We start from the raw sequence: 288358 nt of genomic DNA, 5'->3' as shown, positions 1-288358 counted from the left end.
ATCAGAAAGCAGCATTGCTGAAATGTATTGAATAATATTGTCTTTTTAGCTGAGACATCTATTTTATTTCTTTTTACATAATGTAATATCTTAAGTATATTGTTGATTAAAAGATCTTTTTTATTGGGTTTTGAAATAACCTATCAATTTTCACAATTTCTAATTCCCAGAAAGATTTGAAAATGGTGCTTTCAATTTAGCTAATATCTACAAACCAGTCCCTGAAATCACACCACAGAAAAGTAAAAAATCCAAACTTCATTTATAAAAAATGAAAATTTGTCCGTTTTAGTTCAATTGCTAAGTTTTAACCCTCAGCTTCCTGCATATTACTAACAAACTTTGTATTCACAATAAACAAAACCCACACTAATTAGTTCCGAGCAGAATATGAGCTGATATGTTCCATTAAAAAAATCAAAACAAAATAAAACTAAACAAAAACAGCTATCTGGCAGAACTCCTTTGCACTGGAAAAAATGTTTTCTGACACATAACATGCTACTTCCGGCAAACCCACTGCAGTATAATACTTAGTTAACATTTTTGAAAAGGTACAGAGACAACACATTATTTAATTTAACATAGTAAATGACATAAAGGGAAGGGAAGAAATAAAACAAAGGGCATCATGAAAAGTGTGGATTCCTCCTCTAATTAGGTCCTGGATCAGCTTGTATTCTTGTGGTAATATGTTTCTGTGACCAAGCAGTTAGACCAATTCAGCTTAGTTACCATCAGAAAATCTAGTTTGTATTTTCAGTGACAGCACATGGAACTAGATACCAAGAGTCTAATCCACTATGGCAATTCCCATGCAGTTCCTTCCTTTAGCATTAGTAAACAGTCTTAGATTAGTCATAATTCTGCAAATAACATGACAGAAACATTCAGGATAGTTACAAAGTCTACCCAGGTTTTAGAGTAGCAGCCGTGTTAGTCTGTATTCGCAAAAAGAAAAGGAGTACTTGTGGCACCTTAGAGACTAACAAATTTATTTGCGCATAAGCTTTCGTGAGCTACAGCTCACTTCATCGGATGCATTCAGTGGAAAATACAGTGGGGAGATTTATATACACACACAGAGAACATGAAACAATGGGTTTTATCATACACACTGTAAGGAGAGTGATCACTTAAGATGAGCTATTACCAGCAGGAAGGAGGGGGGGAAGGAGGAAAACCTTTTGTGGTGATAATCAAGGTGGGCCATTTCCAGCAGTTAACAAGAACATCTGAGGAACAGTGGGGAGTGGGGTGGGGGGAGAAATAACATGGGGAAATAGTTTTACTTTATGTAATGACTCATCCACTCCCAGTCTCTATTCAAGCCCAAGTTAATTGTATCCAGTTTGCAAATTAATTCCAATTCAGCAGTCTCTCGTTGGAGTCTGTTTTTGAAGTTTTTTGTTGAATGATAGCCACTCTCAGGTCTGTAATCGTGTGACCGGAGAGATTGAAGTGTTCTCCAACTGGTTTTTGAATGTTATAATTCTTGACGTCTGATTTGTGTCCATTCATTCTTTTACGTAGAGACTGTCCAGTTTGACCAATGTACATGGCAGAGGGGCATTGCTGGCACATGATGGCATATATCACATTGGTAGATACGCAGGTGAACGAGCCTCTGATAGTGTGGCTGATGTGATTAGACCCTATGATGGTGTCCCCTGAATAGATATGTGGACAGAGTTGGCAACGGGCTTTGTTGCAAGGATAGGTTCCTGGGTTAGTGGTTCTGTTGTGTGGTGTGTGGTTGCTGGTGAGTATTTGCTTCAGGTTGGGGGGTTGTCTGTAAGCAAGGACTGGCCTGTCTCCCAAGATCTGTGAGAGTGATGGGTCGTCCTTCAGGATAGGTTGTAGATCCTTGATGATGCGTTGGAGAGGTTTTAGTTGGGGGCTGAAGGTGATGGCTAGTGGCATTCTGTTATTTTCTTTGTTGGGTCTGTCCTGTAGTAGGTGACTTCTGGGTACTCTTCTGGCTCTGTCAATCTGTTTCTTCACTTCAGCAGGTGGGTATTGTAGTTGTAAGAATGCATGATAGAGACCTTGTAGGTGTTTGTCTCTGTCTGAGGGGTTGGAGCAAATGCGGTTATATCGTAGAGCTTGGCTATAGACAATGGATCGTGTGGTGTGATCTGGATGAAAGCTAGAGGCATGTAGGTAGGAATAGCAGTCAGTAGGTTTCCGGTATAGGGTGGTGTTTATGTGACCATCGCTTATTAGCACCGTAGTGTCCAGGAAATGGATCTTTTGTGTGGACTGGTCCAGGCTGAGGTTGATGGTGGGATGGAAATTGCTGAAATCATGGTGGAATTCCTCCTGGGCTTCTTTTCCATGGCTCCAGCTGATGAAGATGTCATTAATGTAGCGCAAGTAGAGTAGGGGCATTAGGGGACGAGAGCTGAGGAAGTGGTGTTCTAAGTCAGCCATAAAAATGTTGACATACTGTGGAGCCATGCAGGTACCCATGGCAGTGCCGCTGATTTGAAGGTATACATTGTCCCCAAATGTGAAATAGTTATGGGTGAGGACAAAGTCACAAAGTCTACCCAAAGAACCATCACAGGGATGTCTACTTAATTCAGTCAATGGATAATTAGAACCAAAAACCAAAAATTAGATCATATTAAAAACAACGTTTAGCCTGCATTTGGATTGTTTTAGACAGGTTGTTCACTTATGGGTTGATTTTCAAAGGTGCTGAGCACCTCTAACTCTCTCTGACTCCTATGGGATTGGGGAGTGCCCGACACATCTGAAAAAAATCAGATCTCTGTGATGTCAGAAAGTTTCCATTTAAGTAATAAAAAAAGGCAAAGCTCTGAACAGCATAGAAATGAATGTTGAGAAACCCCATGATGACAAGGGACTATGGACCTGATTTTCAAAAGTGCAGAGCACCTGCAATGCCAACTGAAGTCCATGGTGCACCCTTCTGAGAATTGGACACAAGTGAAAAGTTGTGTGACAAACACATGATGAAGCCAGGACCTTCAAAAGTGACCACTGAGGTGAGGTGTTTCCGTTTCTGGATGTCTAAATTGAGTCACTTTAAAGTGGCCTAAATGTCAAAGTGCTTGTGTGCAACACTTACTGAATATAAGGCCACTTTTAAAGTATCTTGAGTTAGGCATGAGTAGCATCACTAGTCACTTTTGAAAATCTTGGCCATGCTAACTGAAGAGCACTATCAGCCTGCTCAGCTGTGGTAATGTGGGGTTCCTACATATAACAATACCAACTGTTCATTTCAAGCCAAAGTCATAGGACGGCATTTTATTCAGCGATAAAAAACAGGGAGATCAGCCCTAAAATAACAGTATTTTGTTGGTCTTAAATTTAGAAACTAAGATTTTATTTGTTTTGCCTCCCTCCTCACCTTCTCTGCACCTCCCCCCACCCCTGACAAGTTCCAAAGACACTGCCTTTTAAGACCAACTTAGTTATTAAACTTTTAACCTTTTCTCCTAAATGTAACTGGATAACTGCCTGTCTTTGATTTTACAATTTTAGTTTATTATTATATGAAATTATGTGCTTGTGATTTAACACCACATTATCCGCAGGAAAACTATCAACTCTAACAAAGAGACAAACCTGACAAAAATCTTACTGTGAAGAGGAAAAATAGGAAGACTGAAGGATTCTTTAGCATTTAAAAAAAAAACACGTTAATTTCTCTCCCCCACCCCAAGCACCCATGCTGAGTCCAAAGCTCCCCCAGTTCAATTGTAGTCAGAGTACTCTGGCAGTCCAAGCAGTATTATAAAATGTACTATACAGTGGGTGGCTTTATAAGTCCTAACTGACCAAAAAATCACAAGTCAAAACATGTAGCACTGCATGCAAGAGCTGGTGTTAATTTGAATTCTCAGTGTGGGATGGAACAGCTTGATTACCTCCAGGGAACATGGAACTGGAAATGTGCCAGCAACAACAGGCTGACTAGTCTGGAATGTAACAAATGACAAAAAGGCTTCTATAATGGACACAGACTAATGATGTTGGGACTGACTCTTCCCTTCTCATTGATCGTGAATCGTATCTCACTCCACAGACATCCCCACTAGCTTCAGTAGGACTGTTCACCAAGTAAGATATTATTAAATGTGAGTAAATGGGGAGCAAAGTCTGGGCTTTAAACATGCTCTAGTTGGGTAGGTGCTAGTGAGTTGGAGGTGAAGTGGGAAATGTCAAATTTAAAGCATATTTCTACTCTGAAAATTATGTAACCTGCTTACTCATCAGGGCTATGATTTAGGAAAGCTCTTAAGTGCTGTCCTGAATAGGGATGCTTTCCTTGGGTGAACTCAGCCCTGTCAAAGGGATGAATGCAAGCCTTATGAGTGAAGGCTGAAGGAACTGGGCATGTTTAGTTTGGAAAAGAAGAGATTAAGGAGGGATATGATAGGGTCTTCAAATAGTTTAAAGCCTGACATAAAAAGATGGAGAAAAGTTGTTCTCTCTTGCCCCAGAGAGCAGGACTAGAGGCAATGGGTTCAAACCAAAGCAGAGCAGGTTTAGATTAAGTCTCAGGAAAAACTTCCTAACTGTAAGAACAATAGGACAATGGAACAGTCTATCTAGGGAGATTGTGGAAGCTCCTTCACTGGAGGTTTTCAAAAGGAGGGTAGATAACCGTCTTAGATGGTTTAGACACAACAAATCCTGCATCTTGGCAGGGGATTAGACTAGAGGACCCTTGTGGTCCGTTCTAACCACGTGATTCTATGTCTCTTTACTTCAGTGACAAAAATAAAAGTTTTTTTATTCCTTTTTACTTTTTACTCCTGTTAGCCCTGCAGTTAACAGAGTGAGTGGGTTTCTATTCCTTCTGCCGAATCAGCCAAAGCGGTCACTAAGCTCCAATTACAGAGCCAAATAATTACACCTGTTCAGACTCTGACAGCAATGGTTGTTGGCACCAGTGTCATAAAAAGTACAATCCATAATCAGTGGAGTTGCACAGTTCTCATCCAGGGCATTATTTGGTCTGCTGAATCTTTATCACTAGAGGTGTCATTCAATTTATTAGCAATAGTAGTAATTGGTGACCTTTGTGCAAAAGCTCTTGGAGTCTAGAAAACGGGTAGAGATCTTGCAAGATTTTCCATTACATCTTCCTTCAGGTCAAGCTGGAGGTATGACAAAAATAAGCCTGTTGTATTATTGGGAAGGAGTGAGAGCCTGAACAGAATAGCCTCCATGTTAACAAATTTCTGCAGTTGTGATTAGAAAGCAGGTCAGATAAAAAAAAGTGAGAAAGAAGATGTGCAACCTCCACAAAATCTTTGAGGTGATGCCTTTATTCCTTTTGTGGAAAATCATTATTTACAATTTGGGGCTTTGAATGCCATATCTGATGCAATCTGATCAGATCCAAATTATCTCTTGAAAGGGAGAAAATATTGTCTGGTAATTTAGAGCAGGAGACAGCCAGCGTTCCTCGGCTTTATCTCAGGCTGCACTATAGTTTTGCTCTTTCACCTTAGGCAAGTCATGTAACTGATCCATGCCCTAATTCCCATTTGTGAAGTGGAGATAATACTCATCTACCTCTGAGACATCTATAATTGTACTTTGAGATCCTTGGATGAAAGGTAATATATGAAAGTGCAAATTAACATCGCTGTCTGACATCCGCAGATGAAAGTAGCTATAGAAGTGCTGCCGCTGCTGCTAAATGGAAATGAAAGCAACAGGTAAGAGAAAATTTTCCTTAGTATGCTGTGGATTTCTTTGCCAACAACCTCCACTCCTAAATGCTCATGCAACACAATAATAATAATATCTAGCTCTTATTACTGTCACACCTCTGAAGTAGATGAGTATTGTCCTCAAAGTCACACAGCAACACCAGGGTAAAGCCTGGGATAAAACCAAGTAAAGCTGCTCTATTCCTAGACAATTTTTTTTTTTTTTTTTTTACCATTTAAGAGACATTTTGGACCTGATCCTCAGATGGTATAAGCTGGCAAAGCTCTAGAATCTGGCCCATTTTCTCCTAAAATAATAGGATTTTTGCTGTTACAGAACACTCATTTCGACAATATCAGCTCTCCCCTCTCACTTTGGCCTTCAAGACAGCCAATGAATGTTTTATGAAGAAAGGAGGTGGGTGTTGAGCTATTGGTTATAATAAAAACCTAGATCAATTTCTCTTTGCTTGCCATCTGTTTGTTTGTTTGGTTTTTGTTACAAGGAAAAGCTAAGTGAATTTTTTTAATTGCCTAAACTCTGAAGTGATATATACCCAGGTATTGATCTCTCTTAACTGACCTTGTTAATCATTTACTGAGTTTTAAAACAGAAGCTCCAGCACTATTGATTTGACTCAAAAGGCTGTTCATAAACCTTAGGCACACAGCTATGGTTGTTCCAGACAGAAGATATTTTACATGTCATTTTTATTGACCTAGATGAAGACATGTAAATATCAATGGTTAGTTATGAGTGGCTGTACTGGCAAGGGATCACTTGGGAAGAAAGGACTTACAGAAAACAAGAATATAGATCCAACTGCTGTCAGGAAGGAGAAATTAATATAATTCATCATGCAGTAATGGCTATGGCTCAGAACAATTGAGCATGAGGAAAGGTGGATGTGCTGGCTACATTTTTGCACTATGACCCTTATCCCCTCATGAAAATCCCAGCATGACTATATTATCTCTATTCAATGAAGAGACATTGTGCATATCAAATAACCACAGCAAAAATCATCCCTGAGGCCCCGATTCCACAAGCAGCTTGGAGCCCACCCCTGCACCTGTATGGAGCCCCACTGACTTCTACATGTATCAGGTCAGTGCAATTGACTTCAGCTGGTGCAGGGTCCACAATGAGTAGCTTGCAAGACTGGTGCCTTAGATTACAAGCACTTTAGTCAGGCACTGAGGCTACCTCTGATGTCTGGAGTGCATAGCTCAGTAGGGCCCTGATAGATACTACTGTAATATAAATATTTAGATTCCTGACTGGTTTTGCATGCCCCCAATCTGAGGTGAGGGACACAGAGTTAAAGAGAACAGTCAATAACACTGCTTGGTTCCAGTCATATAAGAGGTTTGATTGTTATTTATGTTGTGGTAGTGCCTACAAGCCCACATCATGGTCCAAAACCCCTATTGTACTAGGCATTGTACACAACCAGAGCAAAAAAGGCAATCCCTGCCCCCAAAGAACTGTCTAAGTATAAGACAGCAGGTGGATGTAGATAGAGGGGGAAGCATGAAGAAACAAGCAGACGCTATGGGATAGCAGGAAAGGTAGTGATCTCAGCACACCACCAGCCCAAAAGAGGCTCCTCCTTTGTGAAGGATTTGTGCCTTCAAAGCACAACTGTGGCTTTAGGTGATAACTTCTAAACTTGGAGGCAGAGGATGAAATTCTTTTAAAAAGAGCTTGTTTCATTTTCTGGGCAAGTGAGGCATCCAGTAATCATATGTCTTAAAAATACAGCTAAATAAGGATAGCTTGCTGGTTCTTTGGCTAGTGTAGGTCCCTGGCCTCTCCCAAATGACTCCATTCCTCTTTAAATTCCTTGTAATGGTTAATTACCTGGCTTGGAATCTGGTATCACATCAATTCGTATCAGCTCCCTCTCACTGGAGCCTTTTAGGGTACAGCACGCACTAGAGCACAATCTTTTCTTTCTTGGCTTAAAGTATAGTGGAGCAGAATTATCCCCGGCAAAATACTGTCACAGTTTTGAACACATACATTTTACATCCATTGAAAGAGTTACAGACATTGACCCAATGTTCTAAATTAGGAAAAACCCACTCTGTAATATAGAATTACAGTGTCCATTTTAAACAAAGCAGGTATCCAAAAGAAGTAGTGACAACTGGAGTTAGGACACTCCCTTTTGAAACACACATTAGCCTAGGCACATAGATTGAGGAGGCAATTCTTTGTTAATCTTTTTTAGCCTATTCGTGGGGAAGAGCTAAGGGAAAGGTATGCTGCACATTTAATACAGATGCTATGATAAAAAGCCAAAATGCTCATTTACCTTTTGCATCTCAAAACAGGATTTGTTTCACTGACAATCATATTAAGATATAAGCACAAAACCAGGAGTAATTCCTTTCATTAATTTCAATGTTACCTATGAAAATCAGAATAAAATTATATTTCAACAGCGTTGACACAAAAATAATGAGATGGTTAGTGCTGCAAAAATTAACACCTTATTTCAGAAATAGTTAATGTGATTAGAATCTATTTCCCAAGCCTGCAACTAACTGAGTATCCCACAAGGATACTAGACCCAAAACAGACCCACAGATTTACTGAGACTGTAGTTTACATATATGTGGAGCCCTACAATAGTCCTGGGTGATAAAGTTAAGCAGGTTGGTGCCAAGAAATTTTTACAAAATATCACCTACAAAGCGGACTGTGAATTAAAGGCCAACTAACAGTATTTTATTAAAGTACACTCGACTTAACAGAATCATTTGCTCACATCTGCAGTATTTTGTGTACACCATAAAAAAGTGAGGTAGGATTCAATTCACACGGTTATAATTTATTAGTCTCTGATTGGATTCACTTTTTTAAAAAATAGTTCTGAAATTCAGCACATTCTTTATACTCTAATAAAAGTTCATCTGAGTACTGAGCTGCATGACTAATTGTTTATCAAGGGCTGGGTACATAAAGATTCTCCTTAAATGTAAATACGTTTTGTTCCAGACTAAGATGCAGAGGTTTTGAGCTGCATCTTGTTTTTCTACAGTGGCTGAGCGGGAATTTTGTACGTATTCAAGTTTCTTGCTACTTTGTACTCCCTCTCATTTTCTCCTTTAAAAAATTGAATCTACTCATACCATTTTCACTCATCTGCAAGCTGCTCGCTGAAATGAAATTCAGGTTCAGTAGAAGGAAGCGGCTTATGGACATGTCCTCCATAGTTTCCTTTACAGGAGCAGCTTAGCCCTTTGGATGGGCAATAGCACACTATCTCATATGGCCCCCTATACCACATTATTGGAGCTTCACACTCTTTAATGTATTTATTCTCACACCACCCCTCTGAGGTAACAAAATGCATTATCTCCCTTTACAGATGGGGAACTGAAACACAATCAGGAGATCTGGGCTCAATTCCTGACTCTGACAAGAACTTCAATAAGCAACCTCAGACAGTTATTTAACCTGTCTCTGCCTTGGTTTCCCAGGTGTATAGGATATTTCTTCAATTCTCCTAGTCTATGGGTCTTTAGATTTTAAATTCATCAGCACAGTGACTATCTCCTACCAAACGTACATACAGAACTTTGCCTCAGAAAGGTTAGGGGCTCTAGGGAAGTGATTGCTATGCTGGCCAGGGAAAAGCCCGAGAACAGTGCTTGTTAAGAGTGCTAGTGGCTAGTTTGTGTACATACTGCCTAACCGTGCCAAATATCCCCGTACAAAACCACTTTGATTAGTCAAAGCTTGGAGACTGTTTATTGCACCATCCGTCCCCGTCTACAAAGGCCAAGGCCCAACGGTATTTATGCTTAAATATAGTCCACCAATGCCTATTGAGGTAGTATTGTGCACCTGCTCTTGCTCAACCCCTTTAAAGGATTGCAATGAATAGGGGGGCAGGGTAGAGCGAGGGTTACCAGAAACGTTTTCTGGCCAGGCTGGCAAAATGGCTAAAGCCATCCTGTACCCCACCTTAAGCACACAACTAAATAATCCTTGTGTAAGAAGAGGTAGAGTCAAGGAAGGAGGAAAGGCATACACTCTGGGGGGATGGCCACATCAACTACAGTCAACAAGCCGAAGGATGGAGGCCACAGCTGAGGTTCCTAGGTTTACATTAAATGTTGCTACCTCTTTACCAGCATGAACTAGTTTTCAAGGGTGCTGGGTTCACCTAACTCTGCTCCCTTTGAAATTAATGGGAGTTGAGTGAGGCTAAGACTGAGCTTTTAAAAATCCCACCAGAAAACATCTCGTGCCTGGATCAAACAAGAGAGCAGCCCTCCAAAGATTTACGGTTTTGGCAGCAAGATGCCATCAGACTGCTGTTCAGCGGTGTAAGCAAGAGGACAGGGGAGGCAGATTCTAAATGGGGATGCAAAAAGTTAAGTCACACTATAAAGCTGTGAGAATATGTTCCTATACCACATATGTCTCACTCTCTCCTTCCCCATCTTATAAGGGCCTCATTTAGAGAGACAAATTTAGAAGCCAGTCACAAACTGTACAGGTTGGTGAGTCAACACGTACACAAGCAATTGTTCTGGCCCCAGTGAAAAGTTCTTGCTTCCTCCTGTTTAAGCATACCTACCTCACAGCAAGCAATCTGTGAATGGAGGGCTACTAAAGGTAAAATAAAGAGGCTTTCATGTTTCTTGGGCAGACACATATAGGGACTGATAGAGATGACTGAACTCTGATGAGCAAACCAAGTTTATGTCAGCCCGTATCCATGGACTATTTAGTGCTTTGAGGTTTAGAAGTACTACACAGATGCTAAATAGCAACCCACCCTTTTACAATTTCGTTTCTGTAACAGGCAAAAAGGACAAAGTTCTTCCGACTCAAATGGCAATACTCCGCTTTCCCATTTGCTCTCACTACACATATGGACCTCCAGTGGCATCATCTCTTGTCTCGGCCATACAAAAAGCAACCGAGTAGTAAAGCAAGCATGTTAAGAGAATATTGTTTTAGTAGTTTACCTCCATAAATTATCCCATTTAAAAAAGTAAAAAAAGAGGCAAGATGTCAGAAATTAAATAGCTTTAAAGTTAACAGTAGGAGAGAAATACCACCTCTAAACCCGCAAATTTGAAGAGACAGATGGGGGGGGGGTGTGGAACCACAGAACTACAGCCTTTTTGTGCCAATTCTTTAATCAGGAATGCAGATTAGAAATTAGATATAAAACCTGCTATGTGCATAAACCTTCATGAAGAGTAAAATGGTTTGTGTGACATGTATTATTTAGACAGACTACTGAGTCTGAGTTAAAATATACCAGATATATATATCCGCCCTATAGATAATCAAACCAGATATATAATCTTAGGCCATGACAAAATTTCCATATATTTGTTGACTAGCAGAAATGCAAGGCTCTGTGCTTAATGAATTAAGATAACTGGAGTAAAATTAGGATGTGTGGCATTTAATTCTCAGTAACAATCAATGGAAATTAAATATTAATTTGCATGTCTTAAGTAGAAAAGCATGCAAAAGGTGGGATAGGAAAGCAGGGAACAGCAATAAGTTTTCTATAGTTCTATTGACAGTGCAAATTACAGTAAGCAAAACAGAATGCTGACAAAAATTGATACGTTTTTCTTTTTCCTTGGCACCAACGACTAATTGCATAAAACAGATTAAGGTATTTAATCACCATTTGACTGAAGTTGGAGTGAAGAGTGTTAAATAGTCAAACCCACATCAATTTTTAAACAAGCATTTCATTTCTTGTTTTACATTGTGTTATGCTATCTTCTGAAGTTTTCGGCAGCGTAACATGGAAAATACTTGATCATCCCTTTGTCAGCAAGCTGTGTTATTTTACACCTTACAGGACTTTCAGGTCCTCATTCTCCTTGCTAGTATTCCCTTACACACATTCTAAATTACAAAAAAAGCAAATCTGTAGATCTTAAAGGACAACAGGATGAAGAAAGTTAATAAGCTATTATACCAGAAAGATGCTCTAGCAGTTATGGGACTAAAGTCTCACTCACGCAGTCAATGCAAGTTTTTCTTCAAGTTAGGACCAAGAAAGAACTTGGGAGCTGACCCTGTGTCTTCCATTCACCTTGTGGAGCACAGAGGTGAATGCCTGGTGGGATTAGATCTGATATGCTTTGCCTTTGTTTTATTGATAAAAATTCCCATGGGCTGGAGAAAAAAATTCCAGTTGAAAACTACATTTGTGATAATATTTCATTCCTTTCTAAGAGTATGATCTGATGTCACAAGTAACATGTTTTATTACTTAAAAAGCATTGTGTTAACATCTAAAAATATGACAAATACAAATATGTTACTTTAATTCCTTTTCATTTGGAAATTGTTGCAATTCAAAACACTACTATGGCTAAAGGAAAGGGTACACTGATATTTTTAGCACTAGGCAGTACAAGTTACATGCACATACACATTGCTTTAAGAAATACCATCTTTTCAGATGTTCAATAGATTTCCTAATAAATCCCGTAACTATAATACTGGTAACCCCCAATTTCTTAACAATAAATAAGTGATTGAGTAATACCCTAATTATAAAAAAGCCTTTATTAACATACAAATGAAGTACCATGCCAGTATTACATGGAAGTCAGAACTACTTTGGGCACGGTTATGAAATAGCATGGAGGGAGCTATATCGTTGCAGCTGTTGTCCACCCTCCCCTCTGGTGCCTAGGTCTTTTTAAAAAGTTTTTTATATTTAGTAGCTAAATAAATACTATAATAAAAGTGAAGTACATGGCTGGTAAAAGAAAAGCTTGTGGATCAGCAATGTCCATAAAGGTTTCCACGTTGGAGTTCTGTTTTCTACATTTGCTGCAAGGAAGCAACTTCACATGTGCAACATGCACACTGTTAAAAAGAATAAATATTCTTGAATTTCATCACATTCTAGCAACATAATGGAAAGCAGATGAGTCTGATTAACTTCTCTGAAAGTAGCAGTGAATATAACAGCTTGTGCAAATCGTCTACCCTAATGGCATTTCAAGTCAGGACAGTCAAAAGAGGAACGTGCCAAAACTTCCTTTCCCATTTCGTTTGAACTGATTGCCCACGATAGAAACAAACATTTCCTGAGACATTAAATTGTCATCAGCCTCTGTGATTCCCAGTTCACTCAGCCTTTTCTTGTGCATTTGGCTCTTCTTTACAGAGGTAGCAACAAGTTCATTTGCAATTTCATAATTGCCTGCAGTTTGTTCAGAAATCTCAGCTCTCATATGGAGCTCCAATTCACCGGTTGCACATTCATGTAGCTCTTCATGTCCCAAATCATTGTCTGTCCCACTGTTTGACTGTGTATTTCCTAAATCCAAAAACAGTGATGAGGTTATTACAGACTGTGCAGATGCCTGGAGGAGCTGAACTAATTAAAGTGTCAGATTTGGAATACTTTGAAATTTAGGGGGTTTTCTTTAAGTTTTATTAAACAATGAAAATATTCCCCATATTGCAATAACTTTCAAGTATTACATAGTTCAGCTACATCAGCTCTTGCCAATAAGAGATAGTTCTTCCAATGCAAACACAAAGGTACAGTACATATAGCACAAAGAACAAAGTCAGGTGGCAACTGAGATATCCAATGACAATCTAGCATGAAGAGTTAAAATGCAAGAATAAGTTTTCAAGGTGATTGCCACTGGAAACAGCAAAGTGGCAATGAATATTTTATGAAAAGTTCAGAGAAAAAATTTATCAGCTTCCTCCTACCACCCCTTTCAGATGCAATTTTAATGATAGCCCCATACATTCCAAATATACGAGTGTGATGCTTAAGAAAGAATCTGGAGACTTAAATAAACTACTCAGACAGAGAGAGAGAGAGAGAGCGCGAGCAAGCTGAGTGGGGATAAGATATTGCAACTGAGAGCTTAGTATCTTTCTTTGAAATAAGACATGGAAAGTACAGTTGTCAAGTGATCTCTCTGATGGGGAACAACTACACTGGGAGGAATAAGCTAGATCCAACAAGTCTCATTTCTGCTGCATGGTGGAACAGGAGAGCAGAGGATTAATATGGGTAGGAAAGGGTCATGGGAGGAATATGTCCACTTTCTCCCTGACAACATGCTATTTTGTGTGCGTGACCAAGTAATTAGTTCTGGTCCTGCAGGATCTGCATAGTGGAGCAGAGAGGTCCAGTAGGCAAGAATCAACTGGAAAGCTCCTTTTCCTCACTGAATAGCTACACACCATTTAAGATAGCCATTCGTTTAGTGTGTCTGAGTCTGAGTCAGAGGCGAGACAAATGGAAAAAGCCTCAAGGATAACTAGCATGGAACAGATTAAAACTCCTTTTATTGCAGAAAGTGTCATATTTTAAATGGCTAAGTAGTCAGGATGTTCTGAAAGACCATCATGCCAGCTGCCCAATACGGGCTTCCAGTGCCCAGAATAAGTTTTTACAAATGCTTTGATATCAGTGGATAAAAAAAGTGAAATTGAAGTACAAGTAATTACACACATGCAGCCTGCAGCTACTCCTGACCATTCCTTTGCAGGAGCTGAGATCTGGGAAATCTCAGTCCTCCGATAATTACAGGGAAGTCAGACCTAGACTTGTATTTTTTTCTCCTTATTAGAAAGGATAAGACTTTCTTTCTGCCAAGTTATACGATGGGCATTTTCTAAATATTTTATAGAAACAGTCCATTCACCACTACATTTAGACTCCTATTATGTCACTAGAGTCAAAAAAAAATACCTTCTGAATTTTTGACAGTAATGTCTTCTACATCAGAGGAAATTGTAGGTTTAACCAGGACAACTCCATACCCGTCATTATTATGGATCACATTGTTCACCATGGTGATCTTGGGAATGTCATAATGCTCATCTAAGAAATCCTACAGCAGAAGACAAATGAAAAAAAGATTTACGCAGCAAATTCTCAGAAAGGGAATTTCAACCCAGCTAGAATGTCTTCTCTAAAAACCAAAGATAATACAAAATAACTACATCTATTTGTATATTTAAGGGACAATTAAATATAGTTGCCATTTTCCTTATTGCAGCCATGAAATAGAAGGACTATTTTGCTGTAATAGACAAAAATTTAAATCCACTGCTTTCAGTGTTATCATACCTTGTCTTTCAAACAAGTTAAAATAAAAAAGTAGTGACATCATGACATAACTAACTAGAATAGTTACTGGTAGGTACCAATCTGAATAGGTATGATCTTGATAACTGATCAGAGCACATTCCATCTGGAACTCACTTTTATGAGGATTCCCTCCTTGCAGTGGTGTATGCCATTGCCCAGCAGGGTACATGTGCTACCTGGATATATTTCCACACCAGCACCCTGTAAATTAAAGAGACATCACAAATGAGTCAGCAAGTTCCCAGTGTAACTCATTACCCCAAACTGGATCTTTGTCTCTACCTAGTGGCTACATGATAAGAGTCTTCTATTACCTCCTGTTCTTGGGCTTAGTAAACTAAGACAGGTAGGAGATGCTCGTGGTTCAATCCCCACTGGCAATGCTGCTATCACACCACAAAAGTTCTGCTGGGATGAGATTGCATGACACATGCACAGAGATGTATTTTCTCTTTAATACACCACATCCAGTCCTAGGAAATCCAGTGATTTTTTTTGTGATGCAATGAAGTGTTAGATTTTGATCATCTCCTTGTAAGAATCAATAGGTAACATGTTCAAAAAAGAGACAGTTCAGCTGGAGAAAGAATATTAGTTTAATGAGAGACAAGATCATTTAAGGGGAACAAAACAGGCTCATTTTAAGAGCATGAATCAGCTCCAAGAATGCACCTGGGGTTATTTCATAACTGACTCTTGGTTATTGTTTGATTTTCAGTGTCACATGCAATATGAGTCTCCCCCCGTAGAGACATACTACATAAGAGGTTGAGAATTTTCTGACTGATTTCTTAAACACCAATTATATTTAACCATCTAATGGAAAATACCGGTGGTTTTCTAAAGGATCAAGGAAGTCATCCACTTTCCTGATTACGATTCCCTATTTGCCCACAGGGAGCTTCATTTTATTTAAGGTGGAATTTTGTTTCAAAAAAATATTTAAAAGTTAGTTCACACCTTGGCACCATATAGATCAGAGTTCTTCATTAATAGCTCTGCTGATGTCCGCACAGTAACACCTGTAGTTTCACACTGTAGCACACAGTTCTCCAGTGTGGTTTTCCCATGGTGAACACCTGCAATCAAAGACATCCAGTGTCAACATTAGAAATCATTCTAAAAGAGACAGTATAATGGATGATCTATAACAAGAGGAATTTTCTGTTCATCAGGCCAGACAGATACTAATGAGGCCATATTAGAATAATATCAGTTAAGGAAACTTTTCAGTCAGATTTCAGTGGAGCCCAAGCTGGACACTACCATTCAAGCTTTTTAACTAGTAGGCTCTCGAAAGTATTTATTTTCTGGGTAACAAGCCAACGAAAGTTAAGTGGAAACAATTTCCATACATGTTCAAAGACACATTGTTGCAGTGCAGCTACTTTCCAGCACATCAGCAGCATAATCTGAGTCCAAAACCAGGGAGGATGAAGGCAATGTATGAATGATCCTCCAGTGGCAGATACTGTATTCAATGAAAAGGCTCTTTTGCTTTACACACCTGCATGCGTGCACACGCACGCCCCCTGCTGCTTGTTTCCACTGTGGAAAGGTGTACAGCCAAAGCAAATGGGGCACAGCTAGGACAAGGCAGATTCTCAGTTGTGTTTTCAGACCCTGCCCCATGGCCAATGCAGCGCAACTAAAAGTCTGAGTAGTCATCAGGCTGATCAGTCAGGGGACATGGGGACCAGGACCAGCCCCACACAGAGCTGCAGCAGGATCAGAAATGTGCAAATCAGCTTTAAAGTTAACTCTCTTGAGTCTGACACTGGATAGTGACAGTCTGCCCAGCGCACATATTACTGTGATTGGGACCACAAGCATGTCTGATGTATACCTAGCCTGCAAGATCAACGGTCCTCCTGACATACTTCAGAAAGTCTGAAATAAGAAAGTGGCCAAGTATATGCTGGCAATGGCCAAACCATGGCTCATGAGCCACATGTGACTCTCTTATTGTTAAAGTGTGGCTTGCGGAGCCCTCCTCCCCCCATTCTCCACCTACCAGACTGGGGGTGTGGGAGAGCGCTCAGGACTTCTGCCTTGCAGCAGGGTGATGGAGTAGGGGATTCTGCTCAGTGGAGCGCGGGGGGGGGGGGGGGGGGTCCTCAGGGCTTCAACAGGAGTGGAGCTGAAGCCCCGAGCCCTGGCTCTTGAACTTCTGAAGATTGTCGTATGTGGCTCAGAGGGTCAGTAAGTTTGGCCAACCCCCGGTACATGCGCACACATAGCCTAGACCTGCTACATGATCCAAATGATCAAACAAGCAAAAATATGGTAATTTGCCTTTACACCTTAGTGGATAATTTTCAGGTTTCGACTTTCAGAAGATTAAAGCAAATTTAAATAGAATTAGAATTAACCAACCTAAATTTAAAGGTAACAATGCAATAAAGTCGTAAGTGTTTTGGTCTACAGGGGGCTTAGAGCCAAAGAGTTCACGGTTTGAATAAATGTTGCCAAATAACTCCAAGTATGTGTGATAATGGGATGGTCACTGTGAACATTTACAAATGGGCCAATACTTGGCAACAACAGGTATCCAAATAAAGTGATTTATAAATCTGGCTTGGGCACATTCTCCATCTGAAGGAAGAGCGCCCAATATTTCTGCCCACAGCTGATGGAACTAGACACCTGTTGGAAAAATTGTGTGAAAACACAGAAAGTTATTTCTTCCCGGCCTGTGGCTTTAATATCCAGCTCTGCAACAAAAGGAAGACTGGCCCCTCTCTTATTTCTTCATGTCTTTCCACCTCTTAAAGTGTTCAACTGCTGCCACCCAATCAGAGCTTAGTCAACAAACGCTTTCATACATTTGCCAGCATGGGCCCGGGGAGAACTGTGCCATATCTTAAACTGATTGTGTTCAGTGCTAACTTGGAAAAAGAGGACAACTCGCTAGCTTTGCTGACTCTCTCTCATTAATTGCATGGTTTTTGCAAGAGAAAATAATTCAGAGTAATATATTGTCTTGGCTTAATCCCATAAAGAAAGTCAGGGATGCATGTAACAGCAAAACAGGATAACTAGAAGATTTTTTGCAATAAAAATCATCATCATATCTGAGACCAAAGCAATTACACACACGGATGTTCTCACATGCCAGTGTACATGTTGTAACCCAGTGGATATGATCTGAATTACACTTATTTTTGTAACTAAATCATTTTAACACTGATGCAAAAACCTAATGTAGATGCACTTGAATTAATCCAAACTGTGCTTATACCAGTTTCTTAATTTCATAAATTTCAGAATTAAGCTAAAATCAGTTTAAATTTACCTACAATAGTGGTTTGCACAGGTATGACTAAAAACAAATAGTTACACCAATGCAAGTTTTCTAACTTTCTAATCCAAGCCCTTTGTTGCAAAGGAACCATTAAAGGCACATTAGAGTTTTGCGGTTTTTTTTTTTTTTTTAAATGACAGCAGTAATTTCTCCATATCAACCTTGATTCCCTTTCTTTGTGAAGATGTTTTTCCTAAGTTGATAAAATATGAAATACCTACATGAGGGTGCTAAGCACTTTAAAGTGATATTTATTTCAATCCACGTCTATTTAGTGAAGTGTTAATTAGCATCTTCCCCAAAGGCAGACGGGCAGGACCCAATAAGTTTATCTTCAGATGGAACTAATTTTTCCTTAGATGATCAAAAGAATAGTCTGAGTGATACTCTATTCTAAGAGCCGATGAAAATAATGGCCTGTAAAGTAACATGGTTTTGCTTACAAAATGCAGATTCTCACCTGAAGGGTTTACAGCATGAGAAAAATCTTATTAACCTGAGCCCAGGGCAGGCAGCAGTGCTTTCTGGGGAAGCAATGGGATCGGGTTCTCGATTGCTGGACAAGGACAACAGGAGAGGTCAAGTGATGTGAGGCACGATAGCACAAAGCTGCCAGTCAGAGGGTAGGGAACAAAAGGGAAAGAGACTGCTTAGAGCTACAGAACTGAGCTGCCAGCAAGAAGAGTGGGAGATGGGCCTACTTGATAGCTACATAAATATTGTTTGAGGGAAGGGACAAAAGTAGTATCCTGCTGAGCAGACTTATGGCTGAGCCTCAATTCGGATGTGCTGTCAGCAAGCGGAGGGGTTGGTGGTGACTAAGGAGAGGAAAGGTTGGTTCAGCAATAGTCAGGTATTTCCAAGGCAGCTCTCTCTGCCAGTAAGATGAGCAGGTTTCATTCGCCAGCCAAACTGCAGTAGGCTATGAAGCAATTTTTAGAGGCAGGTAGACTTCGCAGCTAAATTTCCTCTAAACTGCTCAGCCGCACCGCACCCCACCAGCCCCAGCGCGGACCTGCCCTGGACTTGCCACACACGGCCGGGGAGAGGAGCCCCTCCCACGGCCCTGCCCCACCGGTGAGGCTGGGCAGAGGAGCCCCTCCCTTGCCCCGGCCCAGGCCCACCGGAGCTTCCGGGGAGAAGCGCCTCTCCTCCGGCCCCGAGCTCCTGCGGTGAGAGAGGGCTGAGGGGGGTCCTCTCTCCCCACCACAGCCCCAGGGCAGCCTGCACCCTAAACCTATCATCCCCGGCCCCACCCAAGAACCCACACCTCCTGCAATGCAACCTTCTGCCCCAGCCCTGAGCAAACACTGCCTAGCAGAAAGGACAGTTTGATTAGATTACTGTTTTTTAAAGTACTCCTTTTCTTTTTGTTTTTTAAGAATGAGAATAAAGCTTGACAATTTAAGACAGCAGTCAGATAGTTCAAAGGCTGGGAGTTATTAAATTCCAAGTTCTTAATAATCTAGGTAAAGAAATCTTGAAGGTCTGATGTTTATACCAATAGGATCCCTTTACTGTGTACTTTTGCAGGTTGGTAATATTGAATGCAAATTTACAGATTAGCAAAGCTTTAACTCCACCAGTAATTATGAAAGCATAAAAATGGACAAACGCTTTATTACTTACTTAAGATCCCCTCTACTGCATCATGCTGAACCAGCTTCAAACTGGAGATTCTTATATTCGCCCCTGTACAGTCAAAAAAATGGTCTCCTTTGCCCCTCTTTTCTATCACAACATCATCTGGCAGGCCATACCCTGAAAGGAAGGGAAAAAAAAAAATCTTAGTGTTACTGTGATTCACTGGTGGACACAGATGCTCAGTGCACATCACAAGATATCAAAATTAGAGTTAAAGGACTGTAACTTGAGTTCTGTCATGCTAGCAGGTTTACGTTTTCCACACATCACTCAGACTACCCACAATGCTCCCTGCTACATCAGCCTTCTCTAAACTGGCAGGCATCCCACCCCTGAAGCATACATGGAAGGTTAAAGTCTCCCAAATGGCTGCTTCACTTAAACCACTACTGCCTCACTGCAAAGTTTTTGAGGCAGAGGGCTACACAAAAACAACAAATTTCATCCATTATACTACTGACTTCGGAATTTAAATGAGGTGGGTCAAAACCCTTGACTGCTGCAGTTTCCAGGAGAATTCAAGTAAAACCACAAACTTTAAAGCAGATGACAATACTGATTCACTGAACCATCCACTGATGTATCAGCATATAAAGCCTTTATTACTTGTATAGTAAAAATATAAAGCATAGTGAAAAAGTTTGCATTAAATTTTAAGAAGTCAGATATAAACTAATTAGGTCTCAACACCTCAGAGGGCAGATGAGAAATATAGAATCACTTCCCCCACCACTGATGTACAGACCCTTCTGAGCTGATTTACAGTGCATGGCAATAATACACAATTTGGGACAAGGAATGAACACTGTATCCAGCTGAAACATACAACACTACAGAAAGTGAGAGGAGAATTATTACCCAAATGCAAGGATATCATGGTTAATATGCCTAGAAGTGGCCTAGAGATCTCTAATGACCAGTTAGGGCCTGCCCCTAAAATAGCACGTCTAAGAGCAAGAAAAGGCTTGGGTAGAAGGTGCGGACTGAAGAGGGAAACCTTTCCCCATTCCTCCTACTCCATGACATTTGTACAGAGGATCTCAAGGGTCTCCTCTCTCCACGGGATCTAGGGAGCGCATAATTATTTCTAACTTAAAAAAAAAAGGAAGTTCCAACATATAGTTACGTTGAAAGGACTTTCTCCTAAAGGGTTTTAAGAAATTCCGATGTCAGCTGTGGACATTTTAAAGTTTGGAAAACCCACTGTACAATCGATCACCCATCTGCCATCCCCACTATGTTCCATTAATCACCTTTCCCTGTAGGACTTTAAGACATCTGCACTCTATAGAAGTAGTAGTCTGAAATTTGGAGAAAACACTAAGCTGGGATACACTTGTACATGTACATTTTGAGGTCTAATTCTGCCATGCAAAGTGCTTCCAACCCCTCCCAGTTTGGTGTCTTCCGCAAAGCCTACTCTCCATTACATTATCCAAGTCCTTAATTAAAATATTAACTAGCACCAACACCAGGACAGACCCCTGCTGGACCCTACTAGATACACCTACACAGTTGGATAGCAAACCATTGATAACTACTCTTTGAATACTGTCTTTCAACCAATTTTACACCACCTTATAGTAATTTCATCTAGACCACATTTCCCTAATATGCTTATGAGAATGAAAGGTTGGACTGTCAAAAGCCTTACTAAAATTAAGATATAATCTAAGATAGCATCTACAGTTTCCACCCTATCCACTAGGCCAGTAATCCTGTCAAAGAAGGAAATTAGGGTGGCTTGGCCCAATTTTTTCTTGATAAATTCATGCTGGCTACTCCTCGGTGCTCGTAAACCAATGGTCTAATATTTTATCCGAGGATCTTTCCAAAGTTCGAGTGACTGGTCTATAATACCCTGGGTCTTCTCCGTTCCTCTTTTAAAATATTTGCTCTTCTCCAGTCCTCTGGAACCTCACCCATCCTCCATGAATTATCGAAGATAATTGCTTCAACTAATTCCTTAAGCACCCTATGATGAATTTCATCAGGCCATGCCAACTTAAATACATTGAATTTATCTAAATATGATTTAACCGGCTCTTCCCCTATTTCCCTCCTTCCTCCTTGTTGTTAATATTAATTTATCTCAAGTATCTGGTCACCTTTAACCTTTTCAGTGAAGTCTGAAGTAAAATAGGCATGAAACATCTCAGCTGTCTCAATGCCAATTATTTGCTCTCCTTCCTTGTTAAGTAGGGGACCCAACGCTTTCCTTCACCTTCTCATTCCTAATCTATTTATAGAACCTCTTTTCTTATTGCTTTTTATTTCCCTTGCTAGCTATAGGTCATTTTGTGCTTCAGCCGTTCTGATTTGTCCCCACAGGCTTGTGCTATTCTTTTGTACTTCTCCTTGGCAATTTGACCATGTTTCCACTGTTTGTAGGATTGCTTTTTGATTTGCAGGTCATTAGAGAGCTCCTAATTGAGCTAATTGGCTGCTTCCTATTCCACTATTCTTCTGATGGCATTCAGTATGCTGTTTGTTTAGTCAGGATTTTGTAAAGTATGTCTGCCTGTGGACGGTGTTTGATTGTACAACAGCTGGAGTTATTCAACCACTGTACAATGAAGAATTAAACATTTAATATTTCTGATGGAATGAAGATTATGGAAGGGTAAAGTTGTCTTGGTTTGGTTTTTCCCGAGACTATCATTGCAGCAAAGGCAAACTTATCTGGGTGCTTGAACTGGGAACTTGATCACAAGTGCTAGGGTTTCTTCTAAATTTAGTCTAAACTCAATTCCCTAGTGCTTTCTTTACTGATAACTATACAGTCTTAAATAAAAACTTTTACTTCACTCTTATTGTGTCTTTGAATAAATAAAGGAAGGCACCAATACAATTGAGTCATGTTATTCCTTTGACAAATTTTCCCAGCCCCTCGTGCCAAGAAAGCACCAAAACAGCATTAACTACTCAGATTAGAGCCAGTGAGATTTTACTTGATGCTCATGTTTAGGATATTTTCAGCAACTCCTACTGCTAAACTTTCCCCCAACACAAGCCCATATACAGAGATTAGTCATCCTGACACTTGCTCATTCAAGGAGTAGTCCCTATTAAAATAAACTTACTTATATGCTTTGTTCCATAAAGTAGAATGGCTATTTCTATTCTATGACTAATAGGCCTGCTACTTCACCCCTTGTTTTATCATTTTCTCAAAGACAGGACAAAGACATCTGTCATAAATACCACCCACGAGTATTTCAGAACAATACTATTCTCACTGTTAAATAAAGCAATTTATTGAGGCCCTTAATCCTGCAGATGTATTGCATATGGGCATGTATATCTATATAAATCAAACATATACAAGAGAGAAAGAAAATTATAGTCATAAAACAAAAAGGCAAGAAAATATAGTAGGGAACAGCAGGAAATTAAACTCCCAGCCTTTTTTCCATTAACAAGTTTTGACAAGATAAAGATAAAGATAAAGAATGCAGCTGAAGCAGTTTCTGAACAGCCCACAATGATGTATAGGATATTATATAAAACTGTATTCCTAAAGTTGTTTAGTAAACTTAACGGGTGTACATACCTGTAGCTCAGGCATTACTAGGAGAGATACAAGGATGCAATGTATCCTAGACAAGGCAGGAGCATTTAATTTTAAAGCCATTCTCAAAAGCACAGAAACATTTGTTGACAAGATACCAAACATGTATACATTGCCTATTTGGTTCTGCAAAATAAACAGAGTTCTCTATATGGTATAGTATCACCATTCACACTGCTAATTTGTGCCCTACACTTCCCAACAAATATTTGAATGCAACAAGCTATTAGGCCTTGACTCGTCCCTTACTTCAGTAAGGTCACACACAACCTGTGCTGTACAAACAATCTTCAGAATACCCTTCTCAAGTAGACTAATAACCCCTATTTTATAGACGGGGGAAATGAAGCACAGAAGTGAAGTGGTTTGCCAAAGGGTATACAACTGGCAGAGACAAGAATAGAATTCAGGTCTTCGTAGCCACCAGCCTAGTCCACTAGACCGAATTTCCACTTATTGACAAAAGCTATAAATATAAAATGCAGAATATTTATAGCATATGATCAAGGATCATACTATGTAAAATCACATGAACCAAGTACATTTTACAGTGCTTTCTCCTGGCAATGAAGAAGGAAAACTAGCTTCCTTGATGATTCACAAAATTCAACTAATGCTCAGTGAGTCTTCCTGATCGGTGTAATTAAGTGAGGTTCTACTGTACAGAAAACAAAGAACCAAAGGCATAGGTCTACTGTATACTCTTTATATTTGAGAGCCAATGCTCTGCAGCTTAAATACAGATGTTACCTCAAGTGATCTTTGTGCTCATTAAATTAAGTCAATCCTACTTTATATACTCCTGCCAGAGTCTGTCCACTAGCTAAACATTCAGGCAGTGACTAAATGATTTCATCCAAATAAATAGCATGAGAACACACTAAATTGGGGATAAATGTATTCTTCTGAAGTCCTGTCGTGGCCCATTTGCAGCTGTAGCACACACATCCTCCATGGGTAGAGACAGCACACATACCATTCAGTATGTTTGAAGCTGACTCCTGGCTCTAGCAGCAGGGCCTCTGCAGAAATGTCAAGGCATTTAAGAAAAAAGAAAAGTTAGTAAACTCCCAGGCAACAGATCCCTCCTGAAGTTAAGTCCCTTTGCACGCTTCAGTTTACTTTAAGAAAATGGACCAATTAACATTAGTTTCAGGCTCTTCCACGCTTACAAGAACCTTCTACCTTATCTTAAATCTTAACTGAATCAAATTGTACCAGAAAATCTCTATGGATAGAAATTCCATGCTTGCACAATAATAGCACAGAAGTGGAAATATATTATCAACCCCCTGACCAGGATGATTACTGTGATTGTGAAATACTCAGCGAGATTAGAGAGGCTACAAAGGCAGAAAACGCAATAATGGGGACTTCAGCTATCCTCATATTGACTGGATACATATCACTTCAGGAAGGGATGCAAAGATAACGTTTCTAGACGCCATAAATGATTGCTTCTTGGAGCAGCTTGTACTGATACCCACAAGGGAAGGACAATTCTTGATCTAGTCCTAAGTGGAGCACAGGATCTGATCCAAGAGGTGAATATAGCTGAACAACTTGGCAACAGCAACTATAATAGAGTTTAATTTAATACCTTGGGCTGGGGGGTGGGAAGGTGGAATACCAAAGAAACCTACAGCCTTAGCATTTAACTGTGAAAAGGGGAACGACACAAAAAAGAAGCAGCTAGTTAAACAGAAATTAAAAGGAAAAAAATCACAAAGGTGAAATGCCTGCAAAATGCATGGAGTCTATTTTAAATAGTCTAGTTTAGAGAGGCCCAAACTAAATGTATACCTGAAATTGAAGGGGAAAAAAAGTAAGAGGATGCAAAAAATGCCATAATGGCTAAACAGCAGAGTACAAGAGGCAGTTAGAAGCAAAAAAGGCATCCTTTAAAAATTGGAAGTCAAATCCTTGCAAGAAAAATAGAAAGAAGCATAAACTCTGGCAACTATAAACGTTTATGGTAGGCCAAGAAAGTTGAAGAGCAACTAGCTAAAGATAAAAACAACAGCAAAAAATATTAAGTACATCTGAAGCAATAAGTCTACCAAACAGTGGAGCCACTGAACAATCAAGGTACTAAAAAAGCATTCATGGAAGACAAGGCCGTTGCAGAGAAACTAAATGAATTATTTGCATCAGTCTTCACTGCACAACAGAGGGGGAGATCCCCACACCCCAGCTATTCTTTTTATGTGACAAATATGAGGAACCATCCCAGACTGAGGTGTAGAGGAGGGTTCGGATCAAATTGATGGATTCAACAGCATTAAGTCACCAGGACTAAATGATGTTCACCCAAGAGTTCTGAAAGAACTCAAATATGAAACTGCAGAACAACTAACTGTGGTATGTAACCTATCGCTTAAATCAGCCTCTGTACGAGAAGGGTAGCTAATGTAATTCCAATTTTTAAAAAAGGCTGCAGAAGCAATCCTGGCGATTACAGGACAGCGAGCCTAACTTCAGTACCAGGCAAACTGACTGAAACTATAGTTAACAGAATTAACAGACAAAAACACGATATGTTGGGGAAGAGTCAACATGGGAAATCATGCCTTGCCAATCTACTAGAATTTTTTGAGGGTGTCAAGAAGCATGTGGACAAGGGTGATCAGGTGATTTAGTGTACTTGGACTTTCAAATAGCCTTTGACAAGGTCCCTCACCAAAGACTACTGAGCAAAGTAAGGCGTCATGGGATAAGAGGGAAAGTCTTCTCATGGATCAGTAACTGGTTACAAGATGGGGAACAAAGGATAGGAATAAGTTATCAGTTTTCACAATGGAGAGAGAGGTAAATATCAGGGACCCTCAAGGTGACAAATAGTGAGGTAACAAAATTTGCAGATACCAAGTTACTCAAGACAGTTAAGTCCCAAGCAGACAGCAAAGAGTTACAAAGGGATCTCACTAAACTGGGTGACAGGGCAAGAAAATGGCAGTTGAAATTCAATTTTGATAAATGCAAATTAATGCATATTGGAAAAAATAATCACAGCTCTACATACAAAATGATAGTATCTGAATTAGCTGTTACCATTCAAGGAGAGAGATCTTGGAGACACTGCAGATAGTTCTTTGAAAACATTTGCTCAATATGTGGCAGCAGTTAACAAAGCTAACCATGTTAGGAACTATTAGGAAAGGAAGAGATAAAACAGAACATATCAAACATCTGTGGTATGCCCACACCTTGAATACTGTGTGCAATTCTGGTCACCCCAATCTCAAAAATATGTATATTAGAATTGAAAAAGATGCAGAGAAGAGCAACAAAAATGATTAAGGGTATGGAACAGCTTTCATATGAGAAGAGACTAAAAAATTAAGGATTCTTCAGCTCAGATGAGAGACAACGAAGGGGGAGGAGGAAGGGGACTTAGAAGTCTATAAAATCATGAATGATATGGAGAAAGCGAATAAGGAATTGTTATTTACCCCTTCACATAACACAAGAACTAGTGGTCACCCTATGAAGTTAGCAGGCAGCAGATTTAAAATAAACGAAAGCAGGTGGATATAAATCAATACTTTTTAAATCTAAAATCAGATTTTTTTATTTTATTTAAATTATAAGTTTTTTCTTTAAAAAACCGTTTAAAATGAAATTTGAATTTACTACACAAGACGTTAATCAAAATGATAATTTCTTGAAACATTTAAATAAAAAATAAGTTAGATGAATATATGAGCCTCTAATAAAAAAACTGAGTTAAAGGCTGCTTTTCTAAATACAGAAAGAATAGAGGGCAAACATCTAACTTTAGAGGTCAAGTTTTATAAATATGACAATACATCATGTACTACATTAAGGGCTTGTTTTGCTTAATAAAAAATAAATGTTATATGTTATTTTGTGTTTAATTTAATTCCAGTTACCATCCTATTGCAGTTGACACAAATCATGAACAAAAAGTTCTAATAAATCTAATAAATAAGCAATATCATTCACCATCCAACCTACTAAAAATGTACAATTACTCAGAATCTGAAAATATTAAGCTATATAATTGTTTAAATAAATGTAAATAGTTATAGTGTACCACCCTAGGCAGCAAAGAGATGTACCAAATCTAGTGTAAAGGCTCTAATTAGCTATAAATCAATGGTTATATCAACCAATAAGAATACACCTGTCTTTAGAAAGTAACTGAAGTACAAATGGAAAAGTTGATTAAAATCAATTATTTAAATCGAGGCTTTCCACTTTGATTTAAATCGCTGATTTAAATCAATCCACCCTGAAAGAAAATACTACTTCGCACAATGCGTGATCAACATGTGGAACTCGTTGCTATGGGTTGTTGAGAAGGCCAAAAGTATTACTGAATTAGATACATTTATGGAGGACGTCCACCAATTGCTATTAGCCAAGATGGTCAGGGATGCATTGCCATGATCCAGGTGTCCCTAAACTAGAGCCCTGTAGGACCCACTGCCATAATAGCGGGACCAGGTAAAATGCACTATGGTACGGGTGCAATTGGATGAGCAAAAAAAACCAGACTGCTGTAATTTGTAGGAAAACACTTCTTTTTTTTAATAAAAGTTTAAATACTTCAATTTAAGCAAGGGATAGCAAGATTTTAATGTCTATTATAACAGGAGTTAAAGGTTTTTTTTTTTTACGTGGTTTAAGCAAGGTATGCTTTACTAACCAGCTTTTTTTTTTTTTTTTTTTTTTTTTAAAGTAGTCTGGGGGGAAATCTGTCTCTCTTGCAGGACCTAAGTCTTTGTTGGTGGGAGGTGGTATTGTGCAAGAAACAACGTGGGAATGGGTGGGAGTGGGTATTGTGGTGCGGAACAGGAGTGGGATTAAAGAAATAGTTCTGCACAGGGTTCTACCCTAAACCTCCAAATGCCAGAAGCTAGGATTGGACTCACTCAAAGTTGTCCTGCTCTGTTCATTCCCTTTGAAGCACCAGGCACGGACCATTGTCAAAAGATCGGGTATTGGGCTAGATGGACCACTAGTCTGACCCCATCTAACTGTTCTTATGTACCTTCTAGTTCAATTGAGTCAGCAATGCAGAACATGCCATCTACAACGTAACGGCCAGGACAGATGATGACGGTATCTCCTTCATAGCAGGCGCTGACAGCTGTCAGTGGATCACTGTGGAACTGTAAAGGAGAGAGAAACACTTAATCAGCTTCAGAAAATGTAAGAGAATGGCTTCAGTTTACGCCAACAGAATTCCCTTTTAATTTGAATGTTGCTACTTAGTCGAAATGCTACCGCTTCTGCTTAAAGGAAACCCGTTTTAGTGGCATCTATAGAATACAAGTAATACTTTGTGTTCATATAGTGCTTTGCACGCAAGGATCTCCATGTACTTTTAAGAACAGCGAATTAGCCTTAAGACATCCCTGAAAGAAGCATAATTCCATGTACAAATAGGAACTGAGGCAAGTAAAGATTAGTGCCATGTTTTAAAGAGCCTAAATGCAAACCCCAATTTGCCTGTAAATGCAGTGTTGGAAGTTCTACCCTAAGTGATTTACCCTACGTCAGTGGTTTCTCAAGCAGATGTATGTGTACACCTGGGGATACTCAGAGGTCTTCCAGGAGGTACATCAATTCATCTAGATATTTGCCTACTTTTACAACAGGCTACATAAAAAGCCCTAGCAAAGTCAGTACAAATTAAAATTTCACACATTGACTTGTTTATACTGATATTATATATTACACACACACTTTATATTTCAATTAATTTATTTTAGAATTGTATGGTAAAAATGAGGAAGTAAGCAATTTCAGTGATAGTGTGCTGCTATGCTTACAAAATCAGACAAATTACAAAAGTAAGCAGTTTTTAAGTGAGGTGAAACCTGGGGGTACACAAGACAAATCAGACTCTTGAAAGGGGTAGTGTTGTCTGGAAAGGCTGAGAGCCACTGCCCTAGGTCACAAAGGAAATATGAGGCAGAGACAGTAACAGTCAAGGGGACTAGGTGAGAGCTAGTCTAGACACTGAACAATCCTCTCACTCTTGGAGCTGATCTCTCCAAAAAAATAATTAATGGACACTGCTGTTGCAGTGTGGGATTTGTCTGGCAGACATTTTGGGTTAGTCAGTCTTCTAAGTGGGCAGGCTGGCACCTATCACAAGCATGACAACAGGATTCTACTCTGAACCATGACTGAAAATGGCATAATGGAGTTCCACATTTATTGCCTCAGTGACTTCCAGATTAAGCATGTCAATTTACAAGTATTAAGATCCTCTTCCAACTGCTCAACTGCACATTCAACCCAGGATCTGCGAGTTAAGCCTGGTTCTTTCCTTTTTGAAAAACACCAGTAATAGCTGTTCTGAAGGCCAAATTAAGCTCTCAGGTATCTGAGCAATTAAATGACATAGATAACTCTATAGATAGAAGAAAAGGAGTACTTGTGGAACCTTAGAGACTAACAAATTTATTAGAGCATAAGCTTTCTGAGCTGTAGCTCACGAAAGCTTATGCTCTAATAAATTTGTTAGTCTCTAAGGTGCCACAAGTACTCCTTTTCTTTTTGCGATACAGACTAACACAGCTGCTACTCTGAAATCTATAGATAGATAAAACTCTCTATTTTTAGACAGCTGTAACTGGAATTGAGTAAATAATTCAGTTAATTCACAAGGAACAGAATGCAGATGACAACTAACTGGCTTTAAAAGGAGTGGAGAGCCAAAGCAGAAAAATCATCTGTCACTGAATTAAGGCAAGACTGATACACAAAAGGAACAGATGGTTGAGAAAGGTTCCTTCCTCTTGCCCTCTCCCTGACTATTTATCAGTAGAATCAGACCTGCTCAAAATTTAAAAGAAACACCTTTAAAAAGCGTGCACCCAGGTACGTTAAAACTCAAAGTAAATATCATGCCTTACTCAGAATACTTCATTATGAAATTGTAACAGGAATGCAGGGTAGTTTCCCCTATTTCTCACACAGTGGAAAGTGCTTATAAAGGAGTATTTATCAGATACAAGTTAGTTAGATAAATTCACTGTTTCTTCCATTCTTATTACTAGCTATTTATATTACAGTTGTGGGATTAAGTTTCCCTCATGGTAGGCTCTGTACGTACAGAAGCGAATATTGTGAAAGAAGAAATTAATCTATTGGGGATGATAGAAAATGGAGGGCAGAGAATGAAAATAACTACTATTTTACCTGTATTTCTAGTTCTTCATCACAGGTCTCAGAACAAAGCTTCTCCCTGAGCAGAGACTGCAACAGACTTGCCATCATAGTAGAAGATACAACATGAGTGATCTTCGTACCTGTTGGACGGGAGCCTTTGGCTTGGAGACCAGCGTGCTTCTGGTAGCCAAATACATACCTGAAACATGAGCAATAAACCATCAGTTCTGTCCTGATGGAGAGCATTTCCTAGCTGTTTCCCCCCACCCTCACACACACACACACACACACACACACACACACACACACAGTACCTCAAGAGAGGATTCTCAATGAGCTTTAGCTTTTGCTTCAGATGCTCTATCTCATCATACAGCTTTAAGCCTTCCACCATGGAGACATTTTCTGCCTCGGAGTCAGAGTCACTGCTTGATATGCCACTCCTCAGGTTTAAGAACTTCCTGTAGAGCACCTCACATTGAGACAGCAAATTGCGATAATCAGCAATGAGTCCAGAAGGGACACGATCCTCAAGTATGTCATAATGCCTACAATTCAAAGAGCAGAAGAGTTAGTGTTCCTCACTTTCCCAAAGCAGAGAGAACATGATCCAAAGCCCATTTTAATCCATGGGACTCTTTCCACTGACTTAAATGGGCTTTGAGTCAGAAGTGCTGAGCTCCCTGCATCTATGACACCCCAATTCAAAGGGGCACGGCCGACAAAAAAAAAAAAAAACCACATTGTCTAAATATGCCAACCCCCATTGTTACAATGCACACCCACGATTATTAGAGTTGAAAGAGTACACACAGAAAAAGGGAGAGAAATATTTTTCAAAAAATAGAAAAGATTACTTTTAAAAACCACAAGAATTACCAGGAGGCTTCAGAGGCAAGTACATTACCAAGAACTATTTTTAAGTCACTACTTAAACATTGACTAGATGGTGTCCTTTTAAGGCACCATGAAAATGTGGGCTTTGAAATAGCAAAAGCAGAAATTTGTCGAGCAAGAGAAAAAAAACATGTCTCAGGGAAAGTGAGAGAGGCAACAATTAGAACTAGATGATCGAAGTGAAAGAGCAGATTTACTATAAGATAAAATGTACCATCAAGGAGGCTCTCACACAAGAGAGAAACACTCCTGCAAAGTGGTTCTGCCTAAGTCAGAGTGTCACACATCTTCCAGATAGAAGATGGCTTGCTGAAAATTCCAAAGTGGTGGTACTACAGTGATCCTTCCAGAAAAAGATCAAACAATGAAAAGATACTGAAAGCAAAAAGAAGAACCCTCCTTTGTCTTCAGTACAATGGAAGGGGAAGCAAATCAACCCTGTGTAAATAACTCCATGTGCAGTCACTGAGGGGTCTTACTGGGAAGAAGAAAACATCCAAGGAAACAAAGGGCCAAGACAATTGCCAAGTTTCAATCACTCAGATGTTCACTAGAGGGCACTCAAAAACGTGCCATAAAGAACAAAAAACTGGAGGCAGAACAACAAACATCTACTTGACTGTAACAGACAGACAGTAAAGTGGTACAAAAACCTCATGGCTAAAACAACTGCGTAGTGATAGTGTTTTAAGATGCAGCATGCTTGGCGACAACGCATGAATATACTTCAGAGTAGATGAGGAACTAAAGGTAGCTGATTTTTTAATGTAATATAGAAAGGTACAATACTTAAAGAAAACAATGGAAACTTTACATAAGTTAACCCTAAAATGTGCATGCTCAGTTTTAAAACTGACCACTCTGGAGAACCTACAGTAGAACCTACAAACACCAAATTTACAAACTGATCAACCACCCACACACCTCATTGGGACACGGAAGTATGCAATCAGGCAGCAGAGACCAAAAAAAGGAAAATACAGTACAATACTTGGTTAAACAAACTACTAAAAAAATAAAGGGAAAGTTAAAAAAAGATTTGACGAGGTAAGGAAACTGTTCTGGACCTTGTTTCATTTAAATTAAGATGGTTAAAAGCAGCATTTTTCTTCTGCATAGCAAAGTTTCAAAGCTGTATTAAGTCAATGTTCAGTTGTAAACTTTTGAAAGAACATAACATTGTTATGAACATTTCAGAGAGATTTTGCTGTAAAACTAAACGTTTACCAACCTTCAATAAAATACTTTACATAGAATTATTTAGCTGTTTCACAAGACCAGAACTTGTATTTATAAAGTAAATAAAATCATTGATAAAGTTTGCAGTGCAAGGACTGTCTGCTTTAATTAATTTAAACCCACGGGAGACCTTCTGAATAAGAATGTAAAACATTGCTTGTCTGCATGGATAGAAGGCTATGTTACTGCTATTTATCAGTTGACACACCAGTGCTTATATCAGAGCATATAAACTTCAATGTGGCTTAGAGTACAGGCTTGCTTCAAGCATGGTGTTGGGAATGAGAAAGGAAAATATTTACTCTTCATTGCAATACAAAGATGAAGCATTACAGTTCCCTTTTGGTTCCTCTCTAAAAATGCTTCTACTCCCATTTCAGCCCATTAGCTACCTTTAAAAAAAGTCTGATTGAATGTGATTACATTCCTGTTTCATTAAATGCAAAGTATTTTTCCTCCAAGGAAAAAAAGCAACTCCTTCCTTCTGCCTCCCCATCTGCTGGCAATGTAGAAGCAGAAACACATAAGAAGTATTTCCATGCAACATTTCCAGACCTCAAAACATTTCCTCCCAGTTTTGTATGAACTCAACATGGCCCAGGTATAACATGAAACTGAACTGTCATAATGAACTCCATTTCAAAGAATCACCACTTCAGAGTCATCATCATCATTATATCAAAACCGGATTGGCATGCAATATGCATTCCTGAATTCCTATTCTAAATAATTATATGCAGAAAAAAAAGGGATTGAGGAAAACAGGCAAGAAAATAATGGACTGACATATCGTCAAATATGAGGAAAAAGCCCTAGAGAATTGGTAAAGCTACTTTCCAGTGATTCATTTCAGGTATTTAAAAATGAGTTTCTAGTATACTTCCAGAACATGCCCTTGAGTGCTGTTGTAGTTCCATATGGCTGGATGGTATTAAAAAGCCACATTCAGAAAAACCTAATACAACATAATCCTACTGGGGAAAGAGTACACACGCCTCCTTCAGCATCACTAGGTTTTTCTTTAAAGTTTTCCTCTATATTCTGTTCCATTTGGGTTCTTATTCCACACCCAGAGGTCACCGAGCATCACACACTCGTCTTAATTAGGATTACACTTCACACTTGAAGTCAAACTAGTCTTATGTTTGAAAGAGGCTATACCTGGTTTTGGAACGCCATCTAATGGAAGGAAGAGAGTTGTGCCAAGAAAAAAAAAAGCTAAGAAGAGAATAACTGGTTTGTTGTTTGTTTCCCCTAGATCTCTTTCCAAATACAAGATTTCTAGCAACTGATAGTAATCTGAAGCTGCAACAGCCTTGCTTTGCAAAGAGTTTTGCATGAATTTTGTTTTGTCGGTCACTACTCCAAAGCTTCCCCTTCCAGCCTTTTTTAAACTAAATATTAAAGAAAGTCACTTACAATCTCAGTCGAGGTTCAACACATCTGACAAAATAATCAAAGTCATCCTCATCCTCTTCATCCCAACTCCTCCAGATGTGCTGGTAGAAAAACCTTTTGAAATAAAGCAAGTAGTTAAGAGTGCGCTGTCTATCGATGAGCCCAGTCACTTTAACAAAAGTTAGGACTGAAAATAAAAATGCAATAAATTGAGCAAGACATCTCAAAATATTACACCTCTCTAATTCCCATATCACCCTCCTCCAGGCTATTCAGTACACAGAATTTCTTGATATTCCTTGACTGCTGTAAACCCTATGGGTAAAGTTTTCAAAAATGCCTGGAATGACTTAAGAGCATAAGTCCCATTCATTTTGACTAAAGTTATGCTTAGCACTTAAGTTACTTTTTGAAAATGGGATTTATATTGCTATGTGAGTTAGACATTTTTGAAAATTTTGCTGTGTCACTCCAATTCAAATTCTTCCACTGCCTCCTCTCACCTTCCACATTAAGTTTAACATCCTCACCCTTCAAATGCTCCTTCTGGGCTTTGAGTTTATCAAACATCTATTAGCCATTACAAAAGCAGGATCCAGGAGCAGCATCCAAGGTCTTGCCTTCTCACTGGGACATTGTCCTGGAGAGTGAGGCTCTCACCTTAGTTTTAGTCTTCAAGTTCAGTCCTTGTGACTGTTACTAATCAATTTCTCTAAACCCTATGAAGTGTGTGTGTATTGGGGGGGGCGACAGAAAGAAAGGAAAGAAAAAGATCTTAAAGGAAGAGCTAGGGAAAATAAGTAGGGAATATAGATCAGGGATGCATTGGAGAAACAGCAAATAAGGGAGATGTAGTGTGCACACGGTAGGGAGAGAAAGAAATCCGGGAGAGAAAAGAAAGAAACTGAAAACATTGCAAGGAAAGATTCCCCTATAATTCATTGTGGTGTAAGGCAGAAAAAGTGCAGTGAAGGGAGGAGGTGAGAAGGTCTAGTAAAAGCAAGCAACAGAGCAAGTTACATCTTTTAAACTTAGTAGAAAATTATTTGGTAATGAGCTACAATGAAACCCAGCAAGCACGTTTGATTCCTTGAGACACAGGAACATTGGCGTTTTTCTTCTGGTCAGTCATCTTAGCTCTTGGGCTAGCAGCCATCAGGTTTACTTTTAAAACCCGAGTCAACGTAGCCCCAGGAATGGTCTCAAGAATTCACAAAGATGGGAGCATACCAAAAGCTCTATCTGAGTGGACACTAACAACATCATTTTAGTATAGGTGCATGTTTGAAACCCATACACATTATTTATTGTAGCTCAGATGTGATGCCTAAACTATCTGACTCTTTTAAAATTAAAGAAATAATAGTTCAGGAGACAATTAGCCATTTATGAACATTTTCCTACCTGACATGCTCTATGGCCAGGGCTGTCTGGTCAAACTCTCCTGATTCATCAAACACAACCCACAGCTCCTGCACTGGTAACTGATGCTTCTTCAGCTCCAAGAGCTCTTGCATGCACTCCAAGGTAAAGGTGCTAACATGGGAGTCGCACAAGAAAGGCTCACTGAGCCTAACCACAGCTTTCAGAGCGGAGTACTCCACATCCACAATCTGATATGAACAACACAGCTATTAGGGTGGCTTTAGACAGAACAGTACATACAACCAGAAAAGCCAAAACACACACACTTATTGTAGAAGCCAACCAGCAACTTTGTTAAAGCTTGAAGTTTTTTTAAACACTACATATGGCATTTTATTCCACAAATGTCTGAGCATGTATATTTGAAATTATAACCCCAAAACAAGCTTCATTGCTCAGTAAATACATACATATACATACAGCGCTTTTCATCTTCAAAGGATTGTACAAACACTGAGCCTCAATGTCCCTGGGAGGACAGGAAGTTACTATCTTCCTTTTACAGAGGCAAGGGCTAAGGACCTGATTTTTGGATATGCCAAGTACCTCACAGCTCCCATTAATTTCACTTGGAGTTTAGGGTAGTCTGGAAAAAAAAAAAAAAATCATCAGGACCCAAGTGCCTTGCAGCAGCCCACACAGTGGCAGAGCCAGGAATAGCAAGAATTCCTGTGCACTAATCCCGTATTTAGCCCAACAGGCTGCCATGCCCTTTGGCTGGAAAGTGTTTCAACAAGGACCAAATGTGGCATGGGGAATCCTAAAGCATGTCAATCCTTTCCCTCTAATTTAGGCAGGACAAAGCTGATCAAATGCAGGTCTATGTTGCTGGAAAACACAAACAACTTCTGCTCCTCTATAAAGACAAACACCAACATGTTTGCATGCTTCTACTTATTTTAAGATTGCAGTTTACTTGCAGGTGTTTAAGTATGGGATGGGAATAGCATTTTTTTAAATGAGAGTTAAAAGTTTAAAAATCAGGTTCATGTAGAAGGTTCACACAAAGGCAACGTGGCTCTGACAGGCATTACGAGTCCTGCAGACTTTAGCATGGCCATAAGCAGCAGGAGTGCACACAATGAGAAATTATACCTGGCTGAGACAGGGGGATCAGAGGGGGAGAATTTTATTCATGAAAACCTTGATACATAGAAAACTGGTTTAGGTTTTACATTCAGATAACAAGGCTGAATTTCTACATCCTGCTGTAGGCTTGCCTCCCTCTGTCCCAGCTTCCATTCCTCTCTGTGCTCACAGTCCCCTACACCTCCATCATAGAATCACAGAAAGGCTGGGCTGGAAGGGGCCTCAAGAGGTCACCAAGTCCATGCCCCTGTGCTGAGGCAGGACAAACAATATCAGGACAACATCTGACAGGTTTGTCTAACCTGTTCTTAAAAAATCTCCAATTTCCCCATTCCAGTTTTTAACTATTCTTATAGCTAGGAAGTTTTTCTTAGTAGCTAACCTGAATCTCCCTTCTGCAAGCCAAGCAGATTACTTTCTGTCCTATCCTCAGTGGACACAGAACAACTGATCACTGTCCTCTTTAGAACAACCTTCTACAGACTTATGCCCCCCTGCTCAGCCCTCTCTTCTGTAGACCAAACATGTCCAGTGTTTTCATTCTTTCCTCACAGGTCACGTTTTCCAAACCTCTCCGCTGGACTCTCTCCAGTTTTGTCCATATCTTTAATAAAGTTTAGTGTCCAAAACTGGACAGAGGAAGTCTTTGGTCATTTCAACACTGCAGGCGTTATAGCGGCATAGTTATGGCATCATAGCTCTGCCACTGTCACCTTGTAGTATAAACAGACTATAGCGACAGAAGCGTGTGTGTCACAGTAGGAACTCCACCTTCCAGAGCAATGAGACCTAGGTTGACAGAAGCATTCTTCCATCGACCTAACTGCATCTACACCAGAGCTTAGGTCGGCATAGCTATGGCACTCGGGGTGCAGATTTTTCACAGCCCTGAGCGCTACAGCTGTCGACCTAAGTTTTAAGCATAGATCAGGTCTTACAGATGACACTTGTTAATATACCACAGAATGACACTTGCCTTTTTTGCCACAGCATCTCACTGTTGACCCATTCAACTTGTGATCCACTGTAACCTCCAGATACTTTTCTGCAGTACTGCTGCCTAGCCAGTTTTCTCCCCATTTTGTAGTTGAGCATTTGATTTTTCCTTCTTTGGTGTAGTACTTTGCACTTATCTTTATTAAAATCATCTGGTTGATTTCAGACCAATTCTCCAATGTATCAGGATTATTCTGAATTCTAATCCTGTACTCCAACGTGCTTTCAACCCCTCCCAACTTTACTCATATAAAATTTGCAGATGAGACAATCTGTACTCCCTCATTCAAGTCATTAATGAAAACATTGAACAATACCAGACCCAAGACAATCCCTGCAAATCTTGATAAGTCCTCCTAGTTTAACAGCAAGCCATAACTACTCTTTGGATATGTCTACACAGAAAGACCCCTGCGGCTGACCCATTCCAGCCAACTCAGGCTTGCGGGGCTCAGGCATTCTGGGACCCTCCCATCTCACAGCAGAAGTCTAAACAGCAATGGAACAGCACCATAGTCTGAGCCCTGTGAGCGCAAATCAGCTAGCATGGACTAGCTGCGGGTGTCTAGTTGCTGTGTAGACATTCTTTAAGTACAGTTTTTCTAACCATTGTGCAGTAATTTAATCTAGACCAAATTTCCCTAGTTTGCGTATGAGTGCCATGTGGAAATGTATCAAAAGCCTTAATAAAATCAAGATGCATCATATCTACTCTTTCCACCCTATCCAGTGACACTGTCAAAGAAGGAAATGAGATTGGTTTGGCGTAATTTGCTCTTGACAAATCCATGTTGGCTATTTCTTATCCCTCTGGGTTTGAGCAAGCTGATTGTATAATAAGTTGTTTCAGTATTTTTCTGGGTATCAACATTGGGTGACTGGTCTCCAATTCCCCAGGTCCTCCTTTTTCCTTTTTTTGAAGCCAGGTACTATTTTTACCTTCTCCAGTCTTCTGGGACTTCATCCATTGTCCCTGCATCATCCCTTAGATGTCCCACATCTTCTCTTGATTTGCTTCTTTCTCTGAACTCCAAAAGAGACCCCATTCTTAGACCAAAAACTACAGCTCCATGTCACCCAGTTACAGTCCTTCAGTCACCTGCCTCTCTGCACGAACCCCCTCCTCCATGTAATCCAGATGCTATTAAACATTGGTGTATTCCAAAGGGGTTAGCAACAGTGGGACATTTTTGACAGTTAACCTCAGTGTAGAGAAGACCACATTGTCATTTGGGAAGGCTGGTAGTTGCTTGACCCGCCTTGTGAGAAACCCAACTGAGGACCACATCGTTAGGCATCTGCCCCTAACACCAGGAAAACCCATTTCCCGACCAGAACACGTGAAGTGCCACATCAGCAAATCCTAAACTACCCAAACCATGACAAAGTCTCACATGGACAGCACACAGCAGCTGGTGCTCTCAAGCCCTGTTTTGCATACCTCTGCATCCCTCCAGTGGTTCAAATGTCTGCGTGGCCCTAAAGCAGGGGTCGGCACCCTTTGGCACACAGCCCATCAGGGTAATTCGCTGGCAGGCCGCGAGATTTTTTTTTACATCCATCTTCTGCAGGCACAGCCCCCCCACAGCTCCTGGCAGCTGCGGTTTGCTGCTCCCAGCCAATGGGAGCTGCAGGAAGTGGCATGGGCCGCAGAAACATGCTGGTTGTCGCTTCCTGCAGCTCCTATTGGCCGGGAGCAGTGAACCGCAGCCCCTGGGAGCTGCAGCCAGCCGTGCCTGCAGCCGGTCAATGTAAAGAAAATGTCTCGCGGCCCACCAACGGATTACCCTATTGGGTGGCATGGGGAAGGTTGCCGACCCCTGCCCTGAAGTCACATCCTTTAAGGACCGATACTATCATTGAAGCAGATCTAGCTCATTACAAAAAGACCTCATTGCCACGATTTGTTTATATGAGAGAATACTCAAAAAAAGTTCAACTCAGTACCATCCTTACTAGTATAAATAAAAAGAAACATTCAAACAGACGATAAGCAACTTCTAAGGCCAAGGAAACATAGAAGGAAAATTCCATGTTGACACCATCTTTTCTTGTCTTAGAAAGAGTGCCTAAGAGGTAAAATCTATTTAAATTCAGGCTTATAGGTTCAACAGTTTTTTGTTCAATAGAACCAGGTGCAAAACTGACACATAGAACCAGAGTGCAAATTGTTTTCACGAAGGCCTAGCCAGTAAAATAAAAATGGAGCCCATACAACTGCAGCTCTATAGAGCAAGAGAGGCAGTCCTGTGGATAATTAGTAGTAGTAGTAGTACAGCAGCCTAGCAGACCCAATCAGGGCCACATTGTGCTAGACAGTGGACACACAATAAGATAGTCCTGGCCCCAAATAACTTACAATCTGCACAAAATGCATTACAATCATGAGGACTAACAATTAACTGCACCTCATGTGACTGTCAACGGTAAGTTTCTACATGTCACAAGTTGTGCTCCTGCATTCTCATGTCCAAGAGACACTAGCACTCAAACCACTGCAAGCAGTTAAATAGCTTCTCGCCTAATGCACCATCCTCCACACTGAGAATTAGATGTGAAAAATATGCTATTTTCTATCAGCTTTAATTAAAAAGAAGTGATTTGCCTGTTAACAGTGGAGTAAAATGATGTTAATTGGAGACAAATGTCTAGCAACTGAATTACATTTACCTCGACCAGCACCTCAAACACATTAGTGCGCCAGATTGCTCGCCATCCAGATGGTTCAAGGACCTTCTCTAAGTACTCAGCTGTGAATTCTTTTACCTCAGAGGCCTTGCAGTCAGCTAAAATTAAATTAAAATCACTTACAATATATATTATGCAATAAGAGGACAAAAGGAATCAAGTTCACACATGAGCAATTAAAGGGAAGCTGAATATAATGGGGTTTTAGTGTTCCTTTATTATGTCAGAAGTTGTCTTCAACTTTGTTCTGCTCAGTCTTTTTATTATTTATATTGTTGTAGTGCCTGGGATTCTTAATCACAAACCAGGACCCTGTGGTGCTTGGTGCTGAATAAACAGCAAACAAAAAGACAGTCCCTACCCCCAAACAGCTTAGACCAGAGAACTGGAGAGCTAGCAAGGGTGCTCTCTCAGCCCCCCAAAAGCTTCACAAAAAGAGCAACTGACCACCTGACCACCCACGTCTCTCATCTCAATTTTGTGACTGGAGTTAAATAAGTGGGGGTGGCGGGGCACTGTTTTATCTAGTCTTATCAAAAATCCCACCCCCTTTCAATTCCTCAGACTTCAGTCTCTTCTGATGTCAAAATCCACAAGGTCTAGTCCTCCAGTTAAAAGATCTAGTCCTCCAGCTAAAAGTATGTCATGATATTTTTAATGTAAAAGTTGATGTTTAGAGTCTCAGCTCCATCGTTAATTAACCTTTCCTGTATCTCTGCCACTAGTCTAGATCCTCTGTAGTTACCACGCTATGGATGGAAGATGGTGCAATTTAAAAGGAGGACCAATACATACAGCTTAAAACTGAATCACCAGGAAAAGGCAGCACTACAAAGATCATGACAAGAGGGAATTTTAGAAGCAGAAAGGTCACTCACCCAAGATGTAATCCTGATAGGCTTTAAATCGCTCATAAAACAAAAGGTGATTTGTTTGGAACGTGTCTGGGAAAAGCACATTCCTGTCTGGCACAATCCTTCCTAAAATGGTCCCTGATTTGTCACGACTCCCATAATCACTGCAGCTGTCATCATCATCTTCTTGGAAGAACTCTGAAGGAAAAAAGTCACAACCTCAACTCAAGTACTGTTCACTCTTTCATTGCTATCCCAGGCTAAGTGCAAAATCCACACATGCCTCCTCTCTAGACCATATGTTAATTTACTGTTGGAGTGGTGGTTAAACAGCTAAATTAGCTTTTCCATTTTTCAGGGATACACACACTTGCCAAAAGAGGGTTTCCCTATCTGTTGGATATAGGCCCAAATAGGATTTTTATAACTTAGATTATGCCTTTTTTTTCCCTCCATTAAGTGTAGTATAGAGAAAGTCTGAAAGGCTTTTGCTAATAGAATGGATTTTCCCAACTACTTTTTACATTAGAAATATCAGGATTGGCAAGCTGGTTTGGCTGGATGACCTCTTGGGCCAAGGTCCACCTCTTGTAAGGGTGCGCAATCCACTTTGTAACTGAAAGGCAGACATGTTAAATTACATACACGTGACTATCGACCCCATCCCACCCCGAAGACTTCATTAGTCACTGAATAAGCCTTAACAAGACATTCAAAAAAATCAAATCTAGCTAAAACTATATTTTGTTTTTTGCTGTCTCGACTGTTTTGTCTGTAAGCTTAAGGGCAGGTATTGCAGCTTCCCATGTATTAGTACAGTGCCTGGCTTAGTGGGGCCCCAATCTATTAGAACTTCTAGATGCTGACACATGTAACCCAGCTGGATCACTTGTGTGTGGACGCAAACCTTTTACAAGTGTTCTATGGGAACCAAACATTTATAGTGAATTTCTATAGTGTAGAGAAGATCTGAACTTCCGATGTAAAAAACACAAAAAACTGATTAAGACCTTTCCTGCCTTTATACATCACAAAGCAGAAGAAATGGCATTGCCCTTTCCTCTGCAAACTTACCTTTTAAAAAAAAAAAAGCTTCTGTACGTGGATTATCCACACACATGGAGTTAATGGGGAACAACTTCATGTGTAGATAACCTTTAAGGTTCCTAGTTGCACTGGTGGCCTCAAGCCTGTTTAGGACCTTCCAGAAGGCTACCCCCACTCAGCACTGCGCCCATCAGTGATATGTTAATGTCAGAGCCATATAAACATTAAAGCAATTACTCTTTAAAGTCTAGGACAGGTCCAAACTGCACAGCTGTACACCAGGTCGTTCCTAGCCAGGAGCAGCACAGCCTATACCTGGCTAAATCAGCACATGAGCAACCTACAATTACAGATACCTTGGACACAGCAGAAAGGAACATTTCAGCCTTTGGTGGGGAAGTGGGAGAAGAAAATCCCTCCTTTCCCTACCCACCAGGATCAAAAATTCAAAGGTCCTACCATCACCCGCCAGGTTTTGATGGGCATAATGAATGGACGCAGAGGCTAATGCCCTGGGAAAGTGTTTCAGGCAGACACCCACTGATACTGAAGAAGAGCTCTGTGTAATCTGCATCTGAAGAAGTGGGATTTTTTTTTACCCAAGAAAGCTTATGCCTAAATAAATTTGTTAGTCTTTAAAGTGCCACAGGACTCCTCGCTGTTTTTGTGTAATCTCAAAACCTTGTCTCTTACACAAACAAAAGTTGGTCCAGTAAAAGATACCTCCCCAACCTTATCTCTGATATCCTATACCCGACAAGCTACACCACCACTGCACACACTCATTGATCCTGACTTCAACCATCTTCCTACAATTTATCACGCCGACATCAACCGTTTGTAACTGAACTGGAGAGCTGGGTGGGGACAGAAAAGAAAGGCAATGGCGAAACCTCACCCTTGTCTCAAGGGATCAGAGCCATGGGGGGCATTCAGTGCATCCTCACACACTCGGGGCCCAGCGTTGCTGGGGAGCGGGCACGTTAGTGAGGGGCCCGGTGCCAGTGGAAGGCTGCTACCGTAGGACTGGAAAGTAAATTGTAGACTAGGAGGGGCCAGGGGCAGGATGCAGGGAAACTACATTCCAGGGATCGGGGGGGGGGGGGGGTGGAGCGCAGATATGGGGGAGGGGACCGAGGAATTATTAAAGCACAGGGTGCAAATTCCGGGGTGAAGTACAAGGGAGGGGGAGTGTGGGGAGCCAGGGAGGAAATATGTCCCCGGGGAGTATAAACGGGGGGAGGGGGAACGTACCTCGCTTCAGGCCCTGCACGTTCCCCTGCAGCCCGACACCGCCAGCCGCCGGGACCAGCTCCGGCCCTTCCCCACCCCCCTTCTCTTCCTCCTCCCCGGGCACCGCCAGCAGCGGCTCAGGCTCCCCCTGCGCCATGACGAACGGCGGCTCCGCGCTCCCCGGCCCGACAGCTTGGCGCAGCCCGCCCCGCCCCGCCCCCTCTCGGAACTTTCAAACTTTCGCCGCAGCGAACCCGTCCCCCGTGTAAGCACGACGGAGGATTCTGATTGGTCGCAAGGCGCAGCGGGCGTTGTGGGAGCCAATGGGCAGCGGGCAGGTAACCCTGTGGAACGTTGACCTGTAGAAAGTGCCGCCGGGTTCCAATCCGCGGGAAGGCAGAAGGCGTCGGATGGCCGGGCCGGCCAGGGGGCTGCTCGGGGAAGAGGCGCGCTGGGCTGGGCTGGGCTGCAATGGGGGCCAGCAGGCGGGGTGAGCTGCATGAAGCTGCAGCCAGCCGCGCACGCTGTATGGGCTGGGGCTGGCGGCGCGGCACGGTGCTTTGCGCCCACCACAGCGGCCCCTGGGGCCTGTTTCCCTTTCCTTCTACCCGACGTTTGCCAGACCGGTTATAATGGCAGTTAACAATAATGAAATATTAACTTGGATCACTTAAGCCCCATGCTGAGATCGTTACAGGGATTTAAAGGATGCACGGGCCTTGTGCTGGTCCTCGGCACTAAGGTGAATTTCACCCTCCGTGCAGAAATGTCAAACTCCTTAAACGACACATGCCTGTCAATAAAATGTTCATGCTTTTTTCTATGATATCCAGGCAGCAGAGTTTTGCACAAGATGTAATCAGTCTGCTTGGCAGATTAACAAGCAACGCATTACAGTATTTTAGTCTGGAGGAGAAGAAAACATGGGTTTCTCAGAATCAGCCAACAGCTAGACATCCTGAGTCTAGCCTTTTTTAGATGAAAGTGGGAAGCGTTCATAATGTGCGGAACATCATGTTCCAAGAGCAATCTGAATAAAAAATTCCAGAGATTTTTACGGATGGTTCCAATTTAAATGTATAGCTGATTGAACAGTTTGTTATTGCTATAAAAGACCCTCATGATTAGGGCTCCTCATGTAAGTTTTATCCAGATATCTAAGTTGTTCCAATTTTTACAGCCCATCTCTGACTTTGCTAGGTTTCAGCATTCTTCTTTCAAATATTTTAATGGGTAGTCTTCTTCTTTCCTATGCAATATTACTTTCTACCTGCCACCAAAAAAAATCATTTGATACACAAAGGAGTTAATGCATTTTGTTTGTTGAATCAAATTTATCCTCAAAATTGGACTTTAGTGGAATTTAACTTGTGCATAAATCTTGAGTTGGCTTCCATGCTCAGGAGTGAATTTCACCCCAAACTCAAAAGCCCTGTATGCCCCTTCTTGACGTGGGCTCCATGTAGAACCTTGGAAAGATCATTTGGGGCAGATTCTTTGACTGTTCCAAAGGACTGGTCAAGAGTCTAGAGTGAATGTCTCCAACGACATTATCAAAAGTTAAATTCAAAATGAGGTGGACAAAGGTAGAGTTAAACAGGAAGAGTCCAGTTACCGAACCCTGTGGATAAAGAGAAGGTGACTAGCGCTAGTTATAGCAAGAGACATTTAGGTAGGAACAAAAAGTGGAGAAAAAGGTACCTGAGATAAGAACATAAGAACGGCCATACTGGGTCAGACCAAAGGTCCATCCCCCTTAGTATGCTGTCTTCCAACAGTGGCCAATGCCAGGTGTTTCAGAGGGAATGAACAGAACAAATAATCATCCAAATGATCCATCCCCTGTTGCCCATTCCCAGCTTCTGGCAAACAGAGGCTAGGGCCACCATCCCTGCTCATCCTGGCTAATAGTCAGTGATGGACCTAACCTCCAAGAATTTATCTAGTTCTTTTTTGAACCTTGGTATAGTCTTTAGCAAAGAGTTTCACAGATCGACTGTGTGAAGAAATATTTCCTTTTATTTGTTTTAACCTGCTGCCTATCCATTTCATTTGGTGACCCCTACTTGTGTTATGAGGAGGAGTAAATAATACTTCCTTATTTACTTTCTCCACACCAGTCATGATTTTATAGACCTCTATCATATCCCCCCCTTAGTTGTCTCTTTTCCAAGCTGAAAAGTCCCAGTCTTATTACAGTGGGGGAAAATGTGCTAGCCAACCAAGAAAAATACTTTCAGATAGTATCATATGCAGCACTAAAGGTAAGAAAAATAAGGGTATCAATGTCCAGTGGATCAGACCATTGACCACACAGGTTGGTACCTCAGCACAGTTTAAATACTGGATGAGACAGTTTTGCTTACAAAACCGTTTTGTAACTGTGTTTGCAGGACTGTTTTCCAAATCAGTGTAGCATTCTGCTAATATGGGCTAGGTTCTAGAAGAGTTACTTCTGGAAATGAAGGCATCTCAAGTCAGTTACATACAAACTAAATAACAGTGGTTCCAAATCAAACCTCTGGAGCAACTGAGTTTAGGTGAGTGGAACTATTTTTAAGTTAATGGAAATATAGTATGACTTGCACTACACTATTTGCCAGTGTCTCCTTAAATAACGATTTTAATATATGTTAAGGTTATTTGCAGACTGGGGCCTAAATCTCTCTTGCCTTGCACTCTGTATCATCCTTTACATCAATGCAAAATGAGTGCAGTGGGTATGAAATGCTACCAGATCAAAAAGGTGGCATTAGAGGAAAGCGGTAGATATAATATTCTTAGACTTCAGCAAGGCTTTTGACACAGTCCCACATGACATTCTGATAAATAAGCTGGAGAAATGTGAGCTCAACAGAACTACCGTGAAGTGGATACATAATTGGTTAAACAACCACAAACAAAGAGTAAGCGTTAATGGAATGATGTCAGATTGGAGGGAGGTCTCAAGTGGGGTTTCACAGGGATCTGTCCTGGGGCAGGTGTTGTTTAACATCTTTATTAATGGCCTGGATGCAGGTATAGAGAGCATACTGATCAAGCTTGCAGGTGACACAAAGCTGGATTGGGGCTTGGGGGGTTGCCAACACTTTGGAAGATAGAGCTAAAATTCAATGGGATCTTGATAAATTGGAGAATGGGATATAGACAACAAAATTTAACAAAGACAAATGAAAGGTGCTACACTTAGGGAAGAAAAACCAAACGCACAAATACAAAATGGGGGGAACTGCTTGGCAGCAGCACTGCAAAGAAGGATCTGGGAGTTGTGGTGGATCACAAGCTCAACATGAATCAGCAATGCGATGCTGTTGCAAAAAAAGCAAATGCAGTTTTAGGTTGCATTAACAGAGGCATAGGATGCAAGTCATGGGAAGGAATAGTACTGCTCTACTCGGCACTGGTTTGTCCTCAGTTGGAGTACTGTGTCCAGTTTTGGTCATCTATGTACAGAAAAGATGGAAAAGATTCAGAGGCAAGTAAAAGGGACGGAATGCAAGCCATATGAGCAAAGGCTGAAGGAACTGGGTATGTTTGGTTTGCAAAAGAGAAGGCAGTTGCTGTGCTGCACGGACCAGCGACCCAGAGCAGCCAGCATGAGAAGCGCCTGGTCCCACACCCTCTGCTCCCCGCCCAGGCCCAGCTGCCAGGAATAGGAGACAAGCATGCCAGAGAACAGCCGCAGCAGGAGGACAGAGTCCCTCTCCCTTCCCCCGGTAAGACAATCTGGGGTGCACTTTACCGCGCATGCTCCCCCCTACTAGCGATGTAAAAGTTCCGGCTAACTGATAAGCATCAGTCTTATCAGTTTTGGGGAAGGAGAGTTCGCTTTAATTTAAATGGCCACAAGGGGGCCACCTAGCATTTCTAATCATAGTTCAAAAATGTATTTCAATACTAGTCTGTTTTTCAACATTCACTTTCAGAATGTCAGTTCTTTGTGCAACAGCAGCACAACCTTGCTAGCAATTTACATGTTCAAAAGAGACTGAGGACCCGATTCATAACTGCATTACATCACTTTTATGCTAAAACAGATCCACGGAAATCAAGAGTTGATCCAGTGTAAGCCTGAAAGAAAACAATAATGGTTCAAAGAAAAGGAGTACTTGTGGCACCTTAGAGACTAACAAATTTGTTAGTCTCTAAGGTGCCACAAGTACTCCTTTTCTTTTTGCGAATACAGACTAACACGGCTGCTACTCTCGAAACCAGTAACGGTTCAGGCTCTGAGTCTCTTCTACAGCATATCATCTGTAACCCTTTTGACTACATTCTGTGCATATCCACCTTGATTTTAACTATGAAATTTTGATCTATCAATTATAAAATTAAAATTAATATATTTAAGTCCTCAAAAGAAGACATATGAAACAGGAAGTCCAGGAGTGAAATCCCTGGCTCCACAGTCAATGGTAAAACTCCCATTAACTTCCTTTGGACCAGGATTTCACTCCAAATTTCAGACACAGGCTCCTTCACAGGGCAGCCTGCAGTTGGGCAACCAAACTGACTGAAGAAGCCTGTAGTATTGTTTAACCTACCTGGAAGCAGAAGCTCCATCTAGAGGTTGCATAGCCCGAACCCTCCCTTTGAAACTGGCACCAAGCTGCACGGTCAAGTTCACTCATTTATATCAGGACCATCACTGAATGTGCCACATTAACCACAATCATCCCTTTCTGTCTTAGAATTAGGAGAGAGATGATGCATGGTAATTTAAATCACAGCATCTTTTTGAGAGGAAAGTGGGGAAGAATTTGCATTTTAGACAGTTTACCTATACGAAGGGGTCAGGCAGGGATTTTTCAATAAGTATTGGCAGATAATTCATATGTAACTTGGAAAATGCTACAGGAAGGAGCAGATGAGGCAAAGGGAACCCGAAGTCTGCTGGCAACACTCCCCAGTCACTGTTCCCTTTCGGCTCCTGTCTGGGAAGTTGAGAGACACCGTTAACAAAATGTATTTCAAATAGCTGCTTAGCAAAATGTATTTACAATTGTTCAGCTGCCTTAGCTCTGTCCATCTGAAATTCCACTTATGTGTTTCCATTCAGGCTTTTCCATGCTGGAGCTGTCAGCGGTGGTTAAATCCTGCTTCACCTCCAAAAAGCTGCAAGGTACTGATCTGTGCTTTATGGTATGAAAATAACCCCCAACTATGCCATGTCATGCTCACAGTCACTAGACAAAACCCCTTGCAAAAAGAATATTGGCCTTGGCCTTGACCTTGCAACACGCATGCAACGCCTTCTCTCTACACGCTGCCCTTTCCCCGTTTGCCCACTGCAAGCTTCTTCCCCTCATAACCACTTTATATGTCCCTGCACTAGTTTCCTTGCTTCATGTAGACACCTAGTGGGGTGGGATTTAAAACAAATAGGACTAAATTCTGCCCTCAAATACACAAGCAACTTATACTGGAATCAACAATAGCTGTGTGTGACTCTAAGCCCTGGTCTACACTAGGCGTTGAGGTCAAATTTAGCAGCGTTAAATTGATGTAACCCTGCACCCATCCACATGACAAAGCCCTTTTTTTCGACTTAAAGGGCTCTTAAAATCGATTTCCTTACTCCACCCCCGACAAGGGGATTAGCGCTGAAATCAGTTTTGCTGGGTCGAATTTGGGGTACTATGGATGCAATTAGATGGTATTGGCCTCCGGGAGCTATCCCAGAGTGCTCCATTGTGACCGCTTTGGACAGCACTCTCAACTCAGATGTACTGACCAGCTAGACAGGAAAAGGCCCGCGAACTTTTGAATTTCCATTTCCTGTTTGGCCAGTGTGGCAAGCTGCAGATGACCATGCAGAGCTCATCAGCAGAGGTGACCATGATGAAGTCCCAGAATCGCAAAAGAGCTCCAGCATGGACTGAACGGGAGGTACGGGATCTGATCGCTGTATGGGGGGAGGAATCCGTGCTATCAGAACTACGTTCCAGTTTTCGAAATGCCAAAACATTTGTGAAAAATCTCCCAGGGCATGAAGGACAGAGGTCATAACAGGAACCCAAAGCAGTGCCGCATGAAACCTAAGGAGCTGAGGCAAGCCTACCAGAAAACCAGAGAGAGAGTAATGGCCGCTCCGGGTCAGAGCCCCAAACATGCCACTTCTATGATGAGCTGCATGCCATTTTAGGGGGTTCAGCCACCACTACCCCAGCCGTGTTGTTTGACTCCTTCAACAGAGATGGAGGCAACATGGAAGCAGGTTCTGGGGACGAGGAAGATGATGATGAGGAGGCTGTAGATAGCTCACAGCAAACAAGCGGAGAAACCAGTTTTCCCAACAACCAGGAACTGTTTCTCATCCTGGACCTGGAGCCAGTACCCACCGAACCCACCCAAGGCTGCCTCCCGGACCCACCAGGCGGAGAAGGGACCTCTGGTGAGTGTACCTTTTAAAATACTATAAAAGGTTTAAAAGCCAGCATGTTTAATGATTAATTTGCCCTGGCATTCGTGGCTCTCCTGGATGTACTTCCAAAGCCTTTGCAAAAGGTTTCTGGGGAGGGCAGCCTTATTCCATCCACCACGGTAGAACACTTTACCACTCCAGGCCAGTAGCACGTACTCGGGAATCATTGTAGAACAAAGCATTGCAGTGTATGTTTGCTGGCGTTCAAACAACATCCATTTTTTATCTCCCTGTGTTATCCTCAGGAGAGTGATATCATTCAGGGTCACCTGGTTGAAATAGGGTGCTTTTCTTAAGGAACATCAGAGGTGCCCGTTCCTGCTGGCTGTTTGCCTATGGCTGAACAGAAATATTCCCCGCTGTTAGCCACGCAGTGGGGGGAGGCAAAATGCGACCTTGTAACAAAAGCACATGTGCTATGTTAACAGCAAGGTTTACCGTGAAAGAGTGTACCCATTGTTCTATAAAATGTGTCTTTTCAAATACCACTGTCCCGTTTTTTTTCCTCCACCAGCTGCACGTGTTTCAAGGATCACAGGATCTTCTCCTTCCCAGAAGCTAGCGAAGATTAGAAGGAGAAAAAAAACACACTCGTGATGAAATGTTCTCTGAGCTCATGCTGTCCTCCCACACTGACAGAGCACAGACGAATTCATGGAGGTAGACAATGTCAGAGTGCAGGAAAGCACAAAATGACCGGGAGAAGAGGTGGCGGGCTGAAGAGAGGGCTGAAGCTGAAAGGTGGCGGCAGCGTGATGAGAGGAGGCAGGATTCAATGCTGAGGCTGCTGGAGGATCAAACTAATATGCTCCAGCGATTGGTTGAGCTGCAGGAAAGGAAGTAGGAACACAGACCGCCGCTACAGCCCCTGTGTAACCAACCTCCCTCCTCCCCAAGTTCCATAGCCTCCTCACCCAGATGCCCAAGAACACGTTGGGGGGGCCTCCGGCCACCCAGCCACTCCACCCCAGAGGATTGCCCAAACAACAGAAGGCTGGCATTCAATAAGTTTTAAACTTTGAAAGTGCTGTGTGGCCTTGTCCTTCCCTCCTCCACCACCCCTCCTGGGCTACCTTGGTAATTATCCCCCTATTTGTGTGATGAATTAATAAAGAATACATGAATGTGAAGCAACAATGACTTTATTGCCTCCGCAAGTGGTGATCAAAGGGAGGTGGGGAGGGTGGTTAGCTTACAGGGAAGTAGAGTGAACCCAGGGGCGGGGAATTTCATCAAGGAGAAAGAAACAGAACTTTCACACCCTAGCCTGGCCAGTCATGAAACTGGTTTTCAAAGCTTCTCTGATGCGCACCACACCCTCCTGTGCTCTTCTAACCGCCCTAGTGTCTGGCTGTGCATAACCAGAAGCCAGGCGATTTGCCTCAACCTCCCACCCCATCCCACATAAATGTCTCCCCCTTACTCTCACAGATATTGTGGAGCGCACAGCAAGCAGTAATAACAGTGGGAATATTGGTTTCGCTGAGGTCTAACTGAGTCAGTCAACTGCGCCAGCGTGCTTTTAAACATCCAAATGCACATTCTACCACCATTCTGCACTTGCTCAGCCTGTAGTTGAACAGCTCCTGACTACTCTCCAGGCTGCCTATGTATAGCTTCATGAGCCATGGCATTAAGGGGTAGGCTGGGTCCCAAGGATAACTATAGGCATTTCAACATCCCCAGCGGTTATTTTCTGGTCTGGGAAGAAAGCTCCTGCAGCTTTTGAAACAGACCAGAGTTCCTGAAGATGCGAGCGTCATGTACCTTTCCCGGCCATCCCATGTTAATGTTGGTGAAACGTCCCTTGTGATCCACCAGTGCTTGCAGCACTATTGAAAAGTACCCCTTGTGGTTTATGTACTCACTGACTTGGTGCTCTGGTGCCAAGATAGGGATATGGATTCCGTCTATGGCCCCACCACAGTTAGGGAATCCCAATGCAGCAAAGCCATCTATTATGACTGCATATTTCCCAGGGTCACTACCCTTGATATCAGCAGATCTTTGTGTTGGCTACTTGCATGACAGCAGCCCCCACAGTAGATTTGCCCACTCCAAATTGATTCCCGACTGACCGGTAGCTGTCTGGCGTTGCAAGCTTCCACAGGGCTATTGCCACTCCCTTCTCAACTGTGAGGGCTGCTCTCGTCTTAGTATTCTTGCGCCTCAGGGCAGGGGAAAGCAAGTCACAAAGTTCCATGAAAGTGCCCTTACGCATGCAAAAGTTTCACAGCCACTGGGAATCATCCCAGACCTGCAACACTATGCGGTCCCACCAGTCTGTGCTTGTTTCCCGAGCCCATAATTGGTGTTCCACTGCATGAACCTGCCCCACTAGTACCATGATGCCCACATTGGCAGGGTCCGTGCTTTGAGAGAAGTCTGTGTCCATGTCCTCATCACTCTCGTCATCGTGCTGATGTCGCCTACTCGCCCGGTTTCGCTTTGCCAGGTTCTGGTGCTGCATATACTGCTGGATAATGCGTGTGGTGTTTAATGTGCTCCTAATTGCCAAAGTGATCTGATCGGGCTCCATGCTTGCCATGGTATGGCGTCTGCACAGAAAAAAGGCGCGGAACGATTGTCTGCTGTTGCCCTGACGGAGGGAGGGGCGACTGACGACATGGCTTACAGGGAATTAAAATCAACAAAGGGGGTGGCTTTGCAAGAAACTGAATGGCCACCTGACGGATAGAACTCAAAACCTCAAGGATAGAACTTAAAACTGGGTTTAGCAGGCCGTTGATTTCACAGAGGGAAGGAGGGAGGAGAAAATGAATACCAAACAATCTGCTCTATTCTTGTTTGAGCCACTTCATCTATCTTTATACATCATGCTGGCAGCAGACCGTGCAGTACAACCGCTAGCCATCGTCACCTCCTGGGTGCTCAGCAGAAGACGGTGCAGTATGACTACTGGCCATTGTCTTCTGCTGGCTGCAAATTAAAAGACAGTGCACTGTAGGACTCAATTGCCATGAGATGAAACAAGGGAAATGACCCTGGTTGAGTCACTCCCAGTTTGCCCCGGCGCCCTGTTAAAAGAGGCGGCCCAGGACTACGTTGACGACGGCTACCAGTCATACTGCACTGTCTGCTGCCAAAAGGCAATAAACTGCTGCTGTGTAGCAATGCATACCCTGTCCGCCAGCACCCTGGAGACATATGGTGACGTTAGCTGAGCGGGCTCCATGCTTGCCATGGTATGTCGTCGCACAGGTAACAAGGAAAAAAAGGTGCAAAACGATTGTCTGCCCTTGCTTTTACGGAGGGAGGGAGGGAGGGAACGGGGCCTGACGATATGTACCCAGAACCACCTCCGACAATGTTTAGCCCCATTAGGCACTGGAGTTCTACACCAGAATTCAAATGGGTGGTGGAGACTGTGGGATAGCTACCCACAGTGCAAAGCTCCGGAAGTCGACTGCTGCCGTCGGTACTGTGGACACAGTCCGCCAAGTACATGCACTTAGAGCATTTGTGTGGGGACACACACACTCGACTGTATAAAAGCGGCTTTCTACAAAACCGACTTCTATAAATTCAACCTAATTTCGTAGCGTAGACATACCCTGAAGGCAGAATTCACACATCTGGCAAACATTTCTTTATAAGATCAGCCTTTAAAGAAATTGTGTTTGCAAATTATGAGTGTCTGAAGCAACAATAAAAGGAGTACTTGTGGCACCTTAGAGACTAACAAATTATTAGAGCATAAGCTTTCGTGAGCTACAGCTCACTTCATCGGATGCATTTGGTGGAAAAAAACAGAGGAGAGATTTATATACACACACACAGAGAACATGAAACAATGGGTTTATCATACACACTGTAAGGAGAGTGATCACTTAAGATAAGCCATCACCAACAGCAGGGGGGGGAAGGAGGAAAACCTTTCATGGTGACAAGCAGGTAGGCTAATTCCAGCAGTTAACAAGAATATCAGGTAACAGTGGGGGGTGGGGTGGGAGGGAGAAATACCATGGGGAAATAGTTTTACTTTGTGTAATGACTCATCCATTCCCAGTCTCTATTCAAGCCTAAGTTAATTGTATCCAGTTTGCAAATTAATTCCAATTCAGCAGTCTCTCGTTGGAGTCTGTCCTATCTCGGGGCCTCTCCTTTTGCCCCTCCACCCCCACGAACATGATACAGTTCTGTGGTGACCTAGAATCCTATTTTCGACGTCTCAGACTCAAGGAATATTCCAACACACCTCTGACCACATATTAACCCACAGAGGACCTTCCTGCCAACACTACAAAAAAGAAGGATTCTAGGTGGACTCCTCCTGAAGGTCGAAACAGCAGCCTGGATTTCTACATAGACTGCTTCCGCCGACGTGCACGAGCTGAAATTGTGGAAAAGCAGCATCGCTTACCCCATAACCTCAGCCATGCAGAACACAGTGCCATCCACAGCCTCAGAAACAACTCTGACATCATAATCAAAAAGGCTGACCAGGAGGTGCTGTCGTCATCATGAATAGGTCAGAGTATGAACAAGAGGCTACTAGGCAGCTCTCCAACACCACTTTCTACAAGCCATTACCCTCTGATCCCACTGAGAGTTACCAAAAGAAACTACAGCATTTGCTCAAGAAACTCCCTGAAAAAGCACAAGAACAAATCCGCACAGACACACCCCTGGAGCCAGGACCTGGGGTATTCTATCTGCTACCCAAGATCCATAAACCTGGAAAATCCTGGACGCCCCATCATCTCAGGCATTGGCAACCCTGACAGCAGGATTGTCTGGCTATGTAGACTCCCTCCTCAGGCCCTTCGTTACCAGCACTCCCAGCTATCTTCGAGACACCACCGATTTCCTGAGGAAACTACAGTCCATTGGTGATCTTCCTAAAAACAACATCCTAGCCACTATGGATGTAGAAGCCCTCTACACCAACATTCCACACAAAGATGGACTACAAGCCGTCAGGAACAGTATCCCCGATACTGTCACGGCTAACCTGGTGGCAGAACTTTGTGACTTTGTCCTGACCCATAACTATTTCACATTTGGTGACAATGTATACCTTCAAATCAGCGGCACTGCGATGGGTACCCGCATGGCCCACAGTATGCCAACATTTTTATGGCTGACTTAGAACAACGCTTCCTCAGCTCTCGTTCCCTAATGCCCCTACTCTACTTGCGCTACATTGATGACATCTTCATCATCTGGACCCATGGAAAAGAAGCTCTTGAGGAATTCCACCATGATTTCAACAATTTCCATCCCACCATCAACTCAGCCTGGACCAGTCCACACAAGAGATCCACTTCCTGGACACTACGGTGCTAATAAGCGATGGTCACATAAACACCACCCTATATCGGAAACCTACTGACCGCTATTCCTACCTACATGCCTCTAGCTTTCATCCAGATCATACCACTCGATCCATTGTCTACAGCCAAGCGCTACGATATAACCGCATTTGCTCCAACCCCTCAGACAGAGACAAACACCTACAAGATCTCTATCATGCAGTCCTACAACTACAGTACCCACCTGCTGAAGTGAAGAAACAGATTGACAGAGCCAGAAGAGTACCCAGAAGTCACCTACTACAGGACAGGCCCAACAAAGAAAACAACAGATCACCTTCAGCCCCCAACTAAAACCCCTCCAACGCATCATCAAGGATCTACAACCTATCTGAAGGACGAGCCATCGCTCTCTCAGATCTTGGAGACAGACCAGTTCCTTGCTTACAGACAGCCCCCCAATCTGAAGGCAAATACTCACCAGCAACCAACACCACACAAAACAGACCACTACCCAGGAACCTATCCTTGCAACAAAGCCCGTTGCCAACTCTGTCCACAATATCTATTCAGGGGATACCATCATAGGGCCTAATCACATCAGCCACACCATCAGAGGCTCGTTCACCTGTGCATCTACCAATGTGATCATATCGCCATCATGGTGCCAGCAATGCCCCTCTGCCATGTACATTGGCTCAAACTGGACAGTCCTCTACGTAAAAGAATGAATGGACACAAATCAGACGTCAAGGAATTATAACATTCCAAAAACCGTTGGAGAACACTTCATCCTCTCTGGTCACTCGATCACAGACCTAGATGCTTATACTTCAACAAAAAAGCCTTCAAAAACAGGACCTCCAACGAGAGACTGCGTGAATGGAATTTCATTTGCAACTGGATACAAGTAACTTAGGCTTGAATAGAGACTGGGAATGGAATGAGTCATTACACAAAGTAAACTATTTCCCCATGTATTTCTCCTCCCACCCCACCCCCCACTGTTACTCTGATATTCTGGTTAACACTGCTGGAATTAGCCCTACCTGCTTGTCACCATGAAAAGGTTTTCCTCCTTCCCCCCCTGCTGTTGGTGATGGCTTATCTTAAGTGATCACTCTCCTTACAGTGTGTATGATAAACCCATTGTTTCATGTTCTCTGTGTGTGTGTATATAATCTCTCCTCTGTTTTTTCCACCAAATGCATCCGATGAAGTGAGCTGTAGCTCACGAAAGCTTATGCTCTAATAAATTTGTTAGTCTCTAAGGTGCCACAAGTACTCCTTTTCTTTTTTGCGAATACAGACTAACACGGCTGCTACTCTGAAACCTGAAGCAACAATAAATCTTAATTACTATTTGGGAGCTTGTCCATCCATTATAACACCACACATTTCTGAGCATCATGTAGATTTGATACAATATTCCATTGTTAAACAGCAAAGTGACAGGTATTGACATAATTTCTTTATTATAAATCAACTGCATTGAAAGTTGTGTCACACACTAGTCTCCTGTTTCACAATAATAATGTCTCTCATGGGAAGGAAGCTTTACTGACTTAATGGGGGTTTTGAACTCAATCTCCATAGTACATACTGAGCAAATTGTATTCATGTGTTGTACACAGAATGAGAGAAGAGTGAAGTAAAGGACAGAGAGAAAACAAGGAAGGGGGCTTAGAGAATCACCACTGAAGGTGAGAGAAAAAAGGACTGAGAGGAATACACAAATGGAGGAACCAAAGATGGAAAAGATCCTACAAAATAGAGATGAAAAGGAGGATGGTATTAAGGAAGGAACAAAGTGGGAGAGGGGAATTCAACTGAGATGGGGAAAGTTTAATCACAAGAATGAGAAGAGATAACCAACATGAATCTGAAAAAAGAAAAAAGTTTAGAAGAGGGAAAGAAGCCCAGCTTGGACTAAGAAAAAAATTCAGAAAATCCTTTTTCTTTTTAGGCTGTATTAAAGGAAAACTAGTCAGCAGAAAAATACAGGATCTACAGCAGTGGCTCTCAGTCTTTTCAGACTACTGTACCCCTTTCAGGAGTCCGATTGCCCTTGCGTACCCCACTTAAGTTTCACCGCACTTAAAAACTACTTGGTTACAAATCAGACATAAAAATAAAGTGTTTTAATCATAATGTGTTCAGATGCTGGAAAACTAGTCATCCTAGAGTTCACAGGCCCGTCAAATGTGTCCCAACATTCCTCTGCCGTGGAGAAATCACCAAGCATGAGGCAAAATCTACTGCAATTCACTGTAAGGCTCACCTGGCAGACTTGGTACCACGTGCTCCTCAGAGGAGAAAGATATGCAGCCTCCAGACCTCAGAAAAGCCCAATAGTTGACAGAGAACTAGTTCCCAACCTTCCTGTTGACAAAGAATTACTGCCAGTAATAGCTCCCTCCCCAGGAGCAGTGTTGCCCCCTCTCTGAGGCTACACATTAACACTTCGCTTCCCTCCTGCTCCCTGCAAATGAGTGCATGTCTACACTAGAAATGTAAGTTGACCTACGCTAGGACTTACTGCGGTGGTTCATGTCCATACTACCCTCCTTCTGTCAGTGGTGCACATCCTCCCTAGGAGCACTTCCACCAACTTAAGAGGGGCAGTGTGTAGGGCTGAGAGCATGGGCTCGGAGCTCCCTGCTGGGAGCCCAGCTGTCCCCCAGGCTCTTGGCACCCTGTTCCCTGCTGCAGCCAGGGTCCCAACTGTGAGCTCCACGCTTGGAGTTTGGACGGCTCCCAGGAGCCTCTATAGCCAGGAGCCTACGGGCAGCCGACAGGCTGTGCCCGCCCAGCTCCCCAGCTGAGGATCTGAGCCCAAAATTGCAAGCCACCTCCAAAATAATCAAATGTTTCTATCTGAACAAAACAAATAGGTTTTGCTTAATTTTATCTGTAATTCAAAGAGAATCCAGCAAACATTAATGCTTTTTTTCTGATATATTATTAGAAAGCTCAGTGGAGAGCATGTCCTATTTTGTATACAGTTGCCTTGACACAATGTCCTCTCTTTCTCCCTTCCTCATGTGATGAAACAACCTGAAAGCATAAAAAAGGATTAAAAGACTGAACAGTTTTTATCAGCTAACAGCTTTTACTCCTAAATGTAAAATAATGCTTGGCAAGCCGAAGAACTCTACCTACAGCAAGTATGTTTGAAGGGAGAGCCAAGACAAGCAGGAAGAGATGTAGTATCTATCCAGGGAGGAGCAGATACCATACAAATGCTGGAATGACAAAGAAACTAAGGAGAGAATGACTTTGGGGCTGAAGCATGAGAAATGCAGGAATTCAGTGTTCTATTCCTGGCTCGGCCACCAACTTAATTTGTGACCATGGGGCATTTAACCACTTCTTGTCTCAGTTTCCCCATCTCTAAAATGGGGATAATAATACTTACCTACTGCACAAGTGTCATTAATTTGTTTGCAAAGCACGTTGAGGTCTGTGGCTGAAAGGTTTAATATAACTTCACATTATGGTTAATTAATGTGTTAAACATAACCAACATTCCTCATGGCTGGCCTTTCATCTGTCTTTTGCAGCAGTACAAAACTTAAGTCATAAGCCCAAGAAATTGAATTTAGTGAAGAAACACAATTAAACCCTTGTGAACCTGTATAATTTCATTCTCTCTAAAGGTCAAAGTCAATTATTTTTAATGAAACATTCTGAAGATTCACATTTGAGACTTCTCTAGACCAGTTTCCCCTCATCCAAGTGTGCGGGTGCACACAAACATATATACCAAAGATGGAATCATAATCATGGTGGCACGTAATGGAGATTAGGGGAGGCTAAGCCACCCCAAACCTCATGCCGCCAGTGATGGTGAGGGGAATGGTGGATTTGGGGACCCCAGAAGAAATCTCCCCCTGCCACAGGACTGGGGCTGCAAGAGCAGCAGGAGCACAAAGATTTTCTGCTCTTGGGGCCACAGCGGAGGGAGAGAGAGGGGAGTAGCGAGTGAGGGGCAGGGCTGGGGGGGAAGGGGTGGAATGGGGAAGAGGCTCTGGGCTCGGAGGTCCAGCCAGCGCCAAAAGCTCTGCCACAGTCCCTCCCACCCCCATGGCCTAGGTCACTCACTCATGCTAAGCATTCTTAAGCCTATGTCCTAGTATGGCTAAGATAAAATTTTACAGCTCTCAGTCTCGGCCTGTAGGCCTTGCATTTCAGCCATGCTTTACTTATATACATACTACACTCATCATTTTGAAATATCAATTCTATACTTCTATAATCCTACAATTAAATCCATTTAGCATACATTGATTATACATGAAATAGCATATCAATTGACCATAAAATCACATTATATACAATGATAAATGGATGAAAAAAACCAAATGAATTGGTTACAACTCCCACATCTTTATGGCACCCTAAATAGCTTCAAAGATTCTTATTCCTTTACCTGCTGGGCATTTAATTCCCACACACCACATTTACAGCTAGTATTGCTAAATCCCTACATTCTCAAAAGTACAAAGTTTCATTTTATCAACCTTTGTAGGTTGCCCTCAAGGTAAATCAACTTGTGACAAATTCCAGTCTTTTTGCTCACAAAAGTTAACACTAAGGATTCTGTTTCCAGTCACTTCTCTAGTTATGTTTTGGATTCCTACCTACAGGCCCTGTCCTTTTCCCAGTGAAGACAGTGTTTAAGTGGAAGCAGAATCAGGCCCAATACATGGATTTTTCATTTAATGTATTCATTATTATACATACATTGGGCCAAATCCTCAGCCATGTTTTATCTAAGGTTAATGGGAACTCTTTAAATCAAGGAGATACTGAGACTTAATAGTCAGGTACATAACTGCACAGGAATGAATTTCATGCAAAGGACCTGATCAAGATCTACGCACCACATAAACTTTAGAGATCTGAAGTGGGACTTATGCACAAGATCTATGAACCCCATAAGTGTTCTCAAAATACTATGCGTCCCAACCATTATCACTAAGCCAGGGTAAAACCCAGAAGGGTTATCTGGAGGCAGTCTTCTTCGGATGCTCCAAAGTCCTGGTCAGTAATCTAGGAGGGGAATACACCCATGAGATTAGAAATGGCAATCTGATTGTCTTCAATGCTATTGTAGTAGTATAAGTGAGAACATAATTTTTGGTCTGTCTATATTGAGAAAAGCAGTGTAACAGGCAAAATAGCAGACAGGTGGATTTTCAAACAGATGTTTCAATTTATATTGAATATACACCACACAGACCAATAGGAATAAGTGGACTTTGCGTAAACATGAAAGTTATAAACGCAGACCAAAGTCTTTAATTAACACCAAGGTTAACAGAGGCGTAAGTGTATTGCATATTGAGCACTGCATTTCACCTTATTGCATTTTGCCCCTTTCAGAATTTTCATGGCCATTGATGGGAGCAACCATTATTGCACCTGCTGCCACCCTGGCTTTCTGTCCCCATGGAGCTGCTGACCATCCCTTCAAAAGCAAAGCAAAAATGGCTTGGTTTGCAATGATTAAAGACAAGGATGAAGTCATGATTACTGCAGATGCAGAATACCACAATTCATTAGACATCATTATGTGAAGAAGGCGGCATGCTTGGAGAGAAAGAAAATTGCTTGCATTGATGATTTTGAATGATAATGGCACCTATTCACATACTGTAAACAAAACAAAATTAAATTTACTAATGATGCGGAAGAATGCAGCTGTTGGTGGTGGTTTTTGTTGCTTTGATAAATGTTTCCCTTTGTTTCAGTTAAAATTTTGGACATCCTGTTTTAAAATGATTTTCCTATAATTGTGTGATAGCTCAAATGCTTTAGGTTCCTTTTCAAATGTCAGCTGTGTTGTTATCTTGAGGACCAAAGTGGTGGAAATTGCAGTCCTGACTCCTAAAACATAACTGCAAAAGGTTGTCAGAAAAAGATCAATTAGCACAAAGTGATTTCTAACAAACACTTGTCATAACAGTATATCACAGCATCTTTACAGACTTCAGAGTAGCAGCCGTGTTAGTCTGTATTCGCAAAAGAGAAAAGGAGTACTTGTGGCACCTTAGAGACTAAAATTTATTTGAGCATAAGCTTTCGTGAGCTATAGCTCACTTCATCAGATGCATTCGGTGGAAAATACAGTGGGGAGATTTATACACACACAGACACACAACATGAAACAATGGTTTTATCAACACACTGTAAGGAGAGTGATCAACTTAAGATGAGCTATTACCAGCAGGAAGGAGGGGGGGAAGGAGGAAAACCTTTGTGGTAATAATCAAGGTGGGGCCATTTCAGCAGTTAACAAGAATGTCTGAGGAACAGTTATTCAATTCCACTTCAGCAGTCTCTCGCTGGAGGTCTGTTTTTGAAGTTTTTTGTTGAAGGCTAGCCACTCTCAGGTCTGTATCGTGTGACCAGAGAGATTGACGTGTTCTCCGACTGGTTTGTAGATGTTATCATCCTTGATGTTTGATTTGTGTCCATTTATTCTTTACGTAGAGACTGTCCAGTTTGACCAATGTACATGGCAGAGGGGCATGCGGCACATGATGGCATATATACATTGGTAGATGCGCAGAGTGAACGAGCCTCTGCTAGTGGGCTGATGTGATTAGGCCCTTATGATGGTGTCCCCTGAATAGATATGGGACAGAGTTGCAACGGGCTCTTTGTTGCAAGGATAGGTTCCTGGGTTAGTGGTTCTGTAGTGTGGTTGCTGGTGAGGAATTTGCTTCAGGTTAGGGGGCTATCTGTAAGCAAGGACGGCCTGTCTCCCAAGATCTGTGGAGAGTGATTGGTCGTCCTTCAGGATAGGTTGTAGATCCTTGATGATGTGTTGGAGAGATTTTAGTTGGGGGCTGAATCGGAATAATTTGCATAGTGGATACAATTAACTTAGGCTGAATAGAGATCGGGAGTGGATGAGTCATTACATAAAGTAAAGCTATTTCCCCCAATGTTATTCCTCCACCCCACCCACCCCACTGTCCTCAGACTTTCTTGTTAACTGCTGGAAATGGCCACCCTTGATTATTACCACAACAGGTTTTCCTCCTTCCCCCCGCTCCTTCCTGCTGGTAATAGCTCATCTTAAGTGATCACTCTCCTTACAGTGTGTATGCTAAAACCATGTTTCATGTTCTCTGTATGTGTGTGTGTGTGGTGTGTGTGTATCTATAAATCTCCCCATGTATTTCCACCGAATGCATCGATGAAGTGAGCTATAGCTCATGAACGCTTATGCTCAAATAAATTTGTTAGTCTCTAAGTGCCACAAGTACATCTTTACAGACTGTAAATGATGGGATGAGTCTGAAGCACCTGAACTCTGTTGCTTGGATAATAATGGAACAGGTAATCGGTTCATTGTGGATTATTGTGGGCCAGATGGGAGATTATGCCAATCTACATTTTAAAAGCTGTGGCCCTTGATGAATGTAAAGTTTTTATGCCACTGCGTGGATGAATTGGTTAACAAAAATCTACCAAAATCCTTATTTGCTCTATAAATCTGGTGATTAATTTGTTCATAATTAAAAAAGACATACCTTGAAAACACACATCCGCACACCCACACACACACACACAACACACACACACAAACTAGAAATAAGATTACACATTTTTAACAGTGCGGGCAATAACCCATTACAGCAAACTATCAAAAGAAATGGTGGATTTTTCATCTCTTGACGTCTTCACATGAAGACTGAATTCCTATCTGGAAGTTATGCTTAGTGAAATCAAACATATTGGGCTCAACACAGGAGTGAACTATATTACATTCGTGGCCAGCATTATTCAGGTCAGTCTAGATGACCTAGGGTATGTCTACACTGAGGGAAAACAAGGTAGGCAGTGAGTCTCAGAACCTGGGTCAATTGACCTCAGGCTTGAGAGGCTCCTCACTATGGGATTAAAAATAGCGTATTGACTTTTCCACTAGCACTGGAGCCAGGCTCTCTGACTGTCCATGGGTATCAGCCTGAAGCCCAAATGTCTACAATGTTCTTTTTTAGCCCTATGAACTGAGTCAGTTGATCAGGCTCTGAGCCTTGCTGCCATGGGTCTCTAAGTTTTTATTTTGCTGTGTAGTACATACTTTAAAAATCTATGAATTGATTCAAAAATTGATACAAATTCAGCATTAAATTACTAACCTTCAGATCAATATATTTCATCTGCACTGTACTTGCCATTCACGTAGGGCCCCAACTATATGAGTGGTTATCCTCAACTTCATTGTTTAACTTATATTTTACAAAGCAATGAGACAATCTAGTCAGTCACTGGATTTCTAGGACATTCTTGTACTTCTCAAGTAGCAAAAGTCATTCACTTTGTACTTTTAAAGCTTCCCAAGCAAGCTGCTAATACCAGAAATATCTGTCATGCATGACTACATAGCTTTTAAAATTTATTCAAGGCCTTTATACCAAAGTAGCTGGAAAAAATCACCCATCCAAAAACATGTCGTAATTTCAAAAATATCTTTAATTCTAAAATCAAATGTCTTTGTAACATTTCCTATTTCTTTTTCGCATTATATATTAGTGCCTGAAATATCCTATTTTTCATTGTAGTCAAATGCAATCTTATCTCTTGTCTAGCTTTTAAAAGTCTCTACTCTTCATTTTGTTTGTAAGCTTTTATGTGGCACAGCTCATTATTTTGTAGCAAGCAGAACACTATGTGCCTGCTTTAGATATTGTTGCTATTTCTGTACAGTCAGGGATGCAGAAAAGCAGAAGCACACCATGAATCTCTTTTTTCCAGATCATCAATATTGGCTTGTTGACAAAGTAACCAAAGATTATCCTTCAAGAAAGATAATTGCTAATAAATTGTCTCCTGTTCGCTAACTTTATTTCTGACTACTAAAAACAAAAAACATAACAAAAACAACCTCTCATTCATCATACGTTTTACATTATAGTCATCAAAATAGCCATTACAAAGCACTCATTGCAGCTAAGTGTGTATGAAAATCTTCCACACTGCCAAACCAGGGTTAAAATGGGATGATGCCAAATTTGTTAAAGTCGAACATCGGACACGTTTTCCTAAAAGTCTGAATTTCTCATTATGTTGAAAACTTGGTTTTTCCCAGCTTTATAGTCAACAAGCACAATGCAAAGAAGAACAAGCAAATCCCAACACTCTCTAAGATACTTACATGGCTTCCATCACTATAGTATCTCAGTGCCCTGCCCCCAGACTTTAATGTATTTAGCCTCACAACACCCCTGTGAGGTAAGGCAGTGCTGTTATTCTCATTATACAGATGGGGACTGAGGCACAGAGAGGTAAGTGACTTGCCCAAGGTCACACAAGAAATCCATTGCAGAGCAGACACTCAAACCCAGTCTCCAAGACCAAACTAGTGACCCAACCACTGGACCAACCTTCCTCAGTGGAGGGTTATACTTCTTTAGGTGGGGTCAGAAAAAAGTGCTTTAAAGCAAAGAGGATTGGGGCTTTACTCTTCACTGTGTTGCACCATTGTTGGTCATTAACAACCATAAAAAGTGACAGGTTTCAGAGTAGCAGCCATATTAGTCTGTATTCGCAAAAAGAAAAGGAGTGCATTCGATGAAGTCAGCTGTAGCTCATGAAAGCTTATGCTCAAATAAATTTGTTAGTCTCTAAGGTGCCACAAGTCCTCCTTTTCTTTTTTCATAAAAAGTGAGTGCATGATCAGACTCTAAGTCAGTCAGAATCTTGCCGCTGAGTTCAATGAACTTTGGATCAGGCCCTAGGTGAATGGCAAGCATGGTGGCAGATGAAATGCATTGTTGACAAATGTGAGGAAATGCACACTGGAAGGAAAAAATCTGATCTATTCATATGCATTGCTGGTTTGATTTTTAAATGAACTGTAGCCACTCAGAAAAATGACTTGAACGCCACTGTGTACAGCTCAATGAAAACCTCAGTGCACAGCAGCAGGCACAAATGCAAACAATGGTAGGGTATGTAAGAAATGGGATAAACATATTACCAAATGTTATTCAGTCATTATATAAAATGATGGGACACTCTCACCTGGAATACTGTGCTTGAGTCTAGTCACTCTATTTCAATAAAAGATATAGCAGAACTAGAAAGGAATTCAGAAATAGGTGGTGAAAATGATTGAGGTCTGTCTGGAAAGACTTTGTATCATGGCAAACTGAAAAGATTGTAATTGTTTAATTTACGCTACATCTGCACTACAAGCTCTGATTATGATTCCCAGCTCACATATACACTCACACTAGCTCCATGAGAGTAGGGTTAGCATAAATAAGTGTAGCCAAGCAACACAAGCAGTGGCAGCATGGCTTAACTGTGCTGAGTAAGTACCCACATGATTCAGTGGGTTTGTGCTCTGAGCAGCTAAGCCATGTCACCACTGTTGCTGCCTGTGCTATCACGGCTACACTACTGCTTATATTCACGCTACTCTCATCGAGTTAGTACAAGTATGAGTACACAAACTGGGAATCACACCCCTGGCTCATAGTGTAGACAGAGCCTTAGAGATAGCCAAAAAAAAGAGTAAATAGGGTGCTCTTATTAGCCTTTTTTCATGATTCAAGATACATATTTAAAACTGATAAAAGGAAATACATTGTTACACAATGCAAAATCAATCCATAAAAGTTATTATCACCAGGTATCACTGAGGGCAAGAGCTTGGTAGGATTCCAAAAAAGGATTGGGGATGAAATCCTGACCCCAGTGAAGTCAATGGCAAAACTCCACTTGACTTCAGTCAGGTCAGGATTTCACCATAGATTTTTGTGTGGATAGTGAGAACATCCAGAGTTTTATTAGATAATTTTTTAATCCTATCAAGGGATATAAACTTTCATGCTTTACATTATAAAAACCCAACCACTAACTAATATGGATTAGAAAGAAACTTCCCCCATGGACAGATGGTTCATAATTGTCAACTACAGCAGTGGTTCTCAACCAGGGATGTGTACCCCTGGGTGTACACAGAAGTCGTTTGCCTAGTTTTACAACAGGCTACATAAAAAGAGCACTAGCAAAGTCAGTACAAACTAAAATTTTATATAGAGAATGGCTTGTTTACACTGCTCAATATACTGAAATGTAAGTAGAATATTTATATTCCAATTGCTTTATTTTATCATTATATAATAAAAATGAGAAAATAAGTAATTTTTCAGTAACAGTGTGCTGTGACGCTTTTGTATTATTAGGTCTGATTTGGTAAGCAAGTAGTTTTTCAGGGAAGTGAAACTTGAGGTATGCAAGACAATCAGACTCCTGAAAGAGGTACAGTAGTTTGGAAAGGTTGAGAGCCACTGCTCATATTGCACCTTCCTCTACAGGATCTGTAAACTGCTGTGACTGTCAGAGACAGGATATTGGATTAGATGGAGCACTGGTCTAAACTGTCAGTTCCTATGTTCTTATACATAAGTAGCATATTGGGTGTGTCCAAAGGCTTCAGATTCCTTGTTGGACTTTCCTTCTTGGTCCACCTTTAGTCTTCATTTGTTGTTCTAAATTATATGAAGTGTGACAAATGTTCAAGTAGGAAATACTGTGCAACCAGAAAGCCTGCATCAAAGAAACAATTTCACAAGTAACAAGTTTCAGAGTAGCAGCCGTGTTAGTCTGTATTCGCAAAAAGAGAAGGAGTACTTGTGGCACTTTAGAGACTAACAAATTTATTTGAGCATAAGCGCCGATGAAGTGAGCTGTAGGTCACGAAAGCTTATGCTCAAATAAATTTGTTAGTCTCTAAAGAGCCACAAGTACTCCTTTTCTTTTTACAAGTAACAAGAGAACAGCAAAGGGGTTGATTGTGCTCCTTTGGTTGCCCAGCATGTTTCCTCTTCTTCCAAAAGAGAAAGTTTCTCAGAAAAATACAAAGGTGAAATGTGTAGGGCCCGATGCTCCTTTCCCTTACACCAGTGCTACATTTGTGTAACTCTGCTGATTTCAGTGGCATTTCCCCTGATTCACGCTGACTAAAAAGAAAATTGAGCCCATTCTTTTCAGGATTTTCATGCTGACTTTAAAATTAGGTTTTTCAGCTGTAAATTGTTTTCATGATTGTATTACACCTGTAAATTAGGTTGTGATTCACCAGGAATTTGAAAGGAAAATATAGTTTCTTAACATCTAAGGGCCAAATTTAGAAGTGTGTATAAATAAGTCTAAGCAAGTCCAGGCATATCTGAGTTGGCAAAATATACAAGATCATCTAGGTTCCTCATCGTCCATTTTAAACTCCTAGGCTTACACAGACTACTTGCAAAAAGAAAAAAGGAACCTTTGTGGTACCTTAGAGACTAACCAATTTATTTGAGCATAAGCTTTCGTGAACTACAGCTCACTTCATCGGACTACTTGGACTCACAAGGCCAGATTCAAGGTGATTTATAAATTAGGGCCCTCTTATACTAATTTAGGCTCCCATAGAGCTACTTATACCTACTTTACCAAAGTCAAAGGGAATTAAAATTATGCTCTGCTGAAGAACCTGTGGCAGCAGGTTGCCCAGTCTTTCCATGAGAGTTTCCTGGAGATCTCTGAGGAAGATCCCTGTGAAGTAAGGGAGTCAATCAACAGCCTGTTCCACCGCTCAGACTAGGCATGCAATGGGAGACAAGCCTGCTTTCTGCAACCCTCCTGCCCCAACAACTTGCTTTGGCGATTCCCAAAATCAGATCCACTTACCAGGGGCCTCCTCTCCTGTTTGCACTTCGCCAAGATCCGACATCTGTGATTGACTAGCCTCCTCCAGGGTAGGAAAGAGCTCCTGGCTGCATGCATCTCTGGTTTCCGAGTCATCCTCTGCCTCTGGGTCCCCGTCACGCTCCTCGTCCAAGATTTCCTCCTCCTGGCTCGATCCACTCTCAACTGGCACACGAGCCACCGAAGTATCCATTGTGGTCTTCGCAGTGGAGGCGGGGTCGCTGCCGAGTATTGCGTTCAGCTCTTTGTAGAACTGACAGCTCACGGGCGCAGCACTGGAGCAGCAGTTTGCCTCCCACACCTTGTGGTAGGTGTTCCGCACTCTTTCACTTTTACCCTACACTGCAACATTCCCGGTCATGGCCCCTTTCTGTCATGCATTGTGAAATCTGTCCATAGGTATCATAATTCCTACAGCTGGAGCGCAGCTGGAACTGGATAGCCTCCTCTCCCCAAATGCCGATGAGGTTCAGCAGCTCGGCATTTCTCCAAGTGGGGGCTTGCCTGGTGCATGGAGCAAGCATGGCCACCTGGAAAGATACCCTGAGACCACTGCACATAACACCAAGCAAACAAGAAGGGGACTTTCAAAATTCCAGAGGAATGTATGGGATGGGGATGATGGTTGGTCACTTGAGGGCAGGGCAGTAGAGTTCAAACCAATGACCAGAGAGGCGAGAACAGGCATTGTGGGACACCTCCAGGAGGCCATTTGCAGCGCTGTAATTGGCCAGGGTGTCTACACTGGTACCGCGGCGCTGTACCCCTGGTGCAGAAAGCTGTACGCCCAATGATGAGCTGCCAAAATCTTAACGGGTTCCCTCCTCACCCCATGAGGGGGTCGTTGCCCACCCCTGCCCCCTGGGACTTCTGCCCCATCCAACCCCCTGCATTCCTTGACGGCCCCCTCCAGGACCCCTGCCCTATCCACCCCCCTCCTCTGTCCCGACTGCCTCCAGAACTGGGCAGGAGGGTCTCATGGGCCACCATAGTGGGTGCCCACCCTACCCCACCCCTAAGAGCCAGAGGCACCTGCCAGGGGGGTGAGGTGGGGAGTCCTGGCGGTGCTTACCTGGGGCAGCTCCCAGGAAGCATCCGGCAGGTCTCTCTGGCTCCTAGTGGCGGAGGAGCATAGCTGGGGGGGAGCAGGGGGAGCGGCCGCTCCCCCACTGATCACATCAAAAGTGGTGCCTTAGGCGCCGACTCCCTGGGTGCTCCGGGGCTGGAGCACCCACAGGGAAAATTTGGTGGGTACAGAGCACCCACCAGCAGCTCCCTGCCCCACCCGGCCCCAGCTCACCTCACCTCCGCTCTGCCTTCTCCCCTGAACGCACCGCACCGCCCCAGCTTCCCACGAATCAGCTATTCGGCGGGAAGCCTGGTGAGGGCTGAGAAGCAGGCGGTGGCTTCACACTCAGGCTGAGGGAGGTGGAGGTGAGCTGGGGCGGGGAGCGGTTCCCCTGCACGCCCCCCGCCTCGGGTTACTTGCTGCAGCCCGGGTGGCCCTCCTCGCTGCAGTTTCTGTGCACTAAGTGGCTTGGCAGAAAGCTGCTTTACTGCACAGAAACTTGCCAGTGTAGACAGGGCCTAACACCTACAGAGTGCCATAGAAGTTCATGTAGCCTAATAAACATAAAATGAGACAGGGCCCTGCCCCAGGGAACTTACAGGTACAACACAAATAACTTAAGGATGAGGAATGAGAGGGAGAACACAATGGAAGGGTAGGCAAAAGCAATAGGCATAAAGAGAGTGGAAGAAGGATGTGGAGAAGGCGCTTTGTGCACAGGCAAGCAGAGACTATTCCAAATGCAGGAACCTTTGTGAAAAAAGGCATAAAGCCGAGATTGTCAGGAGCCAGTTGTGCAGGAGCATGAAAGTGGAGACAGAATAGGTTGTCTAACCACGTTTCCACGCAAGTATCAGAAAGGAATGGATAGCAGAACACACCAGTGTTTGGAAGAGAAGCGCTCTGGGGAAAAATTAGATTGGCCTAGATATTCTAAGTATGTGCTATATTTATATGTGATATTATTTATCTAATCCTCCTGTGACAAGATTACTCCACAATTAAAAATCTGTCAGAAATAATTTGATACAATGGCTACATTGCCCACCCCTCCACCCTACAAATACATTTATCTTCATAGTACACAGTTACCCTGGTTTCTAGGTGCTAAAGATAGCGTTGGGCATAAAATTCAGGTACTTGTTCAGAGCCACTTTTAATTTTGTACATCACTAATGACTTGGAGGTGCAAATAGCATGCACAGACACAGGAAACCAGTGTCAAAATTATTGCATTGTGTCAATTTGGCTATCTAAACAATTTCTAATCTGTCAGATACTTTGATTCAAATTTTTTCAATCAATTTAACACACATCTAGTAATGACTCATAGGCTTGATTTTGGGCTAGTCTACACTGGCAATGCTAAAGCTGCTCCCAGCGCTCTTAAACAAAACAAAAAAAAACAAGGGGCACAGCTACCAGCACTGGGAGCGCTAGCGCATGATCTACACTGACGCTTTACAGCGCTGAAACTTGCTGCGCTCAAGCGGTGTTTTTTCATACCCCTGAGCAAGAAAGTTGCAGCGCTATAAAGCGCCATTGTAGACAAGGCCTTTGCGTGATATACCATGATATTTTTTAAACTCTACTAACAACCTGCCAATTTACTAACTATCAGGTAGGTCTGGTGATTGCCATTAGACTACCTATATGCAGTGTAATTATAACCAGGTCGGTCCCAGGATATTTGAGAGAGAAAAGGTGGGTAAGGTAATATCTTTTATTGGACCAACTTCTGTTGGTGAAAGAAACAAGCCTTCAAAAGTCTCACAGAGCTCTTCTTCAGGTCTATAACCCACTAATCCCCTCTTTTTGTCCTATGACTGCAGAGGTGTTAATGGGCCACTAATTTGAATGGTCCCTTACAGCATGTGGTCACTACTTATGCTAAACGATCTGTTCCACCTTGCATTTTTATGTGATGCTGGGAATTCCTTTCCCAGACCTGATGGAAGAGCTCTCTGTGGATCAAAAGCATGTGTCTCTCACCAACAGAAGTTGGTCCAATAAAAGATATTACCTCACCCAACTTGTCAAACTAGATTTATGTTAAGGTCAAAGATTGCATCAATTCATTCCTGACTAAAACAAGGGACTTAATGTCACCATAATTATATAACCTGTCCTATTTTTGTCTTGTGAGCCAGAATAGCTCTCATAACTGCTCCACGCATTACATCATAGTCAGCTATTCCTGAATTACTAGAGGAAACTGCATTTCTTCAATGCTAATTCATGGTGATGTTTAATTAATCACAAGACATTAAACACCAGAACTTTTAAAATCCCCAATATACAATACAATTTATGATCTGACTAAATAATTAATTGTAATAGTTTTCATAAGCCATTTTAAAACATAACAGCTAGATTTACAGAGCATAGGTGTTGACTTCCTCACTGACCTTTAGATGTTCAATCTATAAATCACAAATTAGCACATATCTGGTCCTATGTTGGCACCTTGTATAATTGCAGTTTTCAAGCAGCACTCAAATAAGTTTAAAAAAATATTGTAGTGGGTTTTTCTTTAAGTTCTCGTGCATCTAAAGGGGTAGATTTTACCCTGAAAGTAAAACACTTCCCTCTGAAAATTTCAGTTCACATTCTATATACACTTTATGTATTACAACACATTATTTGGAAGCTAAGAATTTTGTTGTGAAAAACAAATTGATGCCCCAACCACCCTCTCTTTTCCACTGTGGAGTAAGCCCTAGGACATGACATAACTAACACAAAAGTCTTAGTTTTTCATGCACTCTTCCAAACATCAGGTACTCTAGGCATTATTTTTAGAGTAGATCTGAGAGAGATTTTTTTTAAGTCCACCTTTGACACCTTCCCCTTTATTTACAGTACTGTGTGTTTCAGAGTAGCAGCCGTGTTAGTCTGTATTCGCAAAAGAAAAGGAGTACTTAAGAGACAATACAACCACCTCTGACTTATGGTGTCTATGAAGCAAAGACAGATAATTTCCAAAATACAAAGAAGAGTCCACAGGGCAAAGGATGTGAATGAGGATGGTGCATTTATTACATTTAGGGTGAGACTTTTCCATTGGCCTAATTCCGCTCCCATAAAGTCAGAGGCATTTTAGCATTGATTTCAATGGGAGCGGAGCTAAACTAATCCTGAATGCTTTAAAAATCTCATCCATAGGGACTTAAAAGACAGGATGTCTGTCACTGCTGGGTATTTTTCTCTTTCTTCAGCACTCTATGCTCCAGGTACCATAGTTGGACACAGATGGGCTACTGATTAGGGTGACCAGATGTCCTGTTTTGAACAGGACAGTCCAGTGTTGAAGGCCTCCTGCAGGTGTCCCAACGTTTTCTTAAAAATTGGCAAATTGTCCCATATTTTCTGCCTCCCATCCCCCCTCAAATCCATTGGCCAACAATGGGAGTGGGTGTGCAAAGCTGGTGGAAGGGTGAAACTGCAGCACGAGGGGCCAGCTGCTCCCCTCAACAATCCATCAGCGCAGCACCTGCGGCACTGGAAGTGCGGGGGGTGCGGAGCGATTTCCAGCCTGTTCCCACCCTGAACCTGCAGGCTCTACAGCAGCCCCCCCAGGCAGGGGCTTAGCACCCACTTCACCCGCTCCCTCCCCCACCACCCTAGGTCCCTCCCCCAGGAACTCAGAGCTGCTCCATCCCCTAAGCACCCTCTCCCGCAGAGCCAGCTCACTGGCCAGGCTCCATGGCCGCTGAAGCCCTTGCAGCCAGGTTCCCTGGCCTTAACCCCTTCCTGCCTTTGCTGTAGCTGGGGGACAGGAGGCATCTGGGTTATGTTGGTGGCCAGCAGCAGCCTGGGGGTGTTAGCTGCCTTTTTACACTGTGTATGCAGGAAGGGATGAGCTCTGCAAAGACACAGGCTGGATTGTCCCCTATCCTCCCCCGTGGCTGGAAGCAGCTCCTGCCCCTTCCCTTCCGCACAGCGCCAAAAGGGTGCTGCTGGCCATGTTCTGATGTGAATCCTGGCAGAAATGGGGGGGGGGGGGAGAATATGATCCCACAGGCCCTTCTGTACCCCCACCCCCAGCATTGCCTCAGTAAAGACATAGCGCCTGGTACTGGGAGATGCGCGTCCGTCCCAGGGGCCCAGCCAGACACAGAGAGTTGAGAGCACTGGGCAGGCAGGGTTGGTCGGTCATCCTCCCTGTGTGAGAGAGATAGAGAGAGAGAGAGATGTAGGAGGAGGAGAGGGGTGTGTCACCCCTCCCCATGTGACCTCTAAAGTCTTAAAGACAAGGTAAATAAAAAGAATTCAACTTCGCAGCATTTCTTCTTAACAGGGGCTCAGTCAACTTGAAGTTAAGTTAAATGTTTGTACGGCATAGTTCTGATTGATTGCCATTGAACTTGCTTGAATATGAATAATTTTAACCATGTGTCCCATATTCAGCATAGGTCAATATGGTCACGCCCCTACTGATCATACCCTCTATGGAAACATTTGCTCTCAATTTACATGAAAATTGTAAACCGACTGGTTATTAAGAGACTTTCCCTACACTAAACACCACTAAGATGCTTATTTCTACTAGAAATGGGACGAAGCCTCTCCAGCAGAGCTAACTCTCTTCAGGCTTTGGAGAAATTAAAATGAGAATTGATGACTATGTTGGGCAGTTGCATGAGCTGTGGGACTATCCTGAGGACAAAGTATGTTGCTGATGTAGCATAGTAGAACAGTGTAAGGGTGCCCCTCTAATATATTGTAGGTCCTTTTCTCTAAACCTTCTTGCTTGTGTGTCAGACACGGTGTGAAAAGTGTGAGTGGGTTCCTCAGGCCATATCCTCAATGACAGAGAGAGCTTTTTTAATACTTTGACTTGCAACAGTAGCACACAGCCTCTTGACTGTGAGACTTGGTATAATAATAATCTTTAAGAGTAGATGTGCCTCTGCTTGCATCTTGTGCAGAATGCCTGATCGCTTGTGATCATTTAACACCTACGCTGCATTCTTTATTCTTTCCTCTAGCTCCCCATAAAGTGGTGCATTGATTTTTAGCTGGTCCCAATGATTTACATTCCTTGAAAAAACCTCAGTATATTTGATCCTCATGCCCTCATAGGTATTTGCATTTTGACACCAAACATCTTTCTGAGGTGCCATCATTGCACCATAGGTTATCTGGTGACTGAGTCATTATCATGTTGGTTTTAGGGTGTGCAATTCATCACTTCAGCCTCAGCCAAGATCTGGTTCTGCAAATTGCACTGCAGAGTAACCGGGTTCACTAACATGGATAATTTGCAGAACTGGAGCTTTTAAATAATTTATTGAAAAAACTTCTTTTCCAGGAGTTTTAAAGCATTCTCTGTCCCACTAAGACAGCCCCTCTGTAATGATACCACTTTGCCTTTTACATATTGGATTTGATTTTTACATTATAGGCCAGATTCTGAACACAGTGTTTATAAAAGTCATTAGCAAGACTCTGAATTCACACTGGTGAAACTGAGATCAGAATCTGGGCTCATGTATTTTCCAAATTTTTATTTTGCTAATCTTATTTTCATCCATTTGATTAGAGGCTATGGTCTGGGGAGGGGGTATTTTTATAAATGAGAATTTCACTATAGCTGTTTATGTATATTATAGCTAAACAAGCATTAGGGTCCAGTTCTAACTATCTTCAATTAGAGACAGATTCCGATACGGTTATCCCTGGTTGGTAGCACCTAACTTCACAATTAGCCCCATTGACTTCATAGAATATCAGGGTTGGAAGGGACCTCAGGAGGTCATCTAGTCCAACTCCCTGCTCAAGCAGGACCAATCCCCACTAAATCATCCCAGCGAGGGCTTTGTCAAGCCTGACCTTAAAAACTTCAAAAAAAGGAGATTCCACCACCTCCCTAGGTAACATATTCAGGTGCTTCACCACCCTCCTAGTGAAAAGGTTTTTCCTAATATCCAACCTAAACCTCCCGCACTGCAACTTGAGACCATTACTCTTGGTTCGGTCATCTGCTACCACTGAGAACAGTTTAGATCCATCCTCTTTAGAGCCCCCTTTCAGGTAGTTGAAAGCAGCTATCAAATCCCCCCTCATTCTTCTCTTCTGCAGACTAAACAATCCCAGTTCCCTCAGCCTCTCCTCATAAGTCATGTGTTCCAGTCCCCTAATCATTTTTGTTGCCCTCCGCTGGATGTTTTCCAATTTTTTCACATCCTTCTTGTAGTGTGGGGCCCAAAACTGGATACAGTACTCGGTGAGGCCTCACCAATGTCAAATAGAGGGAAACAATCACGTCCCTCGATCTGCTGGCAATGCCCCTACTTATACAGCCCAAAATGCCATTGGCCTTCTTAGCAACAAGGGAACACTGTTGACTCATATCCAGCTTCCTGTCCACTGTAACCCCTAGGTCCTTTTCTGCAGAACTGCTTCCTAGCCATTTGGTCCCTAGTCTGTAGCGGTGCTTGGGATTCTTCCATCCTAAGTGCAGGACTCTGCACTTGTCCTTGTTGAACCTCAGATTTCTTTTGGCCCAATCCTCTAATTTGTCTAGGTCCCCCTGTATCCTATCCCTACCCTCCAGCGTATCTACCTCTCCTCCCAGTTTAGTGTCATCTGCAGACTTGCTGAGGGTACAATCCACGCCATCCTCCACATCATTAATGAAGGTATTGAACAAAACCGGCCCCAGGACTGACCCTTGGGGCACTCCACTTGATATCAGCTGCCAACTAGACAAGGAGCCATTGATCACTACCCGTTGACACCTGACAATCCACCTTATAGTCCATTCATCCAGCCCGTACTTCTTTAACTTGCTGGCAAGAATACCGTGGGAGACCATGTCAAAAGCTTTGCTAAAGTCAAGGAATAATATGTCCACCGCTTTCCCCTGATCCAGAGCCAGTTATCATAGAAGACAATTAGATTAGTCAGGCATGACTTGCCCTTGATGAATCCATGCTGACTGTTCCTGATCACTTTCCTCTCCTCTAAGTGCTTCAGAATTGATTCTTTGAGGACCTGCTCCATGATTTTTCCCAAGGACTGAGGTGAGGCTGACTGGCCTGTAGTTCCCTGGATCCTCCTCCTTCCCTTTTTTAAAGATGGGCACTATATTAGCCGTTTTCCAGTCATCCGGGACCTCCCCCGATTGCCATGAATTTTCAAAGATAACAGCCAATGGCTCTGCAATTACATCTGCCAACTCTTTTAGCACTCTTGGATGCAGCGCATCCAGCCCCATGGAATTGTGCTCGTCCAGCTTTTCTAATTAGTCCCAAACCACTTCTTTCTCCACAGAGGGCTGGTCACCTCCTCCCCATGCCGTGCTGCCCAGTGCAGTAGTCTGGGAGTTGACCTTGTTCGTGAAGACTGAGGCAAAAAAAAGCACTGAGTACATTAGCTTTTCCCACATCTTCTGCCACTAGGTTGCCTCCCTCATTCAGTAAGGAGCCCGCCCACACTTTCCTTGACTTTCTTCTTGTTGCTAACATACCTGAAGAAACCCTTCTAGTTACTCTTAACATCTCTTGCTAGCTGCAACTCCAAGTGTTATTTGGCCTTCCTGATTTCACTCCTGCATACCCGAGCAATATTTTTATACTCCTCTCTGGTTATTTGTCCAATCTTCCACTTCTTGTAAGCTTCTTTTTTGTGTTTAAGATCAGCAAGGATTTCACTGTTAAGCCAAGCTGGTCACCTGCCATTTTTACTATTCTTTCTACACATTGGGATGGTTTGTTCCTGTAACCTCAACAAGGATTCTTTAAAATACAGCCAGCTCTCCTGGACTCCTTTCCCTCTCATGTTATTCTCCCAGGGGATCCTGCCCATCAGTTCCCTGAGGGAGTCAAAGTCTGCTTTTCTGAAGTCCAGGGTCCGTATTCTGTTGCTCTCCTTTCTTCCTTGTATCAGGATCCTGAATTCAACCACCTCATGGTCACTGCCTCCCAGGTTCCCATCCACTTTTGCTTCCCCTACTAATTCTTCCCGGTTTGTGAGCAGCAGGTCAAGAAGAGCTCTGCCCCTAGTTGGTTCCTCCAGTACTTACACCAGGAAATTGTCCCTTACACTTTCCAAAAACTTCTTGGATTGTCTGTGCACCACTGTATTGCTCTCCCAGCAGGTATCAGGGTGATTAAAGTCTCCCATGAGAACCAGGGTCTGCGATCTAGTAACTTCCGTGAGTTGCCGGAAAAAAGCCTCGTCCACCTCATCCCGCTGGTCCGGTGGTCTATAGCAGACTTCAGCGAGACTAGTCATGAAGTAAGGTGCTGTTGGAATTATTAATTTAGGATACTTCTAGACATCAATTTAACCCTACATTCTTTTATACACAATTGCTGTAAACATGCCTAAAAGCCTAAACAACAAGCAATTTACTACATCCAAACAAACAAACAGTGACAAAACATTTATAAGTAAGGCCCTACTTAACTTGCACTATTGCAGATTCTGCAGTATTAGGCTACCACCGCAGTTTTGACAGTGGGAGCCCTGGCCACAGGACTGAGAGCAGGAGCCTCCACTGTCAGCTGGTGGCAGCCCTAGGGCCCTACTCTCAGCCCCAGGCAGTCAACAGCAGGACATTTTGGAAAATTAAAAATGGACTTGATTACAGCAAATAAGGTCCACTACTACTTTTCTGCAGTCTTCCATGGCTTTTGTCCAACTCAGCTGCAATTTTTTGATCATCATCCTGAAATTCAAGTAGGGCCTTATTTAAAAGCATTTGATCAAAATACTCAAATGAACTAAACGCAGGAGTGCTTAGACCCATGTTGGTCAGCTCCAATTTGGTCAAGCAGTTATTAGCAATGAACCTCTCAAGAGTTTACACTTCATACAATTAACGAACAAGTGATCTATTTTTTTAGCTAAGTTAGCAACAGGTTTTGGCCAATTTGGGGTCCTTGCTGATTAAACATACACAATCCTCTCTCATTAATTATCCCTGGTATTTGGGGCCTCTTCTTCCTTCTAGCTTATCAGTTACCTTTCAGGTTCAGCTTTTCCAATTAAGTCATTCTTTCAAGGCTTTCCTATGACTTCTAACAATCTTCACTTAACACACAAAGCGCAAAGCATTTTTTCATTAAACTAAGCTAACTGAGCCTGAGGAAAGGGACTGTAATCTGGCTTTACAGTCCTATTTTAGAATTACAGGATGAGGTAGGATTTCTGTAGCCATGAGAAGCCAACTGCTGCTAGGAATAATCCATTATTAAGAAATGGGAAATCCTTTTCAAATTTGTACTTAAAATAACAAAGGGCTACAGGGAAGTACATATAAATATTAAAGGTTTCAGAGTAGCAGCCGTGTTAGTCTGTATTCGCAAAAAGAAAAGGAGTACCCGTGGCACCTTAGAGACTAACAAATTTATTAGAGCATAAGCTTTTTGTTAGTCTCTAAGGTGCCACGGGTACTCCTTTTCTTTTTATAAATATTAAACTTAACGTAGCCATTTACACTCCAGATCATGCAAAGCAGGGAAGTGGGAAGAACGGAGGGGAACCCAAAAAAGGAATCAGCAGACACTTACATTGTAGTTGGGTTCTTTAGTTACAAGATTTAGTCATTGCTTTTCTTTCCCTTTGCTTCTCATTTTTTTTTATTATTTCAAACCCATACACTTTTCACTCTCAGTGATTTGTACAGATAAATGACACAAGATACAACACTTCGTATATTAAAAAAAAAAAAAAAAACACACACTCAAAGGGCCTGATCCTATTCCCATTGAAATCAATAGGAATTGTCCCATTAGTTTATGTGGGAGCAGGCATATAGATGGCAAGTTATATGGGCCTGTGGTGTCCGTGCTCCACCAATATTCAGGAACGTGGGCCCAGCTTCACTAATGTTTGAGCTTAAAATTTTCAGAGCCATCCCGTCCACAGGACAGAGTGGGAAACCACCCCAGGCTCCACACTTTGGGGGGCCCCTCACTTCAGGGGGACACAAGGCCCAGGGTGGCCTGCACAGTTAGCGGGGGACCTGGCACCGGCAGTAGCGAGCCACCGGCCCTACCCCACCCCTTCCTGCCCCTGCCCGACCCCTTTCCCTAAACCCCCACCTCTACCTCTTCCGGGCCCTGCTCTGCCCCAAGCCCCTGCCCTGCCTCTTTCTGGCTTCTGCCCCCTCCCGAGTGACACTGGGAGCCAGAAGGGTGAGCTAGGGCCAGGTTGCTTGCTGCTGATTGCGCCAGGTCTCCCACTAACCCCCCAGGCTGCCCTGGACCCCAGGTCTCCCTGAAGCGCATGGCCCCCCCAAAGAGCAGGGCCCAGGGCGGTTGCCCTAGTCCGTACGATGGATGGGACAGCTCTGCTTGGACCCATTCTGGGCACCACCAAAAATTATACTAATCTGGCACCCATGGGCATGTCAAGTGTTAAATTTTATTAGAGCCAAACAAAGTGTGCAAGGCAGGCAGGCGAGAAGGTGACCTGAAGCAGCTGGAATAAGCAGTCTGTTCCAATAAAACAGAGCAGCAGTGTCTGGTTTTAAGGAGCTTTGTCAGTGTAATGAGAGCTGAAATAGTGATTGCTCAGTATTTTTACATTGAGTGACCTAACTCAGTCTGGATGGCTGTGAAGCCTACTGACCACCTGGGAAGGTACGCCAACTGAGACTAGCTCAGAAAACAAAAAATGTTAGTTTTTCATATTTATCTCATTCAAAATGTAACATCAAAATATCAAATGAGAGAACAAAGAAAACAAAAAGAGTGCGAGTCCAGAAGGACCCGCAGTATCTTGTTTTTCTTATTTTCAAGGCTGCCTGGAGATTAAAGTGAAAAGATCTGTGGTGAGGCCCTACTGCTGTATTACTGCCATTGTCCTGCTGTGCTTAAGTACAGACAAGCCATGCCACCAGGTATTTCTCTTTATAGGCAAAGGTTCACCTCTGCATGATCATATTCTATGCAGCTAGAAGGAGAATGCTGGGGGAAATTGTACCTGACAACCTGTAGACTTCACACCTGCTGATTTACTTCAGAGGAATGCTGTGAGCTGCTATTCATAAAGGACAGATTCTTAATCCTTTATTTTGTTGGATACCTCTTACTCCTGATTAGTCTAGTAAGGTCAGTGGAACTTCTTGTGGAGTAAGGCTTTATGCAACCTAAACAGTATATCAGAATCTGGTCCTCAATGTTTCTAAAACACTAAGAACAATCTGAGCTGCTACAGAAATTATAATGTAATAAGATTAATTATTGAAGTATCATATACACATATTCTCTCATGTCACAGAATCCAGTGCAGTCTGAATATGCAGTGCAGTCTCTATGCTTTAAAGATATAAGTAATCAAGGTCAAAATCTTCAGACTTTCTTCAGACTAGTTCACTTCCCAGTGAACTCAAGTTCTAGAAGGTTGACTAAGATGAGAAAGCAGACATGTTCACTGGAAATCTGTGAGGGCCTAAAAAAAAGGGGGGGGGGGCCTTTAAGGAATGACTGCAGAGAGGGAAGGAGAACAATGGAAGGAGAATTTGAAATGTTTTAACCTTTGCCTCTTGTAACTTGACAGAAAGCCATTTTATCTATGTAATGGTCCCCACTTAGGGGATGGTTGGGAAGCATGGCCTAGTGATCACAGCCATGATCCAGAACCGTAGAGTATTGTTGGTAGGGGTTGCTCAAACCCGGGCCTTTTGGGCTACCAATGGTCTGGCAACTGAGGCTTGCTTAAGGCTGTCCGCCCTGGGCCACTTCCTATTCCCATCCCCCACCTCCACTGGGCCAGCTCAGTCCAAGGCTTTCCCTGCTGGGGTAATCCACACCAAGAAAATAAGAAGGGATTACCAATGTCCAGGGTCCATGCAGGGCAGAGTGGGATACTTTCCTCTCTGACACAACTGCCCCAAAGAGGCCCTCCTTGAGGGAGGACCCATCCCAGAAACAGAGACTAATCAGCCTTCCCCCTGCTCTGCTGGAGCTGTGAAGTGCATGTCTGCCCCCACATGAGTTGTTCCCCCATCTTTTCATTCTTCCACCAGATGACACATTGGCTGCAAGTGTGGCAGGGTGGGGCTGGCTGAGCCCAAAATAATCCCTTAATTCTTGTTACCCAGTCTAGGGTTGTACACCCATCACACCCTGCCATGGAATAACAAGCTGCTGATGATACTTCATGCTGCATTTTTCTGACACAATCTTCTACTAGGAGAAGATCCATTAACATTTGTGAGCAATAGGGATGACACACGCATTGCATGGCCAGAAGTGCAGCTTCTCCATTCATATCTATACACAAACATAAGAATCTGAACTTTCTCTTCAGCAGGAATGTATTCCTGGTCAGCATCTGAGTTTGCTCCATATGAGAGAGGAGTCCCTTCACCTAGTTAAACTTATGGGATCAAGAGAAGATAAAGGAGACTGAAGCCTGAATGATTCAGGGGATCTTCAGTATTATTATGATCAGAAAAAACTAAGCTGTGTGCAAGTACAAATTCAATAAGATCCTGATTCAGGACAGTACTTGAGCACATGCCTAATTTTAAGTATGTTTGCAGTGTTATTGTATCATGCTGTTCCCAGGATATTAGAGTTGACAATATGGGATTGGATCAACTTCTGTTAGTGAAAGAGACAGAACTCATTTTAAATCAATGGAAGTATTCCAAATGCTTAAAGTTAGGCATGTGTTTAAGTATCTTTCTGAATCAGGCTGTACAACACTTTGATGAACTGGGATCTGAAAGTGAATGCGAAAAATCCAGACAGGCTTTCACCCTAATCATTTCTAAGCACCTGTCCATTCTAGGGGTGCACAGAAACGATATAGAAAATACCACACTGTTACAGGAGTGAATAAAACATACATACTTGGCACACTTTAGTGATCCAGTAGGTCAACTTACTTTCATTTCCACTGTTCCATTCTGTGTAACAGCCACACACAGATGATCTCCTGCTAAGTCACCAGCAGCTGAAAAAGAAATTAACTGAGGCCTCCTGTATGCACAGAGCTCTTTCAAGTTGATAGAGAGCTGCAGGGTGAAAATGATGAGTAGAACGACAACATTCACTGTCAGCTTTCCTGCCAGGTCTGAGGGAATGAGCTGCTGATTTCAGAAGCAGAGCTGTAGCCAATCTCGCCTGTAACCAAGAAATAAAGAGGGAAAGGTGAGACAGAGGAAAGATTGGGGGGGGGGGGGGGGGAAACTAGGAGAAAAGATGAAGAAAATGCTTTTAAAAGGAGGAGGGAAGAGCAAAAGAATAATGTGTAGAGAGCTAGGAAAAGTGGGGACAGAAAAAGGAGAAAAGAGGTAGGGGAAAAAGAGACTAAATAACATCAAGTAAAGATTGACACAAATACAGGAAAATTGTTGTTGTCCAAGTCCCCAGCAATCAAGACTCCATTGTTCTAGGCACTGGAACACTGGAATTCACATGACAGCTGAGGGAGATGGGATTCAATATATAAGCAGAGTCATTTAGACCAGAGGTTCTCCAAGCCGGTCGCCACTTGTTCAGGGAAAGCCCTGGCGGGCCAGGCCGGTTTGTTTACCCGCCGCATCCACAGGTTCGGCCAATCGCGGCTCCCACTGGCCGCGGTTCACCGCTGTAGGCCAATGGGGGCTTCGGGAAGCGGCGCAGGCTAAGGGACGTGCTGGCCGCCCTTTCCGCAGCCCCCATTGGCCTGGAGCAGTGAACCGCAGCCAGTGGGAGCCGCGATCGGCCGAACCTGCAGACGCAGCGGGTAAACAAACCGGCCCGACCCGCCAGGGGCTTTCCCTGAACAAGTGGCGGACTGGCTTTGAGAACCACTGATTTAGACCACTGGTTTTCAAACAGGGATACAGGTACCCCTTGGGGGTACTCAGAGGTCTTTCAGGGGGTATATCAACTCATCTAGATATTTGCCTAGTTTTACAACAGGATACATAGAAAGCACTAGCAAAATCATTACAAACTAAAATTTCATACAGACAATGACATGTTTATACTGCTCTATATACTATACACTGAAATGAAGGTATAATATTTATATTCAGTTGATTTATTTTATAACCATAAGGTAAAAAATGAGAAAGTAAGCAAATTTTCCAGTAAGTGTACTGTGACACTTGTCTTTTTTGTCTGATTTTGTAAGCAAGTAGTTTAAATGAGATGAAACTTGGGGTACACAAGACAAAAATCACGTTACTGAAAGGGGTACAGTAATCTGGAAAGGTTGAGAGCCACTGTTTTAGATGATAAGTTCTATGGGGCAGGGACTGACATTTGCTGTATGTTTGCACAGCACCTAGCACAATTGAGCCCCGAGCCAGTCGGCCTCTTGGTTCCATTTCAATTTAAATTTTAACTAATAGGAGCAATCACTGATGTCACATTAGTTCAATATGGTGGAGATGACGTTTGTTTATTTTATTTGATTTGATTGTTTGTGTATCTATAAAAGGGGAGATGGTGAAGAGAATGAGGTAGGGAGCCTGAGCATATGGAAAAAGGAAGGGAGCGACGGACAATATTGAATGGGAAAGCAAAAGAGTGGGGGGAGAGGGACAAGGAGAGGAGAGATGGGGAGGAATGTTAAAGGCAGAAGGAGAGAGGGCATTTTTTCCATATTTAATTATCAAGTTTCATGTTACAACAGGAAAGATTATGTTTGTCTCCACATAGAAGGTGAAATCATGACCCCATTGAAGTCAATAGCAAAGCTCATATTGGACTACAATAGGGCCAGGATTTCACCCCTAAAATTTGCATATCATGGACCGCAGACGTTGCATCTATGGTGATAAGGGCCACACGCTGCATTATGTCCAGCTCAACCATTCTCTATACCAGTATTCTGACCACTCGATTTAAATGAGCATTGATTTGAACTTTCTTCACAATGAAAAAGGCATTTAGTTATTCTGAGCAGACAAGATTTTTGTTCAATGCATTGATACGTTTTCATCTATGTGAATTAAAATTATTTTTGCTTAGGTAATGTGAATTACAATGCCTGCCCTAGAGAAAGTGAGGTAGGTGTATCTGCTACAAATTGTGGTTTTCAAATATCATGGTGATCTATATCATGATATATACAGTATCATGCATCTGACAAAGTGGGTATTCACCCACGAAAGCTTATGCTCCAATACTTCTGTCTATAAGGTGCCACAGGACTCTTTGCTGCTTTTACAGATCCAGGCTAACACGGCTACCCCTCTGATACTATATCTATATAGTGTGTGTCCTCTCACTCTCTCTCTCTCACACACACACACACACTCTCTGTACACAGATAGATATAATTTAATCTAGTCTAAGAAATGTATGCAGTTAAATGGGAAAAGAAAGGAGACAGTTAAAATGCCCCATCCCACTTACATTTGTATTAATTTATTTTGTTTTAATTGCAAGATTTGAATTCCCAGTGAAATTAGAATGTTATCTCATGAGATCTTATAACATGCAGCAAAGAAATAGTGTTCATAAAATAAACGTAAAACTTCATCTGAGTGAATTAGATGTCAGCAAATTCCCTATTATTTTAATAGAACACATTTGCCCAGTGCTGATAATACACTATCACACTTCCTGCTCCCAGTCATTATGAACCTTAACAAGACTAATGACACTTAAAAAAAGTCAGTGTAACCTTATAATTCATGTAGCTTTGGAAAATAAAAAAAAAAAAATCTATCCTGACCCTACAATTAGATCTCCATTGAAGTCAAACTCCCAGCTCCAAAGAGATTATAGTCTAAACAGGTGGCTCTCAACCTTTCCAGACTACTGTACCCCTTTCAGGAATGTGGTTGTCTTGTGTACCCCAAGTTTCACCTCATTTAAAAACCATTTGCTTACAAAAATCAGACAAAAAAAAGTGTCACAGCACAATATTACTGAAAAATTGCTAACTCTCATTTTTACCCTATAATAAAATAAATCAATTGGAATATAAAATATTGTACTTACATTTCAGTGTACAGTATATAGAGCATTATAAACAAATCCTTGTATGTATGAAATTTTACAGTATAAACAAAACACATTGTCAGTATAACTTTGCTAGTGCTTTTTATGTAGCTTGTTGTAAAACTAGGCAAATATCTAGATGAATTGATGTACCCCCGGAAGACCTCTGCATACCCCTAAGGATACGTGTACCCCTGGTTGAGAACCACTAGTCTAAATAAGATTTTAGAAAACTCAGCCCTTGATCTTGCAGCTGGATATGCCTAGAAAGAATTTGGAACCTGTGCCAATCCCCACTGAAGTCAGTGGAACACAGCATGGACAGAAGCATCTGCCCTCTTGGAGCCAATTGCAGGGTTGGGGCCTTTAAACCTTACTCCTGCTCTGACTGAAGTCATGTCATGCCATGCCATGCCATGCTTTTTGGCAAATTGCATGTTCTGTCATTTGTATTGTATAGTCCATAAATTGGACATGTCACAGAAATAGGAGGAATTCACTTAAACAATTACCATAAATCAAATCATCATTTATCTTCACTCGTTAATCCTTAAAGTCATTAACCTTAGCACTATTATCTTGTGTGTTTGTGATTCAACTAGAATTCTTCCTGAAGTAGTAAGAAACACTTTTCTCCTATAGGTGTTCATTGATTTCAGCACTCCGATTCTCAAACTGTGGTCTGTGGACCATCAGCGATGCACAGAGCCCTTTGGGCTGCAGAGTGAAATGGTTTGAGAACAAAGCACAGCATTGGCAGAGTGCCCTTCACAGGATCTCTCTCTTAGGAAGTGCTCCACTAAAGAAAAAGTTGAAGAACCATGGCCTTGATACCTAATCCATTGATCTAACTCACTGTAAGAGAGCTAGGCAAAAACTATTCTTAATGAAAGTCACAGTAAAGAAGAAAACTCAGAGGATGCCTGTGACTGGCAGGTATTCAGGCACATCTGAAGAGAACTGATTTCTGAGATGACTCCGTCCTAGAATTAGAGGCATCAGTAATTGAAGAGACCTATTAGCCCATTTAGTCTATCTGTCTGCCATTGCAGGACTGTTCATAATCTATTCCAGACCAATCCCATTTCAAATGTCTCAAACAACAAGAAAAAGAGTACTTGTGGCACCTTAGAGACTAACAGATTTATTTGAGCATAAGCTTTTGTGAGCTACAGCTACAGCTCACTTCATCGGATGCATTCCATGGCAAACAACAAGATTACCCCCATACCCTTGGGAGGTTATTTCACATTCTGTTCCATTTAGGATATTTTTCCTGATGTTTAGTCTAAATTTTCCTTTGCCCAATTTGATTTAATTACTCCCAGGATTATATGAAACCAAACAGCTTTGGTGAATGATCCCTGCAGGCCTGGTTTTTGCATAAGCAGCTTGAAAATGCTCCATCAACTACTAGATAGCAGAGCTGAGCAATCAGCTAGCTCCTCTGTAAATCCTTCTTGTGGATTTGGGGGACATTGGGCCTATGTCCCAGATATGCCAGATTAAGGATGCATTCTAGCCAACCCCCAAGTATCCAGGAGGGAACCAGGATAAGATTCATGGGGTCCTCTGCACCTTTGAGGACTGCAAAAGTGAAGGCATATGAGTAAGGCCCACCAGTTGGGCTGTGGGAAATGGAGTAAGTGGGCCTTGGAGATTGAATACTTTAAGTTTTACATGAACTTCTAGCCCATGTTTGTGCAAGCTGGGGAGAGCTTAAAATTTTGGATACAGTTTCAAGTTTTGGGTGGGGAAAAAAGGAAAACTTAATGAACTTTTTTCCCTTTTTTTCTGAAATTCAAAATTTCATTGAAGTTTGAAAATTTTCAACCAGCTCTACCCAAAATATTTACATAGTATTTCTGTCTTTTCTGCCCTGGGTCACCCTAAATATTTCTATTGCCTCCTTTGTGCCTTACATTTTTCCAGTGTTTGTAGAGAGGTCTTTGGTTCTGAATTCTCTAATAATCAAATGTCTTGCAAAATAAAATTCTTACTAAGGAGCATGCAGGTTAATGGGAGTTACAAATGCTCAGCATCTCTCATAATTTGGCCTATAAAGAGGAAAGTTTAAAGACAGAAATCTTGAAGAAAAAAAAAAATCATCTGCAATGAAAAAACAAAAAAAACAAAAAACACAACACTACACACACTCCAAGCATGGGAGAACAGAAAACCATGCCCAACTGTCATCATCTATGAGCATTCTCAGTAGTTACCTGAGATTGGTTCTTTTAGCTAGCTTGCACAGAAGCTGGCTTGTGGAAAGATGCAATTGCTTGCTTGGCAATGATCAAAGTGCTGTTGCCAAATCCCAGTGTTTGAGTTCATTGCCAAGCAACTTTGGAATGTTACCATAGTGCTAGGTGTAGCCCCATGAACCCCTGGTGCCAGCAGGGAGAGAGCACAGGGGATGCACAGAGTTTTACAGAGATCTCCTGGGTCAGATCTATGCATAATATGCCACCCTCTAATGAATTATGAGGTCTTTAACAAGAGACAGTAGTCAACTTGTCATCATAGTCACTGCAAATGTATGCACAGATAATATTTAAGAAGTTGTGGCTTTACTGAAAATGATGTTCTTAAGGCAGGTGACCAGGAGGTGATATACCTCAGGAATGTTCCTTTCAAACAAGTGGTACAAACACTTACCTGCTTTTTGGTCAATGTGTAGTGGGTATTGTCCACCTCAGAATGCAGGTCTATTTGTATACTGAGCCTAAGGCTCATCAGGAGATAGCGACATCAACAAGAGAGGAGAGCCATAGGAACCAGCAGGGGAGCTTCCTGTTAATGAATAGAACAATGGATTGTTAATATATCTGGGGCTGTCAACAGAGACCCTGGTCCTTTCACCAAGGAGACAAGCTGTCAGTGTCTCAGGAACAGAAGATCACAGTCAAGTCTGGCTGTAAAAGGCAGGAAGAACTTGGTTGAGCTTTGCTCTATAAGACATGAAAGTATCTAATTAAGGAAGTCTAGGTTCTAGAATGTGCCTTATGAATATTTCTACTTGCTATTACTTGTATCTCTATACCTTATTGAATAAAACTTAGACATTTTTGTAGGGAAAACAAGTACAAGTGCTGATCTAAGGTGTAACTGGTAAACTGGCGTCACTGCTTCTTTGGGAGCAGCAAATCTGCAAATACTGCAAGTATCAGTGGAACAGGGGCTGGACTCTCCAGGGAGATGCTCAGAGGGCTCGAGGACTGGAGTGTTCCCTCTTCTAGCTTGTGGAGAGAGACAGCAGAGCCCGCTTAGGTCTAAAAGGGAGTGCTTGTGTTGGTTGTGGCCACTGGAGTCACTGTGGTCACTGGAGACCTCCAGCAGGCACAGACGAGGGTTCCTCACACTAAGGATAGATGGTAGTGAGGTGCCTCACAATCCTGGGTACCCCTGGGAAACATCATTCTAGGTTGTTCATCACAGGTGAGGCAGCATGGGCAAATCTTGCACCACCATACCAGTTGTATGGAGAGAGGATTTCTGTTTTTTCAATTTTCTATCCAGCATTTAAATTCCTCTTCACAAAAGGATTAGATTTTGTCTAAACCAATCCAGGGAAGTTCAATGGAGAAAGCAAACTATATACTGTACATATACCTTAGTACTATGGCTCTCCTTAGGCTTAAGCCCTTCTACATCCCACTCTTTCAAATTTAAGAACTTATTTCAAACAAAATGGAGAGCAATGACATTTCAGCCATTTGGTTTTGCCTGAGGCTATTAATAGTAAAACAGAACACACAGTCCACCATGTACACATAATTATGTCAATTGTCCGGTACCCAGGAAAAAAGGAAATATAGGACCACATTGCCATGGAGACAAAAGTATTAATCTCCATCAGTTCTAATGATATTCAAGAGGACAAAGTGCTGTTGTAGAAGCCCCTGAAGCAATTTTAATGGACCAAATAAATAAATATCCCTCAAACTCATTACAATTTTTTTTTAAAATACAAAAGTAACATTTTAATTATAGGTTTCAGAATAGCAGCCGTGTTAGTCTGTATTCGCAAAAAGAAAAGGAGTACTTGTGGCACCTTAGAGACTAACAAATTTATTTGAGTGAGCTAATCGGTATGCATCCGATGAAGTGAGCTATAGCTCACGAAAGCTTATGCTCAAATGAATTTGGTAGTTTCTAAGGTGCTACAAATACTCCTTTTCTTTTTATTTTAATTATATCTACATTTTACTGAGAAATTTCAATAGACCAATAGTAAATCTGCTCACTACAAAAAGTTAACTATATTCCCATCTGCCTTGTGTCATTTTTTTAGATCGGAAATTTTTTTATACAACTTACTCTAATTTTCTGTAGAAAAACCTTTGTCAGTGAAAATACACAATGCCTAGAGCCCTATTCTCCCATGTCCTGTTACAAGTAAATCCTACTGAAGTCATTGGGGGAATACTCATATCCTGCTCTAAGATTTGAGCATTCTGACTTTAGGATAGCAACCATTCACCAAATCCTAAATTAATCTTAGGCAAGTTTAAAAGATCAATATGGTGAATAGATACAATGCTGATGGTCATATTAGAAATAAAAACAAAGGGTTAGAGAGTGAGGGGAAAAATTAGGCATACTAATTTTCTACTGACGGCAATGTTGTCTTCTGAAATGACAAACCCTGCACTGGGAAGCTATAAACATAAGGAGTTTTGTGCATACAAACAGGCACACTCAAAACTTGCAGATGTAATTCAGAGATCAGATTAAAATGTAGTTGTACAATCCTACAAAATATCACTGGCAATTTATGCCACTTACAAGCTACGCACAGTACTACAGACAGAAGAGTCCTTAGGAAGTTTTCTACTAGTAACCTTAAAAGGTAGCAGACAAGTCTGCTACATGTTAAAGTAGGTCTCTGAATTGACACAATGACTGATGAAAAGACATGTTCAACCCTAGGAAAAGACACCTTGATACAAATTAGAAATGCAAAGATCTGGAGTTAGATACTCAGGATCCAAAGCCCATTGAAGACAATGGAAAGATTCCCTCTTACTTCTATAGGTTTAAATCAGTCCTTTAGTCCACCCATCTCCTTACAAATATGTAGCTGCCGACTCTAAGTAAAACTCTCTGCTCAAATCTGGATTGTGACTCCCATAGATTGTGTCAAGGTGTTACGAGGATGATCACTAGAAGGTCATAGATGTAAACAGCAATTTACAAACATATAAAAGGGACATACCACAATCTGGAGATTTTTATAATCTGAGTCAGGTAAATAAAAATCCAAAATAATAAGAGATAAAGCATAAAACTGAACATTTTATGTCTGGGAGCTGGAAAGTTGTGAGAAAGCAATAGGTAAGAAAGGGTGATTTCAATAAAAGGGCATGGAATGGGGGCATATTTGGCACGCAGGAAGGGAGTTTGTATTCCCCCACACACACCATACAGGTGCATAGCAGGAATTTTATTACCCATTTATGTCTTTCATTCTACTGTCAATTATCCACTGCTAATGTCGTCTTCACCATTTGACAGCTCTCTCCTTGTTAGCTCCCAGTTCATTGCCATATTATGAACATGCTATGCTATCCCAGCTTTCACCTGTGATTTAATACCCGTCTCCCTAAATGACGCACTCAGCTTCAGAGAGCTTATACTTCTGGGGCTGCTCTGTAGGATGATAAACAACACTATGAGAAGTTCTGACACTGGAAGAGTTTCCTTGTTAGACTTTTGTGTGTGTTATATTTAATACTATAGTTCATTAGTTCACTAGCTCTTATGGAAGAGGCATGTAAACTCTCACATATTTGGCATTATGCCTCAGTTATCTTGCTACTCATTTACTGTCTAATTTCTCTCCAACCCATCATCAGCTGCTGCTAATGTTCCATAGAGCTCAGATCTGTAGCACAGTCTACTTTTTCCATTGCAGAAATTGTGACATGTTCTGGGTTTAATCACCACCATCATGAAAAGCACACATGCTCCATGGAAGTCTTAGTCTTTTCCTATATATTGGTTATTGAAGGGTTTAATGGAACAGTGTATGCTCAACAATAAAGGACTCAAATTCCACACCCACACTTTATTATTCTATAAAACAGAGCTAACAAACCATAAAGTACAGGTTGGTTGGTTTGAAGATGTCTATTAAAATAGGGTTTAAATAAATTTTGTATACATTTTACCATGTCATAGTTCAAGCAAATTATTAAATTGTAAATTTCACCAGAATATTTCATTTAAACTGCATTCCTCTTAAACCAGGTTACTACTACAGTTCTCATTAATTCCTTTACTTCATCCATTTGTTTCTTTTTCATGTACATTTACATGATCTATTAAGAAGAGTTCATATATACCATAAAATAGGCATGTTAAGAGGGTGGCAGGAATGTGGCTTAAAAACTACAGTGTCAGTGACTGAAACACGGGCAGTTGTGCCCAGGGATTAGAGCCAGACTCAGGAGCCAGATGCCAGAGTTAAGGGTCAGAGCTGGAATCAAAATTTGATCCAAGGATCGTAGCCCAAGTCAGGAATCAGAGCCCAAGGACAGGACCAGGTTACCTGGAGTGACTTAAGGCAGGAGCAGGGCTGGGTCAAAGGCAGGAGTAGGACTGGGAACAAGCAGGCATAGGTACTATCACACTCATGAGAAAATCCTTTGAGCAACCACTGAACTGCTGCTGGACTTAAGAGCTGGTTGGCTGCCTCTTCCAATCAATTAGGCAGCCAACTATTGGCAGGCTGCACTTGATAGGTTGCCTGGAGACTTGGTCTGCCTGATTCCTGACAATATGAAATCACTTTCAATAGTTTTTAGCTCCTTGCATTTTTTTTTAACCCTGTAGGATTGTACCTTGAATGTACGTGGACATGAGAGGTGAAATGTTTAAGTGGACATATTGTAACATATGATATCAGAGACAGATTTAATGTAACAGGCATAATCCTAAATCCTTAAAATTCCCATTGATGTCAGTTGAAGTTTTACCAGAATAAAGGACTAAATATTGGCAGCAGGATCCATTGCAGGACCAAAAAAAAAAAAAAACCCACACAAAACCCACACCCACCTCCTCAAAAGGATTTAAAACGTAATCATTTCAGAGTTCCCATTTTCCTCTGCAGAATGAGAGAAAAATAGAAAGTTATTGGATGCCTCAAGCAAGGTGTATTTTATTCTGAATAAATGGGATATAACTGAACCTTCCACTAGAATCATATTGGAGCCAAAGCTTAAATTGTCATTAGGAAGCAGGTGTATTCACTAGCAAGGCAGTGCCTTGACATTTTCTTCATGATAGGGGAGATGAGCTTTCTAAGGGACAATGAAAGTGTTAGTCACCAACACTTTCATTCTGCAACACAAACCCACCGAGTTACACTCTCTCACACACACACAAAGAAACTTAAACAATGTTTGCTCACATACCTACTAAAATGCCATTACTTTGTCTTCCATTTCTCCTCTCTTCCTCAAATCAATGTGAGAGAAGGGTCTAAACCAGAACATCAAATCTGAATACTGTACTGCCACATTTCAGGGGTTGTCAGTTCAAATCCCAAGTTCCAAAGCTTCCATTTTCTTATATTTTAGTTCTGGGTTAGCTCCATAACTGGAAGAGACCTCTTTTTCTACCTCTGATAGAGATACAGCCAAGTGACGGAAATCTAATGAAAAAAAAAAAAGATAGCCGACTATGCATGATTTCTGCCATTTGAGGCCAAAGTCTCATGAGAGGAGCTTGCAAGATTTCAGTGCCATCAAAACTAAACCCCAGATTCTCACACTATTCTGTACTAAACTGTCATACTAGCAGAACCCTGAGGTGGATATGGATTTGCACACTGCTTCTTTGACCCATCTGTGGCTAATTCTGATAAATGGTTTATAAATAATTCAGAAAAGCTTATTACATCTCTTCACTTCTAACATCCCCAGATGCCTATATATCTCTCATCTTATGAGAGTTCATTTTAAATATTGCCGTTTTAAAAATTTACTCTCAGATGTTATCCTGCCTGCTCTAACAAGTCAGAGACCTGTCACTTTTTGAAAAAACAGACTAATTTTGTTTCTATGGGAATCACAGATTTCAGGGCACTGTAATCAAATATTAAACTCCAGTCTCTACATCTGTAGCCCAGCAGCTCATTATGTAGAGAGAGAGAGAGAGAGAGAGAGAGAGAGAGAGAGAGAGAGAGAGAGAGAGAGTGTTACCATGTTATACAACCTTGTATTACTTCTTCAAATTTCCAATTCTTGGTCTGCAGATATTTAACTCTCCTAAGCCATAGACATGCAGTGCACAGCTGCTAAACTGAATTGCTTTGATATACACAAGTAGACTTCTTTAAATTCTAAAATAAGGATGCTTTTATTAACCTGACTTGCTTGGAAAATATTTAATAGAGATGCAATCTCCCGGAAGACATCTAGCAAGGAGGACAGTGATATCAGTCTGCAACTTAACTCAGAATCCACTTGGCACTCAAAGCACAGGAATATTTGTCAGTCACTCATTCACTCAGCTGAACATTTTATTTCGCAGAAGAAGAGTGTAGAATTTTCCCCCCCTTACATTTGTTGTGGAGATTAATTCCATCTCTTTTCTCCCATATGAAACTGGACCAGCCATGATCATGCAAAGAAGGAGCTGATTCAGTCCCAAAGAAGGCATTCCCAACTAAAATACGTATAAATAAGAATGCTAGAGGGCTTTACAGCCTGGGACGGCCCAGCTGGCTGCTTTCATATGTCCCACATTCACAGAAAGGGCAGATATTTTCCCACTACCCATATTAAGAACACCAGCTTTTAAAAGCTTCACAATGATCATATCTACTGTCACATCTGTTCAAACCTTGAGGGGGCCATTTAAGAATCTGGGGCAAAAATTGGGAATTGGTCCTGCTCTGAGCAGGGGGTTGGACTAGATGACCTCCTGAGGTCCCTTCCAACTCTGATATTCTAGGATATGATATTCTATTTTATTAAATCTCTAGCGTTTGTATGTTGATGTGACAGGGTATATGAATGTTATCTAGGAGTTTGGGAGGGACCCCACTGTCTCAGGGAGATACCACAAGTGTCTTCCCTAGCTGTTGAGATAGCAAAAGCATCCCAGCCATCAGGGCAATATTCAGGATTCACATGGGGATAGTTGCTCTTTAAAGGCCTGATCCAAAACCCATTGAATTCAGTGTAAAGATTCCCATTGACTTCAGATCAGACCCTATACGTATATGGGCCATGGGCCCAAGGTCCCACCAGTATTCTAGAAAGCAGGCCCTGCCCCACCAGTGTTTGAGCTAGGGTGCAATCAGAATTTTACTCAGAAGGGGGGTGCAGGCTGCCTGGCCAACCACCCCAAAATTAGAGTGGTGTTTCAATCTGGCACATGGGATTGCAATGCCACTCCAATTTGGACCGGCCACCCCTCCATCATGCCATGCCTACATAGAGGGCTTTACCCCCCAATGCTCAAGTATAGGAAGCTCTGCTCTTTAAACCCCTGCCAGAGGCCTTGGGCCCTACCAGAAATGTTACAACAAATCAGCTATGGTCCTATAGGACGCTTAACTGCAAATTGCAGGGCTGCTCCATCTCCCTTTGATATCATTGGGAGTTGCAGCTGCTCATTACCTCTCTATCACTTATGCCCATGTTTCAGAGGAACTCAGTGCATTAGGAGTGCATAGGAGACAGAGCAGTTTTGGAAATCTGGCCATTTCTGAGTAGCTTAAATGGGAGCCTGGCTCCTTTGAAAAAATTTGGCCCTGACTGTGAAAGGTGAGTACTGCAAAATTGGTCCCGAGCGCTTTGCAAAAATCTAGTTCTAGGTGAGTCTAGGTAATTTCCCCTCTCTATTGGCTGGTCCACATAAGTGGTTAATGAGTCTGCTAGAGTGGCCAGCTAAGGGATTTAGGTAAAGACATTTAAAAGCAGGAACCTGAAATTAGGCACTTAAGTCCATATTTAGGTTCCTAAATAGTGTTCTGTTCTAAAGAGCCATAAACTAGTTTGAATTAGCAAGCGGCTCCTTTTTCCTCACAGGGTGGGAGCCTTATGTTTTTCAAAGCTACCTTTGTATGGGTTGTATTCTCATACCACCATGTAGATATCTGTAAGGGATATACTTTGATAGATCAGTGCAATGTGCCAGATCTTCCCATTGAAAAGATACAAGGAATAGGAATAGATGGTCCAGAGCATTCTTAAGTAACAACTTTTCCCCCCCACAAGCTGCCTGTACATACTATACAACATAAGCAATACTGGCCCCTACAACAAAAGCAAGAGAATAGGCTGAGTCTACCCTGCATGCTGTGTCAGGGGAAAAAAAATTGCCGGGCTTTCTATTTCTAAGCAATACTAGATTATCTTCTGTAGTAAACAGAGAACTGAATGAGCTCACATTGGAAAAATAGCATTTATTTTAGTGAAAGGAAATATATTAGTACCTACAAATCAATTCCTTATGAGATGGAGGATCTGCACACACAGCTCCTTAGTTGTTTTATAACCACCAATCAAGCTAGCTGAAGCCTCTGTGTAGCTTGCACTCTGTCCTCATTAAAATGCAGATACCCAAAATCTACAGTATGGCATGAACTCTTACATTACTGAGGGACCAATTTAAAAGGACGTGTATTTGCATATAGTATGCTTTCAACATAGCAAAATGCTTATTTAAAACCATATAGTTCCCTTTGAGAGGGAGAAATTTATGTTTAACCTGATCACCTTGTATGCAGGCATGACATTGTCAGGACCTCTTCAGCCAGAAGGACAAGCCACTGCAATGTTAGCTTTTGAGTGAGAAATAAGTGGGAATCCTATCCAAGGATTATTTAAAAAAAAAAATACCATATGACTGATGGCATTTTGAGGTAGCTCCACGATAAAAGAATTTGTATTCAGGGGTAGTCATACCACAACAAAACAATTTGCATGCATATCACACTGAGAAAAAAATATTTAGTAAGGAAGCAGATTTTGGTTTCAAATTTCCAAGCAATTATAACAAAGATGAGTAAAACCAACTATTTTTAACATTACAGAAAGCACCTGGACAAAGTCCTATAGAGTCTTATATAAAATCATCTAGTACAGAAATAGAATGACATTCCTACAATTGTCCAGTGACAATAATAAAGTTACATCACTTCTATGTCCTAAATTTCAGCTAGTAGAGGAGGTACAATGTGATGACCTCCATATATACAACCACCCAGTAGGAATATTAAGTGGCTCCAGATATGGAAAAGGACAGTTACATTGAAAGTGATGACTTTTATAATGATCTACAAAAAGTAACACAAGAGTTTCAAGAGAAGAAGTGTAACTGGTGATGGAAGATTTTAATGCAAAAGTAGAATTGGACTGGAATTCCTGAGCAGGAGCAACAGACAGATTTGAACTTGGTGAAAAAAAATGAAAGGAGAAAAGTTATTCAATTTGTGCCTGAACAACAACCTGGTTATAATGAATATGCTGTTTCAACAAAGAAAGCTGAAGACTTGGATATCACCAGACGGGCAAACGAAAAGCATGATAGACTTTATGCTTGTGAATCGCACATAGAAATCAAGTGTATTGTCATGCAGATCATTTGCAGCCAATATCAGATCAGATCATAAATTAGTGTTGGCATCAATGAGGTTGGGCCTGAGAACAATCAAAAAAAAGTCCTGAAAAATGAGATACATGACATGGACAAATTGAAAGAGTCAGATATCAGAAAAGAATACAAGGAAGCTGTGCAGAAAAAACGTGTCTCTGGTGAAAGAAGAAATGAATGTTTAAGAGACAAAGCAGTGTAAAAATGGGATTATGAGTGTTGTGCTACAAGGACAAAATGGAGAAACCAAGGTGGATTACAGCTGATATGCTGCAGTTGAGTGACAAGTATAGAAAGCTAAAAGATGCAAGTCTAAAAGCTAAGTACAATATGTTGACCAGAGAGATAACACAGAAAGCAAAGAGACACAAACAATTGGATAAATGAACAATATAAAGAAGCAGAAGAGTATGTGAGGAGAAATGCAATACAGGGATTGTATTGCAAGGAAGAAGAAGTGAATGTGACACATGAGTTGAAGATGTTGGCGAAGACAGACGAGCATTGGCAGATAACCGAAGACAAACAAAGTGATGGAAAGAATATTCTGGGGGGACTGTACAACATGCAGAACTCAGGAGATGAAATTGAACTGGAGAAGCTTCCCAGTGCAAAAGAGCAGAGCAGATGCTGGACTACTTAGAAGTAAAGATCTCAACAGAAAGTTGACAAAGAAAAAGGCTCTGGGAAGTGACAATGTAACTGCAGAGCTGCTAGGAACACACAGTAAAGGCAAAGCACAGGTTATTTAATAAGAGTTACAAACAAGAGCAAACGCCAAGCAAGTGAGGGAAAGTGATAAAAAGTATTGATGGGGGAGGAGGAGTGAGTGCAAGAACAACAGAAAAAAATCACCTTACTGAGCATGCCGGGAAAAACATTTGCCAAGGGTACATCTATACTAGCAATTGTATTCGCGTACATGTCCAGAGCTATGCCATAATCCCACGATGGTCCACACCTAAACCCCAGAAGCACATGCCTGAAGGCTAGTAGAGGGTGGGCAAGCTAGCACGCCTGAGGGATATGGGTGAGTACATGCCTTAGGGTTGGTCTACACTGGGAATTTACAATCAGCAAAATCTACCCCCATGAGAGACACCGTTATAGACAGTGCTGGGTCAACGGAAAAATTCTTCCGTCGACCTAACTACTACCTCTTGGGGAAAGTGGGTTACCTGTGCTGATGGGAGAACCCCTCCCATCGCCATCGGTAGTGTCCAACTGAAGCGCTACAGAGACACAGCTGTAGTGCAACAGCTGTGCCAGCATGGTAGTTAAGTGTAGTGTAGACATACTTTGTCCGTGCACAGCCCCATACCTGTGCTGGTTTGCAGTGGATGGGGGTAAGGGGCATGTAGGAGGTCTTGAGTTTCAGTAGTCCCAACAATGCACTGAACCCTTTTCTTCCTGACCCTTACCTGATCTATAAAGGTTCCTGTCCTCCTTTTTCCATCAGTAACAGCATGCTGTGCTGACCACATCAGAATCAGAAGAGCTTTCCGCTGCTCTCTTTACAGATTAGTGCAGGGGATAATGGATTCAGTTTAGAGCAGCCACTTAGTCTGGCAACCACATGAGTATCACATCAGCATACATCATCCTCCACACAACTTCACCTGGAGCAGCAGGAAGATTCACCTCCAGAGGGAAATTTCATGGAGGTAGGAGCAGGGCATTCAGAGGACTCTGGCTTCATTTCAGCCACATTAAGCACTTGAGGCTCCTGTTCAGTAAGCCCGAAGACTCACAGTCACTTCAGCAGACTTGTCATACACACCCCTTCTATCAGGAGCTTGACTAGATGCTGTCAAGTGCTCCACATACACAGCCTGAAGTGGCTCACAATCCCCACCTTGTCCAATGGGCTGCCAGGGCCAGGAGGCAGCAGGGACCTGGGGGATGCCCCAGAAGACAAGCAGCATGTGATCCAGCACCTCTACCTGGAGAGGCCAGTTGAGGAAGCCCCCTGATGAAACTGAGGTGTCCCCCAAGCCACAGCAGGAACCAGACCCCAAGGCTGGTAAAGTACAACAGATCCCCATCCTCCCCACCATTATCCCATCTTGCTCTGATGCTAAATGCTGGGTTTTAAGATACAGGGCATTTGAATTACTGTACACTGACTTTTCCTCTCATGCATTGTTATGACTCTGAGTCTGAATCAGAAGTGCTGAAACCTCAGCATTGTCACATCCCGTCCCCTTACCAGACTCCTCCAACTTTCTCCCTCCATCCAGCCCTCACTCTGCTCTCCATTCCACACACGCACACAGTTCTCAAGCAAGACAAGGTTATAACTCACTTGTTCTGTTGATTTCTGGTTAAACGCCATCATCATGCATGCAGCTTCTAAAAGCACTTTTAAAAATAGATTAAGGAAAAAAATCATTGTACCCTCGTGTCTGCATTTCTCAGCCAGCAGCCATGGTCCTAGGACTATGCAGGCAGAGGCAAGGGAGGGGAGGATTGGAAAGGTCCCAGCTGGGAATAGGACAGTTGTGGAAAACTTATAGTTGGTTGTCTAAATTTAGTAAAGCAGTCTCCTGTCCCTTGGAAGGTTACACAGTTTCAGAGCTTCTCCCTTTACCCTGATCTTACCTCCCCCTTACAAACAGGAGACATGCAGAATGGGGGAAGTGGCGGGTGATAGGAATTGAAGAGGGAGTTACACCCGGGGTGAGGAAGGGAACAGAACACAGATGTAGAATACTGTGGCTGTCTGAAGAAAAAAAAGTTAGTCGCAACAATCATTTCACCCTCAGAAGATTGCAACATTTTTACTATCCCTGTTCTCGTCTCTCCTGGAATGCTGAAACGTATCAAAATTGTAACCTTCTACAGCCAAGTTATGTGCTATAGGGGATTTGTCAGCTTCTTCCAAAAAATAAATAAATACAATGTTGTCACAGGGTCCTCTCACTGCTGCACTCTACAGGCTCTCTCTCACTCCAGGAGCTGCATCTTGCTCTGTGTGACTTGGCCCTCCATGCAAGTCACTATGGTCTTCCCCTTCTGTGGTATTCAAGTCTTCCAAGAGCAACTGTCCCAGATAGTCTGCTTCCTGTTCTCTAGTCCATTTCATTTTCCCAGTGGCTGTTAGGGGAACCCGGTCCTGCCCTAGGTTCCAGCTCAGGGGCCCTCTCATCAGCAGCCACTGTCTGCCCTATCCCATACCTTGCTGCCTTTTCTACCTTTCTGGATCCCCCTCTTCTCTGGATTTTCCAGCCTAAACGCCCACCTCCTAGAGAGTAATTGTAGGCTACCTATCTCTATAACCCCAAACATGCTTTCCTTCACCCAGAACTGCAGATTACTTCCTTGCAACACTTAGCTGCTCTCATCCTCTGGGTTTTACACAGACCCTTCCTGTTCCTGTCCAGCTGAGCTCATTTAATCAATCCCTGCTCCCTGGCTCCTCCTCCAGGTGCAGGTTGGAGGGTTAATTGGCTCACCCGGCCACCTTAACCACTTCAAAGATAAAATATGTCCACCCAAGATATGAAGTGGCAGGACCTTCAACTCCTAAGAGGGAAACCATTCCTCCAGGAGGGCAAGAGCATCAGCATAGAGACAGCAGAGGCAGACAGAGAAGGACTTGGAAGAACTGCTTAAAGGGTTGGACAGGAGAAACCAGGAGCAGTTTGAATTCCTCAGGGTACAGGAGAAATGGGCTCTTCAGCAGCAGGAGACACTGATGAGGTGATCATGGATCAGGAGGCACACCTTAGGGAATGGGAGCATTATTGAACTGGTGGCCAAACAAGGTCAGGGTCTGACTGCAGCTGAGGCCACTGAACCAATATATCAACAGCAACCACCACATCCTCCTCCCCCCCGCCTCTTCCAGTTGCCGCCTAGGGTGCTGCTAAACAAGATCCTGTTTTAAGGATTACTTCACTCTGAATCACTGGGAGGAGAACATGGAGCCTGCAGGACCCCTAGGAGCTCACTCTCCACTGACATCCAAAACTCGGCACACAGGAATCCCCAAAGCGAACAAGAAGGGAATGATGAGCCAGTGGGAGTCCCTGAACCCGCCCAAAACCCATGCAAGAGACATCCCCAGTTTTCCCAATGAGTAAATGTTACCTATTGTTCCTCCTTGTCAGGAGGAAGGCAGTAACATTTGGGCAATGTTTCCAGTTGTATTCCCTTACTTTTTTGAAGATTTGTGGTTGATCTTTCTTTTTAAAAATCTTTCAGTTACACCATGCATCTCATACTTTTTATAAATGTTATACATTCCTTTATTTGTGTGTAGCCTCTCCTTCCTAAGTATAACGAATTGAAGTGAAGATGTTTTAAGGTTCAAAACTGGGCCTCGCAATTCACAGCACATGAAAGTGAATGGTGTATCAATATCTAGTGCCATTATACTAAAAACACTTTTCTGTCTCCCCACACCATAGGTTCAGAAATATCTGAAATCCCAAGGATACACAGGAGGAATAGGGAAAGTGCAGTTAGTGTTATGTGCTTACAGAAAGCACTACCATCTTTCAATGCAGCAGAAGTCTAAAACACAAAAAATGGGGAGATGAATGTCTTTATGTCTTAGTTCACATGCAGAAAATCTAAACACAATTCCAGTAACAATACAGGCAATGACAGCATCTGCCACTATCCTGTACAAAAGTGGCCCCTCCTTCCACCACTCCTCCCCACCCCTGAAATCTTAATCAGTTTCAAAACCACAGTAGGGATTAGTGCTCCATAACAGCTGCTACGTGCAATTAGCCCCACTGACACTGAACAGTCAAAAATCCAAATGGCTGCATACTAACCATCAAGCAAATCTTCATAAGCTCTTTAAGAGAGAGTGAGTGCTCATAATAACAGACGTTTGTAAACAAACAAGAATAGTGAAGGCAGAACATTGCATAATGACCCAATTACAACTCAGCCATCACGCTCCACAGAACAAACCAACCCTAAGTTGATAACCCACTGGAGGTTCCCTGTTATAATTGTCTTTAGGCGTGCAACATCACAGAAAATGACCTTCAGATATAGGGGAATAAAACCATCACAAAGCTATGAAGCCTCACAAGCACATACCAGTGTTCCCTCATGTGCATTTCCAGCAGCTGTACAGCAGATGTCATCTTCTGCCTCCCAGCTGCCAAACTGTATGCACATATGGCATCCTTGATTCCCTTGCCCATAAGGAACCAAGACCAGTGTGCATATTGTTGGGATGTGACTTTCTGAAATGGTAGTTCTAACATTGTGTAACAACACAACAGTGGCAGTGTAGACATGGGTATAAGCATGTGCACAGCATTATACCCCTGTCCTGCACAGCATATGTAGACACTTAGCATGGGTATGAGGAGCATGTGCAAGCATGTACATGATCCAATACATGAATATGCACAGCAGCGTGGATGTAATCCAAGACTTTATAGAGAAGAATGAAGAGGTGCTGTACTTGGAAGTGGTGTTTGCAGAGGAACAGGCCAGATTCAGACCTGGACAAAGTACAAAGGATCAGCTGTTTGTGATAAGACAGATATCAGAGAACACGTAAAGCACTACCAAATCCATTACAACAGCTTTATAGATATCAAGCAGGCACTTGATAGCATTTGGCAGAAAGGGTTAAGGCAAGTCTGGAGAATGTATGGCATCCCCAAGAAACTGATCAAGCTGAAAGAAAATATCTACAGCAAATCAACAAGTATAATGAGAGCAGACATGACGCTGACTGAATGGTTCAGAATGACTACAGGAATGAGAAAAGTATACATGTTATTGACAGATCTGTTTGACTTTGTACTGGAAGCAATAAAAGCTGTAGCACTGAGAGATGAAACAGGAGGAGTTAAATTATGTGGGAGGACAGTGCATAACCTTATGTTCACAGAAGATACTGATCTCATAGCATTGACCAAGGAGGATTTACAGAGAATAACTGACAAGATAGACCAGTAAAGCAGAAAATTCAGCCTAAAGATCAGCATGGAGAAGACAAAAATTATGACAGTTGGAAGACAAGAGGAAGAGGTAAAGATGAAACTCAAAGACAAAGAATTAGAACAAATGAAAAAAGTGTATACCTTGGAGGACTGGTATCAAAGAATGGGAATTTTGAAGAAAATATTAAGAGAGGAATCCAACTAGCAGCTGTTGCACACAGAAAACTCTGTAAGATCTGGAAGGCTAAAGACATTTAGAAAAAAATGAAAATCAGCATATATGAGACAATTGTCATGCAATACTACTGTACGGGTCATAATGTTGGAATATGAAAAAAGACAATGAAGAAAATATATTGACTGCAGAAAAGAACAGGCTGAGGGGAACACTGAGAGTTTCAAGACTGCAGAAAATTAAAAAAAACTGATAAGAAAATGGCTAGCGCAAGAAATAATGCTGTCGCAGAAGATCCAATTAAGATGATTGTGATGGTTTGGACATGTGTCAAGAATGGACCCAGAAAGAATACCATAAATGGCAATACATACCAGATTGCAAGGAACTAGAAAGAGAGGAAGACCGAGGATGCATTGGATAGACACAGTGAAGAATGACACAGATCAAAAGGTTTAAAGATTAACTAAGCCATGAAGTTGATATAAGACAGAAAGTGGTGAAAAAAGTTCATTCAGCCCCATCTTCCCTGCTGAGATGATGAATAGGAATCAAAGAGGAAAGAGAAGAAAAGTTACTACATAATTTTATTTCTGTAGCTTTTTCTGAAAGGTCAAGAGTAAAAAGTGCCAAAAGCAGAAGGACAAGCATGTCAGAGAAAGTTATTCTTTTTCTCCATTAGATCACATGTCCCAGTGTAATTTCCTCCATTTCTTTTATTTTGTGCTAATATTTTCTGTAGCAATGTAAAGGCAAGAAAACCAGATAGATTGTCAGTATTAAAAAAAATGTTAATAGAAGGGTCTGATTTGCCAATGCCTTACACCCTGTATAGTCATCTGTACAGAGTGAGTGTAAAAGCTATTATTCTGATTGGGTAGAATTTTACACCCCTTTGCACATAACTACACAAGAGGCAGTGAAGAATTGGACTCCATGTGTTTAGCCAGGTTGTGTTAAAAAAATAAATCAAAAACATTTTTGTTTATTTCCATTTACTAGAAACAAAACACTGTTTTCTATACAGCCGTTCACCAGAGTATCAAAATTCTAAAACTGAGACAATTCCTGAATGCAGACAGGTAGAATCTGGACCCCACTGAAGCTGTTCTGTGGCATTCTGATTGTACAGAGCCAGCTTACTCAGCATCCTGGAGATTCCCCTGGCCTGCGGGAATCCCAAGGCTTTAGTCATAGAATCATAGAAGATTAGGGTTGGAAGAGACCTCGGGAGGTCATCTAGTCCAACTCCACTGCTCAAAAAATGACTAACCCCAACTAAATCATCCCAGCCAGGACTTTGTCAAGCTGGGCCTTAAAAACTTCTAAAGCTGTAGATTCCATCACCTCCCTAGGTAACCCATTCCAGTGCTTCATTACCCTCCTAGTGAAATAGTTTTTCCTAATATCCAACCTAGACCTCCCCCACTGCAACTTGAGACCATTGCTCCTAGTTTGGTCATCTGCCGCCACTGAGAACAGCCTAGCTCCATCCTCTTTGGAACCCCCCTTCAGGTAGTTGAAGGCTGCTATCAAATCCCCCTTAACTCTTCTATTCTGCAGACTAAATAAGCCCAGTTCCCTAAGCCTCTCCTCGTAAGTCATGTGCTCCAGCCCCCTAATCATTTTTGTTGCCCTCTGCTGGACTCTCTCTAATTTGTCCACATCCTTTCTGCAGTGGGGGCCCCAAAACTGGACTCAATACTCCAGCTGTGGCCTCACCAGTGCCAAATAGAGGGGAATAATCACTTCCCTCGATCTGCTGGCAATGCTCCTACTAATGCAGCCCAATATGCCATTAGCCTTCTTGGCAACAAGGGCATGCTGCTGACTCATATCCAGCTTCTCGTCCACTGTAATCCCCAGATTTTCTGCAGAACTGCCGCTTAGCCAGTCGATCCCTAGCCTGTAGCAGTGCATGGGATTCTTCCATCCTAAGTACAGGACACTGCACTTGTCCTTGTTGAACCTCATCAGATTTCTTTCTTATTATCAGATTTCCTACTTATTTCCTTTTGCTGGGGTATGTCAGAGGTGTGTATGGGAAAAGGAGGCATGGCCAAGAGCCACCTGTAGTCACCTTCACACATACAGCCCCCACTCAGACCTGCACCGTGCAAAGTGTGGTGCTCCCCAAGATCTACCCCACAGCTAAAAAAAAGCCTTCAGATAAATCACATGATCATTTACAATTGATATTAAAAACAAGAAGTCCTACACATTCAAAGGATGATACACTGGCAATATTTTTAATCTTGTCACATTTGAAATTGGTTACTTTGTATGGCTGTCTAAGCTTGTCTCATATGAAAGCAAAGTTCTTAGCAGATTGTAACAATAAAATCATATTCCCAGCCAGTGAAGGAAGGCTCTGGATGGTTCTTTTTTCCCCCAGAACAAGCTGATCTGGTAAGAAACCCTTATATAACTGGACCCTGTTGTGAAGAGAGCTGTTTTCACTAGCATGAAAGTGGAGAAATGCTGGCCTTTGGCTCTGTCTTCCTAACCAGAAGCTGGAAAATATTCTGCTTGATTACACACTATCTGTGCTGGTTCAAAAAAACACATGTTTTGGTCAAATCAGGCTTATCCAAATGGAGAACATTGAGCTACCTCACTCTAGAAGACCAGAAAAAACAAAAGATCTAAAGTTATTGACCTGTTGATGTGACATGATGCAGTGTGAGACAGGAGATGACTGATCACAAATAGCATGCTGAACTGCACGTGCCATCTCATCACTTTAAATCAAAGAGGAAGATATATGAAGAGTTGCTGCCAACCATAGTGAAGTGCTTGCTGTACATGGTAGCCTGCAAGAGCCCTCGTCCTTTGGCAACTGTCATGAAATGGTTGAATGCATTAGTAACTCCAGGTGTGAATAACATTTCTTAGAGCAGGGGTGGCCAACCTGTAGCTCCAGAGCCACATGCGGCCCTTCAGAAGTTAATATGCGGCTCCTTGTATAGGCACCGACTCCGGGGCTGGAGCTACAGGCGCCAACTTTCCAATGCGCCGGGTGGTGCTCACTGCTCTGCCAGAGGCCCTGCACCCACGCCACCCCTTCCCAGCCCCTTCCCTGAGCCTGCAGTGCCCTCGCTCCTCCCTCCTCCCCCCCCAGAGCCTCCTGCACACCACAAAACAGCCGATCAGGAGGTGCAGGGAGGAAGGGGGAGGTGCTGATCCACGGGGCTGCCAGTGGGCGGGAGGCACTGGGACTGGGGCGGGGGAGCTGTTGGGGAGCTGCTGACATATTACTGTGGCTCTTTGGCAATGTACCTTGGTAAATTCTTTCTCCTTCTCAGGCTTAGGTTGGCCACCCCGTCTTAGAGGGATCTGAGATCATGTGCATATTTTTACATGATAAAGCCCCTGATATAAAAATGCCTGTCTCAGCACCTTCTCACCAAATGATTGACTTACATTCAAATCGTAGGAGGCAGTGATAACCGTGGAAATACACAGCTATGCCATTATCGCTAAAGTTACAGTGTGATCACAGCCACTGAGAAGGCATAAAAGGTAAATTGTTCAAGCCTTTTCTGAAAATTAAAAAGGCTCTGACTATAGATAGATATAGTTCCCACAGAATATAAGAGATGTTTTGCATCACTAATTTTTTTGACATTCCAGAAGCAAAAAAGTAATCAAATACATTATGTTCTAAGTTAATTTGTAATTGAATAGCAAATATTTTACAAGAAACAGCAATACTTAGTGAATTAAATGCACTTTTCATTACCAATGGCAAGATGCAAAGCTGAACGATAGAACCAGCTGGCAATAGGACCTGAAGATCACACTGTTTGCATTTCCTTAGCAAATGAGCTAGCACCACTGCCTATCGTGATGATCAATATTGTCTCTGTTCACTTGTGTTCCTCATCAGTTCATCTGTATCCATCTGTTGCCTCATTCTATATTTAAATTGTAAGCTCGGTGTAGGGACAATCTTTTGTTTTGTATTAGTACAGTGCCTAGCACAATAGGGTCCTGGACCATGACCAGGGCTCCTACGTACTATCAAAATACAAATAATTAATAAATAAGGCATATATCTCTACTTAGATATATATACTCAGGGCCCTGTTCTGAAAAGTGTTGAGCACCTTCCACTCTTATTGAACTGACTGGGAAAGGATAGGACTCAATACCACACATGACCAGGCCAAAGGCACACATTGGGAAGTAGATTAAATCTATTCTAGAAATGCACACATCATGAGAGTGCACATCTTCTGAAATGACCTCCATACAGCCATCAGATGGTAACAACTAGAACTGGTTCAGTATATTAGCTAAATACAACATTTGACATATTTCCCAGGTATTTGTGGACTAGCAGGTTCACTGAACACTGAATAGTGTTCAGCCCACTACAGCACTGGTCAAATAACAGAAAAGATTATTCATAAATAAATTATTTGACAAAAACAGTGGCATTCATTGAACAAGATATTTGCCAAATACTATTTAACCAGTTGCAGAAACAACTTGTGGGCTCTACCAAACTGATCTGTACTTGAATTTTGATATGGTGATTTATTGTTGAGGGCTTTAAATTTCATTAGCCTATGCCAGAATCATCTAATGCCCCCTTTATTTCCCTATGTAATTTAAGTAAGTGGGCCTCTCAAGTCACGTCTTCTACCCCCACGCTAGCTAAAATTCGTGCAGACATGTCAAAGATCAATGTGTGACACACAGAGGAAAAATTCATGCAGGAGACATGGCAGATTGCCAATACAGGTGCTAGTCTTCTGACAATGCAAAGCCTTGACAGCATTAACCTTGCATGCAAAATCCCATTCAAAGGAAACAGAAAGAGATTTTAAAGTAATGAAAATAATATGAAGGGTGGGTGGGTGGAGATGTTACATGAGAGAAACATGAATTAATAAAAAACCTGAAAGAACAAATTACATTATGGATATACTCACTTCTTATCATGCTTGCAAGTCTTTCAGTGAAGACCAAATAACCATCAGTGAAATATCTCACATACTTCCCAGCAGAGTAGTTACAGTATTAGGATGTGTTCCTGTAAATTGTTCCTTGCATACAGGTCCCTGTGCCTAGAATATGGAGCTCCATTGACATCCATTGTGTTCTAGGTAGACACAGAAATCTGACCTTGTGGAACAGTTTACAGGATCAGGACATTAATGTGAAATCAAAGTGGTACCACTAATGCAGCATCAGGTTCAAAACCCAACCCAGTACAACATCAATAGAAGTAGCTCATACAATGTATGAGCCCTAACAGTTTCTTTGACATCATATTGGATCTAAGGGAGATGCATATGGTACATAAGGTGTTTATAGCCTCTCAAGAGGTGGGGACAAGAAGGCATCGCTTGGAATCTGAATTAAGTTTAGGATATGATCTGGAGTCAAGACCAAATGAGGAACAGTATTTGAATCTGATTGCACCAAAATCATATGATCTGATCTTGCAAAAATAATGAGTCCACAAAATAACAGAAATCTCATGATTATGTGAGATTTCAGCTGCTTGGTGTTTTCTATTTGTTTATTTCAGTTTCTTTCTCTTTTCAAACTGTAAGTATTTTGGTTTCTGCCGCCCTTCTAGCTTTTACCTTTTTCACGGGTGAATTCTGATTCTGGTCTCCCTGATTGTAACCTTACATCCATACCACTTTTGTACTGTCAGTTTTCAGTACATTATTGAATTCCAGTCAGTTTCCTTTAACTAGAGTTATTCATTTCCTGCAGTAATTAGACAAAACTAAACAAGTTAAGAATGGAATGGCAATTTTAACTCTGAGTTTCCTTATCTTTGCCAGCTGAAATTTGATCTGTGACATATCAATGTAGCTAAAATATTTAAGAATGGCAATAATCAATTCTTCTCTCTGAATTAGCTAAGATGAATAAACATTGATTGCAGCAGGTGGTTGCTATATAGAGCTAGATCACATAACTCCAGCGGTCACTGTGCAAAACAAGGTTTTGTTTGTACAGTTGGTACAAAATTAGAAGTTGTATTAAGGACACAAAGGACTTGAGATACCAGCCTATTTCATATTTTTCTTAATGAGCTTCACACTGTGAATCTTGTATATTAGATATTGTTTTAATGGCTTGTACCAATATTTTTTCATTTATCATGGTGCTGGAGCTTATTCTGCCTTTGGCAATTATTATTAAAGCCACCACTGGACTAAGCAATTCAGGTAGGTGACAAGCCTAGAAGTCTGCGGATTTACAAACAATAGGCCAAATACTGCAGGGTGGGATTTTCAAAAGCATTCAGGGTTGCTCTAGCTCTGCTCTCACTGAAGTCAATGATAAAACTCCCATTGACTTTCAATGGGAGCAGTTAGGTCAAGGGTCATTCGTAGACCCTATTCAAGCAGAAGTAAAAGTGAGTATCACCTGAGCAGGAGCTGTAGAATTTGGCCCAATGCAGTCAAATATGGGAGAGGATGAAGTAAAATATGGGATAAGATAGCATGTACATATCAGAGTTTAGTCTGGGCACTGTCCCAACTGCTGGAGTCCCATGAGAAGCAAGTGATATCTCTTGCACTACCAGGTAATCTATTCTGTTGGACCTAAACGCTCCCTTCTCTGGAGACTCACAACCGCATTAATGATGTAGGAATGGCGTGGGAAGCAAGAGGCAGGAAAAGGAAGGAAGAGAAAGAAGAATATTTTCTCCTACCCTGTATTTCCATTCTTTGTATTTAAACAAGATTTTTAAAAGGCATTCTGACAATTAAATATCTTTGCAATGATGTCGTCAGAATGGTCACTCAACCGCATTAAAAAATACCACATATTGGTGATTCAAACTCAGTCCAACAGCAGCATTAAACAATCATAAATGATAACAAATGATCTCATCCAATACATCAAAGGAACAGAAAACTTCCTTTCCATCCCCCACTGCCTCTAGTTATGGCTCCTTCAGTATGGACACCCTCATCTCACAATCTTCATGTAACAGAGAAGTCTGTGTTTTGTAGTCCTTTATGTTTTCCCATCAAAAGCAAAAGAGGCCAAACTGAAATGAAAAAAGAACCTTGCTGATTAGGACTGAAAAGCTACCAAACCTTAAAAGGCTCAATAGAATTAGGCACATCCATCTCAATACAAACACTGCATTCCCAGGATTCAAGCAGGAAATGGAATTCTGTCTTTCCTGAGAGATGGATTGAGCTCCTTCTCTAACCAAACCCCATTATATACAAAATTCATTAGATCCATTTCTAAAATCTCCAAGGAGTAAAAAGGAAAAGAAATGTATTGGTCTTACAAAAGGAAAACACACTGGCCATTCTTGGGACAGATCAATCTCTGAGATACATCCAGCACTCTCTTGCTTTCTAAATCATCACATACTGAAACTTTATAGATTTGTTCCTAAATTTTTTTCACTGGTCAAGGAATATGTTAAAAACTCTTCCTCAGTGAAGCATTATTTGTAAAATTCTAATATTAGGGGTCTGTGGAAGACCTTCTATGAGTCCTTGATGTGAGAATAAAGTTTCTGGAGTCTATCTGTTTATTTCAGAAGTTGAATTCAATATCCTTCTTCTTTTTTGAGAAGTCTTTACCTCACTGTAGTCAATGGTTATTTTACCATTGACTTTAGTGGAACCAGGATTTAAACCGTAATACAGTGAGAAAGTGTTTCATCATGCATGTCTAGAACAAACTGACATTACCTCCTCCCCCGGCCCCATATGATTCCATGTAATGTGTAATTTAGTCCCGCAAATATTTTAGTGAAGTTAGCAATTTGAACAAAAAATTGCACCTATGACCTGAATAGATACAAATATGAGTGGGAAACAATGTATAGGTCATAGTCTGAAGGAAGAACATAGGCCTTACAGCACATTCTATTACTTGAGTAATATCAAAGGAGTCCCTGAGATTTAAATGAGAATAAATACTCTCTCTCTCGGTTAAAAATATACATCAGGTTAAGATGTATTACATAGTAAAATATATGATCAAATTCACTGCTTTTGAAAACATAAACTAAACTGAGAGAGAGAAGACTTATTCAATACAGATTTTTTAAAATAATAGACTGAAAATCCCCACGGACCTTTATTAAAATGAAGATTGGACACTGCTAAATACAGTTCTGGAGAAACCAGAAAAGTGTCCAAACCATTGTGTAGTTCATTTAAATTCTTTTTCTTCTGCTTTTATTTCTAGGGTTGAAATATCTCTAGTGATCTGAGTTCTAATGACCATGATCCTCTTTCATAAGGAAGATTGTCTGTTCTGTTGTACTAGTGAAGTGTAACTACCAAAATGCATATTAAGTTTTCTCTTCGGAGCTCTGAAAATCAAGCCACTTAGGTGCCTAACTTTAAGCACCAACATATAAAATGTCCTAGAGTTTTATATCTCCTTTACTTTTCAAAGAGAAGTCAGTACATATTTCTAATTATTTTCTTCTGGGCAACTTTCATACCCAGACTCACATTGCCAAAAATCATATTGGGCATCATATAGAAAATCTTTTTAACTCCCTTAGGTTTTCCTATTTACTTAATTAAATCTCACCTCCCACGGGTAACTGGCAGAAATGTCTGGTTTAGAATTGGCCTTTTTGCCAAATTCTTACATTTTCCACTTAACACAAATTTCAATACACAAATGTTGATACAAACAACGTTAAAGCCATTTTAAAGTGTAGCTATGTTTATATGTAGTTTTTGTCCTTTCAACAGCCGTGCTGCTGCAAGCACTTTTTCACTAGAAATATCGGAGGTAAACAATAAATGGATCAGATCAGATTCCAAATACAAAAAAATAGAGCACAAGGGCAGGCAAATTCACCTCTGTGGACTGCATTGAGGTTCTCTTATCTGGGCATTGAATCTCTTGCCAGCACTTCATTCATTCCTTCTAAGGAACTGCCATTCATCAATCAGTGTGGAATGAAAGCAGGATATGACACAATGATCCTCAGGGTGACTCTGAGGTGAATTTATCTTCATTTTTGTAAAGGGCCTTGGATTTTCATCATGTATTTCCAGATGCTCTCTTCAAATAAATTATATTAATCAAATAGGATGTTGTGATTGGCCAGCTGTGCCCAGCCTATCTAATGTCATTGGACAGGGAACCATATTCAACAATTACGGCTAATAAACTGCAAAAAGCAAAGGATCCCAACAATAAAAGGGTGAGCAACAAAGGAACATCCCAACAAGTCCAGCTAATCAAAGATATGACCGCAGTTCACAGTGCAAAAGAAAAACTTCATAAATAACTCCATAGGCAAAATGTGCTGACTCACTGTGGGATAAGCCTTATTACTGTTCATCTGAATATTTTCCCCTCTACAGCTATTATGGGCCTGGTCCAAAGCCCAGTGAAGTCAATAGGAATCTTTCCATTGATTTCAGTGGGCTTTGGAGCAGGTCCTAAACCAGCTATAATTTAATCTAGTATCATGTTTGATTTTAGAGGCTAGTTTTAGTCTGTCAAATGCTTTAATTTCAAGAAGCATCCATATGGCACAGAAAGAACAGGCTTCTCTGGGTGCTCTTAGCACTCTGATACATCTTGGTGATCTTTTCAGAAATGAAGTTCTTATGCCTTCCAGCTAAGGCTAGCATAATCCAGAGGGCTCTTTTTCTCAGTACAAGTTTGCTCACTGAAGTCTTGGTTTTCTGCTCACCACTTTTTAAGCCTTTCTCAGTGTTCCCTATTGCCCAGTTTATTCAGATGTGAAACTGATGATAGAAGTCGTCAGAGAAGCAGTAGATCTTCCCCTGTGGAAGCTGTTCTAACCCTTCTTTATATGCTTTTGGACCAATAGTCAGTTATTTGTAAAAGTAAAGGGTAATTTCACCCGCTTCCTACACAGGCAGGTATGGTTTAAGCACAGCACTAGAAAATTTCAGGAAAGTTTTTAGATTAAAAAGACTAACTCTGAAAGCACAAAGAAAATAAAAAACTAAGAAGCTGACCTTTCCCCTTCACCTTTCCATACAACTGTCTCTAAGCTTTAGCACTGAAAGAAATAAAAAAACATATTTTTTTCTTTTTAAGCCAGGGATTTATCTGAAAAAATCCTCTGACTTTAATTTCATAAAACAGCAAAAAAGCCTCAGTTCACATTTTAAGTGGGAAAGCTAAAAAAATCAAATATGGTTTTGCAAAGTATAGCAGGTTAGTCTGCATGTAATGAGGTCACACTTTCAATGTCACTTCTCATTTGGTGGACTGTTTCATTTCTTGAGTCCTCCACTCCTCAAAGGACCCTATACTGCAAACATGTATGCACGAGTGGCCCTATTTGCCTTTTTAAGTGGAAAAAAGTTATTAGTGATCTATTTATAAATTATGTGTGATCCCTTTTGGATTATAGAGAGGAGAATGTAATAGCTACCTTGGAGATTTAATGCCCAGTTCCCATTAATTTTCATGGTAACTGAACATCCAAAACACCCAATCTCACCCACATACAAGGTAAATCAGAGATACCAAAACACTCTCTGTTCAAACTGACTAATATAGAAATTAACAGATCCAAGTAACTACACATAATCACTGTCTGGACTGGAGAATCAGAAAAACTGTAGGAGATGTTAATTGTACTGTCATGTTCTATGTTCCCACAGAGAGTGAATTGTGTGTTTTCTGTGATAAATAGAATTTGTAATTCATCATGCACAGATTGAAAACTGTTTTTAGTAGCTGAACTACGATAGGTGTAGAGATAAATTATTATTAATAACAAAATAATAACAATATAAAATATCTTAATTAATCTCTCCTTTCCATCTTCCCCCTTCCTCTCCATGGAGAATTCAGATACTTATGCAAAGTACAGGATTATCTAATGGGCTAGATTTATGTTATTGCCCCTTTTTTCCAGTGGAGGAGAAATCAGTGATCCTGAGTATGGGCACACCCTATGTGTAACTTGCTCTATTTACACATCTATATCTGCCCAGCAATGAGATGGTCAAACAGCACACAGAGCAATTCTTTCTTCCAGAATCTGAACCCCATATCAGTGTCCACTTCCCAGGGAACCACTCTGCCTCATGAGTTTACTCTAATCAGGAACCAAAGCAGAGAACAAATTATATTGCACCTCTCACAGTTCCCTATCTCCACAAGCTGCCTCTACACCAAACTTTGTATAACCCAAAACTAACGACAACACAGCATGTCTTTCCAAGAGTCAAAACTTGCCCGTATGCTAAGAAAAAGAATTTGGAAGACAATGAGTAACAGCATTACCTGGTGACACCTGCCATAACAACATATTTAAATTTTACCCACTCTTCATTGTGATATCACTTTAAATGAATATTGTTTTAAAATATTGCCTGTTTTCATAGTGTTGGGATCAATAAATATCTATTATAGCTTTCGAAATATAAATTAAAGCACACTGGATATTGAAGGGATAGTGTCAAAATAAATGTGTCATGTTATTTGAAATGTGTTTTCTTAGCCATGTCTTTAATAAATCCATAGGAAATAATTGTGCCAATATACAATGACATTTGCCTGGTTTGGGGTTTTGTTACAAGTTTAAACATCAAACTAGGTTTGCTCATATTCACAAATCTTATGTGCAAAATCAGTGATATTAATATCTGTGACCTGGAGCCCAGGACAGGGATGATGGCACTGACCCAGCAAAGCACTTAACTTGTGCAGAACTTTAAGCACCTGAGCAGTCCCATTGGCTTTTAAAAAAGAATTAAACAAGAGAGGTTTTTCTTAAAAGAAAGATTAAGGAATATAGTTTCATATTAATGCAGCATTATTATTTGCCTAGCACCCATTGATGCTAATGGGAACTGCATGCTTCAATCAATGCACACAAATCTGAGTATATCTCAAAATGTGATGGGTGATAGCTGACTGGACTATTGTGTTTACTACAAACAGAAAATGGATTTGAACTCTACAATTTGCTGGCATTGTTTTTATGAACCTCTTTAACGCAAATCAATTATAACAACACTTTTGCTTCTATAAAAGGCTTTCATCTGAGAGTCTCCAAATGCCCATCAAGTGTAAACACACTGTCAAATAATGGGAAACAGATATGAACAGCTGAGTGATTTGCCCAAGATTTCCTGTCTACAGCAGAGCCAAGAACAGACCCACAGACCAGGTCTCCTGGTGCCCACTTCTGTGCTTTAATGTTTCCCCTGGAATTAGTTAAAACCATGCTTTATAGACTTTGCAAACATGTTTGAAATTAGATTCAAAATTCAAAATACATCAAAGTCAATGGAAATCTTCAGGTTATAAATTGTCATAAACTGTTGATTTATTGCTATGAATGCTGCTTGTATGCACTTCATTAGGTATGATTGTGAGCATACTGCTGATCTTTTGTTTCTCTTGTATAATAGACTAATTATATTTGTTCTTATAGTTTCATCTTTTTATAATTCTGAGCAGTTTTCCTGTGATGTGTTATGGATCCTAGATCTATTCTGCTTTAAAGAGAGAAAATAAAGAGATATTGAGCTGCAGGATTATTCAATACAAATCAAATGATGACAAAGATTTTCTTAATTTAACTTAAAATTAATATGTTCATCAGTTTAGATTGAAAAAGTAAGTCATTTTAAACTTATGAGATCTGCTGAATGCAAAAATTAACCTACTTAGATGTCCTCGATATTCCATGGGTTAAAAGTTCTTTCCTATAATCACTGACATTTGGAGTAAGTAACAGGTGACTTCTTGGGCTAGATCAGACATATCTGTTTCAACAACCATGTGTGTCAATATTTATTCAATTCCCGTTTACTGTATTTTCAACTGATAAAATATTAATAATATAAGATTTGGGGTTATACCATCAGTAATTTGGAGCAATTACCTACCACAACAAACATACATAGATACTTTTGTACGTGCAAATGCCCAATATGCAGATATAATTGCATGCAGACTTTGGGCATCAACTTTCTGAAAATCAGACTCTTTCACTTAAAGTTTTCCTCCAGCTCTGAAATGAAAGAAAGTTTAGTCTCATGTTCTAAACAGAGGCTGGGAATCACAGCTCTTGGTTTCCATCTTGTTGTGCCACTGACTTGCTGCATGCCCTCTGCCAACTTATTTCACTTCTCTCTGCCTCAGTACACCCATGTGTAGAACAGATGTGATTTTTTTTCACTGAAAAACAACCCCATATCATAAGGCACATTGTGCAAACTGCTTTCAAATAGAAACAATCCATAACCAAAATTATACAGACTGGAGTTGAGAGGCAGACCCTCAGATGATGCAAGTTGCATAGTTCCACTGGCTGCAATATAAACATTAATGAGGAGTATAACATCAGAAAGAGAAGAAAGCTGGACCTTTTACATAAAACCTGCCAATAACCATGGGAGACTGCCCTTTTACATCCTGTAGTTTAAAAGGCATTATTCAACCTCTCTACAAAGACATACAGAAAATTAAAATTATTGTCCCAACATAATTCACAGTAGAGATGAATAGATAATGGGTTAAATATTGTTCAACAGCAAATAAAATATTCACAATTAATAATTCACCCAGATCTGATGCACAGACCTTTCTCCAAGGCTCCACTGTCCACATGGTCATTTGTCTCTGCGCCCATGAGAACCCCAAGCCTCTAATAACTCTCCTTTCTCCCTTTATTTCTTTTATGTCTTGATATAATGTTTCCTGATAGCTTTCTTCTTGCTGTTGATGAATTTGGGTTGAAACACATCTAACCTGCTAGGGAAGCAGATACAACAAATGCTGCCCATTTCTTTTGTTGGTTTTTTCTTTCTCTCTAGTTAGTATGTCAGCTATAGTCTAATGAATCATGGCAATGATTTAGTCTTCTAAAATGTGTTGATTTTCCTTGTGTGAAAAAATGCCCTTCTTCATTTCACCTTTTCATCCTATTGATAGCTCTGCATGGAAAAAAACCAACAGGTAAATTAAATTGGGAGAGATCATTCTAACCTGATTTTGACAGTAACTAGAATCCTAAAGACAGTTTCCGGTCCTGCATGATTGAAAGTGAACTGTGAATTCACAAACAGACATACAGCATTTTCATTCTGAGAGGACCATAACTACCTTATCATCATGAGACGTATTTGGGATTTGGTGTGGGAGGGACTGATGTCAAAGCCTGCACTTGTTGTTTATATTTGCAGTGGACTGTTATGTCCCTTTACTTAATTGTCTTCTGTGCCTTTTACTTTTAGTATCTCATATTTGTATAACTCTGATGTCTATACTGGAACATGGTGGGCAGTACCCTGTTTTCACCTTAGCCAGATCCAGCTTTAGTGTTCATCTCATATTTTGACATTTGTCAGTGTTTCTAGAACAAAATCCTGTCCTAGCCCTGAAACTTCCTCAAACATGAACCATATCTCTCTAACCTAAACACAGCTTTCACACTGCCATTTGTCATTGTAATTTATTCTGCTTATGTATTACTCTTTGTGAAACATAGTACTGTCTGAGTTCAAAGGTTTATGCCTATTTATACCTAATGTCCTAGTTTTTCCAATATTCTCTTTTATCCCCCCTTGCAAATGTGATAAATGCATTTTTTCAGCTCTATAAAGCATCACGTAAAGTCTTTACCCCCCCTAACCTGGCACTACTCACCTTCCTCCCTGTTTCATGTAAAAGTGAAAAGGTGAAAGCCCAAACCATAATAAACCCTTGAGCCTTCCAACTGCAAACAAAAATAATAAAGCTAAATAGAACTGGTACATTGTCTCGTTATACAACATGGCACAGGGAAATCTGAAGCACTAAATAGTGCTTTGTCACATTACATCAAGTTAAGTTGAACTGCGTTTATAAGTAAAAGTTTTTGGTTTTGTTCTGATATGGAATGAAGACAAATTTTGAAATTGTGGAATTTTCCACAAAATGGAAATTCCAGTTCCCACACAGCTCTATATCAGTGGTTCTCAACGCCGGTCCGCCGCTTGTTCAGGGAAAGCCCCGGCCTGCCGGACCGATTTGTTTACCTCCCACTGGCCGCGGTTCGCCACTCCAGGCCAATGGGGGCTGCAGGAAGTGGTGCGGGCCAAGGGACGTGCTGGCTGCCCTTCCCGCAGCCTCCATTGGCTTGGAGCGGTGAACCGCGGCCAGTGGGAGCCACAATCGGCCAAACCTGCGGATGCGGCAGGTAAACAAACCAGTCCGGCGTGTCAGGAGCTTTCCCTGAACAAGTGGCAGACCGGCTTTGAGAACCACATAACATAATATAACTAAACTTATAACCCAAAATGGGAAACATCCCCCACATTATAGCAGATGCAGAAGAAACACCTTCTCACTACTCCAAATAGAACAACAAACAGCAACACCCAAATAAGAGGTGTCAGCTATTTTAAGGTGTAATTGCAATATAACGTTGACCTCCACACAACTGTAATTACAGTCTATCAACGTGAGTATTATCAACCATCAATTTCAAGGCGGGGGTAGGGGAGAAGGAATTAGGTAAAAATGGTTGTACATAGCATAGCAAGCATACACTGCATTCAAGCATGAAGTGAGGTGGTTGATAGACGCCTGGCATGCCTGAGAGCATTTAACATGGGCTCTTAGGACAGGTTTGAAATGAAAAGAGTGAAATTACAGAGGCTTATGAAGGTCCCTGGATGCATGTGCCTTTCTTTCTTCATGCAGAATTTCCAACATAAAGGTGGATTGAGAAAATAAAAATACAGGGTAAAAGCATGTGTTAATGGTATAATAGTTATGAATCTTCCCCCCGCAGCCCATTGTCTTCCCACTGGCCAGAACCAGCTGTGACTCCTGAGCTGGGCCTCCAGCTGGGGTCTCCATTCTCCAAGCAAGTGGTTGGGGTCCCAAGTTCCCCCACCGGTCCTCTGTAACAACAAACTCCCTCTCCCATCACCTCGTTAAACCCAGAACACCTAGGGAAACTGAGTCCCACCCCCTCTGCATGCAAACCATTGGAAAACCAAGAAAATCCCCCTTAGGAAACAAGGAAAAACAATAAAGCATGGATAAGCTAATTGGACCCTTGCTTGGCAAGAGGATCTCATTTCAGAATAGGCCAGCATTCCACAAGTCCTTTCTCTAACTCCTCTAAATCCATCTTATGTTGGCAATGCACTCGTGCTCATCTGAAATTAGCACACTGCCATTTTAACATAGGGACATATGCATTAACATGCAAAACAAAACAAAACAAAACAAACAAGCAAACGTGAGCACATCAAGGTTTCAGTACTGGGAACCAAGGTTCCAGCAAACAAGGGACAGGGACAGCTTTGGAACATACAGGTCTGAAGGGAAAGAATATCTCCCATTCCTTCTTAGAGCTAGAAAGGCTATAAAAATCCAACTCTTGATGCTATAGACACAGAAGGTGAATTTTCAGTGAAGCAGGGGGGAGCATATTAAAATATCTGTTCGTGAGCAGCTCTCTGTGGAAAAACAACCTGCTGGTCTGGGGAAAGTAAAGATGCGGAAACCAGAATGAGCTTCTAGCTCATTTCTGGAGAATACCAGCTACACCATGAAAGGAGATATTTCAGAATTACTTATGAATACTGGAATTCCTGGTTTGCTGGTACTGTATTGTCAGCTCTGCTAGTTTGAATACTTAGAATCATAGAATCATAGGATTAGAAAGGACTGCAAGTGCCATCTAGGCTAACCCCCTGCCAAGATGCAGGATTTGTTGTCTCTAAAGGTACATGAAGAAGTACCATGTCAATTTTTTCACCCCATCCCTGAGTTTAGTAATGCCCTCTAACAGGGCTAGGAGGAAACTTGTAACCAGCCAGTGGTGCTCTTGTTGCTGCCCACTCCCAACTCTCACTAGTCTGCAAACCACACCAGTCTGCAGATTATTGAGGTTCTACTGTACATTTGTTCAATGCAGAATTTTTTTTTTAGTTGTGTGCATTTACATGTTCATTAAACAGTAAGATTCAATCATCTGTACTGGGTCTCCTTGCTAGTAGCACAGATCAGAGAGGTTCTACTTCCCTACCCATGAGAGTGAGAACAGTAATACTAAGTTAAAAGGAATCATGCTATTTGTCTGGAGATGATGGGAGAACATCAAACAAAAACACCTGAATACATGTAGAAGTGAAACATTGATTTGTCAAAGTGGAGAAAAATAGTAGGAAATGAGTATGATAGAATTCAATTTCCCCTAATCATTTAATTAAGACCAGATCTATCTAATAAAAGCTTTTCATGTATTTAGTTGATAAATCTATGTATATATTCTCTCAAGCAGCACAAAAATCTGTTCTGGTTGCCACTGACAAAGAAAATACATTATCTCTTAAGTATTGAACTCTGTTACTCAGTGCTGCTAGCAGAGACAAGAAGAAAGCTGGCATCTGTCTGCACAATCTGAAAGGGGGCTATTAATAAGTAAATGTTTTTTGCAATAATATGCTACAACTGAAAAGTTGCCTTTATATAAGAAAAGACTTTCTGCACTGTGGCTATATCTACTTTAAGGAATTTTACAAAAAATACCACCAGTTACATCTCAGTACTAACATCAACAGGAGGCCTAGTGTAGGCAAGGTTCTGGTCACATCCAGAGTTTTGATTATCATGTCAGTTAATCCCAGTTAGAGATGTTTTGCATTTGTACTGCTTCAAATACCTGTATTTAGAATCCTTTGGTCAGACAGAATAATCAATAGCTGATGCTAAATGATGAGGTTTGTAGCACGTTTTTCCCCTTGAGATGTCAAGTCATTTCTGAAATAGGCTATCACTGTCAATTAGAGATGGGCATAGAATTTGCATTAATAATTTGACAAATGTCCCCCCCCCCTTTTTTTTTTTTTTTGCTAGTTGCTTGAGAACAGATTGTGATTCTCAAAAGTACATGTTATTCAAAATTAGTTGCTGAATAATTTCTGCAAATTATTCTTGGGTGTAGCTCATTTGCAAAGAGCTTGTTGTGGTAACCACTTGAAATTCAAGTTGGCTTGCTTGGCTACGTAACTCACATGGTGTGTCTCTCACTAAGTGGTGATCAGATTAAATGTAAGTGTTTGTGATTACAAATTCAGAATTCCTGTCCTGCAAATATTGTACAATATTTACATAAAACGTGCTTGCGTCAGTGAATGTTCCTACTAGTGAACTCATTCACTAAGACATTCACAGAGAACAAACATAAAAGGACCACAAATGCTTTCAAAGTGAATTCATTTAAAAGTTCAAATGATTATTCATGAAGATTTTTTGCAGTTTTCACCCAGCTGTAAAGTCAACCAACATAGATTGGCCACAGCTGTAACATCAGTCCCATATGGGATTGATGTCTTTTAGTGGCAATAATTTCCCAAGTAATATCATGAATATAGTGGCCTCATAAAGTATTTGTGAGAAAGGTTGGAAGAAATCTCCATTCTGGAACTCACTTTCCAATTGATACAAGAGAGTCTAGAATTTTTTAAACCTGGAACTCTGGAGACTTTGGAAATAGCCCAAATTTGTCAACTTTCAGGGTATGCTGCAAAAAACACCAATTTAATAGGCTTGGGTTTTGCTAACTAGATGATGTAATGGGTAAGTGGCTGGCTGTCAAGTTCCTGTGGAACAGGTTTTAATGCTGTTGAAGTTTAATTTAATTGTACTTAATGTATGATTAATTCATGTTAAGGTACCTAGAGCTTTGCATAGGTGTCTTTGGTGTTCATTTGAAAATGAAACAAATAAATTTCACAGCAAATTGCTGGGTGCATCTGTTCCCCTGGGATTTCTCTTTTATTATTTATTTATCTCATTTCTAATGGGGGACTCTATTCTATCTGTGTTCATTATATTGAGAGGGCCTGGTTTTCAAAAAGAGTTCAGTACCCAAAAGCTCTAATTGAGAACAGTAGGAACAATGGCAGCATCAGAGTCCTGAGCACTTTTGAAAATCTGAACTTGGAGTTTATTGTGAGCTGTTAATTATAGTAGTATGTTACATAGTACTGCATTAGTCTGTAGGCTATATTCTATTGTATGCTGCCTGAAAGCCTTTGTATCTGAATTTTAACTGTGTTAAAGGATTTTTATCCTAGCATTTTAATTTTATAGTGTTGGGGGCTTGAGAGTAACTATGTTAAAAGAAATAAACATTACAAACAGCTAAATGGCTTAATATTTAATACTCACCAGACTCTAATAATTTGATAAACACAGAAACAATCAGTATACTTTTTGCAATTACAATGTACAATAAAACAGCATAACCAGGAAAATGTTACTACAATGTACACATGAAGCAATTAAAATAGAATACACATTAATTTAAGTTTCCCATTTTCCCAAAAGGTCTTTAATGCTCTTGCCATTCAGATCGCTGTGAGAATCCATCTCATCTAAGAATAGAACGTATTTTGATTTCCAAGCTGACTGAAATGCAAGAAGTAAATAAACCACAGAAAGAGTGAAAAGTAAATTGCATTTTTAAAAAAATTGTTCAGGTTTAATAGGACTTGTGAACACAGAGAAATTGACCAGAATTGCTCCCCACGTAGACACTATTCCAGAATAAGATTCACTCTATTACCAAATAATGAGGATTCTTCCAAAGTGGAATAAGTATTCTGAAATAAAATCATTTTTATTCCAAAATAGAATATCTAGATAGGGAGCTATTCTAGTCAATTTCCCCTGGGTGGCAAGCTAATAATCCAAGGTATTATTAGTAACGTAAGAAAGGAAATGCCTTTAAAAGGTGTTTTAAATTGTCCATACCTATGCTATTGATGCACATGAGGCTTCTCAGATGTCATTTTTGTGTTATTCATCTCAAGTGAGAGCCGCATTTATTGGACCAACAGAAGACACAGCAAGATTCTGCCATCTGTCAGTTACCCATTTGAGGGTAACAGGGGTAACTGAGGGTTGAATTTAGCCCATTCTGTGGAAAGTGTCAGCTGACTGTAGTGGGAAAACACATTCTGTACTGTAGCTACTACAATGACATTCACCCACATACCCAAATACACTAGAGTCACCAGGAAAGAGCATGATTCAGGCAGATCTGTGTCTCAAAAGTGACCAGGGGAGTGGGCAAAAAATAGTCTTTGTGATTTTCAAAAATGAAAACAATCAAAAAAATTCATGGAATATTTTGAAAAATTCAGAACCCAGAAGAATGAAAATGCCTTGAAATTTTTTAAATTTAATTTTTTTTTACAGAAAGTTGTTTTTCAACCAGCTCTACTAAACTAGACCTTTTGCTTCAAGGATTAGACGGAATTTATTCCTGTGTCTTAGTCTCAAGAATCCACAATCCAGTCCTCTCCCAAACAATTTAGAAAGATTCTGTACTTCCTCTCCTTTTGCCATGCTTTTTAGCACATCGCGGTTGGAAGGCTGTCCCCACAGGACTGGCAGCATATGTTCCAGAATAAAACAAAGCTATTTTCTCAACAATTGATTATTATTAAGAAAAAATCAGCATGCCTCTGTAACAGGGAAAGGAACAGTATAATAACTCACTATACATGAGAGATAACCATTCAATTTACAGGAAAATGAGAAAGTGTTTGAAATCTGTATTAGCAAAATCTGCCATTCTGAGCATGCTGCGCATCTAACATGTTTGTTCTTAGCAGAGCTTGAAGACTTCAATGAGCATTACCAGGGTCTTAAAAAAAAACTCCACAGAGCAAAAAATGTGGAATAATACTTCACTTTTCTGGGAAAAATCTTGAATAGCTGTGGCCATCATGTCTCTTTAAACAGTTAGTACTAAAGGAGAATCAGGAGGTGATTAATGAGTGTGAACCAATGAGAATCTCAAAAATCTGACTTCAGGTTGTACACTACAGAAATGTGCACTGATCTCTCTGTACTATGTGAAAATCAAGGTATGTATGATGAGTTGAAGAATATAGCAATTATTTATGAAAAAACACCAAAAAAATCCTTCTCTTTTCCTTATGACTGGGAGTCTTGTTTTCTCTTCTTCCTATCTTTGTGCTGTCTCCATGTATTTTATGCTCAATAGCATAATCAGCAGAAATTATCAATGGGCTTGATCTCATGCATATTGAAGTCAATCAAAATTCCCATTGGTCTTAATGAAAACAGGAGCCAGGCAGGCCCAACATCAGGTAATAATCACTATTAAAACTACCTTAATCAGAGACATAGAATTTAAGGTCAGATGGGACCATTATATCATCTTGTCTAATCTCATGTATATCACAGGCCATTATATGTCAACCCATTACCCCTGTATTGAACCCAATAATTTGTATTTAACTAAAATATAAACTTGTGTTTGGCTAAAGCATACCTTTAAGAAAGTTATTCAGTCTTGGTCTGAAAGCAAAGTGATGGAGAAACCACCATTCCCTTGGTAGTTTGTCCCAATAGTCAATAACCCTCACTAGTAAAAATGTGTGTCTTATTTCTAAAGTAAAGGAGTACTTGTGGCACCTTAGAGACTAACAAATTTATTAGAGCATAAGCTTTCGTGAGCTACAGCTCACTTCATCGGATGCATTTGGTGGAAAACTTTTCCACCAAATGCATCCGATGAAGTGAGCTGTAGCTCACGAAAGCTTATGCTCTAATAAATTTGTTAGTCTCTAAGGTGCCACAAGTACTCCTTTTCTTTTTGCGAATACAGACTAACACGGCTACTACTCTGAAACCTGTTATTTCTAAAGTGAATTTGTCTGTCTTCAGCTTCCAGCCCTGGGTTCTTGTTATGCCTTTTCATGCTAGATTAAAGATCCCATTGTTCCTGGTATAGTCTCCCCATGAAGACAGGTTTCAGAGTAGCAGCCGTGTTAGTCTGTATTCGCAAAAAGAAAAGGAGTACTTTATTTGAGCATAAGCTTTCGGATGCATCCGATGAAGTGAGCTGTAGCTCACGAAAGCTTATGCTCAAATAAATTTGTTAGTCTCTAAGGTGCCACAAAAGTACTCCTTTTCTTTCTCCCCATGAAGATACTCATACACCATAATCAAGCTATCTCTGAGTCTTATTTTTGATAAATTGAACAGATTAACCTCTTATAAATATTTCATTGTAAGGCATTTTTTCCCAGCCCTTGAATAATTTTTGTGGCTCTTTTGTGCACTCTCTCCAATTTTTCAGCATCCTTTTAAACCTTCTAAGGATTTTTGTTCGTTTGTTTCCCTCCCTTTTTCATTATGTGATTTTATTTATTTGCTTTAGGAAGAGAAAGATACAGGAGCATATAGAAAGGATATTTTGCTTGTACATATTACACTTCAGCCTCAATATCAGCTTAAACTTGGAGGAGCAGATCTCAAACTGATGTAAATAGAAATAACTCCATTGTGTAGTTATGCTGATTTACACCAGCTGAGGAACTGTCATGGAATTTTTATTCCCAATGTTGATAAAAGCTAGCTTTGGAGGTATTCTCTCTGTGAAAAGGGGCCAGTTTGTGTTACTGAGCACAAGTGTTCATGCACACATACAAAGATTAGGCAATTTATTAAAACAGCTTTTCTTGTTTGCTTCCCCTGATATCTATATAACTAGCTTGTTCTTAAGTGTCAGTCCAGCTGCTTTTGAATTTTGTTATTGCAAACTGTAGCTTTATGCAAATCTCTATTTTTTATTTTTTTTTTTAAAAAGAGAGAGAGAGATTTATCCACTCTGCAATGGTGTGCAAGGAATAAATGCCTCCAATAATTTTCTTTGGCCAAACGCTGCTTGCCTTAATTACAAAGATGGGCCCACTGGAGTCATAGAATCATAGAATCATAGAATATCAGGGTTGGAAGGGACCCCAGAAGGTCATCTAGTCCAACCCCCTGCTCAAAGCAGGACCAAGTCCCAGTTAAATCATCCCAGCTAGGGCTTTGTCAAGCCTGACCTTAAAAACCTCTAAGGAAGGAGATTCTACCACCTCCCTAGGTAACGCATTCCAGTGTTTCACCACCCTCTTAGTGAAAAAGTTTTTCCTAATATCCAATCTAAACCTCCCCCATTGCAACTTGAGACCATTACTCCTCGTTCTGTCATCTGCTACCATTGAGAACAGTCTAGAGCCATCCTCTTTGAAACCCCCTTTCAGGTAGTTGAAAGCAGCTATCAAATCCCCCCTCATTCTTCTCTTCTGCAGACTAAACAATCCCAGCTCCCTCAGCCTCTCCTCATAAGTCATGTGCTCTAGACCCCTAATCATTTTCGTTGCCCTTCGTTGTACTCTTTCCAATTTATCCACATCCTTCCTGTAGTGTGGGGCCCAAAACTGGACACAGTACTCCAGATGAGGCCTCACCAGTGTCGAATAGAGGGGAACGATCACGTCCCTCGATCTGCTCGCTATGCCCCTACTTATACAACCCAAAATGCCATTGGCCTTCTTGGCAACAAGGGCACACTGCTGACTCATATCCAGCTTCTCGTCCACTGTCACCCCTAGGTCCTTTTCCGCAGAACTGCTGCCGAGCCATTCGGTCCCTAGTCTGTAGCGGTGCATTGGATTCTTCCATCCTAAGTGCAGGACCCTGCATTTATCCTTATTGAACCTCATTAGATTTCTTTTGGCCCAATCCTCCAATTTGTCTAGGTCCTTCTGTATCCTATCCCTCCCCTCCAGCGTATCTACCACTCCTCCCAGTTTAGTATCATCCGCAAATTTGCTGAGAGTGCAATCCACACCATCCTCCAGATCATTTATGAAGATATTGAACAAAACGGGCCCCAGGACCGACCCCTGGGGCACTCCACTTGACACCGGCTGCCAACTAGACATGGAGCCATTGATCACTACCCGTTGAGCCCGACAATCTAGCCAGCTTTCTACCCACCTTATAGTGCATTCATCCAGCCCATACTTCCTTAACTTGCTGACAAGAATGCTGTGGGAGACCGTGTCAAAAGCTTTGCTAAAGTCAAGAAACAATACATCCACTGCTTTCCCTTCATCCACAGAACCAGTAATCTCATCATAAAAGGCGATTAGATTAGTCAGGCATGACCTTCCCTTGGTGAATCCATGCTGACTGTTCCTGATCACTTTCCTCTCCTCTAAGTGCTTCAGGATTGATTCTTTGAGGACCTGCTCCATGATTTTTCCAGGGACTGAGGTGAGGCTGACCGGCCTGTAGTTCCCAGGATCCTCCTTCTTCCCTTTTTTAAAGATGGGCACTACATTAGCCTTTTTCCAGTCATCCGGGACTTCCCCCGTTCGCCACGAGTTTTCAAAGATAATGGCTAAGGGCTCTGCAATCACAGCCGCCAATTCCTTCAGCACTCTCGGATGCAATTCGTCCGGCCCCATGGACTTGTGCACGTCCAGCTTTTCTAAATAGTCCCTAACCACCTCTATCTCTACAGAGGGCTGGCCATCTCTTCCCCATTTTGTGTTGCCCAGCACAGCAGTCTGGGAGCTGACCTTGTTAGTGAAAACAGAGGCAAAAAAAGCATTGAGTACATTAGCTTTTTCCACATCCTCTGTCACTAGCTTGCCTCCCTCATTCAGTAAGGGGCCCACACTTTCCTTGGCTTTCTTCTTGTTGCCAACATACCTGAAGAAACCCTTCTTGTTACTCTTGACATCTCTTGCTAGCTGCAGCTCCAGGTGCGATTTGGCCCTCCTGATATCTTTCCTACATGCCCGAGCAATATTTTTATACTCTTCCCTGGTCATATGTCCAAGCTTCCACTTCTTGTAAGCTTCTTTTTTATGTTTAAGATCCGCTAGGATTTCACCATTAAGCCAAGCTGGTCGCCTGCCATATTTACTATTCTTTCGACTCATCGGGATGGTTTGTCCCTGTAACCTCAACAGGGATTCCTTGAAATACAGCCAGCTCTCCTGGACTCCCTTCCCTTTCATGTTAGTCCCCCAGGGGATCCTGGCCATCTGTTCCCTGAGGGAGTCAAAGTCTGCTTTCCTGAAGTCCAGGGTCCGTATCCTGCTGCTTACCTTTCTTCCCTGCGTCAGGATCCTGAACTCAACCAACTCATGGTCACTGCCTCCCAGATTCCCATCCACTTTTGCTTCCCCCACTAATTCTACCCGGTTTGTGAGCAGCAGGTCAAGAAAAGCGCTCCCCCTAGTTGGCTCCCCTAGCACTTGCACCAGGAAATTGTCCCCTACGCTTTCCAAAAACTTCCTGGATTGTCTATGCACCGCTGTATTGCTCTCCCAGCAGATATCAGGAAAATTAAAGTCACCCATGAGAATCAGGGCATGCGATCTAGTAGCTTCCGTGAGTTGCCGGAAGAAAGCCTCATCCACCTCATCCCCCTGGTCCGGTGGTCTATAGCAGACTCCCACCATGACATCACTCTTGTTGCACACACTTCTAAACTTAATCCAGAGACACTCAGGTTTTTCCACAGTTTCGTACCGGAGCTCTGAGCAGTCATACTGCTCCCTTACATACAGTGCTACTCCCCCACCTTTTCTGCCCTGCCTGTCCTTCCTGAACAGTTTATAACCATCCATGACTGTACTCCAGTCATGTGAGTTATCCCACCAAGTCTCTGTTATTCCAATCACGTCATAATTCCTTGACATCACCAGGACCTCCAGTTCTCCCTGCTTGTTTCCAAGGCTTTGTGCATTTGTATATAAGCACTTGAGATAACCTGTTGATCGCCCCTCATTCCCAGTATGAGGCAGGAGCCCTCTCCTCACAGACATTCCTGCCTGTGCTTCCTCCCGGTATCCCGCTTTCCCACTTACCTCAGGGCTTTGGTCTCCTTCCCCCGGTGAACCTAGTTTAAAGCCCTCCTCACTAGGTTAGCCAGCCTGCTGGCAAAGATGTTCTTCCCTCTCTTCGTAAGATGGAGCCCGTCTCTGCCCAGCACTCCTCCTTCATGGAACACCATCCCATGGTCAAAGAATCCAAAGCCTTCTCTCCGACACCACCTGCGTAGCCATTCGTTGACCTCCACGATTCGACGGTCCCTACCCAGGCCTTTTCCTTCCACGGGGAGGATGGACGAGAACACCACTTGCGCCTCCAACTCCTTTATCCTTCTTCCCAGAGCCACGTAGTCCGCAGTGATCCGCTCAAGGTCATTCTTGGCAGTATCATTGGTGCCCACGTGGAGAAGCAGGAAGGGGTAGCGATCCGAGGGCTTGATGAGTCTCGGCAGTCTCTCCGTCACATCACGAATCTTAGCCCCTGGCAAGCAGCAGACTTCTCGGTTTTCCCGGTCAGGGCGGCAGATAGATGACTCAGTCCCCCGGAGGAGAGAGTCCCCGACCACCACCACCCGCCTTCTCCTCTTGGGAGTGGTGGTCGTGGAACCTCCAACCTCAGGACATCGCATCTCATGCCTCCCAACCAGCGGAGTCTCCTTCCGCTTTCTCCCCCCAGACATATCATCTGGTCCACTCTCCGCATTGGTACCTGTGGAGAGAACATGAAAACCCTGTCCTTTGAGAAGGGTGTAACTCTTACTGAATGAAAGCAGGGTTGTATGCATGTTTCTTAGGGCAGAACTTAGCTCAGTAGGACAACTCACATGAGTTGAGATGAGTAGGATTTCACCCATTAAAAGGATAGATACCGTCAATCACAGTGGACTTCAATAGAGGTTGTGGGTTCTCTAGAGCAATCCATTCTGACCCAATCCTCCTTCCATTGACTCTAGTGCCATTCACTTCAGTGGAAGCAGGATCGGGCACTTCAACAGAAAGTACAGCCTAAACCATTGTCGATACAATGTGTTTTGTAACACAGCCCAACATAAAACTGATTGTCAACTAAAAAGCATTTTTCAAACAACAATTGCTCTTGGCTCCCCGAAGTGTCAGCTCTGGAATTTTTGATTTCCTTTCTGCCTGGTCTGTTTTCTCTTTTGTGTACAAATAAATCATTTTTTCACATTTTCCCTTTACACCGCCAGGGTAATTGGAAGGGCTTCAGCAAGGCACATTGTTCTAGCCTATTGTGTGAGAATGACTAAAAGTGCAGTGTCATCTTCAAATATCTTTCAGTGGCTGCTTAAATCACTAGCCGGGTATAACACCGTGGCTGATTACTCAAAAGCCCTTGAAAAGGTTGCTCCATGGTGGTATTTCATAGTATTGGACAGAAAAGAAACTAAGACTTCAAGCTGGGCATTGTGAAAGAGCTAAAACTAGAGCACAAGTCACCTCCACCAGGATTTTGCAATCTTCTTCCGGGCAACAGGAACAAGTCATTGAAGTAACTTTTGGTTACTGGCTCCCTAACTCCGTGGGCAGCTATCCAGTATGTTGGCGGGATAGACTAGAGGGGTCTTTGAAGAGAAGGGCCGGGGGGTTCCACGTTAAAGGGAAAGACAAAGAGAGACCAAAATGTGTCTCGTGAAACTCTTATCGCTTCCCCCCCTCTAACGGACACCAGGGAGATGCTAGTCAACTCAGGAACCGCTTTCGAAGTCTGCGAGGCCAGAAATCGGAAGGGAGCCGCTCTGGACAGATTCTGGCCGATGATTTTCAGTGCCTCCGGTGTCGGGTGCCCCAGGCCTGACTTTTAGGAAGTCCTGAGCACCCGCCCTCTAGAATCGCCCGTGGGCGGCCCCGGGCTGCGCTAAGGCGGGGGAGCAACGCAGGCGGGGGCCGGGGTAGGAGGCGGGGGGGGGGGGGTTGTACCACTTAAGCACCTCTCGGCCCGCCTCCGGCTGAGCGCACTCAGGGCGGGAACGCGGCTCCCCGGCGGCTCTCCTCAGCCCGCCACTTTGCCGCTTCGGGGCCGCTCCTCCCTGCCCAGTCCCTGCGCTGCTCCCGCTCCCGCGCGGCCTCCCGCCGGCCGGCCCGTGGAGGAGGGGACGGGGCGGGGGGACGCCGCCCGCCCCGGAGTTGCTCCGGCAGCTGGCGCAGAGGCTGCAGAGCCCGACTCGCCTTCCGAGCCGGCAGCGCCCCGCGAGCGGCTTCCCGGGCCGGGCCGGGATGGCGCGTACCTGAGCCCGCCGGCGCCCTCCGCCCGGCGCAGCAGCCATGCCCGGGGACCTGCCCGGGCTCAACCTCTCCAGCCGCCCGGCGGCGCTGGGCCACGCGTGCGCGGCCGGCGCGGGGCAGCTGCTTCAGCACCACGGCCAGTTCTCCGCCGGCCTCTCGGGGCTGCTGGCCGCGCTCATGGGGCTGCTGGCGCTGGCCACCGTGCTGGGCAACGCGCTGGTCGTCCTGGCCTTCGTGCTGGACCGGAGCCTCCGCACCCAGGGCAACTTCTTCTTCCTCAACCTGGCCCTCGCCGACCTCCTCGTGGGTGAGTTCTGCGCCCGCGGGGGCCGGGGCTGCTTGGGACGGCCAGGGGCGTGGCCCGGCCCGCGCTGGGCCCCCCGGGCGATGCGGAGCGCGCAGAGGGCCAGTCCCTGGGCGCTGCCGCCGGGGTAGGGACCGCCCCCGGGACGGGGCCGGGAGCCGGGCAGCAAGGTGCCCAGCTGGGCTCTGGCCTCAGCTGAAGGCCCAGGGGGCCGGGCGCGTGCACACACGACCCCGCCTTTCCCAAGGCGCCAGGGGGCCAGGCTGCGAGCCGCGGCTCGGCCCCCAGCCGGCTGCCGGGAAACGGTTGGGTCCGGCCCCGCTGGAAGCGCCGGAGCCGGGGACCGGGTGTGCTCCTGCGGCGCTGAGCGCTCTGTCCGCAGGCGGCTTCTGCATCCCTCTCTACATCCCCTACGTGCTGACGGGCGAGTGGAAGTTCGGCAAGGGCTTGTGCAAGCTGTGGCTGGTGGTGGATTACCTGGTGTGCACCGCCTCCGTCTTCAACATTGTCCTGATCAGCTTCGACAGATTCGTTTCCGTTACCAAAGCGGTAAGGGACAGAGCCCTTCCTTCGACCATGCCTGGAGCTCTACGCCCCTAGCTGCTGCCGCGCTCAGCCTGGGGGTTAGGGGGAGGCTCCTGGGTTAAAAAGGATGAGCTCCGACCTGCTAACAAATGCAAAAGAGAATGCGCGGTTTTGAGGCTGTTACTGCCTCGCCCGCTCAGCACGGTCTGCATTACCACGGCTGGCCAACCGTGCTCCAGCCAGCTCCCGGGGACTCAGAGGAGCAGCCCTGTTCGTCCGTATTCGCAAAAAGAAAAGGAGGACGTGTGGCACCTCAGAGACTAACAAATTTATTCGAGCATAAGCTTCCGTGAGCTACAGCTCACTTCATCGGATGCATGCTACCTTAGCAAAAAGCAAGCACAGCTTAGAGCGGGTGGGTTGGAGTCTTCCCTTTAGGAGGAACTTGAACCTTAACAGTTCGCAAAGGGACGCAGATTGGTTGCCTAGAGGCTGGGTTAGAACACGGGCCGAGAGGTATAGTCTCACTCACAAACCCGCCTGTCTACACTATGAAATTAGGTCAAATTTCTAGAAGTCGGTTTTTTAGAAAGTGTTTTTATAAGGTTGATTGTGCGTGTCCCCACAAGGGTTGGGGTAGTGGTAGCTGCACCCCCTAGACTGGCATGCAGCTCATCGTAGAAGCAGCATGGCTGTGGCTTTGAACCAGAGAGGCCATGTGCCTCTTTTTTTTTTTTTGGTAGGCTTGCCTGAGCTTTTTAATTTTCACGCAGCACTGCTGGGGATCCCTGGTATAGCCTCTGTCCTTCATGCCACTAGAGATTTTTTTCAAATGTTTTGGCATTTCGTTTTTTCACACGGAGTTCTGCCAACACAGATTCATCTCCCCGTACAGTGATCAGATCCCATACCTCCTGTTCGGTCCATGCTGGAGCTCTGGGACTGCATCAGTTTCCTGTACTGATGGGCTCTGCCTGGAGACCAGTGCAGGTGAGCTCGCCGCACTGGCCAAACAGGAAATGAAATTCAAAAGTTGGCAGCCTTTTCCTGTCTACCTGGCCAGTGTGGTCACTATGGAGCACTCTGGGATAGCTCCTGGAGGCCAATACCATTGAATTGCGTCCACACTACCGCAAATTCAACCCAGCAAAGCTGATTTCAGTGCTAATCCCCTCGTTAGGGATGGAGTAAAGAAATAGATTTTAAGAGGCCTTTAAGTAAATAAAAGGGCTGTGTCATGTGGACGGGTGCAGGGTTAAATAGAGGGAATGCTGCTAAATCTGACCTAAACTCTTAGCGTAGACCTGGCCAAAGAAGCAGTTGTACTTGCCTGTGCAAGCCATGACACAAATACTAACTAAAGGCCCCAACAGTGTGAAGCAGGAAAGTTCCCTCTCCCTCATTTTATAGCAAATCAAGGACCAGCATAGGATTACAATCACTGTTCCCTCTAAGGTGCGTGCGCACGCACGCACACACACAGATCCTAAACCCCCCGCACACAGTGAAACACTGCCCACACACAAATGTGCACAGAAGCACAATAATTTACATAGAAGAAAGTTTTTGCACACAGGGCCTGTCAACCATTTGCACAGAAGAAATTTTTTGTGCACAGGGCCTGTCAAAAATTAGAGGAAACATTGATTACAATTCAGGTTTCTGACCCCCTCCCCCACACCCTTTTGCCCATTGCTATAGCCCTCACTTCTCTCGATAGTTGGGCGTTCACTGAACTACACGTTACGGATTGAGAACAGTCATTTTGCAGAAATAGCATGCACCTTCTTGTCTGGCCTAGTTTTCCATTTGTCCTTCATGGCATTACTTTTCTTTCTGATTTTGTTTGGGAAGCAGGAAGATTTTCCAAAATATTGATTTTCATATCCAGTTTATTACAAGTCACAGACTGAGACAGTAATATTTGGAAGACATGTAGGGACCTAATAATTTTTGGTGATCATAACCTGTCATACCAAAATTAAACATTACAGCCTTTCCTACAGTTTAGTAAGCATGTGCAGAGGTGTTCTGTAAACTCAACTCATCACTTGGAAATGTAATGCAAGTTATGTAACTAATGCCACAGGAGAAAATATAAAAACTAAGGAACAAAAATTCACTCCCACAACATCCCACAAGCAGGCATCACAGCTACAGCAAAACACATGCGACCACTGACTGGGGCTAGAAGTAGGATCCTTTTCTCAAGAATTCATATGTTTCATGCAGTCCGCAACAGTCTTAGTCTAGCAGCTCTTAGGAATGGTGCAAGGTGCAATTCTTCCACAGAAGATAGACAAGCAAGCAGTTAGAAAGGTGCCTATTTTATTAAATGGTGGGTATGGGAAAGGGAGTGGCAGGAATAGCTTTGGTTTGTTACAATGTGTTTAGCAAGGAAAGTTTTTCATTTTTGTGTGCCCAGCACGTACAACAAAAATAAAACAGGAATCCTTAACATTGTAGTTATAGGTTATTGGATTGTTCTGGGGAGCATGATTATTATTTGTTACTTTTTTCATTGCTTAGGTGAGTTACAGAGCTCAGAAGGGGATGACTAGAAATGCCGTATTAAAGATGATAATCGTATGGATTGCAGCTTTTCTTCTCTATGGACCAGCCATCATCAGTTGGGAGTATATTGCTCAAAAAACTATCCTCCCTAAAGGAGAGTGCTATGCTGAGTTCTTCTACAATTGGTATTTCCTAATGATTGCTTCCACTATTGAATTCTTTACACCTTTCATTAGCGTTGCATACTTTAACTTAAGCATTTACATCAACATAAGGAAGCGCACTCCCATGAGAAATGAAAACCTAGCACCTGATCAAGAGGACTGTGAAACAAGTTTCCAAGGGAAAAAAAGAGAGCATGTAATATTTTTTGTAAAACCTACTGACAGACACAGAGATAAGAAAAGAAGAGCAAGTAGCCTTTCACCCACTAGACCCTGCAGTTCAAAGCTAAGCCTATGTAAACTTGATAACCAGTCCTTAGATTTTAATGTCGGTCAAGATTTACCGCCCTTACAGGTGGATGTTGAGACTAAACAACGCAGGGGCAGTTTTTACAAAGCTATAGAAAACGTTTGCAACACCACAAGAAGAACAGATATTGCCAACAGCATGGCAAACAGAGTTAGACTTTCCCGGGACAAACGAGTAGCCAAGTCTTTAGCAATTATTGTCTGTGTGTTTGGTTTGTGTTGGGCTCCTTATACACTTCTGATGATCATTAGAGCAGCTTGTCATGGGCACTGTGTGCATCATTCCCTCTATGAGACTTCATTTTGGCTTCTGTGGCTGAACTCAGCCATTAACCCCATTTTATATCCATTGTGCCACATGAGCTTTAGAAAAGCTTTTATAAAACTGCTGTGTCCTGGTAAGGCTAAAATTCATCCCCACATTTTTATGTAAAAGTATATAAGGAAAATGAGTTTGTTATGTAGAAACACCAATTGCTTCTAAAAGGAACCAATTGGTGCTGCTTTGGTTTAGGTCCATGAATTATGACTACCCTTGGTTACTTTAAGTCAGGGTAGACTTGGAGAATTTAAAGATCAATAAAAATACAAATAAATCAGAGAAAGATTTATAACATTGCAATGCTAATGCATCACAACCAGAAAGTGACCCTATCTAATCTGTTTTCATTCAAAGCAGAGTGACATGCAAAAAGGCAAACAGCATTCCTATGGGAAAAAAAAAAACAAAAAAAAACTAAAGTAAGAGTTTGAAAAGTCTTTCACCTTTAATACTTTCAGGTGTTAACAGGTTAGGATTTTTTCTTAAAAATATGATCTATAACCTGATAAAATTCCCTTTAATTACTTTGCAATGATAAAGTGTACGTGACATCTGCAGGCCATAAAAATACAGAGTACAGAAAGTAAAAATACTGCAAGAATTAAAGTTAAAAAATAGAGTCTAGTTTGAAAAAAAGATGCATTTTTCAGAACAAACAAACTGATTAAATTTACAGTATATTTATCCATCCACTGATTTATCCCTCCATTAAAATAATCAAAATGTACCGAGAAAGTTTAAGAAAAGATAAGCAGTGTGTGGACTTATTAATGTGTAAGCAATATTGCACCAAATTACTGTATGTACATTTATAAACAATGCTGCACTAAGGACCTAACTCAAAATTCACTAAAGTCTTCCTTGGCTGAAGTGAGTTTTGGATAGGGGACCAAATATCTGTGCGTGTTCTTATATAGAATATCACACTATCATACTCTTGGCTTGTGTATAATGCCATACCTAAAAAACAGCAGCCTATTTTATACCTATGTACATCTATAAAACAGAGTTAAAACTAAGTGAATACAAAACAATCACGAATGAATAAAATGTATTTGATAACAGGAAGGTTTAAGAGTTAACACTGGATGGATATATGGAAACGTGTACTACTCTAAATATGAATGTTGATGTGGCTTATTTTTGGGCTACTGAGAGAAGAGATTAATAGAAGGAAGAAAAATGTGGGCTCATAAGAGTCTAATTTTAGTTTTGCTGTTTTGTCATGTTAGCAGTCTGTTAGTACAGAGTCCAGCATAATGTCAATGGGCATTAGGGTCAAAGTTGCAGAGAAATATGAACATGTGCTCCAATTACATGTGGTAGTATAACAGCATATATTTACCCTACAGGCATCTTTTTAAACCTATGACCAGTGCTTAAAGTGATCCTAAATGTTTTTATGCATCTCACTATCCACAATGATTGTCTCAAATAAAAATTAGTATTAGACTAAAATTGATTTCCTGCTACTGCAAGATTTTAAGTGAATGAAAATATTTGTAGACAAACAGATATTGGCTGAAATTCATTTTTAAAAACACTCAAATCTTTCAAAGCCTACTTGTGTACCGTCAGATGAGACACATTCAGTGAAAATTCAGGGAAACACTCCCAAAATAAAACAAAGTAAAAAATACAAACATGCTGTCCGAGTCCTTCAAAATGTAAATCCTTTTGCAGATAAAAATGGTTTGCCTTTTTTAAAGACTGTGTCCAGTGGCCCATCAGAAAGTTACCAGTGGTTAGTGAAAATATTGATACATTAGGCCCAATACAAATTCTTACTAATCTTTTACTCAAGTCCACTCCCTACCCTCCCATCCTCATCTCATCCAGCGAAGACTGTTCTCTGCAGAGTCTCTACCCGGGCGGGGCTTAGGAGATGGCAATAGGAAAAAGAGAGACATTGAAAAAAATCTCCTTTTCTTAAATATTTGTATGGGATACACTACCAGTCAAGCACTTACGTTATTTGGAGCAAATCCTGTCCCTAGAAGGCAGTGCTGTGCACCGAGGCAGGTAGGGGAGAGAAAATGACCAGCCATGGAATGTCAGAGCATAGCCACTCCATAACCAACGAGGTAGTTGTGTAGCTCATCTATATAATACTTTGTCCTGCCATGAGAGCAGGGAATTCTCTTCCAGGTCTATGAAATTCCAGTCCCACTACTCTTGCCCTCCTAAACCTGTGAGAGTGAAATGCAGGAAGCACCCACAGAAGACAGAGCTCCAGAGCATGCTCCCCAGGCCCACAGAAAGATACTGCAGTGGTTCTGCTGTGTTCAGATGTGTCTGCATTAATTGGAGAGGTGAAAGCATATTTGGCTTTTTACCTCTTCAGTTCTCTCATCTTTCTCCCTTCACTTCAATGGAAAAGTCAAATCTCGCTGGACACACTGAATGCCAATCACATCTTCTACACTTTAAGCACACTGATCTGAGCAGTGAAACTCATGAAAGGTGCAGTTTCTTGGCTTGCAGGAGAATGTCCCCCATGAGCATCCTGTGTTGTTTTGCAACTACTTCCCCATTGACAAACTGAAAAAAAAAAAAATAAAAAATCAGTAGGTGAATAGCAGTCTTCATATTTGTCCATTACCATAGCCGACATACATGTTAATCAGCTGTTAAGACCCATCTTGTATTATATGCAGCCATTGTTCACTGTGTGAAACACTGTTTTGAAATGTTACTTCATAAAACTCATTAAAAATAAGTTTACTGTAAATGAATTGTCTAAGTCATAAAATAGCCTACTTAATACTTATAGCAGCAGCCTGGTTCCAACATACATGGTTACTTTGGAAACAGAAGCGGACGTGGTAAAATGGACCTATTCCCAAGACTCTGTTAATTGTGCTCTCACTTGGATATGCTTCATGAAGATGTAGCAGATGGGCTTTTAGGACTTCTAGGAGCAGGATAGGGTCTGTATTGTAAAACAAAAGGTGGCTCTTATTTCTTAGCACCACACCACCATAACCTACAAACTCCTATGATAAAGATGACTCACTAAACTTTTTAGACTGAAGATTCACTAGCACTACAGAATAGAAGTTATGTTCACACCTTTCTAGCATAAAATAGTTTGTGGACAGACTGTTCTTGGAAGGCCAAAAGATGCCAACAGTAAACTTTTCCATAGAGGGCACAACTGGTGGTTTGTAATCAGTGCATCTCTTGCAGATACTGAGGCACAGCATAAGGTATCCGTTCCAGAGCTCCACTATTAAGAAATTATACATTTAATAAAGACACCCATCACCATAGCACAGAATCTGCAGTATCAAATCAGTTGCCTGGATCGCCAGAGATTACTAGGTGTTCTCCCACATGCATCAGCATGTCAGCATAGACTTCTATACTCATTGCCCAAATGGGTCCGCTGCTGCTATTTGTACAAGGCTAATAAAAGAGTTTTTGGTAGATGTTGGGATTGACTATTAGTCCTTAAATTGAGTTAGGATCAGGCAGAGGACAGAATTTTTAGTGAAATTCTGTTGCAGAATGAGACCATCAGTTTCTTACACAGACTGACTAGAAGCTAGCCCATTAACCAGTTTTGTAAGCCTCCTGATCTACTTTTATTTTCCTCACCCCTTAATGGATAGGGTATTCTGGCTGAAGGCAATCAGGCTGTGTACTTCCTTTAATTTTATTGTATGACAGATCTCAATAAGTATTCTTATACATATACACACACACACACACACACACAACTTTCAGCCAGATGCTAATAAGTGAATGTGTATTAGTGTTTCTTGGCTGAATTCTGATGTTAGGAAGCCATTTTATAATCCTGCCATCCGTATTCATTGAAACACCAGTGTACGCTCTCCCCATTAGTTTGAGTTAAACGCACTTAGATTTTATGACCCCACCTGTGATTCAAGAAATTTACTTTTGCTTTTATTGTAACAAACATTAAATGCAACAGCAGACATTAGACATAAAACCAGAGTTAATAGCAACTTTATTGTTTCAATGGTGCAAAATCATGATACTGAATAAACTTGTGTAATGCATTTTCCCCTAAATTTACAATGGTTATACATATACTATATAGATCACAATTTCTCTATTTTTTTATACTATTTGGAACAAAATTATCTTGATAAATACACCCTGTGCACAGTACTGGCCCTCACTGAATGTCACAGAGCCCTAATATGCAAAATATAACTTTTGTTTCTGAGCATGGTGTTTTAAAACCTCTAAACATGCATTAATATATTCTAGTTTTTAGGGAAAAATATTACACTTAGGACTTAACTTGCACTAAAAGAAAAAGCTCAAGCAGAACCCAACAAACAATAGCCCCCAAAATCAAACGCTCTATTAAAGAAAAATAAAATCAGATCACTTTGAGATGGATAGCCATTGCTAGGTTAGAGTTCCATAGTGCTATAGAAGCAACAGTGAACAGAGACAGAAAAAGGTCAGAACTTGGAATAAGAGAGCCTAACATGTCACATGAATTTTAAAGAAACAGGTCCAGTCATGCTAACATGATCAAATCTATAGTTGCTGGTCCAATCTGAACACCTTTTAAATTTGTTAACATATTGAACACAAGTGTTTGGAAGTGCTGAACTGAACACATCACGTTTAAATGAATTGTAACCTAACTTGGCATTTCTGAAAGGCACAGTCTATTAAATCTATCATAATAAAAAGACATACTGTGTGTAAATGGAAAGACAGAAATAAGTACAGTGTGTGCATGTCTGTGCAAGTGTGTCTTCTTTAAAGGACAAGACCTTCATAAATTGGCCCTTCAGATTCTGGTGATTCCCTCCTCAAACGCAGGTGCTCCAGCGTGTTATGAAAATGTTTGTTAATTTGTTCCGTTTCTTCAGTAGATTCAAGGTTTGGAAGGTCTTCTCGTATCTTTTGTATGAGCTGATTCAAAACCTGAATTGTCACCTACAATAAATATATAAATAGCTAAATCCTATTAGTAAATGACAACTGAGCACATTTAATAGAGATCTTAGTTCTTTTTACTCACAGACTTTGCCTCCAAGTAAGTGCAATTAGGGCACAAGAGAGGTAGTCTTGAAGCTCTACCACAGGCTTGAGACAATGATTTTGTACCTCCATTTACCCATCGTTAAAATAGGTACAATGTCTCTTACCTCACAGGAGTCTGCAAAAACTAATTCAGCAACATTAAAATACTTTAAAATCCCTTGTAAAAAATAATAGGGCCAAGTTTATTTATTTCTAGGAGCTTTTCTAATAACCCAAGAATTAGAGCAGCTTCTATTGTAGAGAAAGCAGTCCCTGAAGTCTGGGATTCTCAATGGCGCTTAAAAAAAAAAAAAAAAGTCTGGCATCCAACTCACTGGAATTCAATGGGAAATGAGCATCCTTTGGCTCATCCACAAACCCACCCTAAAAACTTTAAGTACAAGCCATACACAGGGCATCATTTCATCCATTGTTAAGCGCAGCTGCCTCTGGGGTGAAACGCAGCAACTATTTAAACAAGACAGTACTACAGGACAGAAATCTGGAAATTTATTGGGATTTAGCATATCATTGTAGTCAGATGTAAGAATTGATTTTCACAGCAGGATCTACTGAAAGCGTCAACCCAGTTTGGGCAAACCAGAGGAAAATGCTTCAAATACATCACAGAAAAGGTAGGTCCTCTGAAACTAAGTTTTGAAGTTGCGCATCTTGGAAGGGTATGTTAATTAAGAAAGCAGCCTCTGAAGTACGTTAACCACTGAAACCTAATTAGGCAACAAACCCATGCAACCTGATTTCACAGTAGCATTATTCAAAGCGTACAAACTTCAGTTACCCCATGCTCATTTTTACAACCACATACCATATTGCATCTGAAATCTATTTAAAGTCAGTACAATACCAGAAGCCCTACTGATAAAATAAAAATTTGCATCTGAAACAAAATTAGAACCAGTTCTCCCACTGGGAAGTATCTCTCAACATTCTCCTCTAACAGCTGTCTTTCTCCTTTCACATACACACAAGCAAGATATGCAAAATTAAACATGCTATCTACAACTAAATTAAAGTTAAACTTTAGGAGTGGAGTCCTAATAAATCACTATTATCCAGCCTTAGTTCCTCACCTTATATTCATCTTCACTTACAGTGGGCTAATGGGCAACACAAGAACTTCTACTGAACATCTACATTTTATATTATAACCTGCTTACACCTAAAAATAAGGCTGACCTAGCTACAAATCACCCAGGGCTGTGAAATTTTCAGATCCTATGAGATGTAGTTAGGTCAACCTAATCTCCACTGTAGAACACTTCCACTGACCTAGCTACGGACTCTCGGGGAGGTGGATTACCTACATCGACCAACAATCCTTCTGTCAACATAAGAAGCGTCTACATTACAGCAGCACAGCTCTTTCCTCCATAGAACTAGAGACAAATGGCAATTGCAATGACTTAGGAAAAAAGGGGATTTTTTCCACAGACATAGAACTGATCCACTACTTTGTCAAGCAAGCAATTCTAAATAAGAGGTACTATGAGATGAATTTAGCTCATCATTAGGAGATTTGGGTATAAATTGTAGCGCAAGAAAAACTTCAAACAGGGTTCTATTTTAAAGAAAAATCCTATGTTTCTATATTACATCTTCACTTACCACATCATTTTCCTTTTCATAAAAATAGATGTATCTGTTCAGAATTTCTATAAAAAGCTGAACTTGGAGTGAAGGATCCATGCACTGATTTGCTATTTTTAGAGCCTTTTTCAAGCATTCCATTACTCTCTTTCCTCCGTGAAGCTAAAGATGGAGAAAACAAAATGTTTATATATAGGGATAAACGTAAGCCTCCAACACCATTTCAACCAAACACCCGAGTGGCCAACAGTCAAAAACACCTGTGTACCAGGAATCTTGCATAGCCTGAGCACAAGGACATGCAAAAACCTACATAAATTCACCCACCTATTAAGACGAATCAAGCACTCCTTGAAACAGAACTACGAATGCACCCAACACTTCTTTTAAAGAGCTTTATATTTAGTGTCTCAGATCATTTTATCAGCGTACACACTTGCCTAATGGCTTCCACTCTAGCTAAGGTGGCTAAAAGCTTTCATTATAAACCCTAAGAGTTTTTATCATACTAAAACTTTCTGAAAGAGTCACTAACTGGGCTGAAGTGTGTTGCTTGATCTTTGCAGGAAGGGGCCTTTAAAATTTAATTTGAGAAAAATCCCTTCAACTACATGAGATTAAAGGGTTAAATTTTTCCCTTTTAAAAATGTAATTACAATCTTTTCTACATATGAAGCAGGACTACAGTAAAGTCAGACAAGTATGCAACTTGGTCAAGTCCTCAAAAAGGATTGCTCCTTTGAGTTTGAAAAAAAAATTTTGGAACCCACTTGGTCAATTTTGAAAGTTACCTGTGCAGTATGCAAAATAAAATAAGTCTTCAGTGAACCTATAAATGAACACTTCAGTATGGCACTGTGGCTAATTTAGTACTCCCATTCTAAGTCAATAGTTTTTTCCTACTGATTTTAGGCAATACTGGGTCTGTCCTTAACTGCATGCTTTTCAAAATTTGCACTATTTAGCTGTTCATAATTTTTTAGTTACAGAGCTTACTTTACTGACTTTGTAGTTCTCATCAAGCCAAATTTTAGGAAAGCCAAAGTTAGTTGTTTTTTAATAGATAATATAAAAACAGACTTTACAGGATCATAGCTTATCTAAGGTCTTCATAGACATGAAAACTCTTTAGAAAGAGTCAGACACCCAAATTGTGGGAAAATACCCAAAATTTGTGTGAATATGCCCTCCTACCTCCTCTCCATTTTTGTCAGTGTTTCGGCCAGACCAAAACAGATGGGCACAGGTGCTTACAGCCCGGCACTGGTCTGGCTTCTTAAGCAGCTTTGAAGCAGCCAGTGCACACTGAGTCCTCAAAGGCTCATGGTTCTCCTCACTGAAGCATTTCATCCTTTCAAATGTTCCAATTATCAGGGTGATTGCAGCCAGCTGTGCTTTTGAATCACTGATTTCATCTTCATACAGAGAGAATGCCTAATACAACCAAGAGAAGAGATGAAACAAAAGTTACAATTTTTGTTCTTTACAGCAATATTAGCAAAGGGAATGTAAGCGTGTGTTCTAAATGCTCTCTGAAGCTTTGTGGGTGGAATTCCATACACACTTTCAGGCTCAATACTTAGTAAACAGGACAGATTAATTCCAGCATGGATAGAACCAAGCTAGAAAGCCAGAAACTGAAACAAACAAACAAGGAAGCTTGTCTAAAGCAGCTACCCAAGACACATACACACACCGGGGGGGGGGGGGGGACCTAGTGGCCTACAACAAGTCATCTTTAAAATACTCTTGAAGCTTTACTAAAAGTTTGTTTAACCTTTCATTAAAATGGCTACCTAAGAAAAGGAGCTTCCTATTACAGATGGCCCTTGGTGCAGGCTCCACTCTATAATCAAGTAAATCATGTAAAATTACACAGGGGAAGATAAAGCCAGTAAGGGGTAAATCAGTGACCCTGGGTAGTAAATCCCACTGACATGAATGTCCAGCATTAAAACTATTTGTAAAGCGGCAACGCAAGTGTCTCATGAGGAAAAGACACTCTTATTTAAAAAGACTGGGCACATTCAACAGGGATCTATGAAATAAATGAGGTTCATTTTCAGATACAAAGAACTATTTGAAATAAGTTCTGTGGATTTTAGCAGCAAGACCCAGTATGAAAACTCAACATTGCAACTTCTGAAGCTTATTGTGAATGTAAACGTCTTGGGGTTGCACCACATCATCAGACGGGTAGCTGGAGTTTTGAACTAAGCCTAGAAAACTTGCTGAAACAGCATTTAAGGTAGAAGAAGCCACATTCTCCAATGAAAGGCCTGCTGGAGCAGCACACAGCACTACTGTATTCCAGAAGTTGTTAAATTAAAGCACTTGTTCAGGCAGGGAGAAGCTAAACTTAACATGGGGCTGAACGAGTAAAAGGGAAGATTCAGATTCCTCTTTCTGAAGAGGATCAGTTGCTAGAATCACACCTTCAGCAATCTTTGCAGTTAAATGTCAAATTATGTTAAATTTAATTTCTACAGCCAACCAACAACAGACAAACTAGCCACACCAAGTTTTTCAAGCAATGCAAGTGAAGAAAAATATTCAGCAACATCATTGTTACCTGGGACATGAATTCATAGGCCACTGTTTCGTGGTTTTCAAAACCAGTTTCTCCAGCAGCCAGTGCGCCTTGGAGAAAGAGCCGCAGAGGCAGCTCTGCCAGTTCTGCTTTGATTAAAGCACTAATGGTCTGATGTGCAAACGAGAAGATCTTCTGGCATTTCTTTTCCCATTTGTCATCCTAAAGAAACAGAGTTAAGTCAAAGCTTGGACTAAGCCATTGCAACAGCAAGACAGGAAAGATTCAGGAGAGGAAAGTAATCAAAACATGATTACTCTTATTCTCTTCCTCTCTAAACTGATCTCACTCAGCTTTGCATACTAATTAAGAAAGCAGAATGTTTAATCACGTTAGAGCAAGTTACCACAAAAATCTGTTTGCACTTCTGTATCCTGGTCTAGAATTCTCAATAGTCTTTCACAGAAAACCTTCCATTTATGACAGTTCAAAAGTAGCACTAAATATCACCTTCCCCACCACATTTTGAAGCTTGACTTTCAGAAACGTATACCCAATTTTTGGGCGCAGTTATCGTGATTATGCTTAATACTCACAAGCAAGTCAGCCCAACCACAAAACAGTGAACATGCACATGATGTAAAGGAAAAAAAAAGTTGTGAACAGGGGTCATTATAAAATATAATCTTAAATTACGTAAGATTGATGCTCACCCTAAAAATATTTTGATAAGCAATGTGCTAACATCATAGAAAATGTGGAACAAACGTTTTACTGAAACAAAGAGGTTTTTGGATGAAGTTAGATTGCTAATTTTCAAGAGGCCAGAGTAGAGTAAACTCTGCAGAATTTTTTTCAAGTACGTATAATTTAGTAACTACCGCATTATAATTAATCTGAAAGAAGGAATTATTTGCTTTCAAAAGGGCTAACATTTGTAAAGGTAGTTTATTTTAACTTTATGCATTTTTAGAGCTGCAGGTATCTAGCTTGATTTTAAGTAGCAATTTCATTGCAGTCACCTGAAGTATGCTCCCTTAATCATTCACTACATGATATCAGAGCATTAAAGTCAGCCACCTTCAGTCTCAGAACATAATCTAGAACTATCCAAGTTTACATCCAATTTTTGTTTCATAAAAATTTTGGGCAAACAGTTTTAGATAGGAACCCGAGTGGATAAAAAAAAATTTCTCTTGACTGCTTGAGAAATTGATTTGCTTTATTTAATATCTGCTTTGAGAAGCTGAAGAAATCAGGTTTTAAGACCTTGTATCAAATTTTGAACTACACAGTAAACGTTAGCCAAATAGAAAGGATTTTTAGGAGGGCAGGACTAGAAGCAAGTATGCAAAATGTGCAAAACTCACCACTTTGGAATTCTCCTTGTAGCGAAAGGCAAGCTGGTATGCAGCAAAAACTAAGGGTGCCAGAGTGAAACGAATACGTTGGTTCCCACCTGCGCCAAAGTGTTTCCGGGCAGTGTTCAAAATCTAAAATTAAAAGGACTAAAGTTATTTTCGTAAGCCTAGAGCTATTTCTACGTTTGCCTTTTGGACCACATAGTAGCTTATGCCGTTAGGGAATTTTCAGTGAATGAATACAAAACTGGCTTTAGACCTCTCAGATCAAATCCATTAAATTAATACCCCAAAGGTCCATTGAAAAAAAAAAAAAAAAAAAATTTAAAAAACCACACACAAAAGTGCATGCACAAATGCACTACATGTGCATAGCCCCTTCTGACAAGGCTGTTGACTGGAAGGAATATTAAGAGTTGAGAATCCAAGGTTGTAAGCATGTTTTAAGCACAACATATGCACAGGCTGAAAGAGTGGGATCAGAGAACAGCTTACATATTTATAGAGACAGCAGTTTTTCAATGCATATTGAGAATTACTCTCAAGTTATTTCTCGTTTGTAGTTTTTGTATAGAACTCCAATCCTAAACATTTGTAAATTATTTTCCATTTCTTCAAGTGCTGATAATTGCTTAACATTTAAATATTCCCACAGCCAGAGTACAGGCCCTTTTCAGTAAGTCTTGGTGGTCACCACAATACGAGTTAAGTACCCATTATCTCCATATTTATTCCGACACCCATATGTTTGCACCACTTCCTGCTCTTCAGAAAGAGTTTTAGTCACAAGTTTTCCAAAAATTTAAGTTAGGTCACAAACTTACAGTTCTCTCTTCCACATACACCCCTCCCCAGAAGTTGGTTGGATCTGTCCATGCATTGCTCTTTCTGTAGTTCCACCACATGCCAGTTTTAAAGCCAGTTCATCAAGAAGGCATTCTGCCTAGTGCTGTGAGCTGTTAATACCTCAGTGTTTTTCCTTCCCGTTTAAAAAAAAAGTTTTTTTCTATTACAAATAAAGTAAGACATCCCTCCATACACGGTTGTCAGAGTGTAGACATTTTTCCAGGAATAGAGATAAAATTGAATATATCACAATAGATAAAAGTTAATCACACCAAATCATTGTGTTATGGAAATTAAAAGCACAAATCTTTGTTCTAAGAATGCCAATCATAATTCTAGATAAGTAACACTATTCCCTTTGCAGACTTACAGCGTGAAGAAAATGTACACTGCCCACTAAGAAGCACATTTGGATAATTGTCCAAGTTCCTAAAAGGATGCTATTATAAATTGGAAATCTGAGTGCTGTAAATTGATAATCCCTATCCAGGTCTCAGAACTAAAATGTCAAGTTACTATAGCCACTAAGCTTTCTTAGCATACCATATTCCTAACGCGATTTTGAAGAGTTCTTTGATGAATATTAAAAGCTGAAGAGAAATCTGACTTTGCATATACAAATAATTCTCCTCCTTCATTGCTCCACACGAAGTCTATATGTAAATGCAGAGACAAGATGGGTGAGGGAATATCATTTATTGCCAGGGTTCTGCCCCACTCTGCGTAAGGCACATACCCATGTGCCTCTACAACTCTGCTCATGGACTCAGGGCTTCTGTCCACAGGGAATGCTGCGGCTGAAGCCATGCACTGCTCCTGGCTTCAGCCCCGGTTGGGAGAGGAGAGAGTGCCGGGCTCAGAGCTAGCCCCATTGCTCCCAGCTTTAGCGGGTGGAAGGGAGGTCGCGCCAAGGCTCCCGGGTTCAGCCCTGCGTCACTCCCAGCTTCAGCCCTGCAGGAAGGTGCCGTGGCTTGGGGCATTGGGTTTCAGCCGTAGGGCCCTGCAGCCTCCTGAAAGGGCTCACAAACCCCAGGGGCCATGGACCACAGCTTTGAAAAAAAAGCAATTTACAGAATTCTACCCCCAAAAAACGCTATTTTAAATAAGTGCTTCCAGGACTACTTTACTGGTCAGTGTGATTGATCAGGGCAGGTTTTTAGAGAAAGAAACATAGGTAAGCCATTTTTAAGAAGACTAGCTTCAGCTGAAGTGTACAATGCAACGAAAAGTTCAGGAAAATCAGTGCAGTTGTACCCTAAAATCATTTCTATTCTAAAGACACTGATTTTATTGTTTCCAACAGGTCAGTTATTAGCATAAAAACAAAAAAGTTATCTTTAGAGGCTCAGAACTAAGGTCACTTAAGACCATCTATCAACACCTAGAAACCAGCATTTTTGACCTCAGCCCCCTGAAGACTGGTCTTTGCCTGGTTATTCATGACACTTCTACTTCCTGCTGCTCATCTTTTTCCAATCACTCTAGTTACAACAGAGTGGACACTACTCAAAAAATGGCTTAGTGTCATTGTTTAACATATACATTTAACACACACTAACCCCTGCCCAAACTAACATTAAGACGATGAATTAGTGAAGAGAAAGGGAGATTTTACTCCAGCATGCAGGTAGAAACATTTTCCCACGCCATGATGAGAATTCTCTCCCTCTGGAAGTTTAGACATCAGCCTCAAGCTTTAGTAGCTATGGTGGCTTGACACCGTAAGAGTGGAGGCCTTCTGAAGAGAACCCTTTTAAGTGTACAAGTTATTAACACACAAGACCAGTCAATAAAGGCTGCAATAGCTCCCTACAGGCATTATAAGCTTGTCAGCCCTACATACAGGTATTGATACTCTAAACACATACTCTATTCCATAGAGGGCAATTACCCAACAATTTGTGTCACACAGAAACCTGACCCCACAAGATGTAGGAATTCTGGCCGGGGGTGCTAAGCACCCTCACCTCTCACTGAAGTCCGTGTAAAGTTGACAGGACATAAATATTTTGATCCTAATCCTGAATTCAGGAATAGTATTGCTGCATACACATGGATACATTTAAAAAAAAATTATTGGCGGGGAAGCACAGCACAGGCGGGCAGAGAAATGGATGAGTACACTCATCAATGGCTCACCATGTAACAATGAAATTGGTACACTAGGGTAGCAGCTTCATTCATCAAAACTTGTAATTTTATCCTTTCTCCATTAAGAAAACGCTTAATGGGATCATCATCTACATCATTCCTGAAGAGATCATCTACACTAAAGGAGTGTTACACTTAATCAGAGGGTCTAAAGCAAAACACTTATTACATTAATACAAAAAAAAAAGTCACTTAAATAAGCAGCCCTCATCTACACAGAAATAAGTCTATAGTAGTCAGAGTTAAGGTTGTAGAGGCCAAATCAAATGCATTATGGATGGGCATTAAAGAGGACTTAGAAAATGCACAATTTTTTTCTGTTCAATTTAATACCATACATAACTCTCCTCTCTACCTTGGCATTTTTAGTATACCACCTCCACTGTGAATTTAGTTTTGATTTAAAATTCAGCTCTCTAAACTTAGTTTAAAAATAACTATTGTATCCAGTGTCTATTTGAGTTTATAATGACTGCATGATGTATACCAAGAACGAGAACTCAAGTGGATAATGTACTCCAGATTCAGTTTACTGCTTACTGACTGCATGGCTTTATTAAATCAATTCTTGAATACAAATGCTACTAATATCCAAAAAACACATTTGAAGAAATGGGAACATGCATAGTGAAAAAAGCCATGTCACACTATTTGTATCACCCATGTACAATCACATGTGATTGTACAAGTAAAAATAAATCTCAAGAGATGCTTCTGTCGCCTTTTTTACCTGCCTTTCCTATATTGATAGTATTTCACGCACAAAAAAGTCAAAGAATATTAAGGTTGCAAAGTTGAGTATTCAGATGTTTGGATATGTCAGAATTAAGGTTGCCTGGGCAACTTTATTGACAACCATATGGCTCATCAGCATGGTTGAGCCTTTATATGGACGGCACATGCCTCTGCCACTTGAGCTAATTGAGAAACCGGTAGAGAAGGCCAACCTACTATAGCTAAGCAAGCCAGCAGTAGAGGGAGAGGAGATGCACACTTTGCTAATCAATTTCACAACTACTGGCTGACAGCAGAGGAATGGTGAGACTCAGAAAACGTGGGTTCCAGTCCAAGCTCTGGGAGCATGGCTATTTGTTCCATTCGGTTTTAACATTTAAGGACATGATCATGTCTTTATAGTAGACACCTGTCCCATATAGATTCGGCAATACTGCACATTGTCTATGACTAGATAGCACAAGGGGATAGATTCTCTGACTGCCTCTATGTTCACATATACCCAGCATACACTGGCAGATGCAAGGTAGCGCACAGATAATGTTTCTTCAATTTCAAAGATTGAAGGCCACTTCAGACAACGTGGCCCATATGACAGAATATTAACTGCTGTAATCACTCTTGGACTTCTGCAGCACCAAGTTTTACACAAAAGTAAACTTGTGTATAGAGAAGTCTAAGTGCTCGCCACCCTAATCAGTATTAAACTAAGATCTAAAAATTAGTTCCTTTGCTTACAGCTGCATTAAAATGTACCTTATAAACAAATGATGGTTTAAATTACCACCACAGGTGACATGCTGAAGAGCATGAAATGCACGTGGAAGTGTTAAAACCATACCAGATACTGTTGATCAGGATCATCTGAATGTAGAAGATGAATAAATCTTCCCACAAGGCTCTGCTCATCAGCAAAGTCCTCAGGATCAGGGTCTTCGGCAGGCTGATCTGGTTGGTCCTGGATCAGTGTTGACACCAGATTCATAATTGCATCAACCTGTTAAGAAGGCAACAAAACATATCCAACCAGGCTTAGAGTCGTATCAAACATGTAATAAACTACAAACCTGAGCCAAGCCCATTCATCAGATCTTACCAGCGCAAAAAAGAGTTACTGATCAGGAACACACACACTCTTTACATTACTATCTTAAAGAGCAATTCACAGCACCCAAAGTACACTGGGAAAAGAATTCATTATTATTTTAAATAAAGGAATCTTTATCCTGCTCTGAAGGGTTCCCCTCATAATACAATAGCACCCACTCTGCATGAACAGTAGATTTCAGCTCTTCAAGTATGTGTAAGTTATTTTTAAAAACTTGTTTAAATACCTTAGATTAAAAACAAACAAACAAACAAAAAAAACAATGGTAAATCTGCTTTTAGCTAGAGACTTTACAGAGCCACCTCCCCACTTAACTCCCACTCATTAATTAGCCAGTTTCCTCTGATCACATCTTGCAGGTTTAGGCATAGTGGACCAGGGAGATAGTGAAGACGACCTAGATAATTTTGGAGGGGGGAGTGCAACTCTACCAAGTATGGTAAAGAAAACCATGAGCTAATTAAGCTGTGGTTAGACTGTGGTTTTGAGACACCACACACACCCCGCCACCCACATGAAGTCAGTTAGTGTTGGTTTTCAAGACTTCACACAGACACAAAAAAACATTGAAGTGTTTGTGATAGTTAATATTTAGCTGTATCCTTTCATACCTGTTCTTGGGAGACAATTACTGTGTTATAATCCAGTACATTGCTAAGCACGTAACAACTCATGCTCTTTCTTGACTCATAGTCAAAGTACTCAAAGAGCGGATGGAAGTGCTTTAGTTTCAGAACTGTCAGGATATTGTTGTAGGTATCAACCGGGATCTTTAAAAGTCGTGTTAGCTCTTTTGAAACAGCACTGCTTGTTGCAATACTGGAATATAAGCAGACAAAAAAAAAATTAGAAATCTCTTATGTTGACTGATATTAAAAAAGGAATAGTGAAAGCTAAAGGTGGAAATAAGTGTTTCACAACTATAGTTTCACTGTTCAACATGTGTTCAATCTCTTGCTTGTAGTGGGACAGAAAAATCCCTCTACACAGGCAATCTTTGATGGCAATTAAAGTGGAAGTTAAGGCACAAATCCTGCCTCCAGCATGCATCCCAAGTAGCAGGGCTACACACTAGGAGTTGGCCTCCCAGACCAGAGTGGTAGCAGAACTGCATTACAGCTATCATTCCAACTGGAGGACCAGAACAGCTGTGCCTATGCCATCCCACCTCTTCTTCCCCTTTATGAGGAGGAATGGCCAGTACACATAATTAGATCACTGTGAACCTGTACAAAGGGAGGCCCTATGGTAGGGAGCTCAGCTGCATGCAGGTCATGTGAACCTGTATAGAGACTCTCCAAACCCTGCCCCTACTTCACAGAATGGAATCAATTACACTGTAGCAAGGTCCTCTGTGCCTGAATGTGGGGAGCAGGGTTTGCCCATAAATTGTCTATTTACTGGCAGGAGAGAGGGAACCTGAGAAGTAGTATTTAATAAGATACCTGAACACCATGAACTGAGCTGACCTAGTAGAAGCATCCTGTTCAATTTAGCAATATAGTCATAGGTAAAAGGGAATACAAGAATGCAAGGTCTGTAATTTTTAGAGATTAAGAAATTTGGTGACATTACTTTAATACTGTACAGCGTGAAGTGTTTCCTCAACTCTTCCTAGAGTTGCATTTGTTGATTTTCTTCAGAAACCAAAAGGAAACCTTGAAGATCATATCATAGCTCTTTCAGGAATAATCCTGTATTCCTATAATATAAATTGAATGCTGTCGACCCCCCAGAAATGTCTTATAAAAGATCTCTGTACCGAAGATAAAGATTAGCATCAATCAACAGCCTAATTTATTCAGGGTCTCTTCAATACTTGGTCTTCATCAATAATTTCAGGATATGTCTACTCTGCATTTAGACACCCACAGCTGCCCTGGGCTAAGGGGCTGTTGAATTGCAATGTAATCATTCGGGCTCAGGCTGGAACCCAGGCTCTGAACCCCACGCGGTGGAAGGATCCCAGAGCCCAGGCTCCAGCCCAAGCCCTAACGCCTACACTGCAATTCAACAGCCCCTTAGCCTAAGCCCCACGAACTAGAGTCAGCTGGCACAGGCAAGCCATTGGTGTCTAACCACAGTATAGACATACTCTTAGAGACCAAATCAGCACCTTTGAAGAGTGAGGTCATCATTAAGCCGTATAACACTGCATTTTACAGTCTAACAAACAAATGAATTGTTTAGATAACATGTCAATCTCCTCTTTTTTTGGCTGACAGCTGGGGTTTGGAGGGTGTTATTTAAAAAAGCCAAACTAAATACAGTTGCTCCTAGAGAAAATACAGAAAAATTTCATACGTAACAAGAAAATTAGTGTTCACTTACTGCTCCAGATTAAGTTTATTAAATATTTCCACAGTTGTCTCCAACACTTTATCAACATAGTCAACACGATCTGGATAGCATTTCATAGCTAAATTAATAAGCGATACTTGCAATGACACCACGTCCTCTGAAGGCATATCTTGTCTAGACTGAAATTTGAGACAGCATAAATTAAATTTGAGAGAAATGTCTAGGTTTTTTTTTGTTAAAGACCAGATTTGCATCTTGTATTCAAGAACACACCTGTATAACAGTGGCCACCTGCTGTGAAAAGATGTCAAAAAGCTTAATATCTGCTGGGATCCCTGGTCCATCTTCTCGGTGAGCAAATAAAGCTAACCTGTGAACAGAGAAAGGAAAGAAGCTCATTCAGGTTAGATTCTTACTTTAGGGAGACAAAGGGTTAAATACACACAAAGAAGACTCAATGTATTAATACCTACTGGACATGAGTAGGAAGTTCGTGAGAGAGATCAGAAGGCACAGCAGTCTTCATAAAAGTGAACAACTAGCACTGCCTGGGAAATACTAGTCCCAAGAAAAGAGACTGAGAATGAATGGTGACAAATAACAGGGAGCAAGGAAAAAAAAAATAAAATAAAGGAGGAGAATGAGAGGCCTCAGTACGTTTTTGAATTCATGCTCCTAAACATGGGGTATACATCCTGCACCTCCGCAGCAGAGGACAGTCAGACAATGGTCATATTCTGAGGCAGCCACTATTTCATTTTATTTGCTGAGAAAACATCATTTACTTAATCTATGTACTGTAATATACCGAGAAATGTATATTGGAGAAATATTGACAGCTGGCTGTACACTCATGAAAGAAGTCAGATCAGCAAGTCCAGGACTTTCACTGCTTGTGCAGGGCAAAACATGGAGACAAGATTATGGTTGGAAGCAGTGGTGATCAATTTATTTCCGTGTTATGGAGAAAATGCACATCTGCAAACAATGCAAGCAAGACAAGAGGGGATGTTTATCTGTTCTTTATGTCATGTAATTAAATAAAATTATGCCCAGTAGTTACAATTCATGCTCACAGCACTGTTTCAATATTTAAAGTTACAAGGGAGAACAGGATGTGTTACAGGGGGGAAAAAAACACTTCAAAAGAACAGGAAGCCAGTAACATTTGCTCTGCTGTGCAACAATACAAAGACTTTGCAAGCTCCAAGCAATGCCTCTTAATTACTTTCTAATCACTGTGCCATAGGTGTTCTTCCACTGCCTCACTAAAAGGAGTCTTTTTTTTTGGGGGGGGGGGGGGGGAGAAGAGAAGAGAAAAAAGTGTGCATGGAATCAGCATGAGCCAGAAATGCCCCTATGCCATGTACGTTGGCCAAACTGGACAGTCTCTATGCAAAAAAATAAATGGACACAAATCTGCCATCAGGAATCATAACATTCAAAAACCAGGAGGAGAACACTTCAATCTCCCTGGTCACTCAACAACAGACCTAAAAGTGGCAATTGTTCAACAACAAAAAAAACTTCAAAGAGTCCAACGTGAAATTGCAGAACTGGAATCAATTTGCTAACTGGACACTATCAGATTAGGTCTGAATAAAGACTGGGAATGGTTGGGTCATGACAAAACCTAAACCTAAATTTCCCCAATACTAATTTCTTCCTACTGTTACTCACAGCTTCTTGTCAACTGTCCGAAAGGGGCCACTCTTACCATTTCAAAGGTTATTCTCCTCCCTTGGAATCCTGCCATTAAGTGAATTGTCTCATTAGACTGACCTCATACTTGGTAAGGCAACTCCCATCCTTTCATGTATTTATAACTACTCCTGTATTTTCCACTCCATGCATCTGATGAAGTGGGTTCTAGCCCATGAAAGCTTATGCCAAAATAAATTTGTTAGTCTTGAAGGTGCCACAAGGACTCCTTGTTGTTTTTGCTGATACAGACCAACACGGCTACCACTCTGAAGCTTTAAACCAGTTACTAATCTACAATACTTGTGACATCTGGAACAGGATTTCAAAGTTTGCTCAGACTTATTACAGAAAAGGCAGGTGAGAAAGAGCATGGCAAACGGACCTGTTTCCCAACCAGGGGAGAGAAAAGGGCCTCAATGATTTAGTTTAGAGGCAGCAAGGCTCCATGAGCCAGGATCAACCCATCCTCACCACTTCGCACAGCTACAGGTGCATGTTTGCAGAGGAGCAGGCAGCTCCCTGAAAGCCAAAACACTGTCCCTTCCCGATTCTGCAAGGGCCCCCAGGCAGCTAGCCATGACAGTAGACTATATGTAAAGCACTGCAGAATCAGAGTAAAGAAACAGTCTGACAGCACTGGCCACAGTATCCTGGCCAGCAGCAAAACATAAGCAGCATTTCAGCACACTGTGGACAGAAATAATCATAAGTCAAGGACCCCAAAGCTACAAACCAACTTGACCACTTCTTGCAAGACTCCCTGAACAGAGGGTTCTGATAAGCATGGTGGGTTAGAACTTCTAGATATTTTCCTCCCCACAAGCATCCCTCTGTCTCAACTGGGTTCAGCTTCAGTTAGTTGCTTCTCTACATCTGGAGATCTGGGATAGCTGAACAATGGTACTATTAATGTCAAAATGTGTTGTAGAGCTGAGTCCGGTGTGCATAACACTGGCATGTCTGACCATGCTGCCTCCCATCTGCCCCCAATGGCTTCCTGTAGATGTTATTATGAAGGAGGAAGTGGGAGGACAACTCCAAGTGAGTGGTCTATGGTGAAGAAGCCCATCCTGCTCACAGTCTGATTTGAGAAGAACCATGGGTGCAATCTCTGGGCTTTTCCATTAACCCCTGAATTTGTGCTGCAATTACACTATAATCAAAAGCATAAGTTTTTGATGAGTTCCATAGGATCCAGAGTTTTTTTTTTTTTTTTTTAGTTCTGGTCAGACTTATGCGATTTATGGTGGGAGATTGGTCTTCTGAGAGGTTGTCACTGAAACTCACTTGGTAATGAATCTAGGTGATCCTCTGACCTCCAGCTTTTGCTGTACAACAGGCCTCTTTGTAAGAGATGGAAGGTTACAGAGCAAATACAAGAGTTCTAGCAGCTAATCCTGCTACCTCCTATTACGCTTCTTTTAATAACAGGTAACAGCCCAACCATGAGTACCACATGAAACTAAGCTACATGCCTATCCCTGCACACATCTAAGTCATATTTGATTGGACAAGTGGCTACATACCATAGATGTTACTATGGTCTCCATACAAGACTGAGTCTCCATACTAGACTAACATTTCATGAATATGTTGGATGGTTATAGAATTCTTTTGTTCGGCTGGAATCCAAGATGCATAACCTAAATATCAAATTTTACTTGACACAAATGAAGCCATGGTAATCTCAGTCATCTCTGCTGTTCAGTTTAGAAGCTTAGCCCTTTTAGTACTTAAATGTTTCTCTGTTAATAATGTAATAAGATAGAATGTGCACATATGTTTATATTGGAAAATCCGAAGAATAAGATCTTTGTTTTGACATGGCTGTATAGAGACAGATTTGACTCTCCAACTGCACTTCCCATTCCCACTGACACTATGTGTACACACACACACACACACACACACACACACACAACCAATTTGCACCCCATAAGGCAGAGGTCCTCAAACTGTTGGATATGCCCCCTAGAGGACAGAGGAACATTCGGGGGGAGCAACTGGGGCCGGGGTCAGGAAGGGAGCACCACCCAGCTCTACTCCTGGCCCCAGCCCCACCCCCAGCTGTGGCCCAAGACTCGGTCCCCTTACTCTTGTCTGAATCACCCCTCCTGGAGCTGCAGCCCCACTCCCAGCTGGAAGGAGGGGGGCAGACAGGAGATAGGGGGAGTAAAAAGGGTAAACTGGGTAAAAAGTTTGGGGAGCACTGCAGGCAGCAATATAGGCCAAAACATTTTCTTTGGTTTATTCAGGTATTTATAGTTTGAATAAAATCAACTGTTGCAATTAAAAAAAAAAATTTAAAGAGGTGTAAAAAAAAAAAAAAAAGCTCTTTTGGGAACAGGAGTAAAGCTCTGCTGATAAACCATGAAATTAAGAACAAAATACTTTTATCTCCTCAAAACATTCAAGACATACAAAATATGTATATACAAATAAATATTTGAGCATCTGTGAGATCCAAGCAAGAGATTGCGTAATAGATAGTTTTGGATATGCGGCCACCTCTGACGTGGCTGCTGCTGCTTTGTTTCATGAGTTCACATCAGAGCTCTCAATCACCGTGACTAAGTTTATCTCCAGGAAGTGAATGAATAACCAGAAAAAAATCTATCAACCAGAATTCACAAGTCACCAATTCTCCTGGATGGAAAATGCAAAGTTCAAAAAAGAGCAGACACAATCAGTTCTTTAAATACTATATCTATGACGAAGGAAGTCAACATGAAAGCAACATAAGGTAACATGCTTATCTAGTAACATTAAATAATCAAGACCAGCTATTCATGGATTTTGATTAAAACTGAAATTTGGAAGATACAGAAACAATGAAGTTAAGTTAACAGTTGGAGAAATCAAGAAAAAAAAACACCAGTAGATCAACTGTTTTGCTCAAGCTATTTAGTACTGTAAATTCTATTTAGTCAATATACACTCCATCTAAATCCTTCCTCATACTCACCTGTCAATTAAAGCGATGATAATGTTTTTCACATTCACATTTTGGTGTAATTCCGCACAGGCTCGGAGAAAAGGGTTAAGGGTCTGGAGATGAAATTCGTCTGGGAAAACCTAAAATTCACATCAAGAATTAGCAGCCTTCACAGCAGTATACACCTTTAGAGTAGCAGCTGTGTTAGTCTGTATTCGCAAAAAAAAAAAAAAAGAAGGAGTACTTGTGGCACGTTAGAGACTAACATTTATTAGAGCATAAGCTTTCGTGAAGTGAGCTGTAGCTCACGAAAGCTTATGCTCAAATAAATTTGTTAGTCTCTAACGTGCCACAAGTACTCCTTTTCTTTTTGCGTATACACCTTTAGTTATTCATCCATTTGGAGAAGTAACATGATAAAATGGCTACTAATTTAAAGAAAATAGCTGCAGGATAATTGCACTTCACACTATGCAAGAGAAGTCTTGGTGTCACTTCAGGGTGACAGGCAAAATGCGAAGCAGAAGTGGACGGACATGAAATGAAGCAGATGAAGACTGCATAGGTCTCACAGCACACAAGCAAAGCTGTTACTATCAATCATTTGTAATGCAGACACCTGCCTTGAAGAACTTACAAACTCCCATAACAAAAAACGCAGAGGAGAGGAAATGGGATACACTAGCTGCAGCTTTGAGAGTCATACCTCCAGCTTTCTCCACAAGCTGCAGTGTCATCAAAGCATGGTGCTACTACCAGGAGACTGAGAGGGCAGCATATGGGAACAGAGCTCAAAACAGTACATGATATTCCCAGAACCCCAAACAAAAACTGTTCTATCACCTATGAGAAAGGAGTGACAGCAACTATGGCCCTATTAAGAATAAGAAGGGACTGGGATGAGGAAAATTAAGTGGCCTAATGCTCAAGAAGCAACATGCAGATTTAGCCAGTGGACCAAGATGAATATTTTGACAGCTACTACAAAAAGTGTATCTAAATAAATATTAAATAAATAAATAAATAAAATAAATACCGGGGGGGGGGGGGGGGAGTACTACTTCCCAGCATCAATTATATGGGCCAATAAACAAAAATCTAAGGAAATTCAGTCAGTTTAGTGTTTTGTTTTTTTAAATAAAAAACAGGTCAACTGCTTAGCCCTCCCCACCTCCCACAAAAAAAAAAAAAAAAAAAAAAAGCAGAACCACCACACTGCAATACACCCACACATTTTACATTTTAAACATTGCCACCCCAAACATCAAGTGAAGATACTTTTGCTCCTTTCTGCAGCTCACCTGAATAATACATTCCATGAGATACTCCTGAGCTAGAGCATCCCTGCAGTTTACTACTTGCTCCAATATTCCAGGCAAAACAATCTGTAAAGGAAGGAAGGATGTTGCAATATTTTTTTTCCCCCATTGACTTCCTCAATCTATACAAATCCTGAATCAGATTTTTATAAGTGTTATAAAGTTTGTCTGCCTATGCACGTACAAACTTTAGAGTTTTACAGCAATAGTCAGATCATCTCTCACTAGGTATCAACATATAAATCACGGCTGTATGCCGACACTAAAATAGTAATGAGAAGAATATAGTGTCCATTCTTACTGAAAACATAAAATGAAATTTTTCAAATAGAGGCACATGCACATGCTTGCTCACTTTCTCACCCTCACTCACTGGGCAGATTACAAACATACCCATGTGCATTTATATAAATCTCTCCCATTTTAATTAAATGTAATGGTCTTCAGTGGCATTTGTCATGGTTTAAAAGAATTTCTCATCTATTACTTGAGACTGCCCAGATAGCTCAGGGGACATTTCAGAATTTTGGATCATCTGAATTCTCTAGTATTGATACTTTTTTTGAGGTCTACTATTTTGAACAGGAACGTAGTCAATTTCTTGAATGCTTTGAAAGGTATCAATTTGTTCATCTTTTTGGCTCCTTTCCCTGAACAAATGCATTGCATGTATGCATATAAAAGGAACTAGTATTGCCTAGCACACAGATTGGGGGACTGGGAGGCAGGACCTCAGAGTCGAATGGCCAGTTGCGTCACCAACTGTGTAATCTTGTGCATATATCACTTTGTCTTGTTGCACCTCATATTAGGTAGTGGATTTACTTACCTCCTGGAGCATTATGCGATTTCATTAATGTTCTGAGAGCTTCAAATAAACAGTGCTACAAAAGCACCAAATATTATATTGATTTTTGTGAAACTAATGACTTTCATAGACAATGGAATTCTTGATTCATGTTTCATTCATTTGGTAAATATGGATATAGTTAAGTGTTAGATGAAGGAAGCTCACCTGTTTATATCTCTCTACATTAACGCCTTCCAATTGACTAAGGCGAACCAAGTTTGTTCCCACTAGGATTCTCAGTTCCTGCCTTTCCCGCTCCCTCTTTTCTCTATCTCGACTGTGTCCTTGGTGTTGCATTCGCACCCAGAGTTTGTTCATCTCAGCAAAGTTCAGCAGCACAAAATCCATGGAATCACTGATGTCGCCGGTGGTTTCTTCGCTGAAATCAGGTCAGTGGTTAAAAATAAGAAAGTTTTGGCTTCTATCCCGGGGGGGAAGGGGGGGGGAAGGGTGTTTGCGCACGTGTTACAAAAGATGCATGTTCCACTGTCACCTTGAAAGGGGAAAGAACTTTAAAGTGAGATCAAGAGGAATTTTAGTTTTAGGAGAATGTGACAAAAGAGAAATCTACAACCAAATCAAATACAGATACAATAGACCCAATCTACATGAGCATTTGAACCACGTTAGAAAAAACTGGTGTGGACAGGGTCAGTAGCATAAAAAAAAATAGTTCTATAGCACACTTTGTCCCCATCCACAATGGCCAGAAAACATTTTGCATACCATAAAACATTAAATGTTCTCTACAGTAGAGAGTTTATAGTCTACATTGTGAAGACTAGAGCCCATTTTATATTGAACTCTACTTTTTACAGTAAGAGAAAACACAAAAAAGCTTACATCCCAACCTTAAAAGCCAATAAATTAGTTGTTATTGACCAAGTTCTACGAATATTTCTGTGTGTATGGGGGAAGGAGGAAAACGAGGAGATGTCGTTTTCACCAGCGAGGCCATTTTAAAACTATATTTAAGGTTTTTTTGCCTAAGCATACAAAGCGTGTCTTAAGGTCACCTGCCAGGAATTAATCCATCAGGTCTTCACTAGAGACTGGACTTTCGTTGTCTATCCAAAGAACAATTACAAAAAATAAATTCTATTTAAAATATGCACCTATTTCAAGCCTTACAAGATCTTAGAGAATAAACACTATTAATGTATTCTTCGTTTAAGGATGAAGCCATTCTGAGCTTGCATCACATTTCTCTTACTCCGTCTGTTCGCCTTCGTCTGGTAAGATATTCCTGGTACACTGAAGAAGGTAGTTTCGAAGAAACAAGCCTCTCAGAGGATGCTGGACACCACGGCACATTTCCACCAAATCTTTCAGGATATCTTTTCTGGACTGAGGAAAGGACTTGACATAGACAACACCTACTGTTATCAGCAGATAGCTAGGGGAAACAAACAAACAGTTGAAGAAATTCTGATTAAAATGGTGGATTAAGTATTATTGGAAAAAACTTGTATTGATACATGAATACAATACAGTAACCTGGTCAGAGGCAGGTCTATCCCTCTCTTCTCACAAGATACTTAGAAAGGATGAGAAAGAATTAAATGAAATGTGTACGTGACGTGTAGGGCACAGATTTTGGAGTGGGGGTGCAAAGAAGTGTGGGTAGTAACAACAAATACTTGGCCCTATTACAGCACTTTATATTTTCAAAGCATTGTACAGACGTTAATTAATCAGTGCCTACAATGCACACCCCTTTTGGCTGGTGGGTAAGAATTATTTTTTCTCATTTACAGAAGGGGAAACTTGGGGCATGTCTACACTTATTGGTAGATTGGCACTGCTGCGATCGATTAAGCGAGTGTCGATTTAGCAAGTCTGGTGAAGACACTAAATTGATGGGAGAACACACTCCCATCGATTTAGGGTGACCAGATGAAAGGGACAAAATATCAGGACACATGGGAGAGGCAAAAAAAAAAAAAAGAAAACCAAACCATAAATGCCAAAGTGGCCAAAGCTGCAATATCGGGACATATCAGTCGGGATGTAGGACAAAGAACTAAAAATCGGGACAGTCCCAATTTTATTGGGACATCTGCTCACCATACATCAATTTGTGTACTCCACCTCCCCGGGAAGCAAAAGGGAAGTTGACGTTCCCTTACGTTCTCCCGTTGACACAACACAGCATAGCCACCGTGGTTACTGGATCTAACTACATTGACTTCAGTTATGTTATTCACATAAATGAAGTTGCGTAAATTAGATCGATTTACTACGGTAGTGTAGACCAGCCCTAAGAGATTATGTGCGCTGCCCAAGGCCACAGAGTGAGCCAGTTGCATAGCAGGATTGGAATTCAGGTTCTTGTGACTCCCCAGCCCTGTATTCATTCCTCCAAGCATCACTGCCCTCCCATGTTTAATTTAACACCCAGAATGGATGTGAGGATTTAAAAAAAAAAAAAATAAATTATGGGACTATGGTTTTAGAAGGGAATTGACATTGCTCAATACCTTGCAGAACTAGCTAGCCTAACCCTACAAGCAATTCCTCTTAGGCAAACTTCTGTATTTGCCGAGTATCCCTAAAGACTCGGCATGAGTACAGGGGTCCACTCACACAATGCTGCTTGCAGGATCAGAAGCTAAATCAACAAGAGGATAAGGAACACTATGTATTTAGGGCAACTAATGAAGTTAAGACTTTTCAGTAGTCTCAAGTGTACTGTATCAGAGTTCAGTTATTGTATCATTGCACAAGTTGAATTTGTTTCATCTTCTTTAGTGAACCTTACTAAGAGATACTAAAGATACTACTAAAATGAAGATAGACATGCCACAGTTCTGGTTTTTAAAAAGAATGTATAAACTACAGGACTATGTATGTGTTTTTTCTATTCCCTATGCCAACAACTGAACATAAGCAATTGGAAAAAGACCTCCCACTTATCTTTACAAATATAGGGCCAGACGCTCAGCTGTGTGCAATCAATTTACACCATTTAAGATTTGGCACTTACGTCAATTAGGTTTACTAAGATCAGTACAAGATATCTGGAGAAGCAGTTAAAAAATGTAAGTTTCTAACAGCTGATTTATATTAACAATTAGAGTCAGTGAAAATTTTTTTTAACACTTTATTTCACTAAATTGCTAATAAATTAAAAGTACTTGACTGGGAAAAATCCAACTACTAGTTACAAAAGCTGCATTTGGGGCCTAAATATCTCAAAACAATCAGGGGGCTCCTGTGTTATCAGATAGAGATTTTCTTTAGAGTACTTTGAAATCTTGCTCTGAAGCAGGAGACAAGAACACAAAATCCAAGGCAAGAATTTTCCCTGAGCAAGAACTTTTAGAAAAATAGCATTCATTAGTTAAGAAAGTTTTGTCAGTGCTCATTTACTTACAGTCTTGGGATAATATTTCCAGCATACTGTACTAGTTCATAAAGATCTGCCACTTTCCTTCCCTTGGCAAATTCATCTGTCAGATATACCTCCAAATAGTGTAGCTCATCAGAAATAGCCATATCTTTTCTCTTATGGTTAAGGATTAAACATGAATATTACTACAACAGATATGCATACCCATTTACTTAACAGTACCAAGAGGAAGATACTGCCCAAGGAGCTTACAATCTGAACCAAATAGACAAACAATAAGAGTCCAATACAGGGAGCTGAAACGGTTTCTCACAGGACATCACTACTGAAAGATTGAATTTACAAGTTGAAATATTTGAAGGAGAAAGGTGTTCAGCATGCAGGGGAGTGAGAAAGTATTGAGGGCAAGGATACTACAGTAGAGGGTGGAAGCAAAGGCACATAGGACTAGGTAAAATAAAAAGAGTGGTGAGGAAGGTCATGGCTTTCACAGAGGGATATCCCGATCCTTAGCAGCATATATATAAAAATTAAGGCAGTAAGAGTATAGAGTGGGGAAGTAACACCTCACTTCTCTGCATCTCAACAGCATATTTGCTGCATGAAAAGTTACTAAAAGTTCCCTCAATTGATATATCACATCAAAGAGAAGTAAACGTACTAGTCTCCCAGCTTTTAGAAAGAAAAAGCTAAAGCACACAGGGGCCAAAAAAAGGCAGCTAATGCCTGCAGCATGTTCTTCTGGGGTAAGCAAGACCATTGTATTGACTATATAGAGAACCCCTCGTTTTCTAGGCAAAATCTAGGTGCTCCATAGTTCTAACTCCTTGCTCAGCACACACTGTAGTTTTTAATAATGCCATACAGAATCTAAGAGATCAGGCCCACAGAGTTCTGAATTGATTATGGACTACTTTGTACTATACAACAAGAATGAACAAGTCTCTTTCACAGAGAGCTAGTGCGATTCCTTCTTCAGCTTATCTGGATAGAGAACAGTTCCAGTCGAGATAAAGAAAACTGAATAAAGCAATGTTAGGGAAAAAAAAATGATTTTACAAGGAAGAGACCAAAGGGATATCATTTTACTCCTAGGCACACAACTACACAGATTGCAGTGCACAGTACCTCAAATATTCTCCCATCAACCATTTAAAAGATACAGAGTTCATAATAGCTCTTTGGAGATAGCATAGAAGTCCGCAGTTCACCAAGCATGTTAGAGGCATGTTTCAGAGCATCCATAAGCTTGTTTTTGTCCTAAACAGTGAGTGTAAGAACAAACATTAGCAGTGTTCACTTGTCGTTCCCCAGCCTAGACAACTGCAATTTGATTTGTGAAGCAAATTAGTTTTCTAACATGTTAAAAACAGCATGGGAAAACTAAATGGGTAAAAATGCAAAAAACAAACAAACCCAAAAAAACGAAACTGAAAAACAATCTACTTCAAATCCAATTATTTTAAGTAACTTGTTCACCATCTAGACAGAGAAGTAGTGAGCATTTAGCAAAACAAAAAAGTAAGTTTTGTTCTCAGTGTCTCTTGATATGGGGATATTAGTATACCTGTGGGCTAGTACATGAAACACTGGAGAAACAGCTTGTTATTTACATTAGTGTGGCAACCCTCGCCCCTCCTCTCCCCAACACACACAATCCCACCCTGGAAACTAAAGCAAGACATCTTTACAACTCGTTAAAGTTCTAGACCCAAGTCTGCTTTCCAGCTCAGTCTAGTGATGAAGCACAGCACTATGCCCTACAGATTAAGATACAGGGTAACTCACATTATTAGTGGAAAACTCTGCAAGAATTTGGATAAGATTCCCATGTCCCTCTCCATAAAAACACCTCCTATTTTTAATGTGGGGGGGGGGGAGTAGTGTTTTATTAGATTGTCGAGAACAAGGAGGTATATTTAGAGAGTTCCATATAATTATCTGGACCATGAACCTGCATGCTTCTTTGTATGAATATAAAACAGACTACTGGGTGGCTGAGGATTAAGTCTTAGCTCTACAGAGTTTATAAGCATGGGATTTCGAAACGTCTTTAAATAGTGGGACAAGTTCTCCTTTCAGTAACACATATGGAAAGTATAGTTGCGATTTCTCTGCGGGTTGTTTTGGAGATGCCAACACATCAAGATATGAACAGAGGAAATTCATAATTCTGTTGGTGCTACTGTTTCATCCTCTTTGGCTGCAAGCACATGACAGCAGTTGGCCAAGGACCACTATAAGCTTCATAGACTCAAAGCTTCTCAAACTCATTTTAAATTCAGCTTTAAGTTTTATTCATTCTTTTGGAGATAAAGCCAAGTTCTTCACATATGCTAGGCTTTCTACTGTTTATGTGCCTCTCATCTTCCCTCCAACTGTCTCTTCAAGTTTCATCCAGCAGAGGAAAAGAGATGAAGGGAGATCTCAGTGCAATGTCACCCATTAGTGCTTTGCATTACAGTACAATCCATCTAAGGCTATGTCTACACTACTCTGCGGACCAACACTCCAGGGATCAATGCACTAGGATCAATTTAGTGGGTCTAGTGAAGACACGCCAAACTGACCGCAGATCGTATTCCAGTCAAACCCAGTATCTACCCCGAACAAGAAGAGTACAGTAAGTCGACGGGAGAGTGTCTCCCGTCAACCCAGCATAGTGTGGACCCCACAGTAAGTCGACCTAAGCTACGTCATCTCCAGTTAAGTTATTCATGTAGCTGGAGTTGCGTAGCTTAGGTTGACTTACCATGGTATTGTAGACGTAGCCTAACTAATGCCACAATTGCAGCCCTTGGAAGGTCCCCAGTGTATGCTATAGGAATAGTACTCCTGCAGAGCAGCATGCAGAGGACTGCCCTGCTGAAAATAAATTCAGCAAAATTCTGCAGCTTGACTGGAGGGAAGAGACACGGAAAAGCACTGTGGAGAAATATGCACTCAACATACTGAAAATAAGGGACAAGCAGGATGTGTTCTTACCATGTTATGGACTACTTAGTTTCACATAAAAGGAAAGGGCTACACTAAAACCTTTGTGAAGATGTAATCTAAAGAGCTTTTAGGCTTGTAGGCACTTGCAGATTTTCACTTGAGAATACTTATACCCTCACTTGCTGCATAGAATAGCAGCTACTCGGACATTTTTACATTTTGCTGAGGGAAACTAAGTCAGTAAAACTTCTGGCCTATGAAATGAGAAAAATATTCCTTCCATTTATTTCAGCAAGCAGTGGCACTAAAAAAAGTGCTCCAGTTTCACCCTTTGCTGGAAGTGTCATTTCCATTGGATATGAAGGTTGGCAGCAAGGCTCTCATAGTGTGCTGGGTTTCCCCACAACAAGAATGTCAGTCAATGCTTGTGTGCTCAAAGCAGATTGTAAAGTTTATCATGCTTCCAACTGAACCCAAATCAATCAAACTGCAGCTTGTGGGGTAGGAAAGAAAAAAAAAGAGTTCCTTCCAGCTTCAAGAAATTACACTACTTTAAAAAACAAAACAAAACAAAAAAAAAAAAAAACACATTTCTTACCAAGCATCGCTTCATCTGGAAAGACTGGACCTTTACAGCCTGAATGGCTTCATCCAGGAGCTTTTCCTGTTCATCTTGAGGGGATTGCTGTGTTGTCGGCTAAGGAAAGAGAGACAAAGAAAAAAAAACTGACTCAGGTGTAACTATTTATGGTTTGTTCTTCTCAAAGATGGATTCCTACCATTGTGACCATGAAAACATCTGCTGGGCTTCTGCAAGACTAATCCCAGTTCTACAATTCAGAGTTATTTATCATTGTCCTTCACCTAGGGTACATCTACGCTCCTGAGACTACACAGGCACAGATATGTTGGTATAGCCCAATAAACTCAAGCTGGAACAGCAGAGAAGGGCTATTAGGAATGAAAAACTTATGAGAGTAGACCCAAAGAGTGTGGCTTGTTTAGCCTGACTAAAACAAGTCTGAGGGGAGATATGATTGCTCTCTATAAATACATCAGAGGGCTAAATACCAGGAAGGGAGAGGAGTTATTTAAGTAAAGCGCCTATGTGGAAACAAGAACAAATTAATATAAACTGGCCATGAACAAGTTTAGGCTTGAAATTAGACGAAGGTTTCTAACCACCAGAGAAGTGAAGTTCTTGAACAGCCTTCCAAATGGAATAGTGGGGGCAAAAAAACCTAATGGCTTCAAAACTGAGCTTGGTAATTTTATGGAGGGAATGGTATGAGGAGACTGCCTACAATGGCATGTAGCCAACCTGCAACTGCTAGTAGCAAATATTTCCAATGGCTGGTGATGGGACACAAGATGGGGAGGACTCCGAGTTACTACAGAGAATCCTTTCCCAGGGTTCTGGCTGGAGGGTCTTGCACACGTGTTCAGGGTCTAACTCAGGGGTCGGCAACCTTTCAGAAGTGGTGTGGCAAGTCTTCATTTATTCACTCTAATTTAAGGTTGTGTGTGCCAATAATACATTTTAACGTTTTTAGAAGGTCTCTTTCTATAAGTCTTTAATAGACAACTAAACTATTGTTGTATGTAAAGTAAATAAGATTTTTAAAATGTTTAAGAAGTTTCACTTAAAATTAAATTAAAATGCAGAGCTCCCAGGACCGGTTGCCAGGAACCGGGCAGTGAGAGTGCCACTGAAAATCAGCTCGCATGCCACCTTTGGCACGCATGCCATAGGTTGCCTACCCCTGGTCTAACTACCATATTTGGGTCAGGAAGGAATTTCCCCCCAGGTCAGACTGTCAAACACCCCTGGGGGGAGGGGGTCACCGTTTGCACAGCATGGGGAACACTGGACTTGCAGGTTTAAACTAGTGTAAATTGTGGATTCTCTGTAACTTGAAGTCTTTAAATCATGATTTGAGGACTTCAGTAACTAAGTCAGAGGTTAGGGGTCTATTATAAGGGGCGGGGGGGTTAAAGGTCTGTGGCCTACAATGTTCAGGTCAAGCTAAATGATCATAATGGTTCCTTGTGACCTTAAAGTCTATAAATCCATAAGCAAAGATGGCAGCCTACTCCGACAGAAAGGGTTTTTCTTTTTATGTAGAAATGCTACCTCCCTGACCAAAAGTTAACTGTGTTGATGGAAGCATAGCTATATTGGATAGTGGCGTGGTTTTTTCAAACAGAAATAACTATGCCAATACAGTGTAATTTACAGGCCTCGGAATGAGCCCCTGGAAGTTTTACCTTCACATATCCACATCTGAGAGGCAGTCATTACAGAGAGGAGATAGTTATAGAGAGCTTTAAGGCTGAGTGACACCACCTCACCGCCAAGTCACCCTCCAAAAGGAACACATGGTTTTGTCTGCATTTGCCATACTCCGAATTGTGATATCCATTCTTTTCCAGTCATCGGCTGCTCTGCAGGTAGTAGACAGGTGATCTACTTTTGTGAGATATGGGAAATATCTTCTCATGAGTTTGTTTGCTTTTAAAAGAAAACTGGACAGCTCAAGTGGTACAAAAGATTTATCATCTTTGCCCCACCAGAAGATGCATGCAATGACAATCCTAAAGTAATACACAAATGAACAGCCCTCTTTCCCCTGTTAGGAATTCAAGTTCCACACACAGAGATGTGGTTTTCTCCATGACATGATATTGCCTATGCAACTAGGAACTTACAGGTAGTCCTATCCTGTTCTGTGATGATCATTTAGGACAGCAAAATACATGCATTTCCAAAACACATTACAACATAACTTGCCTAGAGAACAACCTCAAGTGACCTCCAGCTCTACATCTCTCCTCCCTCCACTGCAGGGGAGGGATTTTGCATCAAGGATGATGAGTAGAATACAAGTTTCTATGGAGGGGCTTTCTTCAGAAGTGAAGACACTCATAGATAGATGTAGCTGCAGCCTCTCCCATGCACCTCAATCAATGTACAAGTTAGTAGTCTTTCTAAACAGGAAAGAAGGGATCCCAAAATGTGTGTTGCCACACTAAAATAGGTGTTCAGCATAATCTTACAGCTATAGGGACATACCCTTATTCACCTCGTTCCAAGCTGGACTCACTTTTACAGAGGAAAAGCTTTTGGTTATGTAAGGCCATTTTTGGAAGCAGTAGAGAGGAGCACTATGGGCAACTGTAGTGAGAACATCCTCCCACTTTGCATCTCTACAGCAAAGCCACTGGATATGATGGAAACAAGTCTAAGGCTCCCCAAGGCTCAGCGGGGACTTGCGTGAGACATTTGGCCAAAATAAAGCATGGAGAGGCTACTGGCTGCACCGCCACTGCCATGCAGAGCGCATTCAGAGGCAATAGAGTATGGCTGCTCCCCTCCCCGGAACAATAAGAACAAAGTCCCATTCAAAACTGTAACATTTATCTTTGTGCAGAATTACAAGTTACTCGGATAGCAAAGTTTACCAGTACCAGAAGGCTCTAACTGGGGCAAATATTAGAGAAACAGAACACAAATGCAGTATACATTTGCAGACAGTGAACATGTCCTCAGTAAGTGACCGTAAAATATGTCTTTCGTGTGTTCTAGGACTTCTGCTCCCCCACTTCACAGCTTTGCACCCTGATGAATCCAGCAAGCTTCAGCTTTGAACTAATTTAGGTCCTTCTCATTTATTTAGATGTCAGACAGCTCTTTGGAGCCCATCACTGTTTCAGCAGAGAACAACCAATCTTTTCACTGATACCAAGACTAATGGGATCATGACATATCCATGGAGATACTAGAAGTCACTGCATCAGTAGCATGCAGCTTGGATGATAGACTTAAATATTAGGTATAATATCATGAGCACATCCAGACCAAGGAGAGACAGATACAAGTACTCCCTAGCCCTACCCCAAATACAATCTCCCTTGTTATTTGTCAGGTTAACATCTCATTTATTGTAACACATTTTCTTCCCATATACTAAAGCAGAAAAGACTTTATTTTAGTCTTCTACAATGTTTTGAGGCTTTGTACATTAACACTGATCTTATATAAAGTAGCTATAAATATTAGTATCAACTGCACCTTCACTTCTGAAATAGTAGAACAGATTTGTGATTTAGACTGCCACATTCCAAAATCCCTTTCATAGCAAGCATCTTTACACAAAATACATTCCTTATTTCTCCATTGCAGAATTATAGTAAGTCAGTTCACAAACAGCAAGTTTGAAACTTAAGCAAAATATATTAAAGGCTGCAATATCTGAAATTCAGCACAATGGATCAGTTTGCATTAAATTATTCATATTTCTAACATCATCCCCTACCCCATTTCCTGTGAAGTGGAGACAATCGTTTGCTTCAAGAAACTCCTTCCTATTTGAAAGCCTTGTCATTTCCTTATTATTATCATCCCTTTTTATAATAGAGGGCTACACTTATTACATGAGGAAAGGAGGAGGGGGAGATGTTTACTGAAATTTAGGAATAATTTAATTCACAAAAGACTGAAGCAGAAACACAAGCTACTGCTTTTATAATGACTAATTATGAAAGTTAAACTGCATTTTTTTATAAGTGTTATTTGTATAACTAGTGACTATTTTTAGGGTAATGCCTCATTTCATTCATGTACAGATAAGCCTTAATTATGATTAACTAAGACTTCTACCCAAATTCTGTGCCCTATTAGACTGTCCAAAAAAAAAAAAAAAAAAAAAAAAAAAAAGGCATTGCTCCCACTAGGCCAAGGATGCATTCTGGTGCAACACATCTTCCCCTAGCTTGGTCCTGGCCAGGCCCTTTAACAAAGCAGCCTGACACACATACCTCTGAAACAGTCTAACGCAAGGAAATTTGTTTCAGGAATCAGATGTACATAATTGCAAGAACACATTCTATTTCCCCCTTCACTGACTAAAGTGTTTGGCTTTAAAAACCGCATAATTTGGCTTTTCCTTTTTCATTTGAAAGGAGTGAAGTTAATTATGTACCGGTTGTAAAAATTCAGGGCTTAAGATAAATGTTATTCATACACATAAGCCACAAAGTATACAGTGCTAAAGCAATGTCTGCAGAGGGAGAGGGTCACCTATCCGAACACACAAGAATAAACTGCAGAAAATTCAAATAATCACATTCAAAAGTAAATATTTGATGCCATTACAACTTAATACCATTATAATTCTACTGATTTTTATTCAATATGAGTAAATCCAAGTTAATATTTTTATTTTAAAAAAATAGATGTGATGCAAATGACTCCCCCAGCACAAAGTCACTACCACTATTCAACCTATAATGTCATCAAAACTAAACTTAGTCAGATATTCACGTAATATTTTATGCCCATTCCCAACTACGTCTCTGAAGAACAGAGATCATTCCCCAAAGCATAGTGCAGTCTCCAGTATTAAAGATAGATAATAAAGTAGTAACAACAAGTGCACTAAAGAAAGACACTTCGTTAGTATGATTAACACATAAGCCTCGTCCAAGCTGGGAGAAGCGTTGTACTAGCTATCACTATGTTTAAATATTGGATAGTACAATGGTATAGTGGGGTAGGAGGTCAATGCTAGCAGATCATAGAAATATAGGGCTGGAAGGGACCTGGAGAAGTCATCAGTTTCCAAGATGTAATTCCAGTCTGGTCAGGGACTTGGCGTGGTCCTGGGAAAGTCTGTTAAGATCAGTTCCCATTTTTAAAATGATACTACTACCTCAGAGGGACAGGACTTGAAGGATATGACAGATGATAGTAGTGAGAGACTGCTTACCAGCCAGAAAGAAGGATAACATATGAGGTAAGAATTTCTATCAAAGAAATCCAGGGACAACTCCCTGTCCACAAGCCCAGCCCTAGTGGCCATCCGCAAAGGCTGGGAAGGAGGAAGATTCCTAGCACAGTATCCAACCACACACCCTTGTCTGTGCATTATAACAGGTCCCAGCTAGGATGCTAGATACACGAGACTCCATTCTCACCCCCCTCATATACTAGAAAGAACGAGGGCTTTCCATCTTTTCTCCACGCTCCAGAGGATCCTGGCTACTACAGCAAAGAAAAAGAAGACAGTCTCCAATGCTCTACTTCTCCCCCATGACCCATCTCCATTTCGGGGGTTTGACTCCCTGTAACCCCACAGCCTGCCTCTGACAGTCACTAGCTTTCCACAAACAGCAGTGGACAATGGAGATTCTTAGGATTCTTGATAGCATCACTGAGTCCCACAACGTTCTTGACAGCAACACAAGTCAGCATTAATTTCACTCAGCTACTGCTTTGGTAAAGCTATAAGCAACATCTGCAGCCTGGGAAATCTTTCTACAGAAACAGGAAGACAACACTATATCGAAAGCTGTCTTTGCAATGGTAAGGGCTAGCTAGAATCCATTTTCTTAAATCAATAGCAGAAGTTAATGACATGTACCAGGTCAAGTTCCTACTCATACAAGGCAGGGGGATTTCTTCAGGCACTGTTATACCAAGAGACCTGTATAGAGCTACAAGGGTTTCTTCAGGTATGTTGGCAACAAGAAGAAAGCCAAGGAAAGTGTGGGCCCCTTACTGAATGAGGGAGGCAAGCTAGTGACAGAGGATGTGGAAAAAGCTAATGTACTCAATGCTTTTTTTGCCTCTGTTTTCACTAACAAGGTCAGCTCCCAGACTGCTGTGCTGGGCAACACAAAATGGGGAAGAGATGGCCAGCCCTCTGTAGAGATAGAGGTGGTTAGGGACTATTTAGAAAAGCTGGACGTGCACAAGTCCATGGGGCCGGACGAATTGCATCCGAGAGTGCTGAAGGAATTGGCGGCTGTGATTGCAGAGCCCTTGGCCATTATCTTTGAAAACTCGTGGCGAACGGGGGAAGTCCCGGATGACTGGAAAAAGGCTAATGTAGTGCCCATCTTTAAAAAAGGGAAGAAGGAGGATCCTGGGAACTACAGGCCGGTCAGCCTCACCTCAGTCCCTGGAAAAATCATGGAGCAGGTCCTCAAAGAATCAATCCTGAAGCACTTAGAGGAGAGGAAAGTGATCAGGAACAGTCAGCATGGATTCACCAAGGGAAGGTCATGCCTGACTAATCTAATCGCCTTTTATGATGAGATTACTGGTTCTGTGGATGAAGGGAAAGCAGTGGATGTATTGTTTCTTGACTTTAGCAAAGCTTTTGACATGGTCTCCCACAGCATTCTTGTCAGCAAGTTAAGGAAGTATGGGCTGGATGAATGCACTATAAGGTGGGTAGAAAGCTGGCTAGATTGTCGGGCTCAACGGGTAGTGATCAATGGCTCCATGTCTAGTTGGCAGCCGGTGTCAAGTGGAGTGCCCCAGGGGTCGGTCCTGGGGCCCGTTTTGTTCAATATCTTCATAAATGATCTGGAGGATGGTGTGGATTGCACTCTCAGCAAATTTGCGGATGATACTAAACTGGGAGGAGTGGTAGATACGCTGGAGGGGAGGGATAGGATACAGAAGGACCTAGACAAATTGGAGGATTGGGCCAAAAGAAATCTAATGAGGTTCAATAAGGATAAGTGCAGGACCCTGCATTTAGGATGGAAGAATCCAATGCACCGCTACAGACTAGGGACCGAATGGCTCGGCAGCAGTTCTGCGGAAAAGGACCTAGGGGTGACAGTGGACGAGAAGCTGGATATGAGTCAGCAGTGTGCCCTTGTTGCCAAGAAGGCCAATGGCATTTTGGGATGTATAAGTAGGGGCATAGCGAGCAGATCGAGGGACGTGATCGTTCCCCTCTATTCGACACTGGTGAGGCCTCATCTGGAGTACTGTGTCCAGTTTTGGGCCCCACACTACAGGAAGGATGTGGATAAATTGGAAAGAGTACAACGAAGGGCAACGAAAATGATTAGGGGTCTAGAGCACATGACTTATGAGGAGAGGCTGAGGGAGCTGGGATTGTTTAGTCTGCAGAAGAGAAGAATGAGGGGGGATTTGATAGCTGCTTTCAACTACCTGAAAGGGGGTTTCAAAGAGGATGGCTCTAGACTGTTCTCAATGGTAGCAGATGACAGAACGAGGAGTAATGGTCTCAAGTTGCAATGGGGGAGGTTTAGATTGGATATTAGGAAAAACTTTTTCACTAAGAGGGTGGTGAAACACTGGAATGCGTTACCTAGGGAGGTGGTAGAATCTCCTTCCTTAGAGGTTTTTAAGGTCAGGCTTGACAAAGCCCTGGCAGGGATGATTTAACTGGGACTTGGTCCTGCTTTGAGCAGGGGGTTGGACTAGATGACCTTCTGGGGTCCCTTCCAACCCTGATATTCTATGATTCTATGATTTCAAAAGCTCTAATTTATGTGGTGTTCACCATCATAGCAACTGACCACTTAGCAAATATGAATTTTTTTTTCACAGCACCCTTGCACCTTAGAAAGCATTAGTTGCATTTTACAGATGGGGCACCAACAAATTGTCACATGCCTACACACATACAAAAAAATCTGTAAGAGGTGGGAATCAAATTGACACCTGTTCCCTGTCCAGTGCCTTAACCACAAGACCATTTTTGCCAAAGGACTAATTAATAGTACAACAGATTTAGCACACTTTCTCAGAGAGTAATGCCAGGGTCAGGAAAGTTTGTTCTACAATTTGGTCTGCTGGTGGACTTCATGCACCCTCTCTCTCTCCAGAATATTAAAGTAATAAGAGCATCATCTTTTAGAGCCAAAATTTCAGGTGTACAAATGCACTCTGATTAGCATATGTAAATTAGGTGTTTTCATGCACACATGAAGAACTCTTCCTTTGCATATACAACCATAGAATTGTGCTCCCAGATTAGGCAAGCCTAAGACTTCTAAAAATAAATTCAGGTTCTTACTTTCAATGTAAAATTACTAAGCCAAAGATGTAACAGACAACAAGACTGGCTGAGTTTGAGTCAATGTATTTAATATTAAAACTACATTTAACCGAAAGAAAAAAAATAAGCATTGCAAGTTCCAGTATATTATTATCTAACTCAATTGCTGTAAAAAATAGCAGCATAATTTGATGTTCTACAGGGGTGCCAAATATACAGCCCAAGGACTGGGTACTACCTGCATGATCTATTTGTATTGTTCTTATGATACCCAGATTGTGCAGAATCTAAGCTCACATGCGCACTCTCTGCTATTTTCTTAAAAAGGTGTTTAGTCCTTCAGGGCTGCAAAGAGTGCCTTCCAAATATGAAGGAAGTGTAACCAACTGCATGATGTCTGCCTCATTTGAGTATCAACTGTGGAACCCAGTGACACTACCACATGAATTGCTCCATTGCTAATCATCTTCACAGCTGAAACAGAAATTTTCAGCTTTTCAGGTTTGAAAAAGAGCTCTGTTCAAGCTCAACAGCTTGTCTCTCTCTTCAGCAGAAGTTGGTCCAATAAAAGATACGACCTCACCCACCTTGTGTCCCTAATACCCTGACACCAACAACTACAACACAGCATACAATTATACTATTTTTGAACAGTCACAATTGCAGCATTGCTTATAACTTCCATTATAGCTCTTCAAGAGCAGAAAGTTAGTATACAAGCCCATTGAAGAGAATTATTTTCTGTTTCCATCCTATTGCAGATGGAAAAGTCCTTCGCTGCAGGTTTGCTTTTTTTTCCCCTTCCCCTTGTCCTTTTTTAGCTTCTGTACCACAAAAAAAAAAACCTTGTTCAAATAGATCATATTAATATAAATACTTAAATACTAATTTTGGCCTGTGAAAAGTGTAACTGTTCTAAAAACAGAGTGGTGAAGATACCAAGGTTCTTGTTAAATCTTAAAGCCTAGATGGAATAGTGAGCAACTGGAGTCACTGACAATTAAAAAGTGTGTGACTAGTTAGCAGAACTGTCTATCATTCAATGAGCAGTAAGCGGAGTTGTCAACTAGTAGGGGACTTCGCTTGGAAGAAGCTTAAAGACTCCTGGAAGGTGGGCCCAGGCATCTGATGTGGTTGTATAAAGGGTTAGTCAGCTTTTCTTATTTTTCAGCCTTCACAACCTGCATTCACTAAGGCAGTTCATCTAGTTCTCATTCCAGCTGTAGCAAGTATGAAAGCTGATGATGAAGCCTGCAAAAGGGCAATATAGTATATTGCCAGGTATCAGAGTACGAGAGTTTGACTCAATATCCTTAAAGTTTAAGGAAGTGGTAAGAAAACTAACTAAATGGATTTAAGCACTGAAACTAAATCATTCTTCTACAGCAATATAAACACTGTAAAGCATTAGAAAGTGAGAAAGGATTCATGCTCATCTCAAATAGAAAACTGGGTCCTTTTAGATTGTTCAAATAGAGAGTTTCATTCAGTAGCTTATTTTTGATGTCGAAGATTAAGACTAGAACATTGATGAGAATCTGATGATCCAGGAAGTAAGATTTTCCAATGACATCAAATTCCAGCTCTGGTAAGTCACTGTTCCACAATGCCCAGCAATAGAAACTCTTCAACATGGACTACATTGGGGGGGGGGGGGGGAAAGAGAGAGAGAGAGAGTGTCTCTCTCTCTCACTCACTCACACAATAATCCCTTAAGAAAACTGAAAGGCAAAGACTTGGACTTGCCATGACAGTATAAAAGAAGGTTGCAACTACCACCACCACCTTCAGGGCAGCATAATATGAGCAGTGTAATGAAAAGATGGAAGGAAGCACTTTGCCCTGAATATACTCCTCCAGACAGATTTGAATATGCAGCTGTGCAGGTCCATTACTTAATGCTCTAAGTGATGAAATTGAGGTAAATTAAACGAAGAAACCCACAACCCAACCCCTCAAATAATTTGACATTGATGTAAAATGGTTAATTGAACACCAGAAGCGACTCTAACAACTACAAGCATCTATGTATTGAAAAGTCTGTTCCTATATTATGCTACTGCATTCAGCATATTAAAATAAAACTCCAGAATGTTATGTCCAAGGTGTTGAAGATGCTATCCAGGATGAGCAGAGAAGAGTATAAAAAGGAAGTCTCTGCTGTTTGTTCAGACAATAAAAGATTGTAAGTTCTCTGACAAAACTACCCAGAACTTTTGGCATATGAATATTCACCACATTACTTCAATCTCATCTAGAAAGGAATAGCACTGCACAGTCCCAAGGCACAACCGAGAAGAATTTTTGAGATTCTAAAACCATAAGAAAAGGAGTACTTGTGGCACCTTAGAGACTAACAAATTTATTAGAGCATAAGCTTTCGTGAGCTACAGCTCACTTCATCGGATGCATTTGGTGGAAAAAACAGAGGAGAGATTTATATACACACACACAGAGAACATGAAACAATGGGTTTATCATACACATTGTAAGGAGAGTGATCACTTAAGATAAGCCATCACCAACAGCAGGGGGGGGAAAGGAGGAAAACCTTCCATGGTGACAAGCAGGTAGGCTAATTCCAGCAGTTAACAAGAATATCAGAGGAACAGTGGGGGGTGGGGTGGGGGGGAGAAATACCATGGGGAAATAGTTTTACTTTGTGTAATGACTCATCCATTCCCAGTCTCTATTCAAGCCTAAGTTAATTGTATCCAGTTTGCAAATTAGCTGATTAGCTGAATGAAATAAGATTTATGCCTCAGGTTCCACAATGTTTTGCAGAAATTCCTAAAAGATTGTTTATCTACATTTATATCCAGCTACCTTGTGTTGAAATCTACACTGAAATTTGCACTAAGCGCAAAAACTGATCCCAACATAAAAGTGATTTCACAAAAGCAACTGAAGGTGGCTTCAGATGGACTTGACAGATTACAAGATGAACACACCACTGTCAGTGTCACTGGAAATATGGCTGCATAAAACAAAGTTTTGGACCACATAAGGACACAGTTCAGAGAAAATATGGAACCTTACCATTAGTCTATATGACTGATCCCAAACACAAAAGCCATAGATTGTCCCCAGACAGGGAAGAAGAGGAAGTTACACGACTAACAGAACATAATTCTGAGTTTCTTCCTTCTCTTCTACAGTTTAACATTACAAAGGGGAATGTATCACATTTTGTTGCATCAAAATGCTGGAAAATTATACAAGTCTCTATATTGAGCAGCTGAATTCAGAATTACCAGTTTTTAAAAAGTTTTACATTTGAACAAGTTGGAGGAAGGAAACTGGCTGAGTGATAAAATTCAGTAAATTGGCAGAAAGATATCACTATCTACAGGCAAATACAAAAGAATAATAGGCTTGATTAGTTGGTAGACTGGGATGCTAATTATTTACTGCTGGGGAAATTCTGCACCACAGTGCGTGTGCAGAATTCATGTCTACCACAAATTTATTTGCTTCCTTGCAGAAAAAGGACCGTCTAACAGGGAAGCTGCAAGAGCAGTCACGCACCCACTCCCTAGCAGAGCAGATACATCGTTTCAGGCACCCGGAGCAGCCAGCAAAGAGAAATCACAGCGGGGTTGGGAACACCCCACTCCCGACCTCCACCCCTATATCCAGATCACCTTCCACTGAACTCTCTACATTCAAACTCCCACCCTGATGCCCCACCCCTTGCACCACCCTGACCCCCACACCGCTGATGCCCAACTAGCTGCACCCAGACCTTCCTGCTAAGCCCCCCACACCTAGACCCTCCTGCTGAGCCCCAACTACCTTCACCTGGAAGCCCCTGCAGAGTTCCATTGCCTCTGCACCTGGAACCCACCCCCAACATGAGCCTCTGTGCATCCAGATCCCCTCACACTTAGACCCCCCACTGAACTGCCTGCACCAAGATTGTTCCACACAGAATCCTCTCACCCCACATCTGGATACTCCCCACCCCATCCACACTTGGATCCTGCCTGGTTGAGACTCCTGCCCCACACCTGGCGCACCTGGCACAGAGGAGTGGGGCCCAGAATGTTTCTGGGGCAAGTCCAGGCCTTGTGCTGTGTCAGGGTCGGGTGCAGCCTCACCGTGGAGTCTGGGTCCCAGGGGTGGGAGGCTTGCAGGGTGATCTCCCACCTTCAATAAGCCAGTGGCCTGTGCTCTCCACTGCCATGCTGGAGCCTCTGCATTTATTTATTGACAAATAAAACTTGCAGAATTTGAAAATATTGTGCACAGAATTTTACATGTTTTAGCACAGAATACCTGCAGGAGTAAAATTATTGTTTTATTTAGAAAACTACAACCTTTTCATTTTGGACAATATGTATCTTGTGTGAGGAATGGATTATTACAACGTGAATGATATAATACAAGTCTGACATTTATTTTAACAGGAAGAACATGGTCATCCCGACCACCACCTATTCCCATTCTCCCCCACACCCTCATCCCCAGAAGAGGGTTTTTTTCAGATTGGGGGAAGGGGAGGGGAAGGGGAAAGAAACAACTGCCAGGCACAGGATAGATACAGATTTTAAAATGGAACACTGTTAAAAAGAAAAAAAAAAAAAAAAAACAAAAAAAAGCTACTGCTCTGCACTTCCCATAAACTTAATATTTTAGTTTGTAAAATGAAAATTTCTCTTCTGAACAGATTGTGAAGTTCACAGACCTTCATAAAGTGCACAAGTTAAAGCAAATTACTAGATTTTTTTTTTTGTAAAAAAAGAAAAATATGCATCTGTGTAGCAGCTTTCATCACTACACAAAAGAAAAGGGTGAGGTTACAAGTCTCCGTAAAAAGAGATTTGTAATGCCAATAAATCTTACGTTAGCATTACCTGGCTGGGCACGCAAGTCAGGAAATGATCAAGTAGGGTTGCATATGTAACTCCAACTTTGCTCCTTTCAAAGGTCTGGTCTATATCTAAAAACTTAGGTCAACCTACAGCACTCGGGCCTCTGAAAAATTTCATGCCCTGCGAGACATAGCTAGGTCAATCTAACCCCGAGACGCAGCTAGGTCAATGGTTCTTCCATCAACACAACTTCTGCCTCTCTGGGAGATGCAGATGATTTACTACAGCAATGATCAACCCCTTCTGTCATTGCAGTAAATGTCTACACTACAGCAGCATAATTGCAGCTGTAGTACCTGTGGTGTAGACATATCCTAAGTATGTATTTTCAGCTAGTCTCCAGATGATCATGTACCGTTCCTTAAGTACAAAACACATTTTTCTACAGCCTAATTAGGTAGCTAAGTTCCCTGTAAGCTGTGTGGCTGTGCAGCAGCCTTCTTAGCGCTACGCAGGTGCTCAGGGAACCCACCCAGGCAACTGCTACAGACAGGGCATCTCTCCCCCTGGCCCCAACCTAGCCTAGCCCCAAACCTACTACAGCCAGGGCATTCCCTCCCCCCCCCCCCGGCTCCAACTCTGTCCCAGCCGGGGCACCTGGACCAGCCAGTTCACGCCTACCCTGGCTCAAACATAGCTGCAGCGGCCCGAACGCAGCCGCAGCCAAAGCGCCACTCCCCCAGTACAAACCCAGCCCTGGCCCGGACCTGCCAGGGAAGTGGCACCTAACTCGTGACCCCAGCCCCGGAGCTGCTGCAGCAGGAAGAGGTGCCTCTCCCCACTAAGCCCAGGTGCTGCTGCAGGAGAGAAAGCTGGATGGAGTCCTCTCTCCCTGCCATAGCCCTAGAGCACTCTCCTACACCCCCACCCCATCCCAGAGCCCTCACCCCCTGAACCCAACCCTCTGCCCCTGAACCCCCAACCAGAGCCCTCACACAGCCCTGAGCCCCTTCCCACACTCCCAACCCCTCGGCTCCACCCCCACCACATGAATTTTGTTAAGTGCACCAACCTGGAGGTGACGTGTGATGCATCACCTTCAGATTGGTGCACGTAACAAAATTCATTCCGCATGTGAGTGGGGAAAAATTAGAGGGAACACTGAGGTAGCATTGTTTTTTGTTCTTACATGTTCACATGAATATCAAAGTGATGGCTATGAATTTATAAAAAAAAGTTATGCGAGTTTTCTTCTCTTCCGAAAATACTGGTATGTATTTTATTACTTTTCAACCTGCATCTATTGTAGGTGGTATTCAGGAGATCAAACAATAAGTTAGAGCTAGTTTGGATAGTGAATGGTATGTACACCATTATAAAAGTGTTACACAACAGACTACAGTAGAACATAAAAGTGGTCATATTGGGTCAGAACAAAAGTCCATCTAGCCCAGTATCCTGTCTTCTGACAGTGACCAATGCCAGGTGCACCAGAGGGAATTTACAGGTAATCCTCAAGTGATCCATTCCCGGCTGCTGGCAAACAGAGGCTAGGGACACCATCTCTGCCCATCCTGGCTAATAGGCATTGATGGACCTCTCCTCCATGAATTTATCTAGTTCTTTTTTGAACCCTGTTATAGCCCTGGACCTCACAACATCCTCTGGCAAAGAGTTCCACAGGTTAACTGTGCGTTGTGTGAAGAAATACTTCCTTTTGTTTGTTTTAAACATGCTGCCTATTAATTTCATTTGGTGAACCCTAGTTCTTGTGTTATGAGAAGGAGTAACTAGCACTTCCTTATTTACTTTCTCCACACCAGTCATGACTTTATAGACCTCTATCGTATCCCCCTCAGTAGTCTCTTTTCTAAGCTGAAAAGCCCGTTTTAATAATCTCTCCTCATACAGGTTTCAGAGTAGCAGCCGTGTTAGTCTGTATTCGCAAAAAGAAAAGGAGGACTTGTGGCACCTTAGAGACTAAAATTTATTAGAGCATAAGCTTTCGTGAGCTACAGCTCACTTCATCGGATGCATCCGATGAAGTGAGCTGTAGCTCACGAAAGCTTATGCTCTAATAAATTTGTTACTCTCTAAGGTGCCACAAGTACTCCTTTTCTTTTTTCTCCTCATACAGAAGCCATTCCATACTCCTAATCATTTTTGTTGCCCTTTTCTGAACCTTTTCCAAAACCAATATATCTTTTTTGAGATGGGACGACCACATCTGCACGCAGCATTCAAGATGCGGGCGTATCATGGATTTAGATAGAGGCAATATGATATTTTCTGTCATATTATCTATCCCTTTTGTAATGATGCTAAACATTATGTTAGCTTTTTTGACTGCCACTGCACGTTGAGTTTCCAGAAAGCTATCCACAATGACTCAAAGATCTTTTTCTTGAGTGGTAACAGCTCATTTAGACCCCAATCATTTTATATGTATAGTTGTGATTGTGTTTTCCAATGTGCATTACTTTGCATTTATTAACACTGAATTTCATCTGCCATTTTGTTGCCCAGTCACCCAGTTTTCAGAGATCCTTTTGTAGCTCTTTGCAGTCTGCTGGGACTTAACTATCTTAAGTAGTTTTGTATCATCTGCAAATTTTGCCACCTCGCTGTCTACCCCTTTTCCCAGATCATTTAGGAGTATGTTGAATAGGACTGGTCCCAGTACAGACCCCTGGGGGACACCACTATTTACCTTTTTCCATTATGAAAACTGACCATTTATTCCAATCCTTAGTTTCTATCTTTTAACCAGTTACCAATCCACGAGAGGACCATCCCTCCTATGCCACGACAGGTTACTGTGCTTAAGAGCCTTTGGTGAGGGACCTTAAATGAGGTCTAAGAACAATTTGCAGTGTACTCGAAATTTAGCAGACTGTTTGGCATAAAGTGGACTAGTAGAAAGTATGATGAATTACTGAATGGTCCAGAGAAGGTACATCTTGTAACACAAGAGCAATAGAACATTCAATGAGGGAAGGAGAGAAATTCAAAAATCAGTATAAGGAAATAATTTTTTCACACATGTAATTAAATTGTGGCATTGTCTGCCACAGGAAGTCATTGATGCCAAGAAGTGAACAAGATTCAAAAGGGATTGACCATTTATTTGGATATCAAGAATATCCACAGTTAATACAATTTTATTGGAGATATTAAACCTTATACTTCAAGGCTTGAGAACCACTGGCTTAACTTACTTACCATTGTGGGCCTCACAGCTCCAAGGATGTCACATGGGTTGCAGCTCTGTGCTGACTGGGCCACAGGTTGAGAACCACTGGCATAAACCAATCTCTATTAGGGACCTTTAAGGGGAGCAGATTATCCCTGTCTGCTCACTGCAGAGTTCTTACACTTTCCTCTGAAGCCTCTGGTGTCAGCTGGCCACTATTAAAAATAGGATACTTGACTGAATGAACATCTGATCTAGTATGGCATTTCCTAAGTACTAAATATATAGCAAGTGTAAAAAGTTGCGATCATTTAGTTAACAACTACCACAATGTATTTGTAGAGGGACAGAGATAAGGCTACACATTGAACTTGTATCTTGTCACTGCCTGACTTGAATGCTTAGCCACACAACCCCAAGACCTCTTAGCATGTTTCAAATGAAATGTACCCACACACCTTGATAGATTTGCAATATGGTCCCTGCCCTGCATACCTTAGGAAGTCTGTGGAAGTCCTTTTCTCCTGCAAAGTTTCAGAGCTATGCAGCTTTTACTTTATAAGAAAAGGTCTTTGCCCCATTCACTGAACACTATCACTAGTTTTTTCATTCCATAGCGAAGTTAGTCAACACCTGAATGTGCAGTGCTTCCTTCCTTAACTGTACGTTACAAGCTTACCAATAATACACAATGCAAAACATACTGAGCATATACAATTTTAAGCACATCACAACTTTCAAGTCCATTGAAAATAAGACGCTACCCAATGAATGCTATCTCCATGCCAAATTTCAGGTTTGCACCTGACCCATTTCAATAGTATGGCTGTTTGAAAACAAGAACAAACCTATCAAAATATTTTCACTGTACACATGCTCTAATTAGTGAACTGTTTTTGTTCAAACCACCCAAAAGAAAATTCAATTTTAGTCAGAGACCCAGACCAGAAATGATCAGCCTGAAAGATGAAAACTATGGAATATTATGAGTGACTATAGACAGCACATTGGAATGGGGACAGTAATGCCATCCTAACCACAGCTTTTGTATTACTAATACTTTTAGTGTGTCACTCCTGCTACTGACATATCACACTTAAACTTTAACCACAAAAGTATTAAGGCACTGCTATAATAACATACATACATCCCACGTATAGTCAAATATTTAGTTGTGAAATTCAATGATACCTAGGTATTTCTCTACTAGTGGATTAATAGTTCTAATTTGCACTAACGACTCACATATTAGTCAAGAATCTCTGAGAGATTTATAAGCATAAAGAAGCCCCAGGGAGGAAGGCAAACATTCTTCTACCCATTTCACAGCTAGGCAGACAAAGAAGTCACAGGCCAGATTTTCTCCTCAAAATATCAGCATCAAAGCCGGCCACTGCATTTTCAATAGAGTTACTGCAGAGCCACAACAACATAACAGAGCGATGACCTGGACCGGACCCAGCAGCACCAAGCTAAAGGAATTTCAGCCTTAACAAAAAAAAAAAAACCTAGGGATTGTCCCATCTTATTCAAAACATAAACAAGATCTCAGCCTCCACGTAAGTGGATTCACAGTCATCGGCCTTAGACTGTGCAGAGCATTGGAGAAGGGAAGGAACCACCTAACGCAACAGTGACATGATGGCAGAGGTGGGTTGGTTTTAAAGCTAGACCTTGCTAGGTTTGCAAGCACGGGTGGCCTGAGCAAGGATAACGTTGTACTGCACTTGCTCGTGCCCAGGGAACCGCGGGCACAGACCGCCCATGCCCAGGAACCGCCCCGACCCCACTCGTGCCGGCGCAGACCCCGCCAGGGCAACAGGGGGAACGCGGACGAGGCTGCCTCTCGCCCCCTCCGAGAGCCAGGGCCTGCCCCTCACCCCAGCGCAGCAAGGCCAACCGCCTCCCCCCGGCCCATTCAGAACTGCAGCCCCCCACCCGCCTGCAGCCGCAGGCCAGGGCAACTCCCGGCCTGCCCGAGCCACAAGCCGCCGCCCTCCAAGCTGTAGCCCGCAGGCCAGCCCCGCTCACCATGATCGCTCGGAGCCCGCAGCCAGCACCAGCACCAGTCCAAACAGCGTTTCCCTGTCATGTGACTCCTCAGCCTCCTCGAAGCCCCGCCTCCCCTCAACAGCGGCCCCTCTTCATTGGCCGACTCCGAGGAAGTCAAGGTGTCAAGGCTGATTGGTTCTAGTGAGCCACGATTGACGCTCGGGATAGCCAATGAGTTTCAGGAATATGCCCCGCCAAGGTGGCGGCTCACCTCCCCCGCCTGTAGCGCACGTCACGCTCTCAGGACAGGAGCGGGCGTGCGGAAGGGGCAGGGCCAGGGGTGGCGAGTGGCGCGCGCGGGGATGCGGCCCACGGAGGAGCCCGGAGTGATCCAGCGGCTGGCGCCCAAGCTGGGCCTCGCTGCGCCCGCAGTTCTCAGGTAGCGGGCGCGGGACACGCTCCCCCAGTGCCCGGCCCGGGGCAGCCCCAGCGCCTCGGATGGGACCCGTCCCCGGAGCCGCCGGGGTGCCCTAGACGGGAGTGGGGGCTCGGGGCCCATTTCCCTGAGACCCGGATCCGGCCGCCCGCCGTGGTCTCCTGCCCCCTCTCGCCCCCTGGGTGGGAGAGGTGGGTTTGCGCCCCGGCGGTGGCGGCGTTGTGATGATGGGTGGCAGGATCCCCGTGTGACGGGAAGCACCTTGGGTCCGACGGGAGCCAGGCGAGCATCTCTTTGCTGCTAAATAATAGAGGGGATGGTCGCCCGGCGCGTTTACACTGTAATTAGGCTTGGCAGAATTCGATTTGTGGTGATCGCTTCAGCAATTACTGGTTTATTTATACGCATTTTTTTTATCAATTCAGATTCTCTCAGTTGCAGAAAATTATGGGTTTTAATCTTGTTTTAGATTATTTAAATTTTCTCAGTTGCAGGGAATTATGCTGGGGTCCGACAATCACTTAATGGCAGTAGAAGTTGATTCAAAAAGTTAAAGCTTGGTAACCGTTGAAACACAAATTGTCAGCATCACGTCAAAACATACAAAGTAAATGTTCTTAAATCAAACTTAAGTTCTCAAGCAGCATTTTTCATATGCCATCTGTAAATTTTGATTGTTGATGGAAATTTGTTCGGTCAGTTTGTATGTGTACAGGGAAATCAGAGTGGATTTTTACTTAGTAAAAAGAAAAACATTGATTTTTATCCACCCTGAGTGGAATCAATGTTTACCAATAAAAATGTAATCCTTCCAAGCCCAATTTTAAAACCTAGCTTTTAAATAGCACTTTTCATTAGTAGATCTCAGAACACTTTATAAAGGTCAATATCTCCATGTTACAGATGGAGGAAGTAAGTCAGAGTCATTTACACATGCACACACAGAGGCTAAACTGGAATAGAATCCAGGTAGCCTGAGTCCCAGTCCAGGGCCCTATCCTCTACGCTATTCCCATAAAGCTCCTTATGCAGAGATGTGATTCCTGGATATGTCACTTTATTCCAGAATAATTAGTGTGCTCAAAGTGCACCCACTATTCTGGAATAATGTGTCCACACAGGAAGCTATTCTGGTCAATTTCCCCATGTAGAGACGTCATAGTTCTTTGCTGTTATGGTTGTAAAAAAAACAGTGTACCAGATAAATAATAATGTCTGACTTTGTTTGTAGGGAGCCTGATATTTATAGCTCTGATGTATTAACTGCTCCATTTATTTCAGTGGGTGCTAACTCAGATACTAATAACTAATTAACAATGTTGAAATTTAAAATATCTCACTGCTCAGAACATGTAAGAATGAGGAGGAAGTATGCTACTGTCAGAGCCATCCCTTGGGTAGGGCGAATCGGGACAACCACTCTGGGCCCTGCACTTTGGGGGACCCCCTGCAATCGGTCCCAGAAGACATGGTGCAGCAAATTCCCAATCCCGGCCGGAGCCCTGAGCCACCATGGCGCTATGGTCAACAATAGCTCTGCAGTAGGCACCGGCAATTGCCATTAGCAGCAGGTGGCCCAGCACCAGGCCGGATCCGTCCCGCCATACAAGTTGCTGATGCAGAGTGGGGCCCCCAAGCCTGTGGGGGCAGATTTGCAGTGGTGCTAGAACATTTTTAATAGTGGCGGTGCTGAAAGCCAGCCACCTTACCCCATCCTCCACCACCACCTCCCAGCTGAGGCAGGGAGCAGAGCCCCAGGTGCGCGGGGCTGGCAGCTGGGATCCTGGGGATGCTGCAGCACCCTATGCACCCCTAGTTCTCACCCCTATGCTGATTTGTCCTGGACCCTACAGCCCCCAGGGATGGCCCTGGCTACTGTGATGATAAACACAACTTAGGTTATGTCTGCACTTAAACAGGCCACAAAACTTCATCCACCCACTCATATAAGGGACCACTAGCCTCTGGCTGAGTTACTGAAGTCCTCAAATCACAGTTTAAAGACTTCATGTTACAGAGAATCCACCATTTACACTAGTTTATACCTGCAAGTGACCCAGGCTGCAGAGAATGGCAGAAAAACTGTGGGGTTCTGTTTGCCTATCTCAGCCCGGGGGGAAATTCCTTCCTGACCCCAAATGTGGCGATCAGTTAGACCCTGAGCATGTAGGCAAGATCCAGGTAGACACCTGTGAAAGAATGTTTGGTACCAAGTTTTACAGAAAATCATAGTGCTGAACTGATGGAAGTTACTGGCTAAAACCGTGGCATGGGAGTTTATTGAAGTGCTAAACCAACTTTTGACAGCTGTAGTCTCTGTTTTCTTCATTTCAGTTTATTGAACTAGGTCGATTCAATGATGAGTTCATTAAAAGTTAAGGAACCTTTTCTTGTCCAATCTATTAATAAAAACAAGGTAGGAGGATCAGATCTTCTAGTTCTAAAATCTTGAAGGACATAACAGAAACAATCAGTTTAATTCATTAACTACAGATAGTTCTTCCTTTATTTAATAAATAAGTTTTCAATGCAAAACAGTTTTGGTAAAAAATTTTCTTGTGTCCTGAACATTTACAGTAGTTTTATTTAATAAAAACATGTAAAATGCTGGTTTTGTGCATTTTTAATTGTATTGAATTTCCATCCAAATAGAACTTGACACAATCAGAAGTAAAAATGTATCATCTAGTCAATAAGAAATGCATCATTCACCATTTTCTAACATAATAAATGTAAAAATTAAGCTCTATAATTGCATAAATAAATGCATATAGATATAGTGAATCCTCCCGGTTAGCAAAAAGAAGTACCAAATTTAATGTGAAGGCTGCATTTAGTTGCAAATCAACATGTTTTAATGGTTACCAACCAATGAGAATCAACTTTCTTTAGGAAAATAACTAAAGTACAAATACAAATATGATTTAAAAATTTGTGATTAAAATCAATCCATTGTGGTAGGGCTCCATGTAAGTGCAGGCAGGAAGGAGTATTGTTGTGGTAAGCCTGTTGTAGTATTGGGACCACATCGGTTAAAATACTTGCAAGCAGATCTGTGCTAGGATTCCTGTCATTGCTAAGCCTCACCTATAAGAGCAATGGTGGAACATCTTAATGCAAAAAAGCAGAATCTTGTATAGAGAAGGCCCTTGGCCTAAATGATTCTTCCCATTATCCACTTAAACTCTGCTGCCTTTTTAAAATCTCTTATAGAGATGCACTTGTCTCTTATAGCTGGCCTAGTCACAAACTTGAACTGAAATAACTACATTGGTTTTAATTCACACCTTAAATTAAATTAAATTTGAAATGAGAGAGTTCATGCATAGACTGGCCCTGAAATAACTAAAGGTGTGAATTATAATAGATTTAGTTACTTCAGTCCTAGTTAGTGAATAGACTAGTCTGTTCCCCCCTCCCCTTTTCCCTCCTCCCCACCTGAAACGAAAGGTTGTCTTCCTTAGATTACGCCAGCTAGTAGAGTTAGAATAAAGATGAGTTTTTACTATAAACTTAATTATCACGAGGGGGCTTATCATTCTGCATGTGTGTAATGATTATTATATTTAAATCCAAATAAATATATATGTGCATTCCCCTGTAACAGTTGAACATCACTAACACCTGCAACTAAATCCAATCTCTTAACTTTTCTTCAGTGCCTAATCCAGGGAAAAGGGTAAATTACTTTTAACACTACTCAAAATTACTTTGAATTCCTTTTAACTAATATTTGACTGACATTTCTATAGGCTACAACACGCTACAGTGCATACACAGTTATGCAACCAGCCTGCCAGTGCTTCCAGATTTATTTAACTGACGTCCCATTTTTCATAATCTTTTTTTATCTTGATTTAAAGCAGCCAGTCCTGGGTATGTATGTTTGCATTCTTGCAGAAGTAAATGCCACCAGTCTGTATCCTCAGTAGTATTAACAAATGACATTTTGTGTGTGTGTGCTCATGTGGGGCTATTTTACAGAAAAGCAGAAGAATATCTGCGACTGTCCCAGGTGAAGTGCACAGGATTATTGGCTCAGATGACAGCAACAAGCAATGCGGTGATGTGCCTGGACCTAGCAGCTGGCTATATGCAACACCCAGTGGACAAAGTAGGACACAATACGTAACATGGTTCTTTGTTTGTCCTAACTCTTACCAACTCCAATAAAACTTGTACCATGTTTAGTGTATATGATGAGGCAGCAAGGAAAGACTAGTAAATTCCCATTTCCTCACATTACAGACCAGTCTGCAACTGGGTCCTTCCAACAATCCAGTACTATTCCAGTTTTCATCAGAGGTTAACAATGGAGAATTGAAGACTAGAGTCTCCTTTACATTCTGTTGTGAATTGACTTCTACTGCCCCTGACTGAGGTTTCCTTAAGGGTGGTAAACTGTAAGCCGCTGTGCCCCTTTATTGTGAGAAGTGATGCAAGGGGGCTCTGAAAGCTACCAAAAGGAAGCAGTGGCTACATGTGTGTCCCTCTGCCCCCTGGAAGCCTGTGGATGTCCATTTGCAGGACTGCCAGGCAAGACAACTGTCTTTTTTTGGTGATGGTGGGGACAAAAGACATAGGTGATTGTCCATATAATCTTTTTTATTTTCCTCCTCCATACATGAGAGAGGTTTCCATAGCCTAGATTCCCCATGAGTAGCACTGACCCTTCATGCTCAATGATCCTGGTATCTTAGCTTTCTAAAAGACAGTTAAAAGGGCCAAATCATTTTCCAAACTGCAGCACCAGCATAACTATCTGAAGGTAACTCTGCATTGAAATGTGTGTTGTTCCTTTGCCATTGTGTATTTTTTTTCCTTTTCATAGGGCAGCCTCATGTGCGTAATAGATCTAACCAAACAATGAGCAAACAACAACATAACTATTTAAAACAAAAATAGAAGATGGATTGATTAACCTATTCTATTTGGATGGGTTAAGTATCAGAAGGAAAATTCTGCTTACACATGAAGTTTTGTTTTGTTTTTCAAAGAGCTACTTAGTTAAACTCTCCGGTTTGAACAAGAGGACTTACCAGAGCTGTATGAAGTCTTTTGAGTGTTTGCTAGGTTTGAACTCCAATCTGGGAATCCGAGATTTGGCTGTACAGTTCTGCTGCACGGAAGCAGTGAACACCGCTTCAAAAATATTACAAAGGTAGGGCACGTAACCTTTTATGGCCATCATTTTATCATCCATTTCTATTAAGAAATGGAAATGCTTTCTTTGTTTTTAAATAAGACAGCTCTTTAAGTGTGAAAAGTCTGATTTTCAGAGGTACTGAACACCTGCAGCTCCCGTTGACTTCAGTGAATGTTGAGTGGTCAGCACCTCTGAAAATTAGACCACTTATTTAGGAACCCATGTTTGAAAAATTTAGACCATTTGGGAATAGACTGCAGGACTCCTGACTCCCAGTCCAATTTCCTATCCACAGCCTCACACTTCCTCTCATTTAACCCTACCTGTAGCCCTTTCTCTGTCAACCTTGCAGTTCCAGAAGATACATACAAATGAAAGAAACTACATGTCTAGAGAAATGTATCCATTCCAAAATGAATCCTACGTTTTCTTGGTCAAAACTGTTGAATAAGAAAACTTCACAAAGTTGAGAGTCCTTTCACATAAAACCCTCTCCTCTGTGTAATATCCACTTTAACAAAAGCAATTGTTTAACAGGAAATTATAAAAAAATAATGACAACAACAACAAATGGAAGAAAGGGGAAGCCAGCAATAATGGCTATCAATCAGAAGATAGAACTGTAGAAAATTAATCAAGGCAGCAAAGGGACATAAGGAGACATCTATGGCCAGCAGACTTAAGGGAGAACAAAAAGTAGGAACAAAAAGAATCCTGACAGTGGGGTTGGTTCATTGCTAAATGGAAATGGTAGAATTATCAATAATAATGTAGAAAAGGCAGAAATGTTCAATAACTATTTGGTCTGACAGGGTGGTCGTGGTGGATAATCAACTGAACCTGAGCTCCCAGCGTGACACTGTGGCCAAAAGGGCTAATTCAATCCTTGGATGCTTAAACAGGAATGTCAAATACGAATAGAGAGGATATTTTACCTCTGTATTTGGCAGTGGTATAGATGCTACTGTCCAGTTCTAGTGCCCACAATTCAAGAAAGATGTTGAAAACTTGGAGAGAGTTCAAAGAACAGCAACAAGAATGATGAACGGATTAGAAAACCTGCCTTCTAGTGACAGGCACAAGGAAATCCATCTATTTAGCTTAGCAAAAGAAGGTTAAGGGATATCTTGATTACAGTATTAGCACCTACATGGGGAAGAAATATTTAATGGTGGGTTTATCGATCTAGCAGAGAAAGACATAGCACAATCCAGTGGCTGGAAGTTGAAGCTAGACAAATTTAGTAGGTAAATAAGGCATATTTTTTTTAACTGAGATAATTCACGATCTACACAATTTACCAAGGGTCATGGCAACTTTTAAATCAGATTGGATGTTTTCCTAAAAGATCTGCTCCAGGGATTATTTTGGGGAAGTTTTAAGGACTGCATAAAAGAATATCGGACTAGATGAACATAATGATCCCTTTGGGCCTTAGAGTCTATTAATCCTGGGTTGCAAAGAAGAGTCTTCATTTATGTAGCTGACACTCTTCATGGCTGCATCATATTTAAAGATTAAGGCTATTGAAACTTACCTATAGATGTTTCCTTGTATAAACAATACACCTGTCAGTCTGATAACCATAGATTGAAATAAATGGTCTGTTGGCTGTTTCATAATACTCGGAGAATGAAATTCACCTCTGTGCTGAGGGCCCACAAAGCCTTCTGCCATGCTTAAGCCCTATATTAAGTGGGGATTAAATGGTTACAGGAGCTATGGGCTGGCCCTCTGCACTGGGATGAATGGAATCCAAAGTGGCTTATCACATTTTTTAGAGATAATTTATAGATGTTAAATACTAGGTTTCATTGAGGGTGGTGAGTAGGTAGAATAGAGACTGTGCTGACTCCACCTTGTCCCCTCTGCCTAATTTCTTGGTCTGAAATAAATATCACACCTCCCACCCCCTGTATCTCAGGATGTGCTGCCATCCCTTTCCTCTCTTTGCCTCTTTCTTCTGTTCTCAGCCAGGAGTAGAAAATGTTTGTCCCTGGCTGAGATCTTGTACCAGGTCTTTGTTCAGCTCCAAAGTAATAAACTTCACAAGCTTTATTTAGAAGCAAACTGGCTGTGTAGTAAACACTGCTACTCTCTTTTAGGTATGAATCCAGTCTCTCTGAAATGCAGCAGATGGATCTTGATTTATCAAAACCCTTGTTCACAACAGCTGCATTGTTCACAGCCTGCAGGTATGCTCTTCATACAGTTATATGAGATTCCCCATTATTTTAACTGCGAGAGCACAAAATCCCATTCTTGGATTTCCCCACAACACAGGCATGCTGTACATGATGATGAAAGATTTCACAAGTGTGAAATGGCTGTTACAATGCAAACAGCTGCTCCAGTCCCCAGAATTCCTTAATATTCTGAAGCACCATTAGGTGGTTAAATGTATCTTGTAGCACTACTATCAGAACCCCAGATAGTCTTGACAGCCTGCTGAGGCTGATGTCTTCCTTGTAGGGAAGTATTCAGCCTAGATTGTGTTTTGCCTTGGAGAAAGAAAGCATTAAATCAAACACTTAGTCTTGTAGCCCAAAGGGAAATCACATGATTTTATAATAAATGTTGCCACTGGTACTTAAAGTATTATGGATGGATGATTCTATAATATGACAGTCATCTGAAGATCATCTGTTGGGTGTGTTTGACCTTCTATCGAACCTTTCCCCATGTTAATTTTTCTCCTACTGTTACTCACACCTTCTTGTCAACTGTTTGAAATGGGCCAACCTGATTATCACTAAAAAATTTTTTTTCCTCCTGCTGATAATAGCCCCCCTTGTTTGATGAGTGTCGTTAGAGTTGGTATGGCAACACCCATTTTTTCATGTTCTTTGTATGTATATCTATCTATCTATCTTCTACTGTATTTTCCACTGCATGTATCCAGTGAATGGGTTTTAGCCTACAAAAGCTTATGCCTTAATAAATTTGTTAGTCTCTAAGGTGCCACAAGGACGCCTCATTATTTTTGCTGATACAGACTAACATGGCTACCACTCTGAAACCTGTCAACGTAAGAATGTTACTAGTTAATATCTTGCATTTGGTGGGAAGGTTGTTTCTGTTTGCCAAGATGGACTAGAGTGTATTTGAGTTGGTCATATAACCGACAAAGATGTTTGTGGAATGTGCAGTGGTAGTGAGATGATGTTTTGCATTCAAATTGGGAGCCATTGCACAAAAGGTAAAGATTGACAAGCTCCAAATAAAAATAACGAAGAGTCCTTGTGGCACGTTAGAGACTAACAAATTTATTTATGCCCAAATAAATTTGTTAGTCTCTAAGGTGCCACAAGGACGCCTCGTTATTTTTGCTGATAAAGACTAACACAGCTATCACTCTGAAACCAAGCTCCAAATAGTCATCTGTTTTTTCCGCCTCCCGCTCCCCCCGCAGGCAATCTTGCCTTTGAGACATGGAGCCCTCTAAAGAGAGAGCTGCAACAGCCTGCAGGTTAGTGTCCAGCAGACAATGACTAAAGACAGTAAAGTAAAATGGACTTTTACTGAACATGAATCTTCTCCCAAGCCAAGAGTTATACATATTAGAAATCTTATGAACCAGTCTGGCTTTAGGGGTGCTGTACAGTTCATCAGATGAGCTTTAAAAATGAGCACCTACTGGGGTGAAAGTCCCATTTGACTCATTGCAGGAGAAGGATTGTTTACCCAGTGTCCTGGCCAAATTACAACTTATAGAACTTTCTTCCTGTTTAAATTTCCCCCTGTAATTTCAACAAGGTGTGAAATTTTTCACTTCCTGTTCCAAATTGTTACATACTATTAGGATGAATTGATCATCACAACTTCCCTATATGACAGATGGATATGGCTTATCTCCTTCTTTGCAGATGGAGAAAGTGAGGCAGGGAGGAAGTCCCTTGAGCAAGGTCACAAAGTGAGTCAGTAGCCAAGTTAGATTAGAATTCTGGAATTCCAGGCCCCAGCCTTCTGCTTATTCTCCCAGGCAGTGCTGCCTATAAATACATTGATCGACCTGAGTTATGTATGTTTGAATGTTGCTTCCTTCAGAAAATAAACTAACTTCTGGTTTTAGGTGTTTGAAACTAAAAGTGGATAAGAAGAAAATGGTGGATACCTCTGGGGTGAAGAAGGCAATATTCGATCGGCTCTGCAGCCAGCTGGAGACAATTGGCCAGCAGATCAGCAGTAAGTGTTCAGTGCTTGCAGTCTCATGCTCTGGAACGCAAGTGATGTAGCTATGCTGTTAGGTCCCACAGGGCAACATCCTTCTCTCTCTGCACCCTTTCTGGGGGTAATCTCCTCTGCTCCTATAATTTCAACTATTCTTTTGGTGCCAGCCTGTCTGTCCATTCCTAACTTGTCTCCTTCAATTCACTTTCTGATCACTGCCTGTCTTGTTCCTCAGGGATGTCATGTCAGTCTGTTATCGAACTCACATAACACAGGAGCCATGTCTGACTCCTCCATGGTGCTTGCCCCACACATGGGAGCAATACAAAACTTACAACTCTTCCTCTGCAATAGATCAAGTTCTGGCCTTTTCTTTACTGCCACACAGCTAAAACTCTCTTCTAGGTCCTGCTCTTTTCCTGCCTTTAGTAGTGCAGCTGCCACCTCTGACTGACTCTCCTGTAGTCCCACTCCATTTTGTATAGTGCAGCTGCGAAGATCTTCCGTACATGTTACACAGCTCCTGTTAGAATCCTTCTGTCTCGTACTTCTCCAGTCACCAAGTTGATGTCCTCACCTTCCTTGTACAACTCTGCCCCATCACAATTTGTGCACTTTTTCCTCGTACTCCACCATTGGCACCCTCAGCTCCCATCCCCTGTCATTGCACCTCCTACCATAATGCTCATCATGCAGCGAATGTCCCACCTGAACTTATCCATAAAGCCATTGCCCTCTCCTCCTTGAAAACCCCTTCAAGACCCACATCTGTTGCTGCTCCTACAAGACATTAGCCCATTGCTGAAACAGGGATTGTTGCCACCTTCAGCTGGACAGTTTGCAAGGGAAGACACTGTTCTTGTGTGTGTGGCTTGCACCCAGCACATTGCAGGTGCTACTGTAATAGAAATACATTGATTGAGGTGCTGGAGAAATTAGAAGCAAGGGAGGGGTCCTGCCAGAGTTATCAGCAAAGGTAAAGGGGTGGGGGGTACATAAGTATGGCATGCATGTGAATCATTAGGTGCTCTAGTACCCCAATGACTGTCCACAATTAAATAAATAAAAGCAGCTTTCTCTTCTTTAATAGGAGACTGTGCTTCACTGACACCTCAGCCAACCCAAAGCCAGAAGACCTTGCTTGAATGCATTGAAAAGGAAGAAGGTAAGTTGTCTCCTAATTGTGAAATTAAGCTTTGTTCTTCTGCTGTTGCCTAATAATGCTTTAGCTAGATAAGTTTGTTATTGCTCAGTATGTCTTGAAGCTCTGTTCTCAACGGCCCACTTCCTTCCACATATGGCCAGATGTTGGCAATGCTAAGAGAGCCTAGTGCAGTGGGGCATGACCCTATGGGGTCGTGAAGGAACATTCAGGGTGCTGCACAGTAGGGCCTGAGCCAGCCTCCGGGGGAGGACCACCTGGTCCCACTCTACCCCCGCCACACCTCCGACCCCCAGCCAAGCTCCAACCCTATTTGGAGTGCACTCTGCCCCCTCCCCACCAGTCCAGTTGTAACTCCACCCCCAGCCACAACTCTGCTCTGCCCCTCCTTCTGCAACGTCCCCAGCCCAACTCTGCCTTCATTCCCTTTCTATTCCCAGCCCTGCCTCTATCCCCAGCTCTGCCTTAAGCCCAAGCTCCTCTGCTCAGGAAGTCTTGGGTGTGCAGGAATGGAGGGGGGGACATGGACCACAGGCGCCGGCTTCCTCCGAGCCCTGGGGGTGCTCAACATCCCGCTCCATCCCAGGCCCACATCCACCCGACCCCTTCCCCCCAAGCCTGCCCGCCTCTTACCACGCCCTCCCCCACCTCACATCTTCTTCCAAGCCCCCACCCCACCTGGTCCCATCCCTGCCCCACCTCTTCCTGTCCAATTCCACCCTTTCCCTCCAAGCGCATCCTGTCCCCACTCCTCCCCCTTCCCCACAGCACCTCCTGCACGATGTGGAACAGCTGATTGTGGTGGGCAGGAGGCACTGGGGGGGTCGAGTCGATCCATAGGGCCGCCGGCAGATGGGAGGCGCTGGGGTGGGAAAGGGGGAAGCTGGCTGCTGGTGGGTGCTAAGCACCTATTTTTTTTCCGTGGGCGCAGACAGATTCCATTACTGGTATGCGGGGGGGGGAGGGGGGCACGAGAGGAAAAGTTTGGGCATCACTGGCCTAGTGGAAGCACCATTACATTTTTGTGGAGCAAGTCTAGGGTAGCCTTTTCCACTCAAACAAAAAGATAAATAAGTGAAGATCATAGTGTTAAACAAAACTACAGCTTGATTTTTTTTTTCCCCCCAATGATTGATGGAGTCTTTGTGTGCATGAAATAGACTGGTATATGTAAATTCCAGGGGTCTGGGACTCAGCATTAGGTGCTCTCTTTAGGCAAAATATTATGCATGATAGTGTTTCCTGAAAGTTTTTGGGGGGGTTTTTGCCCCCATAGAACATGAAGATGAAGTTGAGACCCCTTGCAAGCGGCAGAAAAGTGAAACCGAAGCAAAACAAGATTATGAAGAATGGAAAAAGAGAATCCTGGAAAATGCTACTAAGGCAAAAGGGGCCAATGTCTGACTTCAGTCTCTGGAGTGCCACCAAACACTGTCACGGCCTCTGGTTTATAATTTTAAATCCCCCTTCACACTAGTGCAACTTGGTAGCATATGAATTTATGGATGGTAACCAGCCATTCTTATTTATTTGACTGGCAAGATTTTAAATTGTTACGCCTGTCATTTTACTAAGTGGGACCAGCATTATGGTGACACACTATTACTACAAAGTTGGCCAAAGTTTGAAAGTTGACCCTGTGATCCCTTCCCCTCGGACCAGTGCAGACCTCAGCTCTAGGACATGGAATAGCCTTGCTACTTTTAAGCAACAAACAGGCCAAATAATGGTGCAGTATTAAGTGATCTCTGAGAAGGTTGCAAACTCTTGTATTCCAAACTGAAGCTTAAGTCATGGTTAGTAAGCTATTTGGAAAGGGTCCGTCCATGAGGAAACAACTTGTGTCATCGGCAAAACAAAACTGAGGAATTCAGACTGTTAAAACTTTTTTATAGCCATAATATCTGATTAAATAAATTTTCTACTGTGTATGTGGGACCTAAATGTTTTTAGAAAGCAATAAAGATTGCCTTGGTATAAAGGACACAACTAGCCTGTTACAATATAATGCATATATGAAATTAAAGTGAGAGGCCCATCTCCAAGGTTAACAAGTAGAGAGCCAGTGCAGAATCTCATCCTTCAGAGCCACAGCATGGAATTTACAGAGGCAGGGTAGGTAATCCTGCATTGTCACCTTTGGATCATCCCAATAAAAGGCTGCTCTGGGCCCCCAGCATAATTAAAAGAGCCTTGTGTACCGTCTGAGGTATGGCGCCCTCACTCCCACTGCCTTACAGGCTGCAGCACAACCAGGAATGGCAGTGCTCTGGAGGGCTGCAGCCCCACACCAACACTGCCAGTTCATTGACACTTCACTTGTGAAGCAGTGTTCCTGGGGGAGCTTTCGGGCTGTCCTCCCAGAGCCTGCACCAGGAGAGTCCTCCCAAAGCTGGGAATGGGGGTGTTTAAGACCCTTTTATGCTATGGAAAGGGGCCAAAGTCTCTCTTAATCCACTGATTCATCTGTATGGGGCTGTGGAACAAAAGTCCTCTCTGATATAATAAGGATGAAACTAAAAGTGGTTCTATAGAAACTGCTGGTTTTTTAAAATAAATTGAAAGAGCTCTGCAGAGAGGTTAACCCCAGGAGATTGAAGGGGAAGAGGAGACAAATCTCGAAGTTGTGAAAGCCTGGCCTGCTACCATCTGCGGGATGGATATTCTGAAGGGCCTTTCATTTTAAGAATTAAGTTCTGATCCTAAGATAGGCAATTGAAAAAACTAAACACCAAGGAACAGGGTGTAGCCTGCAATCCACGTAAAACATATATCATGAATAAGGCTATGTTTTAGTCACAGGTATTTTTAGTAAAAGTCATGGGCAGGTCACGGGCCGTAAACAAAAATTCACTGCGCATAACCTGTCCATGACTTTTACTATATACCCGACTAAAACTTGGGCAGGGGGCCTTGGGGGTGGGGGGGAGTGGCCCTGGGGGAGGTGGCCTAGGAACCCCAATGATGCTGGGGGTGGGGAGTGGCAAGGCTGGCAGGGGCTATCTACCCATCTCTTGATGTTCCTGCAGCTCCTAGGCAGCAGATGGGGCCAGAGGGCTCCGTGAGTTGCTTCCACCACAAGCGCTGGCTCCGCAGTTCCCAGCCAATGGGAGTGGCAGGGGTGGGGCCTGCAGGCACAGACAGTGCGTGGAGCCTCCTGACCCCTCTGCCTAGGAGCTGCAGGGCCATGCTAATGGGACCCACACCCCACCCTGAGGTAAGCATCCCCCAACCCTCTGCCCTTAGCCATGAGCCCCCTCCCACACACCCAAACTCCTGTTGCTGGCCCAGAGTCATCACTGACCACTGCAGAAGTCACGAAGGTCATGGAAAGTCACGGAATCTGTGACCTCTATGACAGACTTGGAGCCTTAAGCATGAATAAGTAAGGGCATTCATCCATTATCCATTTACAAAGACAAAGTAATGAAGAAGAGATGCTGGTTGACCAGCTTCTTAAGAGATAAGTTTGCTTTTCTCTCTCTTCACCCACTCTGCTCCGCCCCATTTTAAAAATTTAAGAGTAAAAGTGGAAGCATTCCTCCCTGTCAACTTACATTTGTTTGGGGATTAGTTCAAGTTAAAATTTTAATAAGTTGATTCAGGAAGAGGCCGGACAAATGCGTGATGAGCAGGGCAAACACTGAGCAGTCTCAGCTCACTAAGACGAGCTGTAAAATGAGATTCCAGAATTTTTTTCTAAATCAGATTTCATAATATCAAAGGAGGGTCCACACTCTGGGCGAAAGTCAGATGTAGCAGGCTGAAATTCTGTTGTAAAGGGCTCACCAATGCTGCCTTTACTATATTTCATACTAGAGAGAAATAGGCCAGTTACATTTTTGCTGAGATTTATTAGTGTTAATGTCATAACTATGCATACTAACAATAACTATTTACCATGCAATGTCACTTGGGAGGGGAAATGTGAACAAGCTTGGGCCTTCACAGAAGGTGATCCATTGTCAGGATTTTTTCATGTAATTTTTGTTGCCCTCTGACATAATCCCAAAAGTGCTGTACAAGTCCAGTCCATCTGGAAGTGAAGAGAGACGTTCTAGAACTGAAAAACTAGACAAGCTTAACATTAAACTAGTGTAAGCAATTTTTAAGGTCTTGATGAGGGCTGGGATCAACAACCATTTTAGGCATTCGAAAGGCAAAGAGTTAATGAGAGTAAAATTGTGATTTGATTAGGCTGAATGTGCAGATTTAAGCTGCTACTGTTTGTGATAAATTATTTTAATCAGCTCACATAGAGTGGTGCAGCCTGTAGGTTAGCCACAAAGGAAACAGTGTGTCAGCCACCTCTACAAAAATGCCTGATGAACACTAAGGAAACACAGTTGGTACTGGGATTGTGTTATACGGGGTGACTCCAGCTTTATAAGCATCAGAAAAAAACATTTGCTTCTTGAAATTAACCTTTTTCTTGACAATACTAACTTATTTTTGTTTTTAAACAATCAGAAAAAGGGCAACAGCTCCCATGTGACTGAAACAGAGTCAAAGGCTGGCAATTCACTGATCTTCCCCCCACCCCACCCCACCCAACAGCTGAACAGAAACAAAAACCAGTTCCATCTGTTACAAAGCAGTAGTTTTTCTGTTACACTTCATGGCATTTGGCAAAAGTGTTGAACTCAAATATCAGCTTAGAAAACTAAGCGTTCAGGTCCCAGCTGAAGAAAAGTATATTTAAAATGTATCCCCTGATCACAGCCAGAAGAGAGAATAAAAGAACCTCTGTACCTGCGGAGGAGGTGACACTTAACTGCACTGTATTTCATCCACCAGATTGTCATCTCAATTGTTTTTCATTTGTGGTAGTTAAACCTAAATTTATACCAACATAAGGAGGTATTTAATCAGTTTGACCCATTATAAAAATATAGCAGTAGGGGACAATCTGTCTTAACTTGCGCCAGGTTTTAAACACCTCTGAAAGCAGTAGCTTTTGTTTTAGAGGATAAAGTGGAAGGCCCTTTTTCCTTCTATTCTGATTAGTTGCCATGCATTATGGTGATGCTTTGGTGAAGAAAAAAAATGGTGGGGGGGGGGGCAGAAAAAAATGAACCCTTTTAGAAGAAATGTAGAAAAACTGCATTTCTCTACCTCAGTTTCGTCCCTGGGTATTTTGCTTTAAGTAACAATTATCTTTGGGGAAAGTAGAGCATTATTATTCCTTCAAATCTATCACCACTGTGGCAATGCCCTAAAAGTGATAGTATAGCACCTCATTAACATAGAAAGTCTTAAGGTATCCCACTGCTGCTGACCAGGTTCTTGCTGCTATACCCCACCCTTTGGATTCATATAAATAATCAAACACTTCCAAAAGAAATGGGTCCCACTCAAGGAACTTAGCTGCTAATTATAAGCATATCAATATAGCTATAAGTGGAGTTATATCAGGAATATTTATGTATCACTATGTCCAGTAGCTGAGACCTTGTAAAACAGAACTATAGAAACCCCTGTTTTATAAAGATTAGTAAAATTCATTCTACGTTGTTGTGCTCTGAGGCAGTTCTGGTACCTAAACACACGCCTGATACATCACATGAGGATGGCAGAAGTGGTGGTGGAAGAGAGAGAAACATCCAGTCCTTTTCTCTCTGCTTCATCTCTAGGTCTAAGGCTTATAGCTCTTCCACAGCAGCTTATGCGAGGTTGACAGACATGCTCGGAAACCTTCTCAGACGATTGGCAGCAGCTACCACGTAGAAATGTTTCTGTGAATGAAATAGAAAAACCTAAATGTGAGCATAACAGAGCCAAAGCATACTGTGCGATTGACACTGATTTTTTTTCAGTGAGGGACTCCGAATAGTAAATGCAGATTTTCTCTAGTTCCCAGACCTCTGCACTGAATACTACACAGAACAGTCTTCTGTTGTGTCACTCCAATATTGATTACCCATTAAAGACAGGGTAATGCACCTATGTCAACTAGAGGGAGTGGAAGGTTCATGAAGTTTTTGGGGTACATTTGTAACCTTAGTGAAATTGGGGGACTAATTAGCACCAGTTCTCACATCTTCTGTTGCACGTGTAAGCCTTGGGAAAGCCAGCTAGCTCTAAGTACACCTCCATTCTTTTGCAGCTCCCAATTAAATCAGGGTTACACTTAAAATAACATAGTCCCCTTCCTCACAAGAGAGTCATGTAAATAAACTGTCATAGAAACAGCCACAATGGATTAAATAGGTTAATCTCCTGTCTCTGATAATAGCCAGCGTATTACCAACTCACGTGCAACAGACATTAATTACAACACTTTAGGGACCCAAGATGTCAGCATGATCAAAGGAAAAGCAGCTATCTGCCATTAGTGTAATGTTAACAATGCTAGAAGAGTGACACTTGAATCCTCTCCAGTGGGAATCATGAAATGCTTTGTACTAGAGAATACTCTTTGTGGCTGTAAAACAGTGTTTATACAATGAACAGAAGGCTGTATGCATCTGTTAGCAAATGTGTAATAAAATAACCTGGGATGAAGACATTTTTTAAATGCAACAAGTACCAGTAATTCTGGAGTCTGGGAAAGTAATGACATTTGGTCTTCAGGGTATAACTCATTAGGAAGATACTCTCAATAGTGAGTAAAAACTGGGTTGGATTTAGTCCTCTTCCTATAGGTTAAAATGTTCCAGGGTTGTTGTGTCCCTCCTTTGCAGAGTATGATTATTGATCACCTTTTATGGAAATTCCTACATATTTACTGAGAATGGTTCAAGAATTAGCAAGAGATTATCAGTGGTCCTGAAAGTATGCAACTTTCCATCTGGCTGGATGTGACACAAGAAGGTCAAGTAATTTTCCCAAGGTTGTACAGTGAATTAGGGACTCAGGATGGATTTGAACTCAGATTTTGCTTGGTCCTAGACCTTTGCAATGAATTCTACACAAAATAGGTTTCTGTTGTCACATTCCAGTATTTCCTATACATTGAAGACAGGCTAATGCAACTATGTCAACTGAAAAGTAACTGCTTTTGCTTGAAAGGTTACACGTTTAACATAAAATAAATAGTGTCTGAAGCCTTTGAATCCCTGGAATTTTACACCTAATTTTTTTTGAAACATCAGTCAGAAATAAGAGTAAAAATTTAGAAAAAAAGTATCTAAACTCAGAGATGCCATGACTTAAAAGGGGAAGTAAACACTCAAATCTATAACTGCAAATATAATTCTCAAATTCATACTGCAAGGGAATTCTCCATGTTTAGAAGAGGACTATGACAAAGAATAAGGGTCCTGACTGCACTGAACTAGTACAATCACTTGTCTTTGGAAATAAAGATGACAGACTTTGTCTATTTACCTTCCATTTTCTATGAGTTATATAACTCTGTAGCAGCAACTGGGACTTCAGGCAAAGCTTGGATTTCTTGGCTTTGCCAGGCAGATCATTTAGCCACTCGTGTTTCAGACACTGTGCTGCACTCATCCTGCAACTGGAAAATAAAATTTGTGAAGGGCTGTGATGTAAATGTTGCTTTACAAGTTTACAAATAATCTCTTTGTCTGCTTGCAGTGGAATGGTTCAGCTGCTCTTCACTGATATCACATGTGAAAGGTTGTTTTTTCTAAATGAAAATAAAAGTAAACATACAAAAAAAGATGGAGGTAAGTCCCTTTATAGCTGCCAGTCATCTCAGCACAGAGAGCCTGCATGAAGACCAATTCTCACTCCTACCCTCCAGGTGGGACTAAGTGGTGCTTAGAGGTGTTTTAGGTTCTTCTGCACTTGGGTTTATGCCTGAATATTGTGTAGCCTTGTTGCTCTATTTGGATGTGATTTTGAAATGTGAATGGTAGAACACATGGCATTTATGTAGGACTGTGCCAAGAGCATCAAAGAACACAGATTAATTTGTGGTCTTATGTAGTCCATCTCCCCTGACAATGCAAGAGCGTTCCCTTCAGTATATTTAAGGAGGATCACAGATGCCCACAAAAGTCAATTAACACTAATGAGAGCATCCATGTGTAAACAAAAGGTATGGCTTTCAAGTATTCCTCCTGCAGCTGGCTGGAAACCTATAGGTTCTGTTTCAGATTCAACTATCTGCACAGAACTTGTCTTTGTGTTCAGCACTTTGGAGATGTGACAGCCAAAAGGTTGGTTTATAACTGAAACATAATTTAATTGTAATAAAAATAACTACAGTATGTAGACAATCAGCAAGGTGCTCAATCGGAGGTCATTTCCATGGGCCTTCGAAAACACATGGAGTGCAAAAAAATCCTGGATCTTGTCTTTTGGGGCATCCTTTGTGCAATTTTTTTTCAAAATTTGAACTTGCCTTTGAACTTTGATGTGAAAAGATAGGGCTAAGTCCTGCCTTTGGCTCACCTGCCACTCAAGGAAAAAGGTGTCAACAGAACTGATGGTTAGCAGCCCTTTGCATAATGTGAGCAGCCAGCCAGAATCCCTCCTGGTGAACAAGAACGTGCTAGGAGATAGGACAAGCTGTTGCACCAGGTCATCCTCAGCTGTCTCGGGAGGGAAGGGTTTGCTGTAGACTGGTCATTCCTCTTTCTCCAAGAGAGCAAGCCACAGCCTGCCATTATGCCTAGTGAGCAGCTGGCAGATCCAACAATGCTGCTTGCTTATAATAATAATAATTAATAATCATCTGCCCTTAAATAGCATTTTTCATCCCCAGATCTGTAAGTCCTCTGCACAACCTTAAAGCCTTATTAATTCCTTTTTACAGATGGGAGTCTCTGAAGTTAATATCCCACAGCAAGTCTGTGGCTGTCAGGAGCAGACGCCTTGTCTTCTGACCCCTGGCTCTCTGTTCAAATCCACTAGATGACAATTACCCTTCCAGTTTAATGCCCATCTTCACTTTCATTGACAAGTTAGTATTAAGAACTTTATTATTGAATCTTGTTTGCATAGTTTATCTGAAAGTATAGGCCTGGGAACTCTGGGCACCCCCAGGTTTTATGCGGGACCACTGACCTCGTGCCCAGGCCTCCACTCCCCAGCCCGGGGTTTGGGTCCCAGCCTCCGGCCCTGCTACCAAGCCTCTGGCCCTGTGCCGGGATCTCTGTGCCAGGGCCCTGCTCCCAGTCCGGGGCCCCACATCCCGGACTCCACTCCCAGCCACTCTCAGGTCCTGGCTGCCAGCCCCTCTTCCCAGCCGCTCTTGAAGCACTGGCCCAACTCCCTGGCCACTGGCCCCGTGCCCGGGGCCCTGCACCCGCCCCCCCCCCACTCCCGGGGCTCTGCTCCCAGGGTCCTGGCAGCTGGCCCCACGGCCGGGGCTCTGCTACTGGCCCCGCATGCGGGGTCCCAGCTGCAGGCCCCATGCCCGCCCCCAGCCTATGCCCCGGTGCCCTATCTGGGTCCCCCCCCCTCCCAGAGACATGGCACTGCTCCCAGCCCCAGCTTTGGGGGGAGTTGCGGATAGCGGTAAGGGGGCTGGCTTTCAACACCCCCACTATTAAAAGGGTTCCAGCACCATCGGCTGACAGTCTGGAAAAAGCCATGTTCTAAGTGTTCCTTTTGGCATTTTTCTCCTAAAACAATGTGAAACATTCCCATTATTGGTAGAAGGAGTCACTGGACACATGTTCATCAAGGGAAGACAAGGCCCCTGTATCTTCATTCAGCATCAGTATTTGACAAGCTGGACCACATTCTGTCCTGCAATGCAATGTATACAGCTCCCTTTGACTTCAATGGGAGCTGAGCATACGACTCCAAGAGCAGAATTAGGCCCCAAATGGTTCTTTGTTCCTATCTAGTATATGGAAGGCACTTGGATTGGGAATTATGTCGCTTTCATAACTGCAGCTGCTACTTATCACCTTTTGTATTTTGAGAGACATTTTTGCAGTTTGTATCAATGCTCATTAAGAAGCCAAAGTGATGACAGAACTAGCTCCTGGACATCTGTGAAAGGTTCTTCAAACAAAACAAATGATTCACATTTCCTCCACTTCAGCTCTCTTGAAACAGGCACAGTTACTGGGAGAGCCTTTACTTTGATTGAAATACGTTGACATTTTTCTTTTAAAAAATGAGGTTTGTGTTACTACTGAGCTGCCTGGTAGACACGAACATGGCAAAAGAAAAATCATAGTACTAACTTTCAATGATTGGCTGCCACACATACATTTAGCTAGGAAAGACTTCTTCTAAATGGTAGGTTTCAGAGTAGCAGCCGTGTTAGTCTGTATTCGCAAAAAGAAAAGGAGTACTTGTGGCACCTTAGAGACTAACAAATTTATTTGAGCATAAGCTTTCGTGAGCTACATCAGATGAAGTGAGCTGTAGCTCACGAAAGCTTATGCTCAAATAAATTTGTTAGTCTCTAAATGGTAGGACTGCCGTGACAAATATAGAAGAAGATACCTCTTCTCCTTCACAAGAAGTTTGGAAATAAAGTCTTTTGCCTCTTCTGAGAGTTGTTCAAATGCTTCTGCATCAAAATCCCAGCTGCAGTTCACTATGTAATTCATTGTCTCTGCGTCCGTTTCTCCTAGGAACGGTGATAAGCCACTAATCCTTTAAAAAAAAGAGAGAGAGAGAGAAGTGGGCAGCTAATAATGGGAAACATGCGTTTCTCCTATGTATCGTCACTGCTGCTTAAGAATCACACCAGTCACATAGAAAAGAGGGTTCCAGCTAGATACTGTCCCAAAGGCTGGTGCAACGTGCTATGGTGAGGCTTGGCTACCTGGCTCAGTCCCTAACTACTCAGGTCAGCGGGGCTAGGAGCATGGTGGCACAATAAAGCTCAGTCCAGGTGAATGAATGCTTCACGTTGCCCATTTGCAACTCACTCAGCCAACTCCAGGGTCAGAGTGAATGGATACCCCAGGAATTGAACTCAATGCGATGTGAGCACATGATCACCTGCTTCTTCAGACAGGAATAGGACTGGTCAGCTGCCTAAAGCTAAGCATGCACACAAGTGCTGAACTGAGGCCTAAAACCATATTTACTCTGGATTAAAATACTGTTTGAAATATAAAATATTGTCTTCAATCAGTCTCCAAGCCCAGATTTGTTTCTTCAATCATTTATGACTGGATTCACATACAAATTTTTTTTGGCTTCTACATAAACTTAAATAAAAAATGACCCAGTCCACTGAAAAGAGCTACAAAAAAACTGTTGCAATGCTGTGTAGGTAGCGAGACTGTAGAGATGACCCCCCCCACCCCCCCATGGCCTGCAGCCTAAACTCCAGGGGAGAATTTTAATCCCATGCATGGCTGTGAAGTGAATTTTTCAGGCCCAGGAAGTAACTCCACACAAGGCAGGAATAACTCATGTGTGCATGTTGGGAGCAAAAGTCCTTTTGGATCAGGTTCCCAAGGGCCTGATTTAAAATGAAAAGATAAGTCTGGGACCTCAATAACTCATTGAAAGCAGAAGTTTTGTTAAGTTTCAAGCAACTGATTACATCTTGTCTGAGTAAATGAAACTTAATTTGTTTTGTTTTTATTAACTAATTAGACACCAAGAAGGCAAAGAGAAAACAGAGGGTTTAAGTATTTAGAATGAAGATTGATTGTTTTTCAGATATTTAAAGTTGCGTGGCAGTGATGTTCCCTTTCATTGGCTCTCTCTTTTGGGTAATGAAGTGAGTGCAACAAGAAAGACACACTCCCTAGATGGGAATCTCTGAATAGGCTGCATTCCAGCTCTGCAAATACCTTCCACTGGCCTTTCTTACAGAGCAGATGATGCCATGGCCATGTCCCACACAGAGGCTTACTCACAGCATGTACGTGATGACGCCTACACTCCACATGTCAGTTGGGAACGAAACAAAGTCATAGTTCACCACTTCGGGAGCCAAGAATTCAGGAGTGCCAAAATTAACTTTCAGCTTCTCACGAGGTTTGTACCTTCATCAGAAACAAGAAGGGGCATCAGCACTGAGAGCAGACTAAGTACATGCACTGCACACTTGCAAAAAGAACCGTCACATTTTTCATTCTGTAGCAAAGCCAGACAGGTACATTCTACATCTAAATCTTCAAAGATGCAGAATTTCAGCCTGTGCATCCCCACAGAGAGTTTTTATAATTCACAGTCACTTCCACTTAGTTTGATCAAACATTTAAGTGAATCAGCCATTTAAATTTGAACAAAATCAAAGAAACTAAATCATTTGTATTAACTTTTTGTCTCTAGTGAATCACTCTTCTGGTGCATATTCTAACTTTGGCACTCTGCTTCCATTCAGAAAGTCACAGTTATAAACAGCTCATTATCCATCATTTAATTTTCCTAATTTAGACAGGTGGTAGTATGGCAGGAGAAAGAGCCAGAGAAAGACTCATGATGATAAGAATATGGTTGCAACTAAAAGTTGCATGATTACAGTAGAATCACCGCCATGTCTTCTGCAAGCTGCTGTATGCCCCCATGTGGTGATTCAACTAATAAGATCAATCCAAGTCACAGGAACAGAGGTGGATGAAATAGGCTGAGGGCCCTACAGTTGGTTTTCTATGTTATTACAGACAAAAATCAAATTGAAATAGCTAACATTCAGGCACATTTAACTCGACCTCTGTCACTTTTATAGATACTATGTTTGAGTGAGAAATGTCTGACACAAGTTCTAAAGAAATCATCCTCAAACTAGAGAGACAAGGTGGGTGAGGTACTATCTTCGAATGGACCAATTTCTGTTGGTGAGAGAGACAAGCTCCATCCTCAATCCTCAAATTGGCAGACACAGGGCTTAATTCATGTTGCAAGTACATGGTAGTGTGACCTACCACACCGCCATGTGGCAACAAGCTTTCCACAAAGAGAGGGCAGCTTTAAACTCTTGCTGGTCTCCAGAGGAGACTCACGAGCAAAAGTCATCCAGAAGATGCACTGAATCAACTTCCATTTTTGGGCAAGTTTGGAGATATTTTGCTCAGCAGGATCCCAAACCATAATTCACTATGTAAAAGTGCTCAGATCACAGAGTTATGAACACAATATAAATGCCCAGATGGAACCCTGAGAAGGGATCATTATTTGATTTTAATAACCAGCAGGATGGTTTTGCAGGAAGTGAAAGATGTTAATAATTTGCTAGTTAATATAAGGAAGGGCACAGTCTTGCAATCGTCACTCAGTAATAACTCCAATTAAAGTTAATGGGAATTTTGCCTATGTAACGAGTAAGACCAGGCCATAAATGGTGGTTGTTTTTTAAAACACTATTTCTTGCAAGACTATGTTTCCGAACTGGCTTTAATAAAACCTTTTCTATTGGGCACTCCTTTCCCTAAAGCTGTAATTTTGTTTGTGTATATTTTTTTCTATTTTTATAAAATCCTTTTAAAGAAAAAAGCTCTTTGAGCTGAAATACATGGGTTTGTATAATGAGAACCCCACAATGTTTAGAAAATAATTTTTTAGGTAAATATTATTATTATGCTACCATAAGAAGTTGTTGATTTCTTCTCTGGGGGGACTAACTCATGCCCACACCTCCTGTTTTCACTCAAATATCCCTCGCCTTTTCCTTTAGGAAAGAGAATCATGCTTCATAGCTGCTTATGTTTTTTCCCCCATATTCTTATTTTTTTTTCTGTATATACAACTGAGGACCCTCTTTTCTGGTCACTGCAAATATGTAATAATAGGCAAAGTCATAATGAAGAGGGCAAAGAGGAATCCTTAACATAACCGACTAGGATGCAAACATCATCTATATCACTGAGCCGCTTCTGGACAGCTCTTTGGAGGGACAAAAAGAAATAAAAATCCTTGAAAATTGAAAGAACAGCATATGGGTTAAGATGTAAAGTTTATATAAAATTTACTTTGGCAAGGGATCGAAGATTTTACCCACTGGCTTTCCTCTGGTTCAGTGCAAGTGAGGGCAAAACATAGGTGCAATGGTAATAGCAAAGTCTGTCAAGCCCCTAAACCCAGAAAGAAGGATGGATCTGGATTTTTTTATTTAAGTTAGAGTGGTCAGAATACAAGTGGCCCTGCAAGAGAACTGGGTCAGCATAGAACTCATATAAACCATGACCTGTTTGTTTACCTAATCACATCATCTCTACCTACAGAATTAAGTTAACATTTCCTCAGGACTCAACTATTATTCTGTTCTTACAAACTCGTGGTCACTTGCTCCACTCTGTAATACCACACTCTCAAAAGAGCTGTGCTCCTTTTAGATGTAGTTTCATATTAACTGGAGAGAGGGATGAGAGCTAGCAGATCATAGCTGCCACCCGCCCAGACTTAGATCAAGGGACTTTTTCACAGTCTCCATGGCTGTTTTGCAGAAACCTTCCCTATGGTATAGGACCCACTCCTGCACCAAGGATATAATTGGCTCTTAACAAATGATAAGTAACAGCTCTGCTCTCTCCTAGTCTTAGGGAGAGTATGTGGGATGGTGATCAGGGAGTATTCCCCCACATGCCTAGTGTTAAGTAAAAAACCTGGGGCAGGCACAGAAACAACCAGGCCTCCTTCTAACCATGCCCACGTGAGAGGTGTTAAATCCTGTACCATTTGGCTGATGTAAATGACCAATGTAAAAACTGGACCCCAGCTCACATATGATGCTGTCTATATGTCTCACAGCCTTCAAATACTGAACTATGTTAAACCAGAACAACAGAAAGTGAGCATTGGTACATCTTTTGCTTGACACATTCATAGGAGTTTGACAAAGAAAACACTTGTCAAGCCTCCTATTAGTCCCTCTCCCTGCTGTTGCAGGAGTGTTCTAGAACATTCTCTAATATTTTGTCCATTCTAATTTTAAATGTCCCAAGACATGGGGCTTCTATGTTTTCCATGGATGGCCTTGCTACAACTTAGTATCCCTCACTGTTAGGCTCAGATTGAGCACCCATTTTCCTTCCCTTAATTGCATTCCATTACTCCATGTTTCACCACTATTTACTGGATCAGCTAATTCCTCTCTCTCCTTGCTGTTTACCCTCTAAATATTTATAGGTGTTTATGCCTCACCTTAGCTGTCCTTTAGCCAAGCTACCCATATTAATCTTTTTTGCCTTTCTTCTTAAGTCTAGCTCTCTGATCATTTTTATTCCTCCACTCTCAGTTTCCACCAATTAAGCAATATTTTTCTGGTAATGTGGTTCCTAGAAGTGAAAACAGTATTCCAGGTGCAGTCACACCAGTGCCAAAAGAGAGATCATTACTGCCCTGCTCTGTGATACCTTTGTGCATAAAGGCCAAAACTGCATTCTCCATATTGCAGCCATTTCAGACTGCAAACTCATGGCTCATTTCCAATACACCCTCATCTCTTACCCTCATCCATGAGAAGCAGACATTGTGGCAGAGTAGGGATAGAGACAGTGGAATGAGAGCTGATCCACTGTATTCCTGTTTCAAATGGGATAGTTTTGTCATGCATTTTACCATCTGTCTTGGGGGTTTTAGACTGAGGTCCAGCAGTGCAGAATCTGAGCACCTTCAATATAAAATCTATAGCAAAGATGAAGTCCCTAATGGACGTCATAGAGTCGCTGGGGAAAAACTCTATTTGAGACATTATTATGTGTAAACAAGAATACTAATACAACATTAGCCTGCAAAAATGTCATTGGAAAAGACAACATGACAGTTAGTGCACTAAGTTGCAAATTCATGCCTGCAGGAGCATATTGCTTTGCTCCTTCATATTTCAAAATCACTTTAGAGTCACTGAAATGTGTGAACAAACATCACAAGAATAAAAGAAAAGAAAATGTCAATGGATTTTGACAGGTTTCAGAGTAGCATCCGTGTTAGTCTGTATTCGCAAAAAGAAAAGGAGTACTTGTGGCACCTTTGAGACTAACAAATTTATTAGAGCATAAGCTTTCGTGAGCTACAGCTCACCTCATCGGATGCATTCAATGGATTTTGAGTGGCTCATAGTTGAACTTACCTCCTAGCTAAACCAAAGTCAATAATTTTAATCTGATTTCCAGTGCGATTTATACATAATATGTTTTCAGGCTAGAAAAACAAAACAGAAAATTTTTAGATAAATAAATGACAGTGAAATTGCACATAAGACACACTAACAAGAAGAGTAGCCAGAAACATGACCTGAAGTGCAAAGATACAGAACTATTTCAGGGAAAGATTTTTAAAACAATGCTAGTTCACTTCTTTGTTGGTTCACATGTGTCAATCTCACCTTTATGTGATTTACTACAATGGTGGTTGTATTTTTCCCATTCATTTCCTAAGGCTCTGTTCTATCCTGGCACCATGTGCAGAATTCCATTATACTGATACAAATATATATTTGAGCCCAACTGTGGTGAAGAACAGCATGGTTCATGGGCTGGTTACGGGGTGCCTAGAGGGCTTGTATAGGAAACATTACTCTATAAGTCTAGTTGGGAATGTTACCCACAGATCACTTGTTGAAATGCTCCCTTCATTTTTCCCCTTAAAGGGGAGAGAATCAATGATATGGCAAAAGAAGCAGGGAAAAATATTCAGAGGTTTATTGAGATCAACTTTTCCCCTCGGTCTGTTATTACCATGGGAGGGTGATTTTGGGGCCCCATCATCCTCCTAACTGGCTCAGTAAAATGTGTGGGCTTGGATCTCTCCTGCAGAGATTCCATTCCTTACTGCTGCCATGGGGAGTAACTATTTTCCCAGATTTGGCCATAGCAGAGGTATCACATAACATAATTTAAAGGGTCCTTTTTAGGGGAGGACTGAATGGACACCTTTGTGTGGAATGGTTTAGCAAGCCAGGTGGCAGACGCTATAACAGTGGGTTTATTCAAGAAAATGCAGTATCTTGAGAGACCAGAATGCAAACAAGGAATAAGCCTATTACAGCTAAGTAGCATTTGCTTTTTCATCAAAATTTAAATTTGTGTGTTCTTTTTTGGTGACATTTTCAGTCTCACTTGTCAGGAGGTGAATGGAGGGTTACTGGGAAGACACTTAGCTATGCAAGGCTCAGCACCTCACAAGACCAGGTCCTCAATCCAACTATTATATTTATTATAAATATTATAATTATTTCAGATGGATATTGTGGTTAGGGCATTTGGAAAAATGTCCATTGAAACAGATTTTGTAAAGAAAATTGGATTTTCAACTAAATGAAGTTCTAAATGGGAAGTGGCTCCTTTCTGCAAATAATTCCAGCTTTTCATTGAAAAATCAAAAACAATTACAATTATTTTCAAGTTTGGGGGTTTTCTACAAAAAAACAAAATTTTCCACAAACCAAAACACCCACAACACTTTCCAACCAGCTATAATTACAGTAGCAACTGCACATCAACCACATAGGGCTACCATTTCACTAGACACTATATAAACATATAGAAAATCATAGTCCCTATGCGCAAAGAACTAGTGGAGAATTGTCACTAGAACATGTTAGTTTACAATGGCTCAGTTCCAGACTGTCAGTGGGAGACACAGACAAGGACGAACATGAGAAGAAGCAAAAGAGAGGACAGGTCTAATAACACAAATATAGAGGGTCTTCTAAACCCTCTATTTTCTCAGGTGACAAACCAAGGCACAATGCAATTCTACGCAGCTATGAAAAGCTTCTGATCTGAAAGCTGTAAAAGCAGAGGAACCTGCTGTTTATTTAATCATCTTTAAAATAAGCTATCAAATTTAAGAAAAGATTAAACATTAAAGAAAAAAATTAATTTTCCAGGGTTAATTCACAGTGGCCACTGAACTAAATTAGTTTATTTCATTACAAGATGAAGGGGAAGAGAAATTACCCTCTATTTGCAGCTCTCATACATACAGACTTTCCATACAGCACAATGTACAGTTTAGCCAAAGACCTGAGATCTGAAACTACTGACCTTCAGGTCTAAATGGAGAATATACTGCTGATGTATGTAGTGAACTCCTTCACATATTTGTTTGGTAAAAAGGATTGCATCCAACTCAGTTAGTTGGTAGTTTTCATCTGTGATTCGATCAAATAATTCACCACCATCAACACTAAAATATTGACAAAGAGAAATGTGAAAAAAATACACATATTCCTTGTTAGATTGGGGGTTAGATGCCCAGGCACTTTGGAAAATCCCACTAGGCCCCTATCTTCATCTTTAGGTGCCTAAGTCCCTTTAAAAATCTGGCCCTTTATCTCTGTCCTGCTACTCTTCTTCACACTCTCTCTGTTCATTCAGTACTTAGCCTTCTCAAGGTATCACCAAACACTCTCACTGCTAGTGGTGCAAAGGCAATTCCTGACTTTTTGAACAGTGTTTATGAACCTCTCCATCAAAATCATTCCTACTTTTCGTTTCTAACTTTTCCAGAAACCACATTGTTTTCTCTCTTCTCTGTCTCTCTTCAGTTCCCTCTCCCTCTGCTATTTCTTTAATTTAACTCTCATACCCTTAAAAACTTGCTAGATACAGTTCATATAGAAAATGCAGTTGTGTTGTATCTATGGGCCAAACCCGCACTAACGAAAAATAAAACATACTGATGTTTTTCTGTATGAAATCCCTCTATACTCTCTGGGATACAGCTGGTATTCTTACCATTTGTTTAAGTTCTGATATTGTCAAATATGTGATTTTCTCTTAAAGAGTTTGCTTCTAAAAATGAAAGAAGCCTTCACCCAGCTTGGGAAACACTTGTAGTATTCCCACCTCCTCAGCCCAATGTATTTTCCTCCATTTCTACTACTGGCCTGAGCAACCACCAAGTTCAAAAGAGTTGACGATTCCGAATATCATTTTAACTTACTATTCCATGATCAAGGTGAGGTTGTTCTTGCATTCAAAAGCATCATAAAGCTGGATCAGATTCACATGGTTTAACTGGTTCATGATGTTTATTTCATTTTTCACTTCCTCCTGAAACATTACAAACAGGAAGATAACAATAGTGATTAGCAACCAGCAGATGCTCCTATTGGAGCATGACCATGAACACTCTTGTGCGCATTCAAATACAAATATTCACACAAAAACTAGCCATTCCCCAAACATTCATGCCAACCGATTCCCTGCACACACCAGTGTTAGTAAAAAGAAAAGGAGTACTTGTGGCACCTTAGAGACTAACAAATTTATTAGAGCATAAGCTTTCGTGAGCTACAGCTCACTTCATCGGATGCATTTGGTGTTAGTGTATGCAAAGTCTGGATGAGCTCTCTCCTGACATCTAGTGGTGAGCTGTGGAAAAAGACTTCAGAAGCTGATCTCATTTGCATGGACGCACCGACCCTGTCTAACTGCTCATCATGATGGGACTGCTTGCCCAAATGATCACTTGTGGCCAGTGTTGGATCCCCAGTCTCCTTGTTATTGTGGCCAGTGTTGGATCCCCAGTCTCCTTGTTTCTCCTCAGGGTCTTAAGTCCAGCAACCCAAAAGTCCCTTTAATGTTCCCGTCCCTTCTCTATACCCCACTCACAGTTGCTGCCCTTGGCCAGTGCAGCCCCAGAGTTCAGAGGTTCATCTGCAGAGTTCACCTCTGAACTACATTTTAGTAACTTTGCTCCCGAATGCTAGATTTGTGACTGGGAAACTAATATAAATATACATTTCCTAGTAGGTCAAGATTTTTAAAGTGCATTATTTGCCAAGGTAATTATCTCACATTGTTGCTATCTCAAGAGATCACTATATTGGAGAGTTTCAGTACTAAACATTTGTATTGTTATGTTATAATTAGTTTTTACATAAGAATGGTCATACTGGGTCAGACCAATTGTCCATCTAGCCCAGTATCCTGTCTTCTGACAGTCATCGATGTCAGGTGCCCCAGAGGGAATGAACTGAACAAGCAATCATCCAGTGATCCATCCCCTGTCATCCACTCCCAGCTTCTGGCATGCATAGACTGGGGACACTAAGAGCATGGTGTTGCATTCCTGCCCATCCTGGTTAATAGCCATTGATTGACTTGTCCTCTAGGAACTTATCTAGTTCTTTTTTGAACCCCGCTATCGTTTTGGCCTTCACATCATCCTCTGGCAAAGTTTGAAAGGTTGACTGTGCATTGTGTGAAGAAATACTTCCTTGTGTGTGTGTGTGTGTGTGTGTGTGTGTAAAGCTTACTTGGGGGTGGGTCTTTTGCTCATGGTTTGTGTTTATGAGTGGTGTATTTCCAAATTAATGCTGAGTTACTTCTCTCCTTTTATTAAAAGTTTTTGCTACACTCAGACTCTGTGCTTGCAACAGAGGATGTATTGCCTCTGAGAGGCACTCAGTGCGTGGTGTGTAATTGTCCCAGGTCACTGGGTGGGGCTCTAGCCAATTTTGTGTTGTATTGTTAACAAGGAACCCCTATATACTGAACCCGGCCCTTGTTACTGCTGAATTCACCTGGCAGAAGGTTTGCATTAGTGAACACCAAAATAACAGGACATCAAACCTGGTCAGATCAAACAGTCATATAGGATTCAAGCAAGTAGTTACTAAGGCTGGTTTTGTCACATATGATACAATGTTGAGTGGGAAAGTACTTTAATAAGGAAAGCGATGCGCAGGTGCTTGTAATAAGCCAGATTTACTGTCTGTCCCTGGAGGTTCACAAAGCCATACTTACCCTTTCCTTTGCTCCTTTCACTTTTATTATTTTGGCTGCCAGGTTAAGACCAGTTGACACCTCCATGCACTTGTGAACTTGACCAAAACGCCCCCTGTTGATACAGAGAAATACACAGTAAAATGACTTTAAAGTAACTTGCTGCAGAAGCCTTTCAAACAACTGTTCTTATCATTGATTAAAAATAGCCTGGTACAAAGTGAACAGAATCAGGTGGTCTGTAGCATGAATCTCCTCTTTCTCTCAGCTTATGAAGGATTAGTTTTATCTTTCCAGCCAGTTGTTCAATTCTTATATTAAAATATTGTGCTCCATTTGTATTACTACATTACACAATGACATGGTAACCTGCTGATATTCTTTTTTGGTTCTGTAATTATACACTCCTGCTGTCCTTCAGTGATGCATAGTGAGGTATATTAACAAGGATATTTCTGGTCTGATCAAGTAACTTTAAATTACATTAAAGCCAATAACTACACCACCCACATTTATTGCATGATGTAAATTGTCTCCTACCTCACCCACGCACTTGATTTTTAAGCACCGTCTTTTCTCCCACTGCATCACCATCATGCTTGGACCTGTTAGGCCATATTTGCACGTAACTCTACCTGGAAATCATACTCTCCCAAATTACAAATAAGTGCAGAAAAATGAAAGGGCTGAAGGGAAGTGCTCACCTCAAGAATGAAACCCAGGTGCTGTCAAAATAATGTCAGTTTGAAAACTCAGCCACTAACACCCTTTAACATGCTGTTGTTTGTGTGACTGGGATGAAGCTGACAGCTTTGCTTTTGTTGGTCATTGGGCCACTTTCTAGAAGGGGGGGGCTGTATGAATGGAATGTCCTGCAGCAGCAAGGAAGGTGTTAAATGAACAACGCAATGGGAGGGTGGTACACCGGCAAATACATTACAAATTTAAACTCAGTGAGTCGTGAACAATTGAACCAATGTGACAAGGAATGTGAAGAGAAGAAATTTTCAAGTGCTTAGATACCACTGCTAGGAGCCTGGGTAATAAGCAAGAGGGTTCAGAAGTTCTCAATGATGGGAAGAAATGTGCTATAACTGGCATTACTGAAATCTGGTGAGACAATAATGGAAAAGCAAATTAATGGATAAGAATATAATTAACGCCAGTAAACATGGTTTTATGAAAAACAGGCCTTGTCAAACAAACCTTATTTCATTCTTTGAGATTATAAATTTGGTGGATAAAGGTAACTGCATAGATGTACTATAGTTAGACTTTTGTAAGGCAATTGACTTAGTACTGCCTGACATTCTGATCAAAAAATTAGCACTATAAATGTCAATAGTGAACACTTTAATGGATTAAGACCTAGCTAACTCCATCTAGCATTTCTAGTGGAGTACAGTACTAGGCCGACACTATTCAATATTTTCATCAATAATTCTGAAGTAAATATAAAATCACTGCTCATAAAATTTGTGGATGACAAAGATTGGCGGAATGGTAAATAATGATGAGGACAAGGCACTCATACGGACATACAGTCTGGATCAGTTGTATCCATTCTAACAAATGCATTTTAACACAACCAAATGCAAAGTTATACATCTAGGAACAAGGAAGGTAGGCCATACCCACAGAATGGGGACTGTAAAGCAGTAACTGAAAACGATTTAGGGGTCATAGTGAACAAGCAACTCAGCATGAGCTCCCAGTGCGACTCAATGTCAAAAAGGGCTAATGTGATCCTTGGGAATGTAAACAAGGAAGTAGTGAGTAGGGAGTTATATACAGCTCTATATACAGCATTGGTGAGACAGACTGAAATACTGCATACAGTTCTGGTGACCACATTTTTAAAAAGATGTCAAAAAATTGGAGAGTACAACTTAAGAGTTCAATCCATTTAGCTTATCAGACAGAAGATAAGCTTTCGTGAGCTACAGCTCACTTCATCGGACCAAATGCATCCGATGAAGTGAGCTGTAGCTCACGAAAGCTTATGCTCAAATAAATTTGTTAGTCTCTAAGGTGCCACAAGTACTCCTTTTCTTTTTGCGAATACAGACTAACATGGCTGCTACTCTGAAACCTATGTATTTGTAGATACTCTGTGGGCAATGGGTAATTGTAATCATCCTAATAGCTCTTTTTCTGTGTATTTAAGCTACTGCAGAGATGTTGCTAAGTGCACCATTCACAGCACAGCATTAGGGAAAGATGGACTTACCCTCCTAATACTTCATGTTGGCACACTGAGTAGCATGTTGTTATCTCTGTGTGTTTGACGCTCACGAGGCGATGGTCAAAGGGAGCAGGAGGAGGAGGGCTGTCATCTACACAGGAGACAGTTCATTCATTGATTTGGTTTTCCACAAATCATTGGGCATTATTTTCATCATCCCCCCCAGTATTTTTACTTTCCAGGATACAGCTGTATCAAGACCTCAACCAAGGGCAACCTGATAGGTTAGCTAACTACAAACAGGCCTGTAACACCCTGGTCATGGTTGTATGCCTTTTGGCACCTCACTCACTCTACACCTCATCAAAGGTAACGTTCATCATATTCCCACCATTCAAATATCCCTGTCCCTCAGAGAGTCCCCCACAAGCCAATCTGACCACTGAGCTTGGCATCATCACCACAGTACCCCATTGCTTTCTGGAGCAGATGCAAACAGAAATACGGTTCTCCCTCATCATAGTGTTGTTCAGCACAGCTGTGGGTGAGCAGCCTGTACGGGGGAATATCAGAGGGCAACACAAGCACTCAAGATATCTTAGATCCAGCCAGACAATTGTTAACCATTTGCTTTTAGCAATATTCAAAACAAAAACCCTGGAATTTAATAAGGCTCCCATCTTTCTTGCACCTTTTCACTTTACTAGGTCCTCCATCCAGCAAAGCACTTAAGCAGATGAGTAACCCCACTGTCTCCACTGGATGGTAGGAGTAAAATGTCATGAGTGAGGCACCTACCTAATGACTTACAACCACTTACTCATTCAGTGTCAGGAGAATGCCTCTCCCAGTAGCAGCAATCACTGCCATTATCAATAGACGAAATCAGTTCCTGGGGAGATGTCCCAATAAAGTAGCTGATCCAATTTAGCATTACCCAAATAAAGGTCAAATCCCAAAGTCAATCTATGTGTAGAACTCCCTTTGACATAACTGGGAGTTCTTTGTGCAAAGCAAGGGAGAGATTGGGCCATAGATGTTTAATAGATTAATTTAATACATGCTCATTGTAAAATGGCTGCACAGTGTATATTACGCCTTAAAATTCCATTTGTGCATACATGTTTGCACCTATCAGCCACTACTGTAGAACCCAGACCTTGATCAGCATACCTCTTGGAGCATGCTCCATCCACTGCGGGCAGAGAGAACTCCTGTTCTTGCAGCAATCAGAGTGTGATCACTAACGTGCTGCCCAGAAAAAGACTTATGGCCAGGGGTATAACTAGGGACAAAATGAGACCTTTCCTGCAATATTTTACACTCTCTTCACCTGCTAATATTAATGTGTGGTTTGCACACCCCTTCTCTTACATGATAATAAAGGCTTTTATTCAAAGAAATAAAGCTTTAAAAGTATCTCTCCTTTTTCAAACACATAAAATTTCATCGCGTTTTATTTTAAAAGGATTTTTATTCCAAAACAGCCTTTAAATTGAATCCTAAATCCAAAAGAACATTTATTCTGAGATTGTAACTGAAAAGGAACATTAGAATAAAAAGCAAGTCCCATGAACGTGAATACAGTTGTTGTCTGATGCAGCCAAATGTATGCCTGGTGCCTGAATAAATGCTCTCAAACTAAGGCAGTGGCTACACTTGCGAGTTACAGCGCAATAAACCTGCCCAGAGCGCTGTACCTCACTCCCCGTCCACACTGGCAAGGCACATACGGCGCTTTGTCTCCACGGCTACAACGCTGCTGGTACTCCACCTCCCCCAGAGGAATAAAGTTTGTTACGCCACCGCCGGTGCACTGCGGCACCAGTGTGGCCACCCAATGCACTCTGATTGGCCTCCAGAAGTATTCAGAAGTGTCCCACAATGCCTGTTCTAGCCACTCTGGTCTAGTCTGGTCATCAGTTCGAACTCTACTGCCCTGGCCTCAGGTGACCAACCGTCAGACCCGCCCTTTAAATTCTCTCGGAATTTTGAAAATCACCTTCCTGTTTGCTCAGCCAGGCATGGAGTGCTCTCAACAAATCTTTCCAGGTGACCATATCTCCACACGCCAGGCGAGCCCCACTATGGAGCAATGGAGAGTTGTTGGACTTCATCAGTGTTTCGGGGGAGGAAGCTGTCCAGTCCCAGATGCACTCCAGCGTTAGGAATTACACTGCCTTTGGGCAGATATTAAGGGGCATGAGGGAAAGGAGCCATGACCGGGACGCACTGCAGTGCAGGATTAAAGTGAAGGAGCTGCGGAGTGCCTACCACAAAGCCCGCGAGGCAAACGGCCCCTCAGGTGCTCCCCCCCGCGACCTGCTGATTCTACAAAGAGCTGGACGTGATACTTGGGGGCAACCCCACCTCCACTCCAAGCACCACCATGGACACTTCAGAGCGGTAGGAGGAGGAGGAGGAGGAGGAAAGTGGGAGTGGAGTGAGGGTGCTGGGGCAAGAGGAGATACTCTGGAATCCCTGAAGGCATGCAGCCAGGAGCTCTTCTCAAGCCAAGAGGAAGGTAGCCAGTTGCAGTGGCCGGTACTTGGTGGAGGACAAACAGAAGAGCAGGTTCCCAGTAAGCAGCTTTCTTTTCGGGAAGGAATTTTTTCGGTGCGGGCTCTTTGGGTGAGGAGGGTTAGGGCTGCATGCATGCCTAGATGCGGAATAGCGCATTGATGTGGTCTATCACTTCGCGGTAATTGGCCTCAGTGATCTCTTCAAAAGTCTCATCTAGAACGTGGGCAATGCGCTTGTGCAGGTTTATTGGGAGAGCCACCGTGGACCTTGTCTCAGTTAGGCTAATGTGTCTGCGCCACTGTGCCAAGAGGGGCGGGAGGACCATTGCTGCACACAGGCAAGCTGCATATGGGCCAGGGCGGAAGCCACATTGCAGTAGAAGACCCTCCCTTGCTTCCCAGGTCACCCTCAGCAGCAAGACATCTTCCAGGACGGATTCCTGTGGAACATGTTGGGTCAGTGTTCAGTGTAGGTGCCCCCTGCAGCTGTAGCTGCCCAAGGCACAGAAACCAAGAGGACATTTCAGCCGTGACCCTCCTTGACCCTGTGTCAAGGTCAGTCCCCCTTGACCCTGTGCTTACTTACCATTTTGGGGCTCCCATAGGTTATGTGTGCTCTCTTTGGGATGGGAAAATTATGCTATTGTGTAGATTGTGTATGCCCTTCTTAAGTTCGGGGGAATCATTACTCTGTCTAATATAAACAATGCTGCCTCTGTTAAGTGTAGCATTTTGCCTTTACAGATGCAACCTTGAGATCTCAGCAGTCCATGTTATCACCGGCCGAGAGACTGCAAAGACTCAGGAATAAGCCATGAAAAAGCAAAGAAGACATGCTGCAAGAAGTGATGCAGCAATCTCTTAAAGAGAATCAAAAAGCACAGGAGTGGAGGGAGAGCGAAAGCAGGATCCGCCAGGAAAACGCAGTGCACTGGCGGCAAAGCACGGAGCTCCGGCAGCAAAGCACAGATTGGCTGATAAGCATAATGGAGTGCCAAACGGACTCTATCCAGGCGCTCTTAGCCATGCAGGCAGAGCACTACCGCGTCCTCCCCCGCCTGCAGCCATTGTCCCAAAACTCTTTCCCTTGTGCCCCCATGTCACCTCCAACACACTTTCCCCAACATCCGGGTTCTTATCGCCACCAGCTGCCTCCAACACCTGTTGCTTCACAACCCAGCCCTGAAAACTACAACCCTTACCCACTGCACTCAGCCCCCATCCTGAATTATAAACATCCTTATTGCACAGCACTCCAGACAGGAAGGCTGAGTATGAGAACAGAACATATGCAAATCTGTGATTGAACCGTTCCCCATCCCACCCCCTTGCCCTTTCTGTTTCCCAAGCAGTTGTGTCTCTTTTCAATAAATGGATTTTTTGGCTTTGAAAACATTCTTTATTATTGCATAAAGTAAAGATGCCTTAACCCAGGAAAGAAACAGGCACTGCAAATCAGCTTAGCAAACACAGAGTCCTACTAACATTGGAACCACTGCACTTCACTCCCGTGCAGGGCACCAGACATTAGTGGTGTTTTCAGCCTCAAATTGCTCCCTCAAGGCATCCCTAATCCTTGCAGCCCCACACTGTGCGCCTCTAATAGCCCTGCTCTCTGGCTGTGCAAATTCAGCCTCCAGGTGTTGAAACTCGGAGGTCCACGCCTGAGTGAAAATTTTACCCTTCCCTTCACAAATATTATGGAGGGTACAGCACACGGATATAACCACCGGGATGCTGTGTTCAGCCAAGTCCAGCTTCCCATACAGAGATCGCCAGCGGCCCTTTAAATGGCTGCTCCACAGACATTTGGCACCGGCTCAGCCTGTAGTTGAACCGTTCCTTGCTGCTGTCAAGGCTCCCTGTGTAGGGTTTCATGAGCCACAGCATTAATGGGTAAGTGGGGTCTCCAAGGATCACAATGGGCATTTCGACTTCCCCTACTGTGATCTTCCGCTCTGGGAAAAAAATCCCAGCCTGCAGCTTCCTGAACAGGGCAATGTTCCAAAAGTTGCTGTTAGGGGAAATCAACCTAATTATCATATGTGACTCCATTTTGGGTTTCCTATCGGCCATTAACTAGAAGCAAGCACATCACGTACCAAGGAAGGAAGGATCCTTCAAGGTGGACAGCTGGATAGTTTCAAGGTAAGGGAAACAAAGGAGACAGGAACCAGCCAACATGCCTGAAATAGTTGCCGCTCCAGCTTTTTTGCATGGGGAAGATGGCTGCAGGGGATTGGTAATAGATGAGGAGAAGGCCTGTTTATTGGTTTAGGCCCCCCAAGGCACACAGGCAGGATGTTTTGCCAACAGTACATAATCTTTGTGTAACGTGTAATCGGGGTCCCGTTCTGCTTAACGGAGTGGTACCACGCTTAAACATAATAAACCTACAAACTTTAAGACACTGCAGTCTGTCTTTATTTGGTTGCCTCAGCCTAGAAACGAACTGTACGTGTCCTAACTGGAATAATTCATAACAATGCGTGCGTCATGCACCTTTCCAGGCCAGCCTGCATTAATGTCAATGAAACGCCTCCGGTGACCCACAAGCACCTGGAGAACCACAGAGAAATACCCCTTCGATTAACATACTCGGAGGCTAGGTGGGGTGGGAGCCAGAATAGGAATATGCGTCCTATCTATCGCCCCTCCACAGTTAGGGAAACCCATTTGTGCAAAGTCATCCACAATGTCCTGCACGTTACCCAGAGTCATGGTTCTTCTGAGCAGGATGCGATTAATGGCCCTGCAAACTTGCATCAACACGAGTCCAGTGGTCGACTTTCCCACTCCAAACCGGTTAGCGACCGATTGGTAGCAGTCTGGAGTTGCCAGCTTCCAGATTGCAATAGCCACCCACTTCTCCACCATCAGGGCAACTCTCAATCTCATGTCCTTGCGCCGCAGGGTGGGGGCGAGCTCCTCACACAGTCCCATGAAAGTGGCTTTTCTCATCCGAAAGTTCTGCAACCACTGCTCACCATCCCAGACTTGCATGACAATGCGATCCCACCACTCAGTGCTTGTTTCCCGAGCCCAAAAGCTGCGTTCCACAGTGCTGAGCATGTCCGTGAATGCCACAAGCAATCTCGTGTCATACATGTTACACGACTTGATATCATCGTCGGACTCCTCACTGTCACTTTGGATCTTAAGGAATAGCTTGACTGCCAAATGTGACGTGCTGGCGAGACTCGTCAGCATACTCCTCAGCAGTTCGGGCTCCATTTCCCACAGACCGAAACGGAACACAGATCGCGCTGCACAGAAACTGTTGAAAGATGGCGCCAAATGTGGACGGAAACACAGGAATTGCTGGGATGTGAAGCAATGCAACACGGGGCATTGGGACAGGACCCATAATGCCCAGCACCCCACACCCCAATGCCGCTGCAAGTGCCGCAAATGTGGCCACGACAGTGCGCTGGCAGCTGCCAATGTGGACAGACTGCAGTGCTTTCCCTACTCAGCTGTACGAAGGCGGGTTTAACTCACAGTGCTGTACATCTGCAAGTGTAGCCAGGGCCTATGATAATAGCACTAATGAGCATGTTTCAGCTATTATAGTGTATAACGTATGTAAGTACCCTAGAATTCTCAATGTAAAAGTCTCCAAGTATGATTGTGAGCTACTTACCAATGATTACTTCATCCTCCTTGCCAAATGCTTTGCTGGTTTCTACTGATGTAGTGTTTTCTGGGGCGTCTCCTGTACATTGATTTGCATTGTCTTCTTTTTGTCCTGTGTATGTGCTTTCTAATGCCACACATTTTAATTCTAATTCAGATCTAGCATCCTTTGTGAATTCTTTCATTGTCTTTGTTGTTTCTTTATGGCTTTTCATTTTGGCACCAAGATCTTTTTTAGTATCATTTTCAGTTGTGCTTTGAGAGGATATGGACTTGCATTTTAACTCTGATTTCTCTAGGGGCTTTTTATCAGTCGAGACTTTGTTCAATAGTATCTGTGGCTTTCCTAATTTGGGTTCCTGTTCATTGTGTTTATTAGCAAGCTTCACCCCTTTTACTTCTTGAATTGGGTAGGTTCTGGTGTTTGGGGGGCATGGATTGTGTTTAAATTTGCCAGTCAGATGTTTAATTCCTTCAACTTCCAATGGTGAGGACAGAGGGGATTTTACTTTGGAACTTGTACCTCCATGATCACCTAGGCTTCTTTCCTTGGCCACTGGAATCTTTTCTGGGGTTTCAGTCATCTGCACATTGATGGAAATCCTGCAGAGCAAACATTTTCCTTTTTATGCAGATAAATAGCCTCGCTAGATTAACAGAAAATATTTTTTACACTTTGTTTAAATCCCAGTTTTGTAATAATTTCCCTACGAAAAATATCAGATATTGAAATTGCTAACGATAATAAGAAAATGCAATATTTCAGCAATACTTCCAGGATAAATTTACAACATTCTGAAGAGACTCAGTCCCACAAAATCTTATTTTAATAGCTATTTTAACATGCTAGCTTGAATAGATGTCCGCCCTCTGCTGGACATAAACATACCTAAAGCTCAGATTTTGTCATGGATATTTTTAGTAAAAATCATGGACAGGTCAGGGCAATAAACAAAATTCACAGAAGCCCATGACCTGCCCATGATTTTTACTAAAAACAGCCCTGACAAAATGGGGCGGGTGGAGGGTCCAGCACGCACAGCGGCTGGGAGCTCTGGGGTCCCCCCTGCTGCCTGGCGACTAGGAGGATGGAGGCCTGCCGCCAGCAGCACCTGAGAGCTGCGGGGCTGCCAGCTGACATCTCCAGCCCCGGGGCAGAAAAGGTCACAGAGTTCTCTGGCACGGATTCCGTGACTTCCGTGACCACGGTGACATAATCATAGCCTTAATCAAACCTACTCCAGCATTGACCAGTGCCTCTGTGGTGGGGAGCCTTTGTATTTAGCGCTAAAAATTGTGGTCTGGATTTTTAGAACTACTTGTCAGCTCTTAAAAACCTGGGTGGGTGTGTTCTAGTCCTCCTGTGGTTAGCTGAGAGCTGAGGTGTGAGAGTCTGCGTTCATGGGGTGTTATCGAATATTATTCTTTTCACAGTCTGCTATTGAAAATGTTATGTTGTACACCTCAGCTCTTTTGGCTCCCCTGTTTTGCTAATATTATTTCCTTTAGCATTCCTGCCACTAGAAACTTTTAAACATTTTCATTAATCTTATGTTGTCTGGAGATAATGGGATTATAAAAAACCTGCTATATTCTGAAGTTCTCTCAGAGATATTCATATAATTAATAAACTTAGAAACAGCAGCAGGATCAGGCTCTGCAAGAGAAATTGTGGAATCCCCATAACTGGAGGTTTTTAAGAATAGGTTGGACAAACACCTCTCAATGATGGGCTAGGTATATTTGGTCCTTCTTCAGTACAGAGGGGTGGTTTAGATCAGTGGTTCTCAAACTAGGGGCGCCGCTTGTTCAGGGAAAGCCCCTGGTGGGCTGGGCCGGTTTGTTTACCTGCTGCATCCACAGGTTCGGCCAATCGCAGCTCCCATTGGCAGTGGTTCACCGCTCCAGGCCAATGGGGGCTGCAGGAAGGGCGGCCAGCACTTCCCTTGGCCTGCGCCGCTTTCTGCAGCCCCCATTGGCCTGGAGCGGTGAACCGGGGCCAGTGGGAGCTGCAATTGGCCGAACCTGTGGATACGGCAGGTAAACAAACCGGCCCAGCCCACCAGGGGCTTTCCCTGAACAAGCGGCGCCCCTAGTTTGAGAACCACTGGTTTAGATGACCTCTCATGGTCCGTTCCAGCCCTACATTTCTGAGTACTGCAGCTGGCTTCAGTGGGGCGACTGGATATCAATAAGGGCTGTAACGTTGCATCCGAGGGACTATAAAACTGCAGGCAGAGAATGTCTCTGGTGCCTAGAAAAGGAAACACCTATCTAGTTTCTGCAAAAGTATTGTACCTTCAGTAACAAAGATGTTGAAAAGAAACATTTTCTATCTTTTGCATAACAAGTCTGTAGTTTTGTTCTCATTTTTACCATCTCACTGTCATTATAAGCATGATTCTTTTATAACATTGTGATAAATGAAAGGGGAGGGGGTAGCTCCGTTTTAGGGACACCCAGCCAGCTAGCTATACATCCCTCTTGGTAGTTGTTCTCTACTTGCTTTACCTGTAAAGGGTTAAAAAGTCTCCCTGCATAGGTAAAAGGAAGGGAGTGGGCACCTGACCAAAAGGGCCAATGGGAAAGCTAGAATTATTTTTTAAATTGAGGAAAAAACCTTCCCCTTTGTCTGTCTGTGTTGTTCTCCCGGAGAGCAGAGACAGGACTGGAACTATGCTATAAAAAGCTTTGGGCCAGGTATGAAAAATCACCAGATCATACCTAGAAACTACTCATTTGAAACCCCAGATACGTAAGTAGATCAGGAAATGTCTAGGAAGATGCAATTAAGTGTCTCTCTTTTATTTCTTTATGGCTTGTGGACTTCTCTGTGCTAACCCAGGTGCTTTTGTTTTGCTTGTAACCTTTAAGCTGGACCTCAAGAGAGCTATTTTGATGCTTAATCCTTGTAATTATTTTTTTTTAATCTAGCAAAAAGCCTAAGTTCCAAATGTATTTTCTTTCTTTTTCTTTTTAATAAAATTTACCTTTTTTTTAAGAACAGGATTGGATTTTTGTGTCCTAAGAGGTTTGTGCATATGTTGTTTAATTAGTCTGTGGCAACAGCTGATTTCCTTTGTTTTCTTTCTCAGCTCTTCCCCGGATGGGGGGGAGGGGTGAAAGGGCTTCAGGGTATCCCACAAGAAGGAATTCCCAAGTGCGCCTTCCTGGGTTCTCCAAAGGGGTTTTTGCAGTAGGGTGATGGCAGCATCTACCCATCCAAGGTCAGAGAAAATCTGTAACCTTGGGAGTTTAATACAAGCCTAGAGTGGCCAGTATTAATTTTTATAATCCCTGAGGGCCCCCATCTTCTGCACTCGAAGTTCCAGAGTGGGAAATCAGACTTGACAAAGGTATTAAGAATCTGTACTTCAGTGGTATTAAGCTAAGAAGTCAGCTGATGCCAGCTTAGAGCAAACACTGCTATGACTATCTAGACAAGTCTAAACTTGGCAGGGAAACCTGGGCATTTCTCTAACAATTCCAAACGTTGGAACTCTGTTCTTTTTATGTTTCTGTAGAGGCCTATTGACTTCAATGAGAGCTGCACCCATGTAACTGAGCGCAGAATTTGGCCCACTCATTCAGACTTCACATACAGAAAATATCTATATATGCACCCTGACTACAAACTCCTCCATAAATAAAGTGAAGGAAGATTCATGTTCTTTTCACATTGTTATTTAAGAATAAAAATGCTGAGTAAATTTTAAGTCTGATTATAATGAAATGTTGTGTGAAGTTGATCTAGACATCAAACAAATACACTTCCTTTGCACTTTACAGCCTTTGTGTTCAGGGGGTTCCCGCACCCCAATCATGTGAATTTGGGAAATGTGCTGGAACAACATCCCTGGAATCTTCTTTTACTTAGCCACACAACTGGTTATGTCAATGCAAGCTTCCCCCACTCTGCCCTGCCACATCCTTACACTGGACCTCTTCTAGAGATAAAGGGAAATATAGTCTCCAAGCCCTGCCACAGCTCAGCCTTTCTTCTAAGACTGGGGTGCCAATTGCTGCCATTTGCAATGATGTTTTTTCTCATGTGGATCTGTGTGTACTGAGAAGTAGACCAAGACCACTTCCATTCAGTTTATTAGTTTGGTTCTTCAGTCTCCGGCCTTGTCTACACTTACCAGGGGTTCGACATGCAGTGATCGATGCATCGGCTATCGATCTAATGGGTCTAGTGAAGACCCGCTAAATCAATTGCAGATCGCTCTCTCGTCACCTCCTGTACTCCACCTAAATGAGAAGCGCAAGGGAAGTAGACGGGAGAGCGTTTCCAGTCAACATCACGTAGTGTGGACCCCAGGATAAGTAGATCTAAATACATCAACTTCAGCTACGTTATTCACATAACTGAAGTTGCTTAACTTTGATCGATCTCCCCCTGTAGTGTAGACAAGGCCTTAATATGCTTGTATTGCATTCATCTGGGAATACTCCAGCACCTAAAAATACCTGTAAATTGCACAAATAACTAAAGACTACCTAGAGAATAAAGTGTCTATCTTGTATTTAAGGCACCAGAATGCATTCAAACCCTTTAAGTTAAAAGGAACATTTTTAAATGCACATATACAAAAAAGCAGTCACTTTTTGGTCCGTGTTCAAATGCTGACTTGTGTACCTGCACATCGGGATAATTGTATATACACTAAAATGCACATGAGCCTAAACTGAACATGCATGGTCATGTACAGACATGTTTTAAAAATGGGATCTCCATTTTCATTTTTTTCCCCATAATGCAATTGCAAGTTAAATCACAGAACTTTTCTAAAGTCCTAACCAAAAAAAAGGACAAAAGAGAGTATCTGATACTAAATATGTCATATGTTAAAGAGAAAAAAAAGTTAGAAAAAGAAATGTTTGCTCACATCTTTGTATGGCCAATGCTTAAAATGGGCTGGTTCATGTGGTCACAGACCTAACCAAAAATACTGACTTCTTTGAGGTGGGCAAAGGATTATTATACATGGGATTGAACAACCTGCCCAAGCCCTGAAATTTTATCACACACTAAAAAAATTCTATCCTCAGTCAATGGCAAACTCCTCTTGCAGACCTATTAAGCCCCATATGTGATATTTATAGAAACATCCATGTTAGAAAGGAGTCAGCCATTTACAAGGTTCAATGAAATGAGACACACATAGAGCAAACCCATTTCAAACCTCCCTGACTCAGAGCAGATGTGTAATATTAGTAATTAGCGCTTACCTAGCACTTTCTATCTACAAACATTATCTTTGTATAAATTTATAAACCACCACGCTTGGTCTAATTCTTCTTCAGATTAACTGTTTACATGGTTCCACAAGCTCCTTTTCTAACAAGGCTTTTTTTCCTACGATTTCACATATGAGCAAGACTGAATTGTCCTTTTAATAATTTGCCTATTATTAATACATGAAATGTTTCAGATCACACAGAGAATTACAGACTAGATCATTACCTTGTACGTATCACTTCACACCCTGCTCTGGATACAGACTTTGATGTGGATGGCACGGCTTCCATGGATATAGCACTGAATGTAGAGGGTTTGTTTTCACTTTCTTTTGATTTCTGAGTGATATGATTTCTCTGGAGTTCTTCCAGTCCCGGTGCTCTGTCCATATCAATTGCTTCAGCAGTAACATTCTTGTTCCCCACAGAGCCATGATTTATGAAGGGAAGACCATGGTTTGGAATCAAAGCTTTAATTCCAGTGTCTTTTTGTGGTTGACAATTCTTAGAGCTATTTGTTTTGCCAGAACCTGCTATTTTTTGCAGCTGTGTTGTCCTTTCTTTAACTTGTGGACTAGAGTCAACTTTGGAGACTACAGTGTCAAAAGAGTTTACTTTTTCACATGCTCCGTTATTTTCATCCAACTTTTCTTCTCCTTTGGGCTCTAAATAAGAAATAGTATTATCATAATGTCACAGCCTTCCCCTGACACAAGAAAAAATATTACAATAGTGGTATAGGTTGTAAAAAAAAATAGGGAGGTAGCCAGGGATGTTGGACTCTATCAAAAACCTACCATCATAGTGAAACTAGGCAATGATGCTCATGTGAAAGGACTAAAAGACACACAAAAAAGATTTAAGCTTATTAGAAGCATGTTTGACATTTCTGACACTGACACATGCAGGTTAATAAAATTACTTACTTGCATTGCTAGCTTTTCAGCAATGATAAAAGTAAAAATAGAAACTGGATTTCTGAATAACTAAAAACCAAATTGATAAGAGAGAGACAAGGTGGGTGAGGTAATATATTTTATTGGACCAACTTCTGTTGGTAGAAGGAATGAGCTTTGGAGCTTCACAAAGTCCTTCCTCAGCTCTGGGGAAGGTAACCAGAGTGTCCATGCTAAATACAAAATAGGACAGGTTGTTAAGCATGCACATGTTGTAGGAGATCACTTAAAATGAAGTAGGCAATTACCACCTCTGCCCTAGGACAAGGAAGGTAAGTAGGAAGACCTGACCGGACCTGAGGAAGAGTTCTGTGAAGATCAAAAGCTTGTCCCTTACACCAACAGAAGTTGGTCCAATAAAAGACATTATTCCACCCACCCTGTCTCTCTCAGACCCTGGGACCAGCAGGGCTACAACAACACTGCAAACAGAAAATTGATAAGAGTCAATTGAAGGACATCCAAGACTGTAAGTACTCTATGGGTCAACATGACTGAAATCCCAAAAGGCACACCCATCCCAGTGTCCATACTATAAGAAGTAGCACTGACATTGCAAATTGGGACAGGAGGTTTCCGGGAGACACTAAGACTCAGAACACTGCCTCTCTCCCCTAGGGTTTCTTGGTCCCCACTGGAGCTATTCCAATAATTGCAACTGCTTTTAATTATTAGTGATGGTGCATAAAAAGGAAGGGCAGTCTAGATGGGAAATGACTTCCATTTCATCCAGGCTTCTACTTGCGCAGGCCCTGGAAATCCATGGAATGTGTTTAATTTTTAGTCTATTTAACACCTCAGCCCAAAAGTATTGGGGGCTTTTGAGTCAGAATTCTGAGCAGCAGATTCTTTAGTTTATGTTATTTTCTAAGCCAAGAAACCAAGACGATTTTTGGCCATGCTTGAGAGAAGCCTCTGGTGACATGTGGGGAGGTGACTGTAACGGGGGACAATTCACAGTCACATTCACCCAGTTTTCAGAGTAGCAGCCGTGTTAGTCTGTATTCGCAAAAAGAAAAGGAGGACTTGTGGTACCTTAGAGACTAACAAATTTATTAGAGCATAAACTTTCGTGAAGTGAGATGTAGCTCACAAAAGCTTATGCTCTAATAAATTTGTTAGTCTCTAAGGTGCCACAAGTACTCCTTTTCTATTCACCCCAGTGTAACTCCACTGATGACAATGGATACAATGGATGACAGAAAGGTCTGAGGTCTGAATCCTTTTTCTAACCCCATCTCCCGTGACTTGTTGAAAATATCTTCACTGGCCACGTGAGACATTCCCAGTTCAAAAATAAATCTGTATTTCTGCTTTTTCACATGTTTTTTTCCACTATGACTTTACAGGTTTTCTGTGTGTTCTTGCGACTGTATCCCTGGTGTCTTCCAAACAGACATTGCTCTCTTTTAATTAAGCTAACTACAACTGCAAAAGCAAAGAAATACAGCATTAACCAAACAAAGGTAACGGCTGCTATTCATTTTAATGAACTGTTGCTATTGGATTTGGTTTGGAGGCTTGGTTTTTTGAGGAAGGGAGTTGTTGTTTTTTTGTGATGGTATCAAACGTCCAACACACACTTTTCTGAGTACTTAATAAGTCCAGGTACTTAGTTACAAAGAGCTAATTCAGTAGTACCTACATATATAGGAGAATATTGGATCTTCTCTTCCCAACCTATCTCAAATTCCACAGTGGATATGTTTATCATACATACAGGCTTACATATACCTTCCAAAGACTCTTTGCTTTCGGCCTGGGCTCCTTTGTTGCTAGATACATGCTTTGGTTTCGCACCCTTCTCTTCAGGTTGATCTTTAGTCTAAAAAATACAATTGAATACACAATTAATTAACAAAGTTAAAGATATCCATTTCCCACTGGGTCCTTCTAATTCTCTACCAGTGGAGACTATTAGACACTATGATATTGGTGGTAATGACTCAGCTTCATTGCATTCTCAGTTTGCTGCTGCTTCTTTATTTCCCCCACTGTGAGGCTTCCTGGGGGCTCCAGGGATGTGAGGCATCTTTGTACCATCTGCCATTAGTGTGAGGAAGTCTTGTCTGTGCTCGCCTTGGGTCAGCTCTCCAACCGCACTGGCACTCCCCTCTAGACCTCGCAAGCCCTGCTGTCACCCTACAAGTTAGCAACTGGCACCCCTCACCCAACTCTCAAGCCTTCCGAGTGTCTTCCTTGAGTGTCCAGCCCAAGTCCACTGGACACTCACAGTATTCAGATTTGCTGCTTCCAAAGAAACAGTGTACCCCAGTTTACCAAGTCCACCTCAGATCACTGTTCCGCTTGACACACAGCACCTAGATATGTTTATAGTGAAGTCAAGTATAAGTGTATCTAACAAAGCATAGAGATTAAAGTTGCAGCAAATAGCAGTATTGGAAACAAATAGTTACATGTGACATAAAATCATAACATGAATTCTATAGCCTAGATTTAATTAACTAGATACTCATGTCTTGTGGAGTCATGCTCACCCCAAATCCTTGCAGCACTTTACAGCCATGTTGGCTGTGACCCTCCTTTCATGAGAAAGACATGCTGTGAGTGTGGCTTCTAGGTGAAGGATTCAGTGTGTTTCCTGGCACCCCAAGATATAACAGAACAATCCTCTTACTCTTTTTTCATAAACAGGACACCCCCCTGCTCTTGGTTTCATCTTGCAGATTTCACAATCTCTGATTTTGCCTGTGGCTCAGTATATAAATAGGCATACACTGTGATGCATTCAGGATACAATACACAAACCACCAGACAGGGAGATAGGTGTCCGTTACCTCCTGCCTGAAAGGAACATTTCCAAAGTATGTCACCTCCTGGAGATCCACTAAAACTCCAAGACTTCGGAGCATAAGTTTTAGTGTGGACACATAATTCCTTAATATTATTCATCCATACATTAGCTATGATTATGGCAAGCTGTGGGCCACTTGTGTTTGTGACTTCACATGCCACCATTCAGTGAACTATTATGCATAGATCTTCCCGAGGGGATCCCTGTAAAACCCTATGCACCACCCCCACCCCCCAATTCCCTCTGCCAGTTGGCATCAAGGACTCCCTGGGTCACATCCACCAATTTTTTTTAAATCTTTTTTCTAAAGCCAAATCTTGTGGAATAATAAATTAGCTCATAGGTCTCAAAAAATGTTACTTCCCAAAACTACACCTGGGGTGATTTTTCTCCAATATACAGTTCTATCACATAGTTTTTAATCTAAGACAGGGGAGGCACCAGATGAAGGAAATGTTGGTTTCATCCCTCCTGGCTCTCACGGAGAGATAAACAGCACTGCTTTACACATTTAATGTTATTTTACCTTGTAACCCCCAAAAGGACCTTCCATTCATTAAGCCACAGTGAAGTCTTATAGACAGGTGGCTATCCCATTGGGCGCCAATCCTGCAAACACTCACCCACATGCTCCAGCCCATTGACCTGAATTCTGGGGTACTGAAAAATCTGGATCCAAATTTTTTTTGGCTTGAGTTCATCTCTTTCTCTGGTTGAAGAGACACCAATCTCAGGTGGCAAATGTTTGTTGAATGCTTTCTGGGTGATACCCAATCCTTTCTTTAACAAAAGACTCATTGAAACCACGTTGACTGTTCATCCTAGCTCTAATATTTAGCCAATGATAATGCAGACCATAGAAAAACAGCAAAAATACATGTATTGGCTAAGAAGATATTAAATATTTGAACCAGAAAAAGGATAATTTAGAGCAGAGAATTGACCTGGTCTCCTACCCTACTCAGCTACTGAGTGTGGCAACAAGTAAGAGCTTCTGAACTTCCTATATATTTGAACACACAATTCCAGTTACATACCTTTTGAAAATCAGGTCCCATTAATATTGGCATAAGGGGTTGAGGTGCTATGTGTGTTGACCTTGTATACTCCAATGTTGATATAGTATAATAAGCTTTTTTCCCTCTCCCCCAACCCCCACTAAAAAGTTTTCAAATGTCATTGCCACTTTTAACTAAAACACTCAGTATGCCCATGACAATGGTGACACTGGGGGATCTTTATTCTTGTTGAATCCCCTTCTGCAAGCGAGACTGCCGTGGACCACACACTCCAGCACTGTTTTTTGTAAGTCAAAAGTCAGAAGTTTTAGACATTTACTTATTTTATGATTTGAGGCCAACCCTGGAAAGTCTCACGCAAACAGTCCTAAAGAAGCCACTGAATCCTATTGTTGTGTCAGCAAGCAGCTACTTACAAAAATAAAAACATAAGACCCCCTCCTTCACTGATTCATAAATTCGAAGAAGATGATCACAATGGTCCTTAGTCTAATCTCCTGCACAACACAGCCATAAAATTTCATCAAACTAATTCCTAGAGCAGATCTTTTAGAAAAAAACATCCAATCTTGATTTTAAAAAGTGTCAGTGATGGAGAATCTGCCATGCCTCCGGTAAATTGTTCCAAATGTTAATTACTCACACTGTTAAAAATTTACACTTTATTTCCAGTCTGAATTTGTCTAGCTTCAAATTCCAGCCATTGAATCATGGTACACCTTTCTCTGCTAGATTCCGGAGCCAGTTGTCAAATATTTGTTCCCCATGTAGATACTAATACATTGTAATCAGGTCACCCCTTAACCTTCTCTTTGTTAAACTAAATAAGTTGAGCTCATTGAATTTATCATTATAAGCCAAGTTTTCTAATCCTTTAATCATTCTTGTGGCTCTTCTTTTAACCCTCTCCAATTTTTCAACCTCTGTCCTGAACACGTAGTAATGCTGGATAAAGCCATTGCTCTGGTATATCGTGCACTATTATAAAGAGATTGCTAGGAAGCAGAAAAAAGCAAGTAAGTATGCAAGTTATTTTATTTGCAACTGTCGTGTAAAAAAGCCTTCTGGAACCCTTTGGGTTTTAAATTAAGTTCTTTATGCTCCAGTTTTACAATGTATACAGCAACAAACAAATGAAGGGATGTGGCTGGTTAATTAATGTTGCCCACCTGTCCAATATGTATTTGCTTTCCTATATTATACTATAACCACATATGAGTTGTCTCTCGTGCATCACAGCCACCCTACCTTTAAAATCCCTCTTTAAAACATCTTTCTTCCAATAAGTCTTTCAGTGAATGTAGGAAAGAAAGAAATTTAAAAACTAGTTTACCATTTTGAAGTTGTTCTTTACCTGGCCATCTAGTGTACTATGTACTTGTCTATCGAATTTGGAGAGTACATCCTATGAAGCAGGATCCTAGCTATCTTCAGGTATTACATAGTGCAAAGCACATTGCAAGTGCTAGTAATAATCATATCTTTAAACCTAAAGCACATCAATTTTTAGAATGCTTTTTTCATGTCTCTTACTATTGTACCACACTTTCAGTTGGAACAGACTGCAAATACTGGCACCATGTAAATGTCTGATGGGGTTTTTCAGTGATCTCAACGCAGTTTTCAGTGGAAATTTAATCAAAAAAAAATCTCACAATCTGGTTCAATTGTCAGCCTTTGAAAGATTAGTGGTTCTGCATATCTATATAGAGATGGACTGTTAGAGCTGTATCTGAAAATTGGCACAACACCCTCCTGATCTATACTGGAGGTCTCTCACAGTCTCATTTTTGTAACATTCCACCCATATATTTTAATTGTTGTTTTTTCAAGTTATTTTGATTTGATTTTTGATTTTCAGGTTATAAAGCCAGGAGCATTCACTGAGTATTCAAATAATTCCATTGCAAGTAGAGTCAGTCCTAATGCAATAATGTTTTTACCACCCCATGTTATGAGATCCCCAGGAATGAGACCATATCCCACATATACCTCATTGTGCAGATTATTCTTTGTTTCTCATGATGGGACACAAATAGTAATGAATGAAGACAAACAAGACTCAGTGAAACAACAGATATTCATTATAGGTCCCAGTTCATTTTTTTAAAAAGAAAACCAATGAATTTCAAAATATCCTACTGACACTACAAACCATTTCCCGCTCATTATGCTTCATAATTAAGAAATGGTTACGAGTTAGTGTCCTGCACTCACAGCCCTATTGTCCCAATGATTCGATGAAGTCAATAGAATTGCCCAGATGTAATTGGGAAGAATTAGGTCCATGTTCCACTGAAGTTACTGAAATTGTCTGAACGTAAATGAGGGCAGATTTTGGCCCTTGATGCCTAAATTGTCATAATCAGTTAGAAAACAGAATCCCATTCTGTCACTTCACAGTACATTAACTATTTATTATTCTTCATCTAGGGCTGGATTCCGCAACTAATTTGAACATCATTGGCCAGTGTGTAACTGAGGACAGATTATGGCCCTTAAATTGTCAACTCCTTGATGCAGAGACCTAGTCTTTACACCTATTTGAAACCTTCCTATCATGTTTTCTGCACTATTCCATTTATTCTTATGCCTAATACTGAGAGAGAAAAGCCTGAAAACACACATGCATTATATACAAAGTTAACAGGAAAGCCTGGAGCCCTTCTCCTTAACAAGAAAAGGATCGTGAACAGTAAAATAAAACCAACCTCCATTAGGATTTCAACCAGACTCCCTTTCTTCCAGGGTACAATGCCTCTCAAAATGAAATCCACTACTTTAGAATTTTTGAATGTCTCTCCCACAAATGTAATGACTTTATCCACAGTATCAACCATTTTTTCTATCTTTTCCAGCCTCTCCCTGTGCTTCAAGGCATCTTCCTGTGTAGCTCTCATCAGTTTCAACATTTCTGAGCAGGCATTTTCAGTCTCAAACAGGTGAATGCTGTCCCCAGGTTTTAGGCCTCTTTTTGTTGTATCAGTCTCAGCAGTGGATGCTTGGGATGCTGTTAACTTGTCAATGTTCTTTCCTATGTCATCAATGCCTCGGTTCACCTTTTGTAGCTTGCCATTCAAATCTTCTTGGAAACTCAATAATTTATCTACCTTTTCATTCAAAAGATTCAATTTTTTGTCCATTGTGCTTAAGTTGTTCCCTCTTGCAGGCTGCAACCTAGCCACTGCATTTCCAGGCCCCTTTCCATGCTCCATGTTACCCTCAGACATTCTGCCCAGACAAGAAGCCTATGGCAGTACGATTTGCTTGGCTCCTCATTAAGTGTGTAAATTAGAGGGTCGTTCTCTGAAAGCTCATCTTCCTTAGTCGCTTCCTTACCCTACAACCAAGGATAAATTCTTTGGCTTATTAGAGATGCTAGGAGTGTGTCATTGATCAGCCATTGTGTGAAAAGGTTTAATTTTTGCGTTATCTGTTCCTTACTGTGTGCTTTCAATCAGGGAGTTAACTTGGCAATGGACTCTTTTTTCTTGGGCCCCCTTGACGTCACAAAACCATTTAAAATTCTTTCTTGAGAGCCTGTTGATAGGCAAGCATCTTAACAATTGACTACGCCTATAGCAGATATCTCCGGGTGTGGGGAGGAGCAAGGATTTCATGCCAAGCCTTGTTTTCTGATATTGAAAAATACCCTTTAAAATGTTTCTCTTTTGCCACAGCAGAGAAGTATAAAAGTGAATTTAGTGGTGTCATGCTAAGGCAGCCTGGTAGAACATATGCATAATACCCAGCACAGACGCGCGCTGTGCTCTTTAGGTTGGCTGGCACTTGAACTTAAAAATAGAGCACAATAATGACAATGATCTGAAATACGTATCTGGCACCAGGATGTCTCTGTCAACTGAAATGTCTAAAATTAAATTCTTTCTACAGTGCCATGAAAGTGCACAGTGTAAAAAAAAAAAAAAAGACAGTGAGGCATGTCACAATTGCTTTCATAACTGGCAGCAAAATAATTAGTCTGGAGTCCTTTATTTGCTATTGATACACTTTTTTTTCTGAAGTGCATGAGTGCTGACACCGCAAAACCAACCACTGTTCTTTGGAGAGAAGAGAAACCTCTATTTAGGTTCATAGATAGCCCACACCATGGCAGAGCTGAGCACTTCACAAACTGTGAGTTTACCCTCACAGCAGCCCTGTGAGAAATGGAACTACAGTTATTTCAGTGTCACAGATGGCGATCTGAGACACAGAGAGCTTAAGCGACTTGTCTAAGGTTACAGAAGAAGTCTGTGGGAAAAGCATGAAACAAATCCAGATCTCCTCAGTCTCACTTCAGTGTCTCAGAGTGACCTTTCCTGTTTCCATACACAGTAGTTAAAGAAGTTCTGGTCTTTCACACCAGTCAATGTTTGGGCCTGACCCCAAGAATGATGGCATATCATAATTCCCATTGAAATCAATGGGGTTTGAAGTGTTTAGCACCACTTCTGATCTGACTTTTCAGGGTGTGGGGGAAGTAATACTTTAGGTGAATTTAATTTTTCATTAGAAGTAGTTCTGAAAAGTAAAGTCCTGTATTTACCTACAAGAAAGATACAGTAGAGGGAATAACAATAGAAGCATCCCAACCAAATATACCAAACCAAATTTACCAACCATCTTAACAATGTGATGGTATTGGCCTCCGGGAGCTATCCTAGAGTGCTCCATTGTGACCGCTCTGGACAGCACTCTCAACTCAGATGCACTGACCAGGTAGACAGGAACTTTTGAATTTAGACGCGAACTTTTGAATTTCAATTTCCAGTGTGGCAAGCTGCAGGTGACCATGCAGAGCTCATCAGCTGAGGTGACCATGATGGAGTCCCAGAATCGCAAAAGAGCTCCAGCATGGACCGAACAGGAGGTACGGGATCTGATCGCTGTATGGAGAGAGGAATCCGTGCTATCAGAACTACGTGCCAAAACATTTGTGAAAATCTTCCAGGGCATGAAGGACAGAGGCCATAACAGGGATCCGAAGCAGTGCCGCATGAAACTTAAGGAGCTGAGGCAAGCCTACCAGGAAACCAGAGAGGCCAATGGCCGCTCCAGGTCAGATCTCCAAACATGCCACTTCTATGATGAGCTGCATGCCATTTTAGGGGGTTCAGCCACCACTACCCCAGCCGTGTTGTTTGACTCCTTCAATGGAGATGGAGGCAACATGGAAGCAGGTTTTGGGGACAAGGAAGACGATGAGGAGGAGGTTGTAGATAGCTCACAGCAAACAAGCGGAGAAACCGTTTTTCCTGACAGTCAGGAACTGTTTCTCACTCTGGACCTGGAGCCAGTACCCCCCCGAACTCACCCAAGGCTGCCTCCCGGACCCATCAGGTGGAGAAGGGACCTGTGGAGAGCGTACCTTTTAAAATACTATACAAGGTTTAAAAGCCAGCATGTTTAATGATTAATTCGCCCTGGCATTTGTGGCTCTCCTGGATATACTCCCAAAGCCTTTACAAAAGGTTTCTGGGGAGGGCAGCCTTATTCCATCCACCATGGTAGGACTCTTTACCACTCCAGGCCAGTAGCACATACTCGGGAATCATTGTAGAACAAAGCATTGCAGTATATGTTTGCTGGCGTTCAAACAACATCTGTTCTTTATCTCTCTGTATTATCCTCAGGAGAGCAATATCATTCATGGTCACCTGGTTGAAATAGGGTGCTTTTCTTAAGGGGACATTCAGAGGTGCCCGTTCCTGCTGGGCTGTTTGCCTATGGCTGAACAGAAATGTTCCCCGCTGTTAGCCATGCGGTGGGGGGAGGCAAAATGTGACCTTGTAACGAAAGCACATGTGCTATGTATGTAATGTTAACAGCAAGGTTTACCGTGAAAGAGTGTACCCATTGTTCTATAAAATGAGTCTTTTCAAATAGCACTGTCCCTTTATTTTTCTCCACCAGCTGCATGTGTTTCAAGGATCACAGGATCTTCTCCTTCCCAGAGGCTAGCAAAGATTAGAAGGCGAAAAAAACGCACTCGCGATGAAATGTTCTCTGAGCTTATGCTGTCCTCCCACACTGACAGAGCACAGACAAATGCATGGAGGCAGACAATGTCAGAGTGCAGGAAAGCACAAAATGACTGGGAGTAGAGGTGGCGGGCTGAAGAGAGTAAGTGGCAGGCTGAAGAGAGGGCTGAAGCTGAAAGGTGGCGGCAGCGTGATGAGAGGAGGCAGGATTCAATGCTGAGGCTGCTGGAGGATCAAACTAATATGCTCCAGCATATGGCTGAGCTGCAGGAAAGGCAGCAGGAGCACAGACCGCCGCTACAGCCCCTGTGTAACCAACCGCCCTCCTCCCCAAGTTCCATAGCCTCCTCACCCAGATGCCCAAGAATGCGATGTGGGGGCCTCCGGCCACCCAGCCACTCCACCCCAGAGGATTGCCCAAGTAACAGAAGGCTGGCATTCAATAAGTTTTAAACTTTTAAAGTGCTATGTGGCCTTGTCCTTCCCTCCTCCACCACCCCTCCTGGGCTACCTTGGTAATTATCCCCCTATTTGTGTGATGAATTAATAAAGAATGCATGAATGTGAAGCAACAATGACTTTATTGCCTCTGCAAGCGGTGATCAAAGGGAGTTGGGGAGGGTGGTTAGCTTACAGGGAAGTAGAGTGAGCCAAGGGGCGGGGGGTTTCATCAAGGAGAAAGAAACAGAACTTTCACACCGTAGCCTGGCCAGTCATGAAACTGGTTTTCAAAGCTTTTCTGATGTGCACGGCACCCTCCTGTGCTCTTCTAACTGCTCTGGTGTCTGGTTGTGCGTAACCAGCCAGGCGATTTGCCTCAACCTCCCACCCCACCATAAACATCTCCCCCTTACTCTCACAGATATTGTGGAGCGCACAGCAAGCAGTAATAACAGTGGGAATATTGGTTTCGCTGAGGTCTAACTGAGTCAGTAAACTGCGCCAGCGCACTTTTAAACGTCCAAATGCACATTCTACCACCATTCTGCACTTGCTCAACCTGTAGTTGAACAGCTCCTGACTACTCTCCAGGCTGCCTATGTATGGCTTCATGAGCCATGGCATTAAGGGGTAGGCTGGATCCCCAAGGATAACTATAGGCATTTCAACATCCCCAGCGGTTATTTTCTGGTCTGGGAAGAAAGTCCCTTCCTGCAGCTTTTGAAACAGACCAGAGTTCCTGAAGATGCGAGCGTCATGTACCTTTCCCGGCCATCCCACGCTGATGTTGGTGAAACGTCCCTTGTGATCCACCAGTGCTTGCAGCACTATTGAAAAGTACCCTTTGCGGTTTATGTACTCGCTGACTTGGTGCTCTGGTGCCAAGATAGGGATATGGGTTCCGTCTATGGCCCCACCACAGTTAGGGAATCCCATTGCAGCAAAGCCATCCACTATGACCTGCACATTTCCCAGGGTCACTACCCTTGATATCAGCAGATCTTTGATTGCTTTGGCTACTTGCATCACAGCAGCCCCCACAGTAGATTTGCCCACTCCAAATTGATTCCCAACTGACCGGTAGCTGTCTGGCGTTGCAAGCTTTCACAGGGCTATTGCCACTCGCTTCTCAACTGTGAGGGCTGCTCTCATCTTGGTATTCTTTTGCCTCAGGGCAGGAGAAAGCAAGTCACAAAGTTCCATGAAAGTGCCCTTACGCATGCGAAAGTTTTGCAGCCACTGGGAATCGTCCCAGACCTGCAACACTATGTGGTCCCACCAGTCTGTGCTTGTTTCCCGGGCCCAGAATCGGCATTCCACCGCATGAGCCTGCCCCATTAGCACCATGATGCCCACATTGGCAGGGCCCGTGCTTTGAGCGAAGTCTGTGTCCATGTCCTCATCACTCTCGTCACCGCGCTGATGTCGCCTACTCACCCAGTTTCGCTTTGCCAGGTTCTGGTGCTGCATATACTGCTGGATAATGCGTGTGGTGTTTAATGTGCTCCTAATTGCCAAAGTGATCTGAGCGGGCTCCATGCTTGCTGTGGTATGGCGTCTGCACAGAAAAAAGGCGCGGAACGATTGTCTGCTGTTGCCCTGACGGAGGGAGGGGTGACTGACGACATGGCTTACAGGGTTGGCTTACAGGGAATTAAAATCAACAAAGGGGGTGGCTTTGCGAGAAACAGAATGGCCGCCTCAAGGATAGAACTCAAAACTGGGTTTAGCAGGCCTTTGATTTCACAGAGGGAGGGAGGAGAAAATGAATACAAAACAAATCTGGTCTATTTCTTGTTTTGAGCCACTTCATCTATCTTTATACATCTTGCTGGCAGCAGACTGTGCAGTACGACTGCTAGCCATTGTCACCTCCTGGATGCTCGGCAGAAGATGGTGCAGTATGACTGCTGGCCATCATCTTCTGCTGGCTGCAGATTAAAAGACAGTGCACTGCCGGTAGGACTCAATCGCCATGAGACGAAACACAGGAAATGACCTGGCTGAGTCACTCCCATGTTTGCCCAGGCGCCCGGTTAAAAGAGCAGCCAGGACTACGTTGACGACAGCTACCAGTCATACTGCACTGTCTGCTGCCAAAAGGCAATAAACTGCTGCTGTGTAGCAATGTTGCCAAAAGGCAATAAACTGCTGCTGTGTAGCAATGGCAGTACCCAGGAAACATACGGTGACGGTTAGCTGAGCGGGCTCCATGCTTGCCGAGGTATGGAGTCTGCACAGGTAACTCAAGAAAAAGGCACAAAACGATTGTCTGCCCTTGCTTTTACAGAGGGAGGGAGGGAATGGGGGCCTGACGATATGTACCCAGAACCACCCGCGACAATGTTTTAGCCCCATCAGGCACTGGGATTTCTACCCAGTATTCAAATGGACGGTGGAGACTGCAGGAACTGTGGGATAACTACCCACAGTGCAAAGCTCCAGAAGTCGACGGTTGCGTCGGTACTGTGGACACAGTCCGCCAAGTACATGCACTTAGAGCATTTGTGTGGGGACACACACACTCGACTGTATAAAACGCTTTCTACAAAATCGACTTCTATAAATTCGACCTAATTTCATAGTGTAGACATACCCTGAGTGAGTAAGTACACTTGTCTCCATGCCCACTATTCCCTTGGTCTGCCTGATAAGGCTCCAAGTAATTCCATTTGATGTGGTGAGTTCGTGAGGTCCACTAGGACCTGATCACAGAGGTCACTAACTTGTTTCACAAAAGACACCAAACAGGCATCACATAATGATTTTCTGCCTGCCAGCCTGGGCTGGATTGAACACTGCGATAAGACTGTGTGTGAAATCCTGCCCCTTTGAAGTCTATGGGAGTTTTACCACTGACTTCAGCAGAACCAAGATTTTACCCTTTGTTTACACTCCTGATCAAACCACTCCCCCACCGTTTTTTCACTGTGGTCTGGATTATATGGAAAAAGGCAAGTTTAGTATGTAATAAAGATTTCCCTTGAATCGCATGTGCTCCTCACAGTTTGACAAATGTCTCAGTCTCTGACATCATGAGGCACTCCAAATCAGAAAAGCACTAAAGTCTAGCTCAGATGCACATAGAGACTTGCAGAGCACAGTGCTTTCCTATACCATGCCTGACTCCAGTTAGTGACATCAAAGCCTTACTTGCAAGAGGACACCTACAATTTAAAATAAAAGGTAACAATTGGAATTCCAGAGGAAATTGGATGTCGAGTGAATATGCTACATTTTTCTATGACTAATGAGCTGGATTATGGAGCCCCCTACTTTCCAATCCAGGTCACACTTTGAATACATTTTAGATATTCATGAGGTGACAGTTTCTTCTCCCAAAATGGGTCAGGTCAGTTTCCAAGAGTAAGAAAAATAGATGTTTAAAATTATACCCAATAAAGCACCTAAACATTCTCATTATATGATTATTTAGTGATATTGCAAGAAAATTTTATTCTATGGGGGAAAAAAATCAGAAATAGGATTTAAGGGTATATACTTCATTAACTCCCAATGCCATTAACTGAAGTTACATAACAAAATAATTGCAATTCTATTTGTTAGTGTAATCATGCTGTTCAAGAAGCAGAGCGTCTGAAAATCAAAGCACAAATCATAAATTAATGACAAACAAATGCTGTCATATTGATTTTTGTGTCTTTAATTTGTTTTTTTTTAAATAAACCAAAGACTAGAAACAGAGCATAATGATTAATGAACAAAGATGTTTTGTTCACAGATCCAAGAAAAAAGCAATTAAGTCCAATACCATACTCCCAGCAGACACATTTCCACTGTAACTAGATAAAACAGAGAAAGGAGAAAAGCTTCCTTTTTTTGTCTACATAAGGGGTTGCTACAATTCCCTTAACTGAAGTGACAAAGTTAACAATGCATTGGCTAGTATGATTTAGCTCCAGTCTGAAGTAAATACATACTGTGGCTCAGAAATTATGTAGGTTCCAAAACACTGATTGAATAATTAAAATGACTGGGAACTAATATAAAATGCTATTTCAGTAATCTAATCATTAATTAATTCAGTAAAACAGATAGCCCCAACTTTAGTTAAACACACATGAGATTTTGAACATAAAAACTCTCATTCAGCTCAGGAACTCTGCCCATGTGTTAAATATTTTAGATGCCTTGAATTAAATACATTCATGCAGCACCAGCATTCCAGCAAAATATATTTCTAGATTAAATTCTATCAAGTGTACAAACAGTAGTTTTTACTAGGAATTTCTTTACAAACAACATCTAACTTTGCACCATTATGGAAAAAGAAAACAAAAAGGCACTAAAGAGTTCAGAATGCCTTTGTTTTGGTATATTTAATTCAGACAGTTAGCAACAAATACTTGAAAATGGAGGTCTAGGTACAAACAGGCATGTACTATCACATACCTACCTTTGTGCACAAATACACATAATTACCATGACTGCATTATCACAGTAATTGTGCATGCAGTTGTAATAATATGTAAATACAAACATAGGTGCACAATTGCATGCCTGTATATTTGGAGGTACAGTTCTACCCAATGGAAGATGTGGCCCTTATTAAACTTAACTGAATGTTTCACAAATGAAATTCCTTTGGTTTGGCATGGCAAATTAAACACCTATATTAGTAATGTCCCATCATCATTTATGAATGATTATTGTTGTGTTTACCAGAAAATAGCTGCTTACATGGAGTAAATGGAAGGCAGTTTTCAATTACAATTTATGATCACTAATCAGGGAAATACATATCAGGGAATTTTAAAAGCACAAGGTGAAAGAAGTATGATCCTGTGAGCTTCTGGAGTGGAGACAGCATCTCTAGTGCTCTAGCAATAGTTGGAGCAGGCTGTGGAGCCTATTCCAATTCCCGCTTTGTATAAGGCCAATGGAAGTGGCCCTATGCTGTCCCCCTGTCAGGCTGGAGAGGGAGGTGCATGCCCATTACACTCCGCACTACTGGGGATTCTGGGCTGCAGAACATAGGCAGCCTAGGATAGGCTGGTAAATCAGATGAACTCCTGGAGGCTACTTAACTTACAATGGGGTGGAATAGGGTGAGTGGGCCACAGCGGCCACCAGCAGAGGCAGAATCCAGGCAGCTCAACCATGGCAAAAAGTGACATTTGCCCCTCTCCGTCTGGGCTGTGCCTTCAGGTGGCACAGCACAGAATCTGTCCCAGTATACTTATCAGAAAGCTTAATCCTTAATCCAGGGGTGCAAGAAAGCATCACAGTACAGAGGATGTCTAGCTCCATGTAACATGCACTCCCTGCCAATGCTGTCTCATGCATAGAAGGGTGAAACATGGCCACAGTCTTGTCCCATCCAAACATGCCCTTTTAGCTAACAATAATGCTACTTAGCTCCCATCCATTGTGTACCCATGTGCAGCCAGCCAAATTATGGTCTTCTGCTGACTCGGGGTTGGAGAACATGGGGGGAAAGCATAATTTGTCCTGGAATTTCTAACCTATAGTGAGAAATTTCAAATGACTGCCAAGTCAGAGCTATTAAATTCAGCTGGGTCAATTAATGTTAGTGCTATGTATGTGCAATAGATCCAGTAGGTAACAACACATTCAGTTCTGGGAGTTATTTCGTAAGAACTATATTCACAAACTGAATTAAAAGTTGATGAAAAAAGAAAATTAATTGGACCAATGGATTTGGCTGGTTATTTTGTCTTCGGAAGGATAACATGTTCAGACACTGGTAGGAATCCTTCATTCATTTCAATTGGAATGACAATAGCACATATTTTTTAATCAGTTATTTGGTTTAGTGCTAAATTTTGCATTTTGCTTGAGTTGAGCTAGGAAGGCACTCACTTCCACTAAGGCCATGTCTACACTACCACTTTTGTCAGTATAACTTATGGCACTCGGGGTGTGAAAACACACACCGCTGAGCGACATAAGTTACACTGACAGAAGTGCCAGTGTGCACAGTGCTATGTCAGCGGTAGAGCTTCTCCTGCCAACATAGCTACTGCCACTTGTGGAGGTGATTTTATTATGTCAATGGGAGAGCTCACTCCCGCTAGCATAGAGCAGCTACACAAGCAATCTTACAGCGGCACAGCTGCATCTGTACAACTGTGCCCCTGTAAGCTCGCTAGTGTAGACATAAAAAAACCCTTCAACACATTTTTTAAAATACAATTAAATCACTGGACTTCATATTGTAAATCATTATGTGAAAATTTTTGGATAACATAAAAAAAATGTAAATTACCATCAAAGGCTGAGTTATAGTTAATTAAAAACTCACTTTGCCATTGGCAAGGTCTACCACTAATAGAAATTACCACTTACAAATTACCATTATATGATGACAACCTTCTCTCCCCCCCAAATGTGAATCATCTTAAAGTGACATACCAATACTTAACAATGGTGAAAAGTCCGAGACTCGTGTATTGTAGTTCTCTGCTTATCTGCAAGCCAAAGTATATGGTCAGCAGTGAGCCAAATTGCTCAGCTAGTGTTCTGCACCTTAACCCAGAAGCAACATTTAACTTCCTGTTTGTACCATTTATCCCAATTGACCTCTAATGACGTTTCTCCTGAATGGTAACAAATGAGCACCAGGATTTTGCACAATAGCGTACTGCCCTCCCTCCATTAGAAGCTGGAGGGACTGAAAAGACGGTTATAGTACTTTCTAAAGATTTCCAAGCCAAAAGAAGTTTCTTGGAAGTTGCAGACAGGTAGAACAACTGGAATGCTGGAGAACCAGACTCAAAAGAAAGCTTGAAGTCTGAGGATACCAAAGATATTCCTGTTCTCTAAGGGGGAAATCAGAACTTGTGCCATTTTGGCTTTGGCCATGCACTAACTAAGCCTCCCAGTAGGGAATGAAAGAGGTCAGATGTAGACAAGGGAAAAATTCAGCCCCAACAGAGACCAAAAATGAGCAGCCATGAGATGATTTTAACTTTAATTCATTACTGTCATGGGCTGGATTTAAATCAACAGCCTAGCAGTAAAAGGGTTTTTATGACATTATCAATTGTCAGAGCTATCTTGGTATGATACACTTAAGTATTTTGTAATGCACTTATACATAAGGTGAAGTACAACTTACTCTACTTATGTCTCTTTAATCCATGTGGAACACAAGACCTTCTCCAATGGCTCCCATCTTTCGAGTCTTAATTTCTTCCTATGTCATTTTAACAGCTTTCAGTTCTGTTTCTGTTGTGCATTTCCATGTTGCCCTTGGTCTACTTTATCTCCTCCTACCCTTGGGATTTCAATCCACAGCTTGGGTTGTTAGGGTCTTTCCTCCACGTGTCCTAGCCATCTCTATTTTTGTACCATCATTTCCTGTCCTAACAGTTTGTTTCCTCCTCCAAACCTCTTCATACGTGAATTTTTTCCAACCATCTGATGTTGAGGATTTGTCTAAGGCAGCTGTTTTAAAAACTTGGAGTTTAGCTAATAAGATCTTGATAAAGTTTCTAAATGTCGGTGCCTTATAGTAACACAGACTTTACAGTGGTGTTAAATATTTGAAGTTTGGTTTGATGGTCAAGGTTTCTGTTTCTCCAGTGTTGCAAAGGCACATCTGGCTTCTGTTATTAGGTAAAGCATACTTCAAAATAATTCACAGATCCAATTTATTGTAATAAATTAGGAAATCTTAAGATTCCCTAGACATTCTTGATATGTTTTTTCTTACATTAACTTTTTTTTTTTTAAAACCTCTGAAAAACATCTTGCAAACTCTGCAGTTGATATAGTAACTTACAAAACACCCTCTTGTCAGCTCTGGCCATTGTTTTGCCTTTCCAAACAAATGGACCTGAAGTGTAATGCTATTAGGTGTTTGCTCAGTTAAGTACTGTGACAGGGTCAGGCCAGATGGCTACAGGAGAGTGGTGGAAGGTAGATACATTAGTCCCAGATTAAGCAGGTCCTTTTCCCCTGGGTAAGATAACAGGGACTATTCCAGAACAATCAGGAACCTGCTAGAGCCAATTAAGGCAAGCAGGCTAATTAGGACATATGGAGCCAATTAGGAGGTTATTATAACCAATTAAGGCAAGTAGGCTAATCAGGGCACCTGGTTAAAAGAAAGATCTCCCTTCAGTTAAGGAGAGGCATATAAGGAGCTGGGAGCAAGAGGACGTGCTGCTGAAGGACTGAGGGATACAAATGCCATCAGGAAGAAGGTCCTGTAGTGAGGACAAAGTTGGGGGGAGGTCATGGGGAAGAGGCCCAGGAAGTTATAGTTGTCACACAGCTGTTTCAGGAGACATTATAGACAACTGTGATCCATAGGACCCTCGGCTGGAACCCAGAGCAGAGGGCGGGCCCGGGTTCCTCCCATTTTCCCAACTCCCTATTTGACACAACAGGAGTTGACCTGGACTGTGAGTCATATCAGAGGGGAAGGTCTCAGGCCTGTCCCCAACCCACTAGGTGGGACAACAGAGACTACGGAGATTGTTCTCCTTTCTTTTCTCCCATGCTGGCCAGTGATGAGGTTAGCTGAGTGAACGGCAGGTTTGAGCCAGTGGCAAAAGTGGCCAAACTGAGGGCTGCTGTGAATCTCTGAGGCACGCAAATCCGCTGGAAAGTGCAGGACCCACCAAAGCAGAGGTGGAACTTTGTCGCAGAACACATATGATCTCAGAATCATTAACAATATTTTAAAAGAAATGTACATTTGGAATCTCCTGAAAGTTCAGATTACTTTAACATATGAATTATGATGTCTCGATTACATGAAAATCCACAAGAGGTGATCAGATATTTCTAGATAACACTGTTTAGTATTTTCATGCATGACTGAAAAAGATATTCTAATGCTTTCCTCTAGGTTATTTTGCCTCTCAGAAGGCAGACTGACCAACAGAACACCGGTTGATGGTTCATATTCACTGACTTTGCCCTAGAGCTTATTCTCACACAGGAGCCCGATATCAACAGCAAGCTGGAGGATTAATGTATCTTTCATTTTCAGCCTTTTCATTTATTTTCCAGACAGCTGCACTAATATTAACTGAAAAAATTCAAGACAGCATGTAATGTTCTTCTTCAGTTGGGTACATTTATGTTCCCTTGTGTTTTCACATTCCAGTTACGTCTTCATTCAAGTGGATCTCCTCTGAAAAGTGAATGTAAAAATGGCACTGCTAGATTCCGGCATTTATTATTTTCCAGTGACTCCATATCAGATGTGGTCAGTTTACAGTTTATATTGAAACAATACTTAATCTAACTGCCAGCCATACAAATTTAATCTGGGATTTGGGAGGTGAGCTGAGTTATTTTCTTTCTCACTACTAACCGGAATTCTGCCAGCTATGAAGACCTGTTATGCCTTTGTGGGTTTCCACAGGTAACTGATTGGAAGCCATTAAACACTGATGATGATGATACACAAGAAGAAAAATGATACTACTCACACCATTAGTTGTGTATGCTCTGCAGTAAGGCCAACATGAGTAAAAAGGAGTAAAGAGCAGGTTTGTTGAGTATGAAGGTGATCATTTCTAGATGGTCAAGTTTCAGAGTAAAATAGCACTCAAATATCTGGGTCTTGCTCCAAAGCCCATGGAAGTTAATGCAAAGACTCTCACAGACTCCAACATGCTTTGGATCAGATCAACGAGAAAGGTCTCCAAATTGCCAGCAACATGTTCACTACTTGAACTGCTGGAAACCACCAGCTTTGTGTTGCGTTTGGTATTATGCTTTATTTACCTTCTAATTTGGAGAAAACAACAAGGTATTTCATCTTATATGCACATTTGAATTCAGAAATTTTAAAATCAAGCTATTTTAAAGTGTTTGAATTTAATGCTGCAATAAGCAAGTTTTCTAGCAAGTGACATGGATCTTTTTATGTGGCATCTCCAATACAGGATGTATGCAACAACAGACCCCCATTCTAAACCATCTTCTGTTAATCTGTTTATAGTTGAATAGTCCTTTTGATCATCCCAGGATCCACTCCATCATCCATCCAAGATCATCTTTTTCCTGCCTCATGTTCTGCCATTAATTTTCCCTCCCAGTGCCCATAAACATATACTACCCATTGAACCCCTGAAAATGTGACCTGCAAATCAAATCTTTCTTTTCATAAATTCTCTTGTCTAGCATTTGCTGACTTCTAGTCATCTCCAATAATGGAGATTACATTGATTATTTAATCACAATGCTTTGAACCAACTAATTTTGTACAACTCTCAACAGTGTCTTGATACAGTTTGCAAAATCACTGAAAAAAACATGTAGCAATGTTATAACTTTCCAATGTTTAGCAAACTCATCGGGGTTTATCTGTACCAAAACAGCTGTTAACACATTACTGTGGGAATATACTACCTCCATGATGATTCTTCTTGCTTATCCATTTGTTTTTTCAGTAAAGATAGAAGGAATTGCTACAGCACCATCAGATCCTCTTCCATCAGTGGTTACTGAGAAATCTCTATAACCAGCTGGGTGGACAATTTGATGTAAGTTTAATTTTCAGAAGTATTCGTGCATTCGGGGTACTTTACTCAAGACATACAGCATCTGATTTTCAGAGAAAATGAACACCGACCACGCCAACTGACCTCCAAATCAGGCTTGATACATTTTAAGTTGGGCACCAAAAATGAAAGCTCCCAAAGTTAGTGCCCAATTTTGAAAATGTAACCCTTAAATTCATGATGTGAACTCCAATACCAGACCACTCCAAGGCCAGACTCCACACCACATTAGGTTAATAATGTGTTCAATATCACCCATAAAATGGTGACATATTCAGATGGTTATTTCTCATAATTGGACTAGACTTGGGAGTGCCACTATATGGTTTTGGAAAAGTTTACCAATAGACTTATTGTAATATAGAGATTAATTCCAAGCTGCACTATAACTTGAGCAACCTTGTATCAAATTGTCTCTTCCTCACATTTCCACCCCACACATAGCAGTATCATTTTGTGTTAACAGCTTTTTTATTTTAACATGAGTTTTTGATAAAGATATGTATGAATTTTACTCTTCTCACTAATAACAGAATATCTATACTACTGACATTACAGAGAAAGTGTCTCTTACTTGCCAGCTTTTCTATAATGAAATGTTTGTGTTCTGTGGCATATTCATTTGCTGATTTAGATCTCTGTGGCATTTTGATCAGATGTCATTCACAAGTACAGGAATAATTGATCGGTTTAGTTGGGGCTTAGTCTCAATAATGCATGATGAGTAACAAGCAGTTCTGTAAAAAGGATTGAGAGTAAGAGTCTAACTAACACTGGTGGATTTTGCAAGCTTCTCCCTAGCAAAGAGAAAAAAACCTTAGGCCTGCGGCCATCACCGCCAGTGAAGGTTAAAAAACCTGTCACTGTATCTTCTTTGAAATATAAAATGCTGTATCCATTACTGGAGACCGGGAAAAGTTCTGGAGATAATTTCACAATCATTTTAGGAAAGTAAAAACAAACCAAAAAAATATAGAAAACATAATAAAGGATGTCATCTTTAGATTAGTTTAGAAAAAACAAACACACACCAGCCTCAAAGCCTAGCTATAGCAACAGCAGGAAGGCAATGCTATTGTGTTGCTTATTAAAGCAGATGCTCTAAAATCCTTTGGCTGTGAATTTGGTTTGAATTAGAGCTCCAGTGATGTGTGTCAGAGCATCACAATCCTTTTTCTCTTTCCCATTTAAGTTAATACCCCATGGAGGTTAAATAATAAATAAATAAACCCTAAGCAACAACAGTTCTTAGTGCTTGTGCAGGCTTTTACATTTTAAAAGCACAGGGTACACACTAATCACTCCTCGCAACTTCCCTCTGACACTGGATAGCATTAACATCCCTCTTTTTACAGGTGGAGAAGTAGGCACACAAGGGGTATACGAAGTCATTGTCAGAGCTGGGATCAGAACGCATGAATTCCTGGTTCCTAACCATTACTCAACCCACTAGACCATGCTGTCATAACCCAACTTCTAATATACCCCTGAACACTTGGGCTAGTCTATTTTTATGTGAGTTAAGCAAGTGCAGTCTCATTAGTGTCATGGGGAGAAGAATTAATATGATGCCTGTCTACAAATGTAATCCCAAATCATATGGTCTTCTTTTGCCATCATGCTGCATTGCAAGCACATGCTACCACTCAGAGTGGGTGGAGTTGACATTAATGTTTTCTGTGTCCCTGTACCTGCACAGAAAGTTGGAGGGAGGAACCCAGGCTGCAGAAGGGAAGAGTCTAGAGGAGATACACAAAGTCAATCTATATGCACATGGCATGAACGCAAACTACAGATGCAGCATCTATATTGTCATAAAAATAAAGGAAAGGGTAACCACCTGTCTGTATACAGTGCTATAAAATCCCTCCTGGCCAGAGGCAAAACCCTTTCACCTGTAAAGGGTTAAGAAGCTAAGATAACCTCACTGCCACCTGACCAAAATGACCAATGAGGAGACAAGATACTTTCAAATATGGAGGGAGCGGAACAAAGGGTCTGTCTGTGTGATGCTTTTGCTGGGAACAGATCAGGAATGCAGCCCTACAACTGTTAGTAAGTAATCTAGCTAGAAATGTGTTAGATTTTCTTTTGTTTAATGGCTGGTAAAATAAGATGTGCTGAATGGAATGTATATTCCTGTTTTTGTGTTTTTTTGTAACCTAAGGTTTTGCCTAGAGGGATTCTCTATTTTTTGAATCTGATTACCCTGTAAGGTATTTACTATCTTGATTTTACAGAGGTGATTCTTTTACCTTTTCTTTAATTAAAATTCTTCTTTTAAGAACCTGATTGATTTTTCATTGTTCTTAAGATCCAAGGGTTTGGGTCTGTGTTCACCTGTACAAATTGGTGAGGATTTTTATCAAGCCTTCCCCAGGAAAGGGGGTGTAAGGCTTGGGGGGATATTTTGGGGGAAGACGTCTCCAAGTGGGCTCTTTCTCTGTTCTTTGTTTAACACGTTTGTGGTGGCAGCATAGGGTTCAAGGACAAGGCAAAGTTGTACCTTGGGGAAGTTTTTAACCTAAGCTGGTAAGAATAAGCTTAGGGGGCCTTTCATGCAGGTCCCTACATCTGTACCCTTGAGTTCAGAGTAGGGAAGGAACCTTGACATATATAAATAGTTCTCTAGAGCCAGTTTAGTTTTAGAAACATGGAGTTATTACCCAGAACACTGTAAATGAAACAAGGTGGCAGAAGTCAGTCTAGCAAGAACCACAGGAGAGTGTACAATTAAAAATCAAACATATTGGCACCTAGAAACAGAGCCAGCAGGCAGCAAGGAGGGACTAGGACCACCAGGAATGCTGGATTTCCAAATAACATATTTGCAGATGCATGAAAGCAGTGGAAGCAAGAACTGAATCTGCATCAGAGCTGACCATAATAAAAATAATAAGGGGGATAAAAAGGAGAACATGAAGGCAAAATCTTTTTTACTATTTCAGTAATCTTCTACTATTTCAGTAGGAACAAGGGGAGAATGAGATGGGAATGAGACACTATTTCCAGGAATAATGGCTGAAACACTGGAACAGCTGATAAAGGAGATGGATGAGTACTGTGACCCCAGACAAAGTGAGACTGCAGAGAGATACTAGATTTTTTTTATCCTGAAACCAAGAAGCAGAAGCGTACTTACATTACAGAACTGAGAACCCTGGTATCCATATGTAACTTAGGAGACATTAAAGATTCCCTATTAAAGACAGGGTTGTTTGTGGGACATATTATCACAGTTTACAGGAGAGATTACTGAGATACACAGATCTCACCCTAGAGAAATGCCTCCAAATAGCAAGGGCATCTGAACTGTCCAGGGAAAGGATCAAAACAACAACAGCCATTAGTACAGATCAAGAACAGGATCAAGTTCAGGGAACCCAGGAAGTAGGATAGAGACAGACTGACTGAGGATGCAGGTATCATAGTCTAGTGCATGTATTGTGGAAAGCAATATGAAAGGCATAAAGAAAAGTGCCAGCAATGATATAAAGGGTGAGGAAAACAGAACCACTTTGAAGTGTTGCAGCTATCCCAGAAAGAAAAAAGCAGCAGTCCATGCACTGATGAAGGATATAGATACTTCCAGTGAAGAGGAGAATATCTGCAGTGTGATTCTAGCAGATTAAAAGACTCTCAGAGTAAACATGCTGCAGAAGGCTGCCAGCCATTCAAGTGCCATATTTGCAACTATGCTATTGGATCAATGACCAATTCAGTTCCAACTGACTTGTGGGGCCAGCCACAAAATAAACCCAGAAACACTGATAAACAGACTAGAGAAATGTACAAAGTGCTGGTAATGGACAATAAAACCATTTTGAGGCCAGCTGGCAAATGCAGACTATTGATAAGACTATATGAAACAAGAGCTGTGATCACTTGGAGTTTGTAGTAGTTAACACATAGAAGTAATACCCACTGTTGGACAGCAAGGCAGTGCAAGCCATGGATTTGATCTCAGTACAACACCAGAATACCCTCAGTGTGGGAGAGGAAGGAGAACAGGCACCAGGGGCCCTGTGTGGCATTCTAACAGAATGTAAGAAGATATTTCAAGGAAATGGACATTTAGAGGTCAAGACGAAGTTGGAAATAGACCCCCATATGCAGCCTGTGAGACTGCCAAAGCAGAGTTCTATTAGCTCTGGTGGATCCACTGAAGAAGAACCTGGCAAGCCTGTGAAGAGAAGGCATCATTATACCCATTGAAACTAGAACAGAGTGAATCAACAGCCTGCTGCTGGTGAGAAAACCTTCCGGTAAAATGAGAACCTACACTGAACGAACCACTTAACAGAGCAGTGAAAGAAGTACTACCCATTACCAGCAACTGACGACATACTACCTGACCGTCAAGGGCAAAAGTGTTCACTGTTTGTGATGTCAAGACAGGGGTTCTGGGAGACTGATCTATCCAGACACCTCACAACCATTGCTACACCTTTCACCAGGACAGCCAGGTACAAATGCCTATGTCCATCTGCCCGACCCCAGAGATGTTTGATTGTGGCATTTGATCCTTGAAATCTGGCTAACTGTGGAGTATGAACCATTTTACTGCCTGCAGCCCATTCTGTTTTTTGTGTAAACTGAAGCAAGCACTAGAGAGGGACTTCCAGATATCAAGATTGTAGCTGATGACATTCTTATTGCAGGAGGAAATGACAACGAAGAAGCAATCCACAATCATTATGCCACAATTAACAATCAAACATATTGATTAGCCTCTGAACCCTTGAGACAGTTAACACACAACAATGTAGTATGGGAATGGTCAGAGACCCACGAACATGCATTTGAAAGAGTAAAGAAAATAATAAATGAGACACCAATCCTAACATACTACAGCCTTGTAGAGCAGCTGGAGCTGCAACGTGATGCCTCAGGAAGTGACCTAGGAGCAATGCTGATGCAAAGCCAGCAGCCCATTGCATTTGCACATAGAGCCCTGACAGGCTCAGAAAGGGAATACGACTCAGACAGAAAAGTTGCAACTGGGTGTGCTATTTAGAATGGAACGATTCCATCAGTTAACTTGTGAGCACAAGGTGGAGATGCAATCAGATCACAAGCCATGAGAAAGCATCATGAACAAGCCACTGCTGAGTGTGCCCCAGTGACTACCATGCATATTACTGACACTCCAGGGTTATGATGTGAGGATAAGGCACTGGGAGGGCAGATACAATGAGCAGTGTATACCTTCCAGAATACCACACGGGCTGCTGTATGGAATAGGAGATAGAGCTTATCAATATGCTACAGTACCTTTTCATCTCTAATGGGAGGCGCCAGGCAACCCAACAAAGCATCTAATAGGAGGGGACGCTACTGGCTGTACAACAGTTCATGCTCCTGGGCTGGCCAGTTTACCAGTGCCACAGGAGGTCATCCCTCCTCCTCACAGGGTGAGGGATGAGCTGTAAGTGCAAGATGGGATTTTGTTTGAAGCAGAGACCCCAGGGCCTGCCTTATGGGTCGGTGACCGCCCAGGGCACTGTGGTAAGGAAGGCGCTGTGGTCAAGAGGCAAGGAGCAGGGCAGATCTGGGGTCAAGGCCAAGGAAGAGAGTTTGGGGTAATGGGGGAGGGGGGGGGAAGGCAGTGGAACCCAGGGGTGATAGGGGGTGGGGAGCCTGGGGAGGCAGCGGGGCCAAGAGCAATGGAGGGACAGGTGGGGATCCCAGGAAGGCAGCAGGATCCAGGGGCAATGGGGAGAGCCCAGGAAGGCAGCAGGGGCCTGGGGTGATGGGGGAATGGATGTGGAGGCAGTGGGGGCCAGAGGCAATGGGGGGAGCCTGGGAAGGCAGCAGGGGGTCAGGGGCAATGGGTGGGTAGCTCAGGGAGGCAGCGGGGGCCTGGGGTACCAAAATACAAGTTTGCCCAAGGCACCATTTTCCCTAAGGCCAGCCCTGGGTGGCCCAGTATGACACCACTCAACAGATCAAAGACAGCAACAGGGTGGAAGCAAGTCCCCCACCAACAGTGATGACACAGAAGTGGGAGATAGGCTTGAAGACCAGCGTACTTGAAGGACTATGAGACCAAACAAACCACAAGAAGCTTGGTGGTAATAGCCACACCCAGGGGTTGGCTACGTACTAGTAACCTCTGGCCCCAGCAAGTCAGCAAACACTGGCACAAGAGACACAACAACAAAAATTGTTCAATGGGACATTGTAGCAACCTATCATGGAACTTCAAGGGAGCAGCACAGGTTGCAGCAGGGATGGGTTTGGAGTAGGCATGAGGAAGCCAGTCAGTGTGCTCATGGCACAAATGCTAGCTGCGAAGGCAGCATCTCTGTAAATAGTTCTCTTAATAAAGAGCCTTTTTAGTGGCTGGTTTAGTGGTTTAGAAACCTGGAGTCCTCTCATGTTATTACCTTGCAGGCAGTACATAAAAACACTTTTCACTGTATATCTATGTGCAATAATATGAATTTGCAGGTGCTTTGTAAACTCATTCCAGTCACATGTGGAGTTGTCTGGTGCTGTAAATCCTATAACACATTGTACACAACAGTCATCTGAGTTTCCACTTATGTAAACAGCAGCAGCCCAGGAGATCACAACATACTAAGCCAGAAAGAGACAGTCTCTTGACAAGTAGACACAAACAGTAAGCTTGATCCCGCAGCTACTGAAGTCAATTGCAAAACCCTCACTGGCTTCAATGTGTGCAGGATCAGACCCAAAGTTACAATCTACCATGTATCATATTAGCTGAGATCTGGTTAGCATTAATATCCATCTTAATATCGTACCTTCAGAATAGTTCTCATTCACTTTAATAAGACCTGTGTGCATAAATCCAAGGGCAGAGTTTGGCATTATGTGTTGCCCTCTTTAGGTTTGCTGTGTGGCAGTGATGAAGACTATTAACCTTCCCCCATTTGCAGAGATCCCTCTAGCATCTCATGAATTCAGATGTGAAAAATCTTAAATGGATGAATGTAGGGAAGGTATGACTGTAGGTTACCAGTGGTTGTGTTGAGTGTTATACTGAGTGTTGTAGCCAAAGGCTTCCACAGACAAAAAAATCAAGTTATTTTGATTCTTGATTCAGTTTAGGACTCATGAAAGCCAACAACAACAATACATAGCTTGTGGGAAATGCTGAGTATCAGATGTTTTAGAAATGTGTGCCAAGTAATGGAAAATAACAGTACAAGAGGCAGGGCTGCGGGTGGCAAGATAAAGGACAAGGCCAGAAGATTTTGGCTGGACTGAGGACTAAACTTTGGCTGAACTAAGGATTAATGAGATAAGCAGCACCTGAGAGTCTTTACCACCACAAGATAATGGAACCCAAAGATAAGAATGATGAGAACATTGGGTGATAAACAACAGAAAAGGAATAAACAAGTGCTGTGTATATATATTGCTGTGGAAAGGGAAATAAAGTGCTTTTTACCAGCAACTGTGTCAGTTGTCCTGTAAGCCAGCCTGCTAGCAGCAACAATAGCTTTTTTCATCTGCAGAATGCAAAGAATTTTACAACAGAGGTCAGTATCATTATCGCAGTTCTAGAGATGGGAAAAACTAAGGCACAGAAGGGGTAAGTGACTTGCCTTAATGTCATCCACCAGGCCAGTGCCATAGCTGGATGTGGAATGCAGGTCTCCTGAGTCCCAGTCCAATGCTATAGACACTACACCACACTACCTCTAAGTAACAAAAATCCAAGCCACAAAAGCCCCAGGAGAGCACATAACTGCAGCTCTGGAATTTAATTTTTACTCATTACAACCCTAAGTGCAATTTCCTTCAATGCATAAAAACCTAGATTATACCAGTCCTCACTAACATATTTTGCATTATGTATTAACTTCAGAAACATACAAATTAATTCCTCAGAAATCTGGCTTAATTTAATTGCATTTCTTTTTGACAGAAGTCATTTTAAAAACACTGCATGCTACATTTCATGTTTAATGTCATGTCATCGTTCAACATGTATTTTACTGAAAGAGAAATTAAAACAATATTAACAGAAAATTATCTCAAATTTTACCATAGGCAACTTAAAGATAGCATTAGTCACTCTTCATGAAAAAGCAGTTGGGTGGTATATGTCATAAAAATAAAGGGGCGAATTCTGCTTTCAGTTACCCTGGTGTAACTCTGCTGGCCCTTTAACATAAAAACAGCCATACTGGGTCAGACCAAAGGTCCATCTAGCCCAGTATCCTGTCTTCTGACAGTGGCCAATGCCTGGTGCCCTAGAGGGAATGAACAGAACAGTTAATCATCAAATGATCCATCCCGTCACCCATTCCCAGCTTCTGGTAAACAGAGGCTAGGAACACCATCCCTGCCCGTCCTGGCTAATAGCTATTGATGGACCTATCCTCCATGAATTTGTCTAGTTCTTTTTTGAACCCTGTTATAGTCCTGGCTTTCAGAACATCCTCTGGCAAGGAGTTCCACAGCAATCAAGAACAACCAATCTCCTTGATCATTCTTTGATTATTAAGTGATCCAATGATAAAAAATGTTTCACAATAGCTCTGGCTACATTAAAAGCATTACATTACACACAGTGGAGTCCCTTAAAATCTTCAGGTGAAATCTTGGATCCATTACAGTCAATAGAAGTTTTGCCATTGACTTCAATAAGGTCAGGATTTGACCTTTGGTATTAAACATATGTATGCTATTTGTAATATTACTGTACTAGATTAGGGTATTATCTCAAATGTCATGCACCTGCTTAAATAGTTAAATGAGATAAATGAAAACAATTTAAATGCCTTCTGTAGGAAGCTATTTGGGCAAAATAAATGGATTACTTCTTCCAAACAGTCTGAAAGAATGTCCAAAAACAATTCTAGGTTCTGTTAGACTCCCACGTAAACAGTATGCCCTGCAACTTTTTAAATAGTTCCTTAAAATCTATATTCTATATACAGATGGGTTTTCTATTTCCGTCCAATAAGGATATTTTCACCAAAGGAGAAACTAACTGACTGACTGTGCAATGAGATAGTGAAACTGACTGTATTGAAAGTGCTGTCAAATGTGTCAAGTAAAAAAATAAAAATAAAAAAACACAGAGTAAAATATTGTTTCCCCACTAACTTCCTTCCACTATAACAATCTAAGAGTTACTTGTAACTATCGATCTAGGATTGAGAAGCAGCATAGTCCAATGGAAAGGTTACTGGATCGGGAGTCAAGAAACCTGAATCCACTTCCAACTCTGCCACCGATCTGCTGCATGACTTTGGCAAGTCATTTCACCGCTCTGTGCCCGCTCCTCCTTTCACCCTTGGTCTGCCCTGTCTCTATAGATTGTAAGCTATTTGGGGCAGGGCATGTTTCTTGCTATAGTGTTTGCACAGTACCTAACACAATGAGGTTCTGATCTCAGTTAGGGCATCTAGGTGTTACCACAGTATAAGTGATAATATGAGGTACACATTTTGCAGACATTCAGTATGCAATGTTCAAGTTAACTGTGTCCCTTTAGCTGCTTGCCAAATAAGCAGACACAATTTGGCTGCTTGAAAATTGCCCCAATAAGAGCATGATTGTGCTCTTATTTAAGTCCATGGTAAAACCCTTCTTTGATTTCAGCTGAAGTAAGGGGGCAGGTCCATTACTGTTAGTGACAAGATTGTCTCAATTTACAAGTATTTAGCTAATACTTAGGGGAAAAAATGCTCTGTTGTGATACCCACTAAGTCTGTGATTAATTGCTCTTTTCCCTCACAGTGATTATGTCAGGCTCTTGTAAATTTGTGCACAAGTATTTAGCTTTTATGAGCCACTTCTTTATTCTAAAATCTCAGACAGTTATGAGATCCATTCTAAAGCAAATAGCTGCAATAATGCAAACAATTCACATCCATTTAATTTTATTGCTGCTCAGCATACTAGTCAATATGTTTGTTACTTAGAACCTTGCAAAATAGACAATATTTATTTCCTCATGTCAGGTACTACTCCCATTGACTTCAGTGACAGTTTTGCATAAGAAAGGACTACAATATTTGGAAGATAGTATCAAACCTACACAGTACTTACAAAAATGGTGACTAGTGTTATTTCAAAACTAAATTTAAAGTTTTTAAAAAGTCCCTTACCGTAAATCTTTTTATGTAATCAGACACACAAAATCCTCCCACGCTCAAACAAAGGGATCTGTGCAGTGAAGATTCCTGATACAAAGCTCCCATTTTTTTTTAGCCTGTGTGGCAGTAACCCGGGTAGCCTGAAGTCTTTTACTGAATTAAGCAAAGCCTAGTTAGATCTTACTAGAATTGTGTGTGTGTGATAAACTTAGCATTTCATCTTATCTGACACTACACCAGGCATTTCAATCATTTCACTTCCTTATCTGTAGTACTAGGTTCTATCTGTATCCTTGCAGCTCATTTCCTGCATCACCGATAAGAGAGGAAACAAACTCAGCAGAAGACGATGGCCAAATCACTTGAAGTCAATCAGAGTCCTCTGTATACAATTGGGCTTTCTTGTTTTTGCCCAATTTAACTTTTTGTTCTTATATTTAAAAAATGCAACTTTGGTTGCAGCTGTCATTCACTAGCATTGTTCCCACATGCAGTGACAGACATTAATGCGGTATTCACATCACTACGATTGTATCAGTACAGGTGACCTTTAGAGGGCAACAATGCCATAGGAATTGAGGAGACAAACATAAATTGTCAGCCTCCATATATGCATTCTAGAGAATTTCTCACACAGGTACATCCACCTGTACACATGGTTTAGATAATTTAACACCTGTGCTCAAACAAGTATTAATTTGCACCTGCAAAATCCTTCATGGTCAAGGGGTTTTACAGGTGTAAATTAACATTTAAGTAGACACAGGTGATGAACTATTTCAAGTGCATTGCACCCATAAAGCATGGCCATGTATGTGTCAAGCAATTTTGTGAACACACAGCTAGTGGCACGCAAAGGCTCGTTTAAACATTTTCCCCAAAATTGAAGTGAAAAGCATATTTATGACAATATGCATACAAACTGAGCCCCCAGTAAATTACTGCACTTTTATTTTGTTTTAGTAAGAATTTAATAAGTTTTTAGATGGTAAGTTCTTTGGAGCAGGGACCATATCTTTTTATATTTTTGGACAGTGCCCAGCACAATGATCCTCATGGGGCCTATGGACATTATTGTCATAAATGTTAAAATAAGACTACCAGTACATTTCACATAAAGAAAAAAAAAACATTGGAAGACCTGAGAAAAGAAGTAAATTTTGCAGAAGTAATGATGGAAATCTACTTGCAGTTCTGTGCTGTGGCTTCATTTTGCCTCTGTTAATGCAATAAAAGATAGTAACTACTAGTTTTAGCTCTTTGCAAGTGTGACATTATCTGATTAAAATATGACCATATAGATCATGGTTGCAACCACTGTATATATTTGCAACAAATCTTGACAAAATGTCGCATGTAAGATGTCTACGAAAAGGTTATGATTTTCTGGTTATGATTATGCTATTTGTATGCATGGACCATTTTTGTATTTGAAGTTATGAATATTGGCCCTATACCTGGATTTCAAATGTTTGCTCCTGGGGTAACACCCCCAAGGTAGCTACCCAGCACATCATGAAGGGACTATTCAAATGGAGGGCCCATCAAAAGAACATTTAACTGACAATGGACCATGGGAGATGCCCATCTACACTAAATGGAATTTCCTGCTGTGCCTAGGTGAAATGCATGGACATGGGACTTGCCTGTGTGACTCCAAACTCCATCTTGTTGCTATAATTTTTCACAGTAAGAACAATGGGATTCCCTCCACATGGCAGAGGACATAAAGGTCTGGAAACCCCTCCATTTTGCCTCTCTCCTGCTCCAGCCTCTGGAATGTGGACTTATACTAAGGTGAGCATTCTTACCAATGGACTAAGGATCTTCCAATGATTGGAAGCAACTAGAGACTTATTAAGCCAGCAGTTTATTTCATCACTATTACAAGCCCTGAACCAAGAACTATGCAATTACTGTATATATTTGATTCCCTTATCCAATTTAACTCACCTTTCTTTCTTTCTTTTATGAATAAACCTTTAGATTTTAGATACTAAAGGATTGGTATCAGCAAGATTTTTGGGTAAAATCTAAGTTATATAAGACCTGGGTATGTGACTGGTCCTTGGGATTCAGAAGAACCTTTCATTTGATGAGACTGGTTGTAAAGAACCACTCATCTCTCAATCCAGTGGTTTTGGAGGGAAATAAGAACTGGAATGCCCAAGGGGAAACTGCTTTTATGACTTCTTGTTAGCCAGCGTAGTGAAACAGGAGTTTACTTTGTGGCTGGTTTGTTATATCTTATGAAAGAATAACCACCAGTTTTGGGTTGTGTTTGCCCTGTTTCTCAGCAGTTCATCCTGAATTTGGCATCCTCAGTGGTGATCCACTGACGCATGATTACAACAAGCAATTATAGGTTTCAGAGTAGCAGCCGTGTTAGTCTGTATTCGCAAAAAGAAAAGGAGTACTTGTGGCACCTTAGAGACTAACAAATTTATTAGAGCATAAGCTTTTGTGAGCTACAGCTCACTTCATCGGATGCATTATCAATAATTATAACAAGCAATTATCTCTGCTTGGATGAGTGTATTGTAAGAAACTACTTACCTTAGATTGGTGGTTTTCAAACTTTTTCCTGGGGACCCGACTGAAAAAAATTGTTGATGCCAATGACCCAGCGGAGCTGGGGATGAGGGGTTTGGGGTGTGGGAGGGGCTCAGAGCTGGGGCAGAGGATTGGGGAGCAGGAGTGACAGCTGTGGGGTGAGGCCAGGAATGAGGGGTTATGGGCATGGGAGGGGGCTCTGGACTGGGGCAAGGGGTTGGGGTGTGGGAGAGGGACAGGGCTCTGGGCTGGGGGCAGGCTCTGGGGTGGGACTGGGGATGAGGGGTTTGGGGTGCAGGAGGGGCTCCGGGTTGGGGGTGGGGACTCAGGGTTGGGGCAGGGGTGTGGGAGGGGGTCAGGGCTCTGGGCTGGGGGTGCCGGTTCTGGGGTGGGGCTGGGGATTCATAGATACTAAGATCCGAAGGGACCATTCTGATCATCTAGTCCGACCTCCTGCACAATGCAGGCCACAGAATCTCACCCATTCACTCCTACGAAAAACCTCACCTATGTCTGAGCTATTGAAGTCCTCAAATCGTGGTTTAAAGACTTCAAGGAGCAGAGAATCCTCCCTCAAGTGACCCGTGCCCATGCTACAGAGGAAGATGAAAAACCTCCAGGGCCTCTTCCAATCTGCCCTGGAGGAAAATTCCTTCCTGAACCCAAATATGGCGATCAGCTAAACCCTGAGCATACGGGCAAGATTCACCAGCCAGATACTACAGAAAATTCTTTCCTGGGTAACTCAGATCCCATCCATCTAATATCCCATCTCAGGGGATTCAGCCTATTTACCCTGAATATTAAAGATCAATTAATTACCAAAATCACATATCCCATCATACCATCTCCTCCATAAACTTATCGAGTAGAATCTAAAAGCCAGATAGATCTTTTGCCCCCACTGCTTCCCTTGGAAGGCTATTCCAAAACTTCACTCCTCTGATGGTTAGAAACCTTCATCTAATTTCAAGTCTAAACTTCTGGTGGCCAGTTTATACCCATTTGTTCTTGTGTCCACATTGGTGCTGAGCTTAAATAATTCCTCTCCCTCTCCTGTATTTATCCCTCTGATATATTATAGAGAGCAATGATCTCCCCTCAACCTTCTTTTAGTTAGGCTAAACAAGCCAAGCTCCTTAAGTCTCCTTTCATAAGACAAGTTTTCCATTCCTCGGATCATCCTAGTAGCCCTTCTCTGTACCTGCTCCAGTTTGAATTCATCCTTTTAAACATGGGAGACCAGAACTGCACACAGTATTCTAGGTGAGGTCTCACTAATGCCTGTATAATGGAACTAAAACCCCTTATCCTACTGGAAATACCTCTCCTGATGCATCCCAAAACCGCATTAACTTTTTTCACAGCCATATCACATTGGCAGCTCATAGTCATCTATGATCAACCAATACTCCAAGGTCCTTCTCCTCTTCTGTTACTTCTAATTGATGCATCCCCAGCTTATAACTAAATTCTTGTTATTAATCCCTAAATGCATAACCTTAAACTTCTCACTATTAAATTTCATCCTATTACTATTACTCCAGTTTACAAGGTCATCCAGATCCTCCTGTATAATATCCCGATCCTTCTCTGAATTGGCAATACCTCCCAGCTTTGTATCATCTGCAAACTTCATTAGCACACTCCCACTTTTTGTGCCGAGGTCAGTAATAAAAAGATTAAATAAGATTGGTCCCAAACTGATCCCTGAGGAACTCCACTGGTAACCTCCCTCCAACCTGACAGTTCACCTTTCAGTAGGACCCGTTGTAGTCTCCCCTTTAACCAATTCCTTATCCACCTTTTGATGTTCATATTGATCCCCATCTTTTCCAATTTAACTAATAATTCCACATATGGCACAGTATAAACACCTTACTGAAGTCTAGGTAAGATCCATTGTGTTTCCTTTGTCTAAAAATCTGTTACTTTCTCAAAGAAGGAGATCAGGTTGGTTTGGCACGATCTACCTTTTGTAAAACTATGTTGTATTTTGTCCCATTTACCATTGACTTCAATGTCCTTAACTAATTTCTCCTTCAAAATTTTTTCCAGGATCTTGCATACTACAGATGTCAAACTAACTGGCCTGTAGTTACCCGATCACTTTTTTTTTCCTTTCTTAAAATAGGAACTATATTAGCAATTCTCCAATCATATGGTACAACTCCTGAGTTTACAGATTCATTAAAAATTCTTGCTAATGGGCTTGCAATTTCAGGTGCCAATTCCTTTAATATTCTTGGATAAAGATTATCTGGGCCCCCCCGATTTAGTCCCATTAAGCTGTTTCAGTTTCGCTTCTACCTCAGATATGGTAATATCTACTTCTATATCCTCATTCCCATTTGCCATGCTACCATTATCCCTAAGATCCTCTTTAGCCTTATTAAAGACTGAGGCAAAGTATTTTTAGATATTGGGCTATGCCTAGATTATCTTGAACCTCCACTCCATCCTCAGTGTTTAGCGGCCCCACTTCTTCTTTCTTAGTTTTCTTCTTATTTATATGGCTATAGAACCTTTACTATTGGTTTTAATTCCCTTTGCAAGGTCCAACTCTACTTGACTTTTAGCCTGTCTCACTTTATCCCTACATGTTCTGACCTCAATAAGGTAGCTTTCCTTGCAGATCCCTCCATCTTCCACTCTCTGTATGCTTTCTCTTCTTCTTAATCACCTCTCTAAGATGCTTGCTCATCCAGCTTGGTCTACAACTCCTGCTTATGAATTTTTTCCCCTTTCTTGGGATACAGGCTTCCGATAGCTTCTGCAGCTTTGATTTAAAGTAATTCCAGGCCTCCTCTACCTTTAGATCCATAAATTCTTCAGTCCAATCCACTTCCCTAACTAATTTCCTTAATTTTTGAAAGTCAGCCCTTTTGAAATCAAAAACCCTAGTTGCAGATTTATTTTTGTTAATCCTTCTTTCAGTTTGAACTGAATTAGCTCATGATCACTTAAACCAAGATTATCCCCTACAACCATTTCTTCTATGAGGTCCTCACTACTCAGCAAAACCAAATCTAAAATGGCATCCCCTCTAGTCGGTTCAGCAACTACTTGATGAAGGAATCCATCAGCTATCGCATCTAGGAAAATCTGAGCCCTATTATTACTAGCACTGGTCCTCCAGTCTATATCTGGGAAGTTAAAGTCTCCCATGATCACGCAGTTTCCATTAGTATTTACTTTATTAAAATATTTAAAAGGGCTCTATCCATATCCAAATTAGATCCCGGAGGTCTATAGCACACCCCAAGCACTATTGTAGGAGAGGCTCTACTAGTTATCTTCCCCAATGTAATTTTTGCCCAGACGGACTCTGTCTTATCCATTGTATCGCTTTTTATTTCTTTACATTCTACCTCATCATTGATATACAATGCTACTCCACCACCTTTACCTTTATTTCTGTCTTTCCTAAACAGCACATACCCTCAATACCTGTAGTCCAGTCATGACTACTATTCCACCTTGTTTCTGTTATCCCTATAATATCTGGTTTCACTTCCTGCACCAGTAGCTCTAGTTCCTCCATTTTGTTACCTAGGCTCCTAGCATTGGTGTAGAAACATCTTAATTTTTGCTGTTTGGGATGAGGGGTTTGGGGTGCAGGAGGGGCTCCGGGTTGGGGTGGGGGCTCAGGGCTTGTGCCATGGTGTGGGAGGGGGTCATGGCTCTGGGCTGGGGGTGCAGGCTCTGAGGTGGGCTGGGGATGAGGGGTTTGGAGTGTAGGCGGGGGCTCTGGGTTTGCAGGAGGCTCTGGGCGGGGGCAGGGGATTGGGGTGCGGGGTTGGAGCGCAGACTTACCTCCAGTGGCTCCCCGTCAGCAGCGCAGCCGGGGTACGGAGGCAGGCTTCCCGCCTGTACTGGCACCGCGGACCGCGCTTTGCCCCAGAAGCAGCCAGCAGCAGGTCCGGTTCCTAGGCGGAGGCACACAAGCAGCTCCACGTGGCTCTGCCACCCCAGCATTCCCGGCCAATGGGAATGTGGAGCTGGTGCTCGGGCGGGGGCAGCATACGAGTCCTGTGGTCCCCCTGCCTAGAAGCCAGACCTATTGCTGGCTGCTTCTAGGGTGCAACGCGGTGTCAGAACAGGTAGGCAAGAGCCTGGGCAGCACCACCAACGGGACTTTTAACGTCCTGGTCGGAGGTGCTGACCAGAGCCGCTAGGGTCCCTGGGTACTGAGCAAGGTGACCCAGTGCCTTACATGCCATGACCCAGAACTGGGTCACAACCCGAACTTTGAAAAACACTGCCTTAGATTACTTTGGGAAAGAGTAAAGTAGGATCCTGATATACAAAGTGACAGTCCTTTACTTAGGGCCAGTGACTGCAGTGGAGATGCATGAGTGTCACTGAAGACAGCTTTTGGAATTAGCACAGGCTATGTCTTCACTGATTAAAAAAGGTGTGTTTTACTGTGGGATAACTAATGAGCATTAGCTATCCTGCAGCAAAAACATAGTGGAGAAAGGCACTGTACTTTATCATGAGGAAAAGCTGGTGAGGTTAACCAGGGTGGTGGGTGTCACCTATCTATCTTGTGGTAAAATCTACAAGTGTCTTGTCTTTACTTAGAATTTTCCAGCGAGGTAACGATTGCCATTAGTTATCTCACTGTATAAAAAGTCACCTTTGTGTCAGTGCAGACAAAGCCAAAGAACAAACGGGTGAGGGAACGATCATCGTGTGGTTAAAACCAAGGTCCAGGATACTTGATATGCTGAAAAAAATCACTGCCTGTCTTGCAAATGGTCTGTATTTTGACCTTGCTAGACATGTTTTTCAATTGTGCTAAGCTACATCACAATAGAGGCCATTTTAATGTTCAGGTGAAAGGGATGGAGGAGACCCGCAAATGGAGAAATAGTCTTAGGGCTTCGGATGGTGCAATATAACTCTTGGGGGGGGAGCATATCTATTGTGCAATATTTACAGTACATCTTGACTTGTGATCTCTACAGCTAACTTCTGACTAAATCACATGCCCCTAAGAGTCAGAAAAGATGGGCTTTGCCTCTGGATCTGGTCATAGACTTCCTATGTAACTTTGTACTTTATCTCTGTGCATCGTTTTTCTCATCTATAATACTGGGTTATTAATACTTTCCTATCTCACAAAGCTTTACCAAGTTAACAAAGCTGCTGGAGATCCAGGATTTAGTATCTATTAATATTATATATTATTCTTATTACTATTATTAAAGATAGCACTAGACTAAAATCTCAGAACCAAACCACCACCAAAATTCAGGAGCTTCAAAACCCAAATCAGTACCCAGGTGCATATTTTGCAATCTAGGCAAAATCCAGCCCTTAGTCCTCTGCTATACGGACAGGAGAATTAGCCACCAAGAGGAGGGCTCCTAAGCTATTCTGCCTGCACAGGACAAGATAGTTCAGGGGGCCCTAGGACCGCACACTCAGCAACATTCCTTACATCTGCTCAAATGACAATCAATGTATGTTTCCCTACCCCCAATGTCTGCTGCCAGACAACACCAGGCACTCAGGAACCAAGAGGTTGAACATGGCCCCTGTCCCAGGTCTTGGGGATTGCAACCCTCACAACCTTAAAGGTGCCCAGTGCAGGTTCTCATTTGATAGGGGCCTAGTTTCCTGATAAATAGGAATTGGATGTGGATTTAGGAGAAGGCATCCCATAAAGAAGTTGGGGGACAGGATTGAGGCTCCCAATGTCTGGTTCAGTGAGGAGACACCCCCTTTTCAACCCCCCCAGTCCTCATATTAGAAGAGGGCAGTTGGATCCCAGCAATGGGTTGGGAACAAGCTGTGGAGAGGTGAGGGGTAGGGGGCCAATGGCTCTATCTCTACCAAATAGAAATAACTGTGGAAGGAATGATAACCTGCACTGTATGAGTTATGTTGGGTAGATCCCAGAGGATTTAAGTTAATTAAATAACATCCTAGTTTAAACCACATCCCTTGAATCTTGTTTCTTCCCGGATGTCCAGGACAAATGCATCATGCTTTATTCCTGCCTGGGTGCAGCACTGAAGAAGAGAAAAGGCTCCCTGCATCCATACAAGATGGGACAAGGTTTTTATTCATACAAGGCAGGGTGTGTTTTATAGTGTCACAAATGATACACGATGAAAATTAAAATGCAGCTAATTTTGAGAGGGTACAAACAATTGCACTGTTATTTTGTATTTTACAAAGATATTATATTACTTAATGTGGCACCGAAAGCATGTAAGCATCAAGCCAACTGGGCAAGCTTGCACGACAAAGAGAATCCGTTTGGAAATTTGGCAGAGAGACTGGAACAAACAATGTTCAGCCTGCAACCTTCCATTATCAGATCTAAATACAGAAGGGTAGCGTAAAATGATACTTTACAGCAGTATTATTAATAATTAAGAATATAATTACGATGATCAGATCCACCAGCTTTTCCACTCTTTCCTTTTTAACATTTGTAAAGACTGAACATGAAGCTTACTTTTTACCTTCTATTTGGCTTCTGTGGTTCAGACTGTTGGATACTTTACACAAAGATGCTAAAAGCAACTAACAAAAGCAGTCATATAACAATGACATTCAGTTTGCAACAGAAGAAAATCAAATGATCCAGTTGTACTAGATCAGCAAACAGGATAACAGACACAAGGCCAAATTTTCCTTTCAGATGCATCTATTAAATCCAGAGTAATTTATCTGGATTTACACCAGTTTAAATGAGAGCAGAATTTAGTTCTCAGCATTCATATGTAGATATTCTAAGAGTTAATTACAAAAAGCCCCATTTTAAATGTATTATTCAATGTGCAGCCAGACAGTATGTCTAGAATAAATGCAAAGCTGTTATAAAATGACGGGGACTGAAACCTTGATATGTTGCGTACAAGTTCCTACTACTGTGTGAAATATGAAAACAAAAGTGACAGGGAAAAATCAAATTACTGCTCTAAAAAAATATGGACTTCACCTTTCAGAGACGCACACATAGAGTCTGCTCTCCTTAAACTGAAGCTTCTTTCTTTCATACAAGATATCTGATATTTCCATTAGTCACTGAAGTGGGCAGACATTGGTCAACGGGGTTACGATATGCAGAGTGAAGATTAATACAGGACAAAAAAGTAGATTAAGAGGTTTGGGGTTTTTAGAACCAGATGCTGTGAGGTGCTTAGCAAGCAACTCCCACTAAAGACTATGCGAAATGCGGGAGAATTCAGTCCTTGTAGGTGACTTCCCTCACCTCCCAGGATCAGGCTCTTACCAAGTGCTGACAATGTGCTCAATGCTCTATAGACTGAGCGGGAGCTATGGTCCCTGCCTCAAGGAATTATCATCTATTATCATTCTTTATCTACAGCAGGTTTCAACTACGTGTAGTTCAGAGCAGACATAACTTACTTGCTTGCAAAGAAATATACAAGAAGAAGCTTCAGTTTTTGCCCATGTTCTCTCCCACAATTCAGGATACAGACCATAGGAAGGTTAGCACTCCCTGCCCAAAACTCAAGCTCTGATTACATTTTCTGAAACCCATATCAAACTCAAACTCAGCTTCCAAATTCTACCCACACTTACCCTTTCATTCCGCTTCCATCCACACAGACTAGAACTGGATATCAGCATATAGGAGCGTTCCCAGAACAGACACAAGGACACTCAAATGGATGCAACAAAGCACTGTGTATGAAAACTTAAAAAAGAGAGAGAGAGAGAGAGAGAGAGAGAGAGAGAGAGAGAATCAGTATCTGATCAGAGCAAGTACTCAGGGGTTTCTGAAAAGTTTTTGTAGATGAGACATCCTCTAAGAGCAAGTGATTCCTGGATGTCAGAGTCTCACTATGAGTGAGGATATTTCTATAGCTGCTTCACTCAGAATGGATTAATGTTAAAGGTCAGGTCTGAAAGCCTCCCCACCTAATTAATATTTATTTTACACTGTGGATCCCCTTACATAAGGAATCTTCCCCCAGGCCATAAGACTCTCACATTTATTCCATTGTTAAACCTTCAGTATCCTGCTCTCACTATTTGCTTCACAAAGGAAACACTTAGCAATGACAGCTTCAGTGAAGCTGCTTCTATTTAAGTAACTGATACCAGGACAGATTCCTCCCTGAGGTAACTATTGGAGCATGCAATTTTACACCAGGGATGAATTTGCCTTGTAGACTACTAATAGTTATAATTGTTGGCAGTTTTCTCATTCTTGAATTACTCTGCCAGTGCTCTGTATGCCAAAATGGGTGGGCATTATGTCTGCAGCTGAGTAAACTAGGGAAAGCCCATTCAGCTAGCAAACACTTTAAAAAATTAACTGCAAGCATGCGAGCCATAAAAGCAGATTAAAAGCATCATAAAGGCCATTTTTCACATCTCAATGCCTACCTTGCTCCAGTCAAACATGTGCAGCTAATTATACATGCAAAGCAGACTTTACAAAGCAATTCCAGCCCTTATGGCCAGGGAGAGGCTTCTGGAAGCAGACCTGGTGCTGTTTCACTGAGCGAGGATGGAGGGCAGAATTTGGGAAACCATGCGGCAGTTCTGTACCACCAAATGGCACACAGCCCTACTCCCTGGGAGCAATCCTCACAGCAGCAGAGGACTAAAGGCAAGTGAGATCAGGGCAGCCCAGGGAAACAGATGCGACTGGGGAGGTGTAAGGCCAGATTATGCCACTGCACGTCTCTAGTTCTCCACTCTATGACAGAAACACAAATATAATCAGCTAGGTATATTTTAGGGGGTGGAGGGTTTTTCTTGGTTTGTTTATTAAATCAGGCCATGATCTGTGGCTGCTGAAAATTTTATTTAAAAAAAAATTTTCCCCTTTCCACGAGTGCTGTTCCTCCATTTTAGAGAAATGACTCCATTAGATCAACAAGTGTAAACTCTGAATAGTGCTATGTACAAAAACACATACAATAAATGCTGTGCCTTGACATCAGAATACAAGCAGCAGGCCACCTAATAATGTACAGATCCCAGAATGCACATGGGTCCAACTAGTCGCATTATTTATCAATAAAACACAATAGGAAGTAATTTGTTTTGCTTTTAAATATGCTTCCAACATGGGAGAGGCCTGATTGTAAGCACAAAGCAAAGGGGATTTGTACTGCAGAACCTGGAGGCCATTGTTTTACCAGCCTCAGGTTCTGATTCCCGCTGAGGCTCGGAGTCCTCCTCAGACTCATAATGGGAGGGGTTCTTCAACCATCTCCCTAGCTAGATGTGCAGGATCACATGTGCCACTTCAGGCTCTGAACTGGGAGCCCTTGACTTCACCCAGTCAAGCTGCACACAGAAGGGCAATCTACACACGCCCTCCTTGAGAGATTGTTGGAGTCTTTTCAGCTCCTGTACAGGAGCCTCAAGTGCTTTACGCCTTCCCAGCTCTGGGCTGGAGTCCGCTGAACATCCACCTGCTCCACTTGCCATGAAATTTCCTGGCAGACATGAATGTTCCTGCCACTGCAGGTGAAATCATGGAGCACAGTGTACTCTGACCACACATTGATCAGCACCCAGGTACAATAGGCTGACCAGCTTTCAGAGCTGGATCCATTGTCACCTGTACTGAGCTGTAAAGAGTGCAGTAGAAAGCTGTTGTGATATAGTCAGCACAGCACACTACTATCAGTGAAAACAGGGGCAGAGACCTTTATAGATTAGGTAAGGGTTAGTGGAAAGGGTTTAGGGAATGGGGGTAGAGGACTATTGAAACCTGAGACCCGGCACACGTCCCTTATGCCCATTCACACTGCAAACTGGCCACAGCCTAAGGCGTGTACTTACCTACACCCCTCAGGCATGCTAGCTTACTCACCCTTAACTCGCCTTCAGACACAGGCCTCTGGGGTTTAGGTATGGATAATGGGGGTTATGGTACAACCACATGCATGGACTTGCACAGTCACTAGTGTCGATGTGGTGAAGTATATTATTTTCTGTAATGCTCCTAACCTGAACAAGTTATTCAATAGCTGGTTATTTTTGAATGGGGAATGTCACAAGCTGGGTAAACTTCACTTGACTCTGTAAAACCTGAAATTAAACAAAATCTGTGATACTCCAAAAATAAAACAAAATGCTCCACAGTGAAAGTGTGGAGACTGACCTTCTCACATGTGGTAATATTTTAGCTCATATACTACAATAGCTCTTCTTGGTCTTGTAACAGGTTTTTCCAATGATGGTAAAGAAGAAAGGGAAATGAATTGGCTGTCATTGATGTTGTATAATAGATTTTCTCAGGCTCTCAGCTCTCACTTGGACTACCCTGTTCCACATTAGGTATTCATTTCATTAACACAATCTTCTTCTATGACTCTGGCCAGAACAACAGCAGCCACAGCAGGACACTTGGTAATAAGTTCCTCTAACTGAAATAGTCGATCAACCACAGAGCCTGTGGTTTCTGTGAATGAGATGCACAGAAGTACATGTGAAATGTCGAAGCTTGTATGTATAGGTGGAATTAGCTTCTTTAATTTCTTTACATTTGGAGCTGGAATATGGAGGCATACATACTAGGTGTTCAGTAGTGCACACACACACACACACACATCCTTGACTTCCAGATCCACAGTATTTAAATTAGTGAGATGTTCTTCTGTTGGGAGAGTGCAGAAGATACTAATGAGAAAAGCTGGCTGTCTTTCCTGTCATGTTACAGTCTCCTCACCAATCTAGCACCCACACAATTGCTGTCTGGATTATTCTAGGACTGGACTGCTGAAATGAGAAATCACATCTCCTCAGAATGGATCAAGGCAGTAGAAGAGGTGACATTTCATTTTCCTGGCTCTGCATCCACAGTGGGAGGTGTAAACTCATTTAGTTTGCTAGGTGGGCTATAGGAGAAGGCATGATACCCAGTGTTATGTCTGGGGGTAGTATGTAATTGATTTTGGTACTGTAGGGCTGCTGGATATCTAGTCAAAGGAGAACATCACTAACTTTGTTCAGTCTAGCTGTTGGAAAGCTTCCTAGTAAGAGGTGTTTCCTCACTCTGAATAAACTGTGAGAATTATTTGAGGATCTATTTTAATTAAGATGAGCACTTCTAAGCCCCCTACTGGTGGGTGCATGGTCATCCTGACAACCTGTGAGATGCTGAAGATGCATTAACTTCTCTGTAGTCGTCTCCACACAGGGAAAATCCTCTTTTGGGGCACAGGATGCCCAAAAGATAACAGTACCAGGGGAAGCCTAGGCAGTTCATTGTCTGGGAGCCAGCAAACAGGGGAACCCCAGAGGCATCAGGAAGATATAGCATCTCCATCCAAATGGCCTGTGTTTCACTCAGCTCACACAGGGTTTGGGGAAGGAACTGCTGCCCATTCTATAGGGGAGAATCCTGCCCCTCCTTCCAACCCATTCTATCCTGCCCTCCCTGAATGCAGCTTAATTATCTCTTCTCTAGTCCCCAAGGCTTTCCCTCTCCCCAAATATCCCCCTTCTGTTTGTCCTTCCAAGTTCCCTCTGACACGCCCGCCCCAATCTCGCCAAACATACTTCTGCCACAGAGATCTTTGAAATGTACACAAGATGGCCCCCCTCTACTCTACCCAACCCAAAATCCCCACTTGTCATAGTCTCCTTCCCATCTTTTCCCATTATCCCATCCTCTGCCTCCCCACTGCCAGTTCACCCTAGCTCTGGTGTCTACCTTCCCCAAATCACCTCTTTTAAGCCCCAGACTGACTCCCTCAGCTCTCATAGCTGATCTCACCTTGATCTCACCTTGCATCCCCAAGTTTCTGACTACTGTCTGGTTCCCTCCTCTCCCCAGTTCTCATTCATCCCCCACACAGTTCTCCCCTTATGTCCTCTCCCTCTAACCCCAATTCCCCTGGGGCCCTTGCTACATAAGGAAATTCCACAGCAAGTCATGCTGGCTAACAATGAGAACTGACCAATTAAACCCTAAAAATTACTCCTTTTCCTTAGACACAAAGATATCTCAATAAGCTGTCACACAGTTTTAATCTCTCCATGGCCCTTTAAGTCAAAGTGTTTGCCTTAAGAGCTGCTGTAGTCATAAAAACAGAACTGAGAACAAACCACTAACATTGCCTTAAAAATACCATAAACTCATGCAAAGAAACCCTGAAACTAATCACTGAAACAACAAAAAAAATGAACAACTAGAAATAGGGTGCCACAAGTACTCCTTTTCTTTTAGAAATAGGAAGAAAGCAAGCATGGAGAGAAAGGTGGTTGGAACATGACAAATAGCAGAAAGTAATAATTTCACCTCAGGAAAACAAATTTGTATTATACCTCACACTTCTATTAATCACTCCAGATATATGCTCAGTGCCCCATTTTTGTGATTTTTCCCAAATTCTAAATTTTCAAGGTCATTTGGTAACCAACATGTTTAAGTGATCTCAGATGTTCAAAATTAAATATTTCCCCTCATCCTTTCCATTTACTGTGTATTTTTACTTTTGATATTTTTAAAATTGAATTTTTTCTGCAAAATTCTCTCGTATCAAATTTCAAACATTCAATAAAGTTACTAGAAACTAACAATTTCACATGCCACATTCTCCAGTATGTAACTGCCACCTGTTTTGAAATCATGACTACTGAACATTATAACCAATATTGATATTAAAATATGTGTTTCCTGTTCTGAAGTCTGGGTATAACTTGTACTTCCTTAACCTTCACTGAACTACATTTAGCCGCACATTCATCAGCTGTGTGTGAATGCGAACATCCTGTTACTAAGTAACAGAGTCTCTCTCTAGCTGGTAGATAGCACAGTGAATGTTGTAAGCAATACAACACAAGTTGCCAACTTCATAATCTGGCCGGTGCCAAGACACGTAAGCTAAACATTTTGGATAGGATGCCATTTAGATCTTTGTAAACAAATGGGAGCGACAATGACAGACAAATACACTGGCTAGTGACCAAACTTCTGGATAATCCTGCATGCTCTGGGACACACTTCTTCCATATCAGGACTGCTACTGAGCATTTCTGTGGATTAACATATCTCTGAATATTTATCTTAAGTTATGTTACTACATTTCCCCTTTTCACCTTCCAACCAAACTTTCCATCATTGCTTCCTAGCTACCAATTTTAGATACTTCTATCTATTTAAACTGTAGGGTCATATCACTAAAAAAATACAGTTACAGGGTTACGTTTCAACGTACTCTTTAAAAAATTAAAAAGTTAACTCATCAATGTGTAAGCCCCCCTGCAAACCAGAAAATATTTCCCTGCCAATTTTCATAAATTTTTTTTTAACTAGTTTTCAACAGATTATCATTCATCCTGAGTAAAACTACAGGCTCAGACCCTCAATAATCCTGGCACAGATTAAATCCATTACACAAAGTCAGCCAAAAAGGGGCTTAATGTCAGCTTTAAGAAGGGAAGATGCAGTTAGTAGATGCAACCAAAAATCTACCCGGGCCCAGTGGGAGACTAATTTGGAATCAATAAACTGGCTTGATCAAAATTAAAGAAACTAAGGTTAGTCCCATCCAAAAAATCACAAGCAGCTTTTCTGGATAAACAGCTCCTTGGGGCACCAACACAGAAGAATTCAGATGTAAAGAAATCTAATATCTTCTCATGTCTAAATGCCACATCCAGAAAGTGGGCACTTGCTTCTCTAGGTAAATTAGAGGTCCCAAAGTGTGGGGAACACCCCTTTAAGGGGGCACGGAGTAACATCGGGGGGAGGGCTGCGGCATCACCCGGGGAAGGAGCACTACTCAGCCCCTCCCCGCCCCAGCTGCGTCCCTGACTCCTGGCCTCGGCCCCAGCCTCAGTGCTGCTCCACTCCCAGCCCAGGGCCAAGGCTGAGGGCAAGGCCAGAGTGGAGCTGCACCTGATGGAAGGCCTGGCTGCCAGCCCCCACCACAACCTGGCTGCGGTTCCACTCCCACTCCAGCCTTGGCCCCTGGCCATGCCCAGCTCTCAGCCCTAGACCCATCCCCAGCCTCATCCCCTTATACCTGTCTGCACCCTGTCCCCCAGAGCTGCAGCCCCGCTGATGACCTTAGCTTGGGGGTAGGTGATGCAGACAGAGATAAGGGGGTACGACCCTCAAAAGTTTGGGGACCACTGAGGTAAAGACACTCCTTTAATATTGAAAGTTCTCTGTATCACCAGAAATAAAGGAGACAATAATACAACTTCATAACTTTCTGAGAAGTTTACTGATCTGACAGTTTTGGCATAGCAGGAATTGAAAACCAATAGACATTTGAACAAAGCCTGCATATTAGCTATTACTTCTTTATCATTCACCCCATCTTTAATGCTGAGTGATCCTGGGTTTCCATAGACTCAGTTTTGTGATTTTGTTTTCCATAACTGTGCAGTGACAAGGTGCAAAACCTCAACGTAGTACATGTGTAGCAAGTTCTCTCAACTAGGAAGCATCTAATCAATCTCATTGTAACAAAAAAGAGAAGTCTAATGCCCAGTTGTGTATGTGTGACATACCCAGCCAATGCATTCCTGGTATTTCCAAAATCTATTCTAGCACCTATCAAAGGTATCTAAGGCAGTGAAAGAGTTCTAGTGGGACTTCTACAGATACGTCTTTCCTCATCACTCCTCACTCCCCAGAAAATGCAAGAGGGATCCCTAAATAGCCTCATTGCTAAAAACCAGCTTTGTTTATTTACAGTTTGGATTAGCACTAACAGAAATTGCCATCCTCTTTAGAGTCCCCAACATGCAGATTCTTCAAACATGGCACCAAGCCTCAAATGCTTTAAGGGTCTGAAGTGACTTCAGCAAGAGTTAGATCAGGTCCCAATTGCATGCAATACTTGTACGAGACTTCGCCTCTGGGAACGAGGCCCTCCAGTGAGACAGTGTACACCTACAGGCCTTCCCCCATTAGGTGACAGTAACAGATGTTAGGAACCTTTCGAATTGCAGGTGGGCTGGTACCAGGCTCTTAAATCTGTGCCCCTTCAAATTTCAGAGACATGGTAACTGGATTCAAATCCCTGAGCCCACATGCTAATGTTTTGGTCCTACATCAGGAAACCAGTTTTGAATATAGCTGCACACTAGGTGAGCTGATTTCATTAGACTAAAAACTCTTAAGACTAATTCTGAAGATCTTGGTACCATCTAGTCTAAACCTAAACCCTAACTGGTCTGGAATATGAAAGCTGAACCATTGCTAAAACCTAATCTGAATTCACATCTGAATTCAACTTCCTTGTCTCACCCATAACTGTAATGTCTGCATTTTTTCTGCTGTAGTCCAAAGCATAGAAATCAGTGAGGTAAAAGCAACAACATCATCACTCCATACTTTGCAATCCTAAACTGACATTGTTAGGGAAGAAAGGCAGCCAAAGTGCTTGAAGAAAAAAAAAGCTGCCTTCGCTCCAGCATCTAATCAAAAAGAAAAGGAGTACTTGTGGCACCTTAGAGACTAACAAATTTAATTGAGCATAAGCTTTCGTGAGCTACAGCTCACTTCATCGGATGAGCTGTAGCTCACGAAAGCTTATGCTCAATTAAATTTGTTAGTCTCTAAGGTGCCACAAGTACTCCTTTTCTTTTTGCGAATACAGACTAACACGGCTGCTACTCTGAAACCCATCTAATCAAAGTGACACAGCCATCGCATAGCCCCACCACACATCAAGATTTAGCAAATAATCATTGTTTGAATATGATGTATTCTATTTTCTGTTTGACATATAGCAGTGTTTGTGTGTGTGTTCCTGTAAGGGTCAGGAGTGGTTTCCTGGGAAGGCATAGAGTACTCATATATGCAGGATCTTCACTTTACTCCATTAAAAAGATACTAAAATATCCTCCATTTAATTTCACTTATTTCTAAGTTGTTGACTTTCAGTCTGCACAAGTTGCTTAGCGGGTTTTAAAAAAAACAGCATAGTATTTCAAACTTCATTCCTTTAGAAAGTTTAACTGTAGACACTGAGTAATTTTAATGAAAGCCCCAGCTGTCACTAAACTATGTACAATAGACAGCTGTTCTTTCTTTCAACAGTTTCTTATGTTCATGTGTTATAATTTCAGTCACCGCTTGTGTGTTAAAGAAACAAACTTTTGACATTATGAGTATGACACATGGTGCAGCTACTCAATACAGATTATATTCTCCTGTACCCAGTGTATCTTTTGTGAGAAAGCTATAGCTGTAATTCATGAACAATGCTATGAGTTAGAATAAAATTAACTTATCCCTTTAGAAAGCTTAATAATAAAAAATATATTTTAGCACATCAAGAATTTTAAATTTTTAAGAAAACCAAACTACTTTAACAAAAAAAATTACCTTCCAATTTAGTGTAACCTGGCACTGTGCAGCGAGGGCCATAAGAAATAGCATTGGACCTAACAGTAGCACAGTACCATTCATCTTAAGGAGTGATGTTACAAGACAGCCCAAAGAAATAAACGTTTGGCCCCAGCGCATAAGAGAGACAAGGTAGATGAGGTAATATCTTTTAAGTTGGTCCAATAAAAGATATTATCTCATCTGCCTTGTGTCTCTCAAAGAAATATATGGCATTGAGAATGAACTCCCTTCTCATTCCTTGGGTTGGAAAAAGCACGGAGAGAGTTACACTATCATTCTCCACCCATGCTGTACGTGCTCTGTAGGTAAAATAAAACTGCGTACTAGTGCTGTCAACTGGCACCTTTCACAAGCACTATAATGCATGTATTCAGATAATTTTTTCTCCCACAATGGGCCTGCTTCTGGAAGTGCTGATTACAGCTAGTTGGAATGTTTTCAACAAAATGAATTTTTGCCAAAATATGCTGTTTCATCAAAGCTGAAGCTTTTCACTGAGACAGAGCAGTTTTGATAAAGTTTTCACTGGGCAGGTTGAAAGCAAGCAGACACAGTTGGGATGTGGGAGGCTCAGGTTCAAATCCCTGCTTTGCTTAATTCAGTGATCTGGGATGAAAAATTCTTCTCAAAATCAGGCAGCAGAGCAGGGAGTTAAACCTGGGTTTCCCACATCCCAGGCTAATGTCCTAACCCCATGCAACAGCTACACACTCACACATATATGCACACCCTTACCTCCCTGAATTGAAAAGCTCAGGTTCTGAGTCAGAGAGAGAAACTGACACAATTCTATTTTTACAAAAACATTCAACAAATTTTGTTTTTGTTCCACTGCAGAACGATAACTAATTTCAAAACCCCCCAAATTGCCATGAAATAGGATCATCATCCACCGGTCAGCTCTAGCACTGAGCACATGGAATGGCCATTGTTCTCAATAGAAGTTGTGGGTGTTCAGCACTTTCCAGGATAAGGACAAAAGGAGGATGCCAAGCCACACCAAAAAATTAATTTAAAATATTTAACGATAAGGCACTGAAGGGTAAGGAGAAGTGAGACACAGAAATAATTACAGAAGAGTATGACACTAAAGGCAGCAAAGTGGCCTCTGCAAGGAAAACAGCACTCACCTCTGGTTCCTAATTATCAGCTGCTGTAGCACAAGCCCTGGCTCAGAAGATTGTGGCCCTCTCCCTATTGGTGGATAAACCGAATAGGTGGCAGAGAAGAAAATGTAACTGGTAAAAAGCTCCCAGCTCAGGAGAAGCTGAAGAAGATTGAAAAGGAAACCAGTGATGATAGTACAATTTCAAATTCAAATCTGCACACAAATATGTTTGCTCAAATAAGAGCTCTCATTTTTCCAACCATTTCAATCTTTGGGGTGGGACGGGGTAGGGAATGCACACACAACTGTGTCATGCCTTTCGTGTGAGTGACATTGCTTACCTTCTATTTAGGTTCCACATCTAGTTTCCTCAACAAGCAGCTACAAGCAACACTTTGTAGCAGCAGGAAAAAATCTGACTTTTTCTAATGGTAATTATTTTATTTACTGATTGTAGTCAGCTCCATCTATATTTCATAAAGCTAGACACAAAATGTGGTGCATCCCCGTGGTGCCTAAGCATTATTGGAGTACGTTAGTCAGTCAATGTGTTCTGCTTCAAAATAATGGAAGCAAACGACAAGTCATTGGAATAGTCAGTCAGAAGCCATGTTCAAAGTAGACAAGTCAAAGTAAGACAGAAACAAAATCCTCCTCTTGGCTCTCATCTTTGATGCCCTACCTATATTCTTGAATCATCCCTGGATGTTTAATATGAGTTCGGAAGAGGTAGGGAGAGCGGAATAATGAAGTCAAATTTAGCTGCCTGGATCTGCAGGGAGAATTTGCCCTAAAATAGCTTGAAAACTTAAGAAAAATGATGGAACCTATACAGTCTAAAATAAAAGTACTTATAGAGGATTGATAGTGGAAGAACAATTACACAGAGAGTGTGAAACAACTTGCTTTAATATTCTGTATACTAGTTTAGTGAAAGGAATCCCTCTCACTATGATGAAATGCATAATTCACTGAAGTTGGAGAATATGAAGTGACCAGCCATATAAGTTCCATTAGCCTCAGTGGATGGATCGTAGGAAAAACTAGTACTGTTGTGCTCACTTGGGAAAGGGGAGATTTTTTTTCTGTTTGTTTTGTTTTTTAAAAGAACGTTAATCTAAAAACCCTGAAGTTAAAAGTGAGGAAGTTAAAACCTTCAGACTCAGTGTACAGAAAACTTAATGAATCACAACTGAGTCACAGAAAGCATACAAAGCAGGAAGGCAAGAAAAGCAGCATTGTTAAATGGTAAAGTGATACAAGATTTAGACTAGAAAGGACAATGAGGGACTTCAGAGTCATCTAGTAAAACTAGGAAAATGGCCAGCATGCCAGATGAAATCAGCACTGATAAAGCAAGGTATTACATCTTGACAGGAACCGTTTGAACTACTTACAGATTCCTGGATTCTAAGTTATTTGAAACTACAATGATGCCCAAGTCTTTTTCCTGAGTGGACAGTTCATTAAAAGTTTCTGCTCAATGCACAGTAACTGTCATAACATTTGGTTTACTTTTAAGTGTAAACAATGGGATAAAAATATGCCATTGTGACAAATATGGCAATTTCCTGCAATATTTTTGGGAGATTTACTATATTATGTTTATGTATCATTGTGGGCCAGGGATTGTATCTAATTCCATGGGGTAGATGACCAGGAATGAAGAACAGTGAAGTAGTGATGAGGCAAATTCACCCTGGTTATAATACCTCCAGAGAAGTACTGCCATCACCCCGAGGGGCTCACCTATACTTGTTCAAATTGGATTCAAGAGATCAACAGACAAAGAAAGAACTTTTGGATAAATAGCCTGAGTTTAAACAGATTCAGACTTCTTTCTGATCCAACGAACGAACTGGACCTTCTGTCCAAGGGGTGTCCCAATCCTTCCTGGGAAGGGTTGGAAGGACTTGGACCTACTGAGGTCCCATAAGACTGACAGGTGACCTCTGATAAGCTTTTAGCGCACATATAGAAACTTTTATTTTTATATATATTTTCTCTATAATGCTTTTACCATAAGAATAAATGTGCTTGTGTCTAAAGGCTGTGCAATAACTTATAACTGCTGGCAATTACATTGTTCGTAGCCTTTGAAGAGAAACAAAAAGTACATACTGACCTGTTCAGGCAGTCTGGCTTGCTGAGGATATCACAATGGAGGCAGGGAACTTGCAGCCTGGAAAACCCAGTCAGGAGGAAGAGAGTTGATGGCTGAGAAGCCAGAACCTAGAGATGGTGCCCTTGTGGGACCATAGGGAGAGAATATAGGTGCAGTTGCCCTGAAGTGTGACAGTCATTACGCAGATCAGTGGTACGCCTTCATGTAGAATACTGTGTTCATTTCTGTGCACTCTATTGACAACGATATAGCAGAAATGGAACTAATAAGAGAGAGGCAACAAAGGTTACAGTCTTAGAAATATTTCCAAATTAGGGAAACTGAAAAAGTGGGACTATTTAGTTTAAAGGAGAGAAAAATAAAAGTGTGATTCTATTTATTCACAGTACAAGAATACGATAACATTCAGAGAAAGTAATTTTTTTAAATGTATGAGAGAAAATGTATGTATTTTTATACTACATAATTTTCCTGTGAAAATCATTGTCTCATGGTAAAGAGGCCAAGAGTTTAGGATTCAACAAGGGATTTGACAGTTGTATGGAAATAAAAACTCCTACATTAGAATGGCCATACCGGTCAAACCAATGATCCATCTAGCTAGTATCCTGTTTTACGACAGTGGAAAATGCCAGTTACATTCTAGGCTAAAAGATTCATAAGTAATAATGATTAGCTCTTATATTAAAGAGACATAAGCCCTCATCTTTCAGGGCAGAAACCAGCCATCAACTGATGGAATTAGGAAAAAAGTTCCTCTATGAGCTAATTACTTAACAGCTGCACTACAGGATTTCTTGCACCTTTTCTGAAACATGTAGTAGTGGCCACTACTGAAGAGTGGATTGTGGATTAGATGGACCTATGGTATGACAATCCCTAAATCATATAATAACATGCCCTTCTCATGTGCAATTTAATTTAATCACATTCAGTACTGTGATTGGGCTTGCTATATGGAAAATAACTCTCCTAAAACAAAGGCTGAAGAGTTCTTATGTGGACTTCCTCCTCTACCTCCTTCAGTGTTATACAGACTGTAGTGTCAATACCTCCCTGAGACATATATGTATTATCACTGTGGTTGGAGTGGAACTGCTCTGGAGTAATTTATGAATATTATAAATTGACCGAGTTACTGGGTTGTTAAATCAACAGGGCTCTTGGGAAACAAACAGGAAGATGAAACAATGATTCCAGGTAAGACAAACTGTTAAGGAGCAATGCAAGTAACTTTGATGCTCTACCTCTGAGCCCCTGGGGAGCTCACAAAGTGGTTTTGGGCAGCAATACAAAAGGACCCAAGAAACTTACAAAGGACGCTGGCTGTCTGGAAAGTGATAAACTCTCCAGGGAAGGAGCAGCAGTTTGGGAGACACTTAAGGGAAACAGACTAACATCCAGATGCCAGAAGTTGGGGAGACTGAAGAAACTGAGGCTGCTTAGGGTCTCTATCAAAGGACGACAAGACTCTAGGTAAGATAAGCATGTGTAGACCTTTTGTTGTTTTAAAATTCTATTTTCTTATGCTTTATTCCTACTGGTATGATTAAACAATAGTGTTTAAGCAGGTTGTCTGAGCATTATAGTCACACCACTGGTCACAGACTGCTGCAAAGAACCAGCACAGATACCTAATCCAGTTGAACCTGCTGGATAAGCATGGTTGATACACAAGATACTCTAGCCCATGATCTGGTCTAAAAGTATGATTCCACCCCAGAGACGGTAAAGGCACAAGGCCAGTCAGCTGGAGGGGGTGCAGTCAAAATAGACCAGAGAGGGGACACAGGTGCAGCTGTAGACATTACAGTGACAATCACCATTTTACAAATGAAGAATGTGAAGCATAAACTGGTTAAGTAGTTTTCTTTGGGACCTACACCAAGTTTGTGGCATATCACAGAATCTAGGTCTCTGATTTTAAATCTTGTCCCCTCCCCATGGGACCATCCTAGCATGTCAAACACATTTTCCTTTCTTGTTTTCAGGGTCTGTCATATTTTCAATTTCTTTTCTATTAGCACAGGAAAATGAGAGATGTTTGTGAGAATAAAATAAAATTTCTTAAGCATTTGCACTTTTTCAAGCCATTTTTGAAAGTTAGAATTGCTCTCCTTTTATCTGTGATATTGATGGACAACAGACGAGCAATGATTGTCTATTCAGGTATTTCTGCACTGCCATAAAACACCAGTGGCTGGCCCATGTCAGCTCATTCAGGCTCATGCTGCAGGGCTATAAAATTGCAAGATACATGTCTGGGTTTGGGCTGGGGGGTCCCAAAGTAGGGTCCCTGAGCCCAGTTCCAGCCTGAATCCAAACACCTACACTGCATTTTATAGCTTCGCAGCAAAGCCCTGTGAGCCACGGTCAGCTGATACAGGCCAGCTGCAAGTGTTTTATTGCAGTGTAGACAGACCCTCTGTGACATAACATTACAGAAAATTGAGGACAGTCACTCATTTTCAGTTTGCAAAAAGAAAAGGAGTACTTGTGGCACCTTAGAGACTAACAAATTTATTAGAGCATAAGCTTTCGTGAGCTACAGCTCACTTCATCGGATGCCGATGAAGTGAGCTGTAGCTACAAAGCTTATGCTCTAATAAATTTGTTAGTCTCTAAGGTGCCACAAGTACTCCTTTTCTTTTGCGAATACAGACTAAACACGGCTGCTACTCTGAAACCTATTTTCAGTTGGGAAAGCCACCAACAACCTCCATTAACAGCATTTCCAGTTCTAAACTTACAGCTAAGATAAGCAAGTGCTGCTTTAAAAAAACATGAAAGTCTTTGATGCACTTGCACTGAAAAAGCAAGCAAGCTAAAATGATTATTTCTAGTTCCAGTAGCAAGTACCATGGATTTGTATTACTTTTCTAGAATTAGGCTGCCATCTAGCAACAGAATAGGGCATATGCAAAGAAACCGTGAACTAGAATTTGAGTTATGAATCCATTCTTTGATGTTATGACACAGTAATACTGTATTGTAAAATCTCTTGCAATATAAGGCACAAAGGCCAGATTTTTCAAAGGTATTTAGGCATTCTTCCACTCAATATTGCAATGCCTGACTTAAGTGCCTGAGCCACATCTGAAAATAGGGCAGACCAGCACAACGCCTCACTCAAACCTTCATAAATCTAAACCAAAATGTCTTGTTTTAAAACACATAAAGGTGTAATGATGGTTTTGGATTCAGGGTTTCGCATAAATTTTCAATTACACCGCAATAGTTCGGGACAGAAAAAGATCAGTAACTGAGACGGTAAGTGAAGGAATTAAAGCAGATGCTAAAGCATGTTTTCCATGACACGTTTGCCAAAGACTACAGCTCGGGGTCTCAACCTCCTGGCCCAGGGGCCATCTGCGGCCCGACAACCTCCAGTGTGGGCCGCGGGGCTCCATCAATTTTGGGACAGGGTCTCCCTTGGCCCCGCCTGCCGCCCCCGGCGCTCCCCACCGAGTCCCCTGGGCGATTGACAATGGTCCGGGCCCCCGCCCACACCAGCAGAGCGGGGCAGCTCCCCGCGCCCTCACTCCACGTGTCTGCGGCCCCGCCCTGCGGCCCGGGGCGGAGCCTCCCTGCACTGGCCCCGCCCCGAGCGCCCCCGCGGCCAAGGGAAGCTGCGGGGGCGTGTGCTGGGGGCAGCCGCGCGCGGAGGTACCGCGGCCCCCCGCGCTGAGAGCCCGAGGGGAGCGTGCAGCCCCTGACCCCGTCCCAGAGCCTGCACCCCCAACATCCCCTTCTGCCCCCCAAACTCCCTCCAGAGCCTGCCCCCCCTACAGCCCTGCCCGCCCAGAGCCTGCACCCAGCACCCAAACTCCCTAGAGCTTGTACCCACTCCCTACCCCAGACCTCCTCCCTCGCCCAAAACTCCCGCCCGAGCCTGCACCCCACTCCTACCCAGACCTCTCCCTCGCCCAAACCCCGCCCCGAGCCCTGCACCCCATTCCTACCCAGACCTCTCCCTCCCCCAAACTCCGCCCGAGCCTGCACCCACTCCCCTACCCCCAGGACCTCCCCTCGCCCAAACCCCCCGCCCCGAGCCTGCACCCACTCCCCTACCCCAGCCCTCCTCCTCGCCCAAACGCCCCGCCCCGAGACTGCACCCCACTCCCCTAACCAACCTCCTCCCTCGCCAAACTCCCGCCCCGAGCCTGCCCCCACTCCCCTACCAGACCTCCTCCCTCGCCAAACTCCCGCCCCGAGCCTGCACCCCACTCCCTACCCAGACCTCCTCCCCGCCAAACTCCCGCCCAGAGCCTGCACCCACCCCCTATCCAGACTCCTCCCTCGCCCAAACTCCCGCCCAGAGCCTGCACCCCGCTCCCCTACCCCAGACCTCCTCCCTCCCCCAAACTCCCGCCCAGACCTGACCCCACTCCCCTACCCAGACCTCCTCCCTCGCCCAAACTCCCGCCCCGAGCCTGCACCCCACTCCCCTACCCCAGACCTCCTCCCTCGCCCAAACTCCCACCCCGAGCCTGCACCCCACTCCCCTACCCCAGACCTCCTCCCTCACCCAAACTCCTGTCAAAAACCTGCACCCCACTCCCCTACCCCAGACCTCCTCCCTCACCCAAACTCCCGCCCAGAGCCTCCATCCCACTCCCCTACCCCAGACCTCCTCCCTCGCCCAAACTCCCGCCCCGAGCCTGCACCCCACTCCCCTACCCCAGACCTCCTCCCTCCCCAAACCTCCCGCCCGAGCCTGCACCCCACTCCCCTACCCAGACCTCCTCCCTCCCAAACTCCCGCCCGAGCCTGGCACCCCAACTCCCCTACCCAGGACCTCCTCCCTCACCCCAAACTCCCGCCCCGAGCCTGCACCCCACTCCCCTACCCCAGACCTCTCCCCCTCACCCAAACTCCGCCCAGAGCCTGCACCCCACTCCCCTATCCAGACCTCCTCCCTCCCCCAAACTCCGCCCAGCCTGCAACCCACCCCCTACCCAGACCTCCCCTCACCAAACTCCTGTAAAACCTGCACCCCAACTCCCCTACCCCAGACTCCTCCCTCACCAAAACTCCTGTCAAAAACCTGCACCCCACACTCCCCTACCAGACCTCCTCCCTCACCCAAAATCTGTCAAAACTGCACCCCACCCTACCCCAGACCTCACCCAAACGTCCGCCCAAGCCTCATCCCCTCCCTACCCAGACCTCCTCCTCACCAAACTCCGCCCGAGCCTGCACCCCACTCCCAGACCCAGACTCCTCCCTCCCAAACTCCCGCCCGAGCCTGCACCCCATCCCCTACCCAGCCCTCTCACTCAACCAAACTCCCGCCCGAGCCTGCACCCACTCCCCTACCCAGACCTCCTGCCCTCACCCAAACTCCGCCCAGAGCCTGCACCCCA

The 288358-nt window shown here is 42.0% G+C and overlaps 5 protein-coding genes and 1 long non-coding RNA gene across 13 annotated transcripts; 2 read left to right on the top strand and 4 right to left on the bottom strand.

Moving 5' to 3' along the window:
- Positions 1–11238: 11238 nt before the first annotated feature.
- On the bottom strand, positions 11239–43608 carry SHCBP1 (SHC binding and spindle associated 1). Its single transcript, XM_038368901.2, has 13 exons — positions 43389–43608; positions 41112–41285; positions 40216–40331; positions 35440–35648; positions 34057–34149; positions 30816–31049; positions 30532–30700; positions 28370–28490; positions 19767–19898; positions 15794–15912; positions 14948–15034; positions 14432–14573; positions 11239–13030 (listed from the first exon to the last, which is right to left on the bottom strand). The coding sequence occupies exons 1-13, from the start codon at positions 43522–43524 to the stop codon at positions 12723–12725; spliced, it is 2040 nt and encodes a 679-aa protein (XP_038224829.1). The 5' UTR covers positions 43525–43608; the 3' UTR covers positions 11239–12722.
- A 28264-nt stretch (positions 43609–71872) lies between these two features.
- LOC119841056 lies at positions 71873–99704 on the bottom strand. Its single transcript, XR_005288399.1, has 5 exons — positions 98680–99704; positions 92183–92421; positions 87420–87554; positions 81707–81944; positions 71873–73020 (listed from the first exon to the last, which is right to left on the bottom strand). It is a non-coding gene; the product is annotated as an uncharacterized LOC119841056 (long non-coding RNA).
- Positions 99705–129916: 30212 nt separating this feature from the next.
- LOC119841055 (histamine H3 receptor-like) lies at positions 129917–134877 on the top strand. The gene is made up of 3 exons (XM_038368007.2): positions 129917–130655; positions 131035–131201; positions 133707–134877. The coding sequence occupies exons 1-3, from the start codon at positions 130388–130390 to the stop codon at positions 134595–134597; spliced, it is 1326 nt and encodes a 441-aa protein (XP_038223935.1). The 5' UTR covers positions 129917–130387; the 3' UTR covers positions 134598–134877.
- A 3568-nt stretch (positions 134878–138445) lies between these two features.
- Positions 138446–184389, bottom strand: VPS35 (VPS35 retromer complex component). Of its 3 annotated transcripts, none has more exons than XM_038368004.2 (17): positions 184103–184389; positions 165838–165936; positions 163466–163562; positions 162327–162450; positions 160164–160346; positions 159116–159329; positions 158083–158166; positions 156812–156921; positions 152416–152512; positions 152173–152321; positions 150453–150660; positions 149575–149730; positions 145011–145133; positions 143683–143862; positions 142305–142544; positions 141129–141272; positions 138446–139415 (listed from the first exon to the last, which is right to left on the bottom strand). In XM_038368004.2, the coding sequence occupies exons 1-17, from the start codon at positions 184103–184105 to the stop codon at positions 139236–139238; spliced, it is 2391 nt and encodes a 796-aa protein (XP_038223932.1). In that variant the 5' UTR covers positions 184106–184389; the 3' UTR covers positions 138446–139235. The 3 variants fall into 3 exon arrangements, with proteins under 3 accessions (XP_038223932.1, XP_038223933.1, XP_043351382.1); XM_038368005.2 differs by lacking the exon at positions 184103–184389 and adding an exon at positions 182101–182119; XM_043495447.1 differs by lacking the exons at positions 162327–162450; positions 165838–165936; positions 184103–184389 and having other exon boundaries at positions 163431–163541.
- Positions 184369–196958, top strand: ORC6 (origin recognition complex subunit 6). Of its 3 annotated transcripts, none has more exons than XM_038368600.2 (7): positions 184369–184502; positions 188484–188613; positions 189497–189660; positions 191751–191840; positions 193718–193830; positions 194906–194980; positions 196254–196958. In XM_038368600.2, the coding sequence occupies exons 1-7, from the start codon at positions 184426–184428 to the stop codon at positions 196379–196381; spliced, it is 777 nt and encodes a 258-aa protein (XP_038224528.1). In that variant the 5' UTR covers positions 184369–184425; the 3' UTR covers positions 196382–196958. The 3 variants fall into 3 exon arrangements, with proteins under 3 accessions (XP_038224528.1, XP_043351383.1, XP_043351384.1); XM_043495448.1 differs by having other exon boundaries at positions 194888–194980; XM_043495449.1 differs by lacking the exon at positions 196254–196958 and adding an exon at positions 195113–195299 and having other exon boundaries at positions 194888–195035.
- Positions 196959–200118: 3160 nt separating this feature from the next.
- Positions 200119–271513, bottom strand: MYLK3 (myosin light chain kinase 3). 4 transcript variants are annotated; one of them, XM_043495446.1, is made up of 14 exons: positions 271413–271486; positions 271002–271116; positions 231765–231855; positions 229301–229739; positions 223841–224436; positions 217721–217826; positions 215512–215605; positions 213704–213813; positions 212803–212944; positions 210885–210955; positions 206731–206859; positions 205355–205507; positions 202307–202439; positions 200119–200712 (listed from the first exon to the last, which is right to left on the bottom strand). In XM_043495446.1, exons 2-14 carry the CDS (start codon positions 271047–271049, stop codon positions 200641–200643), a joined length of 2184 nt encoding a protein of 727 aa, XP_043351381.1. In that variant the 5' UTR covers positions 271050–271116; positions 271413–271486; the 3' UTR covers positions 200119–200640. The 4 variants fall into 4 exon arrangements, with proteins under 4 accessions (XP_043351381.1, XP_043351380.1, XP_043351379.1 ...); XM_043495445.1 differs by having other exon boundaries at positions 271002–271513; XM_043495444.1 differs by lacking the exons at positions 271002–271116; positions 271413–271486 and adding an exon at positions 260892–261461.
- Between the last annotated feature and the right edge of the window lie 16845 nt (positions 271514–288358).

Source organism: Dermochelys coriacea, chromosome 12 (assembly GCF_009764565.3).
Source record: "Dermochelys coriacea isolate rDerCor1 chromosome 12, rDerCor1.pri.v4, whole genome shotgun sequence".
Classification (NCBI taxonomy): domain Eukaryota; kingdom Metazoa; phylum Chordata; order Testudines; family Dermochelyidae; genus Dermochelys; species Dermochelys coriacea.
The sequence above is the reverse complement of the archived record's forward strand: the minus strand, read 5'-3'. Positions and strand labels throughout refer to the sequence as shown.

Coding starts and splice junctions, on each gene's coding strand:
- SHCBP1 (XM_038368901.2), bottom strand. CDS start 43,524: ATGGCGCAGGGGGAGCCTGAGCCGCTGCTGGCGGTGCCCGGGGAGGAG. Junction 40,332..41,111: donor CTATCAGGATTACATCTTGG/GTGAGTGACCTT, acceptor ATTTAATTTTAG/CTGACTGCAAGGCCTCTGAG. Junction 15,035..15,793: donor CTGATCTATATGGTGCCAAG/GTGTGAACTAAC, acceptor TTTAATTTACAG/GGTGCTGGTGTGGAAATATA.
- LOC119841055 (XM_038368007.2), top strand. CDS start 130,388: ATGCCCGGGGACCTGCCCGGGCTCAACCTCTCCAGCCGCCCGGCGGCG. Junction 130,656..131,034: donor CCTCGCCGACCTCCTCGTGG/GTGAGTTCTGCG, acceptor CTCTGTCCGCAG/GCGGCTTCTGCATCCCTCTC. Junction 131,202..133,706: donor TCGTTTCCGTTACCAAAGCG/GTAAGGGACAGA, acceptor TTCATTGCTTAG/GTGAGTTACAGAGCTCAGAA.
- VPS35 (XM_038368004.2), bottom strand. Junction 159,330..160,163: donor GACGAAGGCGAACAGACGGA/GTAAGAGAAATG, acceptor ACCTGATTTCAG/CGAAGAAACCACCGGCGACA. Junction 139,416..141,128: donor ATGAAAAGGAAAATGATGTG/GTAAGTGAAGAT, acceptor TATTTATTGTAG/GTGACAATTCAGGTTTTGAA.
- ORC6 (XM_043495448.1), top strand. CDS start 184,426: ATGCGGCCCACGGAGGAGCCCGGAGTGATCCAGCGGCTGGCGCCCAAG. Junction 184,503..188,483: donor GCTGCGCCCGCAGTTCTCAG/GTAGCGGGCGCG, acceptor GCTATTTTACAG/AAAAGCAGAAGAATATCTGC. Junction 189,661..191,750: donor GCTTCAAAAATATTACAAAG/GTAGGGCACGTA, acceptor ACTCTCTTTTAG/GTATGAATCCAGTCTCTCTG.
- MYLK3 (XM_038368599.2), bottom strand. CDS start 237,094: ATGTCTGAGGGTAACATGGAGCATGGAAAGGGGCCTGGAAATGCAGTG. Junction 229,740..231,764: donor AAGCAAAGAGTCTTTGGAAG/GTATATGTAAGC, acceptor TTTCTTATTTAG/AGCCCAAAGGAGAAGAAAAG. Junction 224,437..229,300: donor TGTGAAGTGATACGTACAAG/GTAATGATCTAG, acceptor TTTGCTCTGCAG/GATTTCCATCAATGTGCAGA.